Below are 243793 nucleotides of genomic sequence, written 5' to 3'. Positions count from 1 at the left end.
TGTGAAAAAATACAATTATACATAAATATGGAAATAAAAGTATAAATACTCATTTATTTGTACTTTTTTACATTTCTTCGTATATTTATTTATGTATTTATTTTTGTATTTTTGCTTTTTTACATTTCTTCGTATATTTATTTATGTATATATTTATTTTTAATTAAGTCAGCTTTGGCATTCCATAATGAGGAACAGCTGAGGGGAAGGGACTAGTAGAGAGTAAAGAGAAAGCGACTTGAAAAGACCAGTAGAGGGAGACAGAGTAAAGAGAAAGAACAGAGACGAGACAAAACATGATATGGAGGCATGTAAGCTTGCCTTTTGCAACAATTTTCCCCTCATTGGAGTATTCCCTGGAACAATCAGTATGTGCTGTATGGGAAAAATCTATCTTTATTAAGGACTGGGTTGACAAAGGTGTTTTTGTTTTGGATTTGTTGAGGATGGCAGCTTTTATTCCTACAATGAATTTATCAACCTTTTTGGAGTGGATTCCTCACCTAAAGTTTATAACTGGGTTATTAATTCCATTTCACCTAAGTTTTTGCAAATGGTTAGATCATACTGCAGCTACAGAGCATCCATTTGTGAAATTCCCCAGTTTCTATTGGAGGTTTGGAGCTTTCCAATGTCAAATGTAAGTCCAGTGTCCAACAACCAGCCCAAACGAGCTCACAGTCTGTGGACCAGTCTGGCATCGAACAACCAGCCCAAGTCGGTTTGCATTCTGTGGTCTAGTCTGGCATCCAGCAACCAGCCTAATTCAATTCAACTCACTGTCTCTAGACCCATCTGGCATTTAACAACCAGCACACGCCAGGTCACAATCGACTGACCAGTCTAGCATCCGACAATCAGCCCAAGCTAGCTCATAATTTGTGCACCACATAGACAACATATTGTGTATGTAATCAAAAAAAGAGATAAGTTTCTGTAAAAAAAATAAATAATAATAATAAAAATAATTTCTACAAAATTACTATCCCTGTAACTCTCTTCTTTCCAAGTTAAAATTGGACATCTCTTCACACTGTGCATTCTGTAATTCTAATCTTGAAACAATACCTTGTTTTGGCTTATTTTTTTCTGTTTTTTACAAACTCTATACTTTTGAGGTTGTGAATGTGCTGTTTTTGATTTGGGACTCCGGGTCAAAGGAGATGGATGACAGATTAAAACTGCTTACTTTATGTGGCAAGTTTCATCTTCACAAGTGTAAAGTAACTGTTTCGAAGCCCAATTTTAGACATTTTTTTTGTGTTGATTTAAAATTATTTTATGACTCTCTTTGTTTATCAGTTAATAAGAAAGCTGCTAAAACTTAATTGTTGCTCAAAGACATTATGTTTTCATTAAAAATTACCTTATGATTTTCTGAAGATTATTATTTATTTATTCCCAATGTTATTTACCTTTTTTTTCTTATTCATTTTACATATTTTGTAATTTCTATGCATGTTTTGTGAATTGTTATTATTATTATTTTTAGTAGAATTTACCCTACTTCTCCTTTTCATTTTATTTTTTTGAATTGATGTATCCCCTGTGACTTTTTGTTCAATAAAAAAATAAATGAATAAATAAATAAATAAAAAAAGATGATGTTGTCATGTGTGTAGGTAATGATGCCCTCTAGTGGCTCTTATTGGGTACGCATGTGCGCTTCCTAGCTGACGTCAGCGCGTTGTGTTAAACAACATCTACCAGAGAGCGTGACTGACTATATAGACGACCGAGTCCATCCTGACGCGCGGTTTATTCTTGCCGTTTACCGGTTACGGCCGTTTCTTTAATCTAACCTCGTCAGCAGACAATGATTAAACACTATTATTCTCTTTGTTTAGAGAAAACCCTTATCGAACCGGCTGTTTCCCTACGTATATCTTGCACTTCCGGGTTTTCGGGCAAGCGTCAGTTCTGAGGATCAGCTGTAATGATTGAATGAGCACACGGAGAGGAGAGAGCGACTCCTGAACGCTGTGCTGCCGATAATCGTTGCTGGACACCAAGTGCATAATAAAAGACAGCGTGGCAAGAGGATTCGTGGAATAAAGCTGCTTGTTTATGCAGCTGGCAGGAGTGCGTTGGCACTCATCAGATATGTTATTATAAGCTAGTGTTTTAGGTACACAAGTATGAAGATAATGTGTCAATGGTGACTCATCCTACTGGTCTAATGCAGTTGAGTAATTTCGGATCTCCTAACACTTGATGCCCGCTGAGCTTGCATGTATCTCGAAGTCTCGAACTGGACTGTTTTATATTAAGAGATTATCGCGTTTTTCTAAGATTTGTGCGTCTGTCAATCTTTGTTGGATCTGGGAAACGACACGTACGTGAGAGTCTGGTTGTTTTGCATGATTTAATGAAAGAGTTGCTGGTTGGACTATGAAGAAGTTCTTCGATACCCGACGGGAGATGGTGAGCTCGGGGCCCGTGTCAGGAGCCGTCGCGGGGGGCAGCGCGGGGTCCGGCGCGTTCATCGGACGCGTTTTCTCTATTGGACGATATCAAGTGACCGTGGAGGAGACTGTAGCAGAGGGTAAGTGACTTTTTTAAGTGACTTTTTACTTTTCGTAAGGACTAATAATGAATTAAATGTGCGTACTGACGATGTTTTTACTGTCCATGTCTATATAAATAATAAATAACGATGCCTTATGAATGACTCCGAGCCCCTGTCGTCACTCATGCGTCATCTAGATATTTGCTGACTCCATGCTATGTAGTGAGGCGTGCTGTCTTTGCAGAGGAGGTTCAATTTAATGTAATTTAATTTAAACAGCAAAATTTGTGTTGTTGCAAACCAATAAGACTTACTTTCTTCCTGGAAGCCAAAAGGAGAAGTTGAGCAGAATGTCGACGCTGCTCTTTTCCAGATAATGAAAGTTCATGGAGACTGGAGATATCAAACTCCAAAAGTGACAAAAAGCATCTTAAGACTAACATTAACCATTTACGTAACCAAAAATCTGTCTAACCAAAAATCTGTCTACCTATCAGTCTTCTGAAGTCATATGTTAGTTTTGTGTGAGGAACAGTTTGAAAATGTATATCATTATTCACTAAAAATATTGCCATAAGCCAGCATGTATTCTGTCAACAGCAGGTTTGACATTATGCCAAACGTTATTGGTTTTATTGATTTATTTAATCTGCCATGTTACTGTTTTTCTCACACACCCTCAGTAAAACTACCAAAGCAAATTACCAACTGTTTTTGGGCTAACTTGATGGTCCTCTGCTTTGAGAAATCTCATCCCGTCCAATTGCGATGGTCTGTGATTACTGATGTTTTTATCTATTAGTCCTGATGCTTCTCCTCGTGTGTATTTTGACCTACCGTTTGAGCACCAATCTTCAGCATGCTTTCATTTCAATATCGATGGTTTCTGATGAAAAATGATAATAATAATAAATATAGAGCCAAATTGTGAAATGCATTGTGACTGCCCAATTTCATATCAGTAGCAGGTACGATACTTATGTTTTTCTGCACAATTATATGGGTATATTATAAACCGCTATGTCTATGAATTCATGTCATTTTTATTTATATAGGGTTTAATAAATTAAAAAAATTGTGCCCACATCTAGAAAACACACACACTCCCACCTCTGTAATAAACATGGAGATGTTAGTTCCATTCGAATCGGTGCATGAAATCACAGACATTGGTTGATAAGAATTGTAACTCAAACTTCGCTTTAACGTTGTTAAACCTAGCCTACTTTTTGCAGTGAAACACAAAATTAATATACAGTGAGAAATTCCTTTAAACATGATGGGTTTACCAGAGTTTCTGGAACTTATGCAGCCCCAATATTGTGGTAATGGAACTGCATGGAAAGTTTTGAATTCACAGGATGCATTACATGAGTGAGTCATCAGCTTAAAGTCTCTTAAGCAGATTTGAAGTCATTCCCCCTGCTGATGCAGATCTTAGGAGAGAAGTCCTGATAGGGTGTCGTATCAGGAACTCAAACTGGTTTTGATATTTCAAGCTACATCTTAGAGTTACAAAGGATACTGTCTTCCAACTCAACATGTAAATGCAGACGATATTATCAAGACTGAGAGAGAGAACCGGCTGTCATATGTTCATGTCATGACCTCAGTGCATAGAGAATTCTGAACGCCTTACACAAGCCATTTCTGTTATTGCCTGGAAGCACATTTGGAGTCACTGTGTCTCATGGGAGATCAGAGACATTCTGCTGCCATTAAAAAAAAAAAAGTCTACAGCGAAGTGATAATTTTGTATTTGATAATTCAGTATTAGATGATGTTTTGTCACTTGAAGTGAATCCCTTCATGGATATTTTGCCACAGAATATTTTGGATTTGAGACGCATGCATTGTGATGTCCTCCTCAGACCCTGAGATGGAGCAGAACACGAAATCCAGGGGGAGGAGTTGGATCTGGATCCTTACCTAAACCTACCCATCTCCGCCCCCTAATCCCTAACCCCACCCCTAATCCTTCCCATCTCCACCACTTAGATCTGGATCCAACTCCGCACCCTGGATTTTGTGGACTGCAATTAGGTGCTACTGCAGACCCTTGCACTTTACAATCTTTGTCAACTGGGTATTTTCTCACAAACTTTGAACTGCTGCTTCTGTGTGTATCAAGAAAACAGGGCTTGGCTTTATAATCTGGGGTTGATTTTGTCTTTCATTCCACTGTCATTCCAGTCAAGTGTATTTTGTATACATTTGAAAGTCCCCTTGTAATCAATCATTTTGATCACGAAAATTACATATAAAAAAATCTGTGTAAAAAATATTGTCATGCCTTAAAATAGCTTGAATGTAACTCTACACCTGACCTTTGCCTTATTTAATATACGAGGGTCTATGAATATGCAAATTAGCCCCACCTCCACGCACTCAGAGATCCGCTCGTTGATGATCACACATTGACCTGAATGGTTAAAAAGTATAATTTGTGACGTCAGAAACACCAGCGTTTTCAAACTGTGTTTTTGAAACTGTAATTGGTTCACTGCAGTTTTAAAGAGACAATACTCAGCAAGTAACATTGGTTTTGCTGAGTCTGAACCTGGAACGTCTAAATCTCCACCGACTGTTTCAAGCATCGGCTTCCAAAGTGTGTCTGAAAAATGACACTCCTAATATATGGATTTTCATTTGGTTAACTATTTAGTTGTCGCTAATCCCTTAATCTAAAGTGTTAAAGTGTTTGTTTTTATGGATGGAAGGGATGATTGTCATCGAAGGAGACAAAGAGTAGAGGAGCTACATCCCTTTTATGATGGACAAATGTAGTTTCTAAATAGCATTTAAAGGAACACTCCGACTTTTTGGGACTTTAGCCTATTCACCTTACCCCCCAGAGTTAGATAAGTCCATACATACCTTTTTCATCTCCGTGCGTGCTATAAGTCTGTTTGACGCACCCACCGCTAGCCTAGCTTAGCACAAAGACTGGATGTGAATGGTTGCAGCTTTCATACTGATCCAAATGAGTGACAAAATAACGCAAACGTTTTCCTATTTACATGTTGTGGTTTGTATAGTCACAGAGTGTGCAAATATCAAGGCCATATGAGACACAGACATCTTTTGACCGTATAAATACTATATTTTCTGAAGGCGAAGCACTGCTACTTGGGCAGAGTGATAACAATCACCTGAGACGCACCGTGACGAGGAGCAGAGAGTTCGCTTCGCTCATCGTTGGAATAAAGAGTCAGCAATTACTAACGTTAGATAGAAAAGCATAGTTTATCATGGGTGTTTGCTTTATTGTATGAGCTGTGACAATAAACAGGGGAGACCAGGTAATACAGTACCATGTTTCATTGATTTCCAACCAAAAACGCACCCAGATTTATAAATATCACATGAATAAATAATTATTATTACAGGAATCAATATATTTTAAATGCAATTTATTAGCTGAACCAAATGTATTCAACAGTAGCCTATATATACAGTATTGCATTACTATAGGATAGAATAAGGGGAAAGTAATAGCACAAATTGTTTTTGCACAATGAACTCACAGCCTATCGTACCCTTTTGCACGCTCAAGTTCGTTATTTCCATGGTTATTTCAAATTTAGGCTACTAGGCGCGCCGCGCGCAGGGTGCAAGTTCAACGCGGTGAACGCGCTCGTTTTTTTTTCCCAAGCGCGTCCGCACCGCATCAAGATAAAAACACATTCATACCCTAATCATATAATAGTGTCACTAACGTTACATTAGATCTGGCTAATAATGGCACTGTTACAGTAGGTCATCTAAAAACATAACGGAACACTTACCTCAGCCGCAGGTGATCCACTTGTCCTGTCTGTGCTATCGATGGGATGGCCGTATCCTTCAGCACATTATGGTCCGTGTGGCAAATTCCATTTTTTCAAAATAGTCGTCCTCATTGAAATGTACCGAGCAAACATAATGTCCCTTGATAATCTTAGGTGTGTTTGGATAAATATCCAGAGTAAGTTAGCCATTTCTTCATCCAGTCAGCGTTTTTAGTTGGAATTCTGTGAAACATGGTATTACCTCCCCTGTTTACTGTCGCAGCTATTTACAATAGAGCGAAAACCCATGACTCTAAACTACGCTTTTACTATTTATAAATTTCTGACTCTATTACCCAAACACCGAGCGAACTCTCCGCTCCTCACCACGGCTTGTCTCGGTGATGCGGTTATTACGCCGTCAAAGTAGCAGTGCTTCGCCTTCAGAGAATAGTTCCCAGGTTTTATACGGTTAAAAGATGTCTGTGTCTCATTTGACTTTGTTATTTGTACATTATGTGACTATAAAAATCACAACATGTAAATAGGAAAACGTTTGCGTTATTTTGCCACTTATTTGGATCAGTATGAAAGCTGCAACCAGTCACATCGAGTCTTTGTGCTAAGCTAGGCTAGCGGTGGGTGCGTCAAACAGACTTATAGCACGCACGGAGATGAAAAAGGTATGTATGGACTTATCTAACTCTGGGGGGTAAGGTGAATAGGCTAAAGTCCCCAAAAGTCGGAGTGTTCCTTTAAGAAGAAAAATGCACTATTTTTCAGTCACTGGAATCCCAACACAACAGCTGTACTGTGAATGATTTCAGCTGGCTCCTCTGAGGAACGCCGTCCAACCTTGTGCTCATGGCAGTCGGCCACCTTAGTATAGTGGCCAGTTATGCTGTCTAAGCCATTTTGCCAAGGAAAAACTGTCAAAGTCTAGAGGCTTTGACCTTGAAGCACAGTTCACTATATGTTTGGCTTCTGCCTAGTCATCCGAATGAGTTTATAAGGCCTTCAAGCTATATATATCAATGTTGTTAAACCATTACATCACTGTCTGCTTCAGTCAGGCTGTCACCTTTCACTCTCTAAAAGACTAACAGGACCATTCGGAGGTTTTTACAATCATGCATAAACTCACTGTAGGGACTCCATGCAAGAACAAATGCATACACAAATGTTTGCAGGTGTGTGTTGTTCTGCTGCATATTCTTCTCAGTCAGGATGCCAGCTATAAACAGATCAACAGTCAAACTAACTTTAACTTGCTCTGCAAGATTCTCAAGATTCTCAGCTTTGGGATAAATCATAATAAATAATCCATTCCGCTCTTAGTTACATGAGGAAATGTAACTATTTTAATGAAGTGGCAATGTAAGAATATTTGAAAAAACACATGAAATTAAACTAAGTAGAGGTAAGCATGAAAGTTTGATAATGCATGAATGCGTTGACATATTTATACGATTTAGCCGCCAAAGCGTACAAATTGTTGTGAATTGCCATGAGAGCGTGTTAAATATTAAAAAAATACAACCCAACCTCATGTAGCTTATGTAGCTATGTTTATGTTTACACGACAATATGCTTAAAACGGAGAAGATTTTCTTTGAGTTTTCAGCGTACAGACGACACCATTGTCAAAATTATCCCCATTCACACGGATCCATGAAAATGACTAACGCTGTTTTCTGAACACGTAATACGCACGTGCATGACTTCATCATTATCAGAGATCTGCGTTTTTTTTGTTGTTGTTTTTTTTTTACAGGGTGACTGTTTAAAAAAAAACAGTTTTCAAAAATTTGCATTTTCAGGCACCCGAAACGCCGTTGTTGCGTAAATGAACGGACAAAACGCATAAAAAGATGTAATTTTTAGTTGAAAATGGTAGTGTAAACAACCCCAAGGATTTCTTATGAATTCGTACAATATGAATACAAGTATAACTTCATAGTATAAGTATGAAGTTCATGTCCTAAACTGACTGTCAGTGCGGCATAAGCACATCGTGTGAAAACGAATGAATGAAATCATACTAATTAGCTACCACTCACCAAAAACGTAAAATAGTTACGAATTGCCATTGGTTATGTTGTAAATATATTGTGTAAACAAAAGTCTTATGGGTTTGGAACGACATAAGGGTGAGTAAATGATGACAGAATTCTATTTTTGGGTGAATCTCAAAATATCAGATCATTTGAATTTTTTATGATTTGATTTGACTTGGCATGGTTAGTTCATTTGTTTATAAAAGTACTTGAAAATTTGAAAACTTTTCTGCTAATAATGATTAAGATCAATCAGGTCAAAACCATATTTTATTACTTTTAAAGTAAGTTGGTTACTCCACATGAAAATTCTTAAACATATTTTGGAAATCATATACAGTCAATGTGTCAAACCATCAGTGTGGCATAAGCAGATTGTACGAAAACGTACAAATGACTGTAAGTGTAAAAATAGTTGAATAGCTGAATTGAAAGCATGTTGAATAATCCATTGGTAAGTTAAGTGTAAACACTGTGACTCTGTGGTTGCTGTCTAAACATTGGATAGTTGACCCAAAATACGTTTTTAGTCATCATACACTGAGCTTTGCAGTCAAAACTAAACTAAAAATTTAAAAAACATGCATTAGTTAAATATGGTATTTAGGAGATAATTGTCCAGTCAACAGATTTGACTGCAGGCTCATTTTAGAGTCATTACCCACAAAGCTGTAAACTCTGCAATGATCCTTGCCTTCAACAGCTTCATTATTGTAATCTCAGCGGTTAAAGTGTATGAACTATAAAAGTGGATTGAAGCAAATTGGATTAACACACTGAAGACATTGAAATGCAGGCCTGCGCATTTAATTACATAACACTGAGAGGTTGTGTGTATGACTCTTCGTGTGTTACATGATCTTTACTGCAGGCAAATCTTAATTTAAACAGGATGGCTGAATGTCAACAGCTGTGAGTGTCACCCATGACACATGGGCTAGTTCGGAGACAGTTGTTAGAGGAATCTGCATTTTTGTGACCTTAGGAATGTTTGTGGCTTAAATGTAAAGAGGATATTCGTGTGCGCCACACTACCAAAGAGGGCATATACATGTGCAGGTTATGTCCGATTGTTATACAATCTGCTATTTTTACAAAAATGCAGTATGCAGTCTTTATACTGTGCACAATATGCAAATGACACTGCACAATGTGATCGATCTTCTGTTTATGAGATGATCAACTGAGAAGAATAAACCAAAAGCCATTTCATATGCCATTTATTTTCATTATTTGGTCCTTCTGCCACAAGTTACAAAATAACAAGTAAATAGGAAAAATAGACACGTTTATTTCCAAAATAACTAAACAGTGCTTACTTCGGTTAACGTCATAATGTCAGTCAATTCTATTCGGATTTAGATTTGCTAAATCCCAAATAACATACTATTTGACCTGACAAGTATTCAAAATTAGTGTGTCCCAAATTGTAGGATGGTTAACTGAGAATCCCAAAGGGTACCCGGATGGTTTACTATTTCTGGCGAAAATTTGAAAGCCAGTTCCATGAACACTCTAAGACCCTGTTTACACCTGTATTAAGTGCGTTTTGGTCGATCCCATCACAAGTGGGCGACACTAAATACAGGTGTAAATGATTTCCATAACACGAGAGTAGATGTTAAAACTTCATGCTGATTTGTACTCGGCTTTCGCCAAGGTAAGCAAAACTACAGTAAACTATGCTTCTCCATCCATTTACGCTTCTTTCTATATGGTGGTGCGACTCCCCTTCTTTCCGGCGTTAACGGCTGCATTGTACTTGGCTGCATTGTACAGCATACACGACGGCTGCAACTACAGTGTGGTCTCCCTAGTGGACCACCACGACCACCGTCTGGATTGAGCCGAGTAGGGGACATCTCTAGGGTCTTCAAGTGGGCACCTTCCGTCCTCAGGGTTTCGTCGACTAGCCCCAGAGTCACCCCCCTCCGTCCCCCACTCAACTCAGCCCAGCTTGCCTCTACATTCCTCCTGCTGCTGAGACCTAACCACAATCTCGCGCAACCCAACCATACACGCCAATCCGTTTGACTAAGGCTGTCGAGCCCCACTGGTGCGTTAATGCAGTTTCAGGGGCAACAGTTCCGCGTGGCATACCATCTACCGCAAAATACAATATCTGGCCAACCACCGTCATTCAAACAATATACACAGGAACGTAATGAATGTAAATACAATACAACCTATACACAAACAGACTCTTCAAGAAGTCTACGAAACCGTAGCGTGTCGGCATGTACATAGCCAGCTAGAATCTTTCTGTCTCCACCACAGCCGGTTGCTGCTGCTTCAGATAAGTTCTTTACTGTGCGACGCAACTCTTGGCTGCTGAATCCGACATCTCTGAGGAACCGGGTTGTAGAGTGTGCCAAAAATCATTGTCAACCCACTTCCACTGGATAAACCTGGACTCTCCATCCTCGCTGTTCTGCTTCAGTGGCCAGATGAGCATACCGCAATTTCTTCCTCTCATATGCCTAATCTACCCATGGCACTGTTAGCTCTATCAGCTGAACTATGGGTGCTGATCCAGACCACAAAACAATATCTGGTCGTAGGGTAGTGGTAGTGGTGGCAATCTCAGGTGGAAAAATAAGCCGTTGTTCAAGATCAGCCAGCATCTTCCAGTCCCTAGCAGCTTCCAGTTGTCCTGGGCGAGAATTGGTGTTAACACCTTTTGTTGGTGGTTGCTCGCCTGGGCGGAGGAATAATGTATTCTGCGTGTAATATTTTGCAGGCGGCAATTTATTGGTATTCTACGCTTGCCTTCCAATGCTAAAGCCAAACATCGCAGTACTTGGTCATGGCGCCAAGTAAACCGACCTTGGCTAAGAGCAACCTTACATCCTGTCAAAATGTGCCCTAATGTGGCAGGTTATGAACACAAAGGACAAGAGTGATCCTATCCTACCCAGTGGTTTAGGTTCTGTGGTGATGGGAGAACATCATATGTTGACCTAATAAGGTCTGAATAAACCTAATAAACTGATCCTACTCTCTTCCATTGACAAAAGGTCTTGCCAGCCCATCTTGCGTTGTTCCACACTCTCCCATCTCATCCACTCTCCCTGCTTGGCCTGGGAAATGGCCTTTATACACCTCATCCTCTCCTCCTGCTTTCGCACCTCGTTGACTACCAGCTTCCTCCTTTGAGCTGGGCCTGCCTTGTGCCATTTAGGAAGAGCTAAACTGAGCCCAAACCCCCCTCTTCCCTGCTATATCTGTCCCACGATATCCCGAATTTGAAGGGTAGGTGGTAGGTGGCAGTCCTGTGGGCGAAAATGCCTTGTTGATGCTAGAGGTCAGAGGAGAATGGGCCTACTGATTCAAGCTGATAAAAGAGCAACTTTGACTGAAATAACCATCCGTTACAACCGAGGTATGCAGCAAAGCATTTGTGAAGCCACAACACACACAACCTTGAGGCGGATGGGCTACAACAGCAGATGACCCCACTGGGTACTACTCATCTCCACTACAAGGAAAAAGAGGCAACAATTTGCAAGAGCTCACCAAAATTGGACAGTTAAAGACTGGAAAAATGTTGCCTGGTCTGATGAGTCTCGATTTCTGTTGAGACATTTAGATGTAGAGTCAGAATTTGGTGTTAAAAGAATGAGAACATGGATCCGTCATGCCTTGTTACCACTGTGCAGGCTGGTGGTGGTGGTGTAATGGTGTGGGGGATGTTTTCTTGGCACACCCTTAGTGCCAATTGAGCATCGTTTAAATGCCACAGCCTACCTGAGCATTGTTTCTGACCATGTCCATCCCTTTATGGCTACCTTGTACCCATCCTCTGATGACTACTTCTAGCAGGATAATGCACCATGTCACAAAGCTCAAATCATTTCAAATTGGTTTCTTGAACATGACTATGAGTTTACTGTAATAAAATGGCCCCCACAGTCACCAGATCTCAACCCAATAGAGCATCTTTGGGATGTGGTGGAACGGGAGCTTCGTGCCCTGGATGTGCATCCCACAAATCTCCATCAACTGCAAGATGCTATCCTATAAATATGGGCCAACATTTCTAAAGAATACTTTCAACACCTTGTTGAATCAATGGCGAGTAGAATTAAGGCAGTTCTGAAGGCGAAAGGGGGTCATACACAGTATTAGTGTGGTGTTCCTAATAAGCCTTTAGGTGAGTGTATGGGAATTGCATGAATTTATTTTGTTAAGATCGAAAGATCTGAAAAACAAAACAAACAAAAAAACCTTTCATTTACCCACCTATAGACCCTCCCCTCAGACATCAGGGCAGAAGTGGTTGACAAAAGATTCGAACATTGTAAACTTTTGTAAAGATAAATTTGTCCATTTAAATGCATCAAAAGCATAATTATGAGAAAAAACAGTTTCACCCATGAAATACTCTTCTCTCCAATTCAGTTGGAGGAACTGAGTTGCATAAATTTAAGGGGTAATTATTCGCTGGCAAGATGGCCAAATAAAACTTGCGTATGCTGTAGAAAAAAAGAAGAAAGAAATCATTGCTACATGACTAGAGAAAAACCCAATTGCCAAAAATCTCAACACCCATAATGCACCCCTCAGTCAATCCGACTATTTTTAACAAAAGCCCCATAGCTTTCAAAAAAGCTCCAATTGTCAAAAATTGGCGAAGAGAGTACACATTGTTAATTTACATATACCACCGACACTTTAACAATGCAAAGCTGGTTGAAAATCTGCAAGTTTATGATGGGATATGCATGTACCTGTATCAATGCTAATTCCATTAATAACGAATTATACTATAAGTACTATAAGTACTAACTACTATAAGTACATCCAATATTCCCCAGATAAATACAATGTTATGTACAAATGTAATTAATAGCAAATCTCAACTGCTTGATTGTTATACCAGCAAAAAAAATATGTTTACCTCTTTCCTACACTCCATGATGCCTTTTACGAATTATAGGAGTAACTTTCATTGAACTGCAGACAATTAATCTACTGTAGCCAATACCCAATAAGCATTTTCAAAAACTTGGAACGATTTTACCCCTCCTTTTGTTATTTGTCTATTGTGTTTTGTTTTATGCGAGTCTAAATGTGTATTTTGTACAATCTTTGTGTGTATACCACTCATTCTTGCAATAAAAAAAGGATATAATGAGATGACATTATTTTACTCACCCTTGAACCATCGAACATTAAAAGGAATTTTTGAAGTGTAAAAGCATTAAGAAATTATTATAACAGACCACGAACAACACCGATTATTTCAGCAGCAATGTTACGGACGATATATTGTAAATTAAATCGTGAAAGCAGACCACAAACACGCAGTATACGTTGTCTTTTTTCCTACTGTTACAGTAGAAAACAAAGTTGGAAAAAATAATTAGGAGGAAATTAAAGTAGCGACTGAAAAGAGCTCTAGCCATAGATATTCTTCATATACCATGTCACAATACCAAATGTTACGTTATACTCTTGAAGTCTGAACATGAGAACTTGAAGGAAATTGTACTATTCATTCAGTCAAACCGACAGATAAGGATTATTTCTATTCAAAAAGTATGTACTTGCTTGCAAAAACCAAAAGTCTTGGTTCAGTTTGAAGCTCTGGGGTCATTGTTGATGTTTTTGCCATTGAGTAAACTTCAGACTGCCCTAGGAGTCTGTCTTTGCCTCATTCTGATTGTTCAGTGTGTGTGTGTGTGTGTGTGTGAATAATAGATGATCAGAAACTGACTTATTCATTAATGTTTCTAATGGCCGCCATCTGTCAGCCCTCAGCTGTCATGCTCATTGTGTTCTGGTGTGTTTGTTTCAGAGTGTGTTACTGGTACTGTTGGTTTTAGTTGGGTTAGTCTAGTCTATTTTGTCTAGCTGGGTTTAATCTTTCTGTAAGGAATAGGCCACTGGATGAAATAGTTGCCCATTTCACACAGTATACTGGTAAATTATAAACCATAAAATTAGCAGATTGATTTATCCTGTTAATACACATATAAATGCTATTCACATAAACTTTTTACAGTTACACTTTCACACACCAGCTCCAAAATAGCCTACCGGTAAACACTCATTTGAGGTCTGATTCTATTAAAAAGTATTCCGCTGTGTGGGGTTCATTTCTTGGACATTTGGGCCAGTTAACCGTTCAGTCGGCCCCTAGTGACCTCCCTTCTGGACACATTGACTGGTAATCAGCTTTTTACTATTGCACTTTTATATATTGGACCAATTTTATTTATTTTTTCATCTTCTTTGTCTTGTACGTATGTAGTCCGAGCCAGTGTTTGTTCTGTGTTTTTTTTTAACTTAAAATAAAGTTTATAAAGAAACACCACTTGTGATTTCAACCATCAAAAATGACCTTTAAACAATTATTGCTATCATTATTATTTTATAGCCACAAATTTTTCCCCCCAAATCGTGCAGCTTTTTTTCTGAAGTATGAACCTTAACTTGCACAGAAAGACTCTCTTCAGAATGTTTTGTCGCTGCGAAATTAGTTGAAAGAAATTAGTTAAGAAACATACAGTAGTTATGCTAAACGTACTGTTTACGCTAAAAACCTACTGTTACGCTAAGGCCATGTGTCCAACCAAAGCATTTTTCCCGATGCTAGCATATTTTTCCATTTCCAATGGGAGTGCTGCGTGACTATTCAGCCCGTTCTCATCCTTTAACGTCATATAGAACGCTATATGCAAAAACGGCGCTATACTACGCACATGGCACCCTTTATCGTTAATATAACACGCGAACCCAAGATGTCATAAATCCTTTAGCGTGAATATGACACGCAGACCCTACCCCACACCTAAACTTAGCCCTCACAGTGCGTGTTATATTAACGATAACGGGTGCCATGTGCGTAGGATAGCGCCGTTTTTGCATATAGCGTTCTATATGATGTTAAAGGATGAGAATGCGTTGGACTATTTCATGCTGAGCACTAAGCGTTTTTAACCGGTCGCCGAGAGTTGAGAAGAATGTTCAACTTTGGGTAAAACATAGCGCTCATCACTGTCACTTTTTACCCAGCCGTCCAATCACAGTGGAGGAGGGGCGGGACAATTACCACAATGACCAACCGTCACATTCTACTTTTACACGAGAAAGCTAATCCAAAACAGTCCCTTCATCCAAAAACTAGTGGCACTGGTCTCAAGCAGCAAGGCGTTTTCAGAAGAGCACCGGCCAAAAAAGCTTTGGTGGACACACTCACCAAAGCAAAATACAGTGCTCCTAGTGGCAACGCTGAGAATGCAGCACATTTGTGTTTTGAATTGAGTCATAAATCATGCTTGTGTAGCTGCTTTCAAATATATGTTTGAGGATTTGAGAGTACTGAAGGGTCAGTTAAATCTATGCAAGGTTTTTTCTAATATTTCGTTCGGTGCTACACGTGCAGGTCTACATTGTTTTGGTGGGAAGTGTGTGAGTCCATGCTGAATGAATGAGTCATAGTTCTGCCTGCTTCGACCTCCTGTGAGGAGATTTCTAACACACAAGGAGGACGACAGGAAATGAGAGATGGAGGGTGAAAGGAAGCGATACCTCCTCTCCAACAAAGCTGTTTAAATTTAGCACAGTCCTGAGTCACTGTCTGTGTGTGTTTTTATGTTTGTGCATATCTGTTTGTATAGTTTCTGCTTGATTAACTTCCATTAAGTGAAAGGTGAAGTAGGCCTAGTTTCTGCGACACTAATGGAACTTTTTCGGAATTGCAAAAATAAAGCATACTTTCAAACATCATTAAAGGAGCACTTCACCCACCCATTTCAACATTAGGCTAATCTTTATTGAAAGTCGATCATATATGTAGTCAAAATATAAAATCATTTTTGAATTTGGTGCCCTCTTGACCGAGAAAATAATTGAAGGGCGCATTTGTATGTAAGACAACAACTCCCACAATGCACCAGCTCCGCAAGCCACTCCCACTAATCCGAAACAGCGCAAACAGACAATTCGCTCTTCCGTCTACAAGGCTAACGTTAGCTGTACCAGAGTTTGAAATTCATTTCACACAAAATTTCTAGTTAGTTGGCTTTGGCGAGCAGGACGAGGGACGTGATAGCGGCGCGAGAGGACGGCGTAAGGCCGGTGGCATGAGTGATAATGAATGATGCCTGTGAGACACACACCGGTCTCGCATCTTTTACAGAGGAGCGGAGGCATAAATGAGAAGCGAAGACAGGCCTGATTTTATATTGTGTTTCGTCAATGTGGGGCTGCTGGCTTATACTTTTGTTTTGTATTTGTTCAACTATTAAAATGTTCGCCGGTTCCCGCCTCTTTCCCACAACAACAAACCCTGTTAACGTTACATTGGCAAACTCATTAGCAAATTACTCCTTGTTTGTATTTCTTTCGATATGGTGAATTCCTGCATGATACCTGGACATTCAGTCTGGCGAAACTAGGATGGTTCACATCTCAACACAAACGTCCGTGTGCTCGTCTGATTCAGAGATTTCGTTCAGGAGAAATTGCTTTTGTTAAAATTCTCTGCAGCAGACGGACTCTTATCTGTAGCACACAGCGAGAGCACAAGTACCAGCAGTCCGCCTCAGCTCAAGTCAGACCGGGCTCCTCAACCGCGACAGGCAGCCGCCTCCGGTTCCTCCAACAGCCTCAGCTGCTCTTCACTATATTGCGACTCATAAAGATAGCCACAAACATCGGATTCAAGCAGCAGAATTTCAAAATCCTCTTCCATATCATGTTTAGTTTCTTCCGTCATTGTCATAACGTCCTATCTCCACAGCACTTGTTAGCTTAGCTTCCAAACAAGATGGCTGACATTGATTTCAGTATCTGCAAGTGAAGTCCCACCCACTGATCTGTAATAGGCCTGTAGGGTGAGTGGGTCCCACACCCTTGAATAATGAGGAGCTAATGTTTGTAGTCTCTACACTTTTCAATGAAATGTGACTTCCTGCTTATTATGACGCAAAATGAGGATTTTTACGTCATGAAAAGCAGGAAGTAAAACACTTAAATCCTTATTTCTCCCATCTCAGGGGAAAATAAGTGAATAAACCATGACCATTTAAAAATATGACTGGATTTCTAAAGATACAAAGCTTAATGCTAATGGGTGAAGTGTCCCATTAACACAGTTCTTAAGGCCCCGATAAACTTCAAGCGAAATTAAAGAACAAACTGCAGTAACTTCATTTAAAACAAAATCAGGCCAAAATGAAGTTCATTTCGAGTCCGGTTTGGGAGTTCGAAACTACAATTAAAACACCAAAAAATACAACAAAATTGTACTTCTGATGAAATGAGACACTGACACTGGTTTTCATATTTAATACAGCAAAGCTGCTTGATTTTAAGCAATCTATTATAAAGTACCATAAAAATAAACGTGACTTTACTACAATGCCGAATTGCTGATCTTGTGCAAACATATTGCTATGATCAGATGAAAAAAAAAAATTATATAAAAAAAAATGTTTGCTGTTTTCTCAATTTTCCTGTGTCTTTATTTTGTTATTGAAAGAAAAGCACATAGCACATATTTACATAATATTAATCTAAACGATGCTCTTACTTGCTCTTTCGCTAACAGACTATCGCTGGTCAAGTATTTCGAACTTCTTTTTAACACTAAGCGAAGAACGAAAACGAACTTTGCCGTGAGTATATCGGGGCCTTTGCGGGTGCTTGTGAAGGCATGTCTCAACAGGGAAAAGTATGCTACTTTCAATAAATGATTAATTTTAGGAATACTTTTAGCTGTGTTGCTATGTGTCATCAGTAATCAACTGAGTAGACAACGTGAGTATCTGCTTTTAATAAACTCAACTAACATATCTGCACCATGGTGCATTTTTTTTTTTTTACTTATGCCACAACTGTTTGAGGCTGTCTACACTAGAGGTCTTCACGGGTCCAAAAATTCATGCCCGACCCGGAAGAGACCCGTAATGTGCTACACCGAACCGACCCGGACCCGTCGTTCATTTCAAAAGTTGGACCCGGACCCGTGCAGACCCGAGAAATGCCATAAATGTACTGCCCGGACCCGACCTGGACCCGTCTATTATTTGAAAACTGGACCCGAACCCGGCAGGAAGACACAAACCCGACTGGACCCGATTGTCGCATATTATTTCACACGAGTTGCGAAAAATAAAACTTTTTGTCTTACCTAATTTTAGTAGTCGTCGTCTCACTTCCTGACGTTATCTGACTGACTGTGATGCATTACAATCCACCGACAAGAAAGTTCTATCCATGTTATTTCTCTCGTTATTCCAAGCTTAATCCACTCATTATTTCAGCTTTAAAAGTCCACTTGATGTCACGGTGATGGATGAAAAATGCAACCTTGCACACATGCACATTCTGACTCGAGTTAACTCGCATAATAACTTTAACTGTTTGCCCTTTTGAACTAATAACGATTGCTTGTTCAGCTTGATCATATCTGTGCTCTCTGCTCTTCATTGAGTCTGAATCTGACCACCAAAACTTTAAGATTAAACAAGACGGTTCATTTATATTATTATAAACATTGGAGAAAATGCAAAGCGCGGTTTGGTGGAAGCTCTGCTCTGGTTGCCATAGAAACATGACACGCGCTTTATTGCACTCCAATCGCACGTGTATTACCAGCCCGTTCTCAGCGCGTGTTATATTAACGATAACGGGTGCCATGTGAGTAGTATTTCGCCGTTTTGTTACACAGCGCGTCCTATATGACGCTAAAGGATGAGAATGCGTTGGTATTACACACAATGTTAAACAGACCCGGGACCCGAAGTAATAGATTCGGACCCGACCCGGACCCGGCTGCTCATTTAAAATATAGACCCGAACCAGTACGGGTCCCGGGTCGGGTCCGGGGCCGACGGGTCTCGGGTGCACTGTGAAGACCTCTAGTCTACACTACATAATAATTTGTTACATTTTTCTTTCTGAATGGCTGCAGATGGTATTGCAGGTATTCATCCATTTTTCCCCATTCGCTTGACATTTTCATGACCTGTTTAACATTTGAAGTAGGGGTCGACCGATTATCGGCACCGATATTAAGCATTTTTATGGTTATCGGTATCGGCCATTTTCAAAACCGATTTGCCGATAAAATAATTTTATTTTGAAATGCGCTATATTTGGCTCTAAGGCAGCCACCTCTGTCGGAACTCGCCTCTTTGTAGATTAGACTTATGTCCCCACACATCTGATTTGTTGGGAGCCACGAGTCCAGCCAATCAGCGTGGCAAGCTGAAGGCACTGAAAGTTTTGCACTCTCACACCGAGAGCACTTGCTGACTGGAGCTGCTTCACTGATCACGCATCAGTTGTCTCTCAAAATTAAGACAGCAACAGATTTTGGTGAGGAAGCAATACACTGAGGTTGCAAAATACCTCAATATAATAGAGCCCTGTGATTTCCGCGATGCAGGAAAACAGACGGAATCACGTAATCCAGTCATAAAAACAGAAATTACTGTATAAAACGGAATTTTTCAACTTTTTGATGAATTCATAAAAAGCAGGTCAGTATAAATCAAACCGCAAAAAGACTATTTAAATATGAGTCCTGCGTGTCTCTAAATGAATGGCGCAAACGAGTGATTTCATTTACCACACACACACTGGAGCACACGTGAAGCTTGCGCTGTTTTCAGCCGCATCATTATATGAGGACATGATTGCATAAACATCATCTCGAGAGTCGCTTAGTTACTTCGTGAGCTATTTACTGCTTCAACTGAGAAGTTATCGTCATATCATAGACACACGGAAACTCAAAGATCTCCACGGCAACCCGTCAGTTTTACACCAGACATAGGCTAATATCGGTTTAAAATATCGGTTATCGGTCTATTTGATCTGTAATAATCGGCATCGGCCCTGAAAATCACATATCGGTCGACACCTGATTTAAAGCTCAAAATGCAGTGAATTTTGGCTTGCACTTCTCTCCACACCGACTAAACCTGCTCTGGCTCCGCCTACTACAGTAGCCCCGCCCCAAACTCTCGCTATAGGTTGAACTGGAAAGAAATCGACGGATCTCAATGTTTTGATGGTTCCTGGGAGGTTCAATGTTTACACTTTTGGGTGAGATAAACCCATGAAAGGCATACTAACAATAGTCGATGAACAATAAACTGGATTAAGAGAATGTATTTTAATACAAAAAAAATCTTACATCACCAAGTCCAGGAGTGTTTTCTCTCTGAGGAGGAATTAGAAGCCAGTGCAAATTGGATTTCAAATCAGTAGAGAGAAATGTCTCCAAGCATTGTTCAATTTCATCATTTGCCCTTCAGTATTGTGTAAACAAACAAAGCTGTAATTTTATATTTGTACCTGTGTAAAATAGCACAATACAGAGATGACACATGAGACACACCGTGAAGAAACCAGAGTAGTGTATGCTGGGATACAGGGTTCACATCACAATAGAGATGGCACAGAAACGGTCACAGACTGTTTTCTCAGCCTTTTGATTGTCTTTGTCTCTAGATAGTAGATTGATGCCGCCGCTGTTGTCTTTTGTTATTTGTAACAATCTTTTAGAGGTGGGTCTACTTTCATAGGTGGATAAATGCCTCATTGGCAATTCCTGTGTGTGTACTTTGTATTTAAGTAGCCTTCATACCATTTTCAAGAAACATTTTAATTTCATTACTCTAAAAATGTCTTGATGTGTACTTATCTTAATCATTATTTTTCAAAAAGTGATTAATTCATAAATATCATGAACTCTTTTGGGTGTGTATATATATATATATATATATATATATATATATATATAAATACATACACTATAAACTATATATATATATATATATATATATATACATACACTATAAACTATATATATATATATACACTATAAAATACTTTTGTTTGTATTCTTTTGTATACTTTTTGACATTATACCACTTAAGAAATTTAACATGCTCATCATGGGGTTTAAGTCATTTTATGTATGTGTTACATTTGTTATGAATAAAACAAAAAAAAAAATAAATAAAAGTTAATAAAAAATAAAAGTAGTTATATCGTTATATCATTGACCCTGAAAATATATTTTTTATATACGAATATTGGTACCATACTTTTGAATTCTACTCCTTTATTTAAAGTCAAATTTATATGAATATTAACACATGAAACAATAGAATATGGCATTAAAGTATTTCTCAATTAAGTAAACGTAGCTTTAAGCTTTTCCTCTTAAAGAAAACGGTAACAAAGCAATTAATTGTGAGAAACGTGTACTTGTCTATTTTCTTGTCATTGTTGTTTGATTAATATTGATAAAATAAAAGGCAGTGAGGTTCTATTGGTTTCTTGACATCCTGTGGTACATCTATTCCAGGTCCTTTTCTCACACTGAAAGTAGCAGTCTCATGCCAACACGTGTAATGTTTAAGAGTCGAACGTGGAGTATTCCTTTAAGATGCTGCAGTTTTGAGGACCGTAAGCTTCTCAGTCCAGCCTCTTTGTAAGCTGCATAAACAAGATAGTGGGGTGATATTTATAGACCCTTACATAATCACATTCTCAGTTTACTTACGACTACACCCCACCTCATCCGAAGGGTGTGTGTGTGTGTGTGTGTGTGTGTGTGCTGCGGTGAGGACACAGGCGTGGTTTGTTAGTTTTGAAGTAATTGCCATTTTCCGTGTGCTTATCCGAATGCAGGGATTACAGTGTGTGCAGAGCTGTGTACTGTATGTGTGCATATAGCATTTTACCTAGCATTTGATTTAATCAGCTTTTGGCAGCAGGTTGAACGACCTGTGTCCTGATTTATGTCCTGGTTTATGTGAAACGGTTTTCTCTCTTAAGACCGGCTGTGAAAAGTACTGTGTACTGTTTCCATGAAAAAGCGTTTGAAGTATGCTTAAGGGATAGTTCAGCCAAAATGAGCTTCTTTCTTCTGCTGAACACAAAAGAAGGATTTTTTGAAGAATGTTGGTAACCAGACAGTTGACGACATTAGCCATTGACTTCCATAGTCTTTTTCTTCTCTATGAAAATCAATGGCTACCTTCAGCTCTTTGATTACCAGCATTCTTCAAAATATCTTATTTGTGTTTAAAAGAAGAAAGAAACTCATACAGGTTTGGACCAACACACAAGTATGATTAAAAGTTTTGCTAACATTATATTTAAATTAATTTTAAATGTATAAAATATAAATTTGTGATGATTTGTGATATATACACTATTGGTGCTTCATCCCAGCGAACAGCGTGATCTGATAACCATATTTTGCCATGTCAGTGTAACTATTTATGTTGCGTCAGTCAAGAAAGTGAGATTCCTGGATTTGATGCCACAATGTAACATTGGTGTCAGATGTTAAAAGTGACGTTGTTGCATTGCTATTCTGTTGGTAATGTTTAACTTAACTGACCAGCCTGCGGGCAGACATGCAGTAGTTTAAAGGATATGCAGCTAGTCTTTTTTTTATTTTATTTTTTATAAAATAACAGGTACAAATCTTAGTCTTAACAGCAGCATTGATCGTATCTGCTGCTGCTTTTTTATGAGAAACCTCACAAAGTCATCCATATTGTTTCCATATTCAATGTCTGCACTGCTAAAAATACATGCAAAATGTATATTTGGGAAAAGAGTTGCAACAAGATCTCAGGTTTTAGGCTACATCATCCGGTTTGTATCTAATACATTTCAACTCTCACATTTCAAGATTGGAAATCCTACTTCTCAAACGAAATGAAACATCTTATATGGATTCTGAAGGACAGTGCTGAATGAAAAAAACAATATGATCATGTTGCTGTCAAGGGAATGCTTTAACCCTTTTTTAACAGTTGTGTATGAATTCCTCAAGTGTCCTGAGTGTGACAAGTTGGATCTCAAAATCATACAGTCATTGTTGGGAGAGGGTTCAAATATGCAGAAGATGCTAGATGAGGCAACCAATGAGTGTGCAGGACTTGGAGGACTTTTGTAACTGCTCAGGACAAACAAGGGACTTGAGAATAACTATCACAAAACATAAAAAAACAGTTGTTGATCATCCAGATAACAACAAACGGTAGTATTAGTTCACTTTAAAAAAAAAAAAAAACTTTTGCTGATAATTCACTCACCCCCATGTCATCCAAGATGTCCATGTCTTTCTTTCTTCGGTCAAAAAGAAATGAAGGTTTTTGATGAAAACATTCCAGGATTTTTCTCCGTATAACCAAACGGTTCAAGGTCCAAAAGACAGTTTCAATGCAGCTTCAAAGGGCTTTAAACGACACCAGACGATGAATAAGGGTCTTATCTAGCGAAACGCTCTGTCATTTAAAAAATAAATAACAAAGTTTAAGTTTTATAAGCACAAATGCTCATCTTGCTCTGTTCTGTGATGCGCGTTTGTGACTCTCCTGTCAAAGGGTATGTAAACTTTAAAAACATTAAAACTTTAAAGCTGTTATGTAAAACAGCTTATTCAGGACAGTACTACTACAGGACAGTAATTTCTAAAATGATTTTTAAAAAAAAATAGCATCTTGAATATTCTGCAATGTATATGTACACTGAGTAGAACTGCAAATGGGCCATAACTTGGGCCTGTTCTGAACTTCTGATTCAGTCTGTGTTTTTTTTCTCATGATATTTATGTTGAGCTTTGTATGATGATTTTTTTTGGATTGCATTCATATAATTTCCTATTGTTCAATTACCAATGAAACAAGTTATCTAAAGGTACGTTTACACGACAACAATGTACGTAGCCCTCAAACCATATTTACTTTATAGCCCTTAATCCTGTAATTGTGGACAAATGTGGGCACAGGTGTGATCCTAATTTTTATTTATTATAAATGTTATATCACTGTCTTCGATAAAGTTTTGTCTATCCATTTTTGGTGTTTTTTTATTTTATTATTATTATTATTATTTTTTTTTTATTTACTTCAAAAAGTACCATATTTTCTATGTAAATTATGCTTATTTTTATGTTTTATTTTTAAATATTTTTTAACTACATTAAAATATCATTCCAATAAGTTCTTAGAGCTGAAACCTAAAGATGAAGTGACTTTGCTGTCACCTGGTGTCTTATTTTGGCTTATTTTAGATTTAAATTACAGTTTTTCCCATTAATTTCTATAGGTGCTCATTTTTGACCCAAATACAAGATTAAGGAGTTTTTTTTCACCCACTTAACATTGTAGAATTGAGTCAAAAAAAAATTGTGTGTGTTCAGGAGGCAAACTTAGGAAAAGTAGCCAAGTCTTGTACCACTCAGATCAAGGGAAGTATTTTTTTTTTAAATAAATCAAAACTATTTTGCCCACATTTGTCCAGATTACGGTTTTAGGGTTAAAACAGAAACCTTTTTCCTTCGCGTTTTTCACGTACAGAGGACAACGTTGTCAAAAGACGATAACGGTTTTCAAAATCGTTTTCACGTACAGAGGACAACGTTGTCAAAAGACGATAACGGTTTTCAAAATCGTTTTCAAAAACGTGCACGTTCAAAAGTTTTTAGGCCTCCAAAATGCCATTCCCTCATAAATGTATGGCCAAATGCATAGAAATTTTCCTGCTTATAGTTGAAAAAGGTTTGGTGGAAACACCCTAATTAAGTAGTTACTCTGAAACAGTGAAGTGAACTGTGAAAGCGAAACTGAATTTAATAGCACATGTCTCAATATGAGTCATAAGCTATTGTGATCCACCCAAAGTTTTTTTTAGGAGTACTTTCTCTTGCTGTCAGGTATAATATAATTGAAATGAGGTTAACCTATCTGTAATGTGATTATACACTGTCAGTAGAGACAGTCGATCTGAATGCAAAAGGGTACCAGTGTTCAATACCTCCTTATTTCCCTGGACAAAGGTTGCCAGTGTTCCTTGTGATGCTGTGTTACATTTGTTGAATTACAAATGAGATTGATTTGCGTTTCTGTGCATGCGAGCTCTCAGTTGAGAGTACTGAGAGTACTTGGTAGTATTTTCAGGCTGTTGGTTTTCTTTCCACAGGTGGTTTTGCTATCGTATTTCTGGTGAGGACTCATCAGGGCGTCCGTTGTGCGATGAAGAGAATGTATGTGAACAATGAATATGACCTTCAAGTATGCAACAGGGAGATTCAGATTATGGTGAGACATTGCCTTCTTTACATGCCTTACACATTTTTGTAATTTTTCTGCAGCTCTACTAGGAGAGCATGACACTAAAGTCACAAACATACTGGTGTACACCCAAAGTTGCTTTTTTATTTTTTCTAAACATCAGCCAAATGAACGAATGTCAATTGCATATTATCACCACAGGCAGCAGTTAACAGGGTCCAAGCTCTTTGGAAAAGGGGAGATAATGACCACAAAACTAAATTAGCCATAACAGAATAGTTATATTTGTGAATTTCAATTTACAGATATTTTAGATATACTGTTCCCTAGGTATAATTTGACAAATTAATATCTGTCTGCAGAATGTATTGTTATTGACGCAATGGTTAAAGGCCAATGGGCTTTATGCCCAGCTGCAATACTTCCTGAACTTCAGCCAGCTTCTTGTTTCCTGTCTGCCATTATTGGCCAAATTGATTAATTCAGGTGTGTCTGATTATTGTTGCCATGACAACTGAGGTCAGGCACACCTGGATTAATCAATTTGGCCAATAATTGCAGACAGGAAACAAGGAGCTGGCTGAAGTTCAGGAAGTAGTGCAGCTGGGCATAAAGCCCATTCAGTATGGGTTACAGCCGAAAATTCAATTAGCATAACAAAAATAAAATTGACAAACTCGCTTTGATTGTTACTTATTTATTCATTTATTTATTTATTCACAGGGTTGAACGACTTTTTTAAGTCAACAATTATGTGATTTAAAGTTGTGTCGACGTTGAGTATAGTCGCTGATGATGTCATTAATGAACAGATAAGCAGGACCCCGGGTTGCCTTGTGCACAGCTATGGAATATGACACAGCGCTGCCCACAAGGCTATTGCTCATAATGGCTTATTGTTATGAGTTATTTTGTCTTTGGGTCGTTATATTTCTCACAGATTTGTACTTGTTCTTAATCGGATACAGATAAAGTAGCACAGTAAAAATGACATTTTAAAGGACAATTCCGACAATTAGGGGTTAAAGTAACACCAGGTATTTTTTACTCTCGGGGTCCCCCTACAGTTGGGAAATAGTATTGTCCTCTACTTCTTTCGTAAACTGTTTTCCTTCATGCACGCGCATTTGTTTACAACCATGAAAGCCCTGAACACAGTTGGAGGAGGTCACATGCAGGTGTTCTGCTTGCGTCGTGTGAATGTCTTCATCCCAGGTACAGCATGTCGTATGAATATAATTTCATAGGTTTTATTTTTTTTTTCTAACGACAAATGATCACGATGCTCACGTTTACAAGCCAGCGTCATTATAGTAGCCTAGTCTATTGGTTACCGTTTTACTGAATCTATATGTTAATTCAATGCAATGTCTGAGTGGTAAATAATAACGATATATCGTCAATATTATAATATCAAGCTACCCTAAATGAATCAGCAAATTTTACAAATCGATTTGCATTACAGCTTGAGGCAAGAAAAATAAACGAATATCACAGACATGTTAATAGGTATCCTAAAATATGATTTTGTACATCTTATTTATTTCCTTGCAAGAATGTAGCCCCTACCAAACCTTGTACACGCCGTTTAGAAGTTAAAACCCCAGTTAACTTTATTTTGAAGATAAACGGAGGATAATTTAGCTTCCGTAACATTGTAAGGCAGACAAAAAAAACCCAAAGAGACAGGCTAGTATGCAATAACGTACTTACTAGTCTAAAATCATGATAGCCAAGTCCGCATCGGTCGGCCCCCCTCCTCCTCCTTCAGCTCACGCCAGAAAACACTGACCCAAAGTTGATCCTCGTTCTGCCTTTAACGCGATCACTTTCTCTTTTTGCTTTGCTCCGATAAAACCTTTGCTTTCTGTGCTACTTCAGCCATGACTATAACATTTGGCTTGCACATCCGATTTTAAGGAAGTGGGGTGGTGGTGGAAGTGACGTATATGCCGTAAAGCATTTGAATTTTGTAGTTCTCTTTGTTCGCCGGGTTACTACCCGAAACCCGAAGTTTAAAAGTACGATTAAGAACTCTACAGACACCGTCAGGCTATGGCAGATGTGTCATTCAACCTATTGTGAGTCGAAATATATTATGAAGGTTGAAAAGTTACCTGGTGTTACTTTAATAACTCGTGGGTATCGAGTCGACCGGGATGTGCTTTCATTATATGTACCCAGTTTTAGCTTGAACCACAGATTAGCTTATAATGCTAGCATATAGGGCATAGAGTAAGTAAAAATAAAAATTGCTAGTTAATACCACTAACAAGGTTTAAAAATAGCCCCACACTAAAACGGTAGCATAATGAGGGTCCCTACCTGCAAACCGAAGCATTGTAAGAGCACAGACAGTTTAATAAGAAGATACTTTAAAAAGACTTTGTATACAGACAGGAGCCATCTTTGGAAAAATGTCTCGACCAGTCGAACCATGAACGCCATGCTGCGTGAGCTGAACTGTGGCTTAGAATCTCATATGGTCCAGTGTTTCCGGAAGAAAGCCCCGAGTGCATAAGAGAAGCACTGAACACAACAGAGAAAATAAATATATATATATAAAAAAAACCCAAACTGAACTCAACAGAGTTTGATGTAATTTGTAAAAAAAAAAAAAGTGTTCGTTTTTAAAATAAGTTTGTTTTTAGTTAGTTATGTGATGATAAAATAACGGTGCTCTAACATCATGATTGACAGCGGTGATTGACAGGTAGTCAATCACAGTGCGAGGTAGTCACTGAAGCACCAGCGGACTTTTTTTAATAATCTTGATTATGTGGTTAATTTACCTTATTTTAACGAGGTTCTGCAATCAGCAGACATCATTGGAAAAGAACGAAGCAGACAGAGGACACTTAATGAAAGTGCGGGGGGCGTGTGCTTGCGTTTGATTCAGCGAGAATGAGGCCGCGGCCTTGATTTCGCGGCTTTACTTCCTGCTCACGACTGGTCCCGAAACACGCAAGTGTGCGCAGACTCAAGTTCCAAGATGTCAGCGTCATATCGAGACACTGGCGGCTTCAGTTCTCTCTCATGGAAAAGAGCGAGGGGGCGTCGTCCATCTTTTTTAACAGTCTATGCTCGAAACAGAGATTTTTCAAAGGCACAATCCAAACGGAGGACTACGAGAAATTTCACAGAATGCATCGCAAATAACCGGCGAGATGGCTTCACAAACGGTTAAACATTTAAATTTAGCGCCAGAAGACACCACCATGCACTTCCTCTTATAATAACACTATAGTCACTCTCATAATAATAGTGTAGTCATTTAAATTAAGAAATTGTATAATAAATTACCTTTCCGAAACAAAAGACATTTCGAGGAAGGAACAATATAATCATCATGTTTCCTCTGAGGTAAAAGCAGCTGTGCTCATTGTCAGTCGTTAGCATGGAAAAAGCTTGTAAAAACTCGTGACGTCAGAGCCATCAGATTTCACAAACGTTATTCCTATCGACCAGCATGTACTGTAGCACGGCTGGTTTCCTTTCTCTTGATTCATACAAACGCAACCGGTCCCATCTTGCTTTTAAATTACCGATTGTATTGAAAATAAAACTTGAGTATTTCACTAATACCCTTTACAGGTTATTTTGCGATAACTCACCCATTATTATCTTGTACATTAGGACTTAAAGTTCAATCTATTGCTGACACAAAGGTGTTGCATGGATTCAGATGCATTCAGACGTCATTGTAATGGGTACACTATTCCTTTCAACTGTTCCAAACAGATGTTTTCTGTAGATTCCCATCCCCCATCACCATTTGTCCTCTATTTGATTTATCCTTTTAATATCATTATGATTAGACCTTCAAAACTGAGCCATGCACAATCTTAAAGGGATTTGAGGTCTACTGTTCCTCAGTTTGCATGTAGTGCAGTAAATACAGCGCTGAGAACAGTTCAGTCCCGGTAAAGGTCATTCGTGTCATCTGGGACTAAGTTTCGAATGGAAATCCAGTGTTCTTCACTGTGAGCCCTGCTAAATAGACTGGGAGGAAAATGTCAGCACTGTTTTAGCTTGACAAAGTGCCTTGCTGTTTCAAAATGAGCAGCTGTTCACAGTGCACTCCTAAATAGACGGCTAACTGAGGGCATTTCAAATTTGTGAATGAATGAGTTGATTTGAAAGGACATTGACCAGCTAAGCTATTCCATTTAAAAACTAGCATTGACTTAGTCGCCTCAAAGGCCCATTGTCTGAGCTTTTAGCAAATGGTCGGAAAACAAAGTGAGCTTTCACGATTCAGACACTGTTCAGTAATTCTGACTTTTTATATAAATAAAAATTGATTTATTTGTACACCGAATAAACTGCTTTTACACAGAGAGCAAATAGCATTTGTTATCGAAAGAGTTTAGTGATTAAATGAGTTAAGTCAAAAAACTAAGGGTGATTTGGGAGTCTTTCCATTTAATATTGTAAATAGTCGCTTAGTGTTAATGTAGTGTGACATCATCTCTCCAAAGGACATTTCAAATTTGTGTATGCTAGTGCAGTGCCCATGCAAAATCAGTTTTTGTGTGTGTTTTTTAATAATTGTTGGTTTGCTGTCTTTGAGTGCTCATTGTTACAATTACACAGCGAAAGTTCAGTGACATTTTTATTTATGCATGGTAGAAAGCAAATACTGATACTGACATAATGACATACAATAAATATGGAAAATTGAACTACATGGTTGCATAACAAATTTATAATGGTGATATACTGTATGGTGACATGTATTTGGGTATGTGCAGGTAGCAGGAGTTTAGATTAGAATAGATTAGATTTACATGAGTTTGAGCTTGCAGAGTACAATTATAGAGTCAATGAAAGGCAGTTCGTCTAACCAGAAGTGCAAAAATGCAGAAAAGTGCGATGTGAACAGTATAGATAGATAGTGCAGTATAAACCGTATATGACATATAGTGCAGTGTAGACAGTAGTATACAGTTGGTATGGTGTCACATTATAACAGATTCAGTTAACATCCACAAATGAACAAGTGCAACGTTTCAGGAGATTGTAGGCATATAGCCAGTTTTAGCATTAAGATCAGGCTGTTTGACTCGTTTACTACTACTATCCAGTTAACGACCGATACAATAACGTCAAGCACAACAAAGGTGAACACAAACAGCTAACTTGGTTGATTCAATGATGAAAAGTAAGTATGGCTTTCCTTTCACTGGAAAGATGGGGATTTGCCATCACGATCGGCAGGGGCGATTCTAGGATTTTCCTTTTAGGGGGGCTTAGCCCCCAATGAGGGTATGATTAAAAAAAAAATTAAATAAAATTTTTTAAAAAACTAGGTAAAAGTTTAATTAAGGGTCTAATGCTCACTTTCTCAGGTTTTGCTCAGGTTTTATAAGTACTGTAGTCCTGAATTTGAGTTGTATTAGTTGGGAGTTCGGGGTTTCCCTGAGAAAATTTTTAATTCTCTGAACTATTACGTCCATTTTAAGATGTTTTGGAGGCATTTATATATATATATATATATATATATATATATACAGTATATATATATATAAAACCATGTCAGTGGGCAGCTGAATATTTTTCTCTCCTCATCAGCATCAAACTCTTTTTCTCTTTGTTTTTCTCTTGCCCTGTCTCTTCCCCTCCTAAAGTTGAGCTTTGACTGATAATAGGCTTTTCATTTTTGTAAAAAAAAAGCACACTTGGGATAAAGCGCTTTCTGATTCTGATGCCTATACAGGGCTGTGGACAGATCACCCCTGACGATCGGTAAGAGTAGAGTTAGCCTCGTTTAAGCCTGCAGTGAATAAAATATAATATTTAGAAGTTAACAGTGTTGCTGACTCAATGTCTAGACTTAGTGTTTACGTCAGAATGTTTATTTTTAAACCACAACCTTCTAAATATCTTCAATTTTTACTTCTTTTATTGATATCTTTTTGATTTCTAATCCAAACAACGCAAAACTCGACACTGCGCTTACTCGTACCCGTTACAAGACACCTGTCAAGTTTGAAATCCATCAGACTACGGTTAATAAGACATGCGAATAACAGACAGACAGACAGACAGATGTTCCTGTAATTTATAGATAGATAAATATGTTTGTGTGTTTGTGCAATGCATGTGTATATATAAATAATTAAATCAATTTTTTATATACATTATATATATATGTGCGTGTGTGTGTGTGTGTGTGTGTGTGTGTGTGTGTGTGTGTGTGTGTGTGTGTGTGCGCATGTTTTATATGCGTATATGAAGAGTTCAGATGCAAAAGCCTCTAAATGCCATTTGAAATTTTCTTCTTTAATGATGATTTGTATCAAACTTGCATATTTAAGTTCAGTAATTTCACTTAAATAACAATTAATAGGTAATTATCATTGCCATTTAAGTGAAATCGCTGAACTTAAATATACAAGCTTGATAAAAATGATCATTCTAGAAGAAAATTTCAAATGGCATTTAGAGGCTTTTGCATCTGAACTCTTCATATATATATATAATTTATAATGTTACATTTGAAACCTTTTTTCACATGTAAACATGAGTTCACAGAGGGAATTTGCATTAATCACCGTTTCAGACTTACTGGGGACAGAAGTTGGTTTACATGGGGGCACACCCACAGAAGTTAACAAGATATCTCTTAACTCTCCACACCTTCTTACCTTTTTGGTTTACTTCTGTGGGAATGAGATCTTTGTACCAGTCACACTGAGACATTTCAAATGATACCAAACATGTATAATACTTTATGATAATTGTTCATATTAAACCATATTGATTTTTGGGTGAATTCAGGTAGGGATGGATGAAGGGAGTGATGTGTATATTGGGAGGTGATCAACTCAAGTGTGTCTCGAATGGGGATGGTAATATAGCAACAGAGTTCAAATGTTAATTTACTTTGTTTCAGAGAGTATCCCTCTCTTCCAGTTCTTCCAGTTTCTCCAGTCTTACAACATAATCATTTTTATATATTGTACAAACAGTATATTCTATACACTAACCCTAAACACATTTTAATTTTCCAAAACCTAATTTAGTATGATTTATAAGCTATTTTCCCTCATTGGACAAAAAAATATTTCTAGAATGGCCATCCTTGGTCCTTCCATACCACACACACACACTCTTTTGAAATGGTACACACCTGTCTTCACCTGAAATGACTCTGATTAACTGCAAATAAACCTCAGCTCTTCTTTTCTGACATCTTGGTTGCATGCTACTACAAGAGCAATGGGCCACAAAGAGTTAATGAAACATCAACTTTAGCTTTTCTTTTACATTTAAAGGTGCAACGGTTCTGATATGGTTTATCTTTGTTTCATTTCGTCACAAAAAACAGCTATTTTAAAAGGGGTGTGTAGACTTTTTATATCCACTGTATACCCAGGCATTTCTTTATGAGATTTTTCCTGCTGATGTAATGTAAATATATTTTTAAAAAACATTTTTTGCTCTCTAAATGTGCTGATTTTCTTGAACAGAGGGACCTTGTGGGTAACAAAAACATTGTTGGTTTCCTGGACTCCAACATCACAGCAGTTGGATCGGGAGATGTTTGGGAAGTTCTCATACTGATGGACTTCTGTAGAGGTCAGTGTGTTTTTCCCACTGCTTTTAGTGTTCTAGACTGTAATGTAACACTTTTGTTCATGTGGTGATCCAGGTGGGCAGGTGGTGAACCTGATGAACCAGCGCTTACAGACTGGATTCAGTGAGCCAGAGGTGCTGCAGATCTTCTGTGACACATGTGAAGCTGTCGCTCGACTACATCAGTGCAAAACTCCCATCATCCACAGGGACCTCAAAGTATGAACTCTCTCCAGACATTTATTATTCTGTTAATTTCTTGAAGAATTAGTTCACCCAAAAATGTAAATTCTGTCATTATTTAATCACCTCCGTTTCGTTCCAAACCTATATGAGTTTCTTATGAAACACAAAATAAGTGTTTTCGCTCCTCTTTTCCATACAATTAAAACACACAGACGATGTTGTGTTTTGATGACTCAAATTTTAATATTTTAAAATGTACTGAGTGAAGTATTGCTTTAACCCTGTAAAGCCTGACATACAAAATATTTTTTTGGAAAGAACAGGTTTATTAAATAAGGTGTGAGAGGCTGTGCTGTATCGTGAATAAGTAACGGCAGAGGGCGCAGTTAGGCTCGACGCGAAGTACTTATTCACGATACAGCACTTGCCTCGAGTACCTATTGCTTTCATTAAACGGTTAACACTCAATAAAAATATTTAAGTAAAAAAAAAATAGATATATATATATTAGTGCAACTTTCATTAAAGCCACACTATGCAGCTCTGATGTTTGTGTGAAACAGCGAACCCTAGAGCCGCTGTGGTGTACTTGCACTGTCATAAATAACCGTAACTCCCCTGTTACTGCAGTCTACTGAACTACTGATGATGGTAATAGGTTAATAATAACTATATGTCAAGTGTTAAACTACTTTATAATAATAAAGTTGCCTACCGCGTTTGCTGGCTTATAATGTTTTTACATGATTTCTATAGCCTATAGTGTAGGACTACTGTATAATTTCATTTGTGTTTTTTGATTGTAATGTAAACATTACAAAATGTCAGATGAAATCAATAAAGTTAAATGTACATTGCATTATTTCATAACATTGGCTGTTATGATTTCATTAGATATGATTATTACAATTTATCATAATAGTTAGCGAATTGTGCTCAGTTACACTATTTACAACCTCTATGCTTATATACAGTATGTCCTAATAATAATGTGAGATATTGACTATGTCCTCATGATAATCGCAGGAATCAACATCAACAGCGTCAAGATTTAATTGACTCATAATTAACAGAATTTGAAGTAAAGTTACAGTCGGAAGTGCACTGTTAATCAGATTAAGTTTGTATAAGCACAGTATGCATGCCGTAAGAAATTCGAACCAGACACAGGACTAACGTTATGTGAGTTCAGCTAGCAAACTAGCTCTTGAGCCAAGCTAGGCAATAAAACATAACGAAAAAAAAAAAAAAACCTAAGAGAAACGACTGTTTGTTAGGAAGTCTGCTTACAGCTCTGGTAATCAAAATCTAGCTAGACATATGTGGGAATTATTGAACTGGTCTAATTATCATCAACATACGCAAACAAGTTTACAAATGAGAGATTTACTTACAAGTCCATCAACAAGATCGCCAGGTCAGCATCGGTATTGCATCCAGTGCGCGCCAACGAGTGAAAGCCCGACTGAGTGAACTCTCGTCCGGTTTCTAGCATGGTCCGGCTCCCTTTTTCTTGACATTTCTGAGTCTAACCGAGTTTTCTTGGATGCGCGCAAGTGGCTTCGTCTTGTTGTTGGTGTGTGTGACGTCGTTGCCGTAAAGCATTTTGTGATTCTTGCGAGATTTGTCAGGGGCGCCGCTCTCAAACTTGCATCGCTGGTTTTTCCGGCGGCGTCCCCCCCAACTTTACTACCAGGATGATTCGCCCTACTATGACTTTGTTTACAACCTAAACGACTTTGAAGCTGTTACAAATCTTGCATAGTGTGCCTTTAAGTAATATCACCAAAAGCCTTCCTTCCGCTGGAAAAAAAAATAGTCCCTGACCGTGAACAGCAACATCGTTCCAATGTGTAATATGCATGAAAGCTCAAATAAAAACAACATAGGAAGCGCAGTGTTGCGCAGTGATAAATAGAAACGTTGGGTGAAGCGGTCATAGCCGTGTTTTATCATGAATAAAGCACAGCTATTGACTAATCAGAATCAAGGATTGGAACTAACCGTTTTATAGTTATATATGCATATGTGTTTTTTTGTTGCATATAATATTTGATACATTAGGCTTTTATGGCTCAGTATGACTCGAGGAAAAAAACAACAACTCCGTTTTATTTAGAGGCTCAAACTAAGCAAAAATATGCCATTTGGTGCATTTGTCAAGGCCAAAAAGTAAAGTTTCTTTGATTGTAATGTAAATCAGTGAGATCTTTATAACAGTGTAACAGACTTCTTGGATGAAGTAGTATCCCCCTAGCCTGGCTGCGCCCTCCTACGCACTTCCGCTCAATTTCATTTTACTTCTGTACTACGTCTGGGATCGCTCCATATCCTTAGGTTTCCAGAAACCAATTTTTTGTAGGACCAATCAGCGAATAGAGGGAGTGGCTGAGAAAGATGACGTTGATGTAAGCGCGTCAGTTTCAATTCAGTAATGGCAGCGGAGAAAGACGCGAGAAAAGCTATTCGGTTCGTTGTTGGAAAAGAAACTGCCGAATATACAGAATTTAAAGCCGGATTGTTGTCGTCTAACCTCTTGTTGCACAACTGAGGACCAAGTGAAGGAGGCAGAAAGTTTGGAAGTTTGTGCTGGGCAGCTCGTGCACGATGACCGTGACATTTTGGACGGACGGTTTAGCCTGGTGTTCGCGGTGTTCGGAAGCCCCGAGTCCTGGCTGCTAAACTATGGTTGAAGATCCGCTCAGGAGTCGTGTCAGTCGCTCATATTCCCAACTGTATATTTACTGATTCTTGTGATGAATAGAACATTTTGAGCCCCTTTGTGCACTCGTGCAGGAGGTTGGTGTGTCAGTTTTACATGTTGTAAATCATACAAATTGGTTGTGATTTAAAAAAAAAAAAAATTGTCATAAATAAAAATGTGAAAAAGCATACTTTGAAGATATTTGATTTTCAGTTTTAGATGGCAATGGTTGATTTGTTTTACTAAAAAAAATAAATGCCACATAAAAATGTACAAACACATACTTTGAAGACCATAATTAAGGTAATTAAGAAACAATAAGACGTAATATGAAAAATTGTTGTTTATTACACATCTGCAGATAGAGACAGACTGATCATTCACTGTAGCTGCTACAGCATTTGCGGCAGATCAGAAACGACCACAGCGGCGTATTTGGAATGATTAGACACAGCTTCCACCATTGAATGAATACATCACTGTCCTTCGTGTCAAATATACATTTCGAATTAATAATTGTTCCTAGATTAACAAAACCTGCGGCGCTCGTTGACTGAAATCCTATTGTAAACATAATCCTCCAGCCATTTCGGCGCGTGACATACGTCACTCACGACACCCCGTTAGCGATTGGCTATGGCAGATCGTGAGTGACTTTGGGCAGATCCAATAGATTTGAACTTTAATAGTTAACCCGCCTACAAGGAAGGAAACGTTTTTCAATGGAGCGGTTCCAGACTCTATGTGAAATGAAATGAACTAGAGTCTGGTTGAACCAGGCTAGTATCCCCCAATATTAAGTCTTAGTATGATGATATTTTAATGCTTAGTTTTATGATTGAAGCTCTGTAGTTTTCATTGTCGGGGCAAAACGTTTATTTTTCACATTTTAACATGATTTTTCTAAAAAATGATGTGTGGAGAATCAAGTAAAAGTCAGTGGATTCAGTCTAGAAAATGTTCAACTTGAAATATTACTAATAATATAAAAGTTATTAGATTTACTTTTAAGATTGCACAGCAAAAACACCTGAAGTGGGACGTTTTTACAATGATAATAAAAGGCCTTTTACTTGCTAAAATGTATAAATGAAGAGTTCAGATGCAAAAGCCTCTAAATGCCATTCTTCATTGCCATTTAAGTGAAATTACTGAACTTAAATATACAAGCTTGATAAAAATGATCATTTTAGAAGAAAATTTGAAATGGCACTTAGAGGCTTTTGCATCTGAACTCTTCAAATAGAGACATACATACTATATACATAGGCATATACTACTATATAAAGATATATTAGATTTTGTGCAACAGGTTTTTCAGCATAAGTTTTGATCATGTTGATAACTTAGAGGCCTTAGAAATGTGTGTATCAAATATACAGGGTTGTTATCTGACTTGCTTTTTATGATTGTGCACTTTTTTATTTTTACTGGTTTTATTTATTTATTTATTTGAGTACTGTTAAGCTTTTCAAAAACAAAGGCAGAACTTATCCCACATGTCTGCTTTCTTTGGCTGTTTTAGGTGGAGAACATCTTGCTGCATGACAGAGGTCATTATGTGTTGTGTGATTTTGGCAGTGCCATTAACCGCCCCCAGAATCCACAAGCAGAAGGTGTAGCGGCTGTAGAAGAAGAAATCAAGAAGTGAGCATCATTCCTTGTTTATATCGCAAACCACAGTTTTACTTTTTTACATCAATTAAATCTTCTACTCTGTGTGTGTGTTTAAGGTACACTACTCTTTCATACCGCTCCCCAGAAATGGTGAATCTTTATGGGGACAAAGTTATCACTACTAAAGCAGATATATGGGTACGTTAAATGGGTGAGACTTTTAGAGAATAATTCTGTTATCTACAACAACAGTGTGTTTCAGTTACCAAAGCTTTGGCCAGCCTTCCCTTTGATAGTGTTTTTAAAAAGATAGTGTTTGTGTGTTTGTGTCCTCAGGCTTTGGGCTGCTTGTTGTATAAGTTGTGTTATTTCACATTGCCGTTTGGAGAGAGTCAGGTGGCCATCTGTGACGGCAGCTTCACCATTCCAGACAACTCCCGCTACTCGCACGACATGCACTGTCTCATCCGTAAGTTACGCTGTTGATTCGTTATCTGATTAGATTTTTTTTAATGAAAAATTATCTTGACGATTTTGACACTTCATGCAAGTTTCATAGATAATATTTTATGTGCGTGTCCTAAATGCACACAATTAAAGGGTTAGTTCACCCAAAAATGAAAATTCTGTCAGTATTTACTCACCCTCATGTTGTTCCAACCCCGTAAGACCTTCGTTCATCTTCGGAACACAAATTAAGATATTTAAGATATTAAGATCGCTCCTGCATACAGTCCATAGGCTTCTTGAGGGACTGGCTCTTGCTGTCCTCGAAAAGTCATTAAAGACATCGTTAAAATAGTCCAAGTGACTACAGTGGCTCAATCTTAAGTTTATCAAACGACGAGAATACTTTTGTGCGCAAAAAAACAACAAAAATAACGACTTTATTTCAACTATTCGTTTATTTCTCCATGAGCCTGTAAGTCAGTTAACGTAGTGTGATTGCGTAGAGCTACGTCACACGTAGGCTCACTATTGGCCGACGCTGGTCATGTGTGTGTGATGCGTGTGACGTACAATAACAGAAGCTTACGCTATTAAACTAGTAACCTGACTCGCGCAGAGGGAGAAATAAACGAATAGTTGAAATAAAGTCGTTATTTTTGTTGTTTTTTTTGCGCACAAAAGTGTTCTCGTCGTTTGATAAACTTAAGATTGAGCCCCTGTAGTCACTTGGACTATTTTAACGATGTCTTTAATGACTTTTCGAGGACAGCAAGAGCCAGTCCCTCAAGAAGCCTATGGACTGTATGCAGGAGCGATCTTAATATCTTAAATATCTTAATTTGTGTTCCGAAGATGAACGAAGGTCTTACGGGGTTGGAACAACATGAGGGTGAGTAAATACTGACAGAATTTTCATTTTTGGGTGAACTAACCCTTTAAATAGTGTTTTCAAAAGTAACTTCAGTACCAAGTCGGTACTGAAATTTAAAAAAAAATGTGACGATACCAGTATTTACCTCTAGCATTTTGAGCATGTTGGATTATTAAAAACATCTGTTTGGACATTGCGTTAAACCGCTCAACATGTATGTCAGAAACATGCTTCAAAAACATGTTGTAAATAGACACTTTTCATCGAGCGCTTGCACAGATACACGCGGGAGCGTTTGAAAGCGGCGTCTATCACCAGATCGGTTTATAAGTGGATATGTAGGGATCCACTCATAGACGCCTGCTTTCAAACGCTCCATTGTTTGTCTGTGTAAGCGCTCGGCAAAGAGCATCAATGATGTCTATTTACAACATGGATTTGAAGTGTTGATCATTGCAGCCAATCACAGACATATATTAAGGGGAATGAACACAATGGCCAATAAGAGGTGTTTAAGAATCCGTTCAACAGCGCTCAAAATGGGAGTGAAATGCCTGTCACATTGTTAAAAATTTTGTACAAACTTGGTACTGAAGTCATTGCTTTTGACAACACTACAATTAGATAATATTTTCACACTAGTATAGTTTGGCAAAATTACAGCTTAAATTGTAAATAATGTCCAGAACGAATTCTTTTCACAATTGATTTGTTTTAATAAAAAACATTATTTGTGACAGATCTATTGTTGGAAAAGACACCACAACCGAGGACTGAGTTGTATAATAATAATTTACAAAAAATGTCAAAGTGGTTTGTTCATTTCACTCTTTGTTTATATTATCACAGTTTCAAATATTTTGTATGTAAACATTTAATATTATGTAGACTACCGTTGTTAGTTTTGAGGTCGGTAAGATGTTTTAAAAAAGAAACTAATTCTTTTATTCACCAAGAACGCGTTAAATTTAAAGACATTAATAAGGTTACAAAATATTTATATTTCAGCTAAATGCTGTTCTTTTGAAAAGCTTTTGACCTAAAATAAAGTGTCACCATTTCCACAAAAATATGCAGGACAACTGGTTTCAAAATATATTATAATAAGAAATGTTTCTTGAGTTGCAAATTTGCATATTAGAATAATCTGAAGGATCATGTGACACTGAAGACAGCTTTGCCATCTCAGGAATAAATATTATTACTGTTTGTTCTGATTATTATTAATGTTTCATAATATTACTGTTTGTTCTGTATTTTTTTATCATTATAAATGCAGCCTCAAGAGCATAATAGACTTTTCTTATTTAATATATACTGTATATATTATTGCCCACAACCTTTGAATAATAGGGAATATCATATTTTGGGACAAAGGCTTTATACAAAGTTTTGTCATGAAACTCTAGATGGCGCAGGCTGAGAGGTCTTTAACTCAACCTGCTGGCAATCACATCATTCTCTAAAGGGCGCAGCTGATTGGTTCCTGCTGTATCAGCAGCCAATGAGCTCACTGCTCAACATTCAAATACATGGCCAGCGTCTGTTGTAGCAGTGCAGCGCGCTTTCAGAAACCCTCCACCTTCCCCAGCTCCACCTCTATAACTGCTACAGGTCTGCTATATTGTGCAACAGCAGCGTGTCTTACTTGCTCACAGCAGCGTATCGTGTACGTGTGTATCTATTCCGCCATTACCAAATATATTAACATTGTTATATCCATTGTCATGCCAAACCCTCTGAGAGTTGTCTTATGCCAGCATTTAAAAGGTAGCAAAAACAAATAAAGACACACACAAAAAGAAACTTTAAAGGAGTAGTTCACTTTTGAAAAAACTTTTGCTGATGATTTACTCACCCCCATGTCATCCAAGATGTCCATGTCTTTCTTTCCTCAGTCGAAAAGAAATTAAGGTTTTTGATGAAAACATTCCAGGATTTTTCTCCTTATAATGGACTTCCATGGGGACCAGGTCCAACCGAGGTCCAAACGACAGTTAATAACAGTTACAGATGCAGCTTCAAATGTCTTTAAACGACACCAGACGATGAATAAGGGTCTTATCATGCGAAACGATCGGTTATTTCAAAGCTTATTCCAAAAATGTAACTTTTCTAAGGACAAATGCTAGCCTTGTAATATATTGTGAGGCGCGTTTGCAACGTCACGTAATACGTAATTATGTTCAAAAGGTCACGGGCAACGTAGCCGGAAGTACAGAATCAAAATCGTCCGACATCGTTGTTTTACCTTTTGATTCCTTTTTTGTAAACGGCGTTTGAGTTAGTTTTCACGTTCAACCTATGCGTTCAACTTGTAAACACTGACTCTGTACTTTCGGCTACGTCGCCCGTGACCTTTTGAACATAATTACGTATTACGTGACGTTGCAAACGCGCCTCACAGAATGGAGAAAGGCTAGCATTTGTCCTTAGAAAAGTTACATTTTTGGAATAAGCTTTGGAATAAGCTTTGAAATAACCGATCGTTTCGCATGATAAGACCCTTATTCATCGTCTGATATCGTTTAAAGACATTTGAAGCTGCATCTGTAAGTGTTATAACTGTCGTTTGGACCTCGGTTGGACCTGGTCCCCATGGAAGTCCATTATAAGGAGAAAAATCCTGGAATGTTTTCATCAAAAACCTTCATTTCTTTTCGACTGAGGAAAGAAAGACATGGACATCTTGGATGACACGGGGGTGAGTAAATTATCAGCAAAAGTTTTTTCAAAAGTGAACTAATCCTTTAATGTGACCTTCATATAACACAAAGAGGGGGAAAAGTAACACATTTTCTAGATTTACCAAAGCTGATTTTTACCTTTTATTTTACCCATCAGGTTACATGCTGGAGCCAGACCCAGATGTCAGGCCAGATATCTACCAGGTGTCATATTTCGCCTTTAAACTGGCACGGAAAGAATGTCCTGTACAGAATATCGACGTAAGACCTGCTCATTCAGACTGTGACGAATGACTTAAGATCTCTCTTCCTTCTTCCTGTGCTATACCCTGCGCTTTGCCCTGATCTTCTCACCTGTTTTCCTGCCACACTCTTTTCCAGCTCATTCTTCTTAATCCATGTTTAATTCATGCCCAATCCTTTCAGTAGATATAGTAAGCGTTTGCACGTAGCGGCAGAGGAAGTGGAATGTCGCTTTTGGCTGCCATTTGGCCCAGATCCAGTGGTCCCTCCCTCCCACTCTGAGCGGTATTGATAGCATAATGGAAGCATTGAGTCATGATCAAAGACATATTAACATTGGCACCGCAAAGTGTTGCTTAGAGTTCAATAGGAATGACCTCCAACAAACAGCTTTTTCAGTGTTGCTGCTACAAAAAGACTTGTTGGAAAATAACAATAATAATTCTCCCTGTAAAGTTAGTCTGATACAAGTCATATTTTTGTTATTAAAGAATTAGTTCACTTAATTTACTCACCCCCACGTCATCCAAGATGTTCATGTCTTACTTTCCTCAGTCGAAAAGAAATTAAGGTTTTTGAGGAAAACATTCCAGGATTTTTCTCCATAGTGGACTTCAATGGGGTACAACAGTTTGAAGGTCCAAATTGCAGCTCCAAAGGCTCTACACGATCCCAGCCGTGGAAAAAGAGTCTTATCTAGCCAGATGGTTTGGCTAAGACCCTTATTCCTCGGCTGGGATTGTGTAGAGTCTTTTGAAGCGGCATTTAAACTGTAATTTGGACCTTCAAACTGTTGTACCCCATTGAAGTCCACTACATGGAGAAAAATCCTGGAATGTTTTCCTCGAAAACCTTAATTTCTTTTCGACTGAAGAAAGACCGACATAAACATCTTGGATGACGTGGGGGTGAGTCAATTATAAGGACATTTTAATTCTGAAGTGAACTAATCCTTTAAGCACATGGGAAATCTTACTGTAATGTAAATGGGTATTTTTAGGGTTGGGAAATCAACCTGATTGTCTATCCAATGAGGTTTCCCTGACTCTCAAATAAATACCATTGCCAATTAACATGCCTTTATTACACATTTGTGTTTGTGCCAAAAACATGACACTTAGGGAGTGAGACACCTGACTACATAAATAACTTCATAAATTAAAGGCAGGGGAGGTAGAAATTTTCTAAAAAAAACTTTTTCCCAAATTTGTTTAAACTGTCTATATATACCAGTGATGCGCGGGTTGATCCAAAATGAGCGAGTGCCTGCGGTCATATCCACAGTTACGAGTCATCCAAAAATATTCTTAATGATATCCGGGTTGCGGTCGGTTGTGTCGTTTGAAAAAAAGATGCCAATTAAACCTTTGTATTTATATAGTACTAGAAACAATTTTACTAGAAACAATGAAATATATAGACCCCTTTTGCGCCGACGTCACAGTTACGTCACGGCGCTAGCTGGAGGCAAAACAAAGTGAAAACTGGAGGCGGTCAATGCTAAACAGCACAGATTCGGCTACATAATAAGGAGCTTAAATAATTGTTACTAGTATTAAATGTCATCTTGTTGTGTTGTTTGGTGCAAGAATTGATGAAAAATGAATATTCTGTATCTGGAACTTTTATTTCTAGAAAATATTCACATCATTAAAATCGCACTGTAATGTCACTCTTTACATTGTCGTGGTCTCGGCACTGGCTCGGCAGAACTGCGGATCGTACACACAAGTCTTGTACTGGACCATATAGGCATCTAAAGATTTATATGCCCTCAGTTTCTATTTACGATCGGTTTCTCTATAAGGTAGGTGTAGAAGTCAGGCCACTCAACCGAGGTAACGTACGTTAATCCTGTCAGATCATCCATGCATTGAGTGAGCGTGTAGGCGGGTACGGGTCGGCCAATCTGGTTCCGTCCGTTAAAAATAACTTTTGGAAATAACAATCACGGTCCTGGACACTGAGTGACCTTACACATTAAGATAATATCAGATTTTCTCCAGTCATTGTTAAAAAAACAAGCTAACAATCCTTACTAACTAGCGTTAGTGAAGCGGCCAGATGGATCTTTCTGCCTCCACCTAAGCTCCACCCACAAAAAAACGTCACCATGTTTACCAACTGTAAAAGGGTCTATAGGCCTACACTTTATTGGCTGAAGTACGTGGATGCGCAGTAGCCAATCAGCTGCTCGTGTTCATCACTTCTCTCAGCAGTGGCACTAACATGTCTCGGTTCAGTGAACTGTTGGAGTTACTGGAGTAAAATATAATTCGGGATATTGGTTTATTTCGATTCGGAGGGACTGCCAGGCACGTCTGAAAGTGAATAACTTTATTAACTTGTGGATCGATCAGCACTGACGCAAGACGCGAACTGTTTTGAACGATTCAGTTCGATTTAGTGTACTGGTTTGACCGGTTCATTGAAAAGAACCGGTTCAAAAGAACAAATCGTTCACGATTCGTGTCTATGATTACTACAGTCTGCAGAGAGATGGAGGCGGCAAGAGAAAAGGTGAAGACTGGGGAGTGGAAGCTCCGCAAATACACAAATATACAGAAATAATGAAAGATGATGACCAAAGTGCTGGCTTTGTTATGTGTAACTTTACGTCTTCTTCTTGCGATGCTGTGTTGTTACACACGTCTATGGCCCAATGACGCTACGATAAGCATTGATACTTTTAAAAAATGCGGTCAGGAAGCGGGTCAGGTACAATATTTTGTTTACAATATCTTTTTTTGCGTTTTTCTTTTTCATGCGTTTTGGAGGCGTGGCTTTGTAAGCATAGACGTTGGAACAGTCTATGGCCTGTGGCCGCCCCCCCTCCTCCGACGTAAAGGCGATTAAAGTGCGCGTCCGAGTGAAGACTGCGCGCCACAGAGAACATAGCCTACAACTGACAGCAGCGGCAACAAGCGTTCCTCTTGATTTCAAAAACAAAACATTTTAGCGCTAGATCTCTTATTTAAACGAACTAAATTAATGCTCTGCTTAACAGGTTATGTTTTATTCATGTTTAAAACGTTTTATTTTCCGATATATGGTGACTCAAGCACTGATGGATCAAGGAGCGGTCCATCAGTTGAGTCACCATATCGGAAAACATTTGGAATGGGTCAGACGTAGCCCACAGTAATTCTGACTTATTATGTTTTTTTAAAGAATTTCGTTTTTATAAATTGTATTTCATTTTAATCAATGGTTTTAATCAACAAGTTGACTGATAAATTCTCAGAAAATGGATTTAATACCAATATTTTGAAACGGTGCGTAATTCCGTGTATCTTATAAATTGTATTTCATTTTAATCAATGGTTTTAATCAACAAGTTGACTGATAAATTTTTAGAAAATGGATTTAATACCAATATTTTGAAACGGTGCGTAATTCCGTGTATTTTATAAATTGTATTTCATTTTAATCAATGGTTTTAATCAACAAGTTGACTGATAAATTTTTAGAAAATGGATATTTTGAAACAGTGCGTAATTCCGTGTATTTTATAAATTGTATTTCATTTTAATCAATGGTTTTAATCAACAAGTTGACTGATAAATTCTCAGAAAATGGATTTAATACCAATATTTTGAAACGGTGCGTAATTCCGTGTTACGCCCCATTTACGCAAACATTTACTTTAGCATGTTCATGCACAATTAATTGACGCATCTTACTCAGTGTTATTTTAGTATTCTTTATATACTATTATAATATGTATTCATATTTTGAATAAGCTTTTATTTTTATTTCAAGTTTTAGTAGTTTTGTTATGTGCTTTTGTAATTTTTTTTAAATTTCGGTTTAGCTTTATTTTTTATTTTTTAGATTTAGTCATTTTATTAAGTTTTAGTAATGAAGCTATTTCAGATATTTGCCAAGGCAACATTTTTAGTTTATCTAATATTTATATTTTATTTCAGCTTTACTTTTAATAGTTTTTTTTTTTCCTATTTAATAGTTTTAGTTTTGGTTGTATAACCTCAATTAAACAACACCATATTGGTAATAAGTAGAAGTCCTAAATTTCACTCAGCATGTTTTTGTGTTTTTGTGTTGAATTTCAGAAATCTCAGAAATAAGATGAGTTGCAAATGTTTCATGTTGACTAAAGACAATCATATACAACATATAACAATGTGATGGTAATTATAAAATTGCTCTCATTCCACTAGAATTCACCCATTCCAGCAAAACTCCCAGAGCCAATCAGAGCCAGCGAAGCCGTGGCAAAGAAGAGTCAAAACAAAGCCAGGTGAGACTTTTATTTATCTGTGTGGTCACAACTGTTTTTACCTTTTTTTTTTCTTCTTTAATCTTTGGATGCATATAGTGGTGCAGGGATTATGTGAAATAAGGCTTTTGGTAAACATAACTTGACAAATAGTTTTGTTCTACAGTGTAAATTGCACACACATACTCACATTTTTATGTAGGAACTTATTAGAAACAAATGTTTTTCGATATGGGTGGGTGCAGTTTACATTGTAGAACAAAACGTTCAAGTATAGTCATGTTATGTTTACCGCAGACCTTCTTTAACTTATAAACTGAAAAACCCCATTATAAAAACAGAGATCGGAAAATCTGGATTAATCTTCCAGGTTTTGACGTCCTCCCTGCAGCATTCTTATATAGTGGTAGTTCTGACTTGACTTTAACTTTTTTTTGTCATTCAGGCTCACTGATCCAATCCCCACTCTTGAAACGTCCATAGCGCCACGGCAACGTCCCAAGGCTGGCCAGGCTCAACCAATCGCAGGCATCCTGCCCATCCAACCAGCACTCACCCCTCGTAAAAGAGCCAATGCACCTGCAGGACCCAGCCAGCCAATCAGTGAGTTTAAATTTATGCTCCTTTATCCAAAATCGAACACTATCTAGGCATCACCACCACCCGAACAACCCCATTCGTGTGGCTACAGTCCTTCATCTCTTCCGGCTCGCTCTCTTTTTTTCACGTTTACTCTCGTATCCAGGCGACACTTCACCTGTTGTATTGACCGGCTTGCGTCTTTGGCTGACACACACAACTCTAGTATTCCCACTGGTTTAATCAGTGTGTTATTAGAGAGAGCTTTTAAAACCTCTCTGTTGAGCTCCTGACACACTGAATGCTTCTGAGCTGACATTTCACTTCTTATTTCTGGTCAATGTTAATTAAAGCGTTACACGGCTCATTGATAATGAATATACTGACGTATTGTTATCCTGAATGAGATTTAGCAGCAGATTATCCGGGTCTGTCTTAATTTAGGATGATGTTTCATTTTTATCAAGTAATTTATTATAGCTGAAATGCAAATGCTTCACAAAGTAACGAAATTGCTACCACACAGACCGAAATTTATTCTTTTTAATGTACAGAAACAGCAGCAAAGACAGAAAAGCAGTTTCTAATAAGTGCTATTCTTTTCAACTTTCGATTGATCAAAGAATGTATTTTTTCACAAAAATATGAAGTAGCACAACTGTTTTCAACATTGATGTTAAACAGAAATGTTTCTTGAGCAGCAAATCAGCATATTAGACTGATTTCTGAAGGGTCATGTGACACTGAAGAGTGGAGTAATGATGCTGAAAATTCAGCTGTGATCAAAGGAATGAATTACATTTTTAAGTATATTGAAATAAAAAAAGTTCACAATATTATTTTTTTTTTTTGTATTTTGATCAAATTCATGGCGCTTTGCAAACCATAAGACACTTCTTTAAAAAAAAGAAAAAAGAAGACCAACCCCAAACTTTAAAATTGTAATTTAAGTGAATATTTGGTTGTTGGAAATCTGAATAAAACATGTGGCTTATACCTGTATTAAATGTAATTCCTTATTTCATAAACACTTTGTATGATGTATGTATATTTGGAATATGTCATGTAAAGACATTAACCTGTTGACCATAAGTTGATGATTAAAATACTGTGTAGAATTACAAAATAATGCTGAGTAATAAATAACAGTGAGGGTCTCAAGTAGAGTAACTATTTATCATATATTGAATAGAGACAGATTTAAAAAAAAAAAAAATATATATATATATATATATATATATATACTGTATATGTGTGTGTGTGTGTGTGTGTACACATATATATACATATATATATATATATATATATATATATATATATATATATATATATTTTTTTTTTTTTTTTTTTTTTTTTTTTTTACTAAAAATATCAAATTACCGGTAAATCACGTTGTGAATATTCATCATCATCATCAACTTTATTTCCAGACTGTTGGTCCAAGGGACCAAGAATACTTAAAGAATACAAAAAAATACTGTGGTTTTGTTTTTTTAATTTGTGTTTTTCTATTTGTTCACAGGTGTTAACATGGCTTCCCAGCCTGTTTCTCTTGCCCAATCACAGGTTCCTGTCGCTCAGCAACAAGCCACTCCTATTCCAATACAGGCCACGCCCTCTCCACCGCAGACCACACCCCAGCACACACAACTGTTTGTACAGCAGCAAAATGCAGCCTTCTTTACTGCTCAACAACAGGTAACTGCTACAAAAAAAACAAAACACATGGATATAATCTTACAAATAATATAATTTAAAGCCAGCCTGAAATCAGAATTGACCATATTTACTTTTTTACTACACATTTATGTGTTACTGTGAACTTTCCCCTCATCGAAAACCCAATTATCCTCATAAATATGTCACATTATGGAAGTAAAACAGTTGTGATTTTGGTTTCATGTGAATTTAAGAATAATGCTACATCTGCAAAAAGAAGAAACGTTTTTGCACCATGTGATGTCAATTGTTGCACCTACCTCCTATTTTAGCAGCATCACTCAACGCAGACGAGCGCCAGTCCTGCACAAGCGGTTGCATCATCGTCCACCCCTGTTTCTACACACTCGAAACCTAAGAATAGGGCTCCCCCTCCACCCATACACCACCCTCAAACCAACCTCTTGACATTATCAGCAACCGCACAGACAAAAAGCAAAGCAACGGGCCCAGCTCCGCCTGCAGAGTGTTCACATATTAATAACGTAGATGGTGATACCTCGGCCCAACCTAAAACCAAAGCTATGGCACCTCCACCCCCTTCAGCACATGCCTCCACCCCTCCTCCACCTAAAACCACCTCCACTGACTCTGAAGTGGACCCAGTGCAGAGGGTAACCCTCCCAACATCTGTGTGTGTTCTGTTAGAGTGATTCTCTTCCCTTTCTAGAGCCTTTATCCTCCGCTTGTTGACTTGCCATGCACCTTCAACCTTGCTCATATAGGGGATTCATTGCTGTAAAGATTTTGTTCATGCATTTTTTGCAAATCGTTTCTAAGGTTTACATTGTCATAAAATCAGTAGGAGTTGACGGTTACTGTATTATTATACATGCAGGGCTAGGTGTCATGTACAACACAAGTGGAGTTCTATATAATAGACCTTAGTCAGGGCTGTCGTCATATTGAAATTTATTTAGATGAAAATGAAGCTGTGAGATATAAGTCTTTATAATGGCATGTAGTTTGTAAACTCAACTAGGGCTGCAGGATTGGATTGGGAAAAAAAAGTCAGAATTGCGAGTTATAAAGACCGAATGCTGAGTGGAAAAAGTTGCAATCATTTTTTAAACTGTTTTATTTTGTGGTGGAAACAAGCTTCCATAACTACTATTACTAGTAAATAAAATAAATAAAAAATACTAAATGTAAAAAAATATAATAAATATTACTATTGTGATATTTAACTGTAAAATAAATAAGAAAACAAGTATTTAAGAAAGAGTAGTATTTGAATTTTACATTAGCTGTAAAATTATAATAATGATTTTTATGACTGTCTAAATTTTAAGCTTTTATTTAGACGAAATCACAGGGAAACTGAAAAACTTCTCTTTTGTTTATAAGAATTTACATGTATGGAAAGATGGTTGTGTTCTTAAAATACCTCAAAACGACCCAAATGCAGAGATGATGTTCGTGTGGATCAGCGTTTACTTTGAACCGATTCGTTTTGAGACACTGCAAACACTGGAAACACTTTTAAGCTAATACTAATGATTTTTACAAACGGAAATTAATCAATTGAAAATTTACTTAAACTAGACAATGACTTTCTTCTAGAGCTGCTGTAAAGCCAAAACAATCAATTGTTGCATTAATTTCCTGTTATAACTGTAAAGCTATTTTATAACAATTTGTATTATAAAAAGCGCTATATAAATGAAGGTGACTTGACTACTCAAACAGTTTCAAACACTCTGAAATACTTGGTGTATATTTAGTTAATTAAATATTGCACTTAAACGGTTCCGTCAGCGGGTCAACTGGCACAACAACAACAACGCAACAGCCTCGTTTTAATTTCCGTCAAAAGTGATAAAAGGCGCTACCCTGGCTAAAATCTATAACTTTGTCATTAAACATGTGAAGTTCATCTTTGTTAACTCTCATGTCATTCCAAACTCATCTCATTTAAAACATGAAAGGAGACGTTTAGCAGAATATTCACATAAAGTGAAAGTATTTTAAATACCAATTTTACAAATTTAAAAATGTGATTCAGGAAAAAAACCCTTTGCTCTATTCTTAAGTTTAATTTGGGTTTGTATATTGGTCGTCTAAGTTTGTCACAAATGAGATTTGAGGGCAATGGCAAAGAATTTTTAGAAGATTTTCAATGAATAACGACTTGCATTTCATCTCGGTCGGTTCCTATGGCTTCCAAAGAGCTGAAATGAATCGTATGTACTACTTCAATAAGGCTGTGAAGCCCAAGTCCATATCCTCTTCCATTGTGGACAAAATGTAAAAATCATCATACGGAATAACATGAGGGTGAATAAATTAAATGTCCCATTCATCTAATAATACATTTAATCTTTCAAAGGTGAACCTTTGGCATTTTCTCATTTCACAGATCAACTTTTTTCAACAAATCAGTGAAATATCAGATTTGTCTTTTTTTCTGTACCTTTAAAGAATGACTGAATGACTCTTTTGCATATTTCAGAAATGAAATTCCTTTATAAATATTCTTCAGCTTCCACAGGCTTTAATGACGCTTTGTCTTTATACTTTTCTTTCTGTAAAAGTCCATCGCTGGAAGTCGTGGGATGCATAAAGTCGGATCTTTGACTCCACCCTCTTCTCCTAAGACCGCCCCAAAGGGAGGCCACAGACGAATTCTGAGTGATGTCACACACAGCACCATATTTGGAGTTCCTGTGAGCAAGTCCACTCAACTGCTTCAAGCCGCTGCTGCAGAGGCCAGCCTTAATAAGTCCAAGTAAATCAAGAAAATACTTTGCCAACAATGTTATACTTCAGTTTTAACCTTTAGGTTGTCCAGCATTTGTTAAAGATTGTATTGGAGTAAACACTACATTGACAGTAGCAGTCATTTTTGACCGCAAACAGTACAAGTGGGACTATTTTTTTCAGGACAATTTAACCGTTTCAAATCATATCCATGAGTTTTGTGGATGTGTGTTGTGTTCACATAGCAAGTGCCAAAACCTTTACCAAGTTTTGTACCATTCTGATGAAGTAAAAAAACTAATTTTTTCAGTCAAAAATGGCTGAGGAACACCAGAGGGTTAAGCTGTTTAAAAAAAAAATCAGCACGGTTGATTCATTATTTTTTGATTGCTAAAGGTTTAAGGCCAGTCACATTTATCTCTCTCACCAATGTGAAATTGGTGAAATTTTGACTGCAATTGAACACACTAAGTTGGCCGAAAAGGCTCAGATGAGGTTACTATTAGTGCCAGAACACACTGCAAAACCTGGGCCGCCAGATGCTCAACAACAGCCCTACATCAGTAATGGTCTTTTTACACAAAATCGAATTAAAAATGCACAAATTTTTTTTTCCCAAGACTTGACACCTCTGAGATCATGTGAGAACAATGTAGCATACTGCCGTTTTATATATTTATTGTGGAGCGATGCTCCTCAGACAGACCAATGTCTTCGATTTTGTCATGGTTATGGCATAATCACCTTAAAGCCACTGTAGCAAAATCAACCTTTTTAATTATAAGAGTCAGAGAGAAAAACTGACATCAAAACCAAATTATGAGTTTTGGTGCAAGAAACCTTGAAGTTGAACTATTTAAAGTTTGTTTTTCTCCTGACGGCTGTAGGTCAGCTAGCACCACTCCCTCTGGTTCTCCATGTTCATCACAGCAGAGTGTGTATCAGTCAGGGGGGGCTTCAGGACCCTCTGCTGGAGCCTCAGCATCCTGGAACCCTTTTGGCGATGACAATTTCTCCAAACTCACGGCAGAAGAGCTGCTAAACAAGGATTTTGCCAAATTGGATGGTAAAACCAATGTTTTCGTTTGGTACTCTTTTAGCACAATATTTATTTATTATATGTTATCCTGCACGCTTTATTTAAAGGAGTAGTTCACTTTTGAAAAAAAACTTTTGCTGATAATTTACTCACCCCCATGTCATCCAAGATGTCAATGTCTTTCTTTCTTCAGTCAAAAAGAAATTAAGGTTTTGATGAAAACATTCCAGGATTTTTCTCCATATAATGGACTTCAATGGGAACCAGACGGTTCAAGTTCCAAAATAAACTTTCAGTACAAACTGCAAACTGTTCAAAGGGCTTTAAACGATTCCAGACGATGAATAAGGGTTTTATCAAGCGAAACGATCACTCGTTTTATAAATAAATAACAAAGTTTAAGTTTTATAAGCCTTGCTCTGTTCTGTAACGCACTCCTGTTCGAACTTGTTCATTAAAATGAACAAATCTTTGGTTCATTCGGCAAAAGAAACGAATGAATTGATTCGGAAAAAGATTTGTTCATTTTGTTAAACGAGTTTGAAATGGAGAGTCACGAATGCGCATCACAGAACAGAGCAAGGCGAGCGTTTGATCTTATAAAACTTAAACTTTGTTTTTTTTTAAATGAGCGATCGTTTCGCTTGATAAGACCCTTATTTATCGTCTGGAATCGTTTAAAGCCCTTTGAACAAGTTTGCAGTTTCTTTTGTAACTTGAACCGTTTGGTTCCCAGTAAAGTTTTCTCCATTATATGGAGAAAAATCCTGAAACGTTTTCATCAAAAACCTTAATTTCTTCTCGACTGAAGAAAGAAAGACATGGACATCTTGGATGACATGGGGGAGAGTAAATTATCAGCAAAAGTTTTTTTGAAAAGTGAACTAATCCTTTAAGCAAACCTCTACAGAGAGACTTTAGAAATACACGTGTGTGTGTGTGTGTGTGTGTTTCCAGCTAAGATGGCAGAGAGATCCTGTCCTGAAAATCTGATTCCTGGGTTGCAGTCGGTGTCTTCCAATAAAGGCTTTCTTCAGGGAGGAGGTACAGTCTGTTTATCACTCTCTCTGTCTTTCCCAGTGCTTGCTGGGAGTCTGTTAATGCTTAAGACAGAACTGCATTGCAAAATTATTTTATTTTTCCACTTTCGAAGCAATGTGATGCCACAAATACTGTTAACTTCTACTGAAACCTGGAACTGATTCAACCAATGGGTGCTGCCAGAGTTTCAGGATGGGGGATAGTCCTCCACAATTTGCTACAAACTCTGGAAATGGAATGGCAGTTTTTCACAATCCTTGTTATTCCCAATGGATCAAGTCCCACCCTACATTTTTACATTTTTGTGTTAAATATCCTGTTTCACCCAGAAACATGCCACGTTGCAGAAGTAAAATGGGTTGTGAATGTTGATTCACTTTCAATGTCTTTTGAGAGACTTTAAAAAAGCATTCAATGTTCTTGACCTCTCCTAGCCTTCCAGAAATAAAGTGTCATGTGCATTTCACCTGCTGGCAGCCTTGTGATAAGCCTTTCCTCTTCCTATTTATAGAGATAAAGACGGACCCTTTTTCCACCTGGGTTCTTGGTAACATTGCGGACCCTTGTCTCATGTAATCAATAAAAGGGTAAATTCGGATCAAGATTGTTATTGGGTGATTAAGACCTTTTAAAAGGTGTAGTTTCTCTTTGTGGTTTTTTTACTTTTTTTCACTATTTCTCCAATTTAGGGTTAGGGATTTAGACAGATCTGTCACATGGTAATGGAGTTAAAGGGTTCACCCTCAAAAAAAACAAACAAAAAAAAACTTTTCTTTGAAACACAAATGAAGTATATTATAAGTTTTTTTTATATATATATATATATATATATATAAAACCTGTGATTTCTCTAGTCTAGTCCATTCCACCTAAACTTTAAAGATTCAAAAACATTATAAAAGTAATCCATATGACCTGAATGGTGTAATCAGTCTTCTGAAGACACGCAATTACTTTATATGAATTGAACCATTTTAAAGGGTTAGTTCACCCAAAAATGACAATTCTGTCAGTATTTACTCACCCTCATGTTGTTCCAAACCTCTGTGTGTTTATTTGTTCTGCTGAACACAAAGGAAGATATTTGGAAGAATGTTTTAATCAAACAGATTTCATTCCCCATTGACTACCATAGTAGGAAAAATACATACTATGGTAGTCAATGGGGAATGAGATCTGTTTGATTAAAACATTCTTCCAAATATCTTCCTTTGTGTTCAGCAGAACAAATAAACACATAGAGGTTTGGAATAACATGAGGGTGAGTAAATACTGACAGAATTTTCATTTTTGGGTGAACTAACCCTTTAATTTTAGGCATTCATTGACATAAAAAAAACATTGATCAACACACAAACATAACTCATCAAATATGTTAAATGGAAGCTCAGATGTGCTTGCTTGATTTGTAAGAACCAATGAGGTTTGTTCTCATATCAGGCAAGCAAATTTGAGATTTCGCAAGAATCGGTGAGGTTTGACGGGTTATGTTTGTAGTGGGTTGTTCAATTTTTATAGTTAAATAATAAAAGCCTTAAGTAAATGTATACCACTCTATACAAATATGGCCTTTTTGTGAAGCGTTCGAGTGTTACTGTTATTTAGTATTAATTTATCATTGATGTATTTGGTTTGTAAGAATCACAGGTTCTCATTTTGAATGCTCTTTGTGAAAAGCGCCATGCGTCTCACATTGCCATTTAACCAAAAAAAGACAATTATATTTAAACGACATATTCTGCTACACTGTAATGGCACATTATCATGTGCATTATCTTTTTGATTTTTAGTGTTAAGAATTTGTTTGTAAAAGAGAATTGATTCTCAGTAGAAAGCGCAGAGGGTGGATTAACGCTTGAGTCTTACGTAAGCACAGTCTGGTAATCCTCTGAATCTGATGACACGCACACCAGATCATGCTGGGTAAATTTAAGGCACAGGTAAACCTTTTGAGAGCCGCAGGATACATGGCCATGAAATTGGCAATCATGTGTACCGTAGCTCCACGGAGATCTGACACACACTTTTCCCAACAATAGTTACAGTAGTAGCCATATCTAGGGTCCAATTGAGACCTGTAAGTAATCACCTCGGAAAACTTTAGTATGTTCTCTAGGATTTGAAGACCATCCTTGATTCATTTATGTTTAAAGGTTGATGGTTTGCTCTCTGCCTTAGTGAAAGGGGGAAAGCGAGCGTTCTGCTGTTCTGTGACCTGAGTTCCCCCCTTCTCTCCCCATACCCTCATCCCAAAGTCCTCCTTTCGATCATAAAGACTGTGAGTAAGACCAGCATTGTAACAAAGAGTCCGATTCTCAACTGATCCGCATGCATCTGGTTGAATGAAACCGTGACAGTTGCACCATTCCAAATGTTTGCCAGATTAACTAATAGCTTGTCTGGTAGTCGAGTACTGTACCTTCGCTCTGCTTGACTTATAACCCTGAGCCTGTGAAGTATGGATTGTCTGTCTAACACGAATGATAAGTTTGTTTTAAAGTGTAGTATACTACACCAGTGGTTCGCAATCCTGTTACTGGAACCCACTCGACAAAACTGTTCATTTTCAATCTATCCCTCCCTAACCAGACAAATGAGATGTTCAAAATGCGCAGTGCTCGGGCCCCAGGAACAGGGTTGGGAACCTTTCTGATACACAAGCCCAGTACAGTATTTCACACAGTGCGCTCTGTTTTATACTGCATGTCCTAGCAAATGTAGTAGGCCATTTGGCTATTTCAGAAAATTTGCACTGTATACATGCTGCATACTGAAGAAAGGGAGCAAGTAGTATGCCATGCTTTGGGTTTTCAGTTAGTTTGTGCTCTTGGATTCTTGTTTTTATTTTTTCTACAGGATTATCTATGATTAATGCTTAAACTGTCTTAATAAATGTTCTTTTTCCTTATAAGCAACACTTTTGACTTAACAAGTCCTGTTAATGGAGGGACACTGACCTGCAGAGTTTGGCTCCATCCCTAATAAAACGCACCTGAAATAGCTAATCAAGGTCTTCAGGACTTCTACCAAAACAGGTGTTTTGGAGCAGGTCAGAGTTTAAGGCCACGTTTACACAAAGCTGGGTATTTAGCAAAACGAATATTTCCCCCCTCTCCGTTTTCAAAAATAACATCGTTTACACACCCGCATAAATACGCCGTCGAGCGCCATCATAACTATGTCAAACCTATTGGCGGCAGTGTAGGGGTTAAGAATAAAGCCATGCAAGCCAATCAGAATCCTGGAATCGACAAGAGAGAACCTAAAACGCTGTTTCTCCCAGTTTACACGGCAACACAAAACCGGCGTTTTCAGAAATCTCCACTTTGGCCGGAGTTTTTAGAAATAATCGTTTTCAATGATAAAAACGGCGTTTTCGTGTAAATGAGAGGGCAAAACGCAGAGAAATATCTGCGATTTCCCATCGTGTAAACGGGACCTAAAGGAGCTGTATGCAAGAAATTTATTTCAATTAATCATACATTTATCCTGATATGTCACTATTATACATTAAGAAATCATGTTGATTTCAAAAACTTATATCTCTGACAACAGTAGTCCGGCCAGGATATTGTCATTTAAAAAGTGAAGTTGCAGCCCTCAACTGATGTTGATGTTGTCATGTTACGTTTTGTTCTGATTTTACATTTACATTACTTTTATTCATTTGGCAGGCGTTTTCATCCAAAGCGACTTACAAACGAGAACAATAGAAGCAGTTAAACTAACAGTAGGACAACAACACCTAAGTGCTATAACCCCTCTCAGTTTAATTTTAGTGTATTTTTTTAAATAGAATAGAAGAGAAGAGAAAGTGTTAGTACTACTGAATCAAGTGCTGCCGAAAAAAGATACGTCTTCAGCAGTTTCTTGAAAGTGGCTACTGACTCAGAAGCTCTGGTTGAGTTAGGCAGATCATTCCACCAGCAGGGAACAGTCATGGTAAAGGTCCAAGAAACAGATTTTGGGACTCTTTGAGATGGTACCACAAGACGACATTCGCTAGCAGAGCGCAAGTTTCTGGATGGCACATAATTCTGAAGTAATGAGTTTAGGTAAGAGGGAGCAATGCCAGTGGTTGTTCTGAATTTAATGTGAGCGGCAACTGACAACCAGTGCAATTTTGTGAGGAGAGGAGTGACGTGTGCTCTCTTTGGCTCATTAAAGTCTACTCTGGCTGCAGCTTTTTGGATCAATTGTAGAGGTTTGACAGAGCAAGCTGGAAGACCAGCCAGGAGAGCATTACAATAGTCCAGTCTGGATAAAAACAAGTGCTTGAACAAGGAGTTGTGTAGCATGCTCTGTAAGGAAGGGCCTGATCCTCCTAATGTTGTGCAAGGCAAATCTGCAGGACCGGGCAATTCTAGCAATGTGGTCTGTGAAGTTCAACTGATTATCTATTACAACCCCAAGGTTTCTAGCTGACCTTGATGGAGTTATGGATGATGAGCCTAGCTGAATGAAGAAGTTGTGATAAAGTGTTGGGTTGGCTGGGATCACAAGTAGCTCTGTCTTCGCAAGGTTTAGTTGAAGGTGGTGGTCCTTCATCCAGCCAGAAGTGTCTGTCAGGCAGGCTGAGACCATCGGGTCGTCAGGCTGGAATGAGAAGTAGAGTTGTGTGTCATCAGCCTAGCAATGATAGGAAAAGCCATGTTTCTGAATCATAGATCCTAGTGATGTCATGTAGATGGAGAAAAGGAGTGGTCCAAGCACTGAGCCCTGAGGCACCCCAGTAGCTAGATGTTGGATGTTAGATGCCACACCTCTCCACGACACCCTAAAGGACCTACCTGAGAGGTAAGACTCGAAGTGCAGTTCCCGAGATGCCCTTCATCATTAGGATTGACAGGAGGATCTGGTGGTTAACTGTGTCAAAAGCAGCAGACAGATCCAGCAGGATGAGGACTGAGGATTTGGAAGCTGCTCTTGCCAGTCTCAGCGCTTCAATTACTGAGAGCAGGGCAGTCTCACTATAGTGTCCGCTTTTGAAACCAGACTGATTGTTGTCCATGAGGTTATTCTGTGTAAGAAAGGAGGATATCTGGTTGAAAACAACTTGTTCAAGTGTTTTCGTGACAAATGGAAGAAGAGATACTGATGTGCTGGATTTAGGTTGGGTTTCTTAAGCAGTGGGGTTACTCGAGCCTGCTTAAAAGTTGTGGGAAAGGTACCACTGATGCGCCACCCTCCACCTATCTACCAATCACGGAGTCAGTAGTGTTGCGGCATTAGGGTTGCCAGCTCCGGGATACACCACTCTACAGTAATTTGAAAGTGATTGCAGTAAAAGTTTTGGCCACAGTCTTGCATACGGCTCCTTTAACTCGGCAGGACATTGTCCCTCCAGGAGCAGGAATTGGACACCACTCACTTAAAGGAGTAGTTCATCCCAAAATGAAAATTCTGTCAGTAATTACTCTCCCTCAAGTTGTTCCAACCCCATAAGACTTTCGTTCATCTTTGGAACACAACTTAAGATATTTTTTATTAAATCTGAGAGTTGTCTCACTGCTCCATACGCTTCTAAAGGGATCGAAACTGGCCAGCCCAAAAGTTATGGAAGACATCGTTAAAATAGTCAGAGTGACTACAGTGGCTTAACCTTAAGTTTATCAAGTGACGAGAATACTTTTTGTGCGCAAAAAACTAACAAAATAACGACTTTATTCAACTATTCATTTCCTTCTCTGTGGGGCTCGAGATTTCACGTAGTGAAACTGCGCAGCGCTTCTGTGTTGTACGTCACACGCAGACTCACTATCACACACATGACCAGCGTCGGCCAATAGTGAGTCTGCGTGTGACGTACAACACAGAAGCACTGCGTAGTTTCACTACATGAAATCTCACGGCCCACAGAGAAGAAAATTAATAGTTGAATAAAGTCGTTATTTTTGTTTTATTCAGAAAAGAAAAAACACTCAAAGATCCTGTCCTCTCTCTCTCTCAGTTTTTTGTGCACAAAAAGTATTCTCGTCACTTGATAAACTAAGGCTCAATCCCAATTCACCCCTTAGCCCTACCCCTCCGTTTTGCGCGTTCACGTATAGGGGTAGGGTGTCCCGATTCTTCTTGAGATCGAGGGGTAGGGCGAAGGGGTAGGGCTACATAGCCCTCGAAACGGAGATTTTTCAGAGGCACACTCCAAACGGAGGGCTAAGAGAAAAGTTCAAGGAATGCATCGGAAATCACCGGCGAGATGGATCGCAAACAGTTAAACATTAAATTTAGCGCCAGATGATTCCACCACGCACTTTATTTACTCTTATAATAACACTATAGTCGTTTAAATTAACAAATGGTATAATAAATTACCTTTCCGATCAGAAAATACATACATTTCAAGGAAGGGATGTTATAATCATCATGTTTATTCAAAGTTAAGAGCAGCTCCGCTGATTGTCAGTCGTTGTCATGGAGAAATCCTGTATAAACTGCGTAGCGGCTGAGCCATCGCCGACGACTGATGATGTATGAAGGGTTCATGAAGGGTTGTTCCATTTTGTAGGGGAATATTTCAACCCCTTGGCCCTTGTAACTCCGTTTTAAGAGCCAAGGGGTACACTCAAAAACAAGGGGTAGGGCCAAGGGGTGAATAGGGATTCAGCCTTAAAGTCCCTGTAAAGGCAATTCTACAAAAAAGTTCTAAACACATTATAAATGTTACATATGTATTGCTAAAACATATTACAAAGACTGTGAAGTACTGAAATGTGGAGTTAGACCGTTAAACAGTTTTTCACCATTGCAATTTTACGGATTTTTTGGGCGGGGCTAAAACAGGGTTCGATGGCGCACTGGAGCCCATGAGCTCCTGGACAAGCCCCTATTTGATGACGCATTTTGCTGATCTCATCTCTCCCCTAACAATAGAGCACATTCGCATTCGCCGCTCAATCGCGAGTGACTGTCAGTCCTATTAGTTACTACAGTCTACCGTTTTCTAGCTAGCTATTTGACACAGAAATGTATAGGCTATTACCTGGATGCGATCATGTACAAAACAGATCGGTAACTTCATTTAATCTCCCTAAAAACGATCACATCAAGAAGAGGTTTTTAGAGAGCCAACCTTGTTGATGAAGAGCTGAGGATCACCCCCAACACCCGCCTCTTTAGTGATCATTTTACACTGGATCGTTTTATAAACTTTCCTCAGAGACAACTGGGATTCACTGATAATCCGCTGTTACTGGTGAACGGGGCCGAAACGGCTATCTCCCCCCTCAGCGTTCATCCTCCCGTCTCCAAAAGCTAATCAGCTAATATCACCGTCGACAGCCTTCCCGTGAGTGGGCGTGAGCGGACACGCCCCCAGCGTTTGAGAGCAGAGAATACTGCTCATTTTTTCATGATTTTGATAGCTTATTTTATGTACTTGCCGGCTTTTTTATCATTCAAATTTGTCTGGATGGCTAATAACACATTTTTCTGTGGCGTCACAAACTCAGAACACATACTTAATTTTGACTTTACAGGGACTTTAAGATTAAGCCACTGAAGTGACTTGGACTATTTTAACGATTTCTTTCATAACTTTTGGGCCAGCCAATTTCGATCCCTTAGAAAACGTATGGAGGAGTGATCCAACTCTCAGATTTTATCACAAATATCTTAATTTGTGTTCCGAAGATGAACGAAAGTCTTACGGGGTAGGAACAACTAGCCTGGTTCAACCAGACTCTAGTTCATTTCATTTGCACATAGAGTCTGGAACCGCTCCATTGAAAAACGTTTCCTTCCTTGTAGGCGTGTTCACTATTAAAGTTCAAATCTATTGGATCTGCCCAAAGTCACTCACGATCTGCCATAGCCAATCGCTAACGGGTTGTCGTGAGTGACGTATGTCACGCGCCGAAATGGCTGGAAACAACAAGTCCGAATGATCAGAGGATTATGTTTACAATAGGATTTCAGTCAACAAGCGCCGCAGGTTTTGTTAATCTAGGAACAATTATTAATTCGAAATGTATATTTGACACGAAGGACAGTGATGTATTCATTCAATGGTGGAAGCTGTGTCTAATCATTCCAAATACGCCGCTGTGGTCGTTTCTGATCTGCCGCAAATGCTGTAGCAGCTAACGTTACAGTGAATGATCAGTCTGTCTCTATCTGCAGATGTGTAATAAACAACAATTTTTCATATTACGTCTTATTGTTTCTTAATTACCTTAATTATGGTCTTCAAAGTATGTGTTTGTACATTTTTATGTGGCATTTATTTTTTTTTAGTAAAACAAATCAACCATTGCCATCTAAAACTGAAAATCAAATATCTTCAAAGTATGGTTTTTCACATTTTTATTTATGACAATTATTTTTTTTTAAATCACAACCAATTTGTATGATTTACAACATGTAAAACTGACACACCAACCTCCTGCACGAGTGCACAAAGGGGCTCAAAATGTTCTATTCATCACAAGAATCAGTAAATATACAGTTGGGAATATGAGTGACTGACATGAGTCCTGAGCGGATCTTCAACCATAGTTTAGCAGCCAGGACTCGGGGCTTCCGAACACCGCGAACACCAGGCTAAACCGTCCGTCCAAAATGTCACGGTCATCGTGCACGAACTGCCCAGCACAAACTTCCAAACTTTCTGCCTCCTTCACTTGGTCCTCAGTTGTGCAACAAGAGGTTAGACGATAACAATCCGGCTTTAAATTCTGTATATTCGGCAGTTTCTTTTCCAACAACGAACCGAATAGCTTTTCTCACGTCTTTCTCCGCTGCCATTACTGAATTGAAACTGACGCGCTTACATCAACGTCATCTTTCTCAGCCACTCCCTCTATTCGCTGATTGGTCCTACAAAAAATTGGTTTCTGGAAACCTAAGGATATGGAGCGATCCCAGACGTAGTACAGAAGTAAAATGAAATTGAGCGGAAGTGCGTAGGAGGGCGCAGCCAGGCTAAGGAACAACATGAGGGCGAGTAATTATCATTTTGGGATGAACTACTCCTTTAAATCTCTCCACACTGTATACTCTCCTGTCCTTACTGTTTCCTCTGCTCATAACTGAGTCTCCTCTCCTCCTCACTGTCTCTTTTCTTCCTCAGTTCCTTGTCTTCTTCTCACTGTCTTCTCTCCCAATTTAGTCTCTTCTCTTCCTCACTTGTTCCTTTCTTTTACTTTCCTCACTCTCTTCTTTTCCTCTTCTTATTGCCTCTATTCTCCTCTTCTTTCTTTACGGTGATCTCTACTCCTTTCATGTCCTGTCCTCCTCACTGTTTCCGCTCTCCTCTTTTTTTTTACTGTCCCCTCAATCTTTTCTTCTGTCTTCTGTCCCCTCTCCTCAATGTATCCTCCTCTCTATCTCCATCCTCCTCTCCTCTTTGTCGCATGTCCTTCTCACTGTCTCTCTTCTCGTTGCGGTCCTTGCTGATTCTTCCCCTCACTGTCTGCTCTCTTCTCGTTTTTTCTCCTCATCTCCTCTCCTCACTGTCTCCCAATTTCTCTACCTCATTGTTTTTCTTTCCTCTTCTCATTTTTTTTCTCCTAACTGTCTGTTCCCCTTAAAGTCCCTTCTTTCTCCTCTCCTCTTAGTCTCCTTTCATCGCTCTCTCCTTACTGTCTCCTTGCCTAACTCTCCTGACCCCTCTCTGTTATCCTCTCTTCTCTTTACAGTCTCCTCTCCTTCTTTCATCTCTTATCTCCTCACTGTCGCTCTGCTCTTTCCTATCTTTACATTCTCCTCTCTATTTTACGTCTATTCTTCTCTTCCTTTCATCTCTTCTCTACCTCACTGACCAATGTCTTCTCCTTTCCTCTCCTTCATTCCTTTCTGTTTCCTTGCTCTCTCCTCACTGTTTCTTCTCTCTTCCCTTCTCCTCACTGTCTCCTCTTCGCTCATGGAGTAGAGAAGTTGATTGAGGGTTTGAAGTCTCCAGAGCCCTCTTCCTCCCTGATCCTCCCTGACCTTCCCTTGAATGACCCCTTCAGCCCTGCAGACAGTAGTCATGGTAATCAGCCGCTTGTCTGTTTGTTGTTGTTTTTATTGCCCATAATAACCCTACAACTGATGAATGGCCTTCATTGGTGTTTTAATGGTGATTGTTTTCTTAGTTCAGCTCAGAGTAACACCTGGAACTCCTGGATCGTCCCCATTTCTGTCTATTCTTATAACCCCACTGCGGTTTCATCTCTTCTTCGTCTGTATAGTTGTTGTAAACGTTGTCTTCATCAGGCATCTGTATATCTTTGAATGATCTGGTTTAAAGAGTGCTGCTTCATGCATGGAGTGAATTGACATCACCAAAACCATCTTTCTCACCTTTACATTTGCTACGTAAAAGGTCAAATTTGTCTTTTCTTTTTTTTCTTTCTGCAGTTGGGACGGATTCTCTGATCCCTGGTCTGGATCCTCTACAGACTGATCCTGGGTCAGCTGCACTGCCAGGTCAGCAATTCTGTAAATATTCTCCTTTTATACAGTAGCTCACTGTAAATCTGCTGACATTGGAAAAATCTGCAAGGTGTACTGGATGACATTATCACTGCCATTTTATCAACGTCCATTGAAATAATTACTTACCATTGTTATTACTCCAAGTATTACATTTTAGTCAAAACTGCTGCCGAAGCATGGATGCTGCTGTCGCAGTTCTTTTTGGTAGGGTTACTTTTTTCACCGATCGGCTGGATCTTAATCCCTTTTATTAAAGGGATAGTTCACTTTGAAATTAATTTTTGATATGTTTTAGCTTACCTCAAGGGCATCCAAGATGTAGGTGTCTTTGTTTCCACGGTATTTTCAATTTTGACATTTTTCAGTCAAACCGTTGTTTATCAGTCATACACTGGAGACTAAGGGGGTCCACCAAAAATCATGCACAGAGAAGTCCAAATTAAACATGATTTAATGACTCGTAAATGTAAGTACACATTGATGGCCTAAGACACGAAACGAGCGGTTTGTGTGAGAAAACGAACGGTATTATATCTTTTTACCTCTTATAATCATAGCCATGACAAAATGATCTGACGGCACGTGCGCTTCGGTCTGCGCATGCGCTGGAAGTGATCGCTTGCGCGCCTACGTCACTCTTTGTTTATACGGAGATTTCGGAAGTTTTACCTTTCACTAAACATATTTAGATATACGGGAAACCGCAGTGGAAGACGATTTCGGTATATCTAAATATGTTTAGTAAAAGGTAAAACTTCCGAAATCTCCGTGTAAATATTGAGTGACGTCACACGCAAGCGATCACTTCCGGCGTAACATTGAACTGATTCAGTTTGGTTCAGTTGGACATTGCACAACTGATTCAGATCACTTGGACGTCACTGTGATTACACGAGGTAAAAACGATATAAATACTGTTCGTTTTCTTACAAAACCGCTCGTTTCGTGTCTTAGGCCATCAATGTGTACGAGTCATTAAATCATGTTTAATTTGGACTTCTCTGTGCATGCTCTTTGGTGGACCCCCTTAGCCTCCAGTGTATTACTGATAGACAACAACGGTTTGACTGAAAAATGTCAAAATTGAAAATACTGTGGAAACAAAGACACCTACATCTTGGATGTCCTTGAGGTAAGCTAAAAAATACCAAAAATTAATTTCAAAGTGAACTATCCCTTTAAGATTGGTTTGGCATATATTTCTGCTCTGTTTCAGGTATTAGTCTTTGAAGTTATTAGATTTTCACCCCAGTGTTTTCTATGTACCATGAATTAGAGCAGGATCTTTGGTCCATTAGAATCCTTTATTCACTGTGGTGTTCTTAAAAAAGGGAATCAACAACAGTTCAGTTCCACTGATGAAAAAATGCTGATACTTTCTGCACAGTAACCTCACCTGTCCTTGTTAGCAGTAAAGCAGCTTGTCATCGCTTGTTGATGATAACATGTGGATGGTTTGGTTGAATGATGAGTAATTAATTATTTTGGCAGCAAAAAGAATGGCACGTTGTTGTTCATGCTGAGGCGATGACCTACAGAATATTCCTTTAAAAGCCTCAAAGTGCTGTGTCACCTTTCTTGATCTCGCGGTCCAGTTTGGACTGTGTTGTTTTCTGTTTGTATTGTGTGTAGAGCCACCTGGTGACTAAATAGCAAACTACATCCCAGTGTGTGTCAATGTCAAATACATTCATAGGTTATTCCCAGTGTGTCTTATTGTGGGCCTGTTGGTTGTACTTGTACAATAGCCTATGCTGTAGCACTCTAGTTGTAATTTGTTTTATTTGCATCACTGACATCGTTATGGTCCCTAAAATTTATTTTGAAGCTTGAAAGCATTTATTCAGTAAAAGCAGAGACAATTTATATAGAGACATGCCACTTCCTCAATCCTCAATACAGCTATATATGGGAAAACCCGTAACGCCAAAGATATGGCGGTTGTATGCACATGTCCCGCCCCTCCCTCTGGAAAGCCAATCGTCTGCTTTTAACAGTCAAGCCGGGAAACATGTAAGCCTATCGTCTGGTTCCAGTGACGCATGCGCACAGTTGATGTTTGCGACAGCGGAGACGAGAACCCTTGCACATGCGTAGTAAATGTATAACCTGTGGGGGAAAAGGCCTTTTAAACCTTATTTTGGGGCAAAGTCCTCAAACTTTTTCAGCGATTTTTATTATATTTTACTGCCAGTTTACTTGACCACCAGTGAAAGTGCAGTTCTGAGTATCTGCCCAGTCATTTAGATAGGAGCCTGGTCTTGTTAGTCCGAAATAGCTGCCCAGAGGCGTTGCCAAGATGGCTGCCGAGTGGTACGACTTGCCTAAAAGGACTTTGGTAATAGACAGGAATATTTGTTTTACTCTTTCAAGTGGTTTCAGGCTTCAAACATAATTTGCAGAAGTGTGAGAATTCAGACACAAGTGTTTGGCCGCTGTACATATTTAAAATGTACTCTTACATTGCTCTAGTTAGGGTTGGGTATCGTTTGAATTTGAACGATTCTGATTCCGATTCCTTTTTTCGATTCCGGTTCCTAACGATTCTCGATTCCGATTCTTCAAAGAGGCAGGGTCAAAAAAGTTTAGCTAACCTTGCTAACCAACGGCCTTTCTGAAGGAAATACTCCTTCTGTAAAAATACTCCTTTTGTCACAAATTTTGCATTTTGCCGAGATTTCGTTATTTTTAGAAAAGTGAAGCCACACTTTGGATCGCCGACGTAAGGTACTCATGTTCGACTCGCGTGGTTATGCCAACACTTCCGGTAGACGCTTCTTCATTGGTGTTGTTCAGCGGTTTCTTCTTCCGCTCGGCGGACTGTGAATATCGAAACTAGGAATAGAAATTTTAACTTTTAAACGATTCCGGGAAAAACGAAAAGTTAGTCCCGGTTCCAATCGATACTCGATTCTCGATACCCAACCCTAGCTCTAGTGGTACAAACCGTAATAATGGAATCCAGTAATAAAAATAGAATTTACCGTATAGTGCCGAATGTCACGAAATGTGGCAAAATTTGAATTAATAAATAAGTAGGACTGAATAAGTGGTGTTTTCGGCGTCTGCCGTCTCACTGTATGAGGACATGAATGCATTAAAAGATAAAATGAATAGTTAAAGGAGTAGTTCACTTTTTAAAAAAATTTGCTGATAACTTACTCACCCTCATGTCATCCAAGATGTCTATGTCATTCTTTCTTCAGTCGAAAAGAAATTAAGGTATTTGATGAAAACATTCCAGGATTTTTCTCCATATAATGGACTTCAATGGGAACCAAACGGTTCAAGGTCCAAAAGACAGTTTCAGTGCAAACTGCAAACTGTTCAAAGGGCTTTAAACGATTCCAGATGATGAATAAGGGTCTTATCAAGCGAAACGATCGCTCATTTAAAAAAACAAAACAAAGTTTAAGTTTTATAAGCTCGTTTAATGCCCTTTCAACAGTTTGCAGTTTGTACTGAAAGTTTCGTTTGGACCTTGAACTGTTTGGTTCCCATTGAAGTCCATTATATGGAGAAAAATCCTGGAATGTTTTCTTCAAAAACCTTAATTTCTTTTCGACTGAAGAAAGAAGGACATGGACATCTTGGATGACATGGGGGTGAGTAAATTATCAGCAAAAGTTTTTTTTAAAGTGAACTAATCCTTTAAAGTTTAATGCTGTAATTTTATAACCACTTTTTTGATAATACGTTTGTATTAAATCATAAAATGTAAAATGAGGGGACTAAATGAGGGAACAGATGAAAAACACCTATGACGATTAAATAAACGTCCATGACAACAAATGAGAAGCAGGAAACTGAAACAAAGGAATACAGGAACTACCGAGTACAAATTAAAAGTCCATGAAAATTAAACTAAAACACATCTAAATATATGTGATGTACTTGTATATAAATATAATATATATACACATACATAAATTATATAAACTCATTTTAAGTTCGATTGACATCGCTAGCACTAGTTCTGACACATTTTGAACAGCTTTCGTAGAGCATGTTGTGGGTCTCATTCACTTCTGCTGCAGAGCTTCTCTCTGATTTCTCACGGTCACCTTCTACCCATCCTCTTCATACTTCTCTTGCACTCTGTTTTATCTGTCCCACCTGAACCTTGTGGATGTCTTTTTGTTTGTAACTCTGTCTTTATATTCTCAATATTGTATTACTGTTGTCACTCATCCTTCTGTTCTCTATCATTCTTTATTCTTCATGCTTGCCCTATGTCCTCCAGAGTTCCTGGTTGGACAGGATTATCTTTTGGATGGGCCGCTTCTCTCCCTCCCCTCCACTGGGGGTCTAATACTGGCTTCATCCCCCTCATCTCTTCCTGCACCATCTATGGACCAGTTTACCATTACTGCTTTGAGCAGTGGACAGTCCCACCAGGGTTAGAACCGTATGCATACTCACCTCAGTTATAACAAGCCATAGATTGTAAAGTTTAATGTTTGATTTTTTAGTTTTTTACAAATAGCAAAATGGTGAAAATTTATGCTCAGAATAAGCCTTGACAAATTAAAAGTAGGATAGGATATTTTTCGGAGAGTCTAGCAATACTGAGCTAGCTTTGAAAGCACAAGATCCCATCCTCCCTTCAGAGCATCACCAAAGCCACACCTCCTTGAAAACATGAACACTTGAGACAGTGTTAAACTATCTCATGTCTCACAGCACATAAAATTACAATAATAACATTACAACTAGGCCTGTTGGAACGAATTCCGAAATTCGAATATAATTCGAATATTAAAAATATCAATACTATTCGAATGCTGAAGTTACTGTTCGAATATTGTTTTTTATGTATATTTTTTAATTTTCTTTAAAGGGTTAGTTCACCCAAAAATGAAAATTTTGTCAGTATTTACTCACCCTCGGCCTTCGTTCGTCGGAACACAAATTAAGATATTTTTGATGAAATCTGAGAGCTGGATCACTCCTGTATACTAGTCCATAGGCTTCTTGAGGGATTGAAACTTGCCGTCCTCGAAAAGTTATTAAAGACATTGTTAAAATAGTCCAAGTGACTACAGTGGCTCAATCTTAACTTTATCAAACGACGAGAACACTTTTTGTGCGCAAAAACAAACAAAAATAATGACTTTATTTCAACTATTCACTTCCTTCTCTATGAACCTCTAGTCAGTTAACGTAGTGTGATAGCGTAGAGCTACGTCACACGTAGGCTCACTATTGGCTGACGCTGGTCATGTGTGTGATGCGTGTGACGTACAACAACAGATCATACGCTATTAAACTAGTCGAGGCAAAGAGAGAAGTAAATGAATAGTTGAAATAAAGTCGTTATTTTTGTTGTTTTTTTGCGCACAAAAAGTTTTCTTGTCGTTTGATAAACTTAAAGGTGGAATACCTAAGATTTAGATGCCGCTAGAGGGCGCTACATTCAAAACAACAACACCGGCTTTGCTTGATGACGACGTGGAGAAACGCGGAATGATGGGAAATGTTGTTTTCAACTCCACCGTGGATAAATCAGTCAGACGGGAATCGAAAATTAGTTGTCATGGATGAGGTAAAGTTCGATTTCTATAAATGTTGCGTTTAATGACATGCTTGTTTTTTTCATTAAACTGAAATAACCGCAAAAAAAGTCAGGTTTAAAAGTAAATTAGTTATCACAGATGTTACTGTACGAGTCACTGAACGAAGTGACTTATTTTTGTCTCAAATCGTTGCTAATGGATCCTGACTTCGCCCTATGCTGCAATATGCATTTAGTTTTGCAGTAATTTACAGAAATCAGCTGCTTAAAATAACAATAGCTGATGTTATTAGATTTTTCAGGTGAGATTCTCAATTCATTCAGTTAACGGATGATCTGAGGTAAAGTTTTCAGAATGCAGACTCAGCAACGATTGTATTTAATTGTACAGTACTATCATAACATAGAACAGACATTATCTTCATTTCATGTCATTAAACATAACAATATTTCTGGCCATACACTGATGAGAAAGTGCGCGTCCGGTGTTCGATAACGTTACTGTGGAGTTGTCCTAAACGTGGCGCGACGCTTCTCGTCCGGTGTGCGACCCCCTTTACAGCCAACAGTTCACATTCCGGGAATAAATGAAAAGAATAATTGTGCACCATTCCATAACAAATGCGCGAAACAAGCTGACGTTTGTTGCTTGATAGACGCTAACGCACAACTACAACTTCCGCATTTGTCCAGGACTACACGTAGTACGAGCGGAAACCGAGGTAACGTGGATATGACGCAATTGACTGGCGACTCCCAGCTCACCCCTGCTCACACGCCCCGTTTCCTTTGTTTAAATCGCGAGAAAATTGAGATTTTAACCTTGTTTGAAACATTTGGAATATTGTAAGTTATCATCTTAACTAAATATATAACACTGGCCTTGTGATTTTGGGATATTTTAATGCAAAAATCTTAGGTATTCCACCTTTAAGATTGAGCCACTGTAGTCGCTTGGACTATTTTAACAAAGTCTGTAACAACTTTTCGAGGCCGGCAAGTTTCAATCCCTCAAGAAGCCTATGGACTAGTATGCAGGAGCTATCCAGCTCTCAGATTTCATCAAAAATATCTTAATTTGTGTTCTGAAGATGAACGAAGGTCTTACGGGGTTGGAACAACATGAGGGTGAGTAAATACTGACAGAATTTTCATTTTTGGGTGAACTAACCCTTTAAAATTCGCCTTGACTTACACGCATGTGAAAATGAAATGCCTTTGTTTCGTCTGATGAACAATAAAGTTTTTGAATTGTAACACAAGTGTGCACGTTATCCACGATGTATCATCATAACAACTGTCAAAAATGGTAACCTAAATGTTTAACGACGTAAAAAGTGCCCTCCAAAGGGCCTGTGAAGCGAAAAAAAGAAATATCTCAACGGATTCGGTGTGGATCGAGCTTGTTGGAATCTTCTAGTCGAACTGAAAAGAACGATGCAAGTTTCAGAATTTTTGTTTTCAGCCGAAAACCATTGGAAGCGCTTCAACCATATTCACCATGAATAAAATGTGTATTAGATGTCCCTCTAGTGGACCGAACGTGTAACAATAACTACATGCTATAGTGGCATTGGCGATCCATAAGCATGTGTAATGTTGTAAATATTAATAATAGGATCATTTTTAGCATTTAATATTCGAATATTATTTGAATATTAAATAAAACAAGGAATGGAATTCGAATAGTATTATAGAGGAAGATTGACAGCCCTAATTACAACTTAAAGAGCGTTCACCTGTACCACCTGACTGCTGCAGATTCATTTCAGCGTTGATAGTGTTGCCATTGAAATGCACAAGTTCGAGTCCCGAACCACTCCGAGTATAACGCCTACATAGCATGAAACGCACTTATGTGTGATGTCTGCACTGATTTATGGAAATACATACGTTGACAGCCAGTAGGACATTGTATCATTGCATTTGGAACGAGGGCAATGATTGGACAAACATTGTATGGTCCTATGCCTTGTATACAGACGATGTACATACAAATACATTTAGACCACTCAACTTAGTGATTACTATCAGGAGGTAAAGAAACTTTCAACCCGCATATCAAAAAATAAAACAAAATTCTGGAACAAATTGCTTACCCTGTTCACTAGATAGTTCACTTTGAAATACATTTTTGGTATGTTTTAGCTTACCTCAAGGGCATCCAAGATGTAGGTGTCTTTGTTTCCGCAGTAGTTTCAATTTTGATATTTTTAGGTCAAACCGTTCTTGTCTGTCAGTCATATAATGGAGGTCTATGGTCACCACCTCAAAGAGCATGCACAGAGAAGTCCAAATTAAACACGATTTAATGACTTGTATATAAATATATACTTATAAATATATACAATATAAATACTGCTCGTTTTCTCACACAAAACTCGTTTTATGTCTTAGGCCATCAATGTGTACTTACATTTATGTGTCATTAAATCATGTTTAATTTGGACTACTCTGTGCATGAGGTGGTGACCATAGACCTGCATTATATGACTGATAGACACACAAACAATTTGACCTAAAAATATCAAAATTGAAACTACTGCGGAAACAAAGACTTAGGTAAGCTAAAACACACCAAAAATGTATTTCAAAGTGAACTATCCCTTTAAAGCACTATATTTCTAAAAGTCTATTGCTTATTAAGGACCATGTCTTGCATTATCTACCTGTTCTTGCTTATCTATAATCACTCTTTTTTTTCCCCTCTCTAACACTCTTCCTAATCTTTTTTTGTTTGTTTGTTTGTTTCCTCTCCATCGGTCTGCTGTGGCACTAACCTCTTCCTGCAGCCTCTCCCCTCTCAAGCCTCCAGTGCTCTGAGACTGGGGACCAAAGCTCCGATAACCAGTTTGATCCAATTCCAGTGCTTATCTCCAAAAGCTCCAGCCAAGGTAAGCGAGTTTGGATATCAGCAAAAGTTTTTGGAAGAGAGCACATGATTTCTTTACTGCATCTAATTCACATTGAACAGTAGGCATATGTTTGCAAACTTTTTGAGTGATCACAGTGAAGTGGTAGTGTAGAGTTAGATTGTTCTGAGAGACTGGTGTTTTTGACGTCATTGAACAATTGTTTAAGTAGAAGCTGATTGACCTGGCTTTGAGTAATGCAAAAGAATAGGAAATACTCCTTTGACACAAGCTTAAATTTCTCTCTCAATCGTGAACTTTCCTCGCTCTGTCGCTGTCACTGTCATATTTCAAGAAAAACTCAAAAGGCATTGGGACATTTATTTTCCCAAATTCTCAATACTTTTTATATCTTAATATAATCCTTCATTAGTCAGTGGTTATTCTCGCTAAAAATAAATAAATAAACCTTCAATTCTGTAATACAGATTTTTTTAGATCGTAATTTTTAATATGTATTATAAATAAACACATAACTTATTTTTATTGTGTATACACTACCATTCAAAACTTTGGGGTCAATATTTTTTCAAGAAATAGTAATACTTTTATTCAGCAAGGATGCATGAAATAGTTCAAAAGTGACAATAAAGACATTTATAATGTTCTATTTCAAATTAATGCCGTTGTTTGAACTTTTCATTCATTAAAGAATCCTGAAAAGATATGTATATAGGTTTTCACAAAAATATTAGGCAGCACAACTGTTTTCAAGATTGATAAGAAATGCTGCTTGAGCAGCAAATCAGCATATTAAAATGATTTCTGAAGGATCATGTGACACTGAAGACTGGTTATGATGCTGAAAATTCACCTTTGATCGCGGGAATAAAATTACATTTTAAAATACATTAAATAAATAACTTTTTTATTTTAATATTTCAAATAAAACATTAAAAAATAAGAATTTCTAAAATGTAAAAAATCTTATTGACCCCAATATATATTCCTAAAATTGGTTTAATTTTCTTAATGCTAAATATAATTGATATGACATTTCTTTTAGTTTTGTGGTGAAATTGGATATGGCTTTTATGATATTCAAGTATATGGTTGTCAATATATTAAATTTTCATTGTGAACCACGAGTAGCATCAGAGCGAAACATACTGTAATTCTCCAAAACTTTAGACTTTGGTTTCTCTTTATTTTGATGGTCCCCTTTAGACATTCTGCTGACTATAAGTAACGTTGCTACTACATGCATGTCAACTAACTCTCATTAGAGGCTCGGCTCGGCTCTCTTATGGTGCTATTCCACCACATGGTACAGTTCGGTACAATACACTTTGGCGCTTTTCCATCGCATGGTACGGTACGGCTCGGTTCGGTACGGCACACTTTGGCGCTTTTCCACTGCATGGTACGGTACGGCTCGGTTTGGTACGGCACACTTTGGTGCTTTTCTACTGCATGGTATGGTACGGCACGCTTTGATGCTATTCCACTGCATGGTACGGTTCAGCTCGGCTCACTTATGGCGCTTTTCCACCGCATGGTATGGTATGGTTCAGTACGGAACGCTTTTGTGCTTTTCCACTGCATGGTACGGCTCTGTTTGGTACGGCACACTTTGGCGCTTTTCCACTGCATGGTACGGTTCGGTTCGGTACGGAACGCTTTGGTGCTTTTCCACTGCATGGTACGGCTCTGTTCGGTACGGCACACTTTGGCGCTTTTCCACTGCATGGTACGGTTCGGTTCGGTAAGGAACGTTTTGGTGCTTTTCCACTGCATGGTACGGTACGGCTCTGTTCGGTACGGCACACTCTGGTGCTTTTCCACTGCATGGTATGGCTCTGTTCGGTACGGCACACTTTGGTGCTTTTTCACTGCATGGTACGGTTCGGTTCGGTACGGAACGCTTTGGTGCTTTTCCACTGCATGCTACGGCTCTGTTCGGTACGGCACACTTTGGCGCTTTTCCACTGCATGGTAAGGCTCTGTTCGGTACGGCACACTTTGGCGCTTTTCCACTGCATGGTACGGTTCGGTTCGGTAAGGAACGTTTTGGTGCTTTTCCACTGCATGGTACGGTACGGCTCTGTTCGGTACGGCACACTCTGGTGCTTTTCCACTGCATGGTATGGCTCTGTTCGGTACGGCACACTTTGGTGCTTTTTCACTGCATGGTACGGTTCGGTTCGGTACGGAACGCTTTGGTGCTTTTCCACTGCATGCTACGGCTCTGTTCGGTACGGCACACTTTGGCGCTTTTCCACTGCATGGTACGGCTCTGTTCGGTACGGCACACTTTGGCACTTTTCCACTGCATGGTACGGTTCGGTTCGGTACGGAACGCTTTGGTGCTTTTCCACTGCATGGTATGGTACGGCTCAGTTCGGTACGGCACACTTTGGCGCTTTTCCACCGCATGGTCTGGTAGGCTCGGTTCGGTACGGCACACTTTGGTGCTTTTCTACTGCACCGTACGGTATGGTAGGGTTCGGTACAATACACTTCCGCGCTTTTCCATTGCATGGTACGGTATGGCTCGGTTCGGCTCGGTTCGGTACGGCACACTTTGGTGCTTTTCCACTGCATGGTACGGTACGGTTCGGTACGGCACGCTTTGGTGGTTTTCCACTTCATGGTACGTTACAGCTCGGTTCGGTTCGGCTCACTTATGCACTTTTCCACAGCATGGTACGGTTCGGTATGGCACGCTTTGGTGCTTTTCCACTGCATGGTATGGCTCAGCTCGGCTCACTTATGGCGCTTTTCCACCGCATGGTATGGTATGGTTCGGTACGGCACGCTTTGGTGCTTTTCCACTGCATGGTACGGTACGGCTCGGTTCGACTTGGCTCGGCTCACTTATGGCGCTTTTCCACTGCATGGTACTGTACGGTACCGTTCGGTAGGGCACACTTTGGCGCTTTTCCACTGCATGGTACGGTACGGCTTGGTTTGGCTCGGGTCACTTATGGCGCATTTCCACTGCATGGTACAGTACAGTACAGCTCACTTCGACTCACTTTAAATGGTACCTGGTCTGTTGAGGTTCCAAGCGTACCGTACCAGTACTAAAATGTGACGTGAAACACTGCAGATCACTGATTTGTCAGACAGAATCGTCACTACCAGCGTCATTGTATTTTAAATTTAAATAGCCAGTAACAGCCACCGCTGTAGCGACTGCTTTTAAACTAATCCCACCCACTTTTAAAGCGGTACTAACTGCAGTGGAAAAGCAACCGAGCCGCGCCGAAACGAGTCGTACCACGCAGTGGAAAAGCACCATTTGTACATTGTTAGGTTTGGGTTAGAGTAAGTGGACATGCACTTGCAATGTTACTTAGTCAGTAGAACGTCTATTGAGGAGCATCAAAATAAAGAATTAGCAGATATTAAGCAGAAAGTCTACTAATACTCTAATGAGAGTTAGTTAACATGTACTGTAGGTGCAACGTTACTTCTAGTTCATAGAATGTCAAAAGGGGACCATAAAAATAAAGTATTATCTAGGCTTTTGGGGGTTTTGTTTTACTTTCCAGCCATCCTCTTTAAAATATTTCTCTTCGATTCCGATCTGTTATCTTTTAGCGTTTTATGCTTTCTCTTTCCTGCTATTCATCTGGTTTTTGCTTTTTCTCTTTCCTCCTTTCTTTTCTCACCCCTCATTCTTCACTCACCCTCCGTCAACGTCTTATCTTCTTTTCATCCTCATTCTTTCCTCATTCCTCACATCCTTCTCTCTCTCTCTCTTTCTCTCTCTCCTCACTCTTTCTCTTTTCCTCTTTCCGGCATGTTCTAGGTGGTCATTCTCGCAGCAACAGTGGCAGTTCTGAGACCAGTCTGCCCTCGCTGGCACGCTCTCTTCTGCTGGTGGACCAACTCATCGACTTATAGAGGAAACAGAAAGAGAGGCAGATGAATAGAGAGAGAGAGGGAGAGGGCAGCGTGCAATTCTTAAAAATAAAGCGAGAGTTTAGAAACCTCAACCTTAAGAAATCCCAAAAACCTTGTGCACATTTTCCTTTGGCATTCTTTTCACATTTGCTCTTTGTCTCTCTTCTGCTGATCCATAAACATTCTCATGACTCTATCATTGATTTATGCTTCATTCTTCAGGATGTCTTAATACTATTTTGGATGTGGTTTTTTAAAGACATCATGAAATGGCCCTCTGTCATGTGAAGTGAAAATTGAATTGAGGGAAACTTGTGATAGAATTTGAATTAATTGACGGGGATTTGATTGGCTTGTTAAACGTTAGCCTGCCAACTTCCTAGAAAACCCTAACGACTGCTAACTTAGTAACTTGCTGAAACTCACAATGACCGCCAAACACGCAAACACTTTGACCGTCCGGAAACCATCGTCAACACCTTAGTATTGTGATGAGGATGTTCGTCTGATCAAGCGCCTCTAAATTTTCTGTTGGGCGGAAACCTCTTATTCATCTTTTTCAGAAAACTGTGCTTTCAAAAAATGGCAAAAAAAAAAAAACACTTTTTAAAATAATATTTTTTTAGTATTATATATGGTCAGACACATGCATGTGTTATATGGTCAGTGACATTAACTTTTTGGCTCACTAGTTACAGTTAATAGTTAATAGCCACTCAGCATGGGGAAAAAACTGCCATATAGATATTTTTAATATTATCTCATAATTTGGCGGCAGGAATATTATGCTGCTGTCACTTTATGACCTGACGCACATATCTATAATACCGTTACACGCGTTTTCTTTCTCAACTGTTTAGGTTAACTTCAAACATAACTAACTGTGTTTGCATGAATACATCACCGTAGCTATGTGGGTGTACAGTCATGTGGCCAAAATCTCATTTTATAACAGATAAAGTGCTACACACAAGCTATTTCATACAGTATTGGCTATGACTCGACGATAAATGCTAGAATAAGACGCTGTTCTCCGATTGTCAAATGCATGAATCATTTGCCTTTATGCATATATAAAATGCTTTACTTATTCAAAGCAAACAACCAGTTTTTTTATTTACCCTTGCATTGCAAACAAGCAGAGATGTTCCAAAATGTGTGCGGATAGATGATCCAATGCATTAAGAAGTTTAGTCACAAGCTCTTCTTAAAACTTTTCATTGGATAAGTACTTGCAAAACCCACAGATAGATGTCAAGGATAAAAATAAAAAAGGTTTCCGCCCGACTGACGATCCAGAGAAATGTTGACATTTTATTAAAGAATTATAAAAACAATCATTTATCTTTTAGAATAATGTGAACGTTTTAATCATGCAAAACTACAACAGGGACCTCTGATTATTCATGTGGTCGGCCCACCAATGATTCTAGGTATTGGAGCATACAATGCCCTTTCCAGTTTTATTCAGTTTAGTATGTAACGTTTTATGCTGGTTATATAGTGGCAGACAGACAATACGAAAGAAACGAGAGCAAGTAAGGGGTTCAACATCTCAAAAGGATGATGTTGCAGAAATAATTAGACTAAACTAAAGCAAGGACTAAAGCAAATTTTAAGAAATTACGGGCATAAGCATACTCTACATAAGTATACAAACATAGACATGAATGCTTGGCCACCCTATACTTTTGAACAACCAGCTACAACATGCTAGCAATGAAATATTTTTGTTTGAAACCCTCCTAATGCATTCAAAATCAACATATGCCTTTTGCATTGACAGGTCAGATTTGACTTGCTGCTACTTCAACTAAAACCAAAAGAAAGATTCAAAAGTTACTGTGTTATTAACATGTTAAATTAACCTCCAAATTACATTAATTTAGTTAATTAAAAAAATGTAATTCTTTGAAATGTCAAATTATGTATTCCAGCTAAACTAGTGTTATACAAAAAAATATTTTAATATTTGAGAAGTGTTATTAGTAACACTTAAAAAATAGGTTTCATTAGTTAACTATACTTTAATTAACATGAACTACCGACCAATACTTCTACAGCATTTATTAATCAGTTAATGTTTATTTCACCATTTACTAATACATAATTACTATTAAAAGTTGTGTTTTTTAACATTAGTTAATGCAGTGTGAACTAACATGAACAAAAAATGAACGAATGTATAACATCAACAAAGAATAATAAATACTGAAGCAAATGTATTGCTCATTGGTAATACATGTTAGTTAATACATTAACAATCTGTGTGGGCAGCTTTTTATTTTTATCCATTACCTTCTCAAATAACCTCTATTTTGAATCTTAATCTCTTCAAATGAATGTGACCTTATTGTAAAGTGTTTATCGTTTTATTTGAATATGAAGAGTTCAGATGCAAAAACCCCTAAATGCCGTTTGAAATTTTCTTGTTTATTGATGATTTTTATCAAACTTGTATATTTAAGTTCAGTAATTTCACTTAAATAACAATTAATAGGTAATTATCATTGCCATTTAAGTGAAATCACTGAACTTAAATATACAAGTTTGATAAAAAATCATCATTAAACAAGAAAATTTCAAACGGCATTTAGAGGTTTTTGCATCTGAACTCTTCATATATCATTATGTGATATTTATATGAACATATAAAATAAGTTCATATTATTAGTATGAAATCATTGTGGAAACCTTGATGTATGTTTTCAGCATCCTTACTATTAATTTAAGCATTAATTTCTTTTAAAAAAATAATTCTTACACCAACTGTTGAATGGTAGTGCAGAACATGCTAACAACATGCTAGCAATGCCTAACATGTTAGAAGTGTAACAGGTGGAAACAAAGCATAGTCCTCAAAAAGGTGATAGGTGATTTAAGGGGTTTACCTTAAAATGCCTGTGCCATTAAACAGAAATGGAGAAATATTAGCATTCATATACTTCTGCAGAGTATGTTTTGGCCCTGAAGTTGCATTTAGGATAGGACATTTAGATTTAGATTACACTCTAAAAAATGCTGGGTTGTTTTAACCCAATTTTGGGTCAAATATGGACAAACCCGAAATGTTGGGTTAAAAATGTAATGTAAAAATTTAACCCAACGGCTGGGTTAGTCCATATTTGACCCAAAGTTGGGTTAAAACAACCCAGCATTTTTTAGAGTGTATCCTGCAAAGTTCTAGACTGATCAACATCACAGATGCTGTCAATGAACACTCGTCTTATTGCAACAGAGGCGTTTCCCTTTGCCGTTGTTATAATCTGTCACAGTATTAATCATCTTGGATATCATTCCTCTATGAAGTTTTTTATTTTTTATTTTTTGTCATTCTGCCTCATCTCCTTTTTCATTTTTGTTGTCTCTTGTTCATTCATACCCCATGCTGCTTTTTCTTAGCTTTAAGAATACGTCTTATGCCCTGTACTACCCCTATAGTGTAAATTTAACATTTAGAATTTCTATCCAGTTATGCATTGTCCCCTTTAAAGACACATAAAGGATAAATGAAGAGGGTAAATTAGACCGGGATGGTATAGGATGAATGTAAAAACTGTATTATTCTCAAGATAAATATTATAAGATAACGATTATTTATCTGTATATTTGAGCACAAAGTTGTAAAATGAGCTTTTCTGTCAGGTGGATTCTCTTTTGTCACGTTTAGCCTGTTTCGGATAAACTTGAACACAGCGACTATCAGAGTTCTGTGCTTCTGAAGAAACATTTCATCCATCAAGAGCTAAATGATAAATGTAAATATAAGCTGTTCCAAAACCTCATGAGCTGTGCCTGTGTGGGCAGCTTTTTATTTTTATCCATTACCTTCTCAAATAACCTCTATTTTGAATCTTAATCTCTTCAAATTTCAACTACATAGATATGTTTATTTTCTAAGTTATCTGAGTAAATGTGTTGGGACTGAGCCTATGACGGTCTGCCCCTCCTGAGGTTTCGTCTGCCATGTGACATTTACCAGAAATGAGAGATTCAAGTAAAACACACAGTGTTTCATCCAGTCTAACCTATACAAGTAATTGTGCTTTTCAACAAGCAATTCTGAAATTGACACGGTTCTCAGTCATGAAAAAAAAAACTGGAGAATTTTAAAGTTGTGTTTTCTGGGCCTGGAAAAGTCATTTATATAGCAACAGTGAATTCCCCCCTTCATCAGCTAGATGTACACTAATTCAGATGTCCAAATAAAGCGTTCAGACTAGATCTAGACTAGACTAGATCCTAATCACAAACAACTTGGAATGCTATGGAAAAATGATGGAAATTCATTGGTCAAACAGTGTTGGGAACCCTTCACCTAAGGCTAAGCAGGTCTTTCACCTTCAAAATAAAAGTTCTCAATTGGCACAAAAGGTTTTTTATAGGGAAAAAGCGCTCTTTAGGTCTTAAGGGTATGTTCACACTTGGTATGTTTGGTTAGATTAAGGGCCCTTTCAGACCTACCTTGTTTGGTCCAGACTTTCGGACTTTACAGTTTGGTCCGAATCAAAATTAGAGGTGTGAAACCTCCCCCGGACCAAACAGATGAAATTTGGTCCGACGAAAAAGGATCAAACTGAACAAAGGTTTGGTTCGTTTCTAGTGTGAAAGCATTTCTGTATGGTTCGGACTTTCAGATCTTATACAGGAAGCTAAAAAAAACAGAAGGTGGCAGGAAAAATGAGCCGTGTAGCACATAGGGAGAGGAGGAGACGAGGTTTTTAATTGAAGTATGGTCTGATGACATAATAAGAAGTCAACATGCAGTCTTCTCCTTTTCTGCCGCGACGATAAAATGTTCGCTCGATGAGGACGTTCATTTGGCGAATTTGAAACTAGCCTTGTGTATAGTTGGTGCTGCAGGTAATTATGCCATAAAAATAACAATATAGTTGCGACGATATGCGTCTGTTCGTTCATGTTGTCAAAGTTACCCGCCGAATTGACACGCTAAACCAATCAATGTCAAGATGCAGCCCACATAGATGGATGATGACGACAGGGCGCAAGTATGTCGCGTAAAGTTCTTTAGTGTGCTCACATTATTGCAGTGTGAAAACAAACCAAAACTTTCTGAAAGTATAAAATGTATCAAAACGTGAACTTTAGTTCGGAACTTTAGGGTGTATTATTCACACCTGCCTTGTTTGGTTCGATTGAATCGAACTCTAGTTCGTTTGCCCCCTTGGTGCGGACCTTTTGGGCAGGTGTGAATACAGCAATCGAACTCGGGTGCGGACCAAACAACCGAACCGAGACCCAGCTGAAGAGGTGGTCTCGGTACGGTTCCAAACGAACTCTGGTACGGTTCGTTTACGGTGTGAACATGAACCGACCCAATTGCAAGAAAGCACTGCGTCCAAAGAGAATATTGCGCGTCTTTCTGCACGTCGTGTGTGAATGTCTAATCGCGCAAAGATGCAAAAAAAATATCATTTGCAGTTCACCACCTTTTGGTGGTGGTTGACGAGTTTCCCCCTTAAAGTGCCGAGAAAAATTCTATATAAATGTAATGAATTATTATTATTATTAATAGTTACAATACGAGGATGATGATGCGTTAATTTACGTTAAACTGGACAAACTTAATCGCAAGCGTTAACATTGACAGCACTTGTTAGTACACAATAAGAATCTCATTATTTGAATGAGTGAACATAGCCCCTCTCTATGAATGAAAACTTTATACCTTCTCCGTCTTCTGTGCAGTGCCACTTGTAACGCAAAGTTGAGATGTTGCCCAGAGATAAAAAAAACCAAAAGGTGGTCGAATAAAAAGATGCACGAGAGACGAGAGTTGTCGTATTTCCCCGCGTTTATAGAGCCACTCAAACGTTAGACTCGTCGTCTTCTCAAAATCCGAATTACAACTTCGTATAGATGACATGGTATCATTGATACTCATTAGTTTCTTCATATTGCGTTTGTACAGAATTAACACAAAATTTGTAAAAGAACAAATATTGCAGTATGAAATATATGGAAATATCTCCATGCTGAGCTTTTTTTGCACTTCCTGATTTCCCTTGAGAATCCTTGTCCAATGAATGGACGACCTTAGCACACGTGTGGTTTGGTTTACAAATTTTGGTTCACTTGCAAAAAGAGCAGTGTGAAAGCGAACCGTACCCAAAAAAAAATAATAATAATTTATTTGGTCCGGACCAAAGCAAGTGAACTATCGGACTTTCCTGGTGTGAATACACCCTTAGTTCAATCCCTGGTGCGATTGCTCTGTTAGTGCGGTTCATTTGAATAAGCGCACCAAACAAGTGGACCAAGACGGCTGAACAGATGTAATACTGTCTGCTTCCAAAAGAACTCTGGTGTGGTTCGAAAAAAATATGAATGCAACACGTAAAAAGTTGCGACCCTAGAAAGGACAGAAAGCTAAAGCATACCTGTTTTTTCCTCGTCATAGTCGCAATGTTGCCCATTACAGTTCGGTACAGGCGTCAGGACCGTAGCAGATCTTCGTTTGTTTGTTTGTGTGTGTGTGTGTGTGTGACGGCATTCCTGCCAGTGTTTTGACGCCTTTACACATTTTATAAGCTCTTCACGAGTTCTCAGCTGGTCAAATAGCATCATATGTAGGCTGGCTGTTTGGGATGTTTGGTAAGTTTTGTCGCGAACTATATGCCATAAAAACTGACCAATCAGGTTGTGAACATATGTCTTTAGATTCGGTATCTTTAGGTTCAGTGTTCAAATGCCTATGTGAACGCTAAGCAGACCAGGAAAAAAAAAAAATCCTTTTTTTTTTTTTTCGTCCGTACCCAACAAATCAAGGGAACCAAACTACAGTACAAGTGTGAACACCCCTTTTAAGTGTTCTTCACACCAATTTTAGGTTTGCTCAATGAAAAGTTCTTAAATTGTTCTTCCATGGCGTCACAAACCCCCTTTTGGATCCTTTCATTTTAAGAGTGATTTAAAGCTGATAGTAATACAAATTGAGACATTAACATTTTAAGAGAAAAATTACTTAATTACTGAAATTAAATAAACACTTATTTACCTCCAGATGCACTCAAAATTCACTAAACAATTGTTAACAGAAATGGCTTCTTATCCTTCAAGCTAACTTGTCAGCAAATGTCAATATATCAGAATGGTCAAATATCGATCTATCAATATCCTAAAGCTGACGTCACATCGGTGTCCAGGCAGCACGTATCAGACATGCCGACACCGACTCTTGACGAATCTCACAAAGTCACGTTTTACCGACACATATCAAACATTAAACAGAGCTCAGTGTAAGAACTTGTCTGTATGTATATGTATGATGTTTGAATTTTCATAATTAGATGTGCAGAAGCAGTAACAATACACTATTATTTCTTTTGAAATGTAAACATTAGTGTGCTTCAGTGTTTTTTTTTTTGTTGTTGTTGTTGGTTAAATGCCGAGAGCGTTGTTTTATTTTGAGTGATTGTTTTGTCCGAAGCTTGTGCAAATGTTGCATTGTTGTGTAATATTGAACACGATCTCATGAGAATACATAACTATTTTAACGAGGTGGTGGTTTCGTGTGAATTTACGGTGTGATTCATATGGAAACCGACCCTTAATCCCACCTTTAAACCTACGGTAACCATCATCGGGATGTAAGCATATCGTACAAAAGCCTACGGATGAGGTTTAGCCAAAAGGTAAAATGGTCACAAATTACCATGAGAGTGTGTTGGCAATATTATTTTGTCGTTGCCCTTTGCTTGTTTTAATGTGGCTGACCTATGCAATCTGACTGCAGTGCTCATATTAGATCTTAGATGTGCATCTAGCGGTGTGGTAGTAGTCTGATGATGAAGTCTTTGTTGTGTTGTAGCGTGTATCACAGCCCATGTCAGGAGAAAATAATGACAACAACAAAAAAAAAGTCTTATTCTGGAATGCCATCGTGTTATCCTTTTTTTCCTCATGTTATCAAGATCATGTGTTCCTTCTGTTTTTATGCAACAATGGAAATTCTGAAAAGGTGGATATTAAATAAAAGTCTCAATGGGAACAGATAGTTGTGTCTTAGTCTTTGTTAATGGAGATCAGAAACGTGTTCCTGATCTCCTGACTCCTGCAGTATGGATGACGAATTACATGATGGCAGTTTAGAGAAGACACTTTTTAGCAAACGATCGAGCTGTCTTTGTAATGTGGTCTGAGAAGGTCAGCTGGTCATCAAAGATTACTCCAAGATTTCTGACTGACCTTGATGGGGTGATTGAGGAAGAATCTAGCTGGATAGTGAAGTCGTGCCGTAGAGACGGATTGGCAGGGAGGACGAGAAGCTCAGTCTTAGCCAGGTTGAGCTGCAGGTGATGTTCCTTCGTCCATGCCGAGATGTCCGCCAGACAGCTTGAGATGCGTGCAGCAACTGTGGGATCATCTGGTTGAAATGAGAGGTAGATCTGGGTGTCATCAGCATAGCAATAGTAAGAGAAACCATGATGGGTCCCAGTGATGTGGTGTAAATGGAGAAGAGGAACGGTCCAAACACTGAACCCTGGGGAACCCCTGTGGTCAGTTGATGTGCTTTGGATATCTCACCTCTCCATGCGACCCTGAAGGAGCTACCTGTGAGATAGGACTCAAACCAGTTGAGGGAATTTCCAGTGATGAGAGGGTGGACTGAAGGATCTGATGGTTCACAGTGTCGAAGGCAGCAGACAGGTCCAGGAGAATGAGAACTGGTGATTTGGAAGCAGATTTTGCGATCCGATGAAATAATGATTTTTTTTTTTTTATCACACACAAAATCTATCCCTCGCTGGGGTTTATTAATTAGCTTAAATTCAATTACTGGTCATAAATTACATCACTTTTTTATGGCCAGATTTAAACGTTGGTTTGTGTGATATGTGGCCGCACACACTCTTAAAACTACATGGGTCATTCCTGTTCTGCACCTTTCGAACTGATGAATGTGCCCATGTTGCTATTTAAATGAATCCTCGGGCACTTTGCCCTTATTTTTTTATTTCTGTCCTGTTAAATGTATTGCTCAGTAAGGGATTGACAGTTAGCTTACCAACTTGATGCCAATTTTGGTATTTTTCATTTTGAATCATTGGTATTATCAATACATTGAGAAGGTTATTTTAATTTTTTGAGAAGGCTATTTTAAAATTCCCTGCAAAATGTAAGTTTTCATCGTTTATTAATCCTTATGCCATTCCAAACCTGTATGACATTCTTTCTTCTGTGAAACACTAAAGACATTTTGAAGAATCTTGGTGATTGACTTTCATTGTATGGACAAAAATGTCTTATTTTATTTTCCACAGAAAAAAAGTTAGTCATACAGATTTGGAACAACATGAGGGTGAGTAAATGAGGATAACAGAATTTTCATTTTTGGTCATACTAGTCCTTTAAGGCCACCTTTTAGAGTGTCTGCTGCATTGTACTTGTTCATATTTGTCAAATCAATACATATCTCTGCACAGGTGTTTAAGCTTTCGGTTAAGTGGTATTTCTCATATATTTCGCTTCCCACCTCATCAGTACATAGTATATACTGCGTTTGTGTGTGTGTACACAGTAAAAAAGTTGCTGCCTTAATTTAAGTATCAACTTGGATATTTAAGTAACTTAAACTTATCACATTAAACTGACTTAAATAAACGAGTTGAATCTTGTATAACTTATTTTGATGAGTTAAAGCAATGTAAAAACATATGTTGTGATAACTTATTGATCATATTTTTTTTACAGTGTATATATACATGCATACAGTATGTATATGCATGCTATTGTGTATGTATTCAAACAAACACACATTTTACACAGATAATCAACACTGTCAATGCCTCTGCAGTGTGTTAGGATGTAAGCACTAATATTTCAACTAAATCTTAGTGTGCACTGCTGTATTAATCCTGAGTTTAATGCCAACCATTTACTTCATCCTGAAGGTAAGACTTACAATCATGTCTCTGCTCTGATCTCAGTTCAGTCATTGTGTTTTCTGTAACCTACTTGTTTCCATCACTCTCAATAATGGAATTTCGTTTATTCATTTTATAACTTCAGCACTGGTGAGTGAAGTTAGGGTTTGGGTTAGTTCACCCAAAAACTCTGAAAATGCTGTAATTAATTACTCACCCTCATGTCGTTCATCATCAGAACACAAATTAAGATATTTTTTTTAATAAAATCTAAGAGGTTTCAAGGCCCAGAAGACATCGTTAAAATAGTCCATGTGACTACAGTCGTTCAACCTTAAAGGGGAAATGAAGCAGTGAATCAAGTTTACATGATTTACAAGATGGATTTCCAATATAATCAACAATTATATAAGAAACATTACAAATGTAAACATTTAGAAGAAAAAAAGAAAAAACGTTATCTTTCGCCGCCAGGGCGCCGCCATTGTGCAGTTGACGTCACGGGGTTGGTTGGCTCAAGTTTAACAGGCTCTGGGCATTGAAAATCGTGACATGAAACTGTGTTTATACCAGTGTTTTGACCGCGCACGACTAATGTTAAGTACAGTTATTAGACAAAAAGACGACGTCTCATGTTATATGTTTACAGCATTCTGCAGTATGGTGGAGCAGTGTGGTTTGGGGGCCTCTCAGCTCAATTGAAGGCGAGGATTTTTCGGCTCCTGGGAATTTGTTCAAAATTGGTGGGACAGTCGGTTGAGAAGGCGTTTATTGAAAGTCATGAAATACATACTGTACGCTTGGCTCATAAAATCTCCCAAGATTACTCTCATGTGCTGAATAAGGAGTATCAACTCCTGCCCTCTGGGAGGCGCTATAGGGTCCCAGAGTGCAGGAAGAACAAATACAAACACTCATTTGTTCCTCTGTCAATATCGATGCTGAATCAACGCATGAGGGGAAAGAAGCGATAGTTTTCCCCCCACTTGTAGCTGAAGAACACTCTTGCAGGGCGGAGTGCCCATAATATTATTTAAGTACTTTTGTATACTTTTTATTGATGACTGTATGTTTTGTTTTTAGTTTGTGTGTGTTATAATTGTTGGAGTTTGGGTTGCAAGACAAATTTCCGTGTACACGGACAATAAAGTACTATCTTATCTTATCTTATCTTATGTTGACAAACTGCACATAGAAACATTGTTCACGATGTTTGCCGTCAGATATTCCCGTCTCGTCAACAACATGCAAGTTAGCATGTAACGTTATTTGTTAAAGGGGAAATGAAGCGTCCATATTTTCGCAGTGGTAGTGCTAGTAGCTACAGCCTACATATACTAGGAAAAAGTGTCTCCGCTCTGACATCCTTCAGGGAAAGCATCGCCGCTTCCACACGTCTAACTCCCGGCACAGCATGGTAAACGTGCGCGCCGGTGATGCAGAATTGACCACGCACGCAATACATGCTCAAGATCAACCTCTTGACAACAGATGGACTCTGAAACGGAGGGCATTGCAGTAACGCCACAACAGCCACACTGACACCTGGTAAGTTAGCGTTGCAAACCCGCTCTTCGCCCCAAACCACCACCGGCTGTTCTACATAGCAACGTAACTTACATGGTGTTGACGAGACGGGAATATGACGGTAGACATCGCGATCAATGTTTCTATGTGCAGTTTGTCAACATATAACATTAAACGTCGTCTTTTTGTCTAATAACTGTACCTAACATTAGTCGTTCGCGGTCAAAACACTGGTGTAAACACAGTTTGATGTCGCGATTTTCAGTGCCCAGAGCCTGTTAAACTTGAGCCAACCAACCCCGTGACGTCAACTGCACAATGGCGGCGCCCTGGCGGTGAAAGATGCAAAGTTTTTTCTTTTTTTCTTCTAAATGTTTGTAATGTTTCTTATATAATTGTTGATTATATTGGAAATCCATCTTGTAAATCATGTAAACTTGATTCACTGCTTCATTTCCCCTTTAACTTTATGAAGCGACGAGAATACTTTTTGTGTGCAAACACAAACAAAAGTGTCTGAGCTGTTCACGTGAGCACCATGATGCATGCGTTTGGTGTTGGACACAGGATCCGCCCAATACGGAGCCGGCGTTCTGACGTAGATCCCGGAAGCGCAGCACTGTGTCTACAATGTGAACAGAGACTGACATGGAAGAGAGTTAATTGTTGAATAAAGTTATTTTTGTCTGTTTTTTCACACAAAAAAGTATTCTCGTCACTTCATGACATTAAGGTTGAACTATTTTAATGAGGTCTTTACTACCTTTCTGAGCCTTGAAAGTGGTAGTTGTGTAGCTGTCAATGTAGGGTCAGAAAGCTCTTGGATGTCATCAAAAATATCTTAATTTGTGGTCTGAAGGTGAACGACATGAGTAATTAATGACAGAAAAGTTATTTTTGGGTGAACTATCCCTTTAACCTTGTCTATTGCTAACACACCTTTCAAAAAACAAATGTGGGTTGCTAATGTGGGGATATTTCTCACTGTTATCTTGACAGCCCTTTAAAAAAGTAGTTCTTCCTATTAGTTTATGAACTTACAAGTTTTTGACTTGGAAATGTGATCAAATGAAGGGCTAATGGCGGCAGTTTGTGGAAACAAGGTTGTTGTTTCTCAGTGGTAGTTGTTTTAGATGTAGACTGTTCGTGGTATTTACTGTGATGTTGGTCAATAGTATTTCTGTGGATATTCTGTAGTAGAATGTGCTTTATTTGTCCTGTATTACTGTATTGCTTCATTGTGTAGCCATCTTGTATAATGGATGGAGTGCTAATAAATCATGCCCCCCCCCCCCCATTTTATTAATTTGTTCTCCAAAAAAGTAGTAAATTTTGTTATCATTTACTCACTCAGGTTTTTGTCTCACTTTTTGTCTTCTGTGGAACATTTTGAGAAATCTCTTAGTGCTTGTTTTTGTCCATTCAATGGAAATCAATGGTTACCAACATTCTTCAAAAATCTATTGTTTTTCCCAGAAGAATGTCACACAGGTTTGAAATAACACGAGGGTGAGTAAATAATGACACTAACCCTTAAAATGCCTTTGAACGCACAGATCGTCTTCTTGAGGGATGGTTCACCCAAAAATTATCATCATTCCATGCCATCATGTGGTTTCAAACTTGCTTAAAGGAGAACTCGGTGCAAAATCAACCTGTGGTGTAATAAAACATTGGTACCTAGTCAACCATTCTCTGAGATTTGTTTTCATGATAATCGAATGTAAAGAGTTGTATCTCTAAAAACTGTTTAGCGTATAATGCTAGTAATGGGGGCATATAATAAGTAAAAAGAAATCACTAGTTAATACCACTAACAAGGCTCAAAATAGCCCCACACTAACACACTAAATACAAAACGAAGTTCAGCTCACTTGGCACGTCGTTCGTGGTTCGAGTTGTCGAGACTCGTTTTCCAAAGATGCTGCAGCCTGTATAGACGAAGTGGACTGTCTTTATAAAGTATCTTCTTATTAAACGGTCTGTACACTTACAAAGTTCTCAATACTTCGTTTTGTATTTAGGGACCCTCATCATGTTACTGTGTTAGTGTGGGGCTATTTTGAGCCTTGTTAGTGGTATTAACTAGCGATTTCTTTTTACTTATTATATGCCCCCATTACTAGCGTTATACTCTAAACAGTTTTTAGAGATAAAACTCTTTACATTCGATTACCATGAAAACAAATCTTAGAGAACGGTCGACTGGGTACCAATGTTTTAATTTATTAGACAAAAGGTTTTTGCGCCGGAGTTCTCCTTTAATGTTCTTCTTTCAGTGGAGCACAAAAGGAGAACTTTTGAGCAATCCTGGTTTTATTAGGCTACGTTCACACTGTAGGCTGAAACGACCTAATTCCGATTTTTTTTTTTTTTTTTTTTTTTGCCCCTATGCGACCTGTATCTGATTTTTTCATCACAGTCTGAACGACACAGATCCGATCTTTTCAAATGCGACCCAGGCCACTTGGGTATGTGGTCCAAATCTGATATGAATCCGATCTTTTGAAATGCGACTTCACTCTGAATGGCCAGGTCACATATATCCGACCCGCACGTCATTGCACGCACCTGTAGCTAGCCAATAAACGCTAACTCCAACGCATTTCTGCACTGTTATGGGCCGCTGCAGACGTGTCTCTTCCCCAGTGTTGTGCCTGAACGCGTTCAATGAACGATAGTGCATGAATGCGTTCATATACTGTATTACTGCCTGATAAACATTACTGTGAACACGTTCATTCTAGTGTCTGTGAACGTGCGCTCTCTGTCAGTTTAACTTCGTACAGATTTCTATAGAGCCTTCCAGGTGAAAACCTGGCTAAAACACATGTAAACCTGCCTTAAAATGTAGCGAAAAAACACCCAATCTGGCAACACCAGCCACCAGTGTCGCACCGCGGCCGCCGGTGACAAAGCAAGGAGCGCCGAGGACACGCACTATCGATTAAACGGGTTTTATGACGAGGTTGGTGAGGATCGGAAAAATCTTACATTTATGTGCATACTGCCCGTCGATAAAATAATTATTGTCTGTGTTTGTATATGGGCTGTGGCAATAATAATAATAAAACAAAAGCTCGCAAAAAAAGAACTATTCCGCAAACAACAAGTGACGTCGTTGACCGTTGATTACTCTTCTGCGCATGCGGGTCACTTCTGGGTCAGTTCACGTTCACACAGGAGATCACAAAAGGTCGCATTTAATTGGAAATGTGAACGGCCTTGCAAAAAAAATCGAATTTTTTCAAAAAATCGGAATTGAGCATTAAGCCCTGCAGTGTTAACTAGGGTTGGGTATCGTTTGAATTTGAACGATTCTGTTTCCGATTCCTTGTTTCGATTCCGGTTCCTAACGATTCTCAATTCCAATTCTTTTAAGAGGCAGGGTCAAAAAAGTTTAGCTAACCTTGCTAACCAATGGTCTTTCTGAAGGAAATGATCCTTTCTGAAGGAAATACTCCTTCTGTAAAAATACTCCTTTTGTCACAAATTTTGCATTTTGCCGAGATTTCGTTATTTTTAGAAAAGTGAAGCCACACTTTGGACCACCGACATAAGCTACTCATGTTCGACTCGCGCGGTTATACCAACACTTCCGGTAGACGCTTCTTCGTTGGTGTTGTTCAGCGGTTTCTTCTTCCGCTCGGCGGACTGTGAATATCGAAACTAGGAATCGAAATTTTAACTTTTGAACGATTCCGGGAAAAACGAAAAGTTGGTCCCGGTTCCAATCGATACTCGATTTTCGATACCCAACCCTAGTGTTAACGTAGCTTTATTATTGAATTACAATGAATGGGGACTGGACCTTCAAGCTTCACAACACAAAAGTATCGTAAAAGTATCAGTAGCCTGTATGACTGATGGCTAGATTTAATGTCTTCTAAAGTAATATGGTAGCTTTTTGTGACCAAGAGAACAAAAAAAAATAATCTTCCTCTTCAGTGGGCTGTTAACTCTTGGACTCCTCTGACTGGTTCTTTGAGGAAATGAGATGAACTCAAGAATCAATCTGACTAATGAACGAATCATTCGGACTGGTTTTGTGAACTGGATCAGCCAATTGAAAAGATCTGACTCAAAATAATGATTGACATCTCTACTTATCTCATGGACTTGTTGTCCTAATGGTATCTATGTTGGATGTCCAGATTTCAATGACTTAAACAGTCTGTTGCTCACACAAAGTGACTGTAGATTTACTTCCTTTTTGAAACTTGAACTGTCCAGTCCGCATTCATTAAAAAAAAAAAAACACCAGTACATAATTTAAAATGCCACCTTTTGTGGTGAGCGAGAGTAAGAAAGTCATACGGGCTTGGAATGACATGAGGGTGAGTAAATGGGATTTTTGGGTGAACGGTCCAGTAGAGGAAGCACAGTGTTGATATTGTCCCGATACAGGCTGCAACAATAGGATTCTGATGGTTTCAAACATGTTCCATAGAACTACAAAATACGTTTTGGTCACAATCATTGATTCTCCTGCTATTGAATTCATGCGAAAATGTCACCAACTATCAATTTTCTTTTTGCGGTTTTCTGTTTTGCAGAAGCCAGAAGGAAGCATGATGGATATGGAATGTTGTTAGACGGAGAAGGTGTTGAGGACCCCGTTGAGGACTGTTTTCATTCCAGTGATGAAGACGACGGAGAAAAAGAAGAGGGGCGGTCACAAGTGAGTGGCGAAGAAACTCCAAGTCTGGACTGCAGCGGCTCCAGACCATTACTTCAAGACTCGGATGACGAAGATGAGCAAAGCCCCGCGTCTTCGAGAAACTTCCAGATGTCTTCCGAATCCAAGGTAGCAGTTGAAAACCAGTCCTCCCAGGTTTCAGTCCACGCTCAGAACCACTCGCCACCACTGGTGTCACAAACCCAACATCCAGGTGTGGATCCAGGCGTAGATGTCTTCTCCAAAGCTCCATTTCGGATCGGACAAGACAGTGACAGCGATGGGGATGTATTCTCCAATGCGCCTTTTGCTCGTCCCCCGGTTCAGCCTCAACCTGATATTTTCCTCCAGGCCCCCTTTGGTAGGAAGAAGGAAACTTCTGGAAAGGTCTACACCAATCCAGTGGCCCAGCCGGGATATTTACACCCCCATCCAGGTTCTTCCCTTGACGAGAACATCCTCGGCCAAGTGACCACTCTGCCCTTTCGACCCCAGGCGCTTTCTAAGTATTCCAGACACTACGAAGGACCCGTGAACGCCGAGCCTGGACACAAACCGATCGGCGATCACAATCTGACGTCTGATGTGGCTTCTGGTGACCCGTTTGTCTCGGCACCCTTCCACCTTAAAGGCCGTCACGATAAACACTGAGAGAATAGCGTCCGAAACCACACCAGTACTTTCGCCCCCCCTAAAAGATTTGAGCTCAACATAATAAAATGCTGTATACTGAGTGTAATATATTGAAGAATGAAGCACATTTATGGCCTTTGGCTGTCTATCTCTGGGTAAATGTTTGATTTGTGACATCTTTTGCTACCTCAGATCATTCTCATGCTGTCAAACTTCACTTCTGTCCTGTGTGTCTACCACGTCGTCAACAGAAAACTGGTTTGTTGCTTAGCAAAAATGTTGGATCGTTTTCTATTATGAGCATGAGTTTAAACAATTTTTTCCAACATCATCTGGTGACCGATGGCGTTTCTACTATCATGGTATTCCAGGCGGTTTTGTATAGCTCACATCTGGCAGAGTCACACATCATCATAAAAAAACAGGAAACATCCTGTCCACACAATTGACGATAAATAAAACGTATTTAAAAAGTTGATTTTGTTTCTCAAAACATACACAAAAGGTTATCAGCCAAACATTTCTTTGGGCTGTGAAAATACTTTTACATTTTAAATTATTATTTCCATTCATGAAGAAATTTCACAGGTTTTAAGCACCAATGATATTTTTGAATTGTAATTTTCCATCTAAATTCTTATTTCTGTAAATTCTTTTTAAAAATCAGCATAAATTCAATTTATTTAATATTTTAAATACATTATAGATTTATTTTGCAGTCTTGTTCCTGTAAACATGCTTAATTTTCATGCAAATAATGTGTTACAATGAAAAAATCGTAACGTGACCTTGACTGGTTAATTCTTTCAGATTCATCAGCTATATGTATTTTACATTTGCACAACTTAACAAGTAAAGCATCAAATTGTCAAATTTTCATTTTTTTTTTTAAATATCTGCAAAACCCTGAATGTATTGCAATTTTTAAATAATATATAGGCTCAATATCTATTTTTCAATAACTTTTTTAATTATCCATGTTGAATTATCATTTTGACCCATAATAAGAGTTGCTCCTATTATTTCCTAATAATCATGTTTAGCATGAAAGCCAATGAAAAGCAAGCAGACATGAGTTCTAAATATTGTATAAGCAACACCTGATCTCATGCACTGTGTTTATGAAAGAGCAGTGCTAGTGTACAGTATTTAATACAATCTTGATGTTTAGCACATTAGTGTTGGGCTCATATTATACACATGAATGTTAAATCCAATTGATGCTGGATTGTATTGCACACAACTATAATAGAATGTTACTATTCAATGTAATATCTGTTTTCTAGCTATCAATGAACTGCACATTCCCTTTATTATGTTTAAACAGGCAGCTCCAGTACCAAGATGCTGTTATATCTGCTGTTCACCACATCCACTCAATCTCTTATTAAATGCAATATGTTCAAATTCAGTCCTAACCCATGAAACATTTAACTTTTTCTGCACAGATTTTCAATGCGCCTGTGATCCTCCGTTTGCCGCCTCAGCATTTCATCCCATAAATGCAAATGTGTAAATCGAGGCATTAAGGCTGTTGTTAATTATACACGGGTGCATCTTACACATTTTCACTATGATATTAAGAGTTAAAAGATGTAGTTTGTATTATGTGGGGTGAATTTTAGGTGTGTATCCACGTTGATCTTTGTGGAAAGGTGTTTTATATGAGAGACTGGGGATTGTTCATATTTTTTATGTCTAATGTTGAAACAGCCATGATTGCTTGGTGGCCTTGAATGAATTTGGAGGCACTTCTCTTTTGGAAATACTTGAGCTATGCTAAACGCTCACCGGTGTAGAATCTCTATGTAATAAATGAAATGTTTTAACGGTGTTCTTGTATTGATATTGTATCAGTTTATTATACTCTTTATTTTTATTATAATATTACAATATATATATATATATATATATATATATATATTCCTGTTTATGTCAGTGTAGACTATATACTCATTAACACATTTATACATAGGCTATATATATATGTGTGTGTGTGTGTGTGTGTGTATATTAATGTATACACACAGACACACATACATGTATGATGGGGGTGGTCATGGCGCAGTGGATAAGACATGCCTTTGGTGTGAGAGACCCGGGTGCGACCTAGACCATTTCACAAGATGTAAACAACACTGGTCCAGAAACACTTCCTGTTTCAGTTTGTAACTGTTTTCTTCATTTCACATGTAAAGAAAACATCTTAAAGATGTTGGTTTAACTTTTTGATTCTGTTTTAAATGTTCTGTTGGTTGTATTTTATCCCAGCTTTTATGTACTGTTAAAAAACTGAAACAGGAAGTGCTTCTGGACCAGTGTTGTTTACATCTTGTGAAATGGTCTATAGCAATTGTAAGTCGCTTTGGATAAAAGCATCAGCTAAATGAAAATGAATAAATATAATATATATTATTAAATAATAATTATAATTAAATAGTAGTAGGAGTAGAACTTTACATTTGTATGGAATGCATAGATTGTAAAAGAAATTGGTTGAATGAGTCGTAAGTTTCTGTGTTCATCATTTGAAAAGCAAAAGAGCACTGCCATCTGGCGTTCTTATGATGTTGAGTTGTTGACTGTTTTGTGTGTGTTGATTCTTCCTCCAGGGGGCGCTAGGCGGATCAGGAGCCGCACCAAAGCCCCTGTCTTCGGCCGCATTATTGGTATATCGACCATAGACTGTAAAAGATATCGACAGACATTCATAAACTCCAGTAATTAACAAAAAATGACTGAAAAAAAATACTGATTCAGTAATCTCAAACAAAATGTGCTTGGTCTCATATCGTTGGTTCCACGTGACAACACCAGCTAGATGTGTAAATAAATAATGATGAACATCGAAGATTTAGAATAGAAAAAAATATTGACACATAATTAAAAACGACGTCTAGACCACCAACATATGGAAAATAATAACTAGTATCATCAGAGATGGCATGATGGCATCTTTTTTTTAAACCCTTCTTTTCTCTACGTCATCACTTCGCGACTGCAAAACAGTCGGGAGGAACTCACATGGTCAACTGGACTGTACACTGTTCTGTTATTTTTTTCATTTATGAAAGCTGTGCATGAATACATGCAGTCATTATAATTTTAAGTGAGTCAAATAAAGGTCTACGTGGTGCTGACACGAGCCAGGAGTCACAATAATGGCGCTATTTATGATAAACAGGTAACGTTTGCTGCACATTTAGTTCACTGACACAGAACTTCTTAGAGTAAGTTACTTGACCAGTTAAATTGTAATGGCTCTCACTTCAGATTACATCAGTTAGTTGTTTAGTCTGGTATAGAATTCTCCGTTTATCTTAGATTTCATCTGAAATGACTAAAAAACACTTCATTCAAATTACTGTTTAATTATCGACTGTATTATTGTATAATTATTTGACTTCATATAGTATTTATAATCTTAAATGATCTCATTGCAGAGTTATTTTAGTAAATGGTCGATTAAAATAATAAAAAATATACACATTAAAATAAAATATAAAACATTAAATAAACATAAAATATGCAGTTTCACTTTTTACGTTGATATAATTTAACCTAAAATCTACATTTTGAAAAAGGGGTTATTCCGTGTAAAATCAAACAAATTTCGGAAACTTCTCCAGCTAATTTTTTATTTTTTTTTAATTTTGTTAATATTTTTATTGAGTATATTTATTGAGTAATACACTAGTTTGTAGAGGAGCGAGAGTTTGAGTCAGTTTAGAGGGGTGTAAGAATGACTTTAGAAAGATGGCAGCATTATTATTTTATTTTTACACAGATATTGGTAGGTCTATTAGTAAAATCTGTTGACTTTAGCAAACTTTGTTACATTATGATAACAGTGACATTTCAAAAATAGAAGAAAAAAAAAAGCACTTCTTGTGTTTTTTGCGAAGTCTGGACGCCTGTAACACTTTGCACACTGCTGATACTTGTTTCTTTTAAAGAGGAATATCTAAAAACAAATAATGTTAAAACTAGAAATCCATTTCCCTTTTTTCTATAAGCTCAATTGCATAGAACACACCAGTATGAGTCCCATAAATATTATTTCTCCAAAGTTTGCATGCCTGTAACTCTAAAAGTATTCAAGTTATACTTATATCCTTCAAGATTTTCATTCTTAATAAACTTTTCTTTTGGAATCTTCATTTTTAAGGCCCTATATGGTTCAGTTCCAGAGATATTGGGACCCCAGTGTGACTCATTTTACCCATTTTCAATGGTCAAGAACCAAATATAGTTATCATTTTATACAGCTGATAGGTATTGTGTTCAGAAATACACAATATTTCTGGGGCCCTCTGGTTGAGTTGACATGGAATGACCCCAAAGGAAGTTCATATTATTTGTCAACAACCCATGTGACACCCTGTCTATTGATGTGTTGTATGTGATCAGGTATTTAGGGGAGGAGGAGGACAGTGAATCTATCAGAGAGTCTCGATCCAGAGCTTTGCTGGCTAAACTTCAGGAGCAGGCCAAAGCCCGAGAACAGCAGAGCGTCTCAAACACGGCTGATGAAGATGAAGACCATCAGCGTGAGAAAGAACAAAAGAAAAGAAAACGCGAACGGCAAGAGACTGAGAAAGTGCAGCGTAAAGCAACGAAGAGTGAAAATGTTAAAAAAACAAATCTGGATGATGAAGCTGCAAGTTCAACTAAAAAGAAGAAAAAACACAAAACATCGTCCAATGAAAATGAGAGTGTGAATACAGGTAATGCTGGCTTACTACTATGTTTGATTGTTTTTAAATGAAACTAGTCTAGCTTGTTGATTTGTCGGGCACTTTTTAGCACAAATAGGGTACAAATTGGTATTCCATTACTTTTTGTAAAACAATAAAGGCATAAATCCCATGTTGCTTAGAGAAAGAGAATATGTTAGATAAACTATTGTCTAGTATTTAAAATATGAATATGGCATTGCAAAATTTGCCGTATGATATTCCAAAGTATTATATTTAGCTTACCACATTTTTGTACAACCCTGTTTCTGCAGTTGACTTTCCCCCATTAAAGGAGTAGTTCACTTTAAAAAAAAAAAAAAAACTTTTGCTGATAATTTATTCACCCCCATGGTATCCAAGATATCCACGTCTTTCTTTCTTCAGTCGAAAAGAAATGAAGGTTTTTGATGAAAACATTCCAGGATTTTCTCCATATAATGGACTTCAATGGGAACCAAACGGTTCAAGGTCCAAATGAGAGTTTCAGTGCATGAAATTAGCATTTGTGCTTATAAAACTTAAACTTTTTTTTTTTTTTTTTTTTTTTAAATGAGCGACCATTTTGCTTGATAAGACCCTTATTCATCATCTGGAATCGTTTAAAGCCCTTTGAACAGTTTGCAGTTTGCACTGAAACTCTCTTTTGGACCTTGAACCATTTGGTTCCCATTGAACTCCATTATATGGAGAAAAATCCTGGAATGTTTTCATCAAAAACCTTAATTTCTTTTCAACTGAATAAAGAAAGACATGGACATCTTGGAGTAAATTATCAGCAAAAGTTTTTTTAAAAGTGAACTACACCTTTAATAAATTGAACATACCGGTACATAAAATTGTTATACCCAAGAAGTAAAATCATTTGGATTTTTTTTTTTCTCTTTTCTTTTCTTTTTCTTTTGCAGCATATCAGTAAATGCTTTAAGACAAGACGGCCTAAATAATATTCAATTTTCTTAATCTTTACAAAAAAATAATGTTGACTGCATTTATCAAGCTCTCAAGCATTCAACCCAGTCTACAAAGTTATTCTAAGAAAAATATATTTTTTTCTTATTTAAATAAAATAAACATATTTTAGTGACTACAAATCAGCATTTCCAAAACAACTAACAAGGAAATGTACAACCTTGTTACCATATTGTTGTTTTTGCATATTATTTATTTGTCAATATCTTTATTTTAACATTTATTACTGTATAATAAAATCATGTCAACTGTTTTAAAGACTAATTTTGGTAGCAGGCAAGGGTTAAAAAATTGCAAACCTCATATAAAATGGTTAGTAAATAAAATAGCTCATATGGCATTCAAATAACATTTCTGATATGGGCAAACTGAGCATTTGTTGGGGGGGAAAAGGACTTTATTAAGAGTTTCGAACTTCTGTACTGTTTTTGTGGAAATTGCCTTATACAGAAAACTATCATTCATTATAGGAGATAATGAATCGGATCATGGGAAGTCTGTGGAAATCACAGAAACATGTGAAAGTGACCCAGAGGAAAGTAAGAAGACTGAAAAAGCTGTGGACCCTCAGATTGGTCAGTTCCAAGCAGAGGCAGAAAACAACACTTCCCAGACCGCCTTCCACATCCTGGGTGGATTCAAAGAGAAGGCCGTGCAAAAGGTAGCACTTATAAACAATATCTATAAGTTATGAATGAAACTGTAGTGAGGGTAATGTCTTTGTAAAGAACTGTGTACTATTGCAGGTCAGAAGAGTATTGCCTCAGTGGTTGGCACAGCCTGACGTCATTCAGAGGGACATGAAGAATAATCTCATTCCCATCAGTCAGGTGCAAGGCATCTGTCCGATACTGCTGAAGAAATTACAAGCTAATGGGATACAGAGCTTCTTTCCAGGTAAGATGAACAACAAGATCTTGACCCCCATTAGTGGAGAATCTGGGGCCAGAGTCACAAAACTTTCTTACAAATAAAATTTGTCTAAACTGCTATTTTATGTTTTGTATCATTTTGTATCCCCAACAACTTTTCTTAAGAATCTTTTTTCACTCAAAAATGAAATTTCTGTGAAATTTCTTTTGAACTTCGCTTCGAAAAGTTCTTTAAGTAAAGTTCAAAAACTAATCCATGTGAATTGAGTGGTTTAGTCCACATTTTCTGAAGAGACTCAATCGCTTTATATGATGAACAGATTGAATTTAGGCTTTTATTTAAGATTGTTCAAGTATTTATGTTCCTGAAAAGAAAGTTCTTAAAAATCTTGGTGAATAACATCTTAAAGTTAGGATAACCTCCTACCTGTCTTAAATCCACAAAGCTAAGTTTAACCCCATAACTGTCACCCCCCTTTTTGAGAATGGGGGTTAAAATGCACTATTCAAACTTAAATGGTTGTAATTTAAGAATGCTTTGGAATATATACCCAAGTTTGGTCTTGTTTTAAAGAAAACACTCAGCAGAATATTGCTGAAGTGAAAACACTTCAAAAAATGAAAGTATGAAAAAGTTATGGAAGTTTAAACTTGCAGTAAATCAAATATACTGTACTATATATTTTTTATTTTATATAAAATATATATTTTACAAAATATTTTTAAAAATATTTTTCTAAAATTTCTATAAAATCAAAGCCATAAATATTATCAAGTTATGTTCCAAATTTGAAGTTGATATCACAAAAATTGAAGTTCCCATGAGATTTTGTTTAGGCGTAGTACCAAAAATAGCCACCGGGTGCCATTGAATTCCATTGAATTTAGTTGTATACATTCTGCCTTAACAAATTAATACATTTCTGTCCAAATATCAATTCTGTCACAAAATTTGGAACCTTGAGACTCAGACCTTTCTGACAATATCAGTTTTGTCAAGATTAGAAAAGGTTTTGATCATAAATTATGAAATATAATGACGCCCAAAAGGGGAGGAGCCTGATAAAATAAATACCGTTTCTATGGTAACGCAACGTTCAATTATAAAACAGTTTTAACACGATGAATTCTGGGTTTATACGCTTTCAAATGATACCTAATTCATGATAACTACTAAAATATGTGATATAATAAAAAAGGCGATAAAAAATAATATTATATTTTAGAGGATAATAAATGTAAATATTATAATTTTTAGAGGATAGTATTATACTATCATTTTTTATTTTTTATTGAAAAATACCAGATTATATGTTTTATTAGGAACTTTTAGCATAAAAACAGAAGTTTCAATAATTAAAAGGGGGTGCATCGACTTTTTGTGACAAAGGTCAAAACTCCTGTTATGATGCAGATTTTTTGAGGTGCACTCTTGTCATAAATTCATCAATTACTCTTCCTACATAATTTTTAACACAAAACAGGTGTAGAATATCTATTTAGAAGTCTTAGACCTTTCCAACGATATATAATTTGTCATAATTAGATTAGGTTTTAATAGAAATATAGTGAAGTAAAGTTAGGCGTCCCGGTACCGGGACGGTGACAGTTAAATAATGTATTGGGTTGTTTCAAATATTAAAGTTCCCCTGTAGTCTAAATAATTTTATCCCTTAAAACTCATATTTTGTTCACCAAATTGACATATGTAAACGTTTTTTTCATGAAAAAACATTCATCATGCCTTAAAATAGCTTGAACTCGCCACCCTTGCTTCATTTAGTATACTCTGTTCTATGAATATGCAAATTAGTCCCACCTCTACTCACTCACACCAGCTCAGACATCCACTCGTCGACATGATTGGTTAAAAGATAGTTTGTGGTGTCAGAAACACCAGCGATTTTAAATCGCGTTTTTGAGACTGTCTTTGGTTCACTGCAGTTTTAAAGAGAAAATACTCAGCAATGGTGTCGGCTTATTAATTTGCACATGGTTTGTCTTAAATCATATTAAAAACACCACATAGACATATGAACAACATTAAAAGTTTGCTTTTCACCACAGGACTTTAAGCATTATAACATAACACTAGCTACGTATAATCCAAATTGATAGTACCAGGAATGTGGACGAGGAATGTAACACCGATCGATCATGACAACATGATCATGAAAGTCACTCTAGATCACTCTAAAAAGAGCACAAAAATAAACGGGGGATAAACGGTTGCATCTTTAGACAGGCTCTTTAAAATAGTTATTTAAACTTGACATGGCGCATTAAAAACACGAAAGAGTATTTAACTCCCGTTAAGCCAATCACTACAAAATACACTCACCTAAACGATTATTAGGAACACACAGCCTTGAGGCGGATGGGCTACAACAGCAAAAGACCCCACCGGGTACCACTCATCTCCACTACAAATAGGAAAAAGAGGCTACAATTTGCAAAGAGCAGCTCACCAAAATTGGACAGTTGAACGCTGGAAAAATGTTGCCTGGTTTGATGAGTCTCGATTTCTGTTGAGACAGAGTCAGAATTTGGCGTAAACAGAATGAGAACATGGATCCATCATGCCTTGTTACCACTGTGCAGGCTGGTGGTGGTGGTGTAATGGTGTGGGGGATGTTTTCTTGGCACACTTTAGGCCCCTTAGTGCCAATTGGGCATCGTTTAAAATTGAGCATTGTTTCTGACCATGTCCATCCCTTTATGGCCACCATGTACCCATCCTCTGATGGCTACTTCCAGCAGGATAATGCACCATGTATAAAGCTTCAATCATTTCAAATTGGTTTCTTGAACATGACAATGAGTTCACTGTACTAAAATGGCCCCCACAGTCACCAGATCTCAACCCAATAGAGCATCTTTGGGATGTGGTGGAACGGGAGCTTCGTGCCCTGGATGTGCATCCCACAAATCTCCATCAACTGCAAGATGCTATCCTATCAATATGGGCCAACATTTCTAAAGAATGCTTTCAGCACCTTGTTGAATCAATGCCACGTAGAATTAAAGCAGTTCTGAAGGCGAAAGGTGGTCAAACGCAGTATTAGTGTGGTGTTCCTAATAAGCCTTTAGGTGAGTGTAGTCTGTGCTCTTTTTATGATAACCTCAGTAATCTGCAGGCAAGGCAAAAAAAAACATTGAATGTTCACAAGAAGCCATGACCTTGCTGACGCTACGCTGTGCTGTGTTTCAGTTCAAGCCGAGGTCATCCCTGCCATTCTGGACAGCGTGAGCTCAGGGCTGCTGCTGGGTCCTGGGGGCTACAAGCCCAGAGACATCTGTGTTTCTGCACCTACAGGGAGTGGGAAGACATTGGCGTTCGTCATACCTGTTGTACAGGTGCAAACAATGAATTACATTCCAATGTATTTGTGGCGAGAGCGGCGCAAGGCTGGTGGCGTGAGTGATAATGAACGACACCTGTGAGACACACCAGTCTCGTATCTCTCACGTCCCTCGGCCTCGTCCTGCTCGCCACAGTGTTATTATTTCTCTCTCTAAAGCCGTGTGTCCACCAAAGCGTTTTTAGCCAGCTGAAAACGCTAGACGCTCTGCTGAAGATGCCGTGCTTTGGGCGCTTGAGAGCGTTTTGGCAGCGCAGCGTTTTTTCCGTTGAGACCTTTCGTTGCTATGATACAGAATATCCGCAGCAGTTTGAATGTTGAAAGTTGGTCGGTGTGGTATTAGTCCCACCCCTCCTTCACTGTGATTGGAAAGTGACAGTGATAAGTGCTGCATTTTATCCAAAGTTGAAAATTTTTCAACTCCCAGCGACCAGTAAAAACGCTGGGCGCTCGGCGCTTCAGCGTGAAAAAAAAAACGCTCAGCGCCTCGGTACGCTCATGGCGCTCCCATTGAAAACAATTGAAAACATACACCAGGCGCGTGGAAAAACGCTTTGGTGGACACACGGCCTAAAGTATTGGCATTGAACCTGTGACTTAGTGGTCAGCACATGTGCTCTGACATTGAGCCGTGGAGTCTGTTTCCTGCTTGTAGAATGACCTGCCAAACTCAACCCAAGCATTTCTCAAGAAACAGCTAAAGATGCATCTTTTTTGCCAACACTTGACTTATTAATACTAATACTTTCTATTCTATTTCTGTTCTATCTATTTTTTTTTTCTCTTTATTAAAAACATGCTGTGTGTACTGTGCTAGACTAATTGGGACTTGTCACAGCACTTGCATATTGTTTCCCTTTTGTTGGTTTAACTGCTTCTATTGTTTTCCTGTTAAAGGGATACTCCACTTTTTTTGGAAATAGGTTCATTTTACAACTCCCCCAAAGTTAAACAGTTGAGTTTTACCGTTTTCAAATCCATTCAGCCGATTTTTTGATATTTAGAAGAATATCGGCTGAATGGATTTGAAAACGGTAAAACTCAACTGTTTAACTTTGGGGGAGTTGTAAAATGAACCTATTTCTAAAAAAAATGGAGTATCCCTTTAAATGATTATATGTAAATGTCAAATTTGGATGATGCAAGTTCGAATCTAGCTCATGGCATTTCCTGATTGTTTTGGTTTTTGTCATGAAACCTCCCTAGAACATAATAATAATAATAATTATTATTATTATTATTATTATTAATGCTTAAATATTAAAATAAACACCATACATTTTCTATCAAGTTAAAAAAATTTATAATGTCTCTTATACTTACCAAGGCATTTATGTGATAAATGCAGATAAATGTAAAAAAAAAAATACAGTAAAAGTTTAATATTCTGAAATATTAAGAAAATGTAAAATAACTATTTTCTATTTATTATTAAAAATAAACATTTTATTCCTGGGATCAAAGCAGAATTTTCAGCATCATTACTCGAGTCCTTAACGTCTAATATGCTGATTTTGCACTTAAGAAACATTATTATCAATGTTGAAAAAAGTTAAGCTGCTTAATCATTTTTGAACAATATTTATTTAAAATAGGAATCTTTTTTAACATTATTTAAATTAGAATTAACTGTCTTAAATGGCTTTTAAATATTCAGCTTTGCATTTTATTTACATTTTACATTAAGACAGAAAGCAATTATTTTAAATTGTAATAATATTTCACAATAGTATTTTTGGTAGCACTTTATTTAAAGTTTGGTAGCACTTTATGTTCAAGTATGTTTTGCTATGTACTTACTTATTGTAGTAATCACACTAACTGGGTAAAAACCCTGAACCTACCTCTAAATCTGAACCTAACCTATGTAGTTAACTTGCATTACTCAGTACTTTTCTGGGTATGTATGTACACTGTAAGTACATTGAAAGTGCACGTACCATAAAATAAAGTGCATCCCTATTTTTGATCAATTAAATGTAGCCTTGGTGAGCATAGAGACTTCTTTCAAAAACATTCAAATGTTTTAAAGTATTTCAGATTTTTGACCAGTAGTATTTCTATTTCTATATGACACAGACTATAAATAAAAGTGGAAAAAGGCCAAAGATTTATAGTAAACAGATTAAAGTAAAGAACTAGATTAAGTTATTAGATATATATGTGTTTGCTAACGCAGGCATTGTCCAGGCGTGTGGTGCGAGAGATCCGCGCACTTGCTGTACTGCCCACTAAGGAGTTAGCACAACAGGTAATGATTTATTTATTAATTAATTATCTACATATCCACTTAATCTACAAATCTGCCTGTTTCATTGTTCATCCTTGATTTCAACCCCACAGGTGTCAAAGGTGTTTAGCTCGTACACTGAGGGCAGCAGTCTAAAGGTGGTCATGATCGCAGGCCAGAAATCATTTGCTGCAGAGGAAGCGATGCTCTCTGAAAACAGGTGAGTGTGTTTGAAGGCTCATGGATAGAGTTGCACGATTTTGGATAAATTGTGAATCACAATTTTTTGTTTCAAATAGAGATCCCGATTCTGAACAGACAACTATACAAATAACATGTAATTTACTAGAGGTTCTGACAAAATTCTATTTAAATTCACTCATAAATACTTTTTTTTTCATAAATGGATGAATCAGCATCTCTGAACGAGTCTCTTGATTCTTGAATGAATGATTCAATGACAAATACGTGTTTTAACAGTCACTTGTCGACTCGCCGCCTAGTTTTGTAATGATGTAATCGGCCAAGTTATTTTCAAAAGGTTATTTGCTCTATTTTGATTTCTTCATCAGTGTTTACATCCGAACGTTAATGTTCCGGTGTGATTTTGTCAAAGGTTTAACGTTGTCATTTAGGAATGAGCTCGTGTAGGTGTTTGGTTCGAGATTGGGATCTTTTTAGCGATTAATCGTGCAGCTCTACTCATGGAGTAGGATAATAGTAGATGCTTTGAATATGTGAAAAAACTTGAAACTTAATGAACTATAAGTAATAAATTCAGTAATCTCCAAGAGATGAACCTTTGTGTGTTTGTGTAGGGGAGGCGTTAGCCACAGTTTGGCAGATATCGTCGTTGCCACACCGGGCCGACTGGTGGATCACATCAATAAAAACAACAACTTCAGTCTACTACACCTACGATTCCTAGTGAGCATCAGCACAAATCTACATCTAAATCTGGAACAATGTTCAGTGAAATCCTATGAAGAGAAAACTTCAGCAATAAACACAATTACCTTATAGATGAGAGTCTTGTTGAGTTTAATTCATTTATCTTAGCTTTGAGGTTATCTAAATGCTATTATACTCATAAATGTTACACTAAATGAACTTATACAGTACATTACTTTTAAATACTTGGAAAACTATTAAACTATGAGGATTGAGGAATTACAGTAAGGATTGAGGAAGGAAAAGAAGTAGAGGGAATTATAATAGTCAAATTGCAATGTAATAAAAGTGTGAATAACTTTCTCCAAATCCTAAAAGGACAAAAACAATGTTTAGGAACGAAGTTTAGAAATGTACAAATGATACAAACAAATCTTCTTCTTTTTTTAAACAAATAGTCAATTTGTTTGACTAATCAAAAAGTCAAGAATAACACAGATGTGTTACTTAATAAATGGAAAATGATAACCAAGATTATTGACAAGACCACATCTAGATTAAGGAGAACCAAGATCATTAGCTCTTTTTATATCAAGAAAGTCCAGCAAAGATCACTAGACTTTTCAGCAGCATACAAATGAAAGGAAATATTGTGTTTCCTGATGATATTTCCGAGGGGACTCATATACAGATTAAAGAGAGTCGGCCCTAGAATGGAGCCCTGAAGGACCCCACTGACAATAGGAGCAAATTTATCCACAGCTACAGAGAAAGTCCTTAAAGGAGTAGTTCACTTTTTAAAAAAACATTTGCTGATAATTTACTCACCCCCATGTTATCCAAGATGTCCACGTCTTTCTTTCTTCAGTTGAAAAGAAATTAAGGTTTTTGATGAAAACATTCAAGGATTTTCACCATATAATGGACTATAATGGTCTGGTGGCGTTTCAAGCCATTTGAAGCTGCACTGAAACTCTCATTTGGACCTTGAACCGTTTGGTTCCCAATGAAATCCATTATATGGAGAAAATCCTGGAATGTTTTCATCAAAAACCTTAATTTCTTTTCGACTGAAGAAAGAAAGACGTGGACATCTTGGATGACATGAACTACTTCTTTAACATATTATTTTGTTTTTAACTTTTCTCTGTCAGGGTATTCTCTTATTTCCTATATAGAAGGTATGTTTATAATAATGTGTATGTTGTAGATTATTGACGAGGCAGACAGGATGATTGACAGCATGCATCAGTTCTGGCTCAATCAAGTGACTAAAGCAGTGTACAGAAGCCCAGGTGACACACAGACGTCTTTCTTCAGGAGAATAGTGCCTGGACCAATCACAGTTGCAAGGTAGGATGTCAACTGCTTTGTCCATTATTTAAAACAAAGATTTTCAACCCCACCCACACTATAAGCCAACCTAGCGACCCCCTGTTCATGTGATTGCAGCATTTCACTAGATTACCGTTTATAAACCTGTTTTCATATTTCAAGCTTAAAGGTCTACCTGCTGTTTTTAACCAAAATAAAAGATTGGAAGTGAAGAAATTAAGACAGTATTGTAATTTTACCTTAGTAAACTAATAAATAATATACTTATTATGAAATTTATTTTCATATACATTTAACTGTATAATATAACTGTCTGAGGAATAATAACCACAACAATACTAGTAATAATAATATTCATAATAATAATAATAATAATGTTGCAGTCGAGGTCCACCCACCGTAGTCTCACAAAATTGTGTGTGTTAGTCTCAAACATGCAGTGTAAAGCTCAATGTTTGTTTGTATGTATGTAAGTTTGTCTCCGCCACAGATTCCTCTGCAGAAGTTGCTGTTTTCAGCCACTCTCACACAAAACCCTGAGAAACTACAACTGCTGGACCTGCACCAGCCTCGACTCTTCAGCTCCACACACTCCTGTTCAGAGACCCAGGACACGTTTAACTTCCCTCAGGGCCTCTCTGTGAGTTTAACAACGTTTCCTGAACCATATGATCTACGCTAGAGCAGTTTTCCTGTGCACACCTTTAACATATGTGAATGTCTAATGCAGGAGTATTACGTCTCCTGCACCCTGAGCAACAAACCGCTCCTCATCCTTCACTTCCTGCTTCGGCTCAAGTTCAGTCCTGCTTTGTGCTTCACAAACTCCAGAGAAGGAGCCCACCGGTAATGATGGATCATTTTAAGCTGCAGCACGATGCAGATATAGGACTATGTATTTATACCCTGACTAAAATAGTTGAAAACTTCAAAAACAAACACTCGCAACAATGAATAGAAATCTAGTCGCCACTGGAAATTGAACTGAAAATCGGATTCATTTTCACAAATCAATCTTTTCAATCAGTCCATTTAACTGAATCAATTTAGCAATTTGTTTACATTATTAGTTAAAAGTGTTTATTGATGTGCCTACGTGACATTAATTACATGACATTAATTATCTTAGAGTAATACTATATGTTGATAAATAAAGTTGCTTATTCTGCAATATGCATACAGTATGTTTTATTGTGATTTATATATACACACACACACACACACTTTAAATCAAAGTATAGGGTCGGTAAGATTTTTTAAAATAAAAAGTATTTTATGCACATTAAAAATATATAGTAAAAATGAGTATTGTAAATATTGTGAAATATTATTACAGTTTTAAATATATTGATAAATATTAAACTATTACTACGATTTAAAATATCTATTTTAATGTATTTCAAAATGTGGCTTATTTATGTGATGTAAAGCTGAATTTTTAACATCATTACTTGTCACATGATTAGAATTTTTTTTTCTAATATTTTAATTTTTGTTTCTTTTGTTTTTGTTCCTTGCCAAATACAAGTAGTTTCTAAAAAAAAAAAAAAAAAAAAAAACGTAGGTAGTAAATACATAATTTATGGGTATATACATATAATTTTTTTTCATAAATTAATTTAATATGGAAAACATTTCTTTAAATATGTATTTTAAACTCGCAGATTAAAGTTAAAAAGAATCTGTGATAGAACATTTGAGATCTGGTATGTATACAAGTATTAATTTTATTTATTCATTTCATTATACTTTTGATTATAAAAAAAAAACTTTGGAGCAGCCCTGTTATGACGAACATGGAAGATTTGGAGACTAAAAGTCATTTGGCTCCTAAATGTTTAATTTTAGAAGCCAGCAGCTTTATAGACATTTTAATAGCCTTGAGGAGCCCTGAGATAATTCCTTTTAATATCCATGTGTATTATTAATCATGAATGATTCACAAGGATGCAAAGTCATCCACATCAAGGCAATATAACCACACAGATGGTATACACAATCACATTTAAATAGGAAGTAACAAATATGTTATGAGTTTTGGCTATGATCATCTGTCTGTTCAATTTCTGTCTTTTTGTCTAACTAGACTTTATTTGCTGGTGAAGCTGTTTGGCGGTGTGGAAGTGGCTGAGTTTTCCTCTCGTTTGAGCCCAAGTGAACGACAAAAAACACTGAAAGACTTTGAGCAAGGGAAGATCCCACTGTACGTATTCCTTAATAATGTTCAAAAATAATGCGGACGATGTTAAAAGTAAAGTTAAGAGTAGTTTTTTGCTAAAAATTTGCTGGTGATAATTTACTCACCCCCATGTCATCCAAGATGTCCACGTCTTTCTTTCTTCAGTAGAAAAGAAATTAAGGTTTTTGATGAAAACATTCCAGGATTTTCTCCATATAATGGACTTCAATGGGAACCAAACGGTTCAAGGTCCAAATGAGAGTTTCAAACGACACCAGACGATGAATAAGGGTCTTATCTAGCGAAACAATCGGTCATTTCAAAAATAAATTAAAAAGTTTAAGTTTTATAAGCACAAATGCTCACCTTGCTCTGTTCTGTGATGCACGTTCGTGACTCTCCTGTTCGAACTCGTTAATCAAAATGAACAAATCTTTTTTCGAGTTATGACTCGAAGGGTCCTAGATAAGACCCTTATTCATCGTCTGGTGTCGTTTGAAGCTGCACTGAAACTCTCATTTGGACCTTGAAACATTTGGTTCCCATTAAAGTCCATTATATGGAGAAAATCCTGGAATGTTTTCATCAAAAACCTTAATTTCTTTTCGACTGAATAAAAGAAATACGCCAATAATAAACAATAATAAAAGAAATATCCAATAATCTTGGATGGAGTCAATTATCAGAAAAAGTTTTTTTTTTAAAAGTGAACTACTCCTTTAAAGCCCATATTTAGACACAGAGTTGCATGCATTGCTAAGTAAATAATTAGCGTTTAATTTTTTTTTCCCTTCGAAAGAGTAAAGTAAGGGATTATTTTATTTCTGTAATTGAATTATAGTTATAGTACTGGTCAAAAGTTTGGAAATATTACGTTTTTTTAAAAGTAGTCTCTTGATCTCACCAAGGCTGCATTTATTTGATCAAAAATACAGTAAAATATTTTTAAAAGAGTAATATATTTTGTAAAATTTTTGTAATATACTTTAAAATGTATTCTGTGATGGCAAAGCTGAATTTTCATCAGCCTTCAGAATGATCCTTCAGAAATCATTCTAATAATCACTTCTTATTATTATTAATGTTGTGGCAACAGATTACAAGCAATATTATTAATTAAATTGAACAAATTAGAATTGAGTAATAATTAATCAAATGAATTCCTTGAAAGTTAACCATTTAAAATGAGTAAAACGTACTGTACAACAACAACCAAAAAACATAAATTGAAGTCACCATTATGGTGATCAGTGTTTGTTTTAAAGTTACGGTTTCTCCTTCAGTGATTCTGCTTGTTAACATCAGGTGTCTTCAATGTAGGCAATATAAAATAAAGAGTTCTTAATTAATCTTTGACGTCTGTCTGTTAGTGAGATATTTTTGTTAAATTTTTTGGTGTAAATGGTTTTAAATGGTTAACTTTTAAGGAAAAATTGGATTAATTATTACTCAATTCTAATTTGTTAAATTTAATTAATAATATTGCTTCTAATCTGTTGCCACTATTCTATTGATTAAATAAAGCATATTCATTTTTACAGTGTGGTCGAGGTTGATGTGGGAAGTAATGCGATACTTTTTAGAGATAGTAGTTAATGTAATTACATTGTTGAGCTAATTACACTAGCGATAAATAATTTTTTAGAGTAACTTACCCAAACTGTGTATACATAAATATATTTAGTGTGACTGTAATGATGAAATATCGGTGATGTTTTTCACGTCAGGTTGATAAGCACAGATGCTGCTGCCAGGGGTATTGATATCAACAGCGTAAAATGTGTCATTAATTATGATGCTCCTCAATACATCCGAACATACATCCACAGGCAAGTCAAAATATTACTACAAAAACCCATTTATTTGATCGAAGAATTATGATTTCCATATCCATCAATGTATCTTTACCGCATTTCCACTTGCAGGGTGGGCAGAACAGCGAGAGCAGGGAAAGCTGGGTCGGCGTTCACCTTCCTTTTAAAAGTGCAGGTCAGGTTTTCCTCATAACTGGAATGAAATCTAGCCATTGTGATTTAGTCGTGTTTGTTGTTTCAATCAATTATCAAAGTTTATTATGAGCAATAAACTATTTGCCAACACTAGATAAATAATTGAGTGACTGTGAAAAGTTGAACTGAGTGTCACGTAGATTGTACCATTTGTTCATGTTTCAGGAAGCGAGGTTTTTGAAGATGGTGTCAGATGCTGGCAGTCCTGGCATAAAGAGGCAGCTTGTGCAACCAGAAAGTCTTAAAGGCATGGAGGCTCGCTATGAGCAAACACTGGCTGAGCTGGGCAACGTTGTGAAGGTAAAAGCAAAGCTGTGGAGCTGTCTGAGACCTTATTGGCAGCTTTTCCAGACATGGATTTAAAGCTTTTCCTGGATTACAGAAGTGCTTTTACTGTTGGACAAAGCTTAGTGCTTGTCTGGTGAACCTGAATTATGCATATTTGCACGGTAGGTTTTTTGCAGAATTTAAAGGGGAACGTGGCAACTCTCGCGGATTTTCCCTTTTGACGTCGCATGTTTTCGCAACGAGCTCCCCCTACAGCTGTGGGCCGTATAATTCACTACACTGTTGTAAAATAAACTCACTTGCGGCGCCCTCCTCCCCCTTTCAACCGCTGCTCATGTGCATCTGTTATTATCGGCGCCGGCCAACTTTATCGTGTGGAGCTATGTGTACTGAAGTGGGTAATACATCATGCACAGTATCATATGCCGTGTGTGTTTCAGTGTTAATTTCGTCGACGAAAATTATTCGTCAACGAAATTTTTTCATAGACGAAAACGAGACGATAACTAAATAAAAACTAGTTTTGAATGACAAAATCTATGACAAAAATCTATTGACATTTTCGTCAACGAATAAAACGAAAATGTTAGATAGTGACGATTTGGGAAGCGATCCAGTCAGAACTGATGTCCTATGTCTGTGGTCGATGCCCACATTTGTACTGTAACGTGCTGATCTACCGTTAAAAAATGTGAACGTCTGGGAGAATGATTAGAGCAGACATATAGATATGAAAAAGAGCTCTATCCACAAGTTTCCGAGGGGCGCTCCTGTAAAAAATAAAGTGGGTGAAACTTCCGGTGACGTGGCGGAAGTAGCATTCCAATGGTATTTTGTGTGTGTTAGTTAGCGAAGAGGCTAGCTGTTTTACGGAGAATTATTTTACTATTTAAAGACGCAAATCTTTATGAGAGATGTCGTTACGGAGCTCAGGGACAACATGTAATGTTCGCGGTTGTATGTATAGCCGGACTAAACTAATTTAGTGGCTTAAACGGGATTGTTTTGAACATAAGCTGAAAACGAAATCAGAGTGATCCTGCCAACGACTGTAGTTTCCATCACCTCCCAAAAGACGACGAATCTTCCTGTGTACATTTGTTTAAATTCTTAATGTTCTATAAACTCTATCAGCATGTGTTTGGCTGTTCTCTACTGATGTTACAGCTAAACTCAGGATCAAAGCCAAAAGTTAACCAAATGTGCCAGTTAATGTATTCAAGTGGCACATTCATTTATAATTTTGAATAAACTCCAAAGCACAATGACTAAGTGTGTATTTTTTATTTTAATTGTTTGTCAGCTCGCACTGTCTGTCACCATGCCTTGATGAGTATTGATTATTAATAATGTTATTATAATACTCCCAATCAACTACTGCGGAGGGTAAAGGTACTGTTATTTCACCCTTTTGAATTTCGTTGAGGTTGTGTTCCCACATCGTTAGCTAGTTTGGATCGCTATAACTTGAATGACTGTCAACTGTTGAATGAACGAGTGTCAAGCATGTCAAATCGCGCTTTGTTTACTTCCAACCGGAAGTCGCGCCCACTTTTGACGCAAGGGCTCATGGGGCGTAGGAAACTTGTGGATAGGCTTTATGCCGAGCGTCACGTGACCAAACCGGAAAACAGGTCTCATCGCATCCGCTTGTCAGAGAAAGTGTGAAATCTATGGATTTTTAAGGTAATCCGCTATCCTACCTAGTTCACTTTGTTATTGGCGTTTTATTCCATTTAAATATTTAAACGTTACTGTGAAGAAGAAAAAATATAAAACGTTTAAATATCAATCTGCACATGTGAGGGACATTGGTTACGCTAATCTTTGCTCGCTCCTTTTAAGTTATCTTGAGTAAAACCGCAAAAAAATTCATGAAGCACATACAAAAGACCTGAACCGGAAGCCATGCGATCTGTTTTACAAGTTGTGCATAGCATAGATATCTATATAAAGGCTAGATATCTCGTCCACGCGGCTGGCCAATGGAGGTCGACGTCTGCACCTGGCGGCCATCTTGTCACAGGCAGCTCGCTCACTCATTGTTACATTGTGTTAATGGTACATGTACTATTAAAATAACCATAACTTGCTCAATTTTCTACCGATTTTCAAACGGTTTGGTTTGTTATAATCATCAGAGATGTAGTTATGACACAGCATACTTCTGAATAATAAGTGTATAAATAAACAATCATCCAGATAATTATAGCCACGTTTGTAAGAACCAAATCCGTCAAGATTTCAATGAGATAAGAGTATTTGTGTTCGTGGTGACCACTCATCTTACATCAGCTTACCTGTGACAAGATGGCCGCCGGTGATGACGATAGAAACTCCACTTTAAGACATCTAGCCTTTTATATAGATATCTATGGTGCATAGAGCCTATTCGGTACGGTTTTCTGTGTGCATACATACACCTAAGCCGAAGTGTGCAGCTATGCACAAACACATATAAAGCATGCGAGGACTGAACTGAGCTCTCTTTAGTGTCTGAATGGACAAATGCACTCAACATTGTCTAAATGTCCGTTTTGGACAGTATTCGTGTAAATGTCGGTTATGTCTTAAACAGTTAAGAGTGTATCGGATGTGCATCAGTGCAATTGGATCCGCATGTCATTGGAAATGATCCGATGGTCACCACCTCAAAGAGTATGCACAGAGAAGTCCAAATTAAACATGATTTAATGACTCGTAAATGTAAGTACACATTGATGGCCTAAGACACCGAAGAGAAAACGAACAGTATTAATAATTATAGTATAATTCCACAGCCATAAAGCGCCCGCGCCCTCAGAGTACTTGGACGTGGCTGTGGTTATATGAGGTAAAAACGATATAAATACTGTTCGTTTCGTTTCTTAGGCCATCGATGTGTTCTTACATTTACGAGTCATTAAATCATGTTTAATTTGGACTTCTCTGTGCATGCTTATTGAGGTGGTGACCATAGACCTCCATAATATGACCTAAAAATTGAAACTACTGCGGAAACAAAGACACCCACATCTTGGATGCCCTTGAGGTAAGCTAAAACTTACCAAAAATTAATTTTAAGTTGAAATAGTTGTCAAGTTCCCCTTTAAGAATCGCTCCATCCTCCAAATTCAATGTGATTATAAATTGGATTGACTATGAACTTACTAAATTGCAGTAAATGAATCCACTTGAGGAATCTCATTAGTCCTAATTAATTTAGTTCATTAAAAGGTCATTGTTTCTTTATTTTTTATAAACAATTTATGTTGTTTGATTTCTTCTCTGATTTCTATTTTCTTCTCTGTTTTCTATTTTAGGCATATTTTTTTCAGATTCATTAGTGTCGAAATATATCATAATTTAATACACACCACAGAATTTCCACCATTTTAATTTAGGATATGGTTATATACTGATAAAATGTATTCTAAACTATAGCAGCTACATGAATTCTGTTCAATTTAATTCAATACTTTAAATTCACAATTGAATTACAATGATATATCTGGTTTCGCTTCCTCAAATTCTACAGTAAATGCTACAGTAAAAACCTGTTAATTTGCCAATAACTGTAAGTAACCGTAGCATATATGGTGAAAAAACTGTAAATGGTTTAACTTTACAACATATATGCATCTAATTTTATTATAATACTGTCAAATTTATGGCTTCTGGAATTAAAAACTAATAATTCTTAGAACAGTAAAACAACACATGACAGATTATTATATTTTCAATAATTGTGTTTCTACTCATTTATGTTTTCAGCAAATCTACATTAGTGTGTTTTGTGTTACATTTTCTGTTATTTAGTTAATGTTTATTGCATTTTAGTGTGTCGTGTTTAGGTGGATTGTCTATATAAAAGCACTGGCCCTGTTTTATGGACAGGCTGCTTATAATGAACATTGATTACATCTGTTTTATCTTGGTTGTTATCAGTACATTTTAGTATGAAAAGCAGATTGTGGTTGTTCAAGTAGATAAACAGTTTTAAAATATATACAGGCACCAATATACCAGAAATATTGTCACCATATTTTTGATTATGAATTTTTGGCAACCGCTGCTGTGTTTCTACTGGATACATCTGTTTCTACTGGTGTTTACTGCCCTGTTACATAGCCACTGCCTTAAATGTAACTGAACTAATGTTGGTATTTCTTTGTTTTTAAGGAGGAAAAAGAAAGGAAGCGTTTCTGAGCAGGAATTGACTGAGCTATACATCTGTGTGCCTTTGAATTATGATTTCATGCCTTTTTCCTTTAAAAAAAATGCAAAATCTGAACTATAATGTAATGAGCTACAAATGTTTTTATTAAAATGTGAAAAGACTCAAGCTTGTGTTAATGCTTTGAAATTGAAACGGTAAATTATATGCCCCGAAGAGCAGTAAGAATAAGAAATGAAGTGTATGAATGACACGGCCACATGAGACGAGAGGCGCATTTCTACACCACAAGAATCTTGATGGGAAAATCAGTTTTTGGAGTATGGTTTGTTAAATTTTTTTTGTAATATTTCCAGTTTTGCAGGGCCAGACAGTCTCAGGGTGTTGCTTTGAAACAAGACATCAGGTTGGATGTTGAAAATCTATGTTTTTATGTATATTAAATGATGTTAATTTAAACAAACAGGGTGAGATATTAAAATCCTGAAAGAAGGGGGAAAATATGCCTTAAATAACTCATTTTTTTATTTCAAATCTTCTGTTCTGACTATTTTTTTTCCTTTCATTTAACAAGGGGAAACTATTGATAGTTCACACAGTGAAGCTCTGTATTTCATTAACTGGTTTACTGGGTCACACAGTTTTCAGTCAAAAGTCCAAATACACAAATTCTTGTTTTCTCTTGCATTTTGGTCCAAAAACCACAGTCAAGTAATTCCTACTAATTTAACTTAATTAAATTAACATTCAAATGTTTGTAACTTCTGTCCTTCATGATAAATTAACATTATTATCATTTTTTTATCATTTCAGTCAGACAACAAGCACAATCACTGGCATGAGACAAAGGTTTAGCTAAAACTGTTCTCACAAAAAGGGGATTTATCATAAATGTAGGTTTGGGGCATGTTGTCAAATTTTTAACATAGAATTCAGTTTATAGAATATAATATGTTTTGTCTAAACTAAAGCTGACAATTTGCTGACAATCACAAAGTTCCATTGTGAAAGTACATGTCCTGCTTTTATTTATTGATAATAAGAGTGAAAAAAGTCTGCTCAAAAGTCTGTAGTACCTCAAAGAACCATTCAGCGATGAGAGAAACTGTTTCCTGAAAAGACGAGAAGTGAATCCGAATCAAGTGCGCGTGCGCGTTGCGGTTCAGTGCAAAACACTGCAGTTTAAGTGATTTCATCCCGGAAAGACTCCAACGAATATCGAGATGTCCATGTTTTATCCCTTTTCCCGACGAGACCTTTTACATTAAATGCCGGTAAGGGTAATTTGACACCAATACATGTAATTGTGACACTAATGTATAACATTTATCTGTTAAAAAGATGAAAGTGTAACTATAACCATAACAGTAGCTGTATTAGCAAGCATGCTAAGTTACCAGAACAAAAGCAATTTCGTACTAAATGGATTTACATGTTGAATATGTTTACAGTTTGTGTGGCTTGTTTCATATGAATATATTCTAATACTCCTTTATTTAATCATTCGTAGAGTTAAAGGTTTCTTTCATATGAAAGACAGTGGCAGTACAGTAGTAAAGTGTTGTCTCCTGTAAAAGTCTGGTAATGGTGACATGATTTGTTGCTCTGTTACTAACGTTACACCACACTGTTTGGTTTGCATTTGGTCCATCATGAGCACTGTGTGTTCTCTGTATTGCATTTGTTTAGTGATTGTGTAAATGAAAAGTCCAAGAGGTGTAAATGATGTGTGTTGGTGTTATCTGACGAACGACAAGCTTTAATTCAAGATAACATTCAAACAAACAATAGTAAACATTCCCTCTGCTCAGGTTCATTTTCCCCTTACACCTCTGACACAAAATAATAGCCAGAAATATATATATTTTTTATCATTATTTTAAAATGGAACACTTCAATCTTTTGAGGCTCTCATACTTAAAGAGGAAAAACATCTCAATATTTAATAATAATTAATGAAGGAAACCAAAGTTGCTTCAGTCTAGTAATGATTAATAATTATTACTAACAAAAATAAACGTTATTCTTACTGTAATTTTATGTGTCTTTATTCTTTATTGCAGCAAAATGATATGTAAACCACAAACAAGGGTGTTTAATTGCTAATATATATAAACTATCAATCAGACGATAGAAGGCATTATATTAGATTGTGTATAACAGGTTTTTCAGGAAAGTTTTGATAATTTAGAGCCCTTAGAAATGTCTGCATCCGTAGGCTAAGGTCATAGGGTTTTAAGTAAAAACTCTACCAGCAAACAGTTGAAAAGAAAGAAAGAATAACTAGAAAATAATTATATCTTCAACCACAGACTCTAATGCGATTGTTACTATTAATAAGATATTGACAATTGATCATTGCTGTGAAATATTATTTGCTTGGGTAAAGTTACATTTATTTATTTAATATCTTTTAATAGATCAAATAAATTAACTAGATACTGAAACAAGTTTGGTGAGTTTTGGAAAATTCAGTCAGTCTCTGAAATTGATCTTCATGCCTTTGAAATATGCATGACGACAAACTCACTTTCAATGACCAATTACATGCTATATTCTGACATTGTTGATGAAAATGGAATATTCTTGAAAACTGCAGCGATAATTAGTGACCTCTATGTTTAACACATAGTACCTAAGTAGTAGGTAAGATTCCACAGAAATGTTGTGTATTTTGGCAGGCAAGTTATGATTCCCAAAAATGCGGTCTATTGGCATTTATGTGTTTGTTATATCCTGTTTTATGGGGCTATTAATGTCTATACTAAGGTTATATTTCCCTTTCAGGAGGAACCCATCATTTAAGTGTTTGTGGAACTGTAATAAAGCATGATGGGTGCACTTGGGAACGGTCGACGTGGCGGCCGCTCTTCATCTTTGCTGTTGGTGGCTCTCATCGCCTGCATCTTCTTGCTTGGCTTCAACTATTGGGTCTCAAACTCCAGAAACGTCGAGCTCCAGGTTTGACACTCTGTGTTTGGATGTAGCCTTTGGCGAGTGGCTGTTTAAAACTGCAGTCTGTAGCTTTTTTGGGGTTAAAATTAACCAAAATAGATATTTAAGAAAATACATAACCAGCAAGTGCTCAAAACTATCTGCTTGCCTTAGCTCGATTCAAACGCTAATGTTTTTAATTCCAGTGGTACTGGTGGATTTCCGCGTGAGATTTGAGCATGTCTTTGCGTCATTACGTCACATCTGTACACATAAAGGAGTCTCGGCTAGGCTATATTGCGTGTGAGGATGTTGGAGGTGGAGATTTATAGCCTTTTCTTACAGCACTTGATCTAATTAAACTTATCAGTTTGATGGCGGTCCCAGAAACGTTCAAACGACAATCACCAGTGACGACTGATTCACCCGCTGTAAAATGCAAAAGACTTTGTTTGGATTCTGAGTGGTGACTAGGCATGGGCGGTATACAAATTTTCACACCGTCAAACCTCCTCCCTATTTTACCGCGGTATACGGTATTACCGCGTGACTAATTAAAAATTACGAGATAAGGCTCAGATGGCATCACACATGATGACACGTTCAACCAGAGAGTGTCGGTTCCAGTAATGCATCTAAAAGCTGTCAATCAACTATTAGAAAACAGGAGATGCACATTGTCTCACACCAGAGAATGTGAGCAGAGTGGTGATATTTCCTCAAGAGAGGGGAGCACATTATGGAGATCACGCGCCACAAGCTCTGTCCACTCGGCGCCGCGAGCCGAGTGGAGCCGACTCAGCCGAGATAAAATTATTTATTAATAAACTAGTGTTTTCTATGTCAGTTGCTGCAAAGATAAAGATTGCATTGACGATGCAAACTGGCATCTTCACGGTAGTGAACACGAATAAAGAGTAGCCTAATGCACACTTCATATGAATAAGCCTATAGCAGAGCAGCCCATTTCTTTTAGCTTGTAATTGTTTTGTTTAAAAGTATAGACATTTCAAGCTTACTATATATATACACTTCTCAGATCATTAAGACATGTATCTTATATGCCGAGTTTCAGTTCATGTATGAATCGCGCTCCAGTCCTGATTAATCTTTGCTTTTTATTTATTAATCCAGGCAATTCGTTGATGAAAAAAATAAATAAATGAAGTTGCAATTTATTCAGAACGAAATTCGTTTTAAAAAAAGGCTTTGTACAAAACAAAAAGTAATAAGTGGTCATAATCATGTCTGACTGACCCAACATGTTTTCTATGTCAGTTGCTGCAAAGATAAAGATTGCATTGACGACGCAAACATGCATCTTCGCGGTAGTGAACGCGAATAAAGAGTAATGCACACTTCATATGAATTAGCCTAAACATAAGCAGAGAGCAGCCCATTTCTTTTAGATTGTTTTGTTTAAAAGTAGACATTTCAAGCGTACTATATACACTTCTCAGATCTTGTTTCTTATATGCGAGGTTCAGTTCATGTATGAGTCGCGCTCCAGTCACGCGCCGGCGCGTGTCCTGATCACTATATTTGCTTTTTATTAATTAATCCAGGCAATTCGTTGATGAAAAAAAATTAAAATGAAGATGCAATTTATTCAAAACGAAATTCGTTTTAAAGAAAGGATTTCTACAAAACAAAACGTAATAAGTGGTCATAATCATGTCTGACTGACCCATTCCAAATGTTTTCCGATATTGCGCATTTTATGATCTTATCTTATTCATCTCATGAAGTTCCCTTTTCATAAAATCAACATACATAGAAAAACATCATATCATTAAAGAAATGAAGAGTTCAGATGCAAAAGCCTCTAAATGCCATTTGAAATTTTCTTCTAAAATGATCATTTTTATCAAGCTTGTATATTTAGTAGTTCAGTAATTTCACTTAAATGACAATTAATAGGTAATCTTCATTGCCATTTAAGTGAAATTACTGAACTTAAATATACAAGCTTGATAAAAATGATCATTTTAGAAGAAAATTTCAAATGGCATTTAGAGGCTTTTGCATCTGAACTCTTCAAATATGAAAGGAATATGTTTTTTTGTTTTTTTAAAAACTAGCTTATATTTAAGCGTCACACGGTCTGGCCCGCTGTAGACTACATGCATGTGGCGTACATGTGGTGGTGGGGCACAATTTTCAAATAATAATCGAATAATACCAGGCAATCGTTAAATATTATTTTTGCTTGAAATGCATCCCTGCCAAACTGCAGAAGTCGTGTTCTTCTTCGAGACCAAGTCACTCAGTGCGCAACTTGCAATCTTTGCCCTCTCTCCCCCACTCTCTCGTCACCACACTGTCACGTCATGAGAACCAGATATAAGCATTTTAGCCATTAAATGAATTGTATTTAAAACATTGCATTTATATAGGAGACAAGGATTCCTTGTCTCTTATTTAAGTGCATTGTTTTTTTTTTCTGACGGTATGACGATATTGAAACTGATACCGTTGCTATTTTTAGATCCCGCGGTATACGATATTACCGTAATATTACCAAGCCTGGTGACTGAAAAAAAGAGACTGCAACTGGACAAATTCGAAAACAAGGATGCATATCGGAAGGACATTAGTGTAGTCACGCAATGCTGACGTTGTTAACATTAACAATTTGAAGTATAATTTGCATGATATGATAACTTATAAGCGATTGTTAGATTCAGAACTAGAACAAAAGTTGATGTTTCTTACTTGTTCAGATGACATTTTCCAGTGAATATTACTATGTTGGTCATACTTCCAAAAACAATAATCTGTGATTCTGAATTGCAGTATCTACACCGGCGCGGTGACTGACAGACTCACAATCTCCTCCAAACATTGTGTTCATCCACGCTGTGCCGTGTCGAGGGTGTCAAAGTACAACCCACGTAAAATTGATAATTCCGCGAATGACTGCAATTGCAGATTTCGAACAGAGATGGCGATAAAGAGGAAAAACTGCGGACTGCAGCTTTAACTATAATAGTCTGTCTAGAAAGGAGCTTTGATTAAACATTAAATTTAACATTTCATTTAATATTCAATAACATTAATTGACATTAAATTTAACATTTACATAAATTTTCAACAATAATATTGATCTGCCTGAATTGACACCATTCTTTGAGAACTGACTGACGATTTTGGCTAAAATCATAATCGCGATTAATCGAACAAGTTACTTACCTCATTTGCGATTATTGAACTTTAATTTTTTTTTTCTCATATGACACTGGCAAGGATTATACTGTAAATATGTTCGCAGTTATTTTTTCTAATGAAAGAGTGCATAATCCTATCTTTGTGATTCTAGAATAAGGAAACGTACGGATAGCTATTATTTAGGCTTATTCATTAAACATTTCAAACAATTGGATCAAACAAAGCATACAATGCTTGAAATAAAAACATCTTATAAAAAAGTCATTTAAGTTTTAAAGTAAAAATTTTCCTAAAATCTAGAAAATAAAGAACTTTTAAAAATATTTATTTTTGTAAACAAAATAAATTATTGTAAATATTGCCATCTTAAAAGTAAAATATACTATTTCTTTCCATCTTTTTACATCCTTTTCATATTGTGTAGGATTTGTAAATGCGTGTTACTCCTGCTTTGTGGAGGCACTGGGCATTTGTCAGTCTCTTTTTTTTTTGAGCCATGCACTGTTCATATTCGGTACAACAGATTGCTGGTATTACCTTTGGTCACTGCTATAACAGTTTTTCTGCAGTGTTCGCATCTGTCGTCTTTATTGAAGCCAAAATTTGTCCAAACGTCGGACACTGCATGTTTCTTTGGTTCAAGCGGCTTGCAGACTGGACGGGGCGGAGTCACGTGACTATACACGCGGTAATATGTTTAAAGGGGAAAGTACATTAACACACAGTGGGCGGAAATATTAATAGGATTAAAAAAATGAAATAACATGGTAAAATTACGTCAGTTATAGGCTCTGAATTTCGGTTTTGATTACTTTTCAAGCCCTAACTGATGCTAATTTCTTCTGGAAACATTATTTTCCTGTTATCTCTGTAAAGCTGCTTTGAAACAATCTATATTGTAAGAAGCACTATAAATTAATGTGACTTGACTTGACCTGATTTTGTATTGTTCTCCAGCGCAAGATATTGGAGCTGGAGGACCGCATGAGGAAGCTGGCTGTAGAAAGTGACAGAGAGCAGCAGAAGGCCGAGGATGAGTCACGCAGACAGAACGAGCAGCTGGAGTTAATGGAGGAAACACACCAAAGACAGCAGGAAAGCGCTCTGAACACCTGGAAAAAAGAAAAAGTATGAATACACTCGTCTTGCACTCACTGACAAGAGTTCAGGTGGAAACGTGGAGCTAGTAATCAACCAGTTACCTGTTTATTCAAATCATCAGCAAATATTCTTAAAGATTTATTTTTATTAATAATTTAACATAATATCTCGTTATTTTGACATAATATGCGTGCAACAAGCACGATGTGCAACTGTAAATTCTGTGACAAACGTGCATTTGTTTTTTTATTAATAAACTAGTGTTTTCTGTGTAAGTGGCGACTGCAAAGATGAAGTTGACGATCGCCATCTCCGTATATGAGCCTATATAGAGAGGAATGCACATAATGGATTACATCAGAGAGTAGCCTATTTATTTTCGTTTTGAATTGTTTCCTTTAAAAACATTTTAAGATTTTTATAGATATATTTCTCATGTCTGTGAGGCATAGGTCTACGGTGAATTTCAGTTAATTTATGAGATGCTCCAGTTCACATGCAATACAAGTGACCGCGCAGGTAAATAAATACAGGAAATTTATTGACGAAAAAAAATTATACAAAACAAAATTCACTTTAAAGAAAGGTCTCTGCTAAACAAAAAAATGGTCAAAATCCTGTCTGATTGACTCAATGTCTCCCGATATATTGCATATCCGATCTTACTCGTGCTGTTCCCTTTTCATAATCAGCAGATGAAAAAAATAACATTAATATTTTAACAAATATTAAAGGGATACCTCAGGATTTAGCATTAAAGAGCCCTTATCATAGCATTTGAAAGGTTCCTATTTTTGTTTTGGGAGTTCCCAAAAACAGTTTAACGTGCATGCAAGGATAAAAACACTTTATTTGTCGTATAATACGCATTTATTTTTATCCTGATTTGCTTAACGACTCCCAAATGATTCGTTCGACGATTCATTTTCGCAAACACCTCCTTTGTGTGACGCAAATCTGCGGCGATTGGTCAAATGACCCAGTCAGTTGTTATTGGTAAACCGTAGGCAGAGATTGTCGGCACTGGAACGCCTATCACCATTAATGGATTATAGCTTGTCAAGTGTTGTATAGAGTGAATGAACAAACGTGTCAGAAAAAGTGCACTTTCCACACTGTCCCTTACTCGCGTCTCCATCAAGAGCAACCTTTCCCGGCGTTGCGGGGGCTTTTGAGGGGCAGTGCTTATTATATAGAGCGAAGTCATATTTGGCTAAGTCGTTTAGGAGGTAATTGCCATTTTTCAATGAATGTTTGGTGAATATCAAAAACAAACTAACTTTACCCCGCTTAGAAGCTGTGCTGAGTGTACACAACACACACAACACAATATAACTAAATTGTGTATGCTATAGAAAATAACAGCAAACATAATTAATAATACTTACAGGTTGTGATTCGGAGGAGGATGAACCTGATCCATATACACTGGATACTGAGCCCTCCTTCTGGAACAACCGGCTTGCGAATCCACATTTGAATTCATGATTCGTCATTAAAATGATGAGAACACGAGGTTCGGGCTATGCTGTTGTGGTATCGTTGCAAATATGAACTCTAACCACTGATTCTTCGCATGATCGTCCCTGGGCAATGAAAACAAGTGGCTGAATTGTCTTTGCAATGTAGAACACAGCGTCTACCCGACATGATGCTATTCTGCTGAAGTATTTGAATGTGTTCTAGACGTCAAGTTCCGTCTGCGCAGTTGTTGGGAGCGGCCAATGAGCTAATGTTTTGTATCTACGTCACGACGAAACAGCTAATGACTCGTTTCAAAAACAATTCATTTCGACTCAGTCTCGACTCTCACTTTTGAAAGACAATAACTTTATATACGGTGCACTTTCAGTTATAAATCTTTGCAGGATGTTTTCATTCCCTTAGAGCTATAGTCCACACTACATGAACAGTCATTTTCAAAAATCCATGATAGGTGCTCTTTAAACTTTTTTATTAGTAGAAAACCTGTAGTATTTTCAAATTGCCGTGCTTTCCACCCTCATATCCCACTGAGATGAGAGAATTATGTATTTTTTGGAAAAAATCCTCCAGTGACTCAAAAAACATCATTTTGCATCATCAGAGGATTTTTTGTCCAGAGGCTAAACACTACAGTCACTAGTCGGGTCTGTCCCGCATGTTCTCAACCCGCCCATCACTCACAGAATGAACACAGTGTCGGCCATCTTTTTTTGGAAGCTAAGCTAGCAGGTTCTTGTTCTGTGGAGAAAGCTGAGTAGTAGGGGTTACCATCCTCTTTTTCCTGGATATGTACGGCTGTCGATGTCCGGGATTCAGCTTTTGCTTTCTGCAGTCGCCATTCATTGTTTACATGCACAGCTTTTGTTTCAGTCTAACTGAATTCATTCCGATTGGTGAATCTGACTGTAGTGTTTACATGAGCTATAAACAAGTGATCGGTTGATGTGCATTTTAACATTCCTAAGAAAATCTCCAGACTCCCTATATATGTAGCCTACAAATTGCTGCACATTAATTTAATTCTGCAATTTAATTTTGCAAGTTAACGAAATAACTTTCCTGGGGGTGCTGAAACACCTGCTAGCCCCTCCTATAATGCCGCCCATGTCTGGCTACAGAGAGAGTTGGAGGAGTAAAACATGTTTATAATGAAAAAGCAGCTCCCAGCTCGTTTGTGGTAGGCTACATCTCTTTGGAAACATCATACAGGCATTCACGCTCCTGCCACAGTTCAATTAAATTGTGCTCCTCGTTGCGACCCACACCACAGGCTTATCGAGCTCCATATATTTAGCATGCTAGATATCTGTCTGGCATCGGCAAGGTGTCAGCGGGCATTTTTAATGCGTTGTTTAGTATTTCACACATAAAGATTGGCGAGCGCGGATCACCCTCAGATTTGCACGCGATTACACCCCGACCTGTCGGCGAGCTCGTTAACTTGCTAGTCAGGCTTAAATCGGGCTTAAAATCCTGTAGTGTGAACTCGACATAAGTGTTATTGATGTAAATGCTATCTATATAAACAGTTATGCAATTATACTCAGAATGACCCTGCATGTAGGTTTTAATGGCCAAAATAGGATTTTTGGATATGCTCAGTGTATGTTTTTAGGTCTAAAAGTTTTCTCTCTGTCATAGGAGAGTCTGAAGATCAACATTTCCACCAGTGCTAAAATGGTGCAAGACATGAAGAGTAAGTTTTTACCTCATGCTTGTGCTACTGTATTTACCCTGTAACACATGTCATCTTTCCTTCACATTTTTGTTGATTTCCTTTTATTAGACCGTATGCAGTCATTACTGCAGGATGTGAGTAAAGCGCAGAGTGAGCTGAAGTCCTGTCAAAATAACATGGACACGCTCAGTAAGAAAGCCAGCAGTGAGATGTAGGTCCATTCTGAATGCTCTAATCTACAATACCAAAGACATTATACCGCTTCATCGGTATGACAATGGCTGTATGTATTGTGCAGGTCTCAGTGCAACAAGCAAGTTGAGGCCATAAAAGAGGAATGCAATGAGAAAATGGCAGCTGCCAAAATGGAAAAGCAAAGGACGTCTGAAAAGGTAGCGCCACTATGAGAAAAAAAAAAAAAATTTAACCTTGATTGTGATTTTACTTAACCCTAAACTGTCCTTCACAGGATGCTGATGGTTCCATGCCGAAAGTCTCTGTTTCAAAAGCCAAATCTGATGTGCCCGCCACAAACCATTCAAATAAAAGTGTGGCAGAACCTCCGAACGGCAAACCAGATGTGGATTCACAGCCCAAAAATGATGCTAAGGTCCAAACCAATGAGTTAGTAGTGGAGAAAAATGAAGAAGGTGAGAATTGCCTGTTTGAACGTGGTTTGTAAATGGCCTCTATATATGGGTGAAGTCCCTAATTTAATGCAAGTCCGATAACTTAAGAGTTTACAGTGTCTGGAATTAATTATAGCCTATTATTAATGCAATTCAATCAACCAATCAATCACTTTATTTATAAAGCACAATTAAACACAGCTTCCGTTGACCAATGTGCTGTAGCCACACTGGCAGCCAGTTAAGTGACTGAAGGACAGGATATAACGTATAACCCCTGTCAAAGCTCCGGCAATTTATGAAAGATTGACTAATCCCCGAATAAAGTGAATTGCAATAATCTAGCCTTGTGGTGATAAAACCATGTATTACTTTTTCAAAATTTGACAATGAAAGGAAAGACTTCATTTTTATCAGGGTTCATTACTGGTAAACGCTTGACTTCACAATTTGGTTGACCTGTCTATTAACCTTTAGGGCACTGTCCAACACCACACCCAAGATTTTGACAAATGGCTTAGCATAAGGTGCCAGAGCACCAAGATTTACATTTGTTGTGTAACACACTAAATAATACACAATGCAGAAATTGTGGCTCTAATGTGATTCTTGAACATAGAAAACAATAGAAATGATAAGAAATTTTGGTCCCATTTTATATGAAGTGGCTTTAAGTACTATATACTTGCAATGAAAAATAAGTACAATGTACTCATTGTGTTCAGGTTGTATTGTTAAACTTTTATGCTGCTATTGAGGTGTGATACAGGTAAGGTTAGGGACAGGTGTGGTGGTATGGGTACGTTTAAGGGTAGGTTAAGGTGTAAGGGAAGGGACTACAGTATAATTACTAATGCTTTTGTTAAGCCAAGCTAAGCCAAGTTTTAATATATTTCCCCACAAAGACAAATTCGTCATCATTTTGTTCTCCAATTTGAGAGGAATGTAGGACAGGAGCAGGACAGAGTCTATGTCTAGCGCACTAAATGATTGGAAAAGTCCTGCATATGCCATCAGAGAGAAGTCGGTCGTTTCACCGGAAGATCTGAATCATTTGAAATACGATCAATAATGAGCATTTAGAGAAGAGATTGAGTGAATATTTATTTCATGCAGATCTGATTCAGTTCAAGAATGTTCAATCATGTTCAAGAAACCAATTTGAAATGATTTGTGGTGCATTATCCTGCTGGAAGTAGCCATCAGAGGATGGGTACATGGTGGCCATAAAGGGATGGACATGGTCATAAACAATGCTCAGGTAGGCCGTGGCATTTAAACGATGCCCAATTGGCAATAAGGGGCCTAAAGTGTGCCAAGAAAACATCCCCCACACCATTACACCACCACCACCAGCCTGCACAGTGGTAACAAGGCATGATGGATCCTTGTTCTCATTCTGTTTACGCCAAATTCTGATTCAGATCTGCTTGAAATGAATATTTACTCAATCTCTTCTCTAAATGCTCAATATTGATCGTATTTCAAATGAGTCAGATCTTCCGACAGACTTCTCTCTGGTGGCTGGCGTATGCAGAACTTTTCCAGTCAGTTGGTGCGCTTATATTCACCCATGCAAGCTTGTGTTCGCCCGCCTCTGTTTGTGAGTGCAATGCCTCTCAATCTCAAAATCCAATCAACAACCGATGCCTAGAACCAAGTCCTCGTCTTTTATCTTTTCTTTTCAAACGTCATAATAGGCAAGAAAAAGTATTTGGTTCTCTCGGTTACATCATAACTTTAAATTTCACTCACTGCAAACTCATAATAACATTAACATTTGCTTCCCAAGGCTGCGGTGTAAGAATAAATAATTTTTATAATTATATATTTTTTTATTATTCATAACCATCTATTCAGATGTAGAGTAGCAGGTGTTTAGGATAGAATTAATCCAAAAATATTGATTTAAGGTTTTCTCCTTAAAATCATTGTTTTAATTGGAATACCTCCCATTTGGTCAGACGACTGCGTAATGTCCTGTAAAGCTGCTTTGAAACAATGATTATGTTTACATTCACCAATATTACGATTAAACTATACCTCTTAAACACAACACTTCAATCAAGTACTCTCAATCAACCATAATCATGGTAAACTATATGGTGTGTGCTGATTTTAAACACAATAAACAGGCATGTAAACACTTTAAATGTGTATTGTGAAAAGCTAAATAAATTTGAAATATAGTCTGTCATTTTCATGAGCAAAACCATAAAAAACTTGCGTACCAAGATGTACAATAGACACTCGTGGTTCTTTACATGAAAATAAGGGACACTCAAAATATTTATACTGTATCACACAGTATGTCATTTCAGGTTCGTATGCGTTTAAAAGGTTCTCAGACATAACAGTTTTTGGTTAACCTATTTATGTACAATTTAATTCTACAATAAGTTTTAAGCAAAAGCACATTTAACAAAGTTCAAAATAATAGCATTTATCTGAAATAGAAAGCTTTTGTAACATTATACACTACATTTTAAATAAATTAAAGAAAGTAATAGCCTACTTTTATTCAGCAAGGATGCATTAAAGCAGTGTTTCCCAACCCTGTTCCTGGCGGCACACCAACACTGGGCGTATTCTTTGTCTCCCTTATCAGACACACCTGATTCAACTCATCAGCTCATAATCAGATAGGTTAATGCGCTGATGTGTCTGATGAGTTGAATCAGGTGTGGCTGATTAGGGAGACAAAGAATAAGCGCAGTGTTGGTGTGCCGCCAGGAACAGGGTTGGGAAACACTGCATTAAAGTAATCAAGTGACAATAAAGACATTTATAATGTTGCAAAAGCTTTATTTCGGATGAATCTACTTTGAACCTTCTATTCATCAAACAATCTTGACTTTAATAACAAAAAAAACAAATTATAATCAGAAATGTTTCTTGGGCAGCAAATCACATCAGCATATTATTCCCTCAGGAAGAGTTCATGTTTTCTTGCGTGTCTGATGTTGGACTTGTGAACAATAATCACGTTGTTTGAATTCACCAAAACTAATTTGCCGAAATGGGACCGTGAAAGGGATTCGCCATTAGCGCGAGTCCGGATTGAACCGGGAGCGACCAGACAGCAGAGGATTCTGTTTGCAAATCAAACAATGATTTGTCCCAAAAGAATAATTAGTCTAATTCTCAATGTAGAGTTTGTTATTGGTATGGTCTGATGCTCGTGAGTGTGGGCTGTGATTGGATGATGACCGGTGTTATGCGTGTGTGTCTGTTCTGTCAGTCAGTGCTTAGATCAGCATAGCAGTCTATTTAATCAGGACAAGGAAGGTCCCGTACGAGGCCCAAAATACGGGACGTCCCGGCTAATTCAGGACAGTTGGCAGCCCTAGATACACCTGATGATGAACGATAAAAACTTTGACAGAAAAAACTACCCGGCTGAGCATTTAAAGCGACAGACGACAATACTGCAGCGTGTGCTTATAATAAACAGAACATCATTGTCCATAGATTTCGTTCTTGGTGTGAATGGGCCTTTATCTTGTCAGTTTTTAAAAAAAGAAAAACTCAATTCTTTGTTCCTTCAGCATGTCAAGTCACATTTATTTATTTAGCGTTTTTTTACAATACAGATTGTTTCAAAGCAGCTTTACAGAGATAACATGTTTAAAGGGATACTCCACTTTTTTTTTTGGAAATACGCTCATTTTACAACTCCCCCGGAGTTAAACTGTTGAGTTTTACCTTTTTTGAACTCATTCAGCCGATCTCCGGTTCTGGCAATACCACTTTTAGCATAGCTAAGCATACATCATTGAAGTGCACAAGACCATTAGCATTTCTCCCAAAAAAATTACCAAAGTATTTCGATATTTTTCCTATTTAAAACTTGACTCTTCTATAGTTACATTGTGCACTAAGACCGACGGAAAGTGTATCAGCAAATCAGCCTAGAAAATCACAACTTTACATTTTCCGTCTGTCTTAGTGCACGATGTAACTATAGAAGAGTCAAGTTTTAAATAGGAAAAATATCGAAACACTTTGGTAATTTTTTGGGGAGAAATGCTAATGGTCTTGTGCACTTCAATGATCTATGCTAAGCTATGCTAAAAGTGGTACCTCCAGAACCTGAGATCGGCTGAATGGATTCAAAAAAGGTAAAACTCAACAGTTTAACTCTGGGGGGAGTTGTAAAATGAGCCTATTTCCAAAAAAAGAGTGGAGTATCCCTTTAACAACATTCTGTCTGCTCCTCTAAGATGCTGTGATTTTACAAGACTTGCCCACGCCCACCTCCAAACGGACCAATAAGAGTGAGACTCTTAACAGACCAGCCAATGAAGAAGTTCCAGAAGCAGTGGTGGACATTAAAGGAGGTGGGGTAAAAGAGAGAATCCAGCCATTAAAGCACAACACACACACATTGCTAATTTTATCTGTTTTCATGCAGATACTGTGCTGGAAAATGACATCGGGATTGGAGATGACGACGAGGAGGAGGAAGATGTCAAAATTGGGTACAGGAAAGAGGAAGATGCAGCAAACGGGAAGGAAGACGCCGTTATGTACGACAATGAGGGCGAGATAGAAAAACAACTCTCTAAAATTAAAGGTGCTCTTCAACATCATGATCATCACACAATTAGACTTTTTTACAATTTAAAATGACTGTATAGACCATTTCACAAGATGTAAACAACACTGGTCCAGAAGCACTTCCTGTTTCAGTTTTTTAACACTACATAAAAGCTGGGATAAAATACAACCAACAGAACATTTAAAACTGAATCAAAAAGTTAAACAAACATCTTTAAGATGTTTTCTTTACATGTGAAATAAAGAAAACAGTTACAAACTGAAACAGGAAGTGCTTCTGGACCAGTGTAGTTTACATCTTGTGAAATGGTCTATAAAGATGTTAGGAAATGTCAAGTGTAACTTTTTTTGGTAGCTTTTACAAACTGAAAGATGATGTATTTTATGTTTCAAGTCAATTGACAAAGTTGTTAATAACCATTATATGTCAAAAGGACTTTTGTCTTTTGTCTAGATTAGGGATAATTTTCTTGTTTCTACAGATGAAAATCAAGGTGCAGGTCTAGATCTAGAGGATGATGTGGCTAATTATAACGGTGATGATGATAACCAACCGGAGTCTGAGGACGAGAAGCAGGCGGAGCTCGCAGGGATGTAACGAACGTGCTTCCGATCACAACGAGTCTGCTGACAGCAACATTTTCTTCAGCTGAAGACCGTCACAAACCCTTATACGTGACCTCCCAACAGCTCGGCAGACGTTTGAAAGGTAGGAGAGGAAACCTGCTGTAAAGACTCATTTGTGCTGGTGAATACTGCACTACTGTGTAATGAAGGATATGAGTTTATGTCATTAACAAACTCAAAATCAAATCTCATATGTCTTACCAGGACAGGCATGAAGACATTATTTTGCTAGTATTGATTTTAGTTTAAACTTGAATGTAACTACTTATGACAACAAGCCTTTAAATTAATGCATCATGGTGAATTTTCCCTGTCAAACCTCTTCTTAAATGTAAGATGCTTTGCTCTTGTACAAAAACAACTGCTGATTTGTTACAAAAAAGGCTTTATCTTGTCTTTACGGTTCAGGTTCCGTTTTGACGAAACTGGATGTCAACATTTTAGCTGCTGAAAACACAGGAATATTAGATGTCTAGACTAAAAGACACGTTTCTCTTCACTCATTTAATAACAGTGCAATCCAGGCTTTTATTTGCTGTAAAATGATATTTTTATGTTGAATTTTTTTTACATTTTCATGTTGGGAACTGGAATATGTTTTTAAAAAATATGGGTTTCTTACTGAATTTCTGATCTCATAATAAAAATTATTTTGTTGCGCTACTCTACCTATTGTGTGCATTTAATGGCTAAACCATGTAGAGGAGTAATGTCTGTGGCATTTTATAATGGAATGCTAGTGTACTATGTAAACTTTGAAAAAGCACTACCTTGCGAGCTGGGACTTTCTGAGGGGGAAATTTTAACCCGAAACTTCATTTAGACACTGGTTCCTGCAGTGGAAACACACCGAGTACTACCCCAAAGTCCCTAGTTCCTGAGGAAATTTCCTGCGGTGGAAAGGCGGTTTATGAGACAACGCTTTACCGCCATTGGTGGAAATTTCAAGCTTTCCATAGGGGGTGCTCTGACGCATCTTTTGAATGTATGGTGAATCTCCTGATCGAAAGACGTGAAGAAGCAGCAGAAACAAGCAACAGCTTATGTACATAGATGTGTAAAATGATGTAAAAAAAAACATTAAACAGTATACACTCACCTAAAGGATTATTAGGAACACCATACTAATACTGTGTTTTGCCTTCAGAAATGCCTTAAAGCTAGGGTATACGATTTCAAAGATTGTTCATTATTAATATCCTCGTTTAGATGCTGGTTATGGTTATATAGTACAATCCTAACAATGTGAATAGAAAAAAGAACGAAAAATATCCATTCACTCTATTGGCTGGACAGCCGCAGAAAAGTTGACCAATGTAAGCTGTGCGACCGCACAGCTTATATTGGTCAACTGCTCTCATCCAATCACCAGCTCCACTTGAAACTCCGCCTGGCGCTCGCGTCTCCAACCCAACCGCCCCCCTCCGTGCGTGAGCAAACAGCTGACAGACTGTCTATGGTAGCTAGCTAGTAGCGTCAGATCAGCAATGGATAAAGCAATGGATAAAAATATAAACGACAACAGCAAGCGGCCCCTGCTTACCTCTACTGTAAAGTTTGCACGCAAGAGAAAGTCTGGAGGAAAGATCAGAGATTAAAAAGAAATGTGAAGAACGCCGGACTCTAAGTAGGATAAATATAGCGTCCTTCATTGACCATTGGAGAAAGCTTCAGGGAGATCTGGGGCTGAAAACGACGCTGACACGGATGACTTTTTGTTGAGCAGGTAAACATTTATTTATTCTTTTATGGTGTGACGTGTTACGTGGCTTTTTATCAGTTTGACAACTTGCTCATGCTGCCGGTCGGCATTGGAATGTTAGCCGTTTAGCATCGCCGATCGCGGTTCAAAGTAATTATATTTCTTGTTCGAGGTTTCTGTTCGAGCCGATCGGAATTTGAACAAGATGCGCTGCGTGCTGCAATAACAATTACTGAAAACCTTAGCAATACTAGTAGTATTATAATCGTGGTGGGGAGTTTAGAACATTTCATGTGTTGCTAATCTTGCGTTGACGTGAACTCAAACGTGACATACGTCAGGGATCAGGTAGCACAGAGGGGAGGGGGTGTGTGTGGAGGGGCGGGATGAGTTTTTTAAAACTTCCCTACCGTCTCGACCGATTTTTAACATCGTATACCATAGCGTTAATTCTACTTGGCATTGATTCAACAAGGTGCTGAAAGCATTCTTTGGAAATGTTGGCCCATAGCATCTTGCAGTTGTTGGAGATTTGTGGGATGCACATCCAGGGCACGAAAGATGATCCCAAAGATGCTCTATTGGGTTGAGATCTGGTGACTGTGGGGGCCATTTTAGTACAGTGAACTCATTGTCATGTTAAAAAAAAAAATAGTTTGAAATGATTCGAGCTTTGGTGCATTATCCTGCTGGAAGTAGTCATTAGAGGATGGGGACATGGTCAGAAACAATGCTCAATTTTAAACGATGCCCAATTGGCACTAAGGGGCCTAAAGTGTGCCAAGAAAACATCCCCCACACCATTACACCACCACCAGCAGCCTGCACAGTGGTAACAAGGCATGATGGATCCATGTTCTCATTCTGTTTACGCCAAATTCTGACTCTGCCATCTGAATGTCTCAACAGAAATCGAGACTCATCAGACCAGGCAACATTTTTCCAGTCTTTAACTGTCCAATTTTGGTGATCTCTTGCAAATTGTAGCCTCGTTTTCCTATTTGTAGTGGAGATGAGTGGTACCCGGTGGGGTCTTCTGCTGTTGTAGCCCATCCGCCTCAAGGTTGTGTGTTTTGTGTCTTCTTCACAAATGCTTTGCTGCATACCTCGGTTGTAACGAGTGGTTATTTCAGTCAAAGTTGCTCTTCTATCAGCTTGAATCAGTCGGCCCATTCTCCTCTGACCTCTAGCATCAACAAGACATTTTCGCCCACAGGACTGCTGCATTCTGGTTGTTTTTCCCTTTTCACACCATTCTTTATAAACCCTAGAAATGGTTGTGCATGAAAATGGGGTGTGGTGATGGCGCAGTGGATAAGCATATTATGTCAACGCCATTGTCACTCTCTAAACGCACAACAGGGAAGTTTTTTTTTCTAAGGCATGTTTATAAAAGATACTTAATGTCCTAATTGAACTAAGTTCTAATCCTGGCCTAATCTAAGCCCTGCTTGAAACCAGGCCATAGATTTGTGAAGCATTCTGATTTCAAACTAACGGTCTATTCAAACTAGTAGGAGGTGCTCACCCTGTGGGTCTGGGGTGATGCGGCCTGAGTGGGACACTATACTGTCAAAAAGCACTGTCCTTCGGATAAGACGTTAAAACCAAAATCCTGCTTCTCTGTGGTCATTAAAAATCCCAGGATATCCTTTGAAAAAGTATAGGGGTTTAACCCCGGCATCCTGGCAAAATTTGCCCATTGGCCTCTGTCCATCATCAGAAAGGTAATCTGATTACAAAATGCATGTTACCTATAATATGTTACTTTACTTACACCAAAAAGTAATCTGATTACCTATAATATGTTACTTTACTTACACCAAAAAGTAATCTGATTACTTCAAGCATGTTAACTGAGGTTATCTCAGGTAGGAGAGCTATGGTAGAAAAGTTTCCATTTTGAATGTGAAAATATGTGTAAAAACAAATCTTTTTCAAATGTTATTTTCATGCCCTAAAATCCTTACTGGGGTAGTCATAATTCATGCATGAAAGAATTAATGTCTAAATAAATATATAAGGGTGCACGTGAAGCTAGAAATTTTGAGAAAGGACACAATTACCAATTTTTATGGGTTGTAACGGAGAAGTAATATAATGTGTAGGCAGGGAGTAATAAGTAAAGTAATAATATTACTTTTGAAACAGAGTAATGAGAAATAGGCCTAAAAGTATCCCTGGCTAATCCAAGCTTTATAATGGGAGTGAATTGCTGGAGAAAATTTGAAGCTCAAAAAAGTGCATCCATCCATGATAAAAAATAATCCACATGGCTCCGGGGGATTAATAAAGGCCTTCTGAAGCACAGCCATGGGTTTCTGTAAGAAAAATACCCATATTTATAACTCTACAATCTTAATTAACTAGCTTCCACCAGACGGCCGTACGTATCGATTTACGGTGAAAGAGTAACCCTTCACTCACGACACAATGACAAAACGTGGAAGTGCAGAGGATAGAGCAAAACAAAACACCAGTCACACAAATTAGAAATCTAACGACAATTTTTAAAGAAAAAAGTCGGAGGAGTTTGAGTTTGTTGCCCAGCCCTGTGTGTTTGAATCGCGAGAGGAGTCTGTCTCCTACATCCTGCGTGTTACTCTTTTGGTGTTAGTCAACTAGCGTAGGCCGTCTGCCGGACGCAAATGCTTACACAAACGCACTTCATTTCAGAAGGCCTTTATTGACCTCCCAAAGCCAAGTGGAACACTTTTATCATGGAAGGATGAATTTTGATGAAAAATTTTCGGCCATTTTAAAGCTTGGAGGAGCCAGGACATTTTTTAATATAACTCTGATTGTATTCGTCTTAAAGAAGAATGTCTTATACACCTACTGTAGGATGGCTTGAGAGGGTTAGTAAATTATGGGCTAATTTTCATTTTTAGGTGAACTATCCATTGAAAGTCCTTTAATCAGGTTTGCACTCCTTCTTGCCTTTTCTTTTTAAAACAGCTCACAGAGATCCATTTTTGGTACCATGTTGTGTTTGTCTCTTGTTGCAACCCAAATAAAGAGCCTTTTAAAGTGGATTACTTGCATCTTTAGTCTCACCACACAACATGTCATGAATACCATGTTCATCTGCATCATGTCCTCTTAACACTTTACATAACACTGCCATCTAGTGGTACATCTAACAGACAGCAATAATCTATTGAATGTTATACACCACGGGTTCTATCTCTGGCAGTGGTTCTGGGTCTGCCTTGGTTCCCTGCTCCAACATGGTGCTATCTGGCTCATTCTGGATGCTCCCCAGGCCTTGGACTCCTGTTCTGTTCTTCTGGCCCTGGGCCTGGTGTCTTCCTGTTCCACGTTTGCGGTCCCTTTTAGTTTGATTAATTAGTCCCTAATTGCTACCAGCTGTTTCTTGGTAGTCCATTACCCTTTGTGTATATTTTTTGGGGAAGGGTGAAAATACAAAAAAATAAAAATAAAAAATACTCTCAATTTAGATTACATTTTTATTATACAACATATTAAGTGTTAACAGATATTAAGCAGACAGTCAATTACTATTCTACTAATACTCTCAAGAGTTGAGAAAGGGGTTGAGAAAGGTTTTGGTTGTGGTTGTGGCCTAGACCCCGCCCTCAGTGATCTGGACACACATCCTCCATTGTTTCAACGACAGCCGGATAAATGTTCTGTGGTGGGTTAATCCTGTTGTTGTGGTTTAAAAGTTAATCCTGAACTGTGGATCGTCATCTACTGTTTGCGATCCACCGTCACCTCCAGTAACAGTAAGTGTATTTTATGATTGTTGAGCAAATAGTCTTTTCAGTCAATGTCAGCCAATTCAACAACATGCGTCTAAAGTTGTTGTCTTCGTAGGATGTCTGTGTATGCTATATAAATTTAAACCTTGTTTGTATTGTGCTACCACACGTTTATACATATATATATATATATATATATATTGTACTAAAAACTGCATATATGTTGTTGTTCTGTAAGTTAGCCATCTTCTCACATTTGCCACAGAAGCAGCTGTATGACAAGTAAACATGACGCCAACAGGTCCCTCGCATAAATGTAATTTCGCTTGTACGTAGCAAACTTTATCACAGTATGTGTATGTAGTTTCAAAAAATTGCGCCAGAATTAATGTTTGTGTGTGTGTGTGTGTGTGTGTGTGTGTGTGTGTGTGTGTGTGTGTTAGTGATGGGAAGTCCGGTTCTTTTCCGCGAACCGGTTCTTTCGGACAGTTCGTTTTAATGAACCGGTTCAAAAAAACGGTTCACCAGTTCTTTTACGTCATCACGTAATGACGTCAATTCTATCATCCCGGCGGATAAAAATACTTCAAATTAAAGGGCATTTTTAATCACAACTTCAGTTAAATAATATTGTCATAATCATCTTGGATAAGTTTCTTACATTTACATTTTGAAAACGAACCCTGCTGCAGCATAGCGATGTGCTAACGCGGATGTTTTACATGTTTTAAATATATAAAATGCATAAATGGTCTTCATCATTTTATTTGTTATTAAATAAACGTACATTTCGCCGATTCACCCTCTCATTTAAGTCCTGGGTTCACCCGTACTACTGCGTGCTCGTATATCAGAACAGGATCAGCCGAAAGAAAGTTCTGTTCAGAGACGGTGCTATCACGCATGCGCAGTATCTCCAGCTCATCGGTTCTCCGTATCGAACGTGTCCGAAAGAAACAGTTCTTGGTTCTGTACTAGTGATTCAAGAACTGCAACATCCAGTTCTCGACTCGAGAACCATAGCATAGCTGTGTGCTGAGCTGAAACCACAGTCGACAAAACTAAAAAATCTATGCATGTCTGTCTCCAATAGCCTTCTGTAGCCTATACAGTGAATGTTTATAATGTGTTAAACATAACGAATTAATTCGTTATGTTAACACATTATAAACATTCACTAAGCAGTGCACCAAACCTTGGCAAGAGTTTACATCAATGATTTATATTGTTACTTAGAAATTAAATGAGCTAGCTGTTCCTGAAAATATTATTTAATAATAAATGTTTAGTAGTTTGACAGTTTTAGAATCCAATCATTATTTCCAATCGTTAAAATAATACAGTGATAGCCTACAGTAATGTGATAAACATGTTTCCAAAATGTTTTATTTTGTTACACTTACTGATGTTCAACTAAAGACATGGAAACGTACATTTCGTCCCTCAGAAAAAAATGCACGCATGCTCAGCTCATCAACTCATCAGTTCTCAGTATGTCGAACGTGTCAGAAAGAAACAGTTCTCGGTTCTGTGCTGGTTATCCGACCGCTGTACCTGTATGTTCGGTAGTACACGCATGCGCAGTATCAGCTGCTCGTGCTCGTCACTTCTCTCAGCACCAACATGTCTCCGTTCAGTGAAGTTTTTGAGTTACTGAATAAAATGTACTAATGGATATTGGTTTATTTCGATTCGGAGGGACTGTCAGGCATGTCTGAAAGTGAGTAACTTTAGTAACTTGTGGTTTAGCGCTGACGCAAGACGCGAACTGTTTCGAACGATTCAGTCCGATTTAGTGTACTGGTTCGACCGGTTCACTAAAAAGAACCGGTTCAAAAGAACGATTCGTTCACGAACCGGCCATCACTAGTGTGTGTGTGTGTTGCACATCCATAATTGCAAATGGGACGCGAAAACAACTCTATAAGTACATAAATGTATCAAATAACCATACCGAGACGTACTGGTCCATTCTCATTTGTGTTTATTCTGCCGGAGTTTCTTCGTACTATTTCCGATTCAAACGTACGCTGAATGACATTCAAAACAGTGGTTTCTCTCACTCTCTCAGTACCGACTGCCATAGGTATCAAGTTACGCCCTCATCCAAAGGCAGGGCGGGGATATGCAGCTCATTTGCATTTCAAGCCGTATACCTCCGAAACAGGTCATTTTTAAGCAGGCCCCAAAATGACATTTTCAAATGGTTATAATAAATTAACTGTGGGGTATTTTGAGCTGAAACTTCACAAATATATTCTGGGGACACCCGAGACCAATATTACATGTTGTAAAAAGGGGCATAATAGGTGCCATAATAGGTGCCCTTTAACAGTTTACATCACCGAAAGCAACAGATATGAGCTGTTTCATCACTGGTAGGATCATTTCATTTCTTTACTTTTAATAAAGCTGATTGTGTGTTAATAACGTCTGCGACTTTCACTTTAATTTGCGATAGCTCATTGGCTTGATGGAGTTGATGCTCAGCTGCTCATCTATGGTGATAGTCATATCCATTGATATCCATATAATCAACATGACATCATGACTTTTGCGCAAACATACACGCCACCTTGAGTGTGTGTGTTATCTCTACGCATTTTGTGCTATCCGCGTGTATGCGTGTATGTCTACGCCATTAACGTTCGCGTCATTCTGCGTGTCTGTACACGCCGTCAAATGTCCAGTCATAAATGCCATTAACCCCAGTGACGGTTAAGTTTAGGGATGGGGTTGAGGTAAGTCATATATTTATATAACGTTAAGTCAACGGCGTTCATAAACACGCTAAAAAACGATTATGCGTCTTGATAGCACGCCAAAAATGGAAATACGTATTGGCGTGTCATACACGCGCTACTTCATGAGATCAGTCCGATATAATAAAGGCAAGATGTACCATTTAACAATGTTACGAGTGAGCGAGCTGCCTGTGACAAGATGGCCGCCAGGTGAGGACGTCGACCTCCATTGGCCAGCAGCGCGGACGAGACATAGCCTTTATTGTGGATATCTATGGTCATATCTGGCCATAACATGACATATAACCTATAATACGGTCTTGCATGTTTATTTTTTAACATTGTTGGGAGGAGTAAAATTTACATGAGGGGTTTCAAAAACCAGATGCATTTACACTTGTCCAGTTTCGTCTCCTGATGAGATTTGAGCGATTACATTTAAATCCATCTCAAATGCGTTTCGGAGGGCATTGTCACCTCGTCTTTTCACGATCAGATCACTGAAAATCCAATTAGTAAACAGCCCCATAGTCAACAGAATGTGTAAAGGGGACCATTTAAATAAAGTTACCAAACATTATGTCATTATGTAACATCCAACTGAAACTTTGTATGGTTGCAAGCAGTTTGTTCAAAGAGAGTTTTAATTATTTTGCATCTTCTTTTGTTTGTGATGTGGTGTGATGCTCTACCTAACTGATTGATCCAATGCCTTTGTGTCTGTCTATCTATTTACCCTATAGACAGTAGTTGGCGATGTCACTTTGTAAAGAACCCTATAGGACAGCCTCCTCCAATGGGAGTCTTTAGGCCAAGGCCCGTCCCCTTCTCTGCATTCTGGGGCGAGAATAGTCATGCTTGGTGTAGAGGCCTGATTTATAAAGACCTCAATAAGGCCTCCTCGGTACAATCTATATGTCCTATTAAATCTAGTATATGTCCGCAGGTGTGTAGTCCTTCACAAATCAATCCTCAACAACTTGTTTGATCTTAGAAATTTGTAATACAGAAATTTTTGACACATCTGCGTAGCCACGCGAACCGGAATTATCCTGACAACGTTTTATCTGTAACAGAGGTAAAGGGAGGGATGCTTTCACAGGGAAGAGACTAGTTGACACTTCAGGACTGTGTTGTCATCGTGTCCAGGCGATGGTCCTTCATCAGATCGGAATGGACAAAAACAACCTAAAATTGTCCTTTAGCTGGACAATGACTTTATTCTAGAGCAGCTGTAAAGCCAAAACAATCTCTATTACTTGAATTTACTATTATCGCCATAAAGCTGCTTTGAAACAAAGTGTTATCTTTGAAACAAAATGTTCAACGCATTCTCATCCCAAAGCGCCATATAGGACGCTTTTGCAAAAGCGTAAATATCCAACGCACATGGCACCCTTTAACGTCTAATGAGACGCTTCGGTTATGGTTAAGTTTAGGAATGGTGTAGGGTTAGGGTTAGACCACTAGGGGGCGCCTTCTGCCCAAATATATCTGCGTCTCATTTGACGTTAAAGGGTGCCATGTGCGTTGGATATTTACTAGAACTATACACACTTCTCATATGATTTCTTACGCCACTTGACCAGAAAGTGGCGTCTATGTTTACGCAAAAGTCATGATGTCATGTTGAGAAGTTTGTGTTCTGAAGTGACACTGGTGGATTAATCTGACACTTGTGGGGTGACAAATGTCAGTCATGCAAAAACATTAAAATGTATGCCGCAACTGGGTTATAAGCAAATTTAAAAATGCAAAGTATATGTGAACAGCTGTGTTGCTGGCCTTTCAACATCTAATAATTCAGCACTGGTTTTCAGCCTCCAGGGAGAACATTAACAATATTTTATACTCAAATGTGATGTGAAACACCATAGTACTACTCGGCACAACAGAATCTGCATAAAATCTCATGTATTGTATACACATATTTGCTCACCACCTGTAATCTTTTTGAAACCTTCGTGATTCTAAATCCAACCATACACCCCTGCTGAGAGTTTAGAAGGATACAGTTTGAAAAATATGTCATGAATGTGGTGTAATGCTCCATTTAATAATTGACTGACATATGCTTTGTGAGTTTATGGAAATTGACATTTGTATCGCTGAATATAGTGGTTTAAGCAAATTGAAATGTGTTTTAAGAAAATTAACTCAAGAATATGAGCCTGATTCTCAACTAGCCTCTGCACATCTGCTTCATCCAACGGGAAACCTTGAACAATGTCTTTCAGTAGCATTTACATTTTCCTCGTTGGCTTTACTAATTGTTTATTTTTCAAAGTTTCTTGCTCAAAACAGTTCAGCTTAGAAGGAGATTACTTATTGGGTGGCCTTTTCGCTTTACATGAAATTGAGCAAGCAACACCCCTGTTCTCCCCAGAGCCCACTGAATGTTTCAGGTAAGCAAGGATTTTTTTGGCAGTCAGGTTGTCAATATGCAATATTGTTAATCAAAGCAGCATTTGCTCAAAGTCAAATTTATGAAGTGAAATTCAACTGCATGCTATTAATTTCCACACTGATGTTTTCAAGGCATCGTTCCTCAAAATCTGGCTATCAGATGTTGCAAGTAATGAGGTTTACCGTTGAGGAGATTAATAACTCTACCATTCTTCTGCCCAATGTTTCTTTGGGCTATGAAATTTTCGATCATTGTTCTAATACAAAGAATATCCCTTCAGTTTTAAGTTTTATTTCAAAGAATGGGTCAATAAAACCTAAAGAAAAACTGAACAACTATCAGCCTAAAGTGATTGCTTTAACAGGGCCATATGGAAGCACACAAACTATTACTATTGCACCACTATTGACAATGGACCTTATACCTATGGTGAGTAATGCTTCTTTTTATACAGTTTATGTAACAAAAACTTGCACACTTACTTTCTGCCTTTTGTTCAGAAATACACATTTATTATATACGGCAAAATGCTAATGAATTGTTTATAATTTAGTGTTTCTTCTTTTTCAAAGGTGAATTATGGAGCTTCTAGTTATGCATTAAGCAACAAACTTAAGTATCCTGCTTTTGTAAGAACAAGCCCCAGCAACAAAAACCTGATAGAAATGATTATTCACATCATTCAATGGTTTGGATGGAACTGGGTTGCCTTTCTTGGTAGCCAAGATGAATACAGTTCAGACGGACTAAAGCTGTTTAACACGTATATAAGAAATTCTAGCATTTGTTTGGCCTATCAAGAGAGTCTAAGTCTAAATGCAAACTACAGTCTAACACTTCAAAAGATTGATATGCTCAAAATCAATGTCATTGTTGTTTTTGCTCTGCCACAATATGCAAGCAAAGTTATCAAAACAGCCATAGCAAACAACATCCACGACAAAGTGTGGATTGCAAGTCAAGCATGGGCTATGAATCAACAGCTTCCCAGAGAGCCAGGAATTGGGAAAATTGGCACAATCATTGGTATTACGGAGAGATTGTTGACATTGCCTGGATTTAATGAATTTGTCAATAAAGACAGGAGATCAACTGATGTCACCCATGATGAAGAGAGTGACATCCAGAGTAAGAGTAAGACATGTAATCAAGTTTGTGATAACTGCACATTGTGGACCGCAGAAGAGATTATAAATGAAAATCCCACATTCTCCTTTGCCATCTATGCTGCCATATACACCATAGCTCATGCATTACATAAGGTTCTGCAGTGCGACATGAATGGATGCCGCAAAAACACAGTGGTAAAGCCATACATGGTAAGATAATTCATTTTAATTTGACAAGTTGAACCAATATATCACATTATTGTAGTAAAAATGTTTTAATTAATTAAATAATGAACAATATTATTAATAAAATGTATGAAATTGCATTTTATATTATAATATTTTATTATTATACAATAATAAATGAATAAAACTAAATTAATATTAATTTATTAAAGTTATAGTGATATTATTATAAATGAACTTTTTTTCGTAAAAAAAATAACAATTCAGCTTCTGGGAGAAATAAAGAAGTTGGATTTTCCACTCAATGGTCGTCATGTGAAATATGATGACAATAACGATCCATGCATCAATTATGCAGTTGTGCTCTGGCACACTGATGTAAATCATCCACAGTTTGAGATGGTGGGCACATATGATACATATCCAGAAACGACTTTTACAATCAACAACTCTCTCCTGGTCTGGCATGACAACGGTTCTGTAAGTCTTAATTTGATAAGCCTTTATCTAAACATCGAGCTTTATAGATTCCAGTTTTTCCTCAGGCAATGTAGTAAGTTTCTCCAAATGAAGGTCAATGCTTTTTCATGTTTGAAATCAAGATCTGAGAAATTTGTGCGTGTTTAAATGAATTATATAATTAGTATTTTGTCATTTGTTTATGGAAAAAACGTCTCGGTTACAAATGGTAACCCTCGTTCCCTGAGGGAGGAAACGGAGAAGTTGGTCATGACTGACCAACAGGAATCTCGCTAGAGAGGCTAATACAATAGTGAAACTAATACAAGCCAATGCACAGTGGCCTGCAATCATTTGCATCAGCTGTGCAGCCTTGCAGCGCGGGTATTTAATGAGCAGCTGTTGCTATTGCACACTAGAACTACCTACGACTCCGTTCCCTCCCTCAGTGAACGAGGGATACTATATGTGACCGAGACGTTCCCTATCTATCAGTCACTACTACGTAGTTCATGACTGACCAATAGGAATCCCTGCCAAAGCACCCCATCCAGCGCCCCGTGCAAGCCTCTACACCTTCTTGGCTGGAAGGATGATAGGAGGAGGCTTACACAGAGTGTATCTATCACTGTTGTTCCGTAATAGGCCATACAGTGAGATTATTGGATAACACTGGGAAAGCGTTCCCTTCAGTAAGGAAGGAAGACGCAGCGGAAGCCACTTACTTCAAGTTATGTGGGGAATACATGTGGACTAGCCCAACTACCTATGAGATAGTGGGTGACTTAGCCCAAGGGAACGACACGGACTTCCATTAGGAGCAGCCGTGGAGAATATACATATATGGGATCTCCGTAGGATCACACATATGGAACCCAGCCCAGATCCGGTTCTCAAGGATTCAGCCGATAAAGACCAAGCACCGGATGCTCTCAGCCCACAGCTCTACAGATATCTGTTAGAGAGGAGCCCTGTGCCAGCACCTAGGAGGATGTAATGCTTCTCGTGAAGTGTGCATGCAACCAGAGCGGGCAGGGCACGCCTTGTGCTTGGAAACCAAGGCAATGGCATCCACTATCCAGTGGGCCATCCTTTGCTTGGAGACATCTTTTCCCTTCTCCTGGCCTCCGTAATAGGCAAAGAGGTGGTCTGAGGTCCTGACGCTTTGAGTTCTGTCCACGTACATACGCAGAGCATGAATGGGACAGAGCAAAGCCAGGTCTGCCTCTTCCATGAGCAGTGCTTGCAGGTTCACTACCTTGACCCTGAAGGGGACACATAGCCAGGCTGGGGTCTTAATACTACGTGGTTGGTGTTAAGTACCTCTGGGGGTAAGTCACCTAGAGCCTCCGCGTCCCGTCCAGGAGTTTGGAAACATGGAGTTTCCAGAGGTCTGGACGCGGGTGCCATAGGGTGCCCCGTCTCTGAGTCAGAAGATCCTTCCTCAGAGGAATGGGCCAGGGAGGGACTGTCACAAGGAGCATGAGTTCTGGGAACGAAATACGGGTGGGCCAATGGGGGCCACCAGAAGGACCTTCTCCTCGTCCTCCCTGACTGCAAGCAGTGTCTGCACAAGTAGGCTCACTGGGGGAAACGCATATTTGAAGAGGCCCCGGGGCCAGCGGTGTGCCAGTGCGTCCATGCCGAGTGTTCCCCCGGTCAGGGAGTTGAACAGCTGGCAGTGGGAGGTCTCCGAGGAAGCAAACAGGTCTACCTGAGCCTCCCCGAACTCTCTCCAGATCAGCTGAACCACCTGGGGGTGAGTTGCCATTCTCCCGGAAGCACAGCTCATGATAGCTCGTCGGCCACACGGTTGAAAACACCAGGGACATACATGGCTTGAAGTGACCTCAGATGCTTCTGATTCCAGAGGAGGAGATGACGGGCGAGTCGAGACATGCAACGGGAGCGTAGACCACCATGTCGGTTGATGTACGCAACAGTCACAGTGTTGTCTGCACTTACAAGCACGTCCCTGCCCTGTAGCGGCCTTTTCAAGCGGCTCAGTGCGAGATGTACTGCTAGCAACTCAAGGCAATTGTTGTGCCAATGCAGTTGGGGGTCCGTCCACACCCCTGACACTGCATGCCCGTATCTCATTGGATATGGCCATGAAGCCAATTGGCCATGAAGCCAATGCGGTCTCATATGAAGCGGTCTTATATGAAGCAGGCCGAGCGGGGTTACCACTGATGCCACTGTCATATGCCCCAGGAGCCTCTGAAAGAATTTCAGTGGGACCGCCATTCTGCTTTTGAACGTGTTCAAGCAGTTCAGCACAGACTGAGCATGCTGCTGTGCTGAGGCGCGATGTCTGTGCATCCGAATCCAACCCTATGCCGAGAAAAGAGTTACTCTGCACAGGGGAGAGTTTGCTCTTTTCCCAGTTGACCTGAAGACCCAACTGGCTGAGGTGCCTGAGCACGAGGTCCCTGTGTTCGCATAGCTGATCTCGAGAGTGTGCTAGTGTGAGCCAGTCATTGAGATAGTCGAGGATGCGAACACCCTGTTCTCTCGTGGGCCACAAATAAAACGTCATTTATTATTATTTTTATAAGACGCAAACTATCTGTGTAATCTCTTTGAGGGACTGCTCTCCTTGGTGCTGAAGCACGCAGGTGAACAGTAAACGCCAACACAGACAGGAATGTGCACCTGTCTGTGTGCTGTTCTTTCTCGCTGGTCTTACCAGCCGTGAAAACGGCTGTTGAGTGCTCTCACCACACAGCTTACCAGCTGTGAAAACAGCTTTTTTTGTTTTGCTGTGTTGAAAAATAAAAAACGCCAGCACCAAAGTGGAGAGATCCAGAAGAGGCTTGCAGAATCACTCTGTGTAGTCAGTATACGAAGTGCTTCGCTCCGAAGCAATAAGCTAGTGTGCAATCGCAGCAGCTGCTCGTTGAATACCCGTGCTGCAAGGCTACACAGCTGGTGCAAATGGTTGCACGTTAGTGTGCATTGGCTTGTTTTAGTTTCATTCGAAGTAGATTGGCCTATTAGCAAGATTCCTATTGATCAGTCATGACCTATGTAGTAGTGACTGACCGATAGGGAACATAGTGTTCAGATGATTAAGTTAATTGTTTGTATAAAAATAAATACAAAATAAGAAAAACTGTAACTTTAATAACACATTTTCTTATTCTTTAAAGGTTCCTTTCTCAAACTGCTCTGCTGAGTGCAAGGAGGGATTTTCAAGGCAACCTGAAGGTTTTCATAGTTGCTGTTTTACATGTAAAAAATGCCAGCGTAACAGCTATGTGGATTATTCTCGTAAGTACCTTAGGATGTGGTCAATGACACCTTGGTACTTAAGTTTCTTCTGTCCATTCTATCACCACAATATACTTTACTGCAGGTATAGTGCTTTTTGATTTGAAGGCAAACTATTTTCCCACATCAATTTAATTTCTGGTCTTGTTGTAAAACTAGGTCCTAGAAAATTAATATAATCTGTTATCACTGCATAGCACAGGCTGGTTGCATCTGCAGCCACTGAGCTTGGCGCCCAACATTTATTAAATAGTTTGATTCTGTCTTACTACAGCAAACAATCAGAAACCACATTCCCTCAGCTGATATATATATTGGTTATACTCAGCTATATATATATTGGCACAGTGCAGAGTATGTCAGTGAAGTGGAGTAATTATTGAAGGTTCGGAAAGACGAGGGTCAATTGGTGCTACTCCACTCCACTTACTTACTCTGGTACAGTGAGAACATTCACTCTATTGGGAGCAAACTACATAGCACTAAACCTCATGGCCATACCATATCTCACACCTTTTCATTATACATTATATAGATATTACAAACATTATGGATTTTTTTCACACTGAAGCGTGTATTACTGCAAAATCTTCAGCAACGTTGATTTGAAACTTGTCTTGCTGTTACGCTGGGATTGCAAACAAACAAAAATAACAGAGTTGGACCTATTTGCAAGTATTCATTCCTTTTTAATTAATATAAACTAAAACTTTCACTTAAGGTTGTCTTGAAACAGACAACACCTAATACAATGCCGAGATCAGACCAAGACTAACTGAAAGTGATGGCTATACACAGAGAAACACTAGGGACAAAACAAGATGATTAACTAGACACAGGTGAGACAGATGATGGCAAATCAAACACCATGGCAACAGATGTACCATCCAAGCTTAGTGATCTGAGGATTACAGTGAGGGGTAATCCGGCTGGCAAAGCCCCGTGGATCCCGCACCGCAGCCGGTGGAGCTCCCCAATGAGCCTGCTGGTCCCTCTGTAGTGGACGGACCAGCCGTTTCATTTGGGTTCCCTCCAGGGAATAGTTTGTCTATCGCAGCATCGGGTGGGGAGCTGAACTCTGGAGATGCTGACTTGGCTGTGCTGACTCCCTCTGCAAGACCAGCGTTGCCCGAGCCAGATCCAGAGATGTCAGCTATGCTCAAAAAGGCCATCAAGGCGCCCCGGAGCCTTTCTTTCCTGAAGTGCATGAGGAACTTACGAGGGTGTGGACTTTTTCTGCTAGAAACCGCCTAAGTAACTCCTCCCCCCTCACTACCCTTGACTGGGGAGCAATGAAGGGTTACGAGGCTGTAGCGGTCTGTCACGATGCAACTGTGTCCGGTGGGCACTGCCTCCTGGAGAGGTGATCCTCGTCACCCCTCTAGAGCCCATAAGTTTTCATCCGCTCTTACGGGCAAGGCTTACAAAGCTTGTGGGCAAGCCCCTTCCTCTCCCGCAAAAATGCGTTCCCCAGTGAGCCTTCTAAGAAAGCGGCTATGCGGTTCATTGTCACTGTGTGCCTGCTCAAGTTCAGTGATTTTCGTCACACTTACGTGTTGACCAGAGATGCTCCTGAGGCTCAGTAATCTTCACATGTAGTGTTGAGCAGTGCTCCTGTCTTGTGCGCGCATGTCGCTTGCACCTACTGTGCTAAAACAGGAGTGGAGCAGGTCTTGATAGTTGCCCCTTATTGGCCCAACCAGATCTAGTTCCCCTCGACAGCCTTCCTCACTTCCCCTGAATACATTTCAGGGATGGGGCATGATGGCACCCACGTTTAACCCCCTGGAGAGATTTCAGGCCGGTCCTAAATTGGACGTGGGGATCAGGTGGCTACGGCAGGAATATGTGGTAGTTACCATCACTTCAAGCACCCCCTAAAAAGAGGAAGTTGTGCTTATGCCAAAAAGAAGTGGAACCTATTTGTGAGTCCTCTCCCTGTGAGGAGATCCTGAGAGCGTTCGGTCATTTCAGTGCTCTCTTTCCTGCAAGATGGGTTGGAGAAGGCTGTTTTCCTCCACCCTCAAATGATGATGCTTCTGTTTTCTTGACGCACATCATGATGCAGAAGAATGGGCAGATCCCTCCAGAGGGAACAAGGGAGCCCCCTCTTTATCCTCTTGGGCCTTATCTCTGGTGCTACTGCACTGCAATGACCGCCCCTGAGCCTCTGCAAGCAGTGAGTTAAAAATTCTGTTTTTAAACAGTTCTCCTGCTCGCATGGTCTCTACTAGAGAATAGGAACTTGCTCGCTTTCGGTCAATGAGTTCCTACCTCTCCCTTAAGCTGTGACCAGGTGGTGAGCCTGGAAGCGTTGCCCCGGAGGAGGTAGACCCAAGCCTGGCTTTATCTGTCCGTCCACTTCATTGCGGTTCATTGCTGAACGCAAGCCTTAGGACCTCAGACCAGCTCTTATCTGTTAAGGAAATCAGCAGGGAGGGAAGTCTGTTTCCAAGCAAGGTTGGCCTACTGAATGTGGCTGCATTCATCTTGGTGAAAATCCTGAGATGCAAATGTCCACTTAGGTGGTGAGCTCCTCTTAAATGAGTGTGTGCTCCCACCGTGGCACAGAGTGCTTCGCTGACAGATATTCTAGTGTTGGAGACTGGGCAACACCTTAGTTGAACCGCTGCTTTCCGTGGGCTCACTTCTCATGAAGCCAGTTTCACCGTGAGCCCGGTTCGAACTGTCAGTTTGCTGCACCATTCCCCTCCTATGGACTGGATATGTGCCATTTTTTTCTCCTGTTGAGTTCCCTTTAACTGAACCCTGTTGAGTTCCTCCGCACCCCTCCGACATCAGACGTGGTGGAATGCCCGGTGTTAGGTCTAGCCCTGGTAAGCAGTGTGGAACCTGTGTCAGGCTGGGTCCATATGTTGCGATCCCATTTGTGTTTCAGTACGGCTCCCTGCGGTGAGCCCGTGTCTTCCCTCGGCAGAGCTTGTCTGACATTCTCGACTGAAAGCACGTCCTGGTTGCATATGCAACCCACTGTTCCCTGAAGGAGGGAATGGAGGACGTAGTCCCCTTGCCACTAATGCTGGACCACCGCTGACTCTAAGTTACGCTCAGCTCCTCAGCGGAAAAGCAACTAGTGTATGCATCCACTTCCGTATTTACTGTATACCTGCGCCGCGGGGGCGGAGTGTGTGATGTCATCATGCATGCCAATTCCATTGGCTCGTTCAATAGTACTCAAAGACGATTGGCTCCCTAGCATGAAACCAATTCAGTCGACGTTAACTACATCCTCCGTTCCGTCCTTCAGGGAACAGTGGGTTGCATATGCAACCAGGACGTTCAAGTGATTAAACCAGATGTTCTCATTACATATTAGCCTACAATGATCTTGTGTTGTGAAACAAATATTTGGAAAGGAAACATGTATCCACCTTATTCTTACGCCCCCATGACGCTTTGCGTGAATTATTGGTGTAACTTCCATCAAGCTGTAAACAATCAGTGAAAAGCTCGGTCTATGAATGTATCTATTAAAATTGAGATGTGAGATGAGATGACATTATTCTTAATGTCATCACAATGAGATGACATTATTCTACTCACCCTTCAACCTTCGAACATTAAAAGGACATTTAAAAATGTAGAAGCATCAACAAGGTACTTTCAACAGACCATGAATAACCCCAAAACGTGATTCTTTCCACAGCAATAATGGACAGGTTAAATATCACTGTAGTAATAAGTATCTGTATTATGTAACATACGTTGCTTTAATCAAAAATTGTATTTACCTGTAAAAACAAACCTGGAAAGTTACATGGATTTGAAGAGGAAATTATTAATGTTATCTATCGTATGGAGAACAGACCACAAATGTGCAGATGTTGTCCTTTTTTATACTATTACAGCAGAATTCAAAGGGAAAAAAATTAAATAATCACGAGGAAAAGAAAACAGCGACTGAAAAGACTTGCCAAAGATTTTCTTGTTACCAAGTGAAATACCAAGTGTTATGTTATTCTCATGATGTCTGAAAATAAAACAATTTACAGCTCATTCAGTCAAACTGACGGACCATTTTTATTTGTACAGTAACATTATGATTTGAAATGATTTTGAATCATCGTCATTTTGAACGTAAGGTCCCCCAAACCGTAAGTGCCACCCATAATTCAAAGAATTTGAAGAAAGCAGTTTTGAAAGAATGACTAGCAGTGTGAACAGTTTGTATTTTTGTAAAAATAAATAAATAAATAAATAAATAAAATTAGTACTTAAAGCAAATAAAAAACTGCACATATATTCTTTTAAAGGATAATTATTCTTTTTTAAAGTATGCTTAAGTAGGCCCTACTGTATTTCTTTTCACAAGCTAATAGGTTTTGGCAAAATGCTATTTTAAACATTTATATTATTTGACTGTTTTTCAGGGGACCCCTATACCTGTTTTCCATGTGCAGAGAGTGAATGGTATGAGGAAGGCAGCACAACATGTAAAACACGTTCTGTTGTCTATATTCAGTTCTCTGAAATCCCATCAATCGCTGTCATGGTTTTTTCCATATGCATAATTATTTTACTCATTGCCATATTTTGCCTTTTCTCCTACAATTACAACACACCCGTGGTGAGGTCTGCTGGTGGTAGCATGTGTTTCCTGATGTTGGCGTCTTTGATTTTGTCTAGCATAAGTGCATTCTTTTTCTTTGGAAAACCCACATTTGCAAATTGCCTCCTGAGAAATGCCATATTTGGATTTTTCTTCACTGTGTGTATTTCCTGTTTAACTGTCCGTTCCTTTCAAATTATTTGTGTTTTTAAAATGGCTGCTCACTTCCCTAAGGTGCACAGCCTTTGGGTAAAGCACAACGGACAGTGGCTTTTCATTGCATTTGCTACTGTCATTCATTTAATTTCTTGTGTGATATGGATGATAGTCTCTCCTGTCAAGCCCATTGCTGACTCATGGACTTATAAGGACCAAATTATGCTCATCTGTGAAAGAGGGAACTCTATTACATTAGCCATAGTTGTGTTTATAGGTTGGTTTTTTGGTTTACTGTGTCTCCTGTTTTCCTACATGGGAAGAGATCTGCCGAAAAATTACAATGAGGCCAAATCCATAACCTTCAGTCTCATTTTGTACTATCTGACCTGGATTGTTTATTTTACAGCATACATCTATTTCAAAAGCAAATATATCGTCCTTTTTAATGCAATGGCCCAGATTTCCAGTATAAATGGAATTCTCTTTAGCTATTTCATACCAAAATGTTACATCATAATATTCCAACCACAAAAGAACACTCCCGCATACTTTCACACATCTATTCAGAATTACACCCAAACCATTAGTAGGACTTAGACATTAGTCTTTGTGTATCTACCTTATTTTTTAACATAAGAGCAGGTGCTATAGCTGTAATGTGCGAGGCATCCGGTCTCATTCTAGTTATTTTTCATGTACAAAAGCTTGATATTGCAAACCTGTATATGTTATCATATTATTTGAATCTTTTATAAAACACACTGATTTGTAGCGCAATTAGCTTTAGTTATTTATAGAAGCGGATTAATCGATTATCCTGATTACATTCACTTCTACAACTTTTGAGTTGCAAAATAAAGTGGATATGATGTGAACTCTTATGTGTGAGTGGCCTTAACTATTATTTTACCACAATCTTAAAGAAACACGTAGGAAATGAATGAGAATGGAGATCAATTTTGAGGTTCAGTCTGAATTAAGTTACTATGTGAATTTTGAGAATAAAAAGCAGCATTAACACTCAAGTGTAATGTAATGTAAACACAATTGCTTGTTTTTAACTTGTAATAAAGAGCATCTTCAAAACTTCCCTAACTTGGAGTATGGTATAATACATTTAAATATGCTATTAGTAACAATCGTTTTCATTACAATTTGTTTTATCAGCATTACATTTTTGAACCTGTGAAAAAAAAAAGTAAATTTTTGAATGTCCTGGTGTGTATTTAGCATGTTTTGCTTAAATGACAGAATGAAATCTGACCTTAGCACATCACACATTTTGCAAACATTTGATTAGTGACCTACAAATATTAACAAATACATGTTTCATATTTGTTTTCTACATAACTTTTTACGATTTTCAAAATGCTAAAACTTATGGAGTAAACTGAGTACAGTTTGAACAGACGGACGGTTGAAACATGTTAAACTTGTGTGTGCTCTCCCTGAACCATGACTTCTTTTCTCCACACATGCATGGTAGTTTTCTCATCAACTCGTCACTTTATATAGACCTCAAATGTATGATTTATATGTAAAAAGGAGCGATTTAAAAGCATGAAATGTACCCTTTAAAGTGACACAATCAAAATATTAAAAAGTAGAAACCAGCAAAATAAACTTACATTTCTCATGAACATCTATCTTTATTATGTAATTATATATTATAATGTCTCTCTGGTACACTCGACAATTTCTGACAGATTTGTCATAACACGTTTACTTCAGTTAAATAATACAAAATCATGCATGCATGCATACTTGTGACAACGTTTTTCCCCCCATGACAAGCCACATCCTCAAATGTTTTCCTGAATCTTAGCTATCTCTCAACCAATTCATGTCTTTCATTGTATCTAGCCACACAAAAAACTAGTTCACCCAAAAATGAAAATGATGTCATAAAAACTATAATTTCATCCATGGAACATAACATATATTTTGAGAGGGGGGAAGGGGGAGGGGTGCCCCCAAATTTCAATCAGTGATGCAATTACTAGACAGATAACATTTTCAAGCAAAAGAAGAATCTTTGCAGCTGTAAATGAATTTCTTCTGCGTGAGATCCAATTCATTTTACACAAGGCGGAATAGGGCTGTGCTGAAGGCGACTGAGCACATTGAAGACTGTCCAGTCTGTCCTCACATGCTTCTTTGTCTACTAAGCCCTATGAATTCATGCAGCAAAACTGATATGAACTGAATAAACAATGCAGAGCTCAATGAGTCATAAAATAATCCTTTAAGATATAACAGTCTTGTCACAGTGTCTGGTTTGTGTTTCCCTGGGTAACTACCAGAGGTCCACTTCCCCCATTGTGTCATTCACTCAATACTACAATTCCCATCATCCTGTTCTGTCACTCATTGATCATTGCACACAGCTGTTTCCCATCACCCTGTTAGTATGTGTGTGTATACCCTGTTTGTTTCAGTGTTTGTCACGGATTTGTTGTTATTTGTTACCACAATTCCGAAGGTCTGTCTGCTTGTTTCTTGGTTCTTGTTTCTTGATCTTGGACTGACTTGTATGGTATTTTACCCTTGCCTGGACTGGATAACGTATTATGGATTACCCAATAAATACCGCAATTGGATCTACTGTTTCCCATGTGTGTATCATGACAGAGAGACTCCGTCATGCAAAGATCCAGCGGTATGGGTTTTCCTGTCTCTTCCCCAGCCACCGAGAGCGAGAGGAAGCAGCAGAGGGGGAACTCTTGGTCTGAAGAGCCAGAGCCGTGCATGACTTTATTTAGTGTTTTGCCTTTTGGGCTCGTCAGACATGGAGAACATGGCGGTCAACTCCCCTAAGCCCCCTTCCAGCAGCCCAGCTGACGCCTGGTCAGCCGACACCCCCCTCAATAGACGATATTTTGAGGGAACCCGTCTGGCCGAGTTTTCTGGGACTCGTGGAGGCCACAGGGGAGAAGGTGGTCGAGATGGACCCTGACACCAACCTCCACTTTGCCCCCTCTTCGACCCTGGGTCATTGATTCTGCCCAGCCCTGAGCTCCCTTCACCGCTGGTCCCGTCCAGCCCAGAGCCTGCACCTCGCAATCAAGGATGGTGGAGGAGGAGGAGGACTTCCTGCATCTCCAACGTCCCAGTGCAGCCCACTGTTGTCCTGGTAGTCGTTCCCGAACAGCCTGTTGTCATCCCGGAGGCCGTCCCAGTGCAGCCCGCTGTCGTCCCGGTAGTCGTTCCCGAACAGCCTGCTGTCATTCCGGAGGTCGTCCCAGTGCAGCCCGCTGTCGTCCCGGTAGTCGTTCCCGAACAGCCTGCTGTCATCCCGGAGGCCGTCCCAGTGCAGCCCGCTGTCGTCCCGGTAGTCGTTCCCGAACAGCCTGCTGTCATCCCGGAGGCCGTCCCAGTGCAGCCCGCTGTCGTCCCGGTAGTCGTTCCCGAACAGCCTGCTGTCATTCTGGAGGTCGTCCCAGTGCAGCCCGCTGTTGTCCCGGTAGTCGTTCCCGAACAGCCTGCTGTCATTCCGGAGGCCGTCCCAGTGAAGCCCGCTGTCGTCCCGGTAGTCGTTCCCGAACAGCCTGCTGTCATCCCGGAGGCCGTCCCAGTGCAGCCCGCTGTCGTCCCGGTAGTCGTTCCCGAACAGCCTGCTATCATTCCGGAGGTCGTCCCAGTGCAGCCCGCTGTCGTCCCGGTAGTCATTCCCGAACAGCCTGCTGTCATTCCGGAGGCTGTCCCCGTGCAGCCCGCTGTTGTCCCAGTGGTCGTCCCAGTGCAGCCCGCTGTCATCCTGGAGGCCATCCCCATAAAGCCCTCTGTCGTTCCGGTGGTTATCCCTGTGCCGCCCACTGTGCAGGGACGACCATCCCAGAACTGCCCATCATCAGCCCAGCTACAGCCAAGAGGGTGGTCTTCCTTTTTTATGGATTGGCAGTTCTACATGCATGGAGGAAGTATGTGAGTTCTGCCGATCCAGATACTGGTCACGTCTGCTGATCCAGAGACTGCCGTTCAAGTTACGTCCGCCGGTTCAGACACTGTTCACATCACGTCTGACACGCATTTTTATGCATTTTTTTTATGCATTGACTGTTCTGCATGGAGGATATGGTTTCTGCCGATCCAGAGACTGTTCACGTTAAGTCTGCCGGATCAGACAATGTTAAACGAAAAAAAAGAAAAGAAAAAAAAACTCAAGCCAGAAATGGATTAACAAGAACATAAGTCTGAGGAAAACTAAAACAGGATATCCACAGATGCAGCAGAACAGGTAAGTAAAGAAACAATCCAAAACAGGTAAGTCCACTATTTCCGCAGGGGATCAGTCTAGAAATCAGATACGAGGCCAGGCAATGGAGAAATAGTGAGAAGATCCTTTATAGTGTGAACTGACACGAGCGGGTGAGTGAGAGAATGCAGCAGTGAGGGAGGACCCATGAAAGACCTTTACACAGTTATTGAACAGAACTCTTGTTCCGAACATGACCTTCTTCTGAGACTGCGAAACAGATAAAAGATTTTGAAGAACATGGTAACCGAACAATTTTGGTGACCATTGACTTCCATTATAGACATTTCTCAAAATACTGTATCTTCTTTTATGAGATGTTCCATCTCTTTTAACTACCAATAGCGGTAGCAAAGCTCACTAGTCAACATTATGTCACAAATGCTGAGCTAAACTTGTTTTGAACCTGGAATATTCTTCTAAATTAGTCAAATTTGAGTTGAAAGTACTACTCAAATTGTGCATGCTTAAGTCTGCAGCCTGTAGTCACCATACAAGCTCAGTGCATAAAAAACAATACCTATTTGTCAGCTGAGAATAAATGTAGAAATGCAAGTGAAAAAAGAGCAGAATAGGGTGGTTGTTTAGGGAGAAACTGAAATTGTCTTTGGCAAGCCCTGAAGTAAAGCAACACCACTGGTGTTAAATAATTGAAGCCCAGTTTTGAACGTGAAAATGCTGCGTTGATTCAAATCTCAAAGAAACTCTTTTACACAATCAGCACATGGTTTGTCTAGTCAAGCGTACGGTTTCAGACGGGGTTTAGTGCCAGAGGTGCAGTCCTTTGGCAGTAACAATATCCCTATGCAAAAGGATCACATGAATCTAGATAGATCAGGAGGAGGCAGCTAGACAAGATGCCCCACATGCATAGATTAGTAACTGTGTAACCAAAACACTGAACATGTTTTATATTGTCAACATTTCTGCAGGAGATATGGTTGTCACACTTTTTGAGCAATGATTGAGCAATCATTTCCATAGGTCTGAGCAATTTTGCATAGGTTTTGAGCAATCATTTCCATAATTATTGATCAGAATGATACAGTTTAACACGATGACCCGCACCAAGTTGTGCACTGATATTTATTGGCACAGGTTGGTAATGAGATTTTTATATCTGTCATCAAAGAAAAATAAGCGTTAAGGTCTTCTTTTAAAAGCTCTATGGAGCTTTATGGTTTAACATTAAATCCATAAATATTTGTTATGCTGTTCTGTAAATGGATTATTTCATTATTTAGCCTATTACTACAATGTTAATATATTTTTCCTCCTCATTTTGAACAGTTTATATTGTTAAATAAAAAAAAGTGTGTTATGTCGTTGTGTGTCATAATAGGTGCATTATAAACATGTTCTTTTTTTATTCACACGTCAGCGAGCGCGCCCCTATTCCATATAAAGCGGTGATGCACAGATGCTCATCACAGCTTCACATTCAAAACGGACGTAATTATTCAGTGTTTTATGCCAAGTAGTAGGTTTGAGAAATGACATCAAATGAAACGAATCTGATGACAAAACTTTGGACTAATCGTGTTCTGGACAACAGAACCCAGCTGATACCGCTCAACAGCACAGATTCCCCGCCGGTGGATGATTTGGATGTGAACACGGATATTTATTCCAAAGTGCTCGTGACGTTAATCTACGCTGTGCTGTTTGCAGTCGGTTTAATCGGCAACGCCATGACCCTCTACATATCCCTCCAGAAGAGATCCATCAAACATCTCCAAGGGACCGTCCATTATCACCTCGCCAGTCTCGCGGTGTCGGACCTGCTCATTCTGGTGCTGTGTATGCCGGTGGAGCTGTACAACTTCATCTGGGTTCACCATCCGTGGGCTTTCGGTGAGGTGGTCTGCAGGGGCTATTACTTTCTGCGGGACGGCTGCTCGTACGCGACGGCGTTCAACATCGTGAGTCTGAGCGTGGAGCGCTACATGGCGCTCTGCCACCCGTTCAAAGCCAAGAGTCGGATGTCTCGCGGTCGCACAAGGAGATTCATTTGCGCGCTCTGGTGCGCGTCGCTCATTCTCGCCTCACCGATGCTTTTGACAATGGGGCAAATTTATGTAGGTGAAGAGAGCATCTGCACCACCGTAGCCTCCAACAACACCGCCAAAACTGTTCTACAGGTGGGCATGAAGCTATTTCACCCATATTAGTTCATTTGTGGTCGGTGCTCCTTTAGATGGCACTAACAATAGGCAGTAGATAGATTATTATCAATTATTAGCAGCATTTTTTCATCTTGGTACCTGGAGTGCCATGTAAATGCCATGAAATGAATATAGTCATTCAGTAGTACAATGATAAAATATATATGGATTTTTTTCATTTAAAGCTGGAAATAAACAGTTAATCGTTTTCAGAATGTAAAAATGTTGCAATCTAACATTGTTATCAAACAAAGAATAAATATTTAGGATTTTGCATTATTTGTAATTAAACAAATTTGTTTGACAACTTCTGTACAAATGGTCAAATGTTCTTGCTGAAGCACAAGAGGCTCTACATTTCTCCCAAATCATGCTGGAGAGAACATGAGGTTTTGTTGAGTTATGTCAGCTTGTGCTGCTGCCATTAAATAATGGCAACATAAATAATAAGATTTTTTTTTTAAATTACAGTTTAGCTTATAACTTGGAGGTAGATTTGTTAATATTTATTTACAGTAAACCTAATACATTTCAATATAGCTCTTTTCCATTTGTCTATATGTCAGGTTTGCTTTAAAATCTGACCAAGTCTACAATGACAGATGATCCAGTAAAGCCTGAGAGAGTGTCTAAGATGTCTAAATGTCTAAGAGAGTTAGTGATACATGCAAGGTTGCTGCATGGCATGCCAAAGACAGTACCATGAGCCCTCAAAACTGTCACTTGTGATTTAACTTAAACATCTTGAATTGAATCTGCTGAGCAAAAAAAAAAAAAAATGCAACTCTATTAAAAATGTCTATTTAGATATGGTAACACATGTGTATACTGAACAGATACATTTTTCACATGGACAAGCTAATTTCACAATACTATAGCTGGTAAAAATGCACTGAAGTAAACCACCCTGTATTTGTGGGAGGGAGGAAGAATAAGAGGAAACCTTAAATAAACTTCAGAGCAAATCAATCAATCAATCAATCAATCAGTATGACACAGTAAAGAGCAAAGCAGACAAAATAGAGCAAAATGAGACTGCACTAACTGACCAAACCATAGAGGTCTTTTTTTCTTTTCTTTTTTTTTTTTACTTTGGTTCCAGACTGATCTCATGAAGTAGTCGTGTTTGTATGACACGCCAATTCGTATTTCCATTTTTGGCGAGCTATCAAGACGCATAATCGCTTTTCAGCGTGTTTATGAACGCCGTTGACTTAACGTTATTACTGTATATATAAATATATGACTTACCTCAACCCCGTCCCTAAACCTAACCGTTGCTGGGGTTAATGGCATTTATGACTGTTCCCTTACCATCCTAGGAAAAAAAAAGATCGCTCCCCAGATGTAGTCTACATTTTGTTTCGTTTTGCGCGGACATTTGATGGCGTGTACAGACACGCAGAATCACTCAGACGTTAATGGCGTAGACATACACGCATACACATGGATACATGCGGATAGCTCAAAATGCGTAGAGATAACACGCCACTTGACTCGAAAGTGGCGTGTATGTTTACGCAAAAGTCATGATGTCATGTTGTTGGTTCAGGTGTGTCCAAAAGGATTTCTCTCCCTTGTATCTTGGGAAATAATCATTACACCTTAACCTTAATATTTTGGTCCCCACTTTTTGAATAGTGCCTATTTCAGTGTAAGTGTTTTTCCTTACAGGTCAATGCCCTTCTCTCTTTTGTTGTGCCAATGCTGGTGATCACTGTGATGAATGCCCTGATTGGACATAAGCTCCAGAGAACGACCCATCATGACTTACACTGTTCAACGCCTTCAGATGTTACAACAGAGACAAACCGTGAGCGTTCCCTACGCCATAGCATCAAAGTCCTACGTAAGTAAAAGAAATGCCTAATTTTACCAAAATGTTTAGTAATTATAGGTAGTGGGGTGGTGATGGTGCAGTTGATAAGACACATGCCTTTGGTGTGAGAGACCTGGGTTCGAATCCACTGTGAGACACCAATGTGTCCCTGAGCAAGACACGTAACCCCTGGTTGCTCAAGAGGCGTGCGACCTCTGACATATATAGATCTTGTAAGTCACTTTGGATAAAAACGTCAGTTAAATGAATAAATGTAAAGGTTTATTTAACTACTCTACAACTGAATGTGTCTGATATTTGGTAGTAGCTCAAGGTTTGGTGTCTATGGCCCTGGTATCTTCTGATGCCTGCTCCCCAAGAAGGTGCTTCCTCAAGCCATAACTAATAACATAGTCCAGCGGAGGGAGGGTGGGGGCTCTGGAGGAGGGCGCATAGTCAGAAACAGATGGAAGATGGGAGGAGCTCGCACATCATGGTGGAGATGATGGAGGGAGGAGCCAGGGAGAAGATGGAGGGAGATCCAAATGATGACTCTGAGTACAGCCAAGACCAAGGCCCATGGTGGAACTGATAAAGGGTGAAGTCAGCGATCCGACCACCCGTGGTGGAGCCGAGGAGACACAGAGACCGGGCAACACCGTAGGTCCTCGTGGCCAAGGTGGAGCCGCAGTGACAAGTGGCCGAGGTGGAGCCGGGGTGCTGGTGGACTGAGGTAGAGACCGGAAGACCCGAGGTGGAAAGGTTGTAGGACGGGGCCAACAGAGGAGCTGCCAAGGGATTGAAGGGAGTCAACGGAAGCAGGACTGAAGGACTGCCTGGCTTACTGTAGGTTGAGGAGGCTGGAGAGGGAAGCTGGGTGGGACCATCATTGACACAGGAGACTTGGATGTAGCTGACTCTCAGCAGTGGTCCTTCCATCCCCTCATACTCCACAACCACACCCACTGGCATGTTGTTGCCGGCTCACAAACCTGATCAGATTCTTCGTTAGGCTCAGGCTCCGAGGTAATGATATGCTTTGGCGTCACCTGGGGCAGAGGCCTCGTGGCAGGCTCAGGCTCTATGTCTACGATTGGCTCTGGCATTGGCTCCATGCAGGGTATGGGAGGTCGGTCTGGGTCCGGAGTGGGGTTGGTGATGTCCTCCTCGGTGGGATTGACGGTGAACACAGATACACAATTCAACAGCTCGCACTCAACTCTTAAGGCATGCCTTGCACCGATCATTTAAGCTAGTCCAAAAACACACACACACACATGCAGGGAGAGGTCGGGGAAGGTGAAGTCCTGAAAAGTTCCGATGCTTCTGCTCCAAGCAAAGCAGGTGGACAAGTAAGTCTATTTTATGTTTAAATTTTGCTGCTGCAATCAGCACACGACAAAGGAGATACTAACGCAAAAAGTCTGTAATAAAATTCCGAAATATGGCAGTAATATGCAATATGACTGTGTACAAGCGTGCAGCGGCTTCTCAAGCTCCTTTTGTACAGTGAGCTTTTGTACAGTGACTGTGAAGGCAAGTGCATGTGCTGTTAAGTTTGTTAGCTATACAGAGCTGCCTAAGCTGTCCCTTACTAAAGCCCTGTGCTGAAGACAATGAAACCAACCCAAAAGACAATTACCTTGTGGCCACATGATGCTGTGTCTATATTCCAGGATTGCTTTGCTTATACTGACTGGCAGATTTTCAAGGAAGCAACAACGAACTCTGGGTGTATGTATTTGGATGAATATGCATCATCTGTCACCAGCTCTATTAGTGGTTAAGTGAGTGAATGATGAACATCCACCAGAACATTTACTATCCATCTGAATCAGAAACCTTGGCTAAATCCCGAGGTCAGATCTCTTCTGAGAGCTCGGGACTCTGTGTTCAGGTCGGGTGATGCAGTCATGCTCAGAGCGGTAAATTGACTGCAGGCATTAAAAAAGCCAAAGCTCTGTAAAGATACAGGGTCATTTTTCTACCCCAGAGCATGTGGGAGGGCATCAAGGCCATCACAGACTACTGCTGTAGAGACACTGAAGGCTCAATCCATCTCTTCCTGATGCTCCCAATACCTTTTATGCTTGTTTTGAAGCATGCTTTCATTCATCTTTGGAACACAAATGAAGATCTTTTTGATGAAATCTGAGAGCTTTTTATCCCACCTTACGCAACTGACACTTTGAGGCTACATAAAGAGATTGTTAAAATAAAAAAGAATTGAGCAGTTTAGTCCAACTTTTCTGAAGAGTCTTGATCGCTTTTTATGATGAACAGATTGAACTTAAGCATTTATTCACATATAATTCACATATAAATGATCAGCAAACATAAAAATAAGCTCAACCGAACCTGCTTGAATGCAAGAACAAACCTCTTGCGAAACTCAAATGTGCTGCGTAACATGAGAATGAACCTCATTGGTTCTTGCGGAAGCTCAAACGTGCTGTGTAACACAAGAGAATGAACCTCATTGGTTAACAAGAGAATGAACCTCATTGGTTAACAGGAGAATGAACCTCATTGGTTCTTGTAGAAGCTCAAACGTGCTGCGTAACACGAGAATGAACCTCATTGGTTCTTGTAGAAGCTCAAACGTGCTGCGTAACATGAGAATGAACCTCATTGGTTCTTGTAGAAGCTCAAACGTGCTGCGTAACAAGATAATGAACCTCATTGGTTCTTGCGGAAGCTCAAACGTGCTGCGTAACACGAGAATGAACCTCATTGGTTCTTGTAGAAGCTCAAACGTGCTGCGTAACATTAGAATGAACCTCATTGGTTCTTGCGGAAGCTCAAACGTGGTGTGTAACACAAGAGAATGAACCTCATTGGTTAACAAGAGAATGAACCTCATTGGTTAACAGGAGAATGAACCTCATTGGTTCTTGTAGAAGCTCAAACGTGCTGCGTAACACGAGAATGAACCTCATTGGTTCTTGTAGAAGCTCAAACGTGCTGCGTAACATGAGAATGAACCTCATTGGTTCTTGTAGAAGCTCAAACGTGCGTAACACGAGAATGAACCTCATTGGTTCTTGTAGAAGCTCAAACGTGCTGCGTAACACGAGAATGAACCTCATTGGTTCTTGTAGAAGCTCAAACGTGCTGCGTAACACGAGAATGAACCTCATTGGTTCTTGTAGAAGCTCAAACGTGCTGCGTAACATGAGAATGAACCTCATTGGTTCTTGTAGAAGCTCAAACGTGCTGCGTAACAAGATAATGAACCTCATTGGTTCTTGCGGAAGCTCAAACGTGCTGCGTAACACGAGAATGAACCTCATTGGTTCTTGTAGAAGCTCAAACGTGCTGCGTAACATTAGAATGAACCTCATTGGTTCTTGCGGAAGCTCAAACGTGGTGTGTAACACAAGAGAATGAACCTCATTGGTTAACAAGAGAATGAACCTCATTGGTTAACAGGAGAATGAACCTCATTGGTTCTTGTAGAAGCTCAAACGTGCTGCGTAACACGAGAATGAACCTCATTGGTTCTTGTAGAAGCTCAAACGTGCTGCGTAACATGAGAATGAACCTCATTGGTTCTTGTAGAAGCTCAAACGTGCGTAACACGAGAATGAACCTCATTGGTTCTTGCGGAAGCTCAAACGTGCTGCGTAACACGAGAATGAACCTCATTGGTTCTGTCAGAAGTTCAAACGTGCTGCGTAACACGAGAATGAACCTCATTGGTTCTTGCCATCAAGTGAACATGCTTGAGCTTCTGTTTACCACAACTGATGTGCGAGTTGATGAATTCAAGAGTTCACACTTACATATAACTAAATAGAGTAAAGGTTATGTGTATTTGGTGTGCTGTCTGAGGGGATTTCTCCAAGCTCGGAATTTGGTCCGAGCCCAATAAAGTGGATATCAACACTCTTTAGAGTGCCTCTGTCTTGTCCAGTCAGATTTCAGGGTCAGAACTGTTGAATAATTCATTATATTATATTATATGTTTTTACTAGTATCTAATTGTAATTTTTATTTCATGCGAGTACACATTTTAATCAGTGGTAAAATCTTTAATTTCTTGGTCTCAATAGTTGATTGCCATATGTTTTTTCTCTGTTATCAGGTGGAGTTGTTTTTGCTTTTGTTTTATGTTGGTTTCCTTATCACTGTCGCCGACTGATGTACTGCTATGTAACGGAGTGGACAAAGTGAGTTATGCATTTGCATATAAATATATTTGCACAAAAAAAAAATTGCTTTTAAAATAATTTGCCAATTTTGTAACCTTGGTTTTGTTTTCCCCTACAGTGCATTTTATGATTTCTACCATTACTTTTACATGGTGACAAACGTACTTTTCTATGTGAGTTCTGTGATCAATCCCATCCTTTACAACCTGGTCTCGTCCAAATACCGGCAAATGTTTTTTTCCACTGTCACTTACTTTTGCCAGATGTACTCTAAAAGCCAGAGGACTAACAAGAGCAAAAGCAGCTTACAACTATCACAGCACCTTCGTTCATCTCTGGTCACACCCCGTACCAGCCAACAGACCCTTTATCCCATAGTGGTCATGGAGACTATGTACTGATGTGAATTCTCTTTTAGACTTGTTGACTACAAATTGCTGTTTTGTTCCATCAGTGTTGAGGGACAGCATTGAAATTATTCTGCATAATTTCAGAACAAAGGGCGTGCAGAATTGTCAAGTTTTTGACGAACGTTTTGACTTTCTGAATATGGAACATTATGCACTATACTGTCAGTGTGCTCTAAAAGTGTAAAAGTGCTGTTTCAAGTGAATGTGTGCATAGCTTACTGCAGAAATACGGCACGTTTTCATGGCACAAGAGGACAGCACTATTTTGTTATACTGCTGGTAAAGAAAGAACACAAGAATCTTTTCAATATTATTTAGTCATTTATGTGTGTAAATCGCTATTTATCATTTAATTGTATTTCATTTTTTCTGATGTGTGTGAGTTGATTATTGTTTTCCAATCAAAATCACAGAGCAGTGTATAACATGGTCAAAATCCTTAGTTCATCTCTCTCTCATGATGTCACGAAATGGGCGTGGGCACGAACTGGTTGGCAGAAAGAACCAAAACATACGCAGCAGTCCATGTGTTCTGTCAGCATATGCTAATTCTTTGTACGAATAAGTTAAAAGGAGATATAAAGTAAAGCTTTTATATAACCAGGGTTCATTTTCTCTGCCTAATCTATCACCTGAGTGAGAATTGGAGCAAAAGCCCGAACACATGGCCAGATTTGACATTCGGTACCTGTATCTCATCGACACGCCATCTGTTTACCAGAGAGTCAATGAAGGCGTACAAATCTTTAGATGCCTATAAGTCATAATTACGAATATTACTTGTGTTAACTAAGAATAACTGGTAAATTTGTTACAACTAGAGCAAATAGAAGTGTAATTTCATTTGTCCATGGGCTATATTTTGAATCAAAATGATCCTACCTCGATATTGGTCAACATAAAAATGTATCAAAGAAAATACAATAATTTGCCCTTAATCTATAAGGGTATGTGTACACAGATGATACACCGTACAGTGCCCAATCTTTGGGTTAACTTATATCTTTATAATACTGTGCAGCAAACGGCCATTGCTTTTCTGCCAACCAGAGCACATGTAACCACGTCGTGACGTCACAGGCGAAGATCCCTATAGTACGAAGTTACACATATAATTCTTCATATGGGATATTGATTGCAAGAGGTTGGACTGGATTTTGCTATATAAACTTTATAATAAATTCTACAAATGCTAGTCTCATACAGACAAACTAACACATAGTATAACATTATAACGTGACCTGCTCAAGTTAAAAACAGCAATGTATTCACCCCATAAATATTATTAGATCCATCAGCAAGATGACAAGTTCCATAATTCCACTTATCTATCATAAACTTATGCCTTTGTTATTGTGAGAGGTTAGCGACCCCTAGCTGCAAAAAATAAATAAAACATTGTAGCTTTTGTTTTTAATCTTTACATTCCATTTATAATTTGTTGTTTTTGGATTTATTTTGTTTTTGGAATTGTGATTTGTTTTTCACTTCTCGGCCACCGTACACGCCACTGGAGAGGACTTGTGAATGGCAGTGAAGCGACATCATGTAACTGAGGCTGGTAGGTCACATGATAATGACAACATGGCGAATGGTAGTATGTCATCCAGATTACATTCATACTACACACTCTCATACTATGTAGAATGTCCTTTTTGAATAGCATATACAGCATTTGTTAATCTTTGTTAATTTTATTTTCAACATTTACTAATACTTGATTAAAATCTTGTTAACATTAGTTAATGCACCATGAACTAACATGAACAAACAATGAACAGCTGTATTTTCATGAACTAACATTAACAAAGATGAACAAATGCAGTAACATGTATTGCTCATGGTTAGTGCATGTTAGTTAATACATTAACTAATGTTAACTAATGAACCTTATTGTAAAGTGTTACCTAAATAACAAACTAAATGCAATACCAAAAAAATAATTATACTAATTTAGTGTATTTTTTTGGTTTTGAACATTATTGTATTTTAAATGCAATTTTCTTCAAGTCATTATGACAATGTTCCATACAGGGTTAAAATAATTTTCTCAGCAGACTAATGTCCCTTCCTTTGATATAAAATGGGCACAAGTTACTGCCTCGAAATTACACATCTCCTTGCATGATGTCTCGTTCTAAAAGAAATAGTGGGGACATTCTTTTGGAATGTTTTATTCATTACGTTTTATAAGCGATTTAAATCAAATAAATCTAATTCTAATGGCTATCCTAATCAAAGAAACTAAATATTCTATATTCTAAATATAATATATAAATATAGAAACAAAAATTCTATTATAAGGGTAACTTGAAATACACACGTTAAATAAAGGCCACCAGCAAATGGTATGGCCAGCAGCATAGCATCGAGCACAAGTAACGTAAATAAAGCGCACGTGAAGTGGGCGGGAAAAAAATTCATTGTTGATGAACGTTGAGCGGCAAAAGGTAGGCCTACAGTAGCAGATGTCTAAACTTTTACAATTATTATTTTTTTAAGAATAAAGCACATTTTACGGGATACTGAGGTGAAACCGCTGCTAAAGACGGCAAAAATCCAGGTTTATTGAATTAGTTAGCCTTACACAAGATGGTGTCTCAAAAACTAGCGAGCTCTCGTATAACTGTTAAAAGTTAACATAGCTACCCAGGCTACTAAGTTAGGTATTCTCGGGTATCGTAGGCGCGTCCCGAAAGCACAAAATGTTTGGCTATCTAGTCAGCATTTTGGAAGACAATTCAAACATCTGAACGTTAGCTGCTACCTATTTAGGTCGGCAGCTAACTGACGTTATGTTTTGAGACAAACTAGAGCCTGATAAATAAACAAATCTAGCATCAGGCCTTTGTACTTTGATAACCAGTAACTCAAGTAAAACATTGTGAGAATGTCTTATGTTACTGTTTGATGAATGACTACGTAGTACGTGTAACGTTTTATATATCATATGGCATAAACGCAAATAAGCTCAAAAAGTTTCCATGACGACGTATATTTTCTCAGACACGGCACACATCACGATGTTTTATTCCCAACTCTTCGTCTCTAAACGTGGCACACTAGCCAAGATCTGGCTTGCAGCCCATTGGGAGAAGAAAATAACCAAAGCACAAGTGTTTGAATGTGACCTGGAGGCCACGATCAAGGAAATCCTATCCCCCCAGGCAAGATTCACCTAGTTAATCCAAATATTGACTATAACCCAGCTATCTATTTATTAACTTAATGTTACAATTAAGTGTAAAGCTAAATTAGAAGAAGTCAAATAAGAATTTTGTGTGTGTGATGATCTAACTCTGTGTTTATTACCAGATTAAAATTGGTCTGCGAACGTCAGGTCACCTTCTTTTAGGAGTCGTCCGGATATACTCGAAGAAGACCAGATACCTTCTCTCAGACTGCAGTGATGCGTTGGTCAAAATTAAAGTGGCTTTTCGGCCAGGTAAATGCAGCCTGTTCTATCTGTTCATGACAGCGCAGAATGAGCAAACATTGCACTGTATGAGAACTGCAACTTCAATACTATTTCTTTTCCCCCCCATAGGACAGACAGACCTGCCCAATGATGCAATGGAGGCCACCTTTAAAACTATCACTCTTCCGGAAGACTTCACTGACTTTGAAACTCAGCTACCTGATCCCATGTATTGAGTTTATCTACAGCACTGGATCACAGCTCTTCAGATGCATTTATTCTGATGTACTAGTGTTTTTATGACCTTTTTGGCATGCAATGTCTCACCCAGGACCATTGATGTGGTAGACCACTTCTCTTTGAATCAGTGCCGCACCGAAGATATTACTCTCAAGGAGAACTTTGGGAACCACTTTCTCAACATTGAAGGAATAGGTATCAACTCTGAATTATCAATAAAACGAAGTCGTTTTTACATAGTTTATGCAAAACCATATGTCTTTGTATATATTCAAAAGGGGAGGAGAACCAGTCTTATCAAGGATTGTTTGATCAGAGTTTCAGTGTCCATGGCGACTGCTTTGGTGATGAGGAAATGGCCGTCGACCTCATCGGTGAGTTCATCACACTTAATATTCATGCTTTACATGCTAATGAAATTATTTTTTTTAAAGGTAACATGTAATCAGATTTGACTTTTTTTTAATGCAGCATGTTATTCACATGATTTGTTTTGTGCACAATATACTGTATAAGACTAGGTACCATTAATGTAATAGAGATTAAGGCAATGATTGCAGATAATTAAATGTTTAAAAAAAAATAGGGATATATTGAAATACAAAAAAGGGGGTTTCAAGTATGGTTTCAATGTGTATTTACCATCAGAAGTGGGTATTTTTATAATATTGACTACTGACTATTTTAATTTTTAAACACGTTTGAGAAACCAGGCTACCTTATATGGCTCATTGTGAACATTAATATGGGCATTATTGTGTGTGGAGCATGGATTACGAGTCCCTTGCGTTTTTGTGCATTTCGGTACATTTGAATTTTGTACAAACACATTTGCCTAATTTTTGTCTTTATTAAAAACCTTAACCTCATCAGTGATCACCTTCCCACTTCTCTGAGTTCAAGATTTGTTTTCAAAATTTGTTTCTTTTTGTTTGTGGTCTATCAAGATTTTATAGCGAGTAATACTGAGGATGCTCTGATGCCTGATTTGTGTGATGGCACTCCTGAATTACCAGCTACACCTCCTCCAACTGCTGTCAGTGCAGGTAATTGTTACTTTTTGTTTTAGAGGGGTCATTTAATGCCATTTTTGTACAAAGTTAATATGAATATTTAGGGTCTAAATGAAAATGTTGTAATATACTTTTATTAAAAATTCTCATTAGTATTTTAAGAAAACACTTATTTTACCTGGTCAAAAACAGCTGTTTTCAGCACGTCATTTCAGTGCATTTGCCTTAAAGAATAATGAGCTTCGCTCACCCCGTCCCTCTGTTTTGCGGGCATTTTGACACAACAAATGTAAAGCGTTGTCTTGACAACAGTTGAGGGTATATTTTGGAGAAAGAATGGCAGCGCGAGTCTCTGAGGATACATCTGTACAACGTATCAATTTGAACTGGAGTCGGACCGGGAACAAGATGATGGCCGTATTTACAGTGCCATAGTATTAATAAACTTAAAATACAGACATGCACATTCACACACAATTTAAAATAAAATTGATAAAATAATGACAATGAGAAGAAAGGTAAAAGAAAGTACACAATGATTTGTTTTGTCATCTAAGTGTTGTATGTCTTGCTGACGTCCTTCTAAGGTCCTCTAATAAGATGCATTATTGCATAAGTTGCATTCATGCATATTTCTGTCATGCCGAATAAGTCTGACAAATCCAGTTTACAATGTGAAGTGAATATGAATGAATTATTATTATTATTTTCGAAATGAGGTAAAATTGTCATGCATTGAAATAAAAATATTAAATCCGAAATGTAATAACTAACACATTTATTTCATTTTCATTTCGATTTTCATTTTCATTTACACATCACCACATTTTCAATGATTCTCAAACAACTCGCACATGAATTGATCTCTCTAAATCCCCTCTTTCTGCAAGCTATTCTGCTCTGATTGGCAGACAGCTCAGTCTGTTGTAATTTGTCTACTGCCTAGAGAGCGCGTGTTCAGAGAATGTCTAATTGAAGAGAATTAGCACTGGCTGGTTACTTATGGTTTCTGGACTGGCTGCAGTAACTGTCCATGCGGGGGGCGCTCGCGGTTGAGGGCAGAATGAATGGGAGTCAATGGGGTTTCACCCCCAGAAATCCACTTTTGTCAGGATGTAAATTTTTTTCAAGTAATTTTAAAGTTGCATTCAAAAGGGAGGGCTAAGAAAATACACTCAGCTGAAAATTGCATTTTTAAGTTACTTATCTGTTCTAAAAATCCATTCAAAACTGTGATGATGTCACACAATAGCAGAATGCTAGCGTGTTCCGGCCAACAATGGCCTAACCTGTAAGAAATCAAAAGGACATAAGTACTCGTTCATTCGACTTTTGGTCTATAATCTATATTGAACTTGTGGAATCAACAATAAAATCTATGTTGATTTAACGACAAGCAGGTGAAAGACACATTTAGCCTTTTAGCTCCATAGACACCCATTCATTCTGCGCTCGCCCGCGATCACCTCCAGTGGAATTCTAATGGAACTGCAACCAAGATGATACACAATGGGGCTAATAGGAAGTGCCAAGGCTCTCCGTTAGACGGGCTCTGGCGTGTTTGAAAACAAAAACGCCCATTGCCATAACAACGTCAGCACTGCTTGTCCCAATGTTTCCTACACCGTAAACTAAACAGTTACAAACAAAGACGTTGATTTTACCATATCAATCTGAGTGCGAGTCCAATGATGAAACATGGGAGGAACTAGTTATTCAACCCGAACCTCCATCACAAGGACGACTCGAGCAATGCTCATTTTGAGGTACATTGAGATGTTGCGAACTCCTCACCATCAGCATTAACAAGTGCATGTCCATCAATGAAATAACAAAGATTATTTTACTTTTACTTATTTATTTACAGAGTATTTTTCTCATTTTATTGCGGTGAACATGTGTATCAATAACAGTGCATACATTAGCTGAGCTCTAGCATTGAATGACTAATGTTGCTGTATAGCATCCTCGGGAATCAGCTGCAGTGTCTGAGGGCGTTCAAGTTTTCCCTGGTGTCTGCGCACGCATTAAGTGGGCTGACAATATGCTAATGTTTCGTCTTGACGTCACAACGAAACAGCTTATGACTCGTTTGAAAAATGATTAATTTCATTGTCTCATAAGTCGACTCTTTTGAAAGACAATAACTTTATACACGGTGCACTTTCAGATGACTTTCACTTAGAGGCACTTTAATACCTGACTATAATATGACAAATTCCTAATATCTGATTGGTTATTTGGGTGTACAGTTACAATCGAGCAATTTTCCTTCTGTTCCAACATGAACATTTACCACTGTGTCATTCTCTTACAGAGCCGGAGTCTGCGAAAACAGGACTTTTAAATGGTAGAAGCAGTCCAGCCTTGACTGAGACCACTTTCTTGGTCAATGCCGAAGAAGGTTTCGCTCTTGCACCGGTTGCTGTCACACGTGAGTGTTAACTCCTCTGGAGAATATTATGAGCAGTAGTAATTACCTTTGCTTCAAACTGGTTAAATGTTAAAGCAATAGTTCACCCAAAATTCTGTCATCATGTACTCAACCTCATGTCCTTCCTAATCTATATGACTTGCTTTCTTTTGTGGAACATAAAGGAATATATTTTGTGTCCATACAATGGAAGTCAATGGTCCCCAAAACTGTTTGGTTACCAACTTTATTTAGAATAGAAATATACATTTTTGTGTTCTGCAGAAGAAGACTGAAAGTGAGTAAATGATTTTACTTTTTCGGTGAAAAATCCCTTTATTGTTGGGGTTTTACCTGGTCTCATTAAGCCACTTGAGGGTGCTGTCGACAACCAAGAATAAAAATATGCACTGTAAGTTTTGTAGGCCAGATCATGGCAATGAATCAGCTGCTGCACTATGTACACAGTGCACAGCATGTAGATTTTCTGTGTTCAAGCCAAGGAATATCATGATGACCTGCTATGTTTGACAAAAGGTGTAGTATGCAACCAGAGTAATATAATCCACAGTTTTGCATAATATTAGATCAAAAATAAAAAATGTGACCACTGTCAAGGTCAATGACGCAAGTGACAACACTATTCAGAGCTGGACAAAAATTGCGAACATTCTGAAGAACTAAGATTTTGACATCCTACATCTCCCATTTCTTATATATATATTATTATTGTTATTATATAAATATTTATATATATATATTAGGGCTGTCAGTTTAACACGTTATTAACGGCGTTAACGCAAACCCATTTTAACGGCGTTATTTTCTTTATCGCGCGATTAACGGTCTTTTTGTCAAAGCAAACTTTGTAGTTTTTTCATGCGTCCGATCCATTTTGGCGTCTCGCGCTCGTCATCCACTCAAAGGCGGCTCGCAAGCCCAAACGTGTGTTTGCGGCGTGCCTGTTGTTTTGTTTCCGGTCTAGATCCGCTTGCGCTTTGGTCGAAAAAGCAACAAAATGTCCTCGCGCGGCGCAAGCCATTGAAATGAATGGGTTTCAGAACGCAGCGCGAGGACGTTTTGTGCCGCACACACACTCGTTTCGGCTTGCGAGCCGGCCAAATAGTAACGTTACGTTTTGAGTGGATGACGAGCGCGAGACGCCGAAATGGATGCCCTAACATTCTGAATGGAAAGTTTACTTTTAAAAAGTTGCCAAATTGTCCCATTGACAAGACCAAGTGATCTTGTGTTTTGTCGTTGTGAACTGAGCTATCATCATCGCAGCACGTCCAGTCTGAAACATCACTTGATGATGGCCAAGCAAACACGCACACACAGATGATGCGAATTCTCCACTTGATCTCTGATGGCATCATCAGTTAGTTCCTTTGACCGGGAACTAACAAAAAATGTGCGATTAATCGCGAGTTAACTATGACATTAATGCGATTAATCGTGATTAAATATTTTAATCGTTTGACAGCACTAATATATACATATATATATATATATATATTCTTATATGTGGAGAGTTTTCATGGCATCTGTTTGTATATAGTTCAGTGAGCCTTGATTTGTATCTGGTATGTTAACTTAAAATAAAAAATATTGATCACAAAAAAAAAAAAAAAAGTGTGATGGCAACTAAAAAACACTCACTGCATTAAGCATGTAACTTGGTGCGATTTAAATGTTTCCACTGGCTAATTTTAGCATTATACAGTACATACTGCTCAATAATCAGTACGCCAGCATTCCATTTTGAATCTAGGGATGGTCACAAATTTGCTAATTTTGTGTTCAGCATCTCCAACAAGGAAAAGAATGACGAGAAAGAGGAAGCTGGTCATTGACCGGTCAAAGGAACTAACTGATGATGCCATCAGAGATCAACTGGCTGACTGCTCTGACCTTTTAACCCCGTTGGAGATAGCCCCGCCCACTCGGCAGCTCATGGAGTGGAGGACGAATGGAGGGGTGAAGCAGCTCTTCTCGAGTTTTTGCCTTCCAATCTTACACCCTGACTTAAAGCAGGTAATGCACACCCATTCAGAAATGGCAGCAAAGCTCCGCTGAAGTGCACAGCTGTCATTATACTCTCAGTGTAGCATTAAGGCAGTGCATCATAGGAAAGCTTCCTTTCCCTCTATTTCCTCTAGCTGTTCCCTTGTGACACATCACCTAGGAGACAGGGCTTGAAGGGAGGAGCAAGACAGCAAGCTGACCCCGAAGAGATGAGAGAGCAAACTAGAGAGGGTAGGAAATCACATTGCTTCGGATAGAAACAGAGTTGAGGAAATGTTTTCATCATTTACTCCCTTGTTTCGCTCCAAACCAGTTTGACGTTCTTTCTGTTCCATTATAAATGTCAGAAATCATTAAGAGTATAGTTTGCCCATTAATTAAAATTGTCATCATTTACTCACCCACATGTCATTGCAAAGCATGATCTGTGAAACATAAAAGAAGATATTTTGAAGAATGGGGGGGAACACTGTTAAGTAAGTCTTACATGGTTGGAATGACTTGAAGGTTGGTAAATGATTAAATTTTTTCGGCATCCATTTAACAGTTTTTGTGTCAAGGTAGCAAAATGTCTCCGGTGCACAGTGAAATTGAATTGAAAAGTCAAGTCACCTTTATTATATAGCGCTTTTTACAGATTGTTTCAAACCAGCTTTACAGTGATAACAGGAAAATAATGCAACAAAGTTTGTTTCTGCTGTACAGCGGATTTAGAAGAAAATAGTGTCATAGTCCAGCTTAAGTAAGTTCAGTGATGGTTAATTTGTTGTAAAAATGTTATCTATATTAGCCGCTCTGGAGAAAACAGTGATGTTATCGTCCGGCTTAGTTCAGTTAAGGGTGTTAAATGCTGGCAGATCAACAATATTGTTGAATATTAAGTGTCCCCAACTAAGGAAGCCAAAAGCCAAAGGCAACTGTGACAAGGAATCAAAACTCCATCAGAAGACTGAATAGAGGAAAAAAATTGTAAATTAATTTTATTCCAAGTATTCAGAAGTCATATATGACCGCATCATAGCACTGCCTTCTCAAAGCCTTTCTTGTGTGTTGCGAACACACAAGGAGATCAAGATATTCAGGGAATAATAATAATGACTTATATTGTAAATCTGCACATTATGCGAAAGGTTGTTGTGCTCCATGAAAGAAAGCAAGTTTAGAATGGCATGAAGGGGAAATCTCAGCTAATCCTGATTAATGTGTGTATACCTGTAGCTGTCTTGGAGAACACTGTTGAGCCGGTCCTGCCAGACTGGAGTTTGCTGCAAGAGTCTGTTGGACAAGATCAAGCAGATAATGCAAACACTACTGTAGAAACTTCTGTCATTCATCCAGAACCTCCTCCTTCCTGGAACACCACCAGTGTAAGAACGACACATGAGAACTGAGTTCAAGAAGTCAAAATTCAAGAAGTCACAGACCCTGTTTATTTGTTTTATTCAAGTTCTTGGTCTTATTTTGAATGATTCATTGATGCAAGTTCATAATCATTCATCAGAATAGATCTCCATCTCTGAAACAACTTTTGACCATTCTTTCACCCTTTTGGTCACAGGAGGAGAGTAGGTTGGAGGTGTCGTATCCAGAGCCTGTCTCTGAGATCTCCATGTTTGGTCATTCATCTGTGGAGACGAGGGAAACCCCACTGGTGACACAGACACAGGTAGTGCTAAACACTCAACCACACATAAAACACACTTTGTCTCTTCAACACAAACACATGTATTGATGATTAACTTTTTCCCACCATTGGCAGAATTTATGTCACAACGCTCCACAACGCACAACGATTATAATCATTCAACATTACAGTATAAATGAAAGCTTTCAATTTTAACTTTGAAACAATTAACAATTTTAAGTTTTCAATTTTTATTTATTAGGCTTTACAAAATATAACATATTTTAAATTAAATGACCTTAAAACAATTTTCACATAAACCCACTATAAAAAATGACACATAGGCCGCGACCCAATTTCTTTTTAGAAATTTGACCAAATATATATGTGTAATTGGTTTTAAAAAAACAAGTAAATATATTTTTAAAAATGTTTTTCCAATTCTCTTACACAAATTACGCTTCTGAACTCACCATCTATCTCCTGCGTAGATCAGTATCTACAAACAGCAATCATAAAAATTAACCACCTGAGAGGTGGATCCAATGCTTTTGTTGCATCTGAATTTGCTGTATTTGCACTTAATTTCAGATTGATTTGGTTCTTTTCACACCTTTAAAACAGATCATAAGTATTACCCATCAAACGATCTGAGCGATCCTTTATGGCTCTTATTATGTTACTCAGTGCAGCTGAGATGGTTAATACCAGGACACTATTATAATCATAAAATTCAAGCAGTTTCATTTTGTATGTCTATCCTCCCGGCGAGTGGTTACAATTTTACTGTGGTGGTTGTTGTAATGTTGTAACGTATTTCATATAATGTCTCTAGGAATGGCAATAAAAAATAATTATTTTATTCAGCAAGGATGACAGTAAAGACTTTCATAATGTTACTTAATATTTCTTTTTCAAATACATGCTGTTCTTTTGAACTTTCTATTTATCAAAGAATCCTGGAAAAAAAAGTGTGGTTTCCACAAAAATATTAAGCAGCACAACTGTTTTCAGCTCTGATAATAACATTTCAAATGTTTCTTGAGCACGAAATCAGCATAGGATTTCTGAAGGATCATGTGACACTGAAGACTGGAACAATACATGTAATATTTTAAAATATTACAGTTTTTACTGTGTTTTTGATTAAATTAAAGCCACCATTAGAGATCCCCTGGAATGTAATTAGATAATTATATATCTGGAATGTAATTATAATAATTATATTATAATATTACATTTTTTATATCATCAGTAATGTTAATGAAAAACGCATGAAAGGATAACACTTTTACAGTAGATATTTGCTGTTCATAGGGGTGTGTGTGTGTGTGTGTGTGCACGCACCTGCAGAACTTTTGACCTCTTACTTTTTGTCTGCAGTCAGCTCTGAACAGCCAAGATGTGGAGGATAAGAGACTAACCAGTCGGGCACATGACCTTCTCCAGGCCCTTAAAGTAAGAAACAATCAAAAGCTGTAGATGAGGATTTTGGAGTGAAGAATTAAGAGAATGAGAAATTACATGTATGGGTTCTGATGAGAAGAGTAGGCTTAATCATACTTGTCAACACTCCTGTCTTTCCGGGGTTGCTCTCGTTTTTTAGCCCTATCTCCCAGACCCCTCCCGGTTTGTTATTTCTCCCAGGAAACTCCTGAAATTTGCATGGCTAAAACTCCTTAATGAATAATCGAACCAATATGTTTCTCTAATGTTGATGAGTTGCCAGATTTGATTAAATGCATTTTTATTCACACAATCCACAGACCATTTACAATTTCAAACTGTTTGTCACCTCAACCTGGCAACCTATAACCCAGTCGCGGAAAGCTCAACCCGAAAGCGAGCCGATAGACATGATGGCAGGTGAAAGCGGTGTCCCCGCAAAGAAACTGATATAGGCTAAAGTTAACGTGTTGCTTCAGAAAGAATAGGGATAGCACACAACTGAAGTTATTGCATGCAGAGGCCAGCTAGACAGACTCACGGAGGTGATTGGCATCTCAAAACTCGCACTTTATTCCCAAATCGAACTTGTGCACTCGTAACTTAATAAACAAAATAAGCTAAAAATTAGCATCAAACAGGAATTATCCACATGGAGTTCCACTCAGTCCCATTCCCCCCTCGCAACCACACATCATCGACAAATTTCCCAGATTTTGAAAACCAAATGTTGACAGGTATGGTTCTGAGGTCTGTTTCTAGCTTGTTCTTATTTTGTTTCTCATGTTTGGTTTGATTATTTGGATTTTGACCCCTGCCTGGAAGACAACGATTTGGATTACCCTATTAAAAGACTACTCCTTTTGGATTTTCTGTTTCCTGTTTGTGATTCTTGAAATTCACTGTATAATTTGCATACTTAATAATGTGTTAGTGGATATATGCATGTTTTTGGTTTGAACTTGAACCAACTTCTCCTTTCTTTTCAGAGACAAGACTCTTCTCCCAATGCCTCGTACAGTCTTCACGCTTTATGTGAAAGCAGCAGCCGTTCATACGTGGCAGCTATGTTTTTCTGCTTGCTGGTGTTAAAGAAACAACAACTTCTCGACCTGCACCAGAGCGCCCCATACAGTGACATCATCGCCACACCTGGGCCTCTCTTTCACTCCCCCTAGAACAGGTAGCCATGAAGAAATTTAGGGGCAAAAAAACATTTGAGGCTTTGACTCATTAAAGGGCTTTGTTGTGTCATTCATGTTCTTGGATGGAAACTAATTTGATGAGTTTCTGTTTTTTTTTAAAAAATTCAACAATGTGTTATGAATTCCTGTGCTAAAAACAATGAAATGCTTCTTCATAGTGTTATACTGTTTCTAATATATTATATATTGTTCTCAGATCTATATGAGCTGGCTTAATCATACTGTAAAGTAGCATCTGAGTAAATTGACCAATATTTGTTCATTATTGAAAAGTGAGTTGCAATGGCTTGAAAGTCGAGCATGAATAGTTATTAGTCTTTTCTTCCTTCAGTTTAATGTTGTAATAGTTATGTTTTAAAAACAGTTCTGCTCTGTGTTGGTTATTTTGATCTGTATTTTCTTTTCACACGATCCTTATAAACCATTAAATGTATAAATCAAATAAATATGGCAAAACTAAAAGGAAAAACAAAATCATTTACTCTTTCTCATGTTGTTACAAACTAAGACATGCTTTCACAGACACTAAAGTGGAAGTCTAGGAGTTTACTCTTAAAATGGGAGTGAATGGGGACTGATGTGAATCTCAGTGAATTGGGTGTTGAGAAAAATAGCATTATAAAAATGCAGCAAACATTAATGGACAGTAGTGTTCACTGCATGCACACTTAACCCTATAAAGCCTACTGTATTGTGTTTAATAAATTAATTTAAGGCCTCTAAATTATCAACATGTTCAAAGCTTTTCTGAAAATCTGTTGTACACAACCTAGCCTTCTGTAATACTTTTTTTAGCAAGTAAAAGGCCTTATACAATTTTACCAACAATGTCCCACTTTAGGTCGTGGTTCATGTGTCGTTTTGCTGTGGAATCTTAGTGAATTTTATAAAGCAAATGTATAAATATCTTATATATTGTTAGTAATATTTGAAGATGAACATTTACTGGACTGAAGCAACTTTGCTTTACTTGTTTATCCATACGTTATTTTTGATAAAATGTATGAAATACGATATATTAGTCTTTTGAGGAACATTTATTTGTTCATCTGTCTCTATAATCATTGTATCGCATTGCATTATATGTTTAGCCTCTTCCAATAAAAAAAACAAACAAATATAATCTTAACATATTTTAATGGGATTTTATGATTTTATATATAATATAATCATGTGATATGCATTTATAACTGATATGGATATACCAGCCTACTCTGCTATACTATGAAGATCTCATTTATTTACATTACAAGCTGTAAGAATTTCATCTTACTTTTTGGCCTTATATCAGCACCAGTACAATTATTTTGCTTATTTTATTTTGCATAGGCATGTATATCTTCTGTTTTGATTGGTGTCCAACAAAATCAGTGGTTCAAGCCTTTGCCATAGACTCCCACTGATGAACGGCAATAAATAAACTACATTTAATCATGAAGAGTTTAATTACATGTTAAGCTGCCGACTGCCGTCTTAAAGCAATCCCCACTTGGGTTAACTAACGGATTAAAGGTTCAAAACCACTAAAGAAAGATATGTGCGCACAAATATCTGTTCAACCACATCGGAAGATAACCTGATTCTCTGCGACCAGCTAATGTTATCCTTTTTTTAACATTCGTTTCCTGTCCCTTTAAGAATCGCCGTTGCAGCGTCACGCAAATGCGTCGTGTCTGCTTTCGCAGGTCTCGTGCGCGCGCTCTCATCAGCAGCATCCATCAGTCCCATCATCAACCGACCCGGGAGAAATGACAGCCAAGAACATCCATGAACAAACTTCACTGGGAATGGGAGACTGCAACGCAGCGTCGACGGAAAAGCAGAGGATGTTAGTAACGTTCAACCAGGTCTTACTCTTCTCTCGACTTTCATAAACTCGTCTGTAATGTTATGATAGAGGCTAAATGTTCATCATCATAATTTGTGTATCATATATGTGCGTTTCTCGGCATAAAACAGTTTAGACTAAGCTTGTTCTACAGCCTAATATAGTTTTGTGCCCTGCAAAACCAACGACGCACTGTTGCAGCGCCGCGTTTCGGTCTCAGATAGTATTCTGCTGATAATCACATAGGGTAGGCTACTGTTGTTACATAAGACCGCTTGTGTCCTTTACGATTTACCTGCAACATATGGAGGGCGGTGACGTCATCACGCCCAGCTTCCACCGCGGGTCCTGAAACCATGGATGTAATAGCATATTTTAAATGTTTAAATCTTGGCTTGTGTTATTGTAGTACAATACAGGGATACGTCTCAGATATTTAAAATGTGGTAGAAAAAAGCCCCTGCAGTGCCTTTTTCAAACTTTTATTTATATTAATGTTGTTTTTATTGTAGTCCTATCTGGCCATAGGCTTAGAGTCTCTGCAGACACCAGAGTGACCTGTGACTGTCAGATAGTGTTCAGAGGCAAATGTTGTTGAATGTGTAGTAATGTCAAATGAAAGTGAAATCAGCCCTAAAAACATTGGATGGAGCTCCAAAACTCGACTGACAGCATTAAAATATTACTGTGATCAAACAGAAAGACGAAATAGTTGTTTAAGCTGTGTTTTAGTTTTTACGGTGTCATGATCTTGGGCATTATTTACCGGGACTTTTGTATTAATGTTGATTTGTGAAAGGAATTGAAAATGTATTTAAATTGAGTGATTCATTCAATTGAAGTCTATGAAATTTCATGTTACATTTATTCATTTAGCAGACACTTTTATCTAAAGCGACTTGCGAATTCATTTTAAGGAGGCAGCAACACAAGAAGTGCCAGCAAAAGTTTCAAGTTATTCAGACTTGAAATATACTACAACGTTTCAGATATTCAGAATAGTACAAGCTTGAACTAGCCTGGCTGCGCCCTCCTACGCACTTCCGCTCAATTTCATTTTCCTTCAGTACTTCTATGTACAAATGAAATGAACATGAAGGGATTAATAAATAATGAAAGGATAGAAAGAATAGTCATTTTTTTGAATATTGTTAGGGATTGGGCTCTCCAATATAATGGAGACCTTTTAATTTCACAGAATAAATATATAAAATGCTGAAAATTCATTAAAAGGAGCAAATATTGCCCCTTAAAATGTTAATTTCTTACACTAATAGTACCACTAGCGAAAGTGCTAATTTGTATTTTTCTGATGTGTATTTTCAATACACATATTGTCAGCAAAACATTTGGGCATGGATTTAGGTTTAAGACGTTCCAAAAAACATCCGCCTATGTGTATAAGTCCCTTTTATTTTTTATAGGGCTTTATACAATATTGTTTCAAAGCAGCTTTACAGCATTAACAAGAATATAACAGTCGATATGGAAAACGATCAAATATGAGAGAATTACAATTTAGCTGTAGAGCTTCTACCAAGAACAATGGTGTCTTTATTCAGTTCAATGTTGATTCAGTTCAGTTCAATAACAGTGTCGATGTTGGTGGTTTTAGGATCACGTTTTGTGTCTCAAGTGTCACAAATAATGTCTCATTCAATAAACCCACAGATTTAAAGGGTTAGTTCACCCCACAAATGAAAAATTCTGTCACTACTCACTAATTACTCCCTAGTAATTAGTAATTACTCTCCCTCATGTTGTTCCAACCCCCGTAAGGCTTTCTTATTATATTTTTGATTAAATCTGAGCTGGATCACTCCTCCATAGGCTTCTTAAGGGATCGAAACTGGCTGGCCCAAAAGTTATGAAAGACATCGATAAAATAGTCTGAGTGACTAGAGTTGCTCATGCTTAAAGGGTTAGTTCACCCAAAAATGAAAATTCTGTCAGTATTTACTCACCCTCATGTTGTTCCAACCCCGTAAGACCTTCGTTCATCTTCGGAACACAAATTAAGATATTTAAGATATTAAGATCGCTCCTGCATACAGTCCATAGGCTTCTTGAGGGAATGACACTTGCTGGCATCGAAAAGTCATCAAAGACATCGTTAAAATAGTCCAAGTGACTACAGTGGCTCAATCTTAACTTTATCAAATGACAAGAATACTTTTTGTGCGCAAAAACAAACAAAAATAACGACTTTATTTCAACTATTCACTTCCTTCTCTATGGGCCCGTAGTCAGTTAACGTAGTGTGATTGCGTAGAGCTACGTCACACGTAGGCTCACTATTGGCCGACGCTGGTCATGTGTGTGTGATGCGTGTGACGTACAATAACAGAAGCTTACGCTATTAAAATAGTAACCTGACTCGAGGCAGAGGGAGAAATAAACGAATAGTTGAAATAAAGTCGTTATTTTTGTTGTTTTTGCGCACAAAAAGTGTTCTCGTCGTTTGATAAACTTAAGATTGAGCCTCTGTAGTCACTTGGACTATTTTAACGATGTCCTTTAATGACTTTTCGAGGACAGCAAGTCATTCCCCCAAGAAGCCTATGGACTGTATACAGGAGTGATCTTAATATAAATATCTTAATTTGTGTTCCGAAGATGAACGAACGTCTTACGGGGTTGGAAGAACATGAGGGTGAGTAAATACTGACAGAATTTTCATTTTTGGGTGAACTAACCCTTTAAGAGTTTATCAAGCGACGAGAACAATTTTTGTGCACAAAAAACAAACAAAAATAATAACATAAACATGGTAACTGTAACATAGTAACATAAGAAATGTGGCAAACCAAACTAGAACAGAAATGTTTGAGGGGGTTTGTTTAGGACGGTGAAGATGGATTTGACGCTTCAGGCTGGTTTTGGAACATATGGGTTCATAGTCTCCAGATATTGTGTATATGTGTCTGTGTCAATGTTAATCATAAGACCTTATGTTGTACACTGTCCTGAACTGAACCCTGTTGTCTGACAGATGCCCAGGGGCTAAATATGCCACATCATACACATTCTGCTTATTTACTGTGGAGGGCTTTTATTTTTCAAAAAGAGTCAGGAAATGTTATCATACTTAAAGAATTATGAATTCCCTTTTTTCTTTGCTGATGACAGTGCAAATTCTCAGCGAATCAATTTATTTGTCATTTCACATTGTGGACTGAACTAAACAATTCTCAGAGATGCAGAATCAGTCCGATCCAAATATACTGCGTACAAAGGGCCCACTACCATTATTACATTTATGGATGACAGGAGATTCTTGGACAAGTTGAGTATTCAGAGAACATTCATCAAATATGCATAAAAATAATCTAGACGCACATGAATCTCTTAGTTCACACTAGCTTTGTCATCATGACATCCAGTGTTATGTCAGTCACACACACACACACACACTTGTCACTCATGTCACCATATCATGCACCGGATAGACAATCAACGTTTCTGTCAGTGTGTGAATAGCTCAGTGCAAAGTGTGAAAGAATCTGTCCGCTGTATACATGATGTGTGAGTGCCTTTGTCTAGTTCATTTTGTGTATTGTTCTGAATGTTTGGTTTACATTAGCATTTATGGTCTTTTGAGTCATGTGGCATCCAGAATGAAATGCTCTCTGTTGGATTGTGTTCAGCATCTTGAGAATCTAATGTTGTCTGGCATGTGTCTTCATGGATTTGGTATTGTAGTGCGATGCAAGGTTACAGAGTATCCTAATAAACACTTGTGTTTGTGGCTATCAAATGGCCACAGCAGCTTATAGTTCAGCCTTTTGTGTTATTCTAAACTGTCATGACTAGCTTTCTACCATGGAACACAAAAAGAATGTCAGAATGGCAGTTCTCCTCTGGCCAACAAACGAACAGTGTATGATTATGACTGCTGACTGCAGGAAACAGGAAAGGGACTGGTTGACACTTCAGGACTGCGTTGTCGTCGTGTCCAGGCCAGACTGTAAAAAGTATGGACAAAGCGTTTGTGACGCCACCCACTTTCTGAAGAACAGTCCTGGGCTGTTTATTGGGGGTATGGGCGGGGCCATACTGGAAAATCTTGGGAAATACAAAATACAAATGTTCAGAAAGTATACAGAGGAGGTATGATGTGTCAGATCAGGGCCGAGACGTCAAATTCCACTCTGAGCAGCCTGTTATCAGCTGTCAATCAAAGTTAACTGCCCTTATTTGTCATACATTGTGTATCTAAATACGATCTAAACTAATGAGTTAGAAAAATTCACCCCCCTTACAGTTGTCAGGCACTCGGAGCCTAACGAAAAATACAATAAAAGTCCATGGGACAAAACTGTAAACATATGAATTTATGCTGTGAAAACGGATATTTTAACATGACGTCTATGGATATTTGCTCAATTTTGGGACCGGCCACTAGCAGATTTTAGATGTATTGCAGTTTTTCGCACTTCCAGGTAGGCTTAATTTTTCAGATTAGAATTTTGCCGCTTGGTCCAGGCGCAGGTCCTGCATCAGATCTGGATCCGGCGGACTGCGGTAAACCTTGGATAAACAGAGAGACTAATATATTAGCGTAGACGCCATCCTTCGTATGATGTAACAAGTACATCAGGATTTATGGGTAGTGTTCCCGGTTCTGGCTGACCTAATCTATGCAGTCTAATATTGAATTCTATTGTGAAGTATTGAAGTGTGTTTTTAGTCTAGATTTGAACTGACAGAGTGTGTCTGCTTCCCGGACAATGGTAGGAAGATTGTTCCAAAGCCATTTAGTGTAGAGCCCGACCGATAAAGGATTATGAAGGCCGATACCGATACAAATATTTTTGGGTTTTAAAATCCGATATTCCGATATATCGGCCGATATTTATTTTTTTCAGAAACGCGCAACACAACATTAACAGATTTCCCTAACTTTAGTTATTTGTAGTTATTTATGAGTTTTAACTAAAATAATATGCTAATGCACTTTAAAAAGAAACTTGTTTCTTTTATTGTCACAACAGAACAAACTGATGATAGTGGCATTAGCTAGCTTTATGGTTAGCTAGTCTATGATGAGCTATAATTTAGCAATGGATAATGTCATACTGCAAATAGTACATTGTACATTTTCAATATAACAGGCCAAGGAGAGATGATACGTCTCATTGATATAACGGTCACGCGCTATTAAAGAAATACTTCAGTCACATTGTCAAAATTTAAAAGGACACTCAGTCAACTACACTGTAACAAGGTACCGTAACTATTACTAGCTAATTCCGCTTCACTCTCGGCTTATTTAACAGCAGCAAAACTGGACATGATAGTCACAAATTTTGTCATGCTTATTTGAGTTAAGAGAAGTGATGCGGATGTTCTTTTAATTGCTATTCAAGCAGTGTTGTGTGTTGCCAACAGGAACGGTGTAGAGTGCCCCCTGGTGGACAAACTACAAAACTCTAACTCTCATGACATGGTTCAAGCGTGTTTTGTCCATTTTTATTTTATTTTTGAAATATTCATTTATCGGCCATTATAACTGCCGATACCGATAGTTTGGAAAATGCCTAATATCGGCCGATAATATCGGTCTGCCGATATATCGGTCTGGCTCTAATTTAGTGCTTTGTTGCTTATCAGCAAAATTTTACAATTTTAAAACCACTTCCTGGTTCTAGACCACCCATAATAGCATTACAATAATCTAGCCTTGATGTCATGAACGCATGAACTAATTGTTCTGAGGAAGTATTTTGTCCAATAATTAGAATCTCTGTTTTTCAGAATGAAGTAGTAGGAAGTTGCTAATCATCCAGTTTTTTATATCAGATATGCATTCCGTTAATTTTGTGAATTAGTAAGTTTCATGAAAAAATATAATAACAGTGAAATAATAACAGTGAAAACTAATGTCATGCTTCCTATCTCCTTAGGGTAGCATATACAGGGTGAACAGCAGCGGTCCTAGTACTGAGCCTTGTGGTGCGCCATACTGAACTTGTGATCGATTAGACATCTCTTCATTTACTGCTACAAACTGATAATGGTCAGATAAGTATGATTTAAACCATGCTTATGCATTTCCACTAACGCCAACATAATTTTCGAGTCTATTTAAAAGAATTTTGTGGTAGTGTCAAATAAGATCAAGTAACACTAATAGAGAAATACAACCACGATCGGATGATAAGAGCAAATAATTTGTGACTCCAATGAGAACTGTCTCAGTAGACCATCTAAATTAGTTCTAAATAGAAACATATGTAGTGAGGATAATGCCTTTTCTAGTATCTATGACAGAAAAGGTAGATTCAAGATCGGCCTGTAATTGACTAAATCTGTAGAAAATTGTGTTTTTTAACAAGCAGTTTAATCATAGCCAGCTTAAAAGTTCAAAGGAGGAAGCTCAAAGGAGGAAGCTGGTAGTCAATGAGGTGCGAAAGCAGGAGGAGAGGATGAGGTGTATAAAGGCCATTTCCCAGGCCAAGCAGGGAGAGTAGATGAGATGGGAGAGTGTGGAACAACGCAAGATGGGCTGGCAAGACCTTTTGTCAATAGAAGAGAGTAGGATCAGTTTCCTTATTAGGTCAACATATGATGTTCTCCCATCACCGCAGAACCTAAACCTCTGGGTAGGAGAGGATCACTCTTGTCCTTTGTGTTCATCACCTGCCACATTAAGGCACATTTTAACAGGATGTAAGGTGACTCTTAGCCAGGGTCGGTTTAAAGGCAAGCGCAGTATGAGCAATAAGTTGCCGCCTGTTCTAGCAAAACATTACACGCAGAAGACAATATTCCTCTGCCCAGGCGAGCAACCACCAAGAAAAGATGTTAACACCAATTCTCACTGGATGTTAACTAGGGATGGGCTTTCGATTAAATTTTCTTAGTCGATCGTTGGAAGAATTAACAATCGACTATCGATTAATCATTAAAATTTTTACGTTCAAATTTATTATTTATTTAACCCTCTGATGGTCTTCAAAAAAAGTAACAATTCCAGTCTTCGGGGTCTATTGGACCCCAGACAAAATTTTTTAATTTTGTAACAGAATAGTATTTTTTTTTTAACAAATATAATTTTACTCTGTTTATTAATGTTTTTACTCAACATTTGTGTAGTTTTTGGAGGATTTATGATTTTTTTATTTATTTCTATAAATAAAAAAAATAAATATTTATTTAAATAGGATTTTTACAAAAAAACAGCATTTTATGTTAAATAAACTTTATAAAAGACCCAGATTTCTAACTTTCATTCCTGGGGATACCATGGATAATTTTACAAGGTTGAATGTAAGATTTTTTGCCTAATTTTTGGAAAAAAAACAGGTTAAAATTTGTAATAAGTCACTTTATCCATTAGATGGCTATAGAGCTCCACTAGATGGCTATAGAGCTTCACTAGGCCTATAACTATTTGAATTACTGAAAGATATAGTTTCTAAAGTTGGATTCAGTTGGATTCATATCTAAATATTGTAAAAGCACACTTATAACAAAAATAAAATACTTTTTGTCAAAGTTTAGCCTTTGTTTTTGTACTGAAAAAACAACAGTTTTTCAATAATGTTACATTATGATTAGAATCAAACCTGAACATGTTACAAAGAGAAATGTTGGAGTCTTAAGATTTCATCATTTATTTCAACTGAACAGCAATAACAAATTAGCAAATAAAGCAGTAAAAATAAAATATATAAAAAAAAAAAAGAAAAAGTAAATTGGGTAAAAAATAGAATAACTAGGAACAATAGTTTGGAACAATAGAACAGATGGTCTCATCTCTTTTATTTTTTTTATAGCCTTACAAATGTATTCCTGTGTGTGTGTGTGCACATTTTCAATGTGTCTTAGTGTTACCAATTTATTTTTGCGGTGGTTCTGCATTTTAGAGTATTTTATTTTACAAATGATAAGCGAATAGTTTTTATAGTCTGTATGTATTCCTGTATATTGCATTCCTCTATATGTGTGTGTTTGTGTGTGTGTGCATGTGTGTGAGCATGATAATTTTGGATTGTGGATGTTTTTTGCATTGTTGGAAGTGTGCCACTCAATTTCTGTCATTTCTGTCTGTGTTCTGCGTTATTTCTGATTTTGATGATGAATTGTGTCTATTTTGAGTCCAATGATAAATAAATATTTATTTATTAATTTATAGATATTTAAAAGATATCCTCCATATAAATCCTCCAAAAACTGCACAAATGTTGAGTAAAAACATTAATAAACAGTAAAATAATATTTGTATACAAAAAAAAACTATTGTTCTGTTACAAAATTAAATGGTATTTTTTGGGGTCCAATGGACCCCGAAGACCACGAGTGTGACTATTTTTTGTCACGCCTACATAAAAACAGATAGAATTCCATTTTAATTTTTTTTTTTTTTGTAGATCTTGACAGTGTTGAGAGCCGTAGCAAGTTTCATACCATTTGGAAAAAGAGAACATTTTTTTTAATTCAAGCAAAATTCATTTGGGGTCTAACAGACCCCGAAGACCATCAGAGGGTTAACTTAGCATAAATCTCATTCACTGCTTTTTCAGAATTGAAAAACTTCCATTTTCCGTTAATCAGAATCAATTGAAAATTGTTTTCCGTTAATCATCATCATGTAGTGCAGCCCACATGCAGAAACACACATAAAAAAATGTATATAATTCATGAAATTATATCATAGAGAGGAGCCCCTCATGTGTGTCAAGGTCAGTAACTCTTTTAAAAATATAATCTGAACATTTTGTATTCCATTAAAAAGATCCCTGTCCAAGAGACCAATGTCTCATCTGTGGTGTATGTGTGTTTCAGAGAGATCTGTCCTGAAGAATCCTTGTAATTGTGCCGTTACAAGGTGCCAGTCCTTACCCATGTCCCTCCCCGTGAACCGAAGACCATCTGCTGGTTCCCGCAAGTAATGCTATCCGCCTTCTTTTTCATGCATAATCAAACATATCAATAGTTTTCTGATTATTGTGATGCGATAGATTCATTAAGCACCAGTAGTGTGAATTCCTTCAAAAACACATCCTGACACCATGTTTGAAATGGACATCAGAGCTCAGCTGTCACTGTGTGTGTGTGTGTGTGTGTGTCACAGAAGGTCTGCTGCCCCAAGCAGCACTCGACACTCGCTTGGGGACTCGACTGTCCGTAGCAGTTACTCAACAGCATCCTGCAAGTGCACAGAGAGCAATACTGTACCACGCTCCAACCCAGCCACACCACGGTGAGCGGCGCACACACTCGAAGGCAGATTAGATTTGTCTTCCATTAGGGTCGTGCTCCAGATTTCGTATGGTGGCAAAAAGTACAGTACAAAAATAGAATTAATGAAACAGACATGACTATATCCATTTATAAGTCTGGTTACTTTTGTCTAAATCGGAAATTCTGAAGTTCTGAAATACAGAAATACTGATGTTATTGCGCATGCTGGAATAGTTCACATAAAAAAATCTAAATTATTAAAGAGTAACTAAACCCCTGGTCAGAGCCCGACTCCACCCACTAGCAATATTTGAAAAATGCTGAAAAAATGGGCAGACCCCAGCGGGGCCAGGGGGCGTGCACCTGAGACCCACCGTGAGTGACAGCTGCTGTCAGACTCTAAAATAGAGCGAGACTAGAGTGACGCAAGTAGCTGCCTTTGCAACAGAGCGGACATTTGAAGTCGAGGACTTTTCTCCCTCACCTTCACCTGAAGTGGATGAGGGTGAATTGTATGTAGACACAGGGCCAAATCCATTCGAGCCACTGGCTCAAACTGCGGTCTTAACTCCCGCATCGCGACCGGCATCTGATGAGTTTTGTCGTCGAGTTGATCTCAATAGCGCGCGCTCTGTGGGCATGTATTCATATTGATATTCTGCCGCTATGTGAAAAAATCCAGCAAAATGCACCGGCTCGTTTGTCGACCCCAGAGGATTAACTTTATCCTAACCATAAATTGTGATTAAAATATCCATGATCACTCACATCAAGACGCCGCTGTGTGGAGAAGCCCATGTCCACCTCTATTCCGTTACTATCCTGATCGTGATCACTGTACTAAACACTGATAAATCTATGCTAACTTGAAGCTATCCTAACTGTACTATGCTCCTAGAGCACTAAATAATCTAAATTATCTATATAATGCTATGCTAAATAGATGCAACAATACTCTATCCTGATTGTTTTCAAAAAATAATCTAAATAACTATATAAATGCTATGCTAACTAGATGCTAATATATGCTATCCTGATCGTTTTCAATACTCATAAATCCAACTCCTGACTCGCTACAGTAGTTTTGACGGAACCAGATGCTTTTATACCAGGGGCTGCCAAGGGCGTGGTGAGCTCGCACCAAGGGCGTGACAGAGTGGCGTCTGAGAGTTCCCTACGTCAGAAAGTACCCCTACTGCAGGAGCTTTCTGTTTAACCTGAAGAGGGCAGCACTCAGACGTTTTTACACCATATATTTGAAAATCAATACACTTTATACAATTGTCAATTGTCAAAAAATGTACTCGAATCAATGAACAGCATTTATGAAGCTCCATTCTTACAGATCATTAACTAAAAAAAGTTGTTTTGGTGTTTAGTTACCCTTTAATTTACTTTCCCTCATGTCATTCGGACCTCTGTAGAACACAAAAGGAGATATTTTGTAGAATGACCTGCTCTTTTCTATGTAAAGGTGAATGGGGACTGGGGCTTTTATGCTACAAAAAAGGACAAAAAAGCACCAGAAAAGTGACATGTATGGTACGCATACTCAGAATTTGCCCTTTGTCCATTTGTCCTGCATTTAACTCATCCAATTTATTGCAGTAAGTGCATACATTAGGAGTAGTCAGCAGTGAACACACACACTGCAAACCGTGGACACACCCAGAGAGCAATTGGAGGTTCAGTGACTTGCTCAAGGGCATCTCAGTCATTTCCTGCCCGTATTGAGGATCAAACCTGCAACCTCCGGGTTACCAGTCTGACATTCTAACCATTAGGGCACAACTGCCCATGAAATATAATTCATACTACTCGAAAGCTACACTGCCTGGCCAAATGCCCGGCTCCTGTTTGTTTGTCAGTTTTTCTAACCCTAATTGATGTAGTGTGTAGCTTTTCAATTCACCTTTGGCTAAGCCACGCCCTAGAATGCAGATTGACCAATCACAGCGCAGCCAAGAACGAGCTCCCACACACACTTTTTCACAGCGCTCCATTGACTTTCAACACAGGCGCCTCATATTTTTGGCTATTACCGTCGTAGTTTTATCCAAAATATGGTTAAACGTTGTGCCTCGGGCATTTGCAACACAGATGCGCGTTTCCCAGAGAGGTTGGAGGGGGGTGTCCGTTTTTTTCCCTTCCCAAAACCGAAGTCAAATCCTGACAAGTGTCGTGTTTGGATTAAACTGTGTGGACGTCCTCAGTCAGATAAACCCCCAAAGATCAACAAGCACAACTTTTTTTACTTCTAACCTTATTGTGAAGTTATACTCGTTAGACCGTTTTATAATGTTTTAGGTTATGATTTCGGTTCTCATACCGGTTGTTGATACGCTAGCACACGCTGCTAATAAATACAACGTTATACTCGTGTAGTCCGTTTGCTTTGTAATAACGATTATAGAAGTGAATAGAGACCTACCCAGCTTTGCATACTCCCCCGAGAAAATGTGGATTTCTCAGACCTACATGTGTGCATTTTGGGGTGTTTAAAGGTCATAAAAATGGTATAACAATAGCTTTAAAAGTATGTCAGTGGGCACTGGCAGTAGCATAAAAGATGACAGATTCTTAAATATGAGAATGAGGATAAATGTTGAAATGAATGATCCACGCTTGGATGCAAATGCAGAATGTTTCTGCTTATTGTTGACAATACACAATCCATATTCCTAACAGGAATGGCCTTAATGAGAAATCTTTCAAGGATTATTTTGCATAGCCTAGATGAATTTCAATCAAACACCAGTGCAATCTTTTTGTGTCCAGACGAAAATGAGCAATTTATATATTAGCATTAAAGATTGGTTTCAGCAACTTGTTTCTTTCTAAGGTTAGATAATCAATTTTTTGGCACTAATCTGTTAAGTTAAAGTTAAATTGTTCACTCATAAAGACAGTCACTTGTCGCCACCTACTGACTTACTTAATAATGCAAGTTGGGCAAACAGACAAGCAGAGTGATAAATTGTGAAAAGGCTGATACTGGTGAAATATTTTAAAACACATTCGAGAACCATACAAATAAAAATGTTATACTAAATATATATTTATAAATATATATTTATATACTAAATATATATTTATACTAATGAATTGAGCTTATAGTTTATGTAATTAGCAAATAACATCTGTGTTAAATAGTAATATATTGTAATAATGTTAATCAAGCTGACTAAATCACATGACTGCGATGTTAATTCTCCATTTTCAGTGTATGTTTTATTAAAAAAAACGCCGATTAAAAGTCGTATAAGCTCGCGAGATAAAAAGTGACATCGGTTACAATAGGTAGCTAAAGTTAGACAGAAATGGTGATGCTAGCGATATGATTTCCTAACCTGAAATAAGATAGGAGTTAAAGGGTGTATTGGATGGGCTTTTATTGCGGGTTTGGTTTTATTTGTTGGAAAAATAAATATAGAAATATAATTTGACACAAGAGGGCAATATAGCCCTATTTATGGTTTTGAGTTAAACCGTGACATCTACACGTTTTCCAAATTGGACCAACGTGATTATTTCACATCTTGTCGTGATACGGGTTGGGCACTGAAGTTACAGGAGTTTCTTCCCGTTGCTAACGGAACTAGGTCAAGTATTTAAAAGGTTATGGTTAACACGGTTAACGTGGTTTAACGTCGATGTAATATGTTGTTTTAGCGTACCTTTTGCTTAAACGAGGAGCTGGGGGACGCCGGAAAAATAGACATTTTACTCATTAGGCTGCTTCATTAAAAACGTGACATTTAGACGTTTTCTTCGGAGTGGATCCAGGCAAATGAATCCTTTTCACCTTGAAAATAATATATATATATATATATATATATATATATATATGAAGAGTTCAGATGCAAAAGCCTCTAAATGCCATTTGAAATTTTCTTCTTTAATGATGATTTTTATCAAACTTGTATATTTAAGTTCAGTAATTTCACTTTCATTGCCATTTAAGTGAAATTACTGAACTTAAATATACAAGTTTGATAAAAATCATCATTAAAGAAGAAAATTTCAAATGGCATTTAGAGGCTTTTGCATCTGAACTCTTCATATATATATATATATATATATATATATATATATATATATACATTGCATTTTAAATAATAGAACATTTCTCAGTGATCGTAAATAAAACAAAATTCCATTTTCTCAGTTTAATGAAAACCAATAGGTCGTTATGGCAGAGGCGAATAAACATCCGGATATCTCTCCACTGGAGCGTGTTAACGCAAACGTGTAAGTTTCACGTTTGAGGGGGTTAAACCGTGACATCTACACATTTTCCAAAGTGGACTATTTAGGCTGCTTCATTAAAAATGTGTCATTTAGACGTTTTTTTCAGCGTGAATCGAGGCAAATGAATCCTGTTCACCTTGAAAATAATAAATGTTTTTTGCATTTTAAATATTAGACCATTTCTCAGTGATCGTCAATAAAACAAAATTCCATTTTTCTCAGTTTAATGAAAACCAATAGGTAAGTTTCAGTTTAAGTGTAAGTTTCACGTTTTAGGGGGTTTAAACCGTGACATCTACACGTTTTCAAAAGTGCACCAAAGTGATTATTTCACGTCTTGTCACGAGACCGGGTTGAAGAAATATTGTTTAGGCCACTTTTGTTTGATATAATCACAACAAATTAACGCAAGTATGGGAATTGAATTCAGGTCTTCTTGATTAAAGCCCAAGGCTTTTTCAACTGAGCCACTGCATCTGTTGAGTTCAAGGGTGTATTGGGCGGGCTTTTATTGCGGGTTTGTTTTTATTTGTTGGAAAAATAAATATAGAAATATAATTTGACACAAGAGGGCAGTATAGCCCTATTTATGGTTTTGAGTTTAAACTAAACCGTGACATCTACACGTTTTCCAAAGTGGACCAACGTGATTATTTCATGTCTTGTCGTGATACGGGTTGGGCACTGAAGTTACAGGAGTTTATTCTCGTTGCTAAGCAATGGAACTAGGTCGAGTATTTAAAAGGTTATGGTTAACAAGGTTAACGTGGTTTAACGTCGATGTAATACGTTGTTTTTAGCGTACCTTTTGCTTAAACGAGGAGCTGGGGGGACGCCGGAAAAATAGACATTTTACTCATTAGGCTGCTTCATTAAAAACGTGACATTTAGACGTTTTCTTCGGCGTGGATCCATGCAAATTAATCATTTTCACCTTGAAAATTATACAAGTTTTTTTTTTTTTTTTTGCATTTTAAATAATAGAACATTTCTCAGTGATCGTAAATAAAACAAAATTCCATTTTCTCAGTTTAATGAAAACCAATAGGTCGTTATGGCAGAGGCGAATAAACATCCGGATATCTCTCCAATGGAGCGTGTTAACGCAAACGTGTAAGTTTCACGTTTGAGGGGGTTAAACCGTGACATCTACACATTTTCCAAAGTGGACTATTTAGGCTGCTTCATTAAAATGTGTCATTTAGACGTTTTTTTCAGCGTGAATCGAGGCAAATGAATCCTGTTCACCTTGAAAATAATAAATGTTTTTTGCATTTTAAATATTAGACCATTTCTCAGTGATCGTCAATAAAACAAAATTCCATTTTTCTCAGTTTAATGAAAACCAATAGGTACGTTTCCGTTTAAGTGTAAGTTTCACGTTTGAGGGGGTTTAAACCGTGACATACGCGTTTTCAAAAGTGCACCAAAGTGATTATTTCACGTCTTGTCGTGATACCGGGTTGAAGAAATGTTGTTTTGGCCACTTTGTTTGATATAATCACAACAATTTAACGTAAGCAAGAATGGGAATACAACTCAGGTCTTCTTGATTAAAGACCAACGGTTTATCAACTGAGCCACTGAGTCTGTTGAGTTCAGAGCCGGCCCGAGGCATTAAGCGAACTTCTCAATTAAGCGGCCTCAAAAGCTTTATTATTATTATAATCGTAAGAGACTTTGTTAGATATTACATGACATAATCCAACAAAGTCTGTTACTATAGACCATTTCACAAGATGTAAACAACACTGGTCCAGAAGCACATCCTGTTTCAGTTTTTTAACACTACATAAAAGCTGGGATAAAATACAACCAACAGAACATTTAAAACTGAATCAAAAAGTTAATCAAACATCTTTAAGATGTTTTCTTTACATGTGAAATAAAGAAATCAGTTACAAACAACTAAACTGGACTGGACTAAACTTTTTTCGTGTTTATAAGACTGAGAACTTCTTTTCTCTCCACTGGCTATTGCAGGAGCCATTGATACTTGGGGCCCGTTTGGACATTGCCACTCAATGTCATTTGCCGGGGTTCTGCAACATTTTTTTGCAAGCCAAGATCTTTACGTTGGGACATTTGGTGGCTTTAACCGGGCGTCAATTTGAGAATGTGGACGCCGTTTCTGAACAATTAGGAATCAGATCTGTTCGTTTATTAACGCGGTTTTTGGTCAAACTTAAAGACTGTCTTACAGGTGAAGAAGAACTTTTGTTAAAAGATTTTTTTAAAGGGGTTTGTACTCCTGATGTTGATGACCCATTTCCATGTTTGATTATTCAACCCAATCTTGAAGAGGGTACAGGTTTTTTGCTGAAACCAGGTGAAACTTTGCTTTTAGATTTTTTGTCTAGTGAAGGAAAAAATTGTATAGAGCCTGTGTGTTGGTTTTTAACAAGAAAATGTTAGAAAAGAGAACTAATACACCATGGTGTTCTGTTTTTAAGCTGAAGAATGATGTAAAACCTGAATGGAGATCTTTATATAAGCCACCATTGTCTAAAAGGTTTGGTGATCTACAATGGAGAATTCTCCATGGTGCCATTGCTGTCAATTCTTTTATTTCAAAGTTGAATCCTGAAGTTAATCCTGCTTGCCCTTTCTGTCCTCAAAAGGAGACTGTTTTTCATGCTTTTATGGATTGTTTTAGACTAGAACCTTTGTTTGTGAGACTAGGAGAATTGTTTTGCAGGCTTGATGAAACCTTTTGTATGGAGACCTTTATTTTGGGTGTTAAGTACTTTCAGAAAAATCGTTTCACTTGTCAATTGTTGAATTTCATCTTAGGGCAAGCAAAAATGGCTATTTATATTAGCAGGAAAAATAGAGTGGAACAAGAGGGTAGCGATGATGTAAATGTTTGTTTTGTAAATTTGGTCAAATCAAGAGTTTTGATTGATTTTAGGTTTTACAAAACTATGAGTGATCTCTCAACTTTTGATCTGGTATGGTGCAGTCATGGTGCTTTATGTACAGTTTATGAAGGTGATTTGGTTTTTTCTTTCTGATTTGTTTTTTAAAAGTGGTAAATATGGTGAAGAGTTTATATTTATTGTGAAGAGTTACTGTTAAAAAAAATTTGTAATTAAAGTTTTTTTTAAAATTCTCTCTCTCTCTCTCTCTCTCTCTCTCTCTCTCTCTCTCTCTCTCTCTCTCTCTCTCTCTCTCTCTCTCTCTCTCTCTCTCTCTCTCTCTCTCTCTCTCTCTCTCTCTCTCTCTCTCTCTCTCTCGAGCTTCCGGTTTTCGGTTTCCGTTGGTGTGAGTGAGTGAGTGAATGAATGATTGAGTGAGTGGTTGTGCATGGGGAGCTAGCTTTTTGATGTTTTTTTTTTTTGGCATGCTGCTGTGGTGATTTTTCTTCATATTTCCTCACGTGCATGGTCAAGGTAAGACATCGTTTATTTTTTTGCATCGGCCGGAAAACAGACGGAATAATAATTGTTTAAACTTTCGCGGTATGGCGTCCGCTGTGACGCCGCCGCTGTCCATTGGACACGGGGTTTGGTTTTTTACTGATCCCGGTGTTACGATGGAGGAGGCTCTGATCGTAGTTGGTGAACAGGTAGGGTTTGATAATATTTCTCATGCGTCTAGAATGAATAAAGCGGCAGTAGTTTTTTTGAAAGTTGAACGCATGGTACATGATTTGGTTGAAAATCGAGTGTTTATCAATGATTTGTTTGTTCAAGTTTCGCCGTTATCAGTGCCGTCTACTAAGAGTAGTTGTCTCAGGTGTACCGCCTTTCATTCCAAATGAGCTGATTGAACAAGAATTGCGTAGGTTTGGAAAGTTTGCGAGTGGTTTTAAGACCGTAACGCTCGGGTGCAAGGATCCGCGTTTAAAACATGTTATCTCACTTCGTAGACAAGTGTTTATGTTCCTAGACTCTCCAACACAGTCTTTGGATGTATCCTTTAAGATAAAGCATGGAGGAGGATATTACACTGTGTATGCTAATTCAGGGAGTATGAAATGTTTTCAATGTGGGGATGTGGGGCACAAGCGTCTTAATTGCCCGCACAGAGAACAAGCTGAACGTGCAGAGAACCACATTGTACAAACACATGAAGCTGATGGGCAAGGTGGCGCAGCTTCTAGTAGTATGTCTAACGTTACTGTTCAGGGAGAAAGAATGCATAGTGTAGAGAATACTGGGACAAATCAAGATGGTAAGGTGGATGATAGTTCTTCAGAGCCATCAACTTCTGCTGAGAGCGCTGTGGCACCTCCAAAGGAGGTGAAAATTACAGGGGAACAAATCAGTGAAGTTGAAGCTACGGAGAAAAGTGTACCTACTGACCAGAATGTTTTTGTTGCATCCGCGGAGAATGAAGTGACTACTTTTTTGAATGTTGGAAGTCAGGAAAAGTGGAAGGTGGAAAGTGATTCTGAAGAGATGGAACAGGATGAGTCAGATGGTGAAGGTTTTGATGGGTCAAATAGAGTGAAAGATTTGTATTCGCTGGAGGAAATTAATAATTTCCTGGATGAAACGTTTGGTCAGTCAGTTATGGTTGATTATTACTTTGCTGACACAGATAAATTTATTAGGTCGGTGGCATTACTACAAAAGATGGTTAGTTTGGACTTGTTGGATGAACGGAAGCGGTATCGTTTGAGGAAACATGTCACAGCACTTAAAAAGGTTTCCAAGCCAAATAAAACAGGAAAAGGAAGGAGAGCTTTAGTAAGAAAATAGAAGATGTCAGCTTTGATCATGATGCATCTTTTGCCTATTTTTTTTCTCTGTCTGTCCCTTCTTTTCTTTTTTTCTATGGGGAGTTTAAGAGTGGGCTCTTTAAACATGAATGGTGGGCGGGATAGACAGAAGAGAGAAATGGTTAAGGAGGTGGGAAAAATAAATAGACTAGATGCAATTTTTTTTACAAGAAACACATAGCATAATACAAGATGAAGTTGAATGGGGTCTATCTTGGGGTGGTCAAGTTTTTTTAAATCATGGGAGTAATTTGAGTGGAGGGGTAGCAATACTTTTTTCCAGTAATTCAAAAATTAATGTTTTGAGTTCCTGTGACTTAGTTAAAGGTCGAGCTCAAATGGTTAAAGCTAATATAGAGGGTTTAGTCTATTGTTTTATTAACATTTATGCCCCTAATATTGGGTCTGAAAGAATAGAGTTTTTCAATAATGTAAAAAAAGCTCTTGAGTTAAATGAATTTGACTATCTTATTCTAGGTGGGGACTGGAATTGCACTGTTGATTTTAACAATGATAGACTTAGTGAGGAGCCACATTTGCAATCTAGTAGAATTTTTTTAAAGTTTACTGGTCCAGTTAGATCTTATAGATGCATGGAGAATTAAATTTCCAAATGAAAGACAATATACTTGGGTCAAAATTTTAGATGGAAGAGTGAGTGCAGCAAGACTAGATAGATTTTACTTGTCACGCGGACTTAGATCAAAGTTAATTGAAAGTGTAATTAGACCAGTTGGATTTTCTGATCATCATCTTATTACTGTGACTATTTCTTTGATGCAAAATGTTACTAGATCTCAATGGGACTTCAACAATAAATTGCTCCAAGATGTAACATTCTGTGAGAATTTTAAAATTCTATGGCAGAAGTGGAAAGAAAAAAGGAGTCGATTTGAGTCTTTAAATAAGTGGTGGGAAGTTGGAAAGGCTCAAATCAGAATTTTTTGTCAACAATATACTTTTTCTTCTACTATGTAAAAAAACAGGCTATAAATGAAGTTGAGGAGGCCATAAAACAGATTGAAAATGGCCTTTTAAATGGTGGGGATGCTGAAAGCAATGACACTTTGAAAACAAAGAGAGTGGAGCTGAGTTCTTTGCTGCAAGAAAAAGTAAAAGGGGCCCTTGTGAGGTCAAGATATGAAGAGTTCAGATGCAAAAGCCTCTAAATTCCATTTGAAATTTTCTTCTAAAATGACCATTTTTATCACGCTTGTATATTTAAGTTCAGTAATTTCACTTAAATGACAATTAATAGGTAATCTTCATTGAAATTTAAATGAAATTACTGAACTTAAATATACAAGCTTGATAAAAATGATCATTTTAGAAGAAAAGTTCAAATGGCACTTAGAGGCTTTTGCATCTGAACTCTTCATATATTCAATTAAAGGATATGGATGCCTCAAGTACGTTTTTTTTCAACTTGGAAAAAAACTGATGTGAAAAATCAGCGCATGACATGTCTGAGATGTCCGGATGGGCATGTAACAACTGATGGAGGAGAAATGAGAAGATGCGCCGCGCTTTTTTATACAGAGTTGTATGGCAAAGAACAGTGTGATTAAGAATGTGTCCAAGAACTTTTAGAAGGTCTGCCTAAACTCAGTGGAATTGAACAAACAGAACTGGATAAAGGACTAAGCCTGGAGGAACTCACTATAGCTGTTAATCAGCTGACTTCGGGGCGCTCACCCGGAATAGATGGACTCAGTATTGACTTTTTTAAACATTTTTGGGGGACTATAGGATCCGATGTTCATGAAGTCCTGATGAGCTCTTTTGAACAATGTTTACTTCCAACTTCTTGCAGAAGAGCTGTATTAACTTTACTTCCAAAAAAAGGAGATTTATCACATCTTAAGAACTGGAGGCCTGTTGCGCTTTTATACCGAGTATAAAGTGCTTTCTAGAGCTCTGTCCAATAGGTTGAAGCCTTATATCGGCTTGCTTGTGCACATGGATCAGACCTATTGTATTCCAGATCGGACTATAATGGACAACCTATTTTTGATAAGAGATGTGTTAGATGTGTGTAAAGTGTATGATCAAAATGTAGGACTTTTATCTTTAGACCAGGAGAAAGCGTTTGACAGAATCGATCATAGGTTTTTGTTTTCTGTCTTAAAAGCTTTTGGTTTTGGAGAGAGATTTATTGCCTGGATAAGTCTCCTCTATAATGGAGCTTCTTGCATGGTCAAAGTAGGGGGAGGACTTAGCAGACCAATTCCTGTGGAAAGAGGAATAAGGCAAGGTTGTCCTATTTCAGGACAGCTTTATTCATTAGCTATTGAACCTCTTTTGTGTTTTTTTGAGGAACAATTTGAATGGTTTTAGGTTACCAAATCACATTTTTGAGTCCCCTTTAGTTGTTTCAGCTTATGCTGATGACATCAATATATTCATTAAAAATGATGATGATGTATGTACAATTTTAAGGGCTTTGAGGTGTTATGAAAAGGCTTCTTCATCGAAAGTCAACTGGGATAAAAGTGAGGCTTTACAGGTGGGAAAGTGGGAACAGGAAAAGCTGCCTTGTTTACCTGGAGGTGTGACATGGGGGAAAAATGGCTTTAAAGTTTTGGGTATTTTTTTGGGCACACAACAATATCAAGAAAAGAACTGGGAGGGAATAATGGAGAAGGTGTCTGCAAAAATGTCCAGGTGGAAATGGTTGTTGCCCCAGATGTCATACAGAGGGCGTGTTCTTGTAATAAATAATTTGGTTGTCTCCATGCTCTGGCATAAATTTATGGTTTTAAATCCACCGGAGGCCCTGGTTAAAAGTTTACAGAGGAAACTTTTAGATTTTTTTTGGTCAGGCTGTCATTGGATTAGAGCTGCTGCCCTTTATCTGCCTCTTTGTGAGGGGGGTCAGGGACTTGTAGATTTATCTTCACGTATTGTGACGTTTAGATTAAAAACTGTACAGAGATTTCTATATGGGAATGGGTTGAGATGGCATGAAACTGCAAAGTTGCTTCTACAGAAGGCAGGGAGGCTGGGTTATAGTAAGCAACTTTTTTTGTTAAAAACTGAAGAAGTAGATTTTGGGGAATTAACATCCTTCTATTATTCAGTTTTAAATGCATTTCACATTTTGAAAACTACAAGAGATTCAACTGCATTGCCTGGAATGTGGATCTTTGAAGAGCCTCTATTTTTTAATGATTTCATTAATGTAAGGTCATTAAAGTCTTCCAGTCTACGATCAGCACTGAGAGAGGCTGGATGCACAAAGCTGGGACATCTCTTTAGAGCCATGAATACCTCTCTAGTTGAACTAGGACGATTGGCCAATGTAAGATCTGAGAGATTGATTGGAAAAATAGTGGACGAGGTCTGTGAGTCACTACCACCGTCACTGAAGGCTTTTGCCAGTGAAAGAGATGTGTTGGGTCAATGGGAGGACGGGTGTGAATATGTTTTCCCATCACTTGATGTTTCTCTAACAATTGAAGAGGGGCTCAGCATAGAAAATAGCTTTCTTTCATTCTCAACTCTACAGCTAGGTTCTTTTGAAGAGTTGGGCAAGAAACAAATGTATATCCTGTGTATAAAAATGTTTTACATGAGATCCTTGGTGGAAATGAAACCATCAAAGTGGTTTGATTATTTTGGCCCTGATCAGTCTGTGAAAGGCTGTTGGAGATCTTTGTATAAATTACCAATTGATAAGAGGACGGGAGATCTCCAATGGAGAATAACTCGTGGGGCTATAGCCACTAATAAACATGTTGCCCATTTAGATCCTAGTCAAGGGGTGGAATGTCCTTTTTGTACCCAGAATGAAACTTTGGTTCATTTGTTTTGTGAATGCTGTAGGTTAGGAGAGTTGTTTCATTTATTGGAACAGTGGTGTTTAATTTGGGGAGAATGTTTTTCATTTTCTTTGTTTATTTTTGGACCAAAGTATTCTGCAAAGAAAAAACAAAAACATGTTTTGATGAATTATGTGTTTGGAGTGGCTAAACTTTCCATATGGATTTCAAGGAAACATATGATTCAGAAAAAAGGGTCAAATGAAGTCAATGGGGTCTTTTTAGGCCTATTAGCATCCCGTCTTAGAATTGAATATGCTTATTACAAGTTGACAAACAATGTACAGTGTTTTGTTGAAAAATGGTCTGTTGCAAATGTTCTTTGTGTTGTCTGTGATGATGGAGAGATGGTTTTATCTTTTTGATAATATTTAAGTGTTTGTGAGATTGATGTTATAATGTCAATGTTTTAGGATGTTAAATTAGGAATTAAAGGAGTTTTTCAATCAATCTCTCTCTCTCTCTCTCTCTCCTCTGGTGCGCAATCTAAACTCAAGCGTGCTGTGTAACCATAGTAACCATAGTAAATTTGATCTGCTTGAACATTTTAATCGTCTTTAATACATTATTCCGAAGGATAGATTAAAATACCGGGTAATTTTTTTAAATAAATACAAAATTATTAAAATTTAATAATAATGATCAATATTTTTTTTTTTTTTTGAGATCCGGGGCTATAAAAAAACATCCGGGGCTGAAGCCCCGAATGCCCGTGTCTAACGACGCGCCTGGTGAACGGTAACGTTATGCTTTTGCCTCTATTTTGGATGCATTGTTTGTTTCTTGCATTTCACCTGAATGTCTTGAATATAGCCTTCAAACGCATATTGCAGCCCCTTTTGCCTACTTTTATCGGACACTTTATTGCTTTATAAAAGTTTGATAACATTTCAGCAGGATGAGCTGTTACAGCATAAGCCATGCAGAGCGCAGATGAAGTTTGGCGGATGTAGCAACAGTAACTAAGGGGGGCAGGGCTTAGCCAAAGGTGAATTCTTAAACAACATGAATGTGGAAGTTGCCAGTCACTCACAGTTATAGAACTGAATCCCTGATCAAAGTAAAAAACAATTTTTTCACTAATGATGTTTAAAGATTTTGCGGTAACACTTTACTTGAAGGGGTGTGCATAAGACTGACATGACACCTTCATAACCATGACATGACATATGTCTTGAATATGAAGTAGGGTTTATGCATGTTTATGACAACTGTCATTGAGTGTCTTTGACAGTTGAGTCTTTTGAGTCTTTGACAGCTCAATAATGACATTTTGAATGCAAATATGACATTGTTTAAGATGTCTTTGTCATGACAACTTGATATAAAATTAAGTTAAACTGTCATGTGGTTGGCTTTGACATTGACTGTCATGAGGCATTAGAACCGTGTCATGAATATTTTCCATAACCACAGTGGTACTAATTGAATTTGTCATTAAAAAGTTGCTTCATGAATGGCTTCATGACAGCCAATGTCAAACCCAACCACCTGACAGTTTATTGTAATGTTAACCAATAAAGCTAGGTAGTTTCTTAAGTTTTATAATTAATCTGCTATGTCATGTTTATGACAGGTTGTGTTGTCTTAGTAATGTCAAGATGTCATGACAAAGACTGACAGGTTATGATGGATTGGTTTATGTCAAGGTGTCATAACAAAGACATCTCAAACAATGTCATATTTGCATTAAAAGTGTCATAACTGAGCGAATGACACTTAATGACAGTTGTCACAAACATGCATAAAACCTTCATATTATTAATATATGTCATGTCATGATTATCAAGGTGTCATGTTAGTCTTATCCACACCCCTTCAGGTGAAGTGTTACCAATTATGTATTCCTTGCTTTCTAAACCAGACGGCAGGCAAAGTATGCAACCTGTAGTGAGAATCACGGGATCCGTCCACCAGCTCCTGAGCAGTATCTCACCCCACTGCAGCAGAAGGAAGTGTGTATTCGTCACTTACGAGCACGGCTGAAGGAAAATGTGGAGAAGCTTCAGGACCGGTTAGTAGGGCTTCTATCTTTCAACAGGTCACTGGAGTTTTACAGCTTCCTGCCATTCTAGCAGTACAAGATCATGTCCTGTGAATCATTCATGCACAAACAAACAGTTTCGCTATCTTTGTGGGGACTCTCCATAGGCATAATGTTTTTTATACTGTACAAACCGTATATTTTATCCACATAAATTAACCCTAACCCTAAACCTACCCATCACAGAAAACTTGGCCAAATGTTCAAATAACCTTCATTTAGTATGTTTACTAATCCATTTCCCTTGTGGTGAATTTTAGTCCTCACAATGTAGGTTAAACAAGTACACACACACACACACACATATATATATATATATATATATATTGCAGAACCTACCCAGTGTCCTACTTCCCTACTATATGGTATTTAGAAAACAGTTGTTGAAAAGTACCTGAATAAGCAACAACTTCTGCCGAGATTCTGAAGTTTAAATCTGATGAACACTTTATTATCCCACAAGGCCACAGGAGTGCAGTTGTGAATGACAGTGAAGCACATGACAGCAGTAGTACACCCTGATTGTATTCATACTACCCAAACTCATACTATATTGAACTTTTTTAATGCACACGAAGTAAGTTTCAAACCAAATGCAGGACCTACTAAACCATGTGCAATTTCGAATGCAGCATTACATTTATTACTTATACCCTTGTTTTTTTGTACCACGGCAGAGACTCTGAGGTCGAGGAGTTACGGATTCAGCTGACTAGGATGCAGGAGGACTGGATAGAGGAGGAATGTCACCGCGTAGAGGCTCAGCTGGCCCTGAAAAAGGCCCGGAAGGAGATCCGGCAGCTTCAGGAGGCTGTTGACACAGTTAAGTCCAACCTGGGGACAGAGGCAGATCAACAGGACTGCAAGTCTGAAGGTCTAGGTGTCGGTAGGATAAACCAACGGTTTGGGGCATCAAGGTCTTGTGGCTGCTCTCCAGCCCACACCATGAGTCGCAGCGCCACCTTCACCAGGCTGAGCAGTGATACGTCACCTGGCGCTACAGACCGCAATGGAAATGTATGTTCTGATCGCTACATTCCCGCCAACAGAGGGGCAATGACGTTACCGAGAGGTGACGGGCGTACCCATCTACTTCTGGAAGCAGCGTTACTGTCTGAACAAGTCCCTCACGCAAGGCTATGCTCCACTTTGTCGCGATCCTCAACCTGCGAGAGATTGTGTAGCGGAGAGACGGTGTTGCCCGTTAGCCGGTCCTGTCATGCCGTTAATAACAACTGTAGCTGTGGGCCACATGCCTACCTCCAACACCACCATCTGTTTCTGCACCTCCCACAGGAGGAAGCACCACCACCACCTCCTCCTCCAACAGCACCCCCTAGTGCATCCGAAGTGAGTGACAGGCCAGGGTACCGGTCGCAGGCCTGTAGCCCCACCATAACCTGGATCTCCGAAGAGGGCGGAGGAGAGGAATTGAGCGTCATCACTTCAGCAACGTGCGCCCCAGACGTCACTTTAGCTGAGCCGCTGGTGTTTTCACCATCCTCCGCCACTACTTCACCCGCTCAGATGTCTTGCATCACGGAAACTTTACCGCTAGACAGCACAGTTGAATTTACATCATCAACAGTGCTAACCAAGCCACAGGTTCAGCAACCGTGTCCCAGAGCGCCACCACCTCTCGAGCTGCCGCCACTGGAAACAACGGTAGTAAAAGTCAATGACGAAGATGTAGTGGGGGAGGATGAAGAATCAACTCCCCCTCAGAGGAGTCATTGGAGCCGCTATTTCCTCATCGATCTCCTAGCGGTGGCCGTTCCCGTAGTTCCGACACTGGCGTGGCTTTGCCGAGGGCCCCGGAATGAAGGCATGCCGATGTACAACATGAGCTCCCTGTTGCGCGGATGCTGCGCCGTCGCGCTTCACTCTCTCAGACGGGTTGGCAGTGGCTGTGGTCGCGTTCCCTCGGGAACAGGAAACGCGACACCTATCTGATAACTTGAACATTGCAGTACCATCAAAAACTTTGAACTGGACCTTGTGTGAACTCTTTCTCCTTGATCTCCCAGTCTTCAATATCTTTGAACCGAGGAGGCGTAAATCTGTTCTTGATTCAAATGCGTTTTTTACACAAAGATGGAGGGAATGTTGCCCTTATTGCGCGGACACTCAGAAGTTTCAAGGCTCATTTCCACCATTTGTTTACCTTTTCCTTCTCCTTCTGGTTCTCTTATCTGCTTTATTTCCTCCCTTTCCTGGCTGAAACTCAAACAGGCAGTACACAGTCAAGAGTAACTGCAAACAGCAATGATCAGAGTCCAAGCTACACAATGTACAGAAGTTTAGGCCTTTTAAGCACAGATTTAAAAATAATAATAATTAAATGCCTCAAGGGTTATTTTTATTCTGTTCATCCATTGAAAATTGTAGTACTGAAATACTGACCTTGGTCCATCATTGTCAGTTTCAGAAAATTTGCAACATCCCCCTATGGGATTTTAGTGGTATGATATTTACTCACTGACATTAATGTAAATAATGTGAAATATTCTTATGTAAACTGTTCTATCGAACTGAAGTCATTCTGCTCATGTTTCATGAATGAGGCCCATTTACCGGTACAGGAAAACTTGTAACTTTAGGTAGGTTAAATAGACAAAATTTGTTCTTCATGAAGTGAAAATTTCAAGCCTATTGCTCAAACAAATTAGTAAGGCTAGGCTTTCAAATTAGAAACCTTTACACACCTGTTGCTAAGCAACTATTGTGCCAATCCATCTTATTTCATAAAATATGAACACATAAAGCAATAGGCATCCAGAAACTGTTTGGATCTCTAAAAATGCTTCACTCATTCACATAAAAATGCCTAAACTAATGTGGTGTTTTGTGGATCACTACTCTGATGTCATTCTTGACATATCTACTGAAGTTATGTTTCATCAGTTTCACAACTTCATCTATGAGCAAAGGGAATTTAGAAACTGTTTGGTGCATTTGCATAATATTTATGGATTCATTTGAATTGTATCACATTATTTGCTAAATATGCCAAATTTTATTGATAAAGCAATGGAAGGTGATGACAAGATGACTTAATTAAGTCATTGGTTGTTAGATTTTCAGTTCTTTTAAACTCAGTCTCAGGTGGAACTCAGGTGAATAGTACTAGAGAGGATGCAAAATTAGTCAAGACCCATGCCAAAACATTCATTCATTAGAAACACAAAGGTTTATAAATAACAATAGTTGTGAACATGTACATTTACTGTCATAAATGTCTTGTTTTTAGATTTTTTGATCAATGCATCGCTTCAAAACCAATGAGTCTAACTATTGCATGCGTCCAGATTTCAGTAATGCAATTATGTAACTAATTCATGCCTTTGTAAAACAAAGTCTTCGGTTTATTTGAAGTAAAACAAAAGAACAAAACCGAGTAATCATGGCATTCCAGTAGGTTATTGTAAGGGCTTAGTATGCATGTTAGCACAAGAATTCCTCATAGTTAACGATCAATAAACTTATAGATTATATTGCAAGTAGACATTTGAATAAACTCACGATTTGATCAGCAATGTTGCAAAGTATGATTGTGTATTTAGACAGAGCCCATCAACACTCGATCCTAATTGTAAATTTGGATTGTTTGGTTCAATTGCACCTTGACAATAAAAGTGTTTCATTAAAATGACGGCTTCTGTTGTGCTAATTATGTTTCTTATTTTTTATTTGCAGTGTCGTAGTCTTTCCTCAAATAAAGCGGATGCTGTGATAAAACAATTAACAGTTACGTGGAATTGGGATTTTGACCAATGAGTAAAATACATAATACTTGCATTAAAAAATACATTTGACATGATTATGCAAACACACCATTCCAGTTTCCCAATCAACACATCAGAGACCAGCTTACTGTTTTATAAACAATTTATTTTCAAGTAGTTTATTTTATACTTAACAGATTTCCCCACCAGAGTACTTATTACCAGCTCAGCCAAAACCCTGTTGCTGTGATCGCGTTTACAACACAGAAATCAAATATAAAAAGAGAGAAGGGGGGAAAAAAAAGAAACTTGTGTCTTAGTGAACTTCCAATGATTGAGAGTATACCAGTGATTATGTCAAGCAGAAAAGAAATAAAAAGGCAACAAAATATACAAATGCAAAACAGAGCTAAGCTAAGTGGTATCGCTATTAACACTACCCCTTTTGAGGATCACATGCATGGAGCAATGTTCCTTAAAAAGGTTGACCTGGAAGAAAACAAAGAGAGAGGTTTATTAAACAACTGAACCGTGTTCCTTAAAGGCCATAAATACGATTACAAGGGTTTAATCGAAGAGCCTGTTAAATAAACTCTACAGGACAGTTAAGACCAAGACTAGAATAATCTCCTTTAAAGATTATCTGTTAGTTATTAAAGTCATCCATGCATGATGTAACTGGATGGACTGACTTCAAGGTGTTTTTCCATTAATTGTGTGTTTTAAAAACTTAGTGACTAACAAATTAACGCAAAAAAAAAAAATGTGGAAAACTTTGCACATACCCTGAAAGAATGAATAGGGAATAACCTGAGTCCAAGTGTGGGGGCTTTATTCCAAGCCAATCAGCTCCACATCGAATATGAGCGTGGCGTTGGGGGGAATGATGCCCGGGTGCCCCTTGCTCCCATAAGCAAAGTCCGGAGTGCAAGTCAGCTTGGCACGCTGCCCGACACTCATCTGTTACAAAAGGTCATTTGGCCAAATTAGGTCCAGTACGATACAATACATGGAGGTTAAATAAGTGAAGAGGGTTTGTTATCAAAACCCTGCTAGACAATTTATGTGTATTTGTCTGATGAAGAAAAAGGGATAGATACCTACTTTATAAACACACAGTTACAAACAGCTTAATATAGCAAATCAAATCAATTTTGATTTCATGAAGAATTTATATTTACCTGGGCTACTCCCTCATCCCAACCACGGATCACTTCCTGTTTGCCAATTTTGAATTTGAAAGGCTTTCCCCGGTCCCGGGAAGAGTCGAACTTGCGTCCATCTGTCAGAGAGCCTGAGAGAGAAAACAAATGGGAATATTTTAAACATAGGAATCATGCAAAGAAAACATACGTTCAACACCCCAAATCATGTTTAAGATTAAAACCTATTATGGCTTTTATTTATTCGTAACATTCAACAAAATGAGTGTCCACAGTTCGTGCGAATCACAATATGTTTGACAGTTATGGGCGCGTTCATATCGAAGCATTATGAAAAGCATATCGAACCGATTCGAATTGACGCATTTTTTAGCACCACAGCTGGAGAAAATTAAAAACGCTCGAATGTGATGTTCAGACCGAATCTCCTAAAACGTTTTGCTGAATGGACAGCCCGCTATTTTTACCACAGCCCATCTCATCATAAAAGACGGCAATAAAGCCACCGTATATCCGCAAAAACAGGCCACGGTTTCCAAATCCAGCGCTGTGTTAAAAAGTCGCGTAAAATGAACTTTTCCTTTTCAGTTGAAGGAACGATCAAAGACGTGGAAAACATTAAGGCCCATTAAAATATAAAAAAATGTAAAGCCTTGACCGGATCGCGGATGCTTAAGTATCTATTGTCAATGCGGCTAACAGCTAACTTAAAGCTGGCTAACACCCTTCAGGGATTCATCAACAAGATCACTTGTGAACTTACCCACGTAGTGCACGACACAGGTCTGTCCTTTTTTAGGGAAAGTACTTCCTAAAAATCCAAAACAAGAAGAGAAAACGATTAAAATCGCCCGTCAAATCCTGTGGGAAGAAGCTAGTGGTTAGCTAGCAGGCTAACGCCCGTGATGCCAAATACAGGCAGAATAAATCGATTTAAAATTCCATTCATTTGATATATTTAAGCATTGTGTTTTTTGAATGGTCGATGTTATCCCATATGTGATGCATTTTACCGTCTCCAGGAGTAATGGTTTCAACCTCGACTCCCATCCTGTCTGCCTGTTTTGACTCCTGAAGCTCTGCACACAAAATGCGCTTCAGTAATTCAGTAATTGTGATTGAGGGCAGAAAACCCCCTGTGTGCGCCACACTAGAGCATTAGCGCCCCCAGCGGCCGAACAGCGCTCTACATCTTGACGTCCATCAACCTCACCACCGTCCGTCACCACCGTTTTTCAACCATGCTAACTTGGTATTAGCCCACACAAATAAAGTATTAGCACGTTATGATTATTTAGCAAAAGTAGTAACACGTAACTGATACAAACATTTAAGGTCATATTATAAAATAATTACCCTACCTGATTTCAGTAGGCCTATAAGTATGCTACCCATATGGCATCATAGGAAACTGTCATTTAATAGGCCCTATCTACCCTAACAAAATGAGTTAGTCTACATCAGGAGGATAACAATATTGACAAAGAATATAAAATAACTTAAAAGGAACTTTAATATTAATTTGTTAGGCAAGTTGTGTGTGTGTTCTATTCAGAATTAATTTGGAAAAAGTAGCAAAGCTGTGTAATGACATTCAAATGCATTTACCGCTGTATGTGTATCTTCATTTATACATTAAATTTTTCATTACACAACAGTGTAGCCTACACAAGACTAGTGCTGATATTTAATTAAAATTCTTAATAGATTATCCAACTCCGTCCACCGTATACCAAACCACACCCGTTACAACAGGTAGCCTGTCATTTTTATAGCTTTTTTCGCTTCATTATTCATTTTGAATTCATTTTGTTTCCCCCAGCTTTTAAAGTATATTTTAGGAAACTATGCCAAACTATTGCGTGTTCCAGACAAGCCAGCATTAGTGATGAGGCATTTTCAGTTACTCTTTTTGCAGGTTAACGTTGACTGTCCATATATGAATACATTTACTCAATCGATTCATTCAAAACACTGATTCATTCAGGAACTTCACTGTGTTTCTCAGTAAGCAACTTGGTTCTGCTGTGACTTTGTTTGCAACAGACAAAGTGGCAATAGTTTGTCTACAATGTAAATTACTTATTGGCTATCTAGGCTACTAAATATCAGAACTGCTGTGATAATAGACACCATCATGCCTACAAACGAATCACAGTGCTAATATTCAGAATAACAGCACTCTTGTTTGTGTTATATTATTTTAGAAAAAATATATACAAAATATAGCCTAGGAGATGAGCAAACAAGGAGGATGAAGAAGAAAAACAGGCTAAAGAGTAAGAAAACTAGCTTGTTTTTGTACGTTTGTGAGAGGTATTTTTGTTCAATTTGAAGGTATTTCTTAATTAATATTTATATATTTATTTTTCTAATACAGAAGAGACATTATTTTTTATTCATTATTTTATTCATTATTTTTAAACATGTCATAATAAAACATATTGAGTATCCTCAGAAGCCTAGACTATATGAATTTCATTCCTTATATATTAAGAAGTATGTCTTAAAGTAAAAATATGAAACAATTAAATACATTTATGGAGAGGTTACTACATTTTATTGAATTAAATGCATTCATGAAACTACTACATTTCGAGGTCAATCTGAGTTCATTTTGACCATGAACCGTGCGCTGTCACTTTATTTCTGCGTTTGCAGCACAGCAGAAATAGACTCGGTACGGAAACGATCTCTGCACTGCTGTATACGCACCGCAACTGGAACGGACCGACGGACTGCATCAGCGTGCAGTGTGAAAATTCTAACCTGTTAACATGGGTACGGAAAAAAAATACGGACCGCATACGCACTGCAAACGGAGTATGTGTGAAACGGGCGTCAGGCACACCTGTGCAATAATCATGCTGTCTAATCAGCATCTTGGCATGCCACACCTGTGAGGTGGATGGATTATCTCGGCAAAGGAGAAGTGCTCACTAACACAGATTTAGACAGACTTACAGAGAAATAGGCCTTTTGTGTGCATAGAAAAGTCTTAGATCTTTGAGTTCAGCTCATGAGAATTGGAGGCAAAAACAAAAGTGTTGCGTTTATAATTTTGTTCAGTGTTTGTTGTTGTGATGATATTGGGTAAGCTCTAGATTTATGAAATTGGTTTGTTGACGTTAAATTCAACATCCTGACATGTAAATCAGCACTTGTGTTTCAGTGTTTTTGATGAGATGATTCTGAAGAATTTCTTTCTTGAGAGACAGATTTGTTTGCATAAAGATGTAATGTTATTCTAGGCTTTGATTTGAAGATGAAACTCTGACTGGACCCATAGATTTGTTAACTTGTGGCACTTTGTGGAAGTGTGGCACTGTTAGACCCCAAAAAAGTAAAGAAAACATTAATAAATCTTATCAGATTTACTCCGCTAACAGGTAACGTTCTCAGAACTTTAACATTCTGGCAAGGTTCACTGAAAGTTTTAAACATTCTTCCAGTAATGTAAATAGTATGTCTGTTTAGAGTTACCTGGTATTTAATAATGTTCTTAAAATGTTCCCACAAAAGCATTATTTATACGTTGTTCATGGAGGATGTTTTAGCTGGACACTCGTCTAACATTTTCAAAGTGCCCCTATTATGTTTTTTCAAAAATACTTTCCATGCAGTGTGTTATATAGCTGTTTGTAAATGTAAAAGCTCGGCAAAGTTTTAAAAAAGAAAGTGTATGGTACGGCGATTAAAGTTATTGTCTCCTAAAAGACAGAACCGATTCTGAACTGCGGAAACAAGTTGTCAGCAATTCCAGTCTATGTTTATTTGCAATGTAACAAATTAGCATAATTCCAATTTCCAGCCAATGGTCTTCATCGACTGCCCTCGACAATGTCTGCTTTGACCCGCCCTCAAACACTTTAGTTGCAGCTGAAGCCTGGTAGAGTTTTGTTCATTTTGTTGACATTGCAAATCCACCTTTCTGCACTTCAAAAGGAAGAGGACTCCTGCTGGAATTCACATTTGGCTAAGCCACGCCCTAGAATGTAGATTGACCAATCACAGCACAGCCAAGAACGAGCTCCCACAGAGGTCCGACACCTTTTCACAGCGCTTCAGTGACTTTCAACACAGGCGTCTCATATTTTTAGTCTCGGCAGGCTACCATCGTAGTTTTATCCAAAATATTGTTAAACGTTGTGCCTCGGGCATTTGCAACACAGAGATGCGTTTCCCAGAGAGGTTGGAGGGGGGTGTCAGTTTCTTCCCTTCCCAAAACCGAAGTCAAATCCTGACAAGTGTCGTCTTTGGAAACTGTGTGGATGTCCTCAGTCAGCTAAACCCCGCAAAGATCAACAAGCACATCTTTTTTTTACTTCTAACCTTACTGTGAGTGTGAAGTTATACTAGTTAGATCGTTTTATAATGTTTTAGGTTATGATTTCGGTTCTCATACCGGTTGTTGACACGCTAGCACACGCTGCTAATAAATACAACGTTATACTCGTGTAGTCTGTTTGCTTTGTAATAACGATTATAGAAGTGAAAAGAGACCTACCCAGCTTTGCATGAACAGTGTTGCTTCCTGATATTGTTAGTCCCAGCCTCCGTCTCGATTAAGTTAGTAAAAAATGCAGTGGTTCATTTTTTGACTGTGAGCGGTAACGTTATGCTTTTGCCTCTATTTTGGATGCCTTGTTGTTTCTTGCGTTTCACCTGTATGTCTTGAATATAGCCTTCGAACGCATATTGCAGCCACTTTTGCCTACTTCTATCGGACACTTTATTTGCTTTATAAAATTTTAATAACATTTCAGCAGGAAGAGCTGTTACAGCATAAAGCCAAGCAGAGCGCAAATGAAGTTTGACGGATGTAGCAACAGTAACTAAGGGGGGCGGGGCTTAGCCAAAGGTGAATTGTTACGGGGAAAAAAAACAACGCCATTGTTCCTCCTCGTATCACAGTGCATCAAGTGCTGAGGAAGATTTTCATGTTCATGTTTTGTTTCCGACGCGTTCATGTTTTAAACGTTCAGAGAACATTCCGAAAGAAGAATTAATAAGAAATTATGTTTTCATAACTTAATGGCAGTGTTGGGGAGTAGTTACTACAAGTAGTGACACTACTAACTTAACTACATTTTTCAGTAGCTTGGCAGTAGCTCAGTTTTTTTAAACAGTGTAGCTTTTCCAGTTGCTAACTACTTTTTGCAGCAAGTAGAGGTGTAGTGCGAGCAAAAACTACATTGCATTTGTCGAGCCTGCGCGAATCAGCGTGATACAAGGATATTCTTCTTCTTGTTAGATTACAAACTCATTTTTTGCCATTACCGCCACCTGTTGTTTAATCACGCATCTTGCGGCTAACGGTTCACTGACGTACAGAAGTGGGTTGACACCATGGTTGACACACCCATATTATGATTATATAGCAAGACGTGACGGCAGATTTGGAGGATGGAGAAACAACTAACGTTAATTACCCATGGCCTTATTTGTCCAAGTTCAATTGGTATTTTTGAGAAAATGTTCTACATGTAGTCTGGTAGGAAGGGGGGGTTCACCTGCACCCGAAAGATATATATTTTTTAACCTAGTTTTTTGTAATCCTTAAGGTGTCTAGAAAAGGAATTTTGATGTTCCCCGCGCAAATTTTTGTCCCATATGTGATTTTTTTGTTTCATCTTTTGTGTCCGTGCTTGATTTTTGGCTGCGGAAAATGAAAACTTTAAATCTACATAGAATCTGAACAATACATCCTACAGACACAATCTACCCCATTTCTCTTCGTCTTTGCATGAGGAACTGATAGATATGAGGATTGTCTTGATTGGATGATGTATAGTGCATAAAAACTCAAATAAACACCAAAAAATGTCAAAAATGGTGACATTGGAACTCCTCCCCTATGGACCCTTCTGATATATGTTTTCTAACTTTTGTATTTTTACAGTCTTTAGGATGTCTAAGAAGCAAATGTTGATGATCCCCACCTGAAATATTGTCACATGTATGTATTTTCTGGCTATATTGGTTGCCACCCTGGATATCCAAAAAAGCACATATAGGCAGTCTGTTTTTCTCCTTTAGTTTTCGATTTGATAAATCTCCTCCATTTTTCATAACTGGCTATGTAAATTATTGTTGAGCACATGTTGAGCTTGTTCCCAACGTCAATTGTTGCACATTAAAAATATAACGTAGATATTTTAATTAAATAATACATTTTAAGATACAACGTGTTCAAAAATAGGCATTAATTAAAAATCACATCATGTAACTAGGATTCACTGGTAATGTGAGGTTTACTTAACATACATTTTAAACTAACTACACAAATACATACCCTACACCATGCACCAACACACAATTAGAAAGGTCTTTCTTGGTGAAGAGCATTTAGCGTTATGGAAGATCACATTAACTGGCAGATAATGGTCTCTCCAGGTTTCTGTTAAGTTGAAAAAAAAATGTTATGCTTAATAATTAATTAATTATACTTTCATTATTATTATTATTATTACTGGTGAGGGAATGTGTTTCATCTCGAGTGGGACAATCTGAACAAAATAACAACAAACATTCATGGCTCAAGTGTGGTGAACTGGACCGGTGGGATCATGATACAGGAGGTGAAACCTGAATTTGATGCCCCCAACTCTCTGGAAATTCCACGAATGCTCCCACTCTACGAGTGGAACAAGACGCGCTCCCTTAGATATACCTGAGACCCTAAATTCATCATCAAGTCATGATTAGATGATGTATAGTGCATAAACACTCAAATGAACACCAAAAAATGTAAAAATAAATTGTGACATTGGATCACTGGAACTCCTGTCCTCAGGACCCTATTGATATATGTTTTCTAACTTTTGTACTTTTACAGTCTTTATGATGTCTAAGAAGCAAATGTTGATTATCCCACCTGAAATAACTATCTATCCATCATAAAAGTGCATCTATCCATCATAAAAGTGCATCTGCAAGATGCAAGAGCAAAAGGTACGCTAAAACAACATATTACATCGACGTTAAACCACGTTAACCGTGTTAACCATAACCTTTTAAATACTCGACCTAGTTCCGTTAGCAACGGGAAGAAACTCCTGTAACTTCAGTGCCCAACCCGTATCACGACAAGACGTGACATAATCATGTTGGTCCACTTTGGAAAATGTGTAGATGTCACGGTTTAGTTTAAACTCAAAACCATAAATAGGGCTATACTGCCCTCTTGTGTCAAATTATATTTCTATATTTATTTTTCCAACAAATAAAACCAAACCGTCAATAAAAATTAATTCAATACACCTTTGAATTCAACAGTTTCAGTGGCTCAATTGATAAAGCGTTGGGCTTTAAGCAAGAAGATCTGAGTTCAAATCCCATTCTTGCTTACGTTAAATTGTTGTGATTATATCAAACAAAGTGGCCAAAACAACATTTCTTCAACCCGGTATCACGACAAGACGTGAACGTTGGTCCACTTTTGAAAACGTGTAGATGTCACGGTTTAAACCCCCTCAAACGTGAAACTTACACTTAAACTGAAACTTACCATCACGACCTATTGGTTTTTATTAAACCGAGAAAAATGGAATTTTGTTTTATTGACGATCACTGAGAAATGGTCTATTATTTAAAATGCAAAAAACATTTATTATTTTCAAGGTGAAAAGGATTCATTTGCCTCGATCCACGGCGAAAAAAATGTCTAAATGTCACATTTTTAATGAAGCAGCCTAAATAGTCCACTTTGGAAAATGTGTAGATGTCACGGTTTAACCCCCTCAAACGTAAAACCTACACGTTTGCGTTAACACGCTCCAGTGGAGACTCAGAATCCAGAGTTTTGAGAAGATTGGGGATACTTAATTTTTCGCCCCAAAAAAAAAAAAACGTAAGGGGTAACACTGTCGTTTTTTTTTCTGGTCGAAATTTTGAATTTCGATATGTCAGCTCTGGAAGGGCCTAGAGCCTCCATTGTTGCATTCAGGTCTAAGTCTCATGGCCCTCTATCAGAATCCAGGGTTTTGAGAAGATTGGGGATACTTAATTTTTCGCCCAAAAAAAAAACACGTAAGGGGTAACACTGTCGTTTTTTTTACGGGTCGAAATTTTGATTTTCGATATCTCAGCTCTGGAAGGGTCTAGAGCCTCCATTGTTGCACTCAGGTCTAAGTCTCATGGCCCTCTATCAGAATCCAGAGTTTTGAGAAGATTGGGGATACTAAATATTTCGAACAAAAAAAAAAAAAGTAAGGGGTAACACTGTCGGTTTTTTTACGGGTCGAAATTTTGATTTTCGATATCTCAGCTCTGGAAGGGTCTAGAGCCTCCATTGTTACACTCAGGTCTCAGTCTCATGGCCCTCTATCAGAATCCAGAGTTTTGAGAAGATTGGGGATACTTAATTTTTCGCCCAAAAAAAAAAAACGTAAGGGGTAACACTGTCGTTTTTTTTTCTGGTCGAAATTTTGATTTTCGATATCTCAGCTCTGGAAGGGTCTAGAGCCTCCATTTTTGCACTCAGGTTTAAGTCTCATGGCCCTCTATCAGAATCCAGAGTTTTGAGAAGATTGGAGAAACTTCATTTTTCGCCCGAAAAAAACCCCGAAAGGGGTACCACTGTCGTCTTTTTTTTTTCGGCTCGAAATTTTGAGTTTTGATATCTCAGCTCTGGAAGGGTCTAGAGCCTCCATTGTTGCACTCAGGTCTAAGTCTCATGGCCCTCTATCAGAATCCAGAGTTTTGAGAAGATTGGGGATACTAAATTTTTCGCCCAAAAAAAAAAAAAAAACGTAAGGGGTTAACACTGTCGTTTTTTTTTTCTTGTCAAAATTTTGATTTTCGATATCTCAGCTCTGGAAGGGTCTAGAGCCTCCATTTTTGCACTCAGGTCTATGTCTCATGGCCCTCCATCAGAATCCAGAGTTTTGAGAAGATTGGAGAAACTTCATTTTTCGCCCGAAAAAAACCCCGAAAGGGGTACCACTGTTGTTTTTTTTTTTTCGGGTCAAAATTTTGATTTTCGATATCTCAGCTCTGGAAGGGTCTAGAGCCTCCATTTTTGCACTCAGGTCTATGTCTCATGGCCCTATATCAGAATCCAGAGTTTTGAAAAGATTGGGGATACTTAATTTTTCGCCCAAAAAAAAAAAACGTAAGGGGTAACACTGTCGTTTTTTTTTTTCTGGTCGAAATTTTGATTTTCGATATCTCAGCTCTGGAAGGGTCTAGAGCCTCCATTTTTGCACTCAGGTTTAAGTCTCATGGCCCTCTATCAGAATCCAGAGTTTTGAGAAGATTGGAGAAACTTCATTTTTCGCCCGAAAAAAAAAAACGAAAGGGGTACCACTGTCGTTTTTTTTTTTCGGGTCAAAATTTTGATTTTCGATATCTCAGCTCTGGAAGGGTCTAGAGCCTCCATAGTTGCACTCAGGTCTATGTCTCATGGCCCTCTATCAGAATCCAGAGTTCTGAGAAGATTGGGGATACTTAATTTTTCGCCCCAAAAAAAAAAACGTAAGGGGTAACACCATCGTTTTTTTTTTTCGGGTCGAAATTTTGAATTTCGATATCTCAGCTCTGGAAGGGTCTAGAGCCTCCATTGTTGCACTCAGGTCTAAGTCTCATGGCCCTCTATCAGAATCCAGAGTTTTGAGAAGATTGGGGATACTAAATTTTTCGCCCAAAAAAAAAAAACGTAAGGGGTAACACTGTCGTTTTTTTTTTCGGGTCAAAATTTTGATTTTCGATATCTCAGCTCTGGAAGGGTCTAGAGCCTCCATTTTTGCACTCAGGTCTATGTCTCATGGCCCTCCATCAGAATCCAGAGTTTTGAGAAGATTGGGGATACTTAATTTTTCGCCCAAAAAAAAAAACGTAAGGGATAACACTGTCGTTTTTTTTTCTGGTCGAAATTGTGAATTTCGATATCTCAGCTCTGGAAGGGTCTAGAGCCTCCATTGTTACACTCAGGTCTATGTCTCATGGCCCTCTATCAGAATCCAGAGTTTTGAGAAGATTGGGGATACTTAATTTTTCGCCCAAAAAAAAAACGTAAGGGGTAACAGTGTCGTTTTTTTTGGGTCGAAATTTTGAGTTTCGATATCTCAGCACTCGAAGGGTCTAGAGCCTCCATTGTTGCACTCAGGTCTATGTCTCATGGTCCTCTATCAGAATCCAGAGTTTTGAGAAGATTGGGGATACTTAATTTTTCGCCCAAAAAAAAAAAAACGTAAGGGGTAATACTGTCGTTTTTTTTTTCTGGTCGAAGTTTTGAATTTCGAAATCTCAGCTCTGGAAGGGTCTAGAGCCTCCGTTGTTGCACTCAGGTCTATGTCTCATGGCCCTCTATCAGAATCCAGAGTTTTGAGAAGATTGGGGATACTTAATTTTTCGCCCAAAAAATAAAAAAACGTAAGGGGTAAGTAACACTGTCGTTTTTTTTTCTGGTCGAAATTTTGAATTCCGATATCTCAACTCTGGAAGGGTCTAGAGCCTCCATTGTTGCACTCAGGTCTATGTCTCATGGTCCTCTATCAGAATCCAGAGTTTTGAGAAGATTGGGGATACTTAATTTTTCGCCCCAAAAAAAAAAACGTAAGGGGTACCACTGTCGTTTTTTTTTTCGGGCCGAATTTTTGAGTTTCGATATCTCAGCTCTGGAAGGGACTAGAGCCTCCATTTTTGCACTCAGGTCTAAGTCTCATGGCCCTCTATCAGAATTTGGGAAGATTGGAGAAACTTAATTTTTCGGCCAAAAAAAAACGTAAGGGGTACCACTGTCGTTTTTTTTTTCGGGCCGAATTTTTGAGTTTCGATATCTCAGCTCTGGAAGGGGCTAGAGCCTCCATTTTTGCACTCAGGTCTAAGTCTCATGGCCCTCTATCAGAATTTGGGAAGAATGGAGAAACTTAATTTTTCGCCCAAAAAAAAAAACGTAAGGGGTACCACTGTCGTTTTTTTTTCGGGCCGAATTTTTGAGTTTCGATATCTCAGCTCTGGAAGGGGCTAGAGCCTCCATTTTTGCACTCAGGTCTAAGTCTCATGGCCCTCTATCAGAATTTTGGAAGATTGGAGAAACTTAATTTTTCGCCCAAAAAAAAAAACGTAAGGGGTACCACTGTCGTTTTTTTTTTCGGGCCGAATTTTTGAGTTTCGATATCTCAGCTCTGGAAGGGACTAGAGCCTCCATTTTTGCACTCAGGTCTAAGTCTCATGGCCCTCTATCAGAATTTGGGAAGATTGGAGATACTTAATTTTTCGCCCAAAAAAAAAACGTAAGGGGTACCACTGTCGTTTTTTTTTCGGGCCGAAATTTTGAATTTCGATATCTCAGCTCTGGAAGGGTCTAGAGCCTCCAATTTTGCACTCGGGTCTATGTCTCATGGCCCTCCATCAGAATCCAGAGTTTTGAGAAGATTGGGGATACTAAATTTTTCGCCCAAAAAAAAAAAAACGTAAGGGGTAACACTGTCGTTTTTGTCTCAGCTCTGGAAGGGTCTAGAGCCTCCATTTTTGCACTCAGGTCTAAGTCTCATGGCCCTCTATAAGAATCCAGAGTTTTGGGAAGATTGGAGAAACTTAATTTTTCGCCCAAAAAAAAAAAACGTAAGGGGTACCACTGTCGTTTTTTTTTCGGGCCGAATTTTTGAGTTTCGATATCTCAGCTCTGGAAGGGGCTAGAGCCTCCATTTTTGCACTCAGGTCTAAGTCTCATGGCCCTCTATCAGAATTTGGGAAGATTGGAGAAACTTAATTTTTCGCCCCCAAAAAAAAACGTAAGGGGTACCACTGTTGTTTTTTTTTCGGGCCGAATTTTTGAGTTTCGATATCTCAGCTCTGGAAGGGTCTAGAGCCTCCAATTTTGCACTCGGGTCTATGTCTCATGGCCCTCCATCAGAATCCAGAGTTTTGAGAAGATTGGGGATACTAAATTTTTCGCCCAAAAAAAAAAAACGTAAGGGGTAACACTGTCGTTTTTGTCTCAGCTCTGGAAGGGTCTAGAGCCTCCATTTTTGCACTCAGGTCTAAGTCTCATGGCCCTCTATAAGAATCCAGAGTTTTGGGAAGATTGGAGAAACTTAATTTTTCGCCCAAAAAAAAAAAAACGTAAGGGGTACCACTGTCGTTTTTTTTTCGGGCCGAATTTTTGAGTTTCGATATCTCAGCTCTGGAAGGGGCTAGAGCCTCCATTTTTGCACTCAGGTCTAAGTCTCATGGCCCTCTATCAGAATTTGGGAAGATTGGAGAAACTTAATTTTTCGGCCAAAAAAAAAACGTAAGGGGTACCACTGTCGTTTTTTTTTTTCGGGCCGAATTTTTGAGTTTCGATATCTCAGCTCTGGAAGGGGCTAGAGCCTCCATTTTTGCACTCAGGTCTAAGTCTCATGGCCCTCTATCAGAATTTGGGAAGAATGGAGAAACTTAATTTTTCGTCCCCCAAAAAAAAACGTAAGGGGTACCACTGTCGGGTTTTTTTCGGGCCGAATTTTTGAGTTTCGATATCTCAGCTCTGGAAGGGGCTAGAGCCTCCATTTTTGCACTCAGGTCTAAGTCTCATGGCCCTCTATCAGAATTTGGGAAGATTGGAGAAACTTAATTTTTCGCCCAAAAAAAAAACGTAAGGGGTACCACTGTCGTTTTTTTTTCGGGCCGAATTTTTGAGTTTCGATATCTCAGCTCTGGAAGGGGCTAGAGCCTCCATTTTTGCACTCAGGTGTAAGTCTCATGGCCGTCTATCAGAATCCAGAGTTTTGGGAAGATTGGAGAAACTTAATTTTTCGCCCAAAAAAAAAAAAACGTAAGGGGTACCACTGTCGTTTTTTTTTTCGGGCCGAATTTTTGAGTTTCGATATCTCAGTTCTGGAAGGGGCTAGAGCCTCCATTTTTGCACTCAGGTCTAAGTCTCATGGCCCTCTATCAGAATTTGGGAAGATTGGAGAAACTTAATTTTTCGCCCAAAAAAAAATGTAAGGGGTACCACTGTCGTTTTTTTTTTTCGGGCCGAATTTTTGAGTTTCGATATCTCAGCTCTGGAAGGGGCTAGAGCCTCCATTTTTGCACTCAGGTCTAAGTCTCATGGCCCTCTATCAGAATTTGGGAAGATTGGAGAAACTGAATTTTTCGGCCAAAAAAAAAACGTAAGGGGTACCACTGTCGTTTTTTTTTTCGGGCCGAATTTTTGAGTTTCGATATCTCAGCTCTGGAAGGGGCTAGAGCCTCCATTTTTGCACTCAGGTCTAAGTCTCATGGCCCTCTATAAGAATTTGGGAAGAATGGAGAAACTTAATTTTTCGCCAAAAAAAAAAAACGTAAGGGGTACCACTGTCGTTTTTTTTTTCGGGCCGAATTTTTGAGTTTCGATATCTCAGCTCTGGAAGGGGCTAGAGCCTCCATTTTTGCACTCAGGTCTAAGTCTCATGGCCCTCTATCAGAATTTTGGAAGATTGGAGAAACTTAATTTTTCGCCCAAAAAAAAAACGTAAGGGGTACCACTGTCGTTTTTTTTTTCGGGCCGAATTTTTGAGTTTCGATATCTCAGCTCTGGAAGGGGCTAGAGCCTCCATTTTTGCACTCAGGTCTAAGTCTCATGGCCCTCTATCAGAATTTGGGAAGATTGGAGAAACTTAATTTTTCGCCCAAAAAAAAAACGTAAGGGGTACCACTGTCGTTTTTTTTTCGGGCCGAATTTTTGAGTTTCGATATCTCAGCTCTGGAAGGGGCTAGAGCCTCCATTTTTGCACTCAGGTCTAAGTCTCATGGCCCTCTACCAGAATTTGGGAAGATTGGAGAAACTTAATTTTTCGCCCCAAAAAAAAAACGTAAGGGGTACCACTGTCGTTTTTTTTTCGGGCCGAATTTTTGAGTTTCGATATCTCAGCTCTGGAAGGGGCTAGAGCCTCCATTTTTGCACTCAGGTCTAAGTCTCATGGCCCTCTATCAGAATTTGGGAAGATTGGAGAAACTTAATTTTTCGCCCAAAAAAAAAACGTAAGGGGTACCACTGTCGTTTTTTTTCGGGACGAATTTTTGAGTTTCGATATCTCAGCTCTGGAAGGGGCTAGAGCCTCCATTTTTGCACTCAGGTGTAAGTCTCATGGCCGTCTATCAGAATCCAGAGTTTTGGGAAGATTGGAGAAACTTAATTTTTCGCCCAAAAAAAAAAAAAACGTAAGGGGTACCACTGTCGTTTTTTTTTCGGGCCGAATTTTTGAGTTTCGATATCTCAGCTCTGGAAGGGGCTAGAGCCTCCATTTTTGCACTCAGGTCTAAGTCTCATGGCCCTCTATCAGAATTTGGGAAGATTGGAGAAACTTAATTTTTCGCCCAAAAAAAAAACGTAAGGGGTACCACTGTCGTTTTTTTTTTCGGGCCGAATTTTTGAGTTTCGATATCTCAGCTCTGGAAGGGGCTAGAGCCTCCATTTTTGCACTCAGGTCTAAGTCTCATGGCCCTCTATCAGAATTTGGGAAGATTGGAGAAACTTAATTTTTCGCCCAAAAAAAAAACGTAAGGGGTACCACTGTCGTTTTTTTTTCGGGCCGAATTTTTGAGTTTCGATATCTCAGCTCTGGAAGGGGCTAGAGCCTCCATTTTTGCACTCAGGTCTAAGTCTCATGGCCCTCTACCAGAATTTGGGAAGATTGGAGAAACGTAATTTTTCACCCCAAAAAAAAAAACGTAAGGGGTACCACTGTCGTTTTTTTTTCGGGCCGAATTTTTGAGTTTCGATATCTCAGCTCTGGAAGGGGCTAGAGCCTCCATTTTTGCACTCAGGTCTAAGTCTCATGGCCCTCTACCAGAATTTGGGAAGATTGGAGAAACTTAATTTTTCGCCCCAAAAAAAAAACGTAAGGGGTACCACTGTCGTTTTTTTTTCGGGCCGAATTTTTGAGTTTCGATATCTCAGCTCTGGAAGGGGCTAGAGCCTCCATTTTTGCACTCAGGTCTAAGTCTCATGGCCCTCTATCAGAATTTTGGAAGATTGGAGAAACTTAATTTTTCGCCCAAAAAAAAAACGTAAGGGGTACCACTGTGGTTTTTTTTTCGGGCCGAATTTTTGAGTTTCGATATCTCAGCTCTGGAAGGGGCTAGAGCCTCCATTTTTGCACTCAGGTCTAAGTCTCATGGCCCTCTATCAGAATTTGGGAAGATTGGAGAAACTTAATTTTTCGCCCAAAAAAAAAACGTAAGGGGTACCACTGTCGTTTTTTTTTCGGGCCGAAATTTTGAATTTCGATATCTCAGCTCTGGAAGGGTCTAGAGCCTCCAATTTTGCACTCGGGTCTATGTCTCATGGCCCTCCATCAGAATCCAGAGTTTTGAGAAGATTGGGGATACTAAATTTTTCGCCCAAAAAAAAAAAAACGTAAGGGGTAACACTGTCGTTTTTGTCTCAGCTCTGGAAGGGTCTAGAGCCTCCATTTTTGCACTCAGGTCTAAGTCTCATGGCCCTCTATAAGAATCCAGAGTTTTGGGAAGATTGGAGAAACTTAATTTTTCGCCCAAAAAAAAAAAACGTAAGTGATACCACTGTCGTTTTTTTTTCGGGCCGAATTTTTGAGTTTCGATATCTCAGCTCTGGAAGGGGCTAGAGCCTCCATTTTTGCACTCAGGTCTAAGTCTCATGGCCCTCTATCAGAATTTGGGAAGATTGGAGAAACTTAATTTTTCGCCCCCCAAAAAAAACGTAAGGGGTACCACTGTCGTTTTTTTTTCGGGCTGAATTTTTGAGTTTCGATATCTCAGCTCTGGAAGGGGCTAGAGCCTCCATTTTTGCACTCAGGTCTAAGTCTCATGGCCCTCTATCAGAATTTGGGAAGATTGGAGAAACTTAATTTTTCGGCCAAAAAAAAAACGTAAGGGGTACCACTGTCGTTTTTTTTTCGGGCCGAATTTTTGAGTTTCGATATCTCAGCTCTGGAAGGGGCTAGAGCCTCCATTTTTGCACTCAGGTCTAAGTCTCATGGCCCTCTATCAGAATTTGGGAAGAATGGAGAAACTTAATTTTTCGTCCCCCCAAAAAAAACGTAAGGGGTACCACTGTCGTTTTTTTTTCGGGCCGAATTTTTGAGTTTCGATATCTCAGCTCTGGAAGGGGCTAGAGCCTCCATTTTTGCACTCAGGTCTAAGTCTCATGGCCCTCTATCAGAATTTTGGAAGATTGGAGAAACTTAATTTTTCGCCCCAAAAAAAAACGTAAGGGGTACCACTGTTGTTTTTTTTTCGGGCCGAATTTTTGAGTTTCGATATCTCAGCTCTGGAAGGGGCTAGAGCCTCCATTTTTGCACTCAGGTCTAAGTCTCATGGCCCTCTATCAGAATTTGGGAAGATTGGAGAAACTTAATTTTTCGCCCAAAAAAAAAAACGTAAGGGGTACCACTCGTTTTTTTTTCGGGCCGAATTTTTGAGTTTCGATATCTCAGCTCTGGAAGGGGCTAGAGCCTCCATTTTTGCACTCAGGTGTAAGTCTCATGGCCGTCTATCAGAATCCAGAGTTTTGGGAAGATTGGAGAAACTTAATTTTTCGCCCAAAAAAAAAAAAAACGTAAGGGGTACCACTGTCGTTTTTTTTTCGGGCCGAATTTTTGAGTTTCGATATCTCAGCTCTGGAAGGGGCTAGAGCCTCCATTTTTGCACTCAGGTCTAAGTCTCATGGCCCTCTATAAGAATTTGGGAAGAATGGAGAAACTTAATTTTTCGCCCAAAAAAAAAAAACGTAAGGGGTACCACTGTCGTTTTTTTTTTCGGGCCGAATTTTTGAGTTTCGATATCTCAGCTCTGGAAGGGGCTAGAGCCTCCATTTTTGCACTCAGGTCTAAGTCTCATGGCCCTCTATCAGAATTTTGGAAGATTGGAGAAACTTAATTTTTCGCCCAAAAAAAAAACGTAAGGGGTACCACTGTCGTTTTTTTTTTCGGGCCGAATTTTTGAGTTTCGATATCTCAGCTCTGGAAGGGGCTAGAGCCTCCATTTTTGCACTCAGGTCTAAGTCTCATGGCCCTCTATCAGAATTTGGGAAGATTGGAGAAACTTAATTTTTCGCCCAAAAAAAAAAACGTAAGGGGTACCACTGTCGTTTTTTTTTCGGGCCGAATTTTTGAGTTTCGATATCTCAGCTCTGGAAGGGGCTAGAGCCTCCATTTTTGCACTCAGGTCTAAGTCTCATGGCCCTCTACCAGAATTTGGGAAGATTGGAGAAACGTAATTTTTCACCCCAAAAAAAAAACGTAAGGGGTACCACTGTCGTTTTTTTTTCGGGCCGAATTTTTGAGTTTCGATATCTCAGCTCTGGAAGGGGCTAGAGCCTCCATTTTTGCACTCAGGTCTAAGTCTCATGGCCCTCTACCAGAATTTGGGAAGATTGGAGAAACTTAATTTTTCGCCCCAAAAAAAAAACGTAAGGGGTACCACTGTCGTTTTTTTTTTCGGGCCGAATTTTTGAGTTTCGATATCTCAGCTCTGGAAGGGGCTAGAGCCTCCATTTTTGCACTCAGGTCTAAGTCTCATGGCCCTCTATCAGAATTTGGGAAGATTGGAGAAACTTAATTTTTCGCCCAAAAAAAAAACCGTAAGGGGTACCACTGTCGTTTTTTTTTTCGGGCCGAATTTTTGAGTTTCGATATCTCAGCTCTGAAAGGGGCTAGAGCCTCCATTTTTGCACTCAGGTCTAAGTCTCATGGCCCTCTATCAGAATTTGGGAAGATTGGAGAAACTTAATTTTTCGGCCAAAAAAAAACGTAAGGGGTACCACTGTCGTTTTTTTTTTCGGGCCGAATTTTTGAGTTTCGATATCTCAGCTCTGGAAGGGGCTAGAGCCTCCATTTTTGCACTCAGGTCTAAGTCTCATGGCCCTCTATCAGAATTTGGGAAGAATGGAGAAACTTAATTTTTCGGCCAAAAAAAAAAACGTAAGGGGTACCACTGTCGTTTTTTTTTCGGGCCGAATTTTTGAGTTTCGATATCTCAGCTCTGGAAGGGGCTAGAGCCTCCATTTTTGCACTCAGGTCTAAGTATCATGGCCGTCTATCAGAATTTTGGAAGATTGGAGAAACTTAATTTTTCGCCCAAAAAAAAAACACTGTCGGTTTTTTTTCCGGCCGAATTTTTGAGTTTCGATATCTCAGCTCTGGAAGGGGCTAGAGCCTCCATTTTTGCACTCAGGTCTAAGTCTCATGGCCCTCTATCAGAATCCAGAGTTTTGGGAAGATTGGAGAAACTTAATTTTTCGCCCAAAAAAAAAAAACGTAAGGGGTACCACTGTCGTTTTTTTTTCGGGACGAATTTTTGAGTTTCGATATCTCAGCTCTGGAAGGGACTACAGCCTCCATTTTTGCACTCAGGTCTAAGTCTCATGGCCCTCTATCAGAATTTGGGAAGATTGGAGAAACTTAATTTTTCGCCCAAAAAAAAAACGTAAGGGGTACCACTGTCGTTTTTTTTTTTTCGGGCCGAATTTTTGAGTTTCGATATCTCAGCTCTGAAAGGGGCTAGAGCCTCCATTTTTGCACTCAGGTCTAAGTCTCATGGCCCTCTATCAGAATTTGGGAAGATTGGAGAAACTTAATTTTTCGCCCCAAAAAAAAACGTAAGGGGTGCCACTGTCGTTTTTTTTTCGGGCCGAATTTTAGAGTTTCGATTTCTCAGCTCTGGAAGGGGCTAGAGCCTCCATTTTTGCACTCAGGTCTAAGTCTCATGGCCCTCTACCAGAATTTGGGAAGATTGGAGAAACTTAATTTTTCGCCCCAAAAAAAAAACGTAAGGGGTACCACTGTCGTTTTTTTTTTCGGGCCGAATTTTTGAGTTTCGATATCTCAGCTCTGGAAGGGGCTAGAGCCTCCATTTTTGCACTCAGGTCTAAGTCTCATGGCCCTCTATCAGAATCCAGAGTTTTGGGAAGATTGGAGAAACTTAATTTTTCGCCCCAAAAAAAAAAACGTAAGGGGTACCACTGTCGGTTTTTTTTCGGGACGAATTTTTGAGTTTCGATATCTCAGCTCTGGAAGGGGCTAGAGCCTCCATTTTTGCACTCAGGTCTAAGTCTCATGGCCCTCTATCAGAATTTGGGAAGATTGGAGAAACTTAATTTTTCGCCCAAAAAAAAAAACGTAAGGGGTAACACTGCTGTTTTTTTTTTCGGGCCGAATTTTTGAGTTTCGATATCTCAGCTCTGGAAGGGGCTAGAGCCTCCATTTTTGCACTCAGGTCTAAGTCTCATGGCCCTCTATCAGAATTTGGGAAGATTGGAGAAACTTAATTTTTCGCCCAAAAAAAAAAACGTAAGGGGTACCACTGTCGTTTTTTTTTTCGGGCCGAATTTTTGAGTTTCGATATCTCAGCTCTGGAAGGGGCTAGAGCCTCCATTTTTGCACTCAGGTCTAAGTCTCATGGCCCTCTATCAGAATTTGGGAAGATTGGAGAAACTTAATTTTTCGCCCAAAAAAAAAACGTAAGGGGTACCACTGTCGTTTTTTTTTCGGGCCGAATTTTTGAGTTTCGATATCTCAGCTCTGGAAGGGGCTAGAGCCTCCATTTTTGCACTCAGGTCTAAGTCTCATGGCCCTCTATCAGAATTTTGGAAGATTGGAGAAACTTAATTTTTGCCCAAAAAAAAAAACGTAAGGGGTACCACTGTCGTTTTTTTTTCGGGCCGAATTTTTGAGTTTCGATATCTCAGCTCTGGAAGGGGCTAGAGCCTCCATTTTTGCACTCAGGTCTAAGTCTCATGGCCCTCTATCAGAATTTGGGAAGATTGGAGAAACTTAATTTTTCGCCCAAAAAAAAAACGTAAGGGGTACCACTGTCGTTTTTTTTTCGGGCCGAATTTTTGAGTTTCGATATCTCAGCTCTGGAAGGGGCTAGAGCCTCCATTTTTGCACTCAGGTCTAAGTCTCATGGCCCTCTACCAGAATTTGGGAAGATTGGAGAAACGTAATTTTTCGCCCCAAAAAAAAAACGTAAGGGGTACCACTGTCGTTTTTTTTTCGGGCCGAATTTTTGAGTTTCGATATCTCAGCTCTGGAAGGGGCTAGAGCCTCCATTTTTGCACTCAGGTCTAAGTCTCATGGCCCTCTACCAGAATTTGGGAAGATTGGAGAAACTTAATTTTTCGCCCCAAAAAAAAACGTAAGGGGTACCACTGTCGTTTTTTTTTCGGGCCGAATTTTTGAGTTTCGATATCTCAGCTCTGGAAGGGGCTAGAGCCTCCATTTTTGCACTCAGGTCTAAGTCTCATGGCCCTCTATCAGAATTTGGGAAGATTGGAGAAACTTAATTTTTCGCCCAAAAAAAAACGTAAGGGGTACCACTGTCGTTTTTTTTTTCGAGCCGAATTTTTGAGTTTCGATATCTCAGCTCTGGAAGGGGCTAGAGCCTCCATTTTTGCACTCAGGTCTAAGTCTCATGGCCCTCTACCAGAATTTGGGAAGATTGGAGAAACGTAATTTTTCGCCCAAAAAAAAAAACGTAAGGGGTACCACTGTCGTTTTTTTTTCGGGCCGAATTTTTGAGTTTCGATATCTAAGCTCTGGAAGGGGCTAGAGCCTCCATTTTTGCACTCAGGTCTAAGTCTCATGGCCCTCTACCAGAATTTGGGAAGATTGGAGAAACGTAATTTTTCGCCCCAAAAAAACAACGTAAGGGGTACCAGTGTGGTTTTTTTTTCGGGCCGAATTTTTGAGTTTCGATATCTCAGCTCTGGAAGGGGCTAGAGCCTCCATTTTTGCACTCAGGTCTAAGTCTCATGGCCCTCTATCAGAATTTGGGAAGATTGGAGAAACTTAATTTTTCGCCCAAAAAAAAAAACGTAAGGGGTACCACTGTCGTTTTTTTTTCGGGCCGAATTTTTGAGTTTCGATATCTCAGCTCTGGAAGGGGCTAGAGCCTCCATTTTTGCACTCAGGTCTAAGTCTCATGGCCCTCTATCAGAATTTGGGAAGATTGGAGAAACTTAATTTTTCGCCCCAAAAATAAAACGTAAGGGGTACCACTGTCGTTTTTTTTTCGGGCCGAATTTTTGAGTTTCGATATCTCAGCTCTGGAAGGGGCTAGAGCCTCCATTTTTGCACTCAGGTCTAAGTCTCATGGCCCTCTATCAGAATTTGGGAAGATTGGAGAAACTTAATTTTTCGCCCAAAAAAAAAAACGTAAGGGGTACCACTGTCGTTTTTTTTTTCGGGCCGAATTTTTGAGTTTCGATATCTCAGCTCTGAAAGGGGCTAGAGCCTCCATTTTTGCACTCAGGTCTAAGTCTCATGGCCCTCTATCAGAATTTGGGAAGATTGGAGAAACTTAATTTTTCGGCCAAAAAAAAACGTAAGGGGTACCACTGTCGTTTTTTTTTTCGGGCCGAATTTTTGAGTTTCGATATCTCAGCTCTGGAAGGGGCTAGAGCCTCCATTTTTGCACTCAGGTCTAAGTCTCATGGCCCTCTATCAGAATTTGGGAAGAATGGAGAAACTTAATTTTTCGGCCAAAAAAAAAAACGTAAGGGGTACCACTGTCGTTTTTTTTTCGGGCCGAATTTTTGAGTTTCGATATCTCAGCTCTGGAAGGGGCTAGAGCCTCCATTTTTGCACTCAGGTCTAAGTATCATGGCCGTCTATCAGAATTTTGGAAGATTGGAGAAACTTAATTTTTCGCCCAAAAAAAAAAACACTGTCGGTTTTTTTTCCGGCCGAATTTTTGAGTTTCGATATCTCAGCTCTGGAAGGGGCTAGAGCCTCCATTTTTGCACTCAGGTCTAAGTCTCATGGCCCTCTATCAGAATCCAGAGTTTTGGGAAGATTGGAGAAACTTAATTTTTCGCCCAAAAAAAAAAAACGTAAGGGGTACCACTGTCGTTTTTTTTTCGGGACGAATTTTTGAGTTTCGATATCTCAGCTCTGGAAGGGACTACAGCCTCCATTTTTGCACTCAGGTCTAAGTCTCATGGCCCTCTATCAGAATTTGGGAAGATTGGAGAAACTTAATTTTTCGCCCAAAAAAAAAACGTAAGGGGTACCACTGTCGTTTTTTTTTTTCGGGCCGAATTTTTGAGTTTCGATATCTCAGCTCTGAAAGGGGCTAGAGCCTCCATTTTTGCACTCAGGTCTAAGTCTCATGGCCCTCTATCAGATTTTGGGAAGATTGGAGAAACTTAATTTTTCGCCCCAAAAAAAAACGTAAGGGGTGCCACTGTCGTTTTTTTTTCGGGCCGAATTTTAGAGTTTCGATTTCTCAGCTCTGGAAGGGGCTAGAGCCTCCATTTTTGCACTCAGGTCTAAGTCTCATGGCCCTCTACCAGAATTTGGGAAGATTGGAGAAACTTAATTTTTCGCCCCAAAAAAAAAACGTAAGGGGTACCACTGTCGTTTTTTTTTTCGGGCCGAATTTTTGAGTTTCGATATCTCAGCTCTGGAAGGGGCTAGAGCCTCCATTTTTGCACTCAGGTCTAAGTCTCATGGCCCTCTATCAGAATCCAGAGTTTTGGGAAGATTGGAGAAACTTAATTTTTCGCCCCAAAAAAAAAAACGTAAGGGGTACCACTGTCGTTTTTTTTTCGGGACGAATTTTTGAGTTTCGATATCTCAGCTCTGGAAGGGGCTAGAGCCTCCATTTTTGCACTCAGGTCTAAGTCTCATGGCCCTCTATCAGAATTTGGGAAGATTGGAGAAACTTAATTTTTCGCCCAAAAAAAAAAACGTAAGGGGTAACACTGCTGTTTTTTTTTTCGGGCCGAATTTTTGAGTTTCGATATCTCAGCTCTGGAAGGGGCTAGAGCCTCCATTTTTGCACTCAGGTCTAAGTCTCATGGCCCTCTATCAGAATTTGGGAAGATTGGAGAAACTTAATTTTTCGCCCAAAAAAAAAACGTAAGGGGTACCACTGTCGTTTTTTTTTCGGGCCGAATTTTTGAGTTTCGATATCTCAGCTCTGGAAGGGGCTAGAGCCTCCATTTTTGCACTCAGGTCTAAGTCTCATGGCCCTCTATCAGAATTTTGGAAGATTGGAGAAACTTAATTTTTGCCCAAAAAAAAAAACGTAAGGGGTACCACTGTCGTTTTTTTTTCGGGCCGAATTTTTGAGTTTCGATATCTCAGCTCTGGAAGGGGCTAGAGCCTCCATTTTTGCACTCAGGTCTAAGTCTCATGGCCCTCTATCAGAATTTGGGAAGATTGGAGAAACTTAATTTTTCGCCCAAAAAAAAAACGTAAGGGGTACCACTGTCGTTTTTTTTTCGGGCCGAATTTTTGAGTTTCGATATCTCAGCTCTGGAAGGGGCTAGAGCCTCCATTTTTGCACTCAGGTCTAAGTCTCATGGCCCTCTACCAGAATTTGGGAAGATTGGAGAAACGTAATTTTTCGCCCCAAAAAAAAAAACGTAAGGGGTACCACTGTCGTTTTTTTTTCGGGCCGAATTTTTGAATTTCGATATCTCAGCTCTGGAAGGGGCTAGAGCCTCCATTTTTGCACTCAGGTCTAAGTATCATGGCCGTCTATCAGAATTTTGGAAGATTGGAGAAACTTAATTTTTCGCCCAAAAAAAAAACACTGTCGGTTTTTTTTCCGGCCGAATTTTTGAGTTTCGATATCTCAGCTCTGGAAGGGGCTAGAGCCTCCATTTTTGCACTCAGGTCTAAGTCTCATGGCCCTCTATCAGAATCCAGAGTTTTGGGAAGATTGGAGAAACTTAATTTTTCGCCCAAAAAAAAAAAACGTAAGGGGTACCACTGTCGTTTTTTTTTCGGGACGAATTTTTGAGTTTCGATATCTCAGCTCTGGAAGGGACTACAGCCTCCATTTTTGCACTCAGGTCTAAGTCTCATGGCCCTCTATCAGAATTTGGGAAGATTGGAGAAACTTAATTTTTCGCCCAAAAAAAAAACGTAAGGGGTACCACTGTCGTTTTTTTTTTTCGGGCCGAATTTTTGAGTTTCGATATCTCAGCTCTGAAAGGGGCTAGAGCCTCCATTTTTGCACTCAGGTCTTAGTCTCATGGCCCTCTATCAGAATTTGGGAAGATTGGAGAAACTTAATTTTTCGCCCCAAAAAAAAACGTAAGGGGTGCCACTGTCGTTTTTTTTTCGGGCCGAATTTTAGAGTTTCGATATCTCAGCTCTGAAAGGGGCTAGAGCCTCCATTTTTGCACTCAGGTCTAAGTCTCATGGCCCTCTATCAGAATTTGGGAAGATTGGAGAAACTTAATTTTTCGCCCCAAAAAAAAACGTAAGGGGTGCCACTGTCGTTTTTTTTTCGGGCCGAATTTTTGAGTTTCGATATCTCAGCTCTGGAAGGGGCTAGAGCCTCCATTTTTGCACTCAGGTCTAAGTCTCATGGCCCTCTATCAGAATCCAGAGTTTTGGGAAGATTGGAGAAACTTAATTTTTCGCCCCAAAAAAAAAAACGTAAGGGGTACCACTGTCGTTTTTTTTTCGGGACGAATTTTTGAGTTTCGATATCTCAGCTCTGGAAGGGGCTAGAGCCTCCATTTTTGCACTCAGGTCTAAGTCTCATGGCCCTCTATCAGAATCCAGAGTTTTGGGAAGATTGGAGAAACTTAATTTTTCGCCCCAAAAAAAAAAACGTAAGGGGTACCACTGTCGTTTTTTTTTCGGGACGAATTTTTGAGTTTCGATATCTCAGCTCTGGAAGGGGCTAGAGCCTCCATTTTTGCACTCAGGTCTAAGTCTCATGGCCCTCTATCAGAATTTGGGAAGATTGGAGAAACTTAATTTTTCGCCCCAAAAAAAAAACGTAAGGGGTAACACTGCTGTTTTTTTTTTCGGGCCGAATTTTTGAGTTTCGATATCTCAGCTCTGGAAGGGGCTAGAGCCTCCATTTTTGCACTCAGGTCTAAGTCTCATGGCCCTCTATCAGAATTTGGGAAGATTGGAGAAACTTAATTTTTCGCCCAAAAAAAAAAACGTAAGGGGTACCACTGTCGTTTTTTTTTTCGGGCCGAATTTTTGAGTTTCGATATCTCAGCTCTGGAAGGGGCTAGAGCCTCCATTTTTGCACTCAGGTCTAAGTCTCATGGCCCTCTATCAGAATTTGGGAAGATTGGAGAAACTTAATTTTTCGCCCAAAAAAAAAACGTAAGGGGTACCACTGTCGTTTTTTTTTCGGGCCGAATTTTTGAGTTTCGATATCTCAGCTCTGGAAGGGGCTAGAGCCTCCATTTTTTCACTCAGGTCTAAGTCTCATGGCCCTCTATCAGAATTTTGGAAGATTGGAGAAACTTAATTTTTGCCCCAAAAAAAAAACGTAAGGGGTACCACTGTCGTTTTTTTTTCGGGCCGAATTTTTGAGTTTCGATATCTCAGCTCTGGAAGGGGCTAGAGCCTCCATTTTTGCACTCAGGTCTAAGTCTCATGGCCCTCTATCAGAATTTGGGAAGATTGGAGAAACTTAATTTTTCGCCCAAAAAAAAAACGTAAGGGGTACCACTGTCGTTTTTTTTTTCGGGCCGAATTTTTGAGTTTCGATATCTCAGCTCTGGAAGGGGCTAGAGCCTCCATTTTTGCACTCAGGTCTAAGTCTCATGGCCCTCTACCAGAATTTGGGAAGATTGGAGAAACGTAATTTTTCGCCCCAAAAAAAAAACGTAAGGGGTACCACTGTCGTTTTTTTTTCGGGCCGAATTTTTGAGTTTCGATATCTCAGCTCTGGAAGGGGCTAGAGCCTCCATTTTTGCACTCAGGTCTAAGTCTCATGGCCCTCTACCAGAATTTGGGAAGATTGGAGAAACTTAATTTTTCGCCCCAAAAAAAAACGTAAGGGGTACCACTGTCGTTTTTTTTTCGGGCTGAATTTTTGAGTTTCGATATCTCAGCTCTGGAAGGGGCTAGAGCCTCCATTTTTGCACTCAGGTCTAAGTCTCATGGCCCTCTATCAGAATTTGGGAAGATTGGAGAAACTTAATTTTTCGCCCAAAAAAAAAACGTAAGGGGTACCACTGTCGTTTTTTTTTTCGAGCCGAATTTTTGAGTTTCGATATCTCAGCTCTGGAAGGGGCTAGAGCCTCCATTTTTGCACTCAGGTCTAAGTCTCATGGCCCTCTACCAGAATTTGGGAAGATTGGAGAAACGTAATTTTTCGCCCAAAAAAAAAAACGTAAGGGGTACCACTGTCGTTTTTTTTTCGGGCCGAATTTTTGAGTTTCGATATCTAAGCTCTGGAAGGGGCTAGAGCCTCCATTTTTGCACTCAGGTCTAAGTCTCATGGCCCTCTACCAGAATTTGGGAAGATTGGAGAAACGTAATTTTTCGCCCCAAAAAAACAACGTAAGGGGTACCAGTGTGGTTTTTTTTTCGGGCCGAATTTTTGAGTTTCGATATCTCAGCTCTGGAAGGGGCTAGAGCCTCCATTTTTGCACTCAGGTCTAAGTCTCATGGCCCTCTATCAGAATTTGGGAAGATTGGAGAAACTTAATTTTTCGCCCAAAAAAAAAAACGTAAGGGGTACCACTGTCGTTTTTTTTTCGGGCCGAATTTTTGAGTTTCGATATCTCAGCTCTGGAAGGGGCTAGAGCCTCCATTTTTGCACTCAGGTCTAAGTCTCATGGCCCTCTATCAGAATTTGGGAAGATTGGAGAAACTTAATTTTTCGCCCAAAAAAAAAAACGTAAGGGGTACCACTGTCGTTTTTTTTTCGGGCCGAATTTTTGAGTTTCGATATCTCAGCTCTGGAAGGGGCTAGAGCCTCCATTTTTGCACTCAGGTCTAAGTCTCATGGCCCTCTATCAGAATTTGGGAAGATTGGAGAAACTTAATTTTTCGCCCAAAAAAAAAAACGTAAGGGGTACCACTGTCGTTTTTTTTTCGGGCCGAATTTTTGAGTTTCGATATCTCAGCTCTGGAAGGGGCTAGAGCCTCCATTTTTGCACTCAGGTCTAAGTCTCATGGCCCTCTATCAGAATTTGGGAAGATTGGAGAAACTTAATTTTTCGCCCAAAAAAAAAACGTAAGGGGTACCACTGTCGTTTTTTTTTTCGAGCCGAATTTTTGAGTTTCGATATCTCAGCTCTGGAAGGGGCTAGAGCCTCCATTTTTGCACTCAGGTCTAAGTCTCATGGCCCTCTACCAGAATTTGGGAAGATTGGAGAAACGTAATTTTTCGCCCAAAAAAAAAAACGTAAGGGGTACCACTGTCGTTTTATTTTTCGGGCCGAATTTTTGAGTTTCGATATCTAAGCTCTGGAAGGGGCTAGAGCCTCCATTTTTGCACTCAGGTCTAAGTCTCATGGCCCTCTACCAGAATTTGGGAAAATTGGAGAAACGTAATTTTTCGCCCCAAAAAAACAACGTAAGGGGTACCAGTGTGGTTTTTTTTTCGGGCCGAATTTTTGAGTTTCGATATCTCAGCTCTGGAAGGGGCTAGAGCCTCCATTTTTGCACTCAGGTCTAAGTCTCATGGCCCTCTATCAGAATTTGGGAAGATTGGAGAAACTGAATTTTTCGCCCGAAAAAAAAAACGTAAGGGGTACCACTGTCGTTTTTTTTTCGGGCCGAATTTTTGAGTTTCGATATCTCAGCTCTGGAAGGGGCTAGAGCCTCCATTTTTGCACTCAGGTCTAAGTCTCATGGCCCTCTATCAGAATTTGGGAAGATTGGAGAAACTTAATTTTTCGGCCAAAAAAAAAAACGTAAGGGGTACCACTGTCGTTTTTTTTTCGGGCCGAATTTTTGAGTTTCGATATCTCAGCTCTGGAAGGAGCTAGAGCCTCCATTTTTGCACTCAGGTCTAAGTCTCATGGCCCTCTATCAGAATTTGGGAAGATTGGAGAAACTTAATTTTTCGCCCAAAAAAAAACGTAAGGGGTACCACTGTCGTTTTTTTTTCGGGCCGAAATTTTGAATTTCGATATCTCAGCTCTGGAAGGGTCTAGAGCCTCCAATTTTGCACTCGGGTCTATGTCTCATGGCCCTCCATCAGAATCCAGAGTTTTGAGAAGATTGGGGATACTAAATTTTTCGCCCAAAAAAAAAAAAACGTAAGGGGTAACACTGTCGTTTTTGTCTCAGCTCTGGAAGGGTCTAGAGCCTCCATTTTTGCACTCAGGTCTAAGTCTCATGGCCCTCTATAAGAATCCAGAGTTTTGAGAAGATTGGAGAAACTTAATTTTTCGCCCAAAAAAAAAAAACGTAAGGGGTACCACTGTCGTTTTTTTTTTCGGGCCGAATTTTTGAGTTTCGATATCTCAGCTCTGGAAGGGGCTAGAGCCTCCATTTTTGCACTCAGGTCTAAGTCTCATGGCCCTCTATCAGAATTTGGGAAGATTGGAGAAACTTAATTTTTCGCCCCCCAAAAAAAACGTAAGGGGTACCACTGTTGTTTTTTTTTCGGGCCGAATTTTTGAGTTTCGATATCTCAGCTCTGGAAGGGGCTAGAGCCTCCATTTTTGCACTCAGGTCTAAGTCTCATGGCCCTCTATCAGAATTTGGGAAGATTGGAGAAACTTAATTTTTCGGCCAAAAAAAAAACGTAAGGGGTACCACTGTCGTTTTTTTTTCGGGCCGAATTTTTGAGTTTCGATATCTCAGCTCTGGAAGGGGCTAGAGCCTCCATTTTTGCACTCAGGTCTAAGTCTCATGGCCCTCTATCAGAATTTGGGAAGAATGGAGAAACTTAATTTTTCGTCCCCCAAAAAAAAACGTAAGGGGTACCACTGTCGGGTTTTTTTCGGGCCGAATTTTTGAGTTTCGATATCTCAGCTCTGGAAGGGGCTAGAGCCTCCATTTTTGCACTCAGGTCTAAGTCTCATGGCCCTCTATCAGAATTTTGGAAGATTGGAGAAACTTAATTTTTCGCCCAAAAAAAAAAACGTAAGGGGTACCACTGTTGTTTTTTTTTCGGGCCGAATTTTTGAGTTTCGATATCTCAGCTCTGGAAGGGGCTAGAGCCTCCATTTTTGCACTCAGGTCTAAGTCTCATGGCCCTCTATCAGAATTTGGGAAGATTGGAGAAACTTAATTTTTCGCCCAAAAAAAAAACGTAAGGGGTACCACTGTCGTTTTTTTTTCGGGCCAAATTTTTGAGTTTCGATATCTCAGCTCTGGAAGGGGCTAGAGCCTCCATTTTTGCACTCAGGTGTAAGTCTCATGGCCGTCTATCAGAATCCAGAGTTTTGGGAAGATTGGAGAAACTTAATTTTTCGCCCAAAAAAAAAAAAAACGTAAGGGGTACCACTGTCGTTTTTTTTTCGGGCCGAATTTTTGAGTTTCGATATCTCAGCTCTGGAAGGGGCTAGAGCCTCCATTTTTGCACTCAGGTCTAAGTCTCATGGCCCTCTATCAGAATTTGGGAAGATTGGAGAAACTTAATTTTTCGCCCAAAAAAAAAACGTAAGGGGTACCACTGTCATTTTTTTTTTCGGGCCGAATTTTTGAGTTTCGATATCTCAGCTCTGGAAGGGGCTAGAGCCTCCATTTTTGCACTCAGGTCTAAGTCTCATGGCCCTCTATCAGAATTTGGGAAGATTGGAGAAACTTAATTTTTCGCCCAAAAAAAAAAACGTAAGGGGTACCACTGTCGTTTTTTTTTCGGGCCGAATTTTTGAGTTTCGATATCTCAGCTCTGGAAGAGGCTAGAGCCTCCATTTTTGCACTCAGGTCTAAGTCTCATGGCCCTCTATCAGAATTTGGGAAGATTGGAGAAACTTAATTTTTCGCCCAAAAAAAAAAACGTAAGGGGTACCACTGTCGTTTTTTTTTCGGGCCGAATTTTTGAGTTTCGATATCTCAGCTCTGGAAGGGGCTAGAGCCTCCATTTTTGCACTCAGGTCTAAGTCTCATGGCCCTCTATCAGAATTTGGGAAGATTGGAGAAACTTAATTTTTCGCCCAAAAAAAAAACGTAAGGGGTACCACTGTCGTTTTTTTTTTCGAGCCGAATTTTTGAGTTTCGATATCTCAGCTCTGGAAGGGGCTAGAGCCTCCATTTTTGCACTCAGGTCTAAGTCTCATGGCCCTCTACCAGAATTTGGGAAGATTGGAGAAACGTAATTTTTCGCCCAAAAAAAAAAACGTAAGGGGTACCACTGTCGTTTTATTTTTCGGGCCGAATTTTTGAGTTTCGATATCTAAGCTCTGGAAGGGGCTAGAGCCTCCATTTTTGCACTCAGGTCTAAGTCTCATGGCCCTCTACCAGAATTTGGGAAGATTGGAGAAACGTAATTTTTCGCCCCAAAAAAACAACATAAGGGGTACCAGTGTGGTTTTTTTTTCGGGCCGAATTTTTGAGTTTCGATATCTCAGCTCTGGAAGGGGCTAGAGCCTCCATTTTTGCACTCAGGTCTAAGTCTCATGGCCCTCTATCAGAATTTGGGAAGATTGGAGAAACTGAATTTTTCGCCCAAAAAAAAAAACGTAAGGGGTACCACTGTCGTTTTATTTTTCGGGCCGAATTTTTGAGTTTCGATATCTAAGCTCTGGAAGGGGCTAGAGCCTCCATTTTTGCACTCAGGTCTAAGTCTCATGGCCCTCTACCAGAATTTGGGAAGATTGGAGAAACGTAATTTTTCGCCCCAAAAAAACAACGTAAGGGGTACCAGTGTGGTTTTTTTTTCGGGCCGGATTTTTGAGTTTCGATATCTCAGCTCTGGAAGGGGCTAGAGCCTCCATTTTTGCACTCAGGTCTAAGTCTCATGGCCCTCTATCAGAATTTGGGAAGATTGGAGAAACTGAATTTTTCGCCCAAAAAAAAAAACGTAAGGGGTACCACTGTCGTTTTTTTTTCGGGCCGAATTTTTGAGATTCGATATCTCAGCTCTGGAAGGGGCTAGAGCCTCCATTTTTGCACTCAGGTCTAAGTCTCATGGCCCTCTATCAGAATTTGGGAAGATTGGAGAAACTTAATTTTTCGGCCAAAAAAAAAAACGTAAGGGGTACCACTGTCGTTTTTTTTCCGGGCCGAATTTTTGAGTTTCGATATCTCAGCTCTGGAAGGAGCTAGAGCCTCCATTTTTGCACTCAGGTCTAAGTCTCATGGCCCTCTATCAGAATTTGGGAAGATTGGAGAAACTTAATTTTTCGCCCAAAAAAAAAACGTAAGGGGTACCACTGTCGTTTTTTTTTCGGGCCGAAATTTTGAATTTCGATATCTCAGCTCTGGAAGGGTCTAGAGCCTCCAATTTTGCACTCGGGTCTATGTCTCATGGCCCTCCATCAGAATCCAGAGTTTTGAGAAGATTGGGGATACTAAATTTTTCGCCCAAAAAAAAAAAAACGTAAGGGGTAACACTGTCGTTTTTGTCTCAGCTCTGGAAGGGTCTAGAGCCTCCATTTTTGCACTCAGGTCTAAGTCTTATGGCCCTCTATAAGAATCCAGAGTTTTGGGAAGATTGGAGAAACTTAATTTTTCGCCCAAAAAAAAAAAACGTAAGGGGTACCACTGTCGTTTTTTTTTCGGGCCGAATTTTTGAGTTTCGATATCTCAGCTCTGGAAGGGGCTAGAGCCTCCATTTTTGCACTCAGGTCTAAGTCTCATGGCCCTCTATCAGAATTTGGGAAGATTGGAGAAACTTAATTTTTCGCCCAAAAAAAAAACGTAAGGGGTACCACTGTCATTTTTTTTTTCGGGCCGAATTTTTGAGTTTCGATATCTCAGCTCTGGAAGGGGCTAGAGCCTCCATTTTTGCACTCAGGTCTAAGTCTCATGGCCCTCTATCAGAATTTGGGAAGATTGGAGAAACTGAATTTTTCGGCCAAAAAAAAAACGTAAGGGGTACCACTGTCGTTTTTTTTTCGGGCCGAATTTTTGAGTTTCGATATCTCAGCTCTGGAAGGGGCTAGAGCCTCCATTTTTGCACTCAGGTCTAAGTCTCATGGCCCTCTATAAGCATTTGGGAAGAATGGAGAAACTTAATTTTTCGCCAAAAAAAAAAAAAACGTAAGGGGTACCACTGTCGTTTTTTTTTTCGGGACGAATTTTTGAGTTTCGATATCTCAGCTCTGGAAGGGTCTAGAGCCTCCATTTTTGCACTCAGGTCTAAGTCTCATGGCCCTCTATAAGAATCCAGAGTTTTGGGAAGATTGGAGAAACTTAATTTTTCGCCCAAAAAAAAAAAACGTAAGGGGTACCACTGTCGTTTTTTTTTCGGGCCGAATTTTTGAGTTTCGATATCTCAGCTCTGGAAGGGGCTAGAGCCTCCATTTTTGCACTCAGGTCTAAGTCTCATGGCCCTCTATCAGAATTTGGGAAGATTGGAGAAACTTAATTTTTCGCCCCCCCAAAAAAACGTAAGGGGTACCACTGTCGTTTTTTTTTCGGGCCGAATTTTTGAGTTTCGATATCTCAGCTCTGGAAGGGGCTAGAGCCTCCATTTTTGCACTCAGGTGTAAGTCTCATGGCCGTCTATCAGAATCCAGAGTTTTGGGAAGATTGGAGAAACTTAATTTTTCGCCCAAAAAAAAAAAACCGTAAGGGGTACCACTGTCGTTTTTTTTTCGGGCCGAATTTTTGAGTTTCGATATCTCAGCTCTGGAAGGGGCTAGAGCCTCCATTTTTGCACTCAGGTCTAAGTCTCATGGCCCTCTATAAGAATTTGGGAAGAATGGAGAAACTTAATTTTTCGCCCCAAAAAAAAAAAACGTAAGGGGTACCACTGTCGTTTTTTTTTTCGGGCCGAATTTTTGAGTTTCGATATCTCAGCTCTGGAAGGGGCTAGAGCCTCCATTTTTGCACTCAGGTCTAAGTCTCATGGCCCTCTATCAGAATTTTGGAAGATTGGAGAAACTTAATTTTTCGCCCAAAAAAAAAACGTAAGGGGTACCACTGTCGTTTTTTTTTTCGGGCCGAATTTTTGAGTTTCGATATCTCAGCTCTGGAAGGGGCTAGAGCCTCCATTTTTGCACTCAGGTCTAAGTCTCATGGCCCTCTATCAGAATTTGGGAAGATTGGAGAAACTTAATTTTTCGCCCAAAAAAAAAACGTAAGGGGTACCACTGTCGTTTTTTTTTCGGGCCGAATTTTTGAGTTTCGATATCTCAGCTCTGGAAGGGGCTAGAGCCTCCATTTTTGCACTCAGGTCTAAGTCTCATGGCCCTCTACCAGAATTTGGGAAGATTGGAGAAACGTAATTTTTCACCCCAAAAAAAAAACGTAAGGGGTACCACTGTCGTTTTTTTTTCGGGCCGAATTTTTGAGTTTCGATATCTCAGCTCTGGAAGGGGCTAGAGCCTCCATTTTTGCACTCAGGTCTAAGTCTCATGGCCCTCTACCAGAATTTGGGAAGATTGGAGAAACTTAATTTTTCGCCCCAAAAAAAAAAACGTAAGGGGTACCACTGTCGTTTTTTTTTTTCGGGCCGAATTTTTGAGTTTCGATATCTCAGCTCTGGAAGGGGCTAGAGCCTCCATTTTTGCACTCAGGTCTAAGTCTCATGGCCCTCTATCAGAATTTGGGAAGATTGGAGAAACTTAATTTTTCGCCCAAAAAAAAAAACCGTAAGGGGTACCACTGTCGTTTTTTTTTTCGGGCCGAATTTTTGAGTTTCGATATCTCAGCTCTGAAAGGGGCTAGAGCCTCCATTTTTGCACTCAGGTCTAAGTCTCATGGCCCTCTATCAGAATTTGGGAAGATTGGAGAAACTTAATTTTTCGGCCAAAAAAAAACGTAAGGGGTACCACTGTCGTTTTTTTTTTCGGGCCGAATTTTTGAGTTTCGATATCTCAGCTCTGGAAGGGGCTAGAGCCTCCATTTTTGCACTCAGGTCTAAGTCTCATGGCCCTCTATCAGAATTTGGGAAGAATGGAGAAACTTAATTTTTCGGCCAAAAAAAAAAACGTAAGGGGTACCACTGTCGTTTTTTTTTCGGGCCGAATTTTTGAGTTTCGATATCTCAGCTCTGGAAGGGGCTAGAGCCTCCATTTTTGCACTCAGGTCTAAGTATCATGGCCGTCTATCAGAATTTTGGAAGATTGGAGAAACTTAATTTTTCGCCCAAAAAAAAAAACACTGTCGGTTTTTTTTCCGGCCGAATTTTTGAGTTTCGATATCTCAGCTCTGGAAGGGGCTAGAGCCTCCATTTTTGCACTCAGGTCTAAGTCTCATGGCCCTCTATCAGAATCCAGAGTTTTGGGAAGATTGGAGAAACTTAATTTTTCGCCCCAAAAAAAAAAACGTAAGGGGTACCACTGTCGTTTTTTTTTCGGGACGAATTTTTGAGTTTCGATATCTCAGCTCTGGAAGGGGCTAGAGCCTCCATTTTTGCACTCAGGTCTAAGTCTCATGGCCCTCTATCAGAATTTGGGAAGATTGGAGAAACTTAATTTTTCGCCCCAAAAAAAAAACGTAAGGGGTAACACTGCTGTTTTTTTTTTCGGGCCGAATTTTTGAGTTTCGATATCTCAGCTCTGGAAGGGGCTAGAGCCTCCATTTTTGCACTCAGGTCTAAGTCTCATGGCCCTCTATCAGAATTTGGGAAGATTGGAGAAACTTAATTTTTCGCCCAAAAAAAAAAACGTAAGGGGTACCACTGTCGTTTTTTTTTTCGGGCCGAATTTTTGAGTTTCGATATCTCAGCTCTGGAAGGGGCTAGAGCCTCCATTTTTGCACTCAGGTCTAAGTCTCATGGCCCTCTATCAGAATTTGGGAAGATTGGAGAAACTTAATTTTTCGCCCAAAAAAAAAACGTAAGGGGTACCACTGTCGTTTTTTTTTCGGGCCGAATTTTTGAGTTTCGATATCTCAGCTCTGGAAGGGGCTAGAGCCTCCATTTTTGCACTCAGGTCTAAGTCTCATGGCCCTCTATCAGAATTTTGGAAGATTGGAGAAACTTAATTTTTGCCCAAAAAAAAAAACGTAAGGGGTACCACTGTCGTTTTTTTTTCGGGCCGAATTTTTGAGTTTCGATATCTCAGCTCTGGAAGGGGCTAGAGCCTCCATTTTTGCACTCA

At 38.7% G+C, this 243793-nt stretch overlaps 8 protein-coding genes and 1 long non-coding RNA gene across 28 annotated transcripts; 7 read left to right on the top strand and 2 right to left on the bottom strand.

Annotated features, from left to right (window-relative positions):
* The first annotated feature begins 1701 nt into the window (after nucleotides 1–1701).
* aak1a (AP2 associated kinase 1a) lies at nucleotides 1702–94310 on the top strand. 9 transcript variants are annotated; one of them, XM_089119329.1, is made up of 20 exons: nucleotides 1702–2545; nucleotides 25305–25423; nucleotides 32872–32980; nucleotides 33054–33196; nucleotides 37393–37514; nucleotides 37601–37682; nucleotides 37821–37953; nucleotides 41650–41753; nucleotides 45917–45996; nucleotides 46421–46578; nucleotides 48077–48252; nucleotides 48546–48887; nucleotides 50808–51001; nucleotides 51861–52039; nucleotides 52970–53056; nucleotides 62925–63026; nucleotides 63395–63463; nucleotides 67716–67871; nucleotides 71780–71881; nucleotides 91722–94310. In XM_089119329.1, the coding sequence occupies exons 1-20, from the start codon at nucleotides 2392–2394 to the stop codon at nucleotides 92492–92494; spliced, it is 3384 nt and encodes a 1127-aa protein (XP_088975455.1). In that variant the 5' UTR covers nucleotides 1702–2391; the 3' UTR covers nucleotides 92495–94310. The 9 variants fall into 9 exon arrangements, with proteins under 9 accessions (XP_088975455.1, XP_088975456.1, XP_039519703.2 ...); XM_089119330.1 differs by lacking the exon at nucleotides 67716–67871 and having other exon boundaries at nucleotides 63395–63475; XM_039663769.2 differs by lacking the exon at nucleotides 62925–63026 and having other exon boundaries at nucleotides 1703–2545.
* LOC148973634 (uncharacterized) lies at nucleotides 37390–41997 on the bottom strand. Its single transcript, XR_016146449.1, has 3 exons — nucleotides 41847–41997; nucleotides 41631–41736; nucleotides 37390–37492 (listed from the first exon to the last, which is right to left on the bottom strand). It is a non-coding gene; the product is annotated as an uncharacterized LOC148973634 (long non-coding RNA).
* Nucleotides 94311–95470: 1160 nt separating the features above from the next.
* ddx51 (DEAD-box helicase 51) lies at nucleotides 95471–115670 on the top strand. Its single transcript, XM_039663760.2, has 16 exons — nucleotides 95471–95660; nucleotides 96887–97203; nucleotides 98655–98845; nucleotides 98931–99081; nucleotides 102268–102413; nucleotides 104598–104669; nucleotides 104762–104868; nucleotides 105467–105575; nucleotides 106750–106892; nucleotides 107349–107514; nucleotides 107605–107720; nucleotides 108961–109077; nucleotides 110781–110882; nucleotides 110979–111042; nucleotides 111228–111362; nucleotides 115512–115670. Exons 1-16 carry the CDS (start codon nucleotides 95638–95640, stop codon nucleotides 115536–115538), a joined length of 1986 nt encoding a protein of 661 aa, XP_039519694.2. The 5' UTR covers nucleotides 95471–95637; the 3' UTR covers nucleotides 115539–115670.
* A 977-nt stretch (nucleotides 115671–116647) lies between these two features.
* golm1 (golgi membrane protein 1) lies at nucleotides 116648–132356 on the top strand. Of its 2 annotated transcripts, XM_039663766.2 has the most exons (10): nucleotides 116648–116780; nucleotides 118294–118467; nucleotides 122566–122736; nucleotides 125836–125890; nucleotides 125981–126083; nucleotides 126171–126264; nucleotides 126342–126522; nucleotides 130725–130841; nucleotides 130916–131077; nucleotides 131544–132356. In XM_039663766.2, exons 2-10 carry the CDS (start codon nucleotides 118336–118338, stop codon nucleotides 131657–131659), a joined length of 1131 nt encoding a protein of 376 aa, XP_039519700.2. In that variant the 5' UTR covers nucleotides 116648–116780; nucleotides 118294–118335; the 3' UTR covers nucleotides 131660–132356. The 2 variants fall into 2 exon arrangements, with proteins under 2 accessions (XP_039519700.2, XP_088975451.1); XM_089119325.1 differs by lacking the exon at nucleotides 130725–130841.
* A 9729-nt stretch (nucleotides 132357–142085) lies between these two features.
* LOC120473762 (taste receptor type 1 member 1-like) lies at nucleotides 142086–152619 on the top strand. The gene is made up of 6 exons (XM_039663759.2): nucleotides 142086–142264; nucleotides 142398–142695; nucleotides 142839–143585; nucleotides 143829–144041; nucleotides 147173–147293; nucleotides 151685–152619. Exons 1-6 carry the CDS (start codon nucleotides 142086–142088, stop codon nucleotides 152617–152619), a joined length of 2493 nt encoding a protein of 830 aa, XP_039519693.2.
* A 5064-nt stretch (nucleotides 152620–157683) lies between these two features.
* Nucleotides 157684–166476, top strand: LOC120473765 (neurotensin receptor type 1-like). 2 transcript variants are annotated; one of them, XM_039663765.2, is made up of 5 exons: nucleotides 157684–158418; nucleotides 160117–160291; nucleotides 164349–164433; nucleotides 164534–164588; nucleotides 164679–166476. In XM_039663765.2, the coding sequence occupies exons 1-5, from the start codon at nucleotides 157771–157773 to the stop codon at nucleotides 164814–164816; spliced, it is 1101 nt and encodes a 366-aa protein (XP_039519699.2). In that variant the 5' UTR covers nucleotides 157684–157770; the 3' UTR covers nucleotides 164817–166476. The 2 variants fall into 2 exon arrangements, with proteins under 2 accessions (XP_039519699.2, XP_039519698.2); XM_039663764.2 differs by having other exon boundaries at nucleotides 164534–166476.
* Nucleotides 166477–166867: 391 nt separating this feature from the next.
* On the top strand, nucleotides 166868–178304 carry rad21l1 (RAD21 cohesin complex component like 1). Of its 3 annotated transcripts, XM_039663763.2 has the most exons (14): nucleotides 166879–167275; nucleotides 167832–167992; nucleotides 168141–168270; nucleotides 168373–168472; nucleotides 168575–168678; nucleotides 168762–168857; nucleotides 169431–169529; nucleotides 171814–171930; nucleotides 173717–173946; nucleotides 174072–174168; nucleotides 175156–175304; nucleotides 175496–175603; nucleotides 176945–177019; nucleotides 177997–178304. In XM_039663763.2, the coding sequence occupies exons 2-14, from the start codon at nucleotides 167849–167851 to the stop codon at nucleotides 178183–178185; spliced, it is 1638 nt and encodes a 545-aa protein (XP_039519697.2). In that variant the 5' UTR covers nucleotides 166879–167275; nucleotides 167832–167848; the 3' UTR covers nucleotides 178186–178304. The 3 variants fall into 3 exon arrangements, with proteins under 3 accessions (XP_088975466.1, XP_088975465.1, XP_039519697.2); XM_089119339.1 differs by having other exon boundaries at nucleotides 166877–167992; XM_089119340.1 differs by lacking the exons at nucleotides 173717–173946; nucleotides 174072–174168 and having other exon boundaries at nucleotides 166868–167992.
* A 1568-nt stretch (nucleotides 178305–179872) lies between these two features.
* Nucleotides 179873–207721, top strand: snpha (syntaphilin a). Of its 7 annotated transcripts, none has more exons than XM_039663755.2 (6): nucleotides 179873–180040; nucleotides 185947–186059; nucleotides 188831–188933; nucleotides 189120–189248; nucleotides 203892–204041; nucleotides 204749–207721. In XM_039663755.2, the coding sequence occupies exons 3-6, from the start codon at nucleotides 188890–188892 to the stop codon at nucleotides 206022–206024; spliced, it is 1599 nt and encodes a 532-aa protein (XP_039519689.1). In that variant the 5' UTR covers nucleotides 179873–180040; nucleotides 185947–186059; nucleotides 188831–188889; the 3' UTR covers nucleotides 206025–207721. The 7 variants fall into 7 exon arrangements, with proteins under 7 accessions (XP_039519689.1, XP_088975450.1, XP_039519687.1 ...); XM_089119324.1 differs by having other exon boundaries at nucleotides 179873–180059; nucleotides 185952–186059; XM_039663753.2 differs by having other exon boundaries at nucleotides 179873–180059.
* A 220-nt stretch (nucleotides 207722–207941) lies between these two features.
* On the bottom strand, nucleotides 207942–210127 carry fkbp1aa (FKBP prolyl isomerase 1Aa). Of its 2 annotated transcripts, none has more exons than XM_039663757.2 (5): nucleotides 209973–210127; nucleotides 209723–209770; nucleotides 208978–209090; nucleotides 208607–208756; nucleotides 207942–208285 (listed from the first exon to the last, which is right to left on the bottom strand). In XM_039663757.2, the coding sequence occupies exons 1-4, from the start codon at nucleotides 210007–210009 to the stop codon at nucleotides 208628–208630; spliced, it is 327 nt and encodes a 108-aa protein (XP_039519691.1). In that variant the 5' UTR covers nucleotides 210010–210127; the 3' UTR covers nucleotides 207942–208285; nucleotides 208607–208627. The 2 variants fall into 2 exon arrangements, with proteins under 2 accessions (XP_039519691.1, XP_039519690.1); XM_039663756.2 differs by having other exon boundaries at nucleotides 208582–208756; nucleotides 209973–210126.
* Between the last annotated feature and the right edge of the window lie 33666 nt (nucleotides 210128–243793).

The sequence above is a fragment of the Pimephales promelas genome, chromosome 14 (genome assembly GCF_988280905.1).
Source record: "Pimephales promelas chromosome 14, fPimPro1.hap1.1, whole genome shotgun sequence".
NCBI classification, from domain to species: Eukaryota; Metazoa; Chordata; class Actinopteri; order Cypriniformes; family Leuciscidae; genus Pimephales; species Pimephales promelas.
The sequence above is the reverse complement of the archived record's forward strand: the minus strand, read 5'-3'. Positions and strand labels throughout refer to the sequence as shown.

Coding starts and splice junctions, on each gene's coding strand:
- aak1a (XM_089119329.1), top strand. CDS start 2,392: ATGAAGAAGTTCTTCGATACCCGACGGGAGATGGTGAGCTCGGGGCCC. Junction 37,954..41,649: donor CGACATGCACTGTCTCATCC/GTAAGTTACGCT, acceptor TTTACCCATCAG/GTTACATGCTGGAGCCAGAC. Junction 41,754..45,916: donor GTCCTGTACAGAATATCGAC/GTAAGACCTGCT, acceptor TCATTCCACTAG/AATTCACCCATTCCAGCAAA.
- golm1 (XM_039663766.2), top strand. CDS start 118,336: ATGATGGGTGCACTTGGGAACGGTCGACGTGGCGGCCGCTCTTCATCT. Junction 126,523..130,724: donor AGTGGAGAAAAATGAAGAAG/GTGAGAATTGCC, acceptor TGCTCCTCTAAG/ATGCTGTGATTTTACAAGAC. Junction 130,842..130,915: donor AGTGGTGGACATTAAAGGAG/GTGGGGTAAAAG, acceptor GTTTTCATGCAG/ATACTGTGCTGGAAAATGAC.
- fkbp1aa (XM_039663757.2), bottom strand. CDS start 210,009: ATGGGAGTCGAGGTTGAAACCATTACTCCTGGAGACG. Junction 209,771..209,972: donor AACCATTACTCCTGGAGACG/GTAAAATGCATC, acceptor TTGGATTTTTAG/GAAGTACTTTCCCTAAAAAA. Junction 208,757..208,977: donor GGGATGAGGGAGTAGCCCAG/GTAAATATAAAT, acceptor CTTTTGTAACAG/ATGAGTGTCGGGCAGCGTGC.
- rad21l1 (XM_089119339.1), top strand. CDS start 167,810: ATGACGACGTATATTTTCTCAGACACGGCACACATCACGATGTTTTAT. Junction 167,993..168,140: donor AGGAAATCCTATCCCCCCAG/GCAAGATTCACC, acceptor GTTTATTACCAG/ATTAAAATTGGTCTGCGAAC. Junction 175,604..176,944: donor CACTGGTGACACAGACACAG/GTAGTGCTAAAC, acceptor TTTTGTCTGCAG/TCAGCTCTGAACAGCCAAGA.
- ddx51 (XM_039663760.2), top strand. CDS start 95,638: ATGGCGCTATTTATGATAAACAG. Junction 106,893..107,348: donor GGACCAATCACAGTTGCAAG/GTAGGATGTCAA, acceptor TATGTATGTAAG/TTTGTCTCCGCCACAGATTC. Junction 107,721..108,960: donor TCCAGAGAAGGAGCCCACCG/GTAATGATGGAT, acceptor TTGTCTAACTAG/ACTTTATTTGCTGGTGAAGC.
- LOC120473765 (XM_039663764.2), top strand. CDS start 157,771: ATGACATCAAATGAAACGAATCTGATGACAAAACTTTGGACTAATCGT. Junction 158,419..160,116: donor CCGCCAAAACTGTTCTACAG/GTGGGCATGAAG, acceptor TTTTCCTTACAG/GTCAATGCCCTTCTCTCTTT. Junction 160,292..164,348: donor CCATAGCATCAAAGTCCTAC/GTAAGTAAAAGA, acceptor CTCTGTTATCAG/GTGGAGTTGTTTTTGCTTTT.
- LOC120473762 (XM_039663759.2), top strand. CDS start 142,086: ATGTCTTTCAGTAGCATTTACATTTTCCTCGTTGGCTTTACTAATTGT. Junction 143,586..143,828: donor CAGTGGTAAAGCCATACATG/GTAAGATAATTC, acceptor ATAACAATTCAG/CTTCTGGGAGAAATAAAGAA. Junction 144,042..147,172: donor TCTGGCATGACAACGGTTCT/GTAAGTCTTAAT, acceptor TATTCTTTAAAG/GTTCCTTTCTCAAACTGCTC.
- snpha (XM_039663749.2), top strand. CDS start 188,800: ATGTCTCATCTGTGGTGTATGTGTGTTTCAGAGAGATCTGTCCTGAAG. Junction 189,249..203,891: donor TCCAACCCAGCCACACCACG/GTGAGCGGCGCA, acceptor TTTCTAAACCAG/ACGGCAGGCAAAGTATGCAA. Junction 204,042..204,748: donor GTGGAGAAGCTTCAGGACCG/GTTAGTAGGGCT, acceptor GTACCACGGCAG/AGACTCTGAGGTCGAGGAGT.